Raw genomic sequence first — 288,358 nt, 5'->3', positions numbered from 1 at the left:
ATAACTGCGAATAAGGGCTCTAATAACATTCAATTGCAAATTGTTACAGATCAATGAAGAAATGAAGCTTTGGTTTCAATTGAAGTAGCATGGCTCCGCTTCAAAACAAGCTTCAATCTACGTCAGCGAAGCAGGTTTCACTGCATCGTGACGATAGCTTTTAGTGTTCATTGTACTTCTCTATCCAATATTCAGTAAAATGCTAGAAAATTTGATTGTAAAGGAACTGAAATTGATGTGTAAATTGATCCTTCAAAGTAACGCGTGGTCGATCTAGTTAACATTGACAAATTGTGCCTGACTTTCAAGCACCGTCAGCTGGAACAATAAGTTCGAAAATCGAAATAAATCAATGAGTGATGAATGACTGAGAAACATATTTTTGCTGCCTGCAAATGAAAATGCAATTTTTTTTGATGGAGGTCACATTTGCCTAGACCCCCTCCCCCTTTGTCACAACCTGTCACAAAATTGACACCCACTCCCCCCCATAAGCAATGGACGTCATTATTGAATGATCCCCTAGCCCTAGCCGTAGCCCTAGCCCTATACCCCATGAAATTGATACCAAATGAATATGATAACTACACAAACTGTATAGCTAAACTGGGAGGTGTTACCTTATGCGTCGGTTGCCGGAGTCCTTCATGTGCGAGTAGCAAACTGGTTTTTATGAGAGTCGCTTCACAACGGGTCAGATGTTTACCCTGCTTCTGTTCCTAGATAAGTTCTGGGTAAACAACTTGCAAACTCATCATCTGTTTGTGGACTTTAAGGCGGCGCACGTTTCAGTTAAACGAAATGAGCTGTGGTAGCTGATGCTAGAACATGGTTTTCCTAAGAAACTAATTACACTGATTCGGGCAATGGATCAAAATGGGATAGGAGCGGCGGAATTGGAAGGACTGAAGCAAGGGGATGCTCTCTCTAACCTGCTATTCAACATTATCTTGGAAGGTGCAATACGAAGAGCAAAAATGGATACGCTCGTGATATGTGAAACCAAGGCAAGGCTTTAATCGAAAACAAAAGTTTCACTACGAAATATTGAAAGCCTGACATAATTTCGTCAGTGATATTCAAAATTGTATTAGTTTGAAAACAGAATCTAAAAACACTTAAATATGTTAACAATGAATAATGAATATGTGAATGAATGAAAGGCATTAAATTCAAATCCAAGCTAAATTTTAAACTGTAGCAGTATTGTAAAAACATAGCACTTCCTTTACCAAGATGTGAGCAGGCTCGTGTCCAAGATGGATGGGCTGAATCGAAATAAACGTCATCATTGCTTTCTGCAATCTCCAGAATCATCTCCTAATGTATTGCTAAGCATACTATTAACTATAAAAATTTGTCAAACCTAGATCTAGATGAAATATTCATATATTGTCCTCCTAATGCAGCCGGCAGAAGCTCCACTATCCCACGCAGCGTTCTGCCGCCTGGATGATCCATCTCAAATAACTACTAGCTGGCACCGAATTGAAACGGCAAACAATGTCCTACATATATAAACCGTCTGCACCACACACTCCCCGACCCCGGCTAGTTCTATTCCGTAGTCGGCCAACCCGAGTACCCGCAGTAACACTGCTGCAGGAAGATGGAAGTCTAATGGAAAAGAAATTGAAAATCACCCCTTTTGTTCGCTGCCATTTGAGGACGGTAGACACAAGACACTCACTCACATTTTCGCTGCTCGCTCTCACCCTCACCGAAGAAGGACCCTGATACGAAGGATACCGCACCATACGGTATTCTTTTCTTCTCTGCATCAGAACATCCGTCTTTGGGGCGTCGCTCGATGACTTGGAGCTCTTCAAGCAAAACTACGACCGCTGCCATCCTCCTTTCCGGATAGACTTTGCCGAACAACGACGCGACGGAAGTGGGTGATAGCTTGCGCTCTGGTGAAAGTAGGTATCTATAGGTATGTACGGTACGGCAAATGTGGGCGCTATTAAAGGGAAAATGTTCATCTTGGGACGTCTAAAGTGGGAAATGATAATAAATCTTTTGTTTGTTCTCGAGGGTTTCAATTACAACACCACGATTCTTCGGCTCTACTCACGAAAGGCAGCGACGAGTGCATGTGCGATGTTTATTTGTCCCTGCATGTTGCTACCAAAGCGCCAGCAGCACAGTGGCTGGGGAAGGAATTAAACTTCCGTTCTGTGTCCCCCAGGCTCGTGGGAGATTATTTATGATTATGCCTTCGCCTAATGGAAAAACAAACTCGATTACAACTAGCCGCCATGACTGTGAGACAGTCGCGAAGGGACTTCGACACTCGACTAATTGATTGATGATTATTGCGGCTTTCGATTCAAAGGATGTACAATTACTTATTGTCTATAATGTTATTATGACAGTTATTGGACCCAATGAATTGGCTGTAAAATTTTATTGGCTAATTCATTATCCTACTTTACGATAATTGTCTCCTTTCGAGCCAGGATGACCTTAAAACTTTCTAACCCATCAGAGTGCAGGTGAAAAAGACAGCCATTTCTCTCGCTGAATTGCACTTCAAGCTTTCAACAAGATAGATTCAATCTTATCCGTGCGTTTTTTCCAGACTTTCCCGGGATGGCATCTAACAAATCACCTGTTAGTTTTCTCATTTCCCGTTCACTACTCCTAGCCCAGTTGCTACCGTGATTAATGAACGCGTAGAAAACATCTCAATAGCTTTCACAGATAAAATAATAAGCTTTGTTACGGCGAAACTGATCCTTGAAAAGCACAGACAAAAAATGGTTTAAGTAAGAAAAAATCAATTCTAGTTAGCTGCTCACCTGATCGACAGCAACCAACCAGCCAAAATCTGCCGAAACCAAATCAATTGGAAAATTCAACCGCATCCATCCCATGCGTGAAGATGATTGATTAGTGAAGGCAACCTGCTCTACCTTATACCGTTCCTCCGTAAGTCCAGAGGTATTTACCGACACAAAAAAGTTCCCATTTTCCCTTCCTGCACACGCACGCATGAAAAGCTAAAGCTAACAAATTTACCGACTTCCAAAACTGTGCCTCTATAGAGCCGGTAGTACACGTGCCCGGATAGAGCTTTCTCCATGCTCCAAGGGAACCCAGTCGTCGTCCTCGGCATTGCAAATTTCAGTCACGTAGAGCATTCCGTAACTTCACTAGAAATTCTCAGTGCAATTTTCCCCGGTACGTTCCAGTTCGTGGAGCCTCTTCTGGTTTTCTATCCAAGGGGTGTTTTATTTTCTACCGTTTACTTTTCGGCCTCCGTCCTCCGGCGTCTCAATGGCTATGCAGAGAGCGTCCGAGGCTGGCTCAGATGCTGGCATAGCTCGGACAGGTGCTTCCGCTTCGGCTGCTATACATACTAAGTGTATGGGTTCGTTCGTAACCTTCTGGCCATCGTGTCTGAAGTTAATAACAGAGGACAATCGACAAAGTTTGCCGCGGAAGATTCTCGGTTTTGTTTATCTTGGCCTAGGAAAGCGAAGAGAAAAATGGAAAACAATCTAACAAACTTGGATAGCTTTAAGCGAACGACAGATATTTTGGTATTGGTCAAGAGAAAAGAGAATTTTTCGCCATAATACAATAAATGCTATAAGATATAACGTCTTTCATTTCCTGAACAGTTTCACTGCAGTAAATAATTTATTCAATTTCGAAAAAAAAACAATTCAAAGTTTTCAAATAAACAATGAATAAAAATATGATTAAGGGAAAAAGCACAAATCTGAAAATTATTCTATCTTTAAAAACATTAGTGAGTATAAGGCTTTCAACAAAGCCGCCTATACTTATCGTTTTTATATCGAATATATTTCATTACTTGTTAACTTTTTTCCTCTCAACAATTAGTGAACCGCTTTTAAAGGCATTTGGAATGTAACATAAGTTAATTTTTGAGAGATCAACCAGGAAATGTATTTATAAGATCTGGTAGAAATTTAAAGCCTTTGGAAGACTTAATATTAGCTGGAAACCAAATAGTATGAACATCCATCCATTTATCCATCAAATCAATAGCAAAAAAGCATGGGGAGCATGATTCTCTCCAGCAACCCCTTTTTAGTTATTCATAGGGGCAGACGTCATTCATTGCAGATACCCAATAAGCGAAAAAAAATATTTGAAACACTACTTCAAATCTAAGTTTAAAACTTAATTAAAATATGAGATCAAATTTTACATCTAATCGAATCTGATTCAGACGCAAATACATGTTCAAATCCAAGCTGAAGTTTACATTGCCACTTTACTAAAAATCAGACTCGAATCCATCTTTAGAATCCTTGTTTACATTTGTTATTTATAATCAAATTGAAATTGAAACGCCAAGTAAGTTAAAATACAGGTTTAAACTAAATTCCTGCAAGCGGACGCAAGATGTAAAACTTTAGATAGCTTGCATATTGGACGGAATTAGCAATGGTCGTCAGGACGAATGGACACGAAGCCGGCAAAACGAAGTCGAAGTTGAATGTAAAATCATGTAAGAAATGTAAGTGGCATTTAACGACTTATTCTTACTTCTCACTAGTCACTTCAACCTTCTCGATCCTCGTTTCTATGTTCTGACTACTTAATTCTCACCTCTCACGTCACACTTTTCACTAACTTTTAACTTTTAACTTTTAACTTTTAACTTTTAACTTTTAACTTTTAACTTTTAACTTTTAACTTTTAACTTTTAACTTTTAACTTTTAACTTTTAACTTTTAACTTTTAACTTTTAACTTTTAACTTTTAACTTTTAACTTTTAACTTTTAACTTTTAACTTTTAACTTTTTAATTTTTACTTTTTACTTTTTACTTTTTACTTTTTACTTTTTACTTTTTACTTTTTACTTTTTACTTTTTACTTTTTACTTTTTACTTTTTACTTTTTACTTTTTACTTTTTACTTTTTACTTTTAACTTTTAACTTTTAACTTTTAACTTTTAACTTTTAACTTTTAACCTTTTACTTTTTACTTTTTACTTTTTACTTTTTACTTTTTACTTTTTACTTTTTACTTTTTACTTTTTACTTTTTACTTTTTACTTTTTACTTTTTACTTTTTACTTTTTACTTTTTACTTTTTACTTTTTACTTTTTACTTTTTACTTTTTACTTTTTACTTTTTACTTTTTACTTTTTACTTTTTACTTTTTACTTTTTACTTTTTACTTTTTACTTTTTACTTTTTACTTTTTACTTTTTACTTTTTACTTTTTACTTTTTACTTTTTACTTTTTACTTTTTACTTTTTACTTTTTACTTTTTACTTTTTACTTTTTACTTTTTACTTTTTACTTTTTACTTTTTACTTTTTACCTTTTACTTTTTACTTTTTACTTTTTACTTTTTACTTTTTACTTTTTACTTTTTACTTTTTACTTTTTACTTTTTACTTTTTACTTTTTACTTTTTACTTTTTACTTTTTACTTTTTACTTTTTACTTTTTACTTTTTACTTTTTACTTTTTACTTTTTACTTTTTACTTTTTACTTTTTACTTTTTACTTTTTACTTTTTACTTTTTACTTTTTACTTTTTACTTTTTACTTTTTACTTTTTACTTTTTACTTTTTACTTTTTACTTTTTACTTTTTACTTTTTACTTTTTACTTTTTACTTTTTACCTTTTACTTTTTACTTTTTACTTTTTACTTTTTACTTTTTACTTTTTACTTTTTACTTTTTACTTTTTACTTTTTACTTTTTACTTTTTACTTTTTACTTTTTACTTTTTACTTTTTACTTTTTACTTTTTACTTTTTACTTTTTACTTTTTACTTTTTACTTTTTACTTTTTACTTTTTACTTTTTACTTTTTATTTTTGACTTTTTACTTTTTATTTTTTACTTTTTACTTGCTACTTTTGACTTTTTTACTTCTTACTTTTCATTTTGCATTTCTCACTTTTACTTTTTACTTTCACTTTTCACTTTTTGCTCTTCATTTTTTATTTTTTACTTTTTACTTTTCACTTTTTACATTTCACTTCTCACTTTTCACTTTTCGTTTTTCACCCTTCACTTCTCAATTTTCAATTTTCAGTTTTCAGTTTTCAGTTTTCAGTTTTCAGTTTTCAGTTTTCAGTTTTCAGTTTTCAGTTTTCAGTTTTCAGTTTTCAGTTTTCAGTTTTCAGTTTTCAGTTTTCAGTTTTCAGTTTTCAGTTTTCAGTTTTCAGTTTTCAGTTTTCAGTTTTCAGTTTTCAGTTTTCAGTTTTTAGTTTTCAGTTTTCAGTTTTCAGTTTTCAGTTTTCAGTTTTCAGTTTTCAGTTTTCAGTTTTCAGTTTTCAGTTTTCAGTTTTCAATTTTCAATTTTCAATTTTCAATTTTCAATTTTTAATTTTCAATTTTCAATTTACGATTCTTAATTTTCAATTTTTACTTTTCACTTTTCACTATTCATTTTCTAATTTTCAATTTTCACTTTTCAATTTTCACTTGTCCCTTGTCCCTTGTCCCTTGTCCCTTGTCCCTTGTTGTTTAAAACACTGGTTACTAACTCAATACAGTGATAGTAAGGCTTATGCAATTTGGAAAAAAGTTTATGTCCGGGTCTCAAAATATTGTTGAAGGGGGGGGGGGGAGCAAGAAAAAAATAATAACTCAAACCTCCAATAACTAAACATAAGGGAAGAAACCAGTGATTATTTTTCCGTATTATTAAAAATCTAATACAAATCTATTGTACAGTACATAAATTTTAGTACAAACCGAACCAAACTTCAATATTTTTCGACCCAAGCACATAAAGTAAGCATCCTGTCTGAGATGAACCAGCTTGATAATAGTGGAGTGTTACAGATCACCTAAAAGAGCCACAAACGTGTAACTTGGCCTTCATTTAAATTTTGCTTAGAACATGCGTGTCACTCGGTTAGTTACCGTGTATTTCAAAATAAGCCAAATCCGTGTCACTTACTAGTAACTACGAACCACGAACTAATATGAATATCAAGGCATTCCACAGCTGATGTTGGTTCCTTTATATTAAGAATGCAAACCATTTCAATAACAACTCTTTGACAACCGAAAAAGCTCGCAGCTCTTTGACATCTCTAATTCCTTCTAAAAAAGCAACATAATTTAACATGACTTGATTTGATGTTATGGTCGGGGTGACTATTGTTCCCAATGATAATCATAACATGCCAACCAACAGTCAGAAAATTTCAAGCTTCGAACACTTCAATGACATCTTTCTGCATGTATCCAATGCATGGTAAAAATTGTATCTTTAAATTTTACGTCCCTAACATCCAAAATTAGGGTAGCCGAGTACCTACACTACGGTATAAAACGACCAATTTGAAGCTCCAAAAGCACCGATAGCTGATATTCCGGAGTACCGTGACCGCACATAATTGCGATCAGCTCCTAATTCCGATCACTCAGCCTAAAGAGTCATTTTTTAAAAAATTGAGCCAAAATCTGTAGTAAATGAGTATGCTCCGTTATTGTGCTATGTTTTTAGGTGTCAATTGTTGAAAAATTACTGTTTTTGGGGAACCGAGCACTTCAAAATAAATTAAATACGACAGGCAGTCGCAAAAAACGCCATCAAAATGTATTTTATTAGCCGAAGTGCTAAGCGCCCGACCAAATTTGCTAAGATCATAGCAGCGTGGAAACATATTACCTTCTTCGGTATTCTATCATAACAAATAGATACAAGCATATATAACCGTTTTATATCATATTTGGCTGAAAATATGCTGAATTTGTGGAATTTATTTCATTAAAGTGATTGATCGGAATTATGAACATAACTTTTTTGTCCTGCTTTTAATTCCGATCACTATATCAAAGTTATAAGCTCGCAAAATGCATGTTAACGAAGTTGCTATTTGGATTTTAGGATTATTCGCAACATGATAACATGGTGGAAATATTGAAATCTTTTGACGCAGAACTACGTCTTACGACAGGATGTCAATCCAAAATTTGGAGTCAAGCCAGCGTCACGAAAGAATGAAAAATTTTGAACGCTAATAGCACTTCCAATTTAAAACGGATTTTGATCATGAACGATGCAGCAATTGTACGGCTTTCTTAAAATGATTGTTTGCCAATCATTATGTAGTGAAAATTAACGAAAACTTTCATTTTTTTCATTTTCAATTTCATTTTTTAGCGTATAAGGGGGTCTAGGAGACCAGGTCGCAAGTAAGAAATATCTATACCTTCCATGCTATGCTAAGGTAGAGGGAGAGGTTTGGCATCTCAGAATAATAATCTTGCTGATCGAGTGAATCCTGGGGCCCGATGCCAGATAGGGAGATGATAGATCGGAAAGTAGTGGATAGCTGAGATAAAGCTGAGATAAAGCTGAGAATAGTGTTGAATATAAAAACAGAATGAGATTGCAGCGTATAGATGATGCAAATGCCGTGTAGTTCTTTAATCAAAATGCTGTTGGAGACACATACCCTACCTTATACCTACATACCTGCTGTAAAGGGTACCTGGAGTAATCTTCGTTACCAACCTCAGTTTACAGGTCCTATTTCGTATTTTGTATCTGTTCCGTTTAAACTTCCTTCCTTTCTGTCATTTACGTGTTAGTTCTAGTCCAAATGAGCTTGCCGCTTTGACGGTCTCGGTATCGGTTACGGGTTAAACAGATTTTGAAGTAAAATCCATGCCATTGTATTGCTTCTTCGAAACATGTTCGCGACTCGTGAAAATTAACGAAAACTTTCAAGCTAAAATTTTTCCACATATTTTCCGTATGATAGTCTTCCTTCCCAGGCTGCGGACAGACGGACGACCATTACACACGCCATTATTAATGCCTGTTCTCTTATTATAATATACTAGCTGACCCGACAAACTTCGTATTGCCACAAATTAACCTGTGTAGTACATAAATCATGAATCTCGGATGATCTTTGTCATAATCTCGAGTTTTGCAAGTTTCTGAGGAGTCCAACCTTAGATGATCCATTTTGGCAGTTATGTAACGATGAAAGCATCCCAGGTAACCAATAAGCATCACCAATGCTATTCAAATGCAAGCCAATAAGCATTTAAGTCGCCTTAAATGCTACTTAAATGCTATTTTGTCAAAATGTACAGCTACTTTACTGATAACCTTCTTATAGTGCTGACAATGCTAATTTACAGCTAATTACCGACACGAAGAATTTGAATACAATTTTGGATGCCAATTTACAACACCTATGCAGTCAAAAAGCTAATATACAATAACGTGCAGTATAAAATGTCAGATACGCTGATTTGCTGCTGCTGCTGCTTATGTTAATGCTTATTAGTTACCAGGAATGGGCAGTTTAATATACAAATTTGCAATTATATATATATATATATATATATATATATATATATATATATATATATACTAGCTGACCCGACAAACTTCGTATTGCCACAAATTAACCTGTGTTGTACATAAATCATGAATCTCGGATGATCTTTATCACTTCTCGAGTTTTGCAAGTCCCCCAGTGGGCGGCGCTTCCGACGGCGGGTCACCGGCAACACTCGCGACCGGCTCGTCCTGAATGATCTAGTGTTACTATAGATAGTTTTTGTGGTCTTGTTATTGATTAATGTTTTATGGAAGAGTCTCGAATTTCTCGAGTTGGATTAGTTTTTGAGTTTCGCCAAAATTTCTGTTTTATTTGTATGAGAGTCCATATCCCCCTACCACAGGGGTGAGAGGTCTCTAACTATCATAAAATAAATTCAAGACTCAAAAATCTCCTACATGCTAAATTTGGTTCCATTTGCTTGATTAGTACTCGAATTATAAGGAAATTTGTATTTCATTTGTATGGGAGCCCACCCTCTTAAAAGGGAAAGGGGTCGTAATACACCACAGAAAAAAAATTCTGCCATCTAAAACTCTCACATGCCAAATTTGGTTCCATTTACTTGATTAGTTCTAAAGTTATGAGCAAATTTGTATTTCGTTTGAATGGGAGCCCCCCCCCCTCCTAAAAAGGTAAGAAGTCCTAATTCATCATGGGAAAAATGGTTGCCTCCAAAAACACCCACATGCCAAATGTTGTTCTATTTGCTTGATTAGTTCTCGAGTTAGGAGGAAATTTGTATTTCATTTGTACAGGAGCCTCCCCTCTTAGAGTGGGGAGGGGTCCTAATTCACCGTAGAAAATTTTCTTGCCCTCGAAAACCTTCACATGCCAAAGTTGGTTCCATTTGCTTGATTAGTTCTCGAGTTATGGGGAAATTTGTATTTCATTTGTATTGGAGCCCCCCCTCCTAATGTGGGAAGAGGTCCTAATTCATCACAGAAAAAATTCTTGCCTCCAAAAACACCTACATGCCAAATTTGGTTCCATTTGCTGGATTAGTTCTCGAGTTATGAGGAAATTTGTATCTTGTTTGTACAGGACCCCCCCTCCTAAAGTGGGGAGGGGTCCCAATTCATCATAGAAAAAAAAATTGTCTCCAAAAACACACACATGCCAAATTTGGTTCAATTCGCTTGATTAGTTCTCGAGTTATGAGGAAATTTGTATTTCATTTGTACAGGAGCCCCTCCTCTTAAAGTGGGGAGGGGTCCTAATTCACCATAGAAAATTTTCTTGCTCTCGAAAACCTTCACATGCCAAATTTGGTTGCATTTGCTTGATTAGTTCTCGAGTTATGAGGAAATTTGTATGGAAGTCCCCCCTCTTAAAGGGGAGAGGAGTTATAATTCCTCTTATAAAGAGGGGAGGGGTCTCAATTCACCATAGAATAAATTCTTGTCACCAAAAAAAACACCCACATGCCAAATGTTGTTCTATTTGCTTGATTAGTTCTCGAGTTAGGAGGAAATTTGTATTTCATTTGTACAGGAGCCCCCCCTCTTAGAGTGGGGAGGGGTCCTAATTCACCGTAGAAAATTTTCTTGCCCTCGAAAACCTTCACATGCCAAAGTTGGTTCCATTTGCTTGATTAGTTCTCGAGTTATGAGGAAATTTGTATTTCATTTGTATAGGAGCCCCCCCCTCCTAAAGTGGGGAGAGGTTCTTATTCATCATAGAAAACATTCTTGCCTCCAAAAACACCTACATGCCAAATTTGGTTCCATTTGCTGGATTAGCTCTCGAGTTATAAGGAAATTTGTATTTCGTTTGTATAGGAGCCCCCCCCCCTCTTAAAGTGGGGAGGGGTCCCAATTCATCATAGAAAAAAATTTTGTCTTCAAAAACACACACATGCCAAATTTGGTTCCATTTGCTTGATTAGTTCTCGAGTTAGGAGGAAATTGGTATTTCATTTGTACAGGAGCCCCCCCTCTTAAAGTGAGGAGGGGTCCTAATTCAACATAGAAAATTTTCTTGCCCTCGAAAACCTTCACATGCCAAATTTGGTTCCATTTGCTTGATTAGTTCTCGAGTTATGAGGAAATTGGTATGGAAACCCCCCCTCTTAAAGGGGAGAGGAGTTATAATTCCCCTTATAAAGAGAGGAGGGGTCTCAAATTACCCTAGAATAAATTCTTGTCACCGAAAACACCCACATGCCAAATTTGGTTCTATTTGCTTAATTAGTTCTCGAATTATGCAGAAATTTGTGTTTCATTTGTATGGGAGCCCCCCCTCTTAGTGGGGGGAGGGGTCTCTAACCATCACTAAAACCTTTCCTGGCCCTAAAAACCTCTACATGCAAATTTTCACGCCGATTGGTTCAGTAGTTTTTGATTCTATAAGGAACACAAAACAGACAGACAGACAGACAGACAGACAGACAGACAGACAGACAGAAATCCTTCTTTATAGGTATAGATTACTTTGAGAACTTTGAGTTTTCTCCTAAAACTTTGTTGATAGCTGGATGCGTGTCGCAGATTTCTATACTGATATACTCCGATTTTGGCACTGTAAAAATCTTCTTTTTTGGTATCACAAAATACCTCTCCTACCAAAAATACGCTCCAATTTACTAAGCAAGATAATATTATTATGCTGTTTGTTTTTTCTCACTTTACGCTACACATATATCAATATGGTGTAAAATTCTTTAATATTCGAGGTTTCTTTGCGAAATACAGCCTAACGTAGTTCTACGCCAACTACGCGGTCATATCTGGAAAACAAATCGTCTGATTTGAAGGCTGGATGTAGCTCAGTTCTATTATAATTGTAACAATTGAACGAAGATAAAAGAAGGGGAAGGTTTCATAATCCGCTTGTCGTGCTCTAATGATAATAATGATCATTAACGCAAGCAGAAGATGACTGGTAGGGGAATTGTCGTTAGACTCTATAAACGCAAAACATTTCAGAGCCACTTTCACTTTCGTATCCATTTGGTACAAATTGACAATAGTTTTATACTTCGACAGTTAATCATGACGTGATCGGAATTAGATACACCTGTGATCGGAATTAGAATCACCCCTTAAAATTGATGATCGGAATTAGGTGCACTGATACAGCATACTTGGATGCATTTTTTGTAACTTTCGGTTAATAATTTAGGTATTTCAACATTTTTCCATGAAACATAATTGAAAATACTTGCTAAAGACACATACTATGTAAATAAATGTGTAACCTTTATTTTTCAGTAGGGACTCAAAGATGAATCATGCCTTAGGTGATCGGAATTAGGTGCTTTCACGGTATTTGTCGTATTTCTTCGGTTTAAATTCGGTTCTCTTAAAACAAGTTGAATTAAAATGAAACAAAATTTAAAGCAAATAGATCCAAAAGTCTGATTGCAAGCACCCCAATTTTCGTTATCCGGAACTTAAAGGTTAGGCAAAATAGTCGCCTGTGACCTGCAGCAGGAATCAGAAAGCTCAGTTAGTGAAAGAAAGTTGTTCGAGACTAACGGGATAATTACTTCAACTTTCACATATTAGGTATTTAGATATGTAAACTCGTTGAACTGTAAAAAATCTGCTTATCACTAAAGAATGCAATATAATAATATGACACTTTATTTATTTGCCCCTTCACATTTCGAAAATTTTTGAAGGGGGGGGGGGGGGTGACATAAACTTTTTTTCAAATTTGTATAAGCCTAATTGGAAAACCAAAATTAATAAATATTTGCTATTAACCAGGCTATGGCATGGAAGAAAATTTCTCGGTCACATTCAAGGGAAAATTTTTCAAACTAATGAAACGGGCCCCAATGGGGAACCCCCTCTCACCTTTTCTATGTGAGCTTTTCATGGCGAACATAGAGAATAAATTAAATGAAAGTAATCTCCTTCCAAACCGCTGCACACTGGGTAAACATGTCGTTTCTTATGTAAAAAATCACGAGAAATCGATTGATGATGGTCTCAACGCGCGAAAATGATGAGAAGTAGCCCATTTTGCCCCTTTCACCCCCATTTTCTAATAGTTTTGAAAGAATCATACCCAAACTTTCTCTAATTTGAGATTCTGTGGTTAGAAAAGAAGAAGAATGTTGTGAAAACGGTAAATGAACAATTTTGTTTCAATGCAATCTACAAGTGTGTTTTGCCCCATTTTACTCAAGGGGTCTGTACTACAAGTAAAACGACAATCCGATACTTTTACCAGAGATTTTCAAAAAGGCATGCCTGTTGGGCAGGTTGAAAAAGTCAGAAGATTGAGCAATGATTAAACTTTTCACAAAAATGCCATGTAAGGGAATGTTTTGCCTTGCTTTACCCTACAATTTTTACTGATAACTGAGAATGTATTGATAGGAAAAGGAGCAAATGTGAAAGTGCTCCGATTTCGTTCAAATTTGGTGTGTTTGTTCGCAGTTAAAAATTTTAGAACCATATTTTTTTATTGGACGCTTAGGGTGCCGTTTTCTGAGTTAAAGGGTGTCCCACATATAATAATTTTAGCAAATAAAACGGAAAACCTTCCGAACGAGATTCTGCTAAGACGCTCAACGTCATAACTTTTAATTAGTTTCAAAAAGTCGATTTAACTCTCGGCTTGCGTCCAAAATTTAAATTAACGTTCTATCATTTTACGTCTAAAATTTGAATTCCTCCGTTTTTCCGTTTAAAATTCGAATTAACGTCCTCATCAAATACTGCCGCTATATGCATAACATTCACATTTTCCATAGAGTTTCCTATAGCGGCAGAATAATATAGATGTACATAAAAGAAGATTTGAGTGTATTATCGGATACGGCCACGTGGAGGCGCTAGGCGCAAACTACAACAATCAAAGATTTTTACATATTCATTTTCGTCTTATTCTATTCGCGCACATTACCGAATGTAATTTTTCGATTTTTCTTATTTTACTTAATGAAAATTTAACAGTAAATATAAGAAAAATTTATCCAAAAAGTTTTCTCATACACAAATTCTCAATCCTCAACAAGTGTAACGTTTCTGAGTGATGCCCCTTAAAACTACCGAAACTAGGGTATGTTGCTGCTTCGTCGTAATTGCCTATTCACGTCTTATCCAACACAAATTATTAAAAATATCAGCGATTTTTATGACACACAATGCAAAATTAGTTATTTCCTAATATTTAAGTTTGTTGTCTATCATACGCGATCAATCAAAGTGAGCTGAAATTTATTTAAATGCCATTTTTCATTGAAGAATTCCTAGCAGCCAAATTTCCTACGTTTTTTCGTGCGACGAAGAAGAAAATATCGACTAATCGTTTCAATTTCCGTCATTCATAATATGAAAATAACTCACGCAACTCATTGTCGTTATTCTGCAGCCGGGAAAACTTGCATGACCTGCAGCAATTTTGCAGAATACATTTGTCATGCCGTCCTACACAAATACATGCGCGCTAGCTTCGTAAAAGTTATTGTGATTTTTAGTTCGGACGATGAAAAATTTTGATGGACGGATTTTAAAACGGTACGACGAATTTAAGATATAAAGTCAGTCGCGTAATTTGAATAAAATGCTTTAATAATCGTTTTTTAGTGAATTCAAAGGGCACTTATCGGAAGGTAAGTGTGTTTGAGTCAAATCAGCAGCAAAACTTTTAGAGTATTCATTAAATCCACCTAAGAAATAATGAAAATTAGAGTGGCTTTCCTTACTACGACGGGAATTGGAAATATACTCAACTTAAATTAAATGTGTTTTCAATCAATTACACCTCGTATAATAGCATATACAGTCAATCCACAATCATGGGTCACACACAATTGTGAGTCATTTTAGCTTTAGCTGCTAATTTCCGCTTAAATATTACCTAATGATTGATCAAATTATTAGTGCTACTAGTGAGTAACATTTTTATCAATCAATTAGTATAATATTCTCGCATTATCGGCAGAAAAAACTAAAATAACCCATAATTGTGTGTAACCCATGATTGTGGACTGACTGTACATGGATTAAAATAAACTGCTCGTGTATTTTTACTCAATTGAAAACAATAATTCGAAGTGATCTGGAAATAATTCATTTCTCTAACTATTTTATTGTTGTGTCAATTTATTTTCGCATGGAATGATTGCATGACACTGACATTAAAGTTTCTCCCTGTAATACTTTCAATTAAATATTCACGTCGCGTGTAGTAATTGAATCTTAACCTGTTTTAGTTTGCCGAGTACCTACCAGTAAATACCCATATAAGGAAGGCAGAACCCTGCAGAAAACATAACAGTCTAGAGTTTACATCACCCGTCATAAAGAAACAGGATATCATCATTTTACCGATATCTAGGCTAATCGATTCATCCCCGAAGTCGTTTTGCCACCAGTTTCTTGCTGCGACTCAGGTCCATTTACTCGGGGGGAGAAAAACTGGGTGTCGTATTGATATTCAATGCTGTCACGAGATCCCAGAATCTATTTTATTTGTTTTCCCTTCCTTTGGTTATTCAGTTTGAAAACGGGTCGGCAAAACGGGGCAAGATTGTATTTTGCTAGTGACATCACGTCAGCAGTCAGCCGAGTTTTTCACCCGAGACAAGTTTGTGTGTAGGGAAGCAGTTCATCATCACCGTTTCTCTTCTCGTTTGCCTTCCCGCACTTCTCCGGGAACACTTTCGTGTTCATTTTTTACCAATAAAAACTAACATTAGATTACAGCGATAAGCTGGAATTCTTTTTTCATCCCGAGAAACATCGTCACTTCCGAAGGGGATTGGCTTTATCGTTTTTCCAGAAGGGGATAAATGAGATGCGGTGCAAATTTCTTCGATGAAACTGACAAAGTAGTAGGTTGTCACAATATAGAATATTGCCACATCATTGGGTCCGAAATATGTTTCACTATAGTATATAAACAAATCGGGAGCAAAAAAGACTACAAACTAACTTGTAAAATAAAGGTTGCCATTTATTTTGTTACAAGTTAACGTAATGTCATACTTAATAAGAAAATAACGATTTTAACCCAAAGTATAGAGTAAAGAATGTGATTTTGACAAATCACAATCTGAAATCACCATCTGCAAATATGATTTTTGAGTCAATCCAAATCATACAAACATCCCCTTTTGTTAGAGCACAAAAAGTAGCCAGCCAAGCGTAGCCAGCTTGTATTAACAGCCTCAAACACAAGGGATATGCGTAAACGATTAACTGCCATAAGAATTCCGATAAGTACGTGTATGGTAGATTATGAAGATTGACTCCACAGCTGGATGAAGAAAATATCCGCCTAAAAGAGAAATCATCCACGAACATCAATCTTCGACCCGTGCGAATGCGAAATATCCTTACTGGCTGTTGTGGTGTAGCACCACCAGCTATCGAACAAAAAAGGAAAAGGATCGAACACCTCCCAGCCTGACGATGAGACTGCGTCTTGATACGGGTACAGTTATAGCTTATAGCATGTGTGCGGTGTAATATAGCGTGCTAAAGGCAGGAACAAATAGTATGTGATAGGAAAACAACCTTACCAGGATGCGAAACCCGGCACGATCTCACACCCCTCGAAAACGACTTATCTGGTCGCTAGGCGATTTATTGATTACAGCTTATAAATGACTGAACATCAATAACTTCATCAAGCTGGCTGGTTTGCAGTTTTGTTACTACTCTTATTAGTACGGGCGGTGGCGTGAATAAGGTAAAGAAGGTGTTTCTTGGATGCTTTATGTATAACACAATGATTGGAATGCAACGTTACACTATTCTAGCCACGCTCCTGTTCTCGCCAGTCCCGGACGCTTACTCGACGCTTTCCGCCTGACCGGGCTTCCTCGCCAATTTGGTCACTATTGGCAGAAATATATCACCGGCCCCCGTTGTTTTCGTTCCGAGCAAATGAGTCCGACGGGTCCAGCATCCTACAGCAGCGAGCGAACAGATGAGACACAAGTTTGCAGAACTGCCCAGTTCACTATCGGCTTTTGGGCCCGCCTCTCTACAGCACACGTTTGTCGACGAATGTTTGGCTCGTTTCTTGGCCGACCAGGACGATGACGACGACGGACGACCGGAAAAGAGCGCTCGACAATCTCTTCTTCACGCACGAAAGCACACGAAAGCAAGAAACGGAAGTGAAACAAAACATGACCGAACGTCCGATGGTATTCTGCGAATGATAAGTGCTCATCCGTTGGCGAGCTTTCTTCGTGTGTTATGTCACACCTTGATGGTCGCGTCTCTTTGTCAATTGAGCCCGAAATCGGTGACAATTGGCTCGTTATCTCTGATCGGCGAGAGCCGGTCAAGCCTTGAAAATTCCGATCAGGAATGTCAACATTTACGCATCCGATTTGGCACGTAGAGTCGTTTCATTTTTCCTAAATTAATGCTACTGGCTGCTTTCAAGTGAACGTGCTAATTCAGGTAATCACGTCTACAAACTTTAAAATCAATTTTATAAAACAGAGCAAAGCCTTGGAGCCACATTCCGCTTTCGGAGCTTGGCCTTCTATTTTTCTTCGACAGATTTTCCAGCCAACTATAAGAGTAGGTACAGGACAATTGCGGGGCTAGTGCTACGATCCTATTAACTGTTACAGCCTGTTCCACCAACGTCGTACCTCGTGCCCAACTGGGAAGATCAAAAATTTATTGTATGATGGCTTCAGATAATTGAAGTTGAAATTAATGTTTCTTTACTATTAAGTATAGTTCCCTGTGGCAATAAATGTGTGTAGGTGGTTCCACCTCTATGTAAGTTATTTGATAAGAATCAACCTACTGGTTAACGAAAAAAAGTTGAGCTACGATCAAAACATCACTGGCGTGTCTAGGACGGGGCACACTAAAGCACGTGCCTTTTTTAAGGTTTGATGTCGTGCAATAAAAATTGCGGATTAGGCTCTAGTATGGCTTATTAAATAATCTTTTTTACGTAGGACTACGTTCTTCAGGAAGGTAGCTGGTATCAAGCGGTAAAACCTAAAAATCAAAAAATGCGAGCGTAACGAAAAAATGAAAGATTTTGAGCTCTGATAGCTTGGCGGTTTTCTGATCGATTTTCAATATTTTGGCGCCAATCGATCGGAAAATCTTCTACGCATCTACACCAATAAAGTAAATTGTTGATTTTTAAGTGCACACCATTGAAAAATTAGAAATAATGGAGCATTGTCGACCTAGATATCCTCGGTTTGTGATTGGTTGTTAGGAATGACGTCATCGGTGTAATTGAAATATCGTCAAACTCGTTCGTACCGTCTACCGAGTTCTGTTATCACCAGAGGAAAATGACTGTCCAACGAAGTAACGGAATGACAAACGATGAAAACTGGGACGGACTAAAATTGTACCAGAAATGTGTTGGAATAAAACAAGGGGTAGCTCTCCGCAGCGCTATCAGTTGCTGCGGAGCAAGACACCACAAACCATCTGTGTGACACCGTGTGCTACAAAACAGAAAAAAACTACAAGGTATACAGCCCTAAGGCACAGAACGGAAGATCAACTTCAAGTAAATGCGAATTCAAAAACTGACCACAAAAGGAATGCAAAAATCAGCAACGATTTTTTCTTACTTCGAGTAAGTTTCACAGACCGTGCACATTTATGCCACTTTGACTGTGGTATAAAGTGGTATAATATTTTTCTATGTTTTGAATTGACCGTTAGCACTACAGTTCTACCTGGTTAATAGGGATTGTTGTTATTAATGACAACTTAAAGAAGATATTATTGAAAAATTATAATCGGAGCAGAAAAGTGATGCAGTATAATAAAGATTTTACTGTTTTGAAATCTAAAATAAAATGTCGGCTTGGCACATATCAGTAGTAATTGAAACTGAAATTAAGATGTCAGTTCTTTGGAACGGAGATGATTTGGAACTTGGAAGCCGTTAATAGATAAAATGATTTTAGTGGAAGGACTTTCGAATACAGGTTGTTCCTCTACCTGCTACCTGTCAAAATTGCACAACTTAGACGTTTAGCAAAATAGAACCTGCTTGTTTTTTCCCTAAGTTCAATAGATCAGTTCGTTTCATTTTTGGCACCGATCGTTTTTGGTTCATCACTTCATGTGTCTAGACCAATCAGCATCTATATTAACGCACACGTGTATGAAATTTGACACCAATAGAGCCTCTTTGTTCGAAGTACAATTCTCTGATAAGAACGCTAAGACGGACCGCTGTAACGGCTGGTAACGGCTGTAACGCTCTGCGGCTGGTTCGCCTTAGCCTATTAAATGGACATAATTCGACCCCCGGTACATGGCCATTTTTCTGTGGTTGAAATCTAGACATCAAAAGCACTGGGCGGGAAATCATTTCATAGAAATTCTATGGAGCGGGCATTGTTGTTTCGGGGCCAGCATCGACGGGCCCATCAGTATGGGGCTATTGTCAAATCATATGTGAGAGTGTATTGGTGATACCAGACTGGCTTAATTGGTTCCAACATGTAGAAGCATGTGTGTTTGAAAATATGTACATGCTTATGGTAACTTTGCTCACCACAATTTGACACTTTGACTCATTAACAAATCATTGCGTACTACTGTCACTTTAAATGTACATTTCTAGATAGAATTAACAAAAGGGCGAATGTCGCAAATGTAAACAAAACGAGTGAGAGTTACTTTTTGCTGGACCAGCATAGGAAAATCAACCCTCACTCGGTTTGTTTACGCTTGCGACATTCGCCCTTTTGTTAATTCTATCTTCATTAATGTACGTTATTTTCACAGTTTAAAATTATGCGAGGGACCGTTGCTCATAACGATTTGTATCGGATCGATTTTAAGTGCGAACATAAGGTATATTCATTATGCTTCTGGTAGAATTGAAGTAGTTGTGTGAAAAAAATTATAAACATCTTCAAAAAAAATTCACACAAAACACAAGCCGCTTTACAAGGGTGAACCTGTTATCTCGCACATCGTTAATTTATACCAGAATAATTGACAGGTCTATTGAAAGTGGTATAATTTTTTCCGTGTAAAAAGCGTTCCTGTTACCACTAGATGGCAGTCAAAAATGAACTGAGTTGTATCCAGTTTTCAAATCGAAGATGATATTCCTTTCTTTGCCTAAGGGTTGTACGAAAGGGTGACGTAGGACTATTTCAGATCATTAGATCAAAGACTAATGTAAACTGTATTTCTGGCATATGTAAGTATATAAGAATCTGTCAGTGCCATTGTTTAAGTGAATGTTTAAAAGAGAAGAGCGAAATATTCAGATTCAATTCTTCATTAAATGCAATGGTGGCTTTGAAAATACGTGGACGGGGGTTCATAAGCACAACGCCTGCAACTATTGAGATAGAGATTTCTTTTCAAATCACTTGTGTGCATCATAAAGGTTGAAATAGTAATGAATGACCAACCCACAGATTATTGTATTAAATATGATTATGCGTAGCTTGACATGTTTCAATAAACTTTAACTCGCTTGTGGCCCTTAAAAGAGCCATTGGTTACAAATAGCATTAAAGCCATAGCACGTTCATCGCAAATATGACGTGCCATTCGAATGTCCTTTTCTTTTGACATGAATGGCAATAGGCACGTAAGTTAGCGGTGTCGATTCACTTCTTTTGCTCCGAAAAAATTTTACTAGTTTACTTTCCCAGCTTACCGCTTGTTACATAGTAGCAAATATGGCACACGCACAAATTTCTGTTTCATTTGACGAGAGTCTTTATCTTCCTACCACAGGGCTGAGGGGGTTCAAACCATCATAAAATAAATTCATGCCTCCAAAAAAACCCCACATGCCAAATTGGGTTCCATTTGCTTGATTAGTTCTAGAGTTATGAAGAAATTTGTATTTCATTTGTATGGAAGACCCCCCCGCCCCCTCTTAGAAGAGGAAGGAATCTCAATTCACCATAGAAAAAATTCTTGCCTTCTGAAACTCCCACATGCTAAATTTGGTTCCATTTGCTTGATTAGTTCTCGAGTTTTGAGGATATTTGTGTTGCATTTGTATAGGAGCCCCCCCTCTTACGCGCTCCACAAAACTGCTCTCTTACCCCCTCTATAAAATTACTGATAATTTTATCTTTCCAACGACATATAAATTGTTCAGTTTCGTTCAGTAGTTTAGTAGTTATTAGCATTTGAAATCTTTCATTCAAACGTTACACTTCTATTTTCGTTTTCAGTTCCCAGACTTTTATTTCACCGTTACTCTTGAGTGTCAATAACAGCTTTGTCGGTAACAGAGCCGGCAAACCCGTGCGTTCGCACAGAGCCTCGTGCTTCGGGAAGGCCTCGGGCTTGGTGATGACTAGCAAAAAATTCTAGTTTAAAAAATTCTAGTGGACGCTCCCTGGCTTTAAATACTTTACAATACAATTGGCTGTTTAGAAATATTTATCAAAACCAAAGCAAGCAACAAATATACCAGCTCCAAGTAAATGTGTTCGGTCAGCCTTTCTATAACCATCCAGTAGCTAGTCATTTTCAAAACCAAATATGTAAGTGAAGATGTAATTGAATGTTTCCACCAACCCATTCGGTCCTAAATGATGAAAATGTGTAATTATTTAAAATAGCAGTACAATTTCCTTTACCAAATCATAGTAAATCAGTTGAATGTAAACAGCTATTTCTTATTTGAAAAATTCATTTCTCACATGTTTTTTAAAAAACTGGCAATTTAACTCTATTTTCATAAAAATTAGTGCCTACTAAAGCAAGTCGGAGCTGATGTTATAATATTGAGATTATGGCTTACTTTCCTTATAGCTTACTTGGATTCGCGGATCTCCCAGCTTGGGTAAAGAGGTCCAAGAGATCAAAGAGTTCGTGATACGAACTTAATAATGAACTTAATTCATGACTGGGTAGAATACTGAGAAAGATAAACACTGTCAGCAGTTCAGTTGTCATATCCATGGACTGACAGATAAAGGAATTCTACCAGGGCTAAAACTGTATTTTTTATTGTTTATTATATAAAAAATCATCCGACTACATGTGGTCTTAATGATCTAAGGTTACATTTATAAAATATCACAAGCTAGAAATACGTTACTAGAAATACGTTGCCGAAAGGTTTTTTTGGACACGTTGCAATCGAACAAGTTGAATATGTCTCTTGGAATCGTCCGCTCACAATAATCATAGGGTTATTGTTGCCGTAAACAGTGTTTCTGGGAGGTTGTCATAACCATCGTTTTGGTCTTAGGATGCGTTGTGGTGCGTAGATGTGTAGTTGACCAAGCAGTGCGGCACTGTCAATCTTGTACCGAAAAAATTTTACATCGAAAACAGCTTCGTTAGTGTTCCTTCGATCTTCTAGTGTTTCGATGACAATCAATGCACACCGGACTTCATAAGAAGGCAAGTCCTGCGGGTGCGTCCATGGAAGATTTCGTAGCGTGTATCGAACAAACTTATGCTGCACTGATTCGATTCAATCCATCGATTCTTCATAGGGTGATCATACAACTGAAGCAAATTCGAAAATGGATCTTACCAATGAGCAGTACAATGCGCGAAGACATAGTGAATCGGTGAAGTCAGCAGCAACTTTCGAAATGAAAACTGGTTAGCGGTTGGCCTACGCTATAATAGATGAGTAGTGCATTTTAAAAGTCAGTTGGTAATCTAACAGAACGCCTAGTTCCTTGATTTGGTCGACTCGATTCAAAACAGTCCCGTCGATGGAGTAGTTGAACAGAACAGGATTGCTCAGACGCCGATAAAAAATCACACGGCACTTCGCTATACTAACCACAAGACGATTTAGTCGGCACCATATATCCTGTCAGGTAAACCTCCTGTCCAGCATATCCTGTAGACAGAAACAATCATCTAACTTACAAATGGCAAGACAAATCTTCAAATCATTCGCGTAGATCAGCACACTTCCGTTTGGTAGGATCAGGAAGACATCATTGAAGAAGAGAGCGAATAGAAGGGGTCCTAAATCACTTCCTTGAGGAACGCCGCACTGCGGAGTGAATATTGTCGATTCTGCCGATCCTATCTTTACATATAGCTGTCGATTTGTCAAATAAGACTTCAGCCAGTCACACAGTCTATCCGAAAAGCCGAGACGACGAAATTTTGCGTACAGTATTTCATGGTCTACTGTGTCGAAAGCTGCTTTGATGTCTGTATATACCGCATCAATTTGCACACCACTGTCCATGGCGCTTATACAGAAGGAAGTGAACTCACAAAGGTTCAACTCTACAGAACGCTTGTGGTAGAGCCCATGTTGGGAAGGCGTAATATAGTGTTTGCACGCCTCCAAAACCACTTTATTCAATATGATCTCAAAGCACTTTGATCCAGCGGACAATATCCGTGTATACTGGTGTCATACACGAGCATTTCCAGACTGTGGGAAATGTTCTAGTTTGCAGTGAAAGATTGAAAATCGCTCGCAGAGGTTCTGCCAGAACACCGGAACATAACCATCTCAGCACTGATACCGAAAACATTCATGTCAACAACGTCGACAGGAGCATGGCGAATGGCGTTGCTAGTACCTGAGTCATGGAGGGTTGCGGTTGAGTTGGATATAGTCCCGAAATGTGATGCGAAAAGTTCACACTTTTCATCGACAGTAGAAGCGATTAGATCGCCCAACCTCATACAAGTAGGTAGACCGTGATCCTTTCGCTTAGAGTTCACAAACGACCAGAACCGTTTCGGATTCCTGCGTAAATTGCTTTCTGTCTGAATAGTGTGTCGTCTTTACAGCAATTGGTTGTAACAACGGTATACTCGACTCGCGTCCTCAAATAGGCGTTTGGAAAACTGATTTTTATGTTGACAGTATTTCTTGAGCATTTTCGAGCGTTGTCGTTTCAAATACCTCAACCGCGCATCATTGAAAGCAGTAACAGCATCATCAGCCTTCATACTGACGTATACACCTGACCAATCCATCTGAGGTAGCAATCCGTTGAGGGTATCAAAATTAGTTTCACGAAAGTCGAACTCAAAAATGTCAACGTCGTCATAATGAATAATATCAGGTTGGCCCTCGACGGTTAACAAAAGAGCGGGATGATCAGGATCCAGTCAGACTAGAGGTTCGAGAGCTGTGCTGATAGCAGTTACAGAATCGGAAGTGAAAATCAGATCAAGATCGCCTGGTGTTGCGAACTGCATTACGTTGTCTCAGACGGCAGAACGAGTAATATGCGACAAGCTAGTACAAAGTGCAATAAAAGTGGATCAGCAAATAGGTAGCCACCTGTAGTAGCACTCCATTCAACGCAAGGTTGGTTGAAGTCACCAAAAATAATATTAAAAGATGTGGCTTTTCGGTCTCGAATTTCTTACGAAAACTTTATTTTACGTTCAGCTGACGTTTCGAAGAACTATGCCTTCATCATCGGAGCAACTATTGTTATAAAACATTACGATTATTTAAACAATCTTCATCAATACACATATAATTACTTACAACGTTGACAAATGTTTTCTTAATCAAGTGTTTAAACATGAAAATGTTAATTTTGTTTAACCCTCTATACTGAAAGCATAACAAAATGAACGGAAACGGATTTTTTATAAACTAACTATCGTATTGGCTAACTTAAAATTATTTAATTTAAATTAATTTAATAATTACCCAGCTAGCATTTTCATATGTATAAAAAAGGTAAAAATCAGCATTACGTACAGATATACATGTTAAATAAATCGTATTTCATGCGCAAAATTGGTACATCCGTACTATTTTGGAGGCGATATACGTGATTACGAATAATTTTAAACGTTACGACTATATAAGTATTTATATACGATAATATCCGATTAAGCGCGAGTCGCTCCGTACTACTCTACGATTTTGCGCTGAAAATCGTATGTATGTCAGTCATTATCATTATATACGACAGAAAATCAACTTGATCCCACTTTATCCAGCTTTAGTAACGATTTCGAGTTTGTTAGGAGATATTTACGATAGTTTTCGTACATTGATATACGACTTGGTGCTAGCTGGGTATCTCGTCACGGTCAGAACGATTCGTGATTTCAACAACAGTGTCTAGATGCGATTGAATGTGCTTTCAATCCCTGCTTTTGTCCGGAGGGATATACCGTGACCGCTCTTAATTCTGCGCAGCTTCTAATTCTGCGCATTTTTCTTCATATACTTATTTTTTAACATTGTGCATAACTATGATCATTGCGTTATTTTTTTATAAATGTCTGTTGAATATTACGCCATTTTTCACAAACGGGCCATAATATTTGAGAGCGAAATAGCACCAACGCCAAGATTGTCCTTCTAGAAAATTAACAAATTTATGATCTAAATTCTTTGCAATAATCAAATTACCCAGCAAAATTAGAAAGATAATTAGTTTTAGTCATGTTTTAGACAAAAAGAGTGATTGCATGCATTGCTTTTCTTAGAAAAATGCGATGCAATAATGCGCAGATTTAGGCACAGATTGTTTATTCATGTTCCAAATTCTGCGCAGTAATGTATCCTACAAAGAAATCGCGAAAGAATACGCAACCTCACCCAAATGGCTGAGGTATACAGGCATGCAAATTCAAGTAGAATCTTTAACTTGCATTGATTAGCATCCTGTGCTGTGCGAGACACAGTCCGAACCTTCGAGCGTAAATTCATGAAACCATGTCTTCTATCTTTGGGGCTGTCAGAGAGTGGGGAAGTGGTTCCTACATGAAAATGGTTTCTACATTTTAGTATTAATTTACAGTGACAGTAATGTTGAGTATGCAGAATCACGAATGGCCGAAATCCAAATGGCCGAATTTCAATAACAGTCAGAGAAGACCGAATTTTCTCGGAATGACTTTTTAGTCTATTTAATTAAAAAACACGAATTGACAAGCAGTTAACAATTAACTTTACTCAAACAAAAATAAAATAAGTAGCACATCTTTTTGTTGTACTTTTAAGTAGGAGTTGTTTGGTCTGCCACCATTTGCCACCTTGGGAAATATTTAAGCTCAAAGTAGTACTATTTTTCATCAAAAATGCTCAAAATCTCCGAAACTGCAGTAAATCACTTATAATAATGTTCTACAAAAACGTCGATTTTAGCAAGATAAACAACTTTCTAGAACACTATGAAGACGTAAAAGTTGACCAGAATAACTCAGGGTTTAAAAACTGTTTTAAAGGGTTTGTCCACGAATAACGCTTCATAGATAATTTCCATGAAGAGATACAAGTATAGTTCCTTTGACAAAGTTGTTTACATTGATATTTACTACAACTAGTACCGAAAGTACCGAACCTGTATCTCGAATGTACGAGAAAATAAATTTCGTATCTCACTTTTAAGGGAATTAATCACCCAAAGATTTCTCTCACAAGAAGGGGCTTGTTATTCCAAGAAATGTTCCTAAAGATACTATATGCGAAAAACTTCACGTTTTAGCGCAATATCACACGATCACGTATTTCGCTGATTGGACCACTGTGCATGGATTTAATTATGGTAATGGCCAATGCCGGATTTTTTGGTGTGCTTTCAGCATATAAAGACATAAACAGCATGGCAGGAGTATTTATTTTCACTTTTTGGGTGCGCAGAATTAGGAGCAAACATGCGCAGAATTAGGAACATCCATTTGATCCATAAATTTTCGACAGTATGTCCGCTGGATAGATGAACTTTATGCGCTGAATGCATTTTATATTCGCTTTCATGTAGGGTTGTCAATTTTTTCGAGCACTGATTACAGGAATATACAAAAGTTACACAATAAAAAAACAAAAAAATAAGCACAAAACAAACAAAAATCTAGCCTAAAAATGACAACAAAATGCTACAGAAATGATACAAAGTCGCAAAAATTAAACCAAATACCTTTAGTCTATTGTTTAAAGTTAAATGACTCAATTTAATAACTGAACGCAAAAAAACGGATCTAGGTATCTCGAAATCACGTTAATAAAATAAAAACTTTGAGTACTTAAAATGTAGATTATTTATATGCAATAAATGATCTTCATTTTGAGTACTCAACATTAGAGGAAACATAGCGTTGAAAATATTCCAATAACATTTATCATGTTTTAGGCACTCTGTTGGCTATAACGAGAGAGACTATTTTGTTCTATCATCTCTTAATCTCGGTCGCATACTGAGTCACCTTTCCACTCTACTTCAACTGCTGTTTGACAAAGGCCCAATATTTCATAATTGTGCGGAATTAGTTGGGTGAATTGATGTCCTTATCCAAGAAATTCAACTCATTGTCTGAATATCACTCTAGTACTAGTACTTCTCCACTGTAGTGGCAGCTTGCCCAATCAGGCCAAAACTTTACAGGCCCATTTTTGGCTTTAATATGCGGAAGAAAATGTTTTTCCAGGCACTCGAGCTTGTATATTTTGGAATCCATAGCGAAGAGTCGCTACAGATGAAAACTATGGATTTATTTTTATTTATTTTAGGGCCAAACGTTTTTTGGTATGAAAATATTTTGTCTAACCTCTAAGGCATGATGGAGATATTCCAATTATCAAGGAGAATGTGCCGTTAGAGCCAAAGCGTAAATAATTTGCGGCAGCCAACAAGAAATCAAAGCTTTTTTGATGGTTGCCCAGTAGAAGTAGAATCAGACCCTTTATATTCGGCAATGCTGGACGCATTTAACTTTTATTCGCTTTGATTCAACCTGCTCAAGTTTTTGTGCTCTTATAAAGTTGCACTTTCATTTTCTCCCACTAGATTTATTTTCGTAAGAGTAAACTCGTTTTATTCGTATTGACTTTGCTGCTTCCTAACAAAATGTGCATCCAAACGTGTTACTACACAAGTGAGATTAAAACAATGTTAGTCAAATCTGTACGGTACGTACCTCCTAACTACGAGTAAGCGAGAACAATCGTAAAAATGGCGCCAGTTCCTGAGCTGAAATGCTTTTTCAAATGTTGCCAGCCACAATGGCCCTTAGGGTAGGTGGAACATGGAGTGTTTCCCGGTTTCGGCATCAACAAAACACTAGTTCAAGAGTACTCACTATAGGAAAGGTTCCGCTTGGCCCTGCTGCATCGAAACTGCAGAGCTGCAGACAGTTGCCACTGGGTGGCGTCGGGATGAAGCCGTTACTGAATTGCCCCGCCCAATCCTACCCATGGCTCCTCTCCTCTAACGACATAATAAGTACACTGTAATGTGCACGTTTTAAATTAAATGCCCTGAGAGTGCTGTTTCAGGCAAAATGGTGCCAGCGATCCGTAGCTTCAAGTGGATAATAATCAACGACGCTTTCGACACTTGCTCCGGAGTTTGGTAGAATCTTTAGTGCCTAATGGCATTTTTCTTTCGCCAAAGTTTGGCGAAAGCATTCGGAATAAGTGTTTTAATCTGAATGGAACAGGTTTGATGGTGGATTCGCTCTACTGAACCCCATTTTATTTTTCATCTCCACAATTTATACGACCATTCAAATTCAGAATTGGGAAGCACCCATTCAACCAACCGATTTTGATATCTTCGCAAGCGACTTTCACCACCGCAAAATGCCTTCCGGCCGGAATGAACCTTTCCCGCTGAAAAATGCCTTTTTCAGTGATCCGATCGTCGATAAAAATTGCGTTGCCCGCCGCACCCGTAAAAGGGGATGAAAAAAAACGGAAGCGAACCAAACAGAATCCGCTACGGCATCGCTGCTTTTCCTGTTATTTTTTGTCTCTCTCTCCGGACGCTTTTCGTCACACTTTCGTACCGCATTCGAGAGTGTGTATTTTCAATTTGCCTTTGCGGTACCGGCCATCGTTCCCGGCAGGCTCAGATAGGTATGCAATTCAAAAATCAGCGAACAAGTGGGTGATCGGATCCCTTTTTCGTCCGTGTGCTGCCCCTGAGGGTGTGTAGCATCGACGAATTGGGCCAGAGCGCGCTGCGCTGTGATGGGCAGTGAAATTGACCAAATCGGTACCATTCCAGCCGGCAGAGTGTCGGCAGCAACCGCAGCGTTCGGTTGAAAAGGATCGATCGCTCCGGGGCAACATTTCGCCTTCCGCTCGTTTCCATTTACTCTGTCATCAACGTCGTTAAACAACGCACCGACCGACCGACGGTTGGTTTTATGTGGACCAGGTCGCTAGGGCTCAATGCATCGGCCGTCGTTGCTCCCTAGCCGGGTCGGAGGCCGCCACACTTTAAGCCAAAATAAACTATTGCCAAATGAATGGTAAATATCCAGGAACATATAATCGATTCCGAGGGGAGCAATTTTGTTGGAACAAATGATTCGCCAGGGGATGACAATTTTTTTGTAATGTTTTCGAAAAAAAGGGTTCTATGGCATTGTTTGCAGAGGAAGTCGGTTTGTCGAAAAGTTATCGAGCTGGATGGCGGGGCGGTGGTCTGTTTTACTTTTGAATCACAAAAGTATGCTAGCAGGACCTTGGGCACGCTAAGAAAATGACACTCGCGAGCGATTTCCAAATCGGAGTGATTCCAAATTTAGTGATATACCTTTCACAGTTTTTAAATACATTTCAACAACAGATTGCATAGTAATTATTACCTTCAGACAATATAACCTAATTATTGAAATTCAAAATTCATATTCGTATAAAGCAGTGTTCCGACAAAATGTTACAATTTTGCTTGAAGGGACATATGGCAGCAAAAGCGTACCAGAAATGTTATCCATTCTTGAAAATTACCTTCAAATTATAATGTTGTATAAATTCAAATAGATAGGGTAGGAAAGGATCTCATCACTCATTCCTCGAACAGACTGCAGACCGCTAGCGCTGCTGCAGGAGATAAAAGGAAGGAAGGAACCCTCTTTTTACCCCTTACAACTCACGCGCTAATGCCGGTGATTTGCGATTCCTTTCGATTTTGGGCACTGAAAGACCCATCAGCGGTGAAAAAATCGCGTATGAATGACAAGTGGAAACTTCCTTACCCTTCGCACGCGGCGATGCAATGGTAAGGGTAGGTATTGGCAATTTTTCGATGCCTACAAATAAGCCATTTTTAATAGAACCATCAACGAAACGTAACTGTGCTAAGGAAATTCGATTGGACACGTGTGTAACATTGATTCGCATTTGATTCAAAATCAAATTTGAAAAAAAGGACTGTCTGCAAAAAAGTGAAAGGCGGAAATACATTTTTGCCTTTTCCCGATCGCTTGTCATCGTTTCCGTATGAAGGCGGTCCTGATAAGGCCGAAGGCCGTATGACGTATGACGTCTTCTCAGTAGAGCGAAGAGTGAAACAAATGAGGGGTGGCACAAATCAGTGCCACAATAAAATAACATTAGGGTTGATCGTTCTGTGGACGGCAGTGGCAGCCAGTGTGTTTCTATAGTTATAAAAATGTTATTCCGGAATATGACAGCTGTTGTTTTTCCACCTCCTCCTCCTGCTCCGGGCGTCGGCGTCGGTGATTGAGTTGCGGTGTTCAATGCCAAGGCTCGTCCTGGGCGTCCCCGGTGCAGGTCAGGATACGTCGGGATAAGTGTCGGTAACAGTCGTTGCATTGCGTCAGGTGGCGGTCGTATTGGTTTGGGCACGTGCCGGGACGGGTAAAACCTTTGAAAGGTTTTCTTCGAATTGAAACGTTTATGTCTTGGAAGGTTTTAGATTTGAGTTGAATTTTTGTGCCTTCAGCTCCAGGAATATGCTCTAATAGTGTTTTCGAGAAACTTAAAATTAATAATACATACGGATGATCTTTGCGTCAAAGATTCCAGAATGTTTCCAGGGTGGTATGGTGTTGTTTCTCCAAAAATTTGAAGGTTCATTGCTATTCATTAACCGTCTAGTTGGTTTCGTGGTACGATGCTGGTCTAACAAAAGCCAGTCGTCGTATGTTCGCATCTCGGCTAAACCTTTCGTTAAAATCAACACTAAAAATTACATGGATAATATTTTGCATTTACTTCCCATCGTCAAAAAACACTACAAGAATGCACCGTACTGCTACTAGCAAGGTTCTGCGCCGTCTCACCAGCAAAAGCAACGCAATCTTGATGTGAGAACAATTGATGATAAGCACTCGCGAGCTACTAAATTACTTTGGCCATTCTCTCATTTCAGTGTTCTCTAGAGAGAACAACTGTTGGTTTCTCTTGAGAGGCCACATGATCGTCTTCGAAGCGCAAGTTGAATGCAGAAAGCGTACGCATTCACGCAGTCACAGTCAACTTGCGAACCCCTTTCAAGCCCTGGGTAGGGTGTTAAAAAAAGCGGTGTAAGTTTAACAGTAAACCAAAGCAAATTCTGCACTCTTCTAAACCTACAAATTATAAAAGCTGTTCTTTAAAATTGTAGACATTGTTTTTCAGGCTAGATAATACGATACATATACGAACGTAATAAACTATCACAATCCCAACAGCACCATTTCGAAAGCACACTTTAATTGTTCAAGCCCTCCTTCTCAGGCACCTCAAACGAGACAGCCAACCGGGTCTCGGCACAGTACAGTTAAACTTCGAGTACCACCTAGGTACCTGCTGCTCCCGACTGAAGCACTAAAGGAACGTAAAGCGAAAACGAAACTACTATCAACTTGCATTAGTATCAAACCGCATTCAAAGTACCTACACCACCACGCTTTCCGCGCTTACCCGAGCACCACCCCCGACCCGGTCTGTGGCCGTTACTGGCGCTACTTTGCAAGCGCCGCACCTCCGACTGGCCCGGGCTATATGAAAAAGCTTTTGTTAGCAAGGTGGGTCTAATTTAAAAGCTTTTAATATCGTAACATTTTTGCCAGTCTTTTGCTTCGCAGAGGAGGCTGACTGGCAGTCATCATCATCATCCTCATCATCATGATCAGGCAAAAACAAATCAGCTATGTAGGTAGGGGTGTTTGTAAATGACTGAAGCCAACATGGAATTGATGTTGTATTCGGATTTCCAGGACATTTTATTTTGCGATCATCACTAGAAAACATAACATGACACCCAACTAGTTACGGCTGTAATAATATTACAGTTTTCATTCACATGCCGACCTTGCCGACGGTCTACACGGTGGGATTGCCGTCGACGAGATGGGGTGTGCTTCTTTGTTGAATCAAACTCGGAGGTAATTCCATCATCTCCTAGAAAAGGAGACAGCCAGGATGTAGCAGCAATATGCAAACACTTCCCAGACGGTTAAATGTACGACGATGATCACGGTGATGATGACGAGTACGATGATAACTAGTACAGAGCTGGTGTGAGGAAACATTTAATTAAATGTGAAAGCAAATTATTTTAAAGTTTTTTTTTTTGCTAAATGCATTTAAATATAATCAGTTTGACAGCGACTGTCAGGTTGAGTTTCGTTATAACAGCACTGCGGGAAGTGATATGATGAAGGTACTTCTGCCTGTTTGGGAATTCAATATACGTCTAGTCGTAATATTTATTATATTCTGGAACACAATACAGATTAGATTACATCCGTATCGGAATCATGGTATAACTTACCGCTACGTCAATGAGTTCCCGTCACATATTCATATTGCTTTCGTTCTCCTTGTTGTTCGTTCTTGTGGTTATTTCCAGCCTAAACAAACTGATAAATGTGCGGGGCAGAGGTGCAAAGAACGTGTCAAGCGTATTGAGTAAAAATCCATACTAAATTAATTATATTGCTGGTATGTTGGTAGCACTTGAAAACCACCAATACATAAACCATCTGACTCCTTTTTGGTCTGCTGTTGTAATACAGCAATCCACCAAATAGGCTCCTGGGTGGCGCAGTTTGCCCATCGCAATTTCTCAGATTTCTTCAAATATATAGCAGATTTTTGGTAGGCAATTAGCCTATCAACTCCAACAATATACCGAAAAATCAGCTTTATTGGTAATTGCGCAACTAAGAAACTACGATGGGTGCCCGCGCAGTACCACCCATTGAGTTATTCGGGGGATTGCTTTATAACTGTTGTGGTTTGTACCATATAACCGCGTTCGGCCTGCAGGAAACCACAGAGACACCACAATAGTGTCGCATGCCGAATCAAGCCGCAGCGACCAGAACTCAAACTTTAAAGCATCTAATTAAGACTAAAATGTACTTAGCTATTCAGTATGTGTTTTCCAACCAATTAGTATGAAAATCTTTCAACGTAATTCATATTGTTCAGGCTATCGCTTAATAGGCCGTAAATATCCACACGTACCCTATGAAAATTTTCTTACAAATCAACCGTCAAATCTCATTTGATTCACTAGAATACACACAGTTTTGGTCTTGGTCTTGGCCTTGGTCTTGGTCTTGGTCTTGGTCATGGTCTTGGTCTTGGTCTTGGTCTTGGTCTTGGTCTTGGTCATGGTCTTGGTCTTTGTTTTTCCCCGATTTTTTTTATTTTTCTTTTGCTTGTTTTAGTTTTGTCTAGAATTTCATCTATAGTTTTGATTAGATTTTTGTCCTAATTTTTGTATTGATTTGTGTGTTGATTCTTGTCTCAAATCTTATCTTGATTTTTGTCTTAATTATTGTCTTTTTGTGCTTTTGATGTTTGTTAAGAATTTTGTCGTTATTTTTGACCTGATTTCTATCCTAATACTTGTCTTAACTCTTGCATAAATTCTTTTCTTGATTTTTGTCTCAATTTTTATATTCGTTTGATTTATGTGATGATTCTAGTTTAAATTTTCACATTGCTTGCTGAATTGATTTTTATCTTGATTCTTGTCTTGTTTTTTTTCCGATTTTTATCTTAATTCTAGTTTACATTTTGGCTTGATTTTTCTACTAATTTTTATCTCAATGTTAGGCCTAATTTTGTCTTCATTCTTTTTGTGTCAATTTGTGTATTGATATTTTTTGGTATTTGCCTTGATTTTTGTCTAGATTTTTGCCTAGAATTCGTTTATTGATTTTTGTCTCTATTCGTGTCATGATTTTTGAATTGATTGTTGCCTTGGTTATTGTTTCGATTTTTGTCTTGATTCTTGTCTAGATTTTCGATTTGATTTATATTTAGATTTTTGTCAAAATGTTTGTATTGATCTTGTATTGATGTATTCATTCTTGTCTTGACATTTGCCAAGATTTTTGTCTCGGTTCATTCCTTATTGTTCTCATGATTTTTGACTCGATTTTGTTTAGATTTTGGTCTTACTTTTTGATTGTTGTCTTACTACATGTTTCGATTTATATATCTACATTTTTTTTAATTTTTGCTTTGATCCTAATTTACATTTCTGACTTGACTTTTGTATTGCTTTGTATCTTCATTCTTGGCTTGATTTTTATTCTAATTTTTTCCTCAATTTCACATTAATTTAGGTATTGATTTTTATCTTGATTCTTGTTCTGACGTTTGCTTTGATTATTATCTAAATTTTTGCCTTGTTTCTTGTCTTGCTTTTGTCTATAATTTTCTGTGGACTTTGTGTATTGACCCGATCAGGAGACCATAACAATATTACGTCTGTTTTATAACACCTTCTTATATTCATAACACATTATGTCACAAATCAGAAATAAAGGTATTTATAAAATAAAAAGAGAAAAATTCAAGTTTATAACAGATTCAGTTTATATCTGAATATAAACTGAATCTGTTATAAACTTGAATTTTTCTCTTTTTATTTTCTAATTAGTTTATTTTCGATCGAGGAACAATACATTGAGTTCTGAATGAACAATATAGATTCCGCCACTAAAAATATTAGATATCACTTTTATAACAAAATATGTTACTTGCAAAAAAATAGTTACCATCATCATTTCAAAAGTAAAGTACAAAATAAAAGTTCAAAGGAGGCAGGATTTTTTTTCTATAGTGAATTGAGACCCTTAACCTCTTCAGAAAGGTAATTAAGCCCTCTTAAATCTCCCTTTTAAGAGGCGTGCTTCCATACAAATGGAATACAAATTTCCTCATGTGTCGAGAACTAATCAAGCAAATGGAACCAAATTTGGCATGTGGGGGTTTGAAGGTATGAATTTATTTTATGATGATTTGAAACCCCTCACCCCTGTGGTAGGGAGATGAGGACTCTCATACAAATAAAACAGAAATGTTTGCGTATGTGCCATATTTTCTGCTATGTAACAAGCGGTAAGCTGTGAAAGTAAACTAGTAAAACCTTCTCGGAGCAAGAGACAGTGAATCGACTCCGCTAACTTACGTGCATGTTGCCATTCATGGCAATAGAGAAGGACATTCGAATGGCACGTCATATATGCAGGGTTGCCACATGCACAGATTATTCTGTGTTTAACAAATATTTGAAAGAAATCGCCTTTACAGAATCTGTGTACACAGAATACAGATGTTTGCCAATTACACAGGTTAAACAGATTTTTAAGATTTACAATGAGAGCGAAAGAGACGGAAAAAAGAGAAAGGCTATCGCCGTCTCTTTTACTCGCATTGTTTTGCATTAGACAGATTTTTGCACAGATGTTTTTCCTTGCTGTGCAGATGGCCAAATTTTTCTATCAAAAAACGCAGAATTATATGTGGCATCCTTGCATATATGCGATGAACGTGCTTTGGCTTTAATGTTATTTGTAACCAACGGCCCTTTTAAAGGCCACAAGCGAGTTAAAGTAAGATTATTGAGACATGTCAAGCTACGCATAATCCTATTTCATACAATAATCAGTGGGCTGATCATTCATTACTATTTCAACCTTTATGATGCACACAAGTGATAGTTTCTGAGATACACGTACCGCCAGCTAAAGAAACATAGTTTCGGAGAAAACGCGTTCAAAGTTTCGTACAGCAATGGACTTCCCTTGAGGTGACTCCATAATATTTGCCGTAAGTTTTCAACGAGATCGGATATCAAAAAATCCTTTTGGTATAACATTTCTCGAAAAGGCAAAAAAATAAAATTCGATTTTTCCGAATTTCTTGAGTAGGGTCCCCCCTTAAACAATGGCACTCACAGATTCTTATAAAAATACATATGCCAGAAATACAGTTTTCATTAGTCTTTGATGTAATGATCTGATATACACCTACGTCACTCTTTTGTACAACCCTCAGGGCTGAATACCTTGTAGTTTTTGTTTTGATTTGTGTATTGATTTTTATGTTGATTCTTCTCTTGATATTTGACTTCAATTTCTGTCTTGATTCTAGCTTGCAGTTTTTGACTTGTTTTTAGTCTCAATTTTCACCTTAATTTTTGTATTAAATATGTCTGGATTCTTGTTGTGAAATTTGCGATGATTTTGACTTGACATTGTCTTGGTTCATGTCTTGATAGTTATCGTGTTTTTCGACTTGATTTTGTTTTAATTTTGGTCTAAATTATTGTCTTAATACATATTTTGATATTTGTCATCACCTTTCTTTTGAATTTTTGCTTTGATTCTAGTTTACATTTAGACTTGATTTTTGTACTGATTTTTATCTTGGTTCTTGGCTTAATTTTTTCTAGATTTTTGTCTTGATTTTTGATTTTTATATTAACTCTAATGTTGATATTTTTTTCTGTTTTATTTGTCTTTGGCTCTGCCTCGGTCCAACGTAAACTTTTTTTACAAAGCGAAAGAGTTTCTGGTTCAAAGAATGATAAACTGGATGAAACTGGGAAATTTCGAAATGTAGACCAAAATATATTGGGTCGTTCAATGACAGGTGGGACTCCAACCCACATTTTCTCGGTTGGTACCCAAGTGTGTTTTGCAATTACTGCCACTACTGCCGTACCCTTATATTAAATAGTCTCGTATCTAGTTTTGTCCAATCGATGGTCGGCTGCTCGACTGCTCGCTTCTACCACACTCCAGTTGATAACCGTCTAACTTCTCGGTGGCAGAAGCAAAGGGCAATCATACAAAAACAATTACCGTCGGCAGGAGAGCGCAAACGTGCGTGTGTGAAAAAGTTAAAACTGGAGGGACAAAATAAAATATGAGACTATCCAATGAAAGGGTGCGGCGGTAGTTTAATTGCCAAAAACACTTGGGTAACAAACCGAGAGCAAGTTAGTTGATATTTGCCTTGATTTTTGTCGATTCATGCCTTGTCTAGATTTTTATCTTCATTTTGGAATAAATTTTTGTGTGGATTTTTGTCTTGATTCTTGTGTTGATATTTACCTACATTTTTGTTTTGATTTAATCTGATCTTAGTCTGAAATTTTTATCTTATTTTTGGTTTTGGTCTTGATCTTGATGTTGTGGTCGTTAATCGTTTTTTTTTTACTTTGTTGTAGGCTATAATCTCTTCAATATTTTGACAAATCGGGTTTCAGGCTTGTTGCTTAGATTACATGTTCTTACGAAATCATTTTTTAATTCACAAAATTCATATTTTTATTTTAACATAATAAAATTAAGGTTAGTCAGTTTGTCCTACCATTTCAAGCAAAAAAATTCTACAACGACTGCGTTCAGCTGATATCGCAAAAGTTTTCTCAAACTCTGCTCCGTCTTATCTTAACCTTCAACCAATCGTACGAAACCTATGTTTTGCCAACTATCAAGCATCAGCCGGTGACAGCAGGAAGTCGCCGAAAACGAGTTATCTCGCAGCAGGAAATCCTTTAAACTTCAAAGATCTGAGCAGAACTGACAAACACAAACGCCACTACACTGGAAGCTTGACTGCTAGAGAAAGAATTATTGTTTGTGTACTTCCTAGTCGGTAGAAGATATGTTTCTTTTGAATCTACACTTTTTGCAGATCAGGCATCCTGCCTTAGCCCAGTTAGAAAAGAGAGAGAGTCCCCATCCATTTCCGACGCTGGCTCCTACAATGACGTACTGCGAGGAAAACAAGATGTTCAACATCCTGCCGTGCAACAGCAGTAGCAGCCATAGGCAGGGAAGAGCTTATATTTCCACAAACTTCCTTGCCGTAGAGCTGCATACGTTCAGCTGGTCGACACTCGGTACCTCTTCCCAAGTGGATGTACTCCAACCCAGACGGCTAGTTGCGACCGACAACGACGACGACGACGACGACGACAGCGCCGGATGCAAGATTTTCACACTGGATTCCTCCAACTCAGCTGTTTTCTGTTCCTTTTGCGTCACCCGATTACGAGGAAGAAACTCGCTAACCCGGTGCCACACTACTGTGGGTTGCTGCTTTCTTAGCGGTGAAGCGTGTCAAAAGGATTTTGCTACTTTGCTTCACGACGGGAGAGTTCCCATGATAGCAGCCAGTGGGTGGCGATTGTAGAAAGCGAGATTAGCTTCGTTTGGTTTCTCTCACTACCCAACACTAAGGATTGATTAACTGGATGTGGGAATGTTGTTTGCGTCAACTATTTTTGATCTATCATTATCGTGCCGAAGCTGGAGAAAGTTTCATTCCATTGCATTATGGGAAACAATTTACTTTGAAATTTACAGTTTCGGAAGTGTTCCGAGCACGTGCGACATAGATTTACTTACAATAAATGCACAGTATGTATTGGCTGCAACTTTGTTTAGAATATTCACTGCACAGGTGCAGTCTTTTATGTTCCGCTGTCACTCTAGCGACTCTAGACGATGCAGCTATTCAGTGCAGAGCAGGAAAACTTTTCCCATTTTATGAAATCAATGGTAATGGAAAAGTTTTACTTCTTCCTGATTGCAGTAGGTACATGCCAGAGCTGATATGCGTGCACGTCCTGTATAAATCTATTTGCTTCGATACGAAGTGGGATGCAAAACTTTTTGAATTTGATCGCTTCCCACACGATAAATTTTAACTTTCCAACGGGTTGAATACAGATTGAAAATGACATTATCGTAATGTCCAGATCATATTGGATAGAGAAAAGTTAGTTCAAAATCGAAGCAGATCTTACTGAACCTACGGCATTCACGACAGCAGCAGCAGCAGCTGCTGCATCCGGAATAAAATTAGAGTTAAATTAATTATTAAAGTTCCCTTCCGAAAACAGTTTGTTTTGACCACAAACCGTTTTATTTTCATTCGGAGGAAAACTAGAATAGTTAGCAATCTTGTGAAGCAATGGACTATTCAATTTTCTAACGAAAACTAATATTCAGCCAGTTTTATTAATATTCTTCTGAAATATTAATATTGCAATCGAAACAAACATGCCAGATGCAATAAACTTCCAATCGACTTGTACCAGCTTACAACTTTCATGCCATGTTTGGATGCCTCCGGTGGGGATATCTAATCACTATTCTCTGCCTCAAATCAGAGCACGTGTCTTGAAATTTGAAATTCAGAACTCACTTCAATTAATTTCGAGCCCAAATGAACGAATCTAATTGCACACAGCAGCATATTGCTGCATGAAATTGTAATTTTAAACAGACACGGCCCTCTCGTGATTTACCCCGCCCCGCGCGCCAGATGCAGACCAACGCAACGGGTTGGTTTCGACTATTTGGGAAAGAATCCTGTGCCATCCAGTCAGTCAGCTAGGTAGTCAATGATGGACCACACTGCTCGGCTCTCGTTCTCGTTCTATACATGCCACCGTACATAAGCTTTACAAACGGTCAGACGTGACGCACGTCACGTCCATTGGGTTGGATTGCATACAGGTATTGCTGACAGCCCAGAGGGATATCGGTTACATACGGTTAAATACCTCAGTTGAATGCAGCAGCCCGAGCCCACAGAGCTCATAGACGGACCGGTGCGGTGTTTGGGGCCAGTCACAACCAACACATCTCGTCGGCAAAGTTACTTTACTGTTTGCATCTGCATCCCTGTTCGCTGGAGAAGACATGCCTTTCATTTGAATCGCCGTCCAAAGTTTCTGCCAGCGATTTCATTGTCTGGATCGGACTTCAATGCTCAATTTTCGATAATCAAATGGAAATGTTTTCAGGATGGTGAATCATAGGACATCACAAAATAAACTGTTGAAGGCTTGTACAGCTTATTTCAAAACAAACTTAGTTTGCTCAGATCTGCAGCATCCATTTTTGGTTGACATATGTTTGACATATTTTTGTCGTACTTACATTGAGTTTATTCTAATGAGCAATTCTGATTCTGTTTGTCTAAATATTAATTGTATTTGGTTTAACTTTTGCATTTATTATTGGGTAATTTAATTGTACTGTCTGAATCTTTTTTCAAAATTTTTTATCGACTTTTTTCTCCGTTTGGAAATTTACTCTTCTAATCGTCACAAGCGGTTTCCAGCAGTTTGGAGTTTGGTTTCTTTATACATTTTCTTTTTTAATTTTTTCTGACTGTTTCTGTAGTGATTCATATTTTGGCGATTTTATTTAAATTTTTTGATCTTCTTTGGTCTTTAGAAGTGATTTTCAGCCGTCTTAAGTTGAAATGAGGATCATTTTTGGTCTTTGATAATATTTTTCATCGATTTTTGCCGCAATTAATGATCATTGTTGGCCTCTACTGGCTTTCAAAAGCATTTCCGCGAAATAAAGCTCATTTGGGATCATAAATATTTTGGTCTTCAATGGCCTTTGGAAGCGTTTCTCACTATTTCAAACCTCATTTTGGGATTTTTTCTGGACGTTACTACAGTGGTTTAACAAGTCAGTCGTCGTAGGTCCTCGAACTTCAACTGGGACAAGCTGTTAGAGTCTATAGTATCGTAGCGTTAGCCCCGCAATTGTTCTGTACAAATAAAAACAGAAGTCCAAGTTCCGAAAGCCTAATATTGTACCAAGGCTTTGCTTGATTTAACGTTGTTTCTGGTCTTTAGAAGCTTTCTTGTGTGATTTTAACCTTATTTTCTCATCTTTTTTAGTCTTTAGAAGCATGTTTTCAGCAATTTGAGATTATATTGGGATTATTTTCTTCACTGGTAATAATGGAAATGGTCTATGATAATAGAAACTACGTTGAAGCCTTATATACCGACTTTAGTAAAGCCTTTGATCGCATTGATATACCAATGCTTCTCTTCAAATTGCAAAAAATAGGTATACATCAAAAACTTTTAATATGGATCGAATCATATCTCACATACCGCCAGCAAATTGTTAAATTTAAAGGAAAAACATCTAATCCCATTCAAGTCCCTCAAGGGTCTCACTTAGGACCGCTATTGTTGATTTTATTCGTTTCGTCGAAAAGCCCAATTTCGGAAGCAGTTTTTGGGCCCAAAAGTCGGGTCCTGTTTGTAAAAATGTGAATTCCGCATTCTTCTTGCCAATCTGAACACAGCGAATATATTTTCATGAACAGAATTTTTGTTTCAAACAAATAAACTGCTTTTGAAATTGGCAGAATCGATGACGACTAATTTCACCTTAAAAGCAAGAATAGATTTGGTTTTCACGTTTAAACTTTAAGTAAAAATGCCTAAAATTAATATTTTTTTTGCTCGATTAAAAAAATCTCTGTTTTTTTTCGACACCACCCCCCCCTTTAGTCGCCCAACACCGGAAGGACAAAAACTTTATAAAATATTTGTAATGGCCTTATTTGACAGCTTTTTCACTTTTTCTTGCCTACAGACACGTTTTCAACAATTTTACCCTCTTTATGGGTAACATTTTAACCTTATTCCGCACTTTTCTGACCCTTTTCTGTCTTTCAGAAGTGCTTTCTTGGCTAGTTTAGTCTCATTTTGGGAATATTTTTTCGTGTTTTCTATTCTTAGGAAGCATTTACAACCACATTTTCTTCACTTTTCTGTCCTTTAAATGCGCTTTTCGGCATTTTAAAAACTCATTTTGGGCTTTGCTTTGCCGTTTTCTGATCTTTAGGAGCATTTTTCTACAAGTTTGAAGGTTCATTCCGCTTGTTCACTGGTTCTGTCTTTCAGAAGCATTTTAACCTCACTTTTTTCGCCATTTTGGGTCGTTAGAAGCGTTTAAGGCGGCCTCATTCTGCGATTACTTTTATTACTGCCCTCTTATAGCGGTTAGAAGCATTTTTCGGCATGTTAATTGTATTTTGGTTCTTTAAAATAAGACATAAAAATTATTTTTTAACCTTTTCTGTTCTTCAGAAGTATTATTAGCTCCTTTTCTGTTTCGTTTTTTCTGGCTGTCAGAATCATTATACAGCATTTTGAAGCACACTTTCTTATCTTTCCTGAACTTCAGTACTTCAGTTTTCTGAATTTAAGCAGTTTTAACCTCGTATTGGACCTTGCTTTGCGCTTTACAGATCTTTAGTTTTTCTGCGAGTTAATAGTCCCATTCTAATTCGTTTCTCTTTTGTCCCTCAAAAGCCTCATAACCTCACTTACCATTTCACTTACTGGGCTCTTTTTAGGCTTTCCTGGTCTTTAAGGGTGTTTTTCGGCAAGTTTAACCGCAGTCTGGTTGCTTTTTTCGCTTTTCTGTCTTTCAGAAATGGTTTTAATCACATTTTTCGACCTTTCTGGGCTTCAGGATCGTTTACAGCGCTTTAAAACTCGATTTTTCGCATCGCTTCTACCTTAGAAGAGTTTCTTTGCCGTGTTAGACTTATTTTGGAATCCTTTTTCGTCTTTTCTGTCCTCCGGAAAAGTTTTGAGCGTCATTTATTTGCCTTTTCTAACCTTAGGAAGCGTTTTCAAGTCATATCAAACATAGTTTTCATGCTTCTTTGCTGGCCATAAGCGCTTTACGTCGATTTGTAGCAAAATAAGCTTATCTTCTTTTGAGGTCTTTTCTGATTTTGAGCGTTTTTAATCTCTTTTTAGTTTCTTTTGCGCCTTTTCTAGCTTTCAGAAGCGTTTTTCGTTGATTATAAATTTACTATCTGAGTGCCCGATCTCACTTGGAGCCCCTTAGTCTCGCAGCCATCTGTACATCTGTTACTGTTATTGTAATGGAAATTCTTATAATGCGAGAAATAAAACCCTTTTTCATCATTTGAACGTCTCTACTTCCCTTGTCAGCTCTCTTCCCCGCTTGATGTCCACCAACCACTTGTAAATCTGTCTTCTTTTCGGTAATCCGTATAGAGCGACAAAGCCTTATTTACTTATTTGAACCAGCCTCTTATCAATGGGCACCAATTGATCCCCTCTTGTCTTTCTGCAATTTTTAATACTGCCTATTGGCCTATTGCCGATTCCCTTATTTCAAGGAATATATATGCCAAGTTCGGTGGAGATCGGTCAAAACATTCTGGAGTTATGGCGCAACATACATACATACAAATATACTGGCGTTCACTTTAATGTATAATGTATATAGATTAATTCATTTTCATTTTCATCCTTTTCTATCCTTCAGAAGCGTCTTTTGGTGATTTATCATACTTTTGACATTCAGAAACATCAGCGATCTTTGCCTCAAATAAGAATAATTTTTTGGCTCTTACTGATCTTTGTTAGCAATTTAGGTCGTGAGACCAAAAGCGATCTATAATTGAGATTACTTCCATGGTTTATGATTTTAGTCAGAAATATATACCTGTAATTTTATTGCATATTTAGACCTTTTTCTCTTCGTTTTACGATGATTTAAAGTATAATTTTGGAAAAAAAAATTTGGAAAAATTTGGAAAAATTCTTCGGCCTTTTATGAGTTAACCCTCTAGTACCCTAGCCTCCGCTGGATATACAGCATCTTTTCACAACAATACCAGTTTTCCATTTTTCTTTTTCCTATGACTTGGCAACACTTTGACTTGTTCCAGTTTTTAATTTCATAAGCTTCCGGCACAGACAAACAGACATAACTCTTGGAAGAAAAATCAACAAATATTATCGTACCGCACATTTAGCCTAAACACTAGCACCATCTATGATCGACATTCCCAAATATCAAATAGCAACACGAGTATCCCTCGAACTAGCAAGTATTTTTTATGGGGCATTCCCCTTTCTTTCGTTAAAAAGCGCCACTTTGACCAAAACGGAGACGATCCCTACTAAGCGCAAGTTTGAAATGACGGTTTAATCGGTGCGAAGAATGAAAAACGAGTGTTATGTCTGTTTGTCTCTGCTTCCGGTATGCGCGTTATAAAGTTATAAAGTTTTAAACTTCTTTAAACGCTCCGTGTACTGTGTATCAATTTTTGTTCTGCAATATATGTTAACTATTTTTAGTTTTATTTTATTTTTTATTTTACAGAGCATAGGGTATACCAATAAAATAACATAAATTTATACAAAATGTGAGATTATCACATTAGAAGAAAACTAGAATAAAATTAAAAGGAAAACCCTAGAATCTCTGGTTACCTTATACTGTAACCCTATGTTTGACAGCAAGAAAAAGCAAATCAATTAATAAAGTAAACGAAATAAACCCCATTTAATTAGTGACGCTGATCAAATCTAAATATGAAAATAATCAAATTCGCTTCAGTTGAATTTAAAGATATATTGACCTTCAGAGGCGTTATTAGTGGTATATTATTTTACTGTCGTCTTAATTAATTACTGGATGTTATTGGGATATAAATTACGGTTCACCTAAAATGTTTCAAGTTTTGCGGAGACGCACGATAATTTATAATTTCCAGTATCGAAAATTCCGAAAACAATCTGAAAGAATTACACAAAACGACGGATTCACCAAAAGCATTAGGTATTAGGCTGCCAGCAATTTGCTGGGAAAATTCTATTTTAAGCTACCAATGGTCACTACCGACTAGTCATATTGAACAAATGTATTTTGTATCACAAAACCGCATTTAAACACTTCTAATTTCTACACCATTCGGTCATAAACACTCAGAAAAAGATGCTGTCCACGCTGTACCGTAAATGTATTTCAGGTCAGTAAACTAACCACTTAAAAGGAAAAAAAACGAAACGTTTTGCTGCACTTAAAATGTGGCAACAGTTTTCCATACCATCATAACTATGCGAAAGACAAAGAAATTGTTCTCTGTTTTCTCACTGGCCCTTTGCTTGCTTTTACTCGTAATTTAGTAGCTGCAAGAAACAACGAATGAACGAAACGAGTTTGGCTGGGAAGGGGTAAACTCTGACATGGAGCTTTTTATTTTGGGGCAAATTCTGTGGGTTATGCGTTTTTTATGATAATGCAGACTTACCCGGGGAGAATGATCCGAAATGAGTTACTCGCATAATACGTTGTTTTATGTGCAGAACCCTATTGAACGTTAATAAGTTGGTAGTTAAACCTGGTGCATTTCGAAACACCAAAATGATGAACAGATTTTACGACACTGCTCTCATTTGCGTTAACCCAATTAGGTCAGCTTATTGAAATCCTTTTTCTTTTGGTTCGATTTTGTTGCTGGCTTTGAGAACAAGAGAACGGTCCGTTTTCTTGTTAGGTTATCATAATCTGAACATTTAAAGATGAGATTGTTTCTAGCCATCTATTATAATTGGTGTGGACTGTGGTTTTCTCAAAGGATTGTTTTTCAAAAGAAAATATATTTTGTGCCAGATCAGTTATGTGTAGTGAAAATAAATTTTCCACCTAATTGCTCACCAACTTTTTTGCCTACCAAAATGGAGTCGCCAAATTTTGCAACATTCATACGCGCGCATCCATTAGGAAATGACGGAAAAAATGTGACTCATAGTTTGCCATCAACATTCGTTTTGATCAACTATCTGATGGCTTTTTCGCAGTGTGAATTGATTTATCGCTGAATGCTTTTACTCATTCTTTGCACATCAACGCGTTCGCTTAAGCAGCAGCAGCAGCAAATGGTGTGTAGCAGAAGATAATGATGACAGTTATTGAAGTAATAACATAAATGCCGACATACGTAGTTTGATGTAGTGACACACACGGAGCAAGCAATTCGGGCGGCAAATGATGGGCGGATCAAACATGCCCCACCCAATGGTCCGTGTGTAACGTTCATAGATAGAAGCTACTTTGTGGCAATCAAACATATAAGGTTTCATAGTAGGAAGAGTATAAAAAATAATTAGAGTGACAAATTTTTGCATTTTCGTTCGTTAGAAAGCAAAAATCAATTGAAAAATATCTTAGATTACTAAGAACCAGGTCTGTAATGGCACTGGCAACCTGGAGGAACCATTCTAGGAAAAATGACTGTTCTACTTCCTGTCAGTGAGCGAGAGAAAGGAGGGGATGTTTGGTAGGCCAGACTGTAACACACCCGGCCGAGTCGATTGTACAGGCAAAGAACAAGACGATTGTCCAATATCAATCACAGACGTAGGATTGGCAAACAACTGTGCTTCCGAGCACCAAACCGCCCGCCACATGCACATGGAGGGAGGCCATTCGGTATGATGGAAGGCTTTCGCTTACGTTTCTGCCATTTATGGTGAGACGCTGCCGGTCTCCCCCCCCCCTTCTCGCTTACCGGGTGTTCCTTCGCTGGAGAAAGAATGAAAGAAATGACATTCATTAGGCTGCAGGACTGATTTTATGATTATTGGTTCAATAGATTTACTGCTGTTTTTAGATTAGTTTGCTGTTGGATACGGATTGAATTTCGTTTAGAGAGCTGCTGCCTTTTGTGCGCTTGTTCTGATTTACGATCGGCATTGTTTGCAATGGAAATTTATCGCCCGGAGATGGTGAGAGGAAAATGACTTGGTTATCATCTTTCAATTAATGCTTTCAGTATGGCTCGGATAAAAGCTTATTCAAGCTGAAAAAAATATATGTGCCATCACATCTGAAACAACGACTATTATTTTATCGAAGTGATAAAATCGATTGTAAATCTTCCAAAATCAATTCAATTCGTTATTTTTTAACGTTCTACGTTTTCGAACAACTTTTTTTTGTAACATAGTTTATGAGTAGAATGAATAGAAAAAGTAAGTGAGTAGTTATAACATTCCAACGAGAAATGATTGATCCCAAATTAAGCTAAATTAAATAAAGTTGTCGAAAAACACTTCTGGGGCCAGCAAAAGCTGAGAAAGAAACAGACTCGATGCCAACGCATCTAAAGACCAGAGAAAGGCAATCTTTTCTGCGAAAGGAACGAAGAGCAGTCTCACAAAAACAATACAGTAGGATTTCAAATTTGGCAACAAATGCGTGTCGCCTATTTTGCCAAAATCAGTTTGCCGTGCCAAATTGAGACCCTTTTTCTATATGAAAACATTGATAAATACGTTAGAAATTGACAAAATATTATTAATCAACGATTTCAACCTTTTCATGTTTAAAAACTCCGCCAGGAGCTATTCGCCTGGTGCAAGTAAGTTTTTGGCAACCTGCGGTAAGACGATGTCTGGGTATGAAATGGGGAAGGCAAATGAGGAAGCGTCCAACATAGCTCCAGCCATCCTAAGCCAGTACCTAGCGCCTCCACGTGGCCTTACCCGGTAATGCTCTATTGAGTAGCCAAGCTACGAGGTACGATGATAGGTGGTTCCCGGCTGCCTGATATCAAAACTGCGGGTTTAGATGATGGCTGAGCCACGCGACCTTGTTAGTAGGTAAACTTAACATAAGTTATTTTAATTATTTGTTTCGTTTTAGCTCATGAAGCAAGCACCTCCTACTGTACAGTGAAAACTCTGGCCGAAGAAAGTTTAAATAATGCTCATGGATACCAGAAGAAAAAATTAAATTAATAATGGAAGCATGTAAACTCAAATGATGCAACTCTATTCCATTCGAAGGACTGCTGGTGAGATTGTTCTATTTTTGTCCATATATCTTCATATAATGTATATGGGTCATTCCACGGGAAATTTACAATCAAAATTTTTTTTCTCTTCAGAATATTTTTTTACGTTCTTTGTTCAAAAAAATCGACACGTATTTTTCTATTTCGATGTTACTGTTGAAATTCGCAAGATATAATTTTTTAAAGTATTGTAATCCGAAAAAATTATTATTTTTTAAATGCTGATTGTAAACATAGTTTATAATATCAAAAAATGACTTTCTACCAGATGTGTTCACTATTCCACAAGCTTTCAAAATTGGTATACCATACTTCCTCTCGATTGTTTTTCAATAGTTATATAGTGCATTTTTATAAACAATTGCAATTTTTTCAATGTTGGAACTTTTTTTTCTCGATTTTTTTTTATTTTAAAATATTTGTTGATCTTTCTCGAAGAAGCATGCAAAATTCGGAAATCCGCCCCTAACACCCACTGCTCTAGCATCCTCGTCAACAGCGCTCATCAGACGGTTACGGGGTCCGCCTCGAAGTCTTCGGCCTCTGTCGGGTTCTCTGCTAAATATTGATTTCGCTGGTCTCTCATCCGGCATCCTTACTACATGGCCAGCCCATTGTAGCCCGCCGTATTTTAGTCGCTTCACAATATCCGCATCTTTGTACACTTGGTATATTTCATGATCTATGCGCCTGCGCCACACTCCTTCGTCTAGGATGCCGCCAAGAATTGATCACAGGATCTTACGCTCGAAACCGCCAAGAGCTCGTCGGTCGCTCTCTTTCAACGTCCACGCTTCGTGGCCGTAGAGTACCACCGGGAGAATTCGCATCTTATAGAGCGCGAGTTTTGTACGGAGTTGTAGGCTACGGGACCTTAGCTGGATACGTAATCCGTAGAAGCAAGGCCCTGTTGGCAGCCGCTATCCGCCTTTTTACTTCACGGCTGACATCGTTGTCACATGTCACTAACGTACCAAGGTAAACAAACAAATTAGCGAACAAGAACACATTGTTTTAAGCGCTCAAAACATACGTTTTTCCAGAAGACCGTAAATCTGTGGGACTTTTACTTTCTAAGTTATCATATATTCAAGCTTCAAATTTCCATAGCTTTACGAGCCTATGGGGTAAAATAGGGCGAGTGGATTTATGAAATCAATACTTCATCTTGAAGCTTAAGTCGAGTACTATAAACTTGTATGGATTCCGCTTGTCCCCAACCACCCAAATTAGAGAAAGGCAAGAATACGTTTTATATGTTTTGCTTTCGCTATTGGCTCGATACACGTCCATTCTTTTGTGTTAGTAGATAGACACATGGTTTCTTCGGCAAAGTTATAGAAAATATAAAGGCAAACAACTTTGCTAAAGAAATGACATCTTTATCTCAATCGAGTGTAAAGCTATAGAGCATTTTCTTTGGAAATTCTTTAAAAATTAGTTTTTCATTCTTAACATATGTTGGTTGCATTTTGCAAGAATATATAGTTCTAGGCGATTACTGAAGGACTCGAAATAGACGTTTTCGCAGAAGATTGCAAATCTCTATGACCTTTTCTCACAAAGTTAACGCTTTTGGCTCGCGAAATTAAAGAAAAATAAAGCTTAAATAAGCGAAAACTTTGTAAGAAAAGGTTCTATAGACTTGCAATCTTCTTCAAAACATGTGTTTTGAGTCCTTCGAAAAACGCCTAGAACCATATACTCCTGTAAAATGCAATCAACGTATACTAAGTATGAAAAACTTGTTTTCAAAGAATTTCCAAAAAATATGCTCTATAGCTTTGCACTCGATAGAGATAGAAATGTCATTTCTTTAGCAAAGTTGTGTACTTTTGTATTATCAATAACTTTGCCGAAGAAACCATGTGTCTATCTACTAACACAATAAAATGGACGTGTATCGAGCTTTTAGCGAACGCGAAACACATAAAACGTATGCTTGCCGTACTCTCATTTGGGTGGTTGGGGACAAGTGGTACTCGTACTCGACTTATAGTACTCGACTTAAGCTTTAAGATGACGTGCTGATTTCATAAATTCGCTTGCCCCATTTTACCCCGTGGGCTCGTGAAGCTATGGAAATTTAAAGCTTGTATATGCGATAACTTAGCAAGTAAAGGTCCAAGATATTTTCGGTCTTCTGCAAAAACATGTATTTTGAGTGCATCAACAATTGCCTAGAACATTATATTCTTGTAAAACGCGACTAAGAAAAGCTAAGTAAGAAAAACCAATTTTTAAAAAAGTTTTAAAGAATATGCCCTAGAGTTCAGCACTCAGTAGAGATAGAAATTTTATTTCTTCAGCAAAGTTGCTTGTTTTTACATTATTTACAACTTTGTCAAAAAAATTATGTCTATATTTCCTAGCATAAAAAAGTTATATTTTTAATTTCATTATAGTAAGCAATAGGCCGTATGAATAAAAGAGTTAGAGCAAATGCTCCCATGCGATTTGAACGGGAAAAGCAAAGAAAACTGTTTTATTCATACGGCCTAATGACTGAATTTTGACAGTTTTAGATTAAGGGGGATATTCATACAAACATAAGTGATGAAGACCATGAATGATAAAATGAAAACATAAGAAACTGGGAAAAAAGTACCACTTTTCGCCCTTTTGGACTACTGTGAGATGGTCCCGTAACACCGGAATGCGTCAAAAATAAACACAAACATTATACAAATAATGATACAAAAATGATTCAGAAACAGTCAAAAATTGTACATAAATGATGCGAAAGGACACATAAATTATACCGAAATGGCACAAAAATAACACAAGTGAGATGTATAAATAATAAAAAATAACACAGAAATCACACGAAAGAGATACAAAATTAAAGCCAAATTAATAAGATAACAATAACAAGGACAAGTACAATGACAATGACAATACCATTCACAATATTAATACCAATACCAATAACAATAATTAGATTGCACCGAAGCCAAACTAAGACAAAATTTGTCTCAGCGACTGGTTTGGGGTTAGGACGCAATTAACAACATGAAAAGAGTGAGGTAACGTTTATTTCTAATTCCCGTCACAGTAAGAAAAGCCACTTCAATTTTCATCATTTCTTGGATGGATGTAATGAATAATCCAAAAGCTCTTATGCGATTGTACCCAAATACACTTACCATCCGATCCGTGCACTTTGCATTTTGAATATACTAAAAAGCGATTATTAAAGCATTTTATTGAAATTAAGCAACTGACTTTATTTCTTAAATTCGTCGTACCGTTTTGAAATTCGTCCAGCAAAATTTTTCATCGTCCGAACTAAAAATCACAACAATGTTTACAAAATTAGCGCGCATGTATTTTTGTAAGACGGCATGACAAATATTATTCTGCAAAAATTTCTGATGGTCGTGCAAATTTTCCCAGCTGCAGAATAACGACAATGCGTTGCGTGAGCTATCTTCATTTTATGAATAACGGAAATTGAAACGATTAGTTGACATTTTCTTCTTCGTCGCACGAAAAAACGTAGGAAATTTGGCTGGTATTCTTTAATGATAAAAAGCATTTAAAAAGATCTCAGCTCACTTTGATTCAACGCGTATGAGAGGCAACAAACTAAAATATTAGGGAATAACTAATTTTGCATTGTATGTCATAAAAATAGCTGATATTTTTAATAATTTGTGTAGGATAGGACGGGAATAGGCAATTACGACAAAGCAGCAACATACCCTATATCACTTTGAAAATGTGTACAGTACAATCGTAATTTAAATAAAAGTTTCAAAAATCGAGTGCTAGCCCTTTTAAAATGAGCCTCAACGTATTTGACTATTGGCAATGAGATTTGCCCAGTACTGCTTCGCCTTGTTTTAATTCTTTATTTAGGAAAAATATGACAGTTTAGCGAACAGCATTGAAAAACACTTGAGAATACGTTCAAGCGCATTAAATTTGCATCCAAATTAATGTTATATATAATTAGCAAAGCAGGTCTATACTGTCCATAGATGCATAGTTGACGTAACGACCAACACCATCATTGTTGAGAAAACGCATTTTTATTGGGAAAAATGTTTAAGGTCATATAATCTTAACTGTATAATTTTTCAATCAAATAATCTGTCAATTTAGTAGAGATTATTAGTCAAAAGTGGGCCGATGGAATTTCGTGTTTCATTTCTCGGTTATTGTATTCAAAAAATGCATACGCCAATTTAAACGAATAAACAGACTGTTTATTCTCTTAGCTTGGCGTAAATTCCGTAAAAACCAGGTTGCTATGCTAGATGATTTCATTTCATTTCATTTATTTTATATATTTTCGAACAAACAAATGTTGTTTGAGCATGTATATTACATAGTTAGGAATACGTAGGACCGAAAAAGTACATTTTGGTCATTTTGGCTTTTACGTCAACTATGAATCCATGGACAGTATAGTTTGGTGCTACACTTTCTACTAAGGTCTGAGTACGCTAGTAAGCAGTCAGTGGTACAACGACAATGGCGTCACTGTGGTTTCCCAGGCGTAGAATCCGGTTAATATCTCGGAGCTAAGGCCAACTAAGGAGTACTAGGCGATTGAAAAAGGCAAACTGAGGAAGAGCTCAAATAAAACTGAAATTTGACTGACAAACCATTGAAAAAACAGCTGACGTATAGAATGATGCCTTGTCGAGGATAAGTTCGAGTAATAGGCTATGGTGCTAAGTAAGTAAGTCTGAAGCAACGGGCTCACAATAAGTATAAAACCTGTTCCATAATTTTTAGACTCAAATGAAACATAATATTAATTATCATTTTCCTGACTATTATAGACAGAATTGAATTATTTTTTAAAAAATTGAAAATTGTGCCCAAATAGGAAACCTTCAACCAGAAAATTTCAAAAATCACAGAAAGAAACCAGCTTTTCTACCGCACTTAATGAAAACATGACCTTCCATAATGACACTCGTCTACTCATATCTAAATCAACCTTCAAGCTGACGAGGAACACCTTAGGCACGCAAACAAATGGATAAACAGTTTGTTTACCGTCGACATTCACCGTAAACAAGTAGGTACTACCGAAGTACGCCCAACATTTTAAAAAGCTAGACGACAGCCACTGTGAGACATTTCATCAAACTTCGATTACTAAAGCAGAGGGAAAAGCATGATGATGGCAAACAATATAGTCATTCCTCACTGTGCCACCAGACCTCCAACTCCGACCCGTGTCAAGCTCCTGCCATTTCCCACCGCGTGAAGCCTGCTCACTTGTACTTAAATAATTTTCTCCATTATCTTTTCAATTTTATCAGTAAAGTCCAATCTCTTTCAATTTGTCATCGTTTCACTTGTTCCTTTCAAAACTCACTTCTAGTTGAACTTTTTGGCCGTACATCGAGTTTCCTTCTGCGGCCACTCACTTCCATCCATCTGTCTGCTGCTCTAAAGCGTCCTGCTGGGAACTTCTGCGGTGATCTCGCGGCGGCATCGTGAAGAAGACCATCACAGACGGGCAGCGACAACGTTGCCCACTAGGTGAAACATTCACACCATCGCCACGGCATCCCCAGCTGGTACCCGTCCTAAAATCTTTGCCTTCTACGACAATCTTAACGATAAGTTATGCCTGGGAGCCGTTTTTTTTCTTGTACCATATCTAGGTGTTGGGTCCAGCAGGATGATTTTTTAACACTCATATAAATGCTGCCTGTTTGTGAAAAAAACTGATTCACATGTGAAAAGCACTTCGAAATCACATGCGGTGCAATGATTTTTATTATAAGCACCTTTTGTACTGAATTTCAGCAATAGATATTTTACCCCAGATGAACCTATATATCATCGCATCCGGGAAGGCGAAGGACGAACGAAAATCTTCTGCTTTCCAGAACCGCGTTTAATTTCCCATTACATACTTCTCCCCTTTTGCTGGGCTTCGCCACACTCTCGAGCATAGTTCAAGATCGTAGATTACAATTTTCTCCTGAAAGGAAGATCCTTTTCACACAGCATTCGGTCCGGACTCGGTCCAACGGCCAAGTTCTGCACAGCTCAGCACCTCCGCGATGAAGAAAGCCCGAAACTGTTAATAACCACCCACCGAGAGTACCGTCTTCGGAGACCACCCGGCACAAGTCAACCACTATGCAGCTCTGCCAGCTTGGGCTAGCATTGAACGTTCCACTTTTGGAGCTTTTCCGCCATCAAACCGAAGCATTGCCGTTGGCCGTTGGACTAACACGAAACACTGTACTGTTTGGGGGTGACAGAGAAATTTCTGCTCATCTTCCGCAAATTTCCGCCAGGCAGAGCTTTATCTTCGCCATTCGACTTGAATTATCACGTAATTGATTTTTAAATAGCGTTTCCTGTTTCAGACTTTGGGGCTGCCGTGCAGGTTATTACTTGTAACGGTGTACCGATGCTCTGCATCATTGCATAAGGTGGTTTCCAATAAAAGCGTCGCAATATTGTATGTAATTACTAATGTGAGGAGAAGACTAGAATATTAAAACATAAAATCAGAATTTTAAAATCCGTAGCGAGTACATGCTTGATTCATGATAAAATTTGTTTATCATATGCAGCCCTCGCCCTCGCCCCCTCAAAGCGTGTCCACACTGGGCGAAAATAGTAGTAATCCAAACAAACACGTCACCTGCTCTGACCGAAACAAGGAACCATAATTCACGCTTATCCCGTCACAGCAATCAGCGCAGGACGTGATCGCAAACAATAGGGAAAATCGCGAATTGCGCTAGTCGAAAATCTGTTCTAGGTCCAGCTGCTCCAGGACGGTAATAATGTAGGCAGTTTGTTATTACCTACGTGCGCCCACAGCAGCGTTTGTAATAGTGGCGGCTGAATTGACTGCTGGCCGATGTGCGGTGGTTATGCTCACCATAGCTGAAGTACACATCAAATAATGCTGATTAGCTCGGCCCGGAGATAAACCCCCAGGTCCGGGTACCTGACTGCTGTTGTCTGTTTGCTTCCCATTAAATGCGATAGCTATAACTCTGACCTGTGCTGTGTTGGTGGCAAATGTTCCTCCCCTCCTTTGCTGTTTTTTGATTCACAGCATCATAGCTGCTTTTTAATCGAGGGAAACCCCAAACGGTTGATAATTTTTGTGTTTCGGTTTTCAAACAATAGTAAGCAGATACATATAGGCATCGGTTTGTTTGTTCTACCGGTCTGCCGTAATTAAACAGATTGGGTGTATCAATATTTACACCCCATTTTATTATGCTTGCTGCCGTGTTAGTGCTCCTGGTTGGGAATGCTGACCTGGATCTAGGAACAATTGCGGTTTTTCTTTTCGGTGAATAAAATTGGGCGAAGCTTTATTTGTTCTAGAATATTGATTAAGATTTTTTTGTTTCGGCTATCCCTTCCAAAAAGCAAAATCTAACACAATCTCTTACCAGATGGATTTCGTATAGTCCATTAGGTATACTAATCGGCCTTTTTGCGTGATTAGTGATAACCATAGTTTTAATCCTGCATTGCTTAACAAACAATACGCGCAATCCAAATTGCTACTGGAATCCATAACAGACTTACTTACTTTAGTGGCAACGGTCCGTTACCGATTCTGCGCCGAACGAATTATGGTCCTCCAGTACCGTCAGTCCTGGGTTGCCGTTCTCCAATCCCCACGAACACCAGCTTAACGTGCATCGTCTTCGACAGCACACACCCACCGGGTGCGGGGTCTGCCTCGGAGTCTACGGCCTCTTCCTGGTTCTCTGCTGAAAATAGTTTTGGCTACTCTTTCGTCGGGTATTCTGACCAAGTGTCCAGCCCACCGCAGCCTGCCACATTGCACTAGCTTCACTATATCAGCATATTTGTATACTTGGTACGGCTCGTGATTCATGCGTCTGCGCCACACTCCATTTTCCATTTTGCCACCAAGTATAGATCGCAGAATTTTACGCTCAAAACCCCCAAGCACTCGCCGATCAGCTTCCTTTAGCGTCCATAATTCGTGTCCGTAAAGGGCAACCGGTAGGATTAGTATTCTGTAGAGCGCCAGTTTTGTGTGAATTTGTTAAATACGGGACTTCAGCTGGCTACGTAATCCGTAGAAAGCCCGATTCGTGGGTGCAACTCGTCGTTTCACTTTGCGGTTTACATCGTTGTCACATGTCACGAGTGTACCAAGGTATATAAATTCCTCTACTACTTCATATCGTTCCCCATCTAACTCCACCTCGGCACCAACACCACTTGGGCTCCCACGTTCCACACCAGCAACCATGTACTCCGTTTTGGCGGTGTTAATGGTAAGTGCCACTGCTCTACCGTTAATTCCGATGATATCGACGTCATCCGCAAAACCAAGAAGCATGTGAGATTTCGTGGTGATAGTTCCATTCCTTTCCACATTTGCCTTTCGTATTGCACCTTCCAAGGCAATGTTGAATAGCAGATTAGAGAGTGCATCCCCTTGCACTGAAGTCCACCCAACGTCACGAAAGCAGCTGAGGTCTCACCCGCTATTCTAACGCATGATTTGGATCCGTCCAGCGTCGCACGAATTAGCGTATCTAGTTTCGTCGGAAAACCATGTTCTAGCATTATCTGCCACAGCTCATTTCGTTTAACTGAATCGTACGCCGCTTTAAAGTCCATTAACAGATGGTGTGTCTGCAAGTTGTACTCCCGGAACTTGCCTAGCAACTGACGCAGGGTAAACATCTAATCCATCGTGGAGCGACCCTCACGAAAACCAGCTTGGTACTCACCGACTAAGGACTCCGCTACCGGTCTCAGTCTGCAGAACAGGATACGGGAAAGCACCTTGTAGGCAGAATTGTAATTCCCCGATAGTTTTTACACTCCAGTCGATGTCCCTTTTTAAAATTGGGCAAATGAGGTCCCGAAAAGACCGTACATCGATAACACCCGAAAAGTGTCGACCATCAATCAAGACATGATCGATCTAAGAGCTGTAGTCTGCATTTGGATGCCTCCAGGTGTTTTTCCAAATATTCAAACGTGGAAAGTAGGTGCTACAGATGGCCATTCCTCTGGTCGCGGCAAAATTTATGAGCCTCAGACCTCAGAGCCTCATTGGTCGACAGATGAAGGCTATGTCTTCCAATGACTGGACGGAAGAATTGCTCCCTCCCGATCTGCGCATTTGCATCTCCGATGATGATTTTCACGTCATGTTTTAGGCACTCTCCATAAATGCTCTCAACCCTGTCGTAAAACTCGTCCTTAGCATCATCGGATTTATCATTTGTCAGTGCGTATAAGTTGATTAAGCTGTAGTTGAAGAATTTGCCCTTAATCCTCAACACGCATATACGGTCATCTACGGGCCTCCACTCGTTGCTTTTGTTTTCCCAACACTACGAAACCGACTTTATATTCTGCTTTTTTGCCGCCACTGTAGTAGATGTGGTACTTGAAAGAAGTGCCTGCAATAGGGTCTGCTGCACGGAACTCCCTTTCTCCGGAATTTGGCCACCGAACTTCCTGAATAGCAGCGATCTCGACTCCGAAGTGATGCAACTCTCGAGAAAGCAAGCAAACCCGTGCCGGTTCATGGAGAGTTCGGACATTCCAGGTACCAAGTTTCCAATCATTATCCCTTGATCGTTTCCTTGTCCCTTGCCGTGTTCTATACCGATTGTTCCGCCCTGAATTTCTTTCTTCGTTATTCGTGGTAATTGAGTTTTCGGTATACTACCTCACCGGGGTCGCGATTCCTACATCCCGCTGATGGGTCTGCCATCTTAGGTATAACTTGCGGGATACAGCATTTCATATTCAGCCACCCGTTACGAGACAGACACTGTGAGATCCGCCCTTCATCTGAAGAACAGACGCTCTAGTTCGCACCTCCTAGCTTAGCTGCCCCAGTAAGTACATGAAGCATTTCCGGGTAAGGCCATCGACCGTCATCATTCGACTTAGATTTGCGTGGAGGCGCTAGGTGGGAGCTTGAGAGAGACAAAGCTATATTTGACGCTGCTTCCCGGTAACTCTCTCCATTTCATACCCATCTATAACAGAACAAAGATTAAAAATATAGGGACTATTTTGTGCTTCCGAGTGTCCGTCCTTCGTGTTAGGAGCGGCTCAAAACGGTGGATGTCTGATCTCCATATTGGAGACTTAGAGACAAGGGGTTGATGCCTCCATAAAGAATTGTAAAGAACGAAAGCCAAGAAAAATTCGCGCTGAAACAATCGGAATCGATCACCGCGGCGAAAACAGATTGGAGAATCGCAATGTACAACTGGCGATCTCTCAACTTTCAAAGGAGTGCTTCTTCAAGCGCTCTCCGACGTATTGTTGAGCCGCAAGTGTGAAATCGTGCTGCAGGAGATGTGTTGAAGTCGTACGTTCATGGTCATATCACCTACCAGAACTAGGGCAATACACACGTACTGGATACTATTTTCAAAGTGATTGGCGGCATGCAAAAACGGGTGATGACAAGAAGAATTTCTACGTGTTATTGGAGCGTGAATACGACCGTTACCCGAAATATGACACCAAGCCCGACGTTAAGCATTCACACCAAGCCCGACGTTCATCACTCGGCTCGGCTAGGAGGAGGAATATATACCGGAGATTGGAGGGTTCAGCACTCACCAGCTGACCAACGGAATAGGCCTAACACATATCGACTTTGTCACCTCAGAAACCATGTCCATACGTACTACCTTCTTCCAACATAAACTCAATCACAAGTATACCTGAAAGTCACCAAATCAAACTGGCTCTCTGAAACCCCTACCTAGTGCCTTCTCGAAGATCTAAGTCAAATGATGCTGATCAATGGCCATACCTAGAAATGCTCCTTGTACATGCTGGAGAAGCAAAACCAGGAGGGGCCAACTTGCACGCCTGTTCCCCAGGTGAGGGGCAGCTCAAGCAGCATCTGTCTCGGATTGAGCGGCTGAATATGAAATGCTGTATTCCGCAAACCATTCCGGCTTGATTTGCTCTTTTTACATTATTTATGCTCTTTTAACTACAGCGTTCCAGTCAAACAAAATTCGAAGCAGCGATGCATAGGCCAATTGTAGAGTTGATTATTATCTACAATATTGTTGAAGAAAGTATAGTTTTATCTTTTATATTTATGGCGCTATGGGGCTGATACCCCGCTGGTAGCCAAAAGAGCACTCTTTTTGCTACCAATGGCATTGCAGCTCTGTAACGCTATAAATACAAAAGATTGTAGATAATAAGTAACTCTACACTTGTCCTATAAATCACTTTTTCGAATTCTGTTTGGCTGAGGAGCTGTAGTCAAAAGAGCAAAAAAGAAGTAAAAAGAGCAAATCAACCCTGCTGCAAACTATTTCTAAAACGGCAGACGGTAGACGGCGTGCTGTAGGTATCGGTAGGGTAGTATACCGAAATCGAATTTACCACAAAAAATGAAAGTGGAAATACAAAACGAATCAATTGGTATAGGATATGGCAAAGAACAAGAAAACGGTAAATAGAACGGATTGGAAGCTTGCTGCTACCTATCCGAACTCTCCATGAATCGGCATGAGCTAGTTTGCTTGCACAACAGCAACATCAACTCGGAGTGGAGATCGCGGTAGCAGCCAAGTGGAAGGAGTACTTCCAGATGTTGTTGAATGGAGAGGTAAACACGGAGATAAGCAGCAACAGGATAAGAATTGTGAGCGATGGTCAAGCTGTGAAGCCACCAATACAGGAGGAGCTTATGAAAGCAATCAGTGAGCTGAAATACAGTGATGCTACTGGGAAGGACGGTACCTCGGTTGAACTTCTAAAAGCGGGGAGCGATTCCACCGGATCATTGTCAGGGTCTAGGAGAAAGTAAAAATGCCGGAAGAGTGATTGGATGGTCTCATGTCCCCTTTGGAAATAGGGTGAATGAGACTTGATCTAATCTAATCTAATCTAATCTCACACTAACGCAGCCAATTCTTGAATGCATCCTGAAAAATGACAATTACTTGAATCAATCATTCTTCTTGTCAACGGCCAGGCCAACTGCGCAGCATGTACCGCAGTGAGAATTCCATGGAATAAAGTGGAACCAGAAATAATACCTAATTCCATTAAACTCCTTGAAATCAAGGGGAAGGAAGAAAGCGTGGACCTCCCGTACTAACCGCTTCCCATATAGACAATGATTTATTTACAGTCGTTGGGAGTATCTTTGCTAATAAAGGCTAAGTGATACTCCGGACCCTCGGGGATGAATTAATGGCATTTAGACCAGAGGCCAGGCTGCAATTGGCCAAGGATATAGCGCCTTATTTCGCTCTCTGAAAGCAGATTAGTTAACTAAAAATACTAGTTTAAATAATATAACACTTGAAAATAAAGACGCGTGGTTCAATGGTTGCCTAAAACTACAGTTGTAACGTTAGGAACTGAAAACCACACGACCCCGCACCTCCTAGCTTGGCTACTCAATTACTCAAATTGAATTATTTTCAGGTATGACCACGTGGAGGCGCTAGGTAGGAGCTAGGGATGACTAAAGCTGCGTTGGGGGCTTTTTCCTAGTTGGCAGCCCCATTTCATACCCTCAAAAAAGGACAACGACTTGAGGGTAAAAATTGTCGAGGTATTATAATACTCAATTCTGTCTATAGGGTACTTTCCCGTATTCTGTTCTGTAACTAAGACCGTTAGCGGAGTCTTTCGTCGGGGAGTACCAAACTAGTTTTCGTGAGGGACGCTCCATGATGGATGTTTATCCTGCGCGCTGCGCCAGTTACTAAACAAGCTTCGGGAGTACAATTTGCAGACTAATCATCTGTTTGTAGACTTTAAGACGGCGTACGATTCAGTCAAATAAAATGAGCTGTGGCAGCTAAAGCTATAATATGGTCTTCTGACGAAACTAACTCCGCTGATTCGTGCGACGCTGGATGGGTCAAAATCATGCGTCAGAATAACGGGTGACACCTCAGCTGCTTCCTTGACTTTGGATGGACTGAAGCAAGAGGATGCACTCTCTAACCTGCTATTCCACATTGCCTTGGAAGGTGCAATACAAAGAGCAAACGAGGAAAGGAATGGGACTATCATCACGAAATCTCATATGCTTCTTGGTTTTGCGGATGATGTTGATATCATCGAAATCAGTGGAAGAGGCTTTTAGGCCTTTCAAACTGGAAGCAGCGAGATTGGGATTTACCAATAATACCGCCAATATGAAGCACACGGTTGCCGACTGGGAATATGGGAGTCCCATTGGTGTTGGTGCCAAGGTGGAGCAAGATGGGGAATGGGGTACTGCAGGAATTCATATATCTTGGCATGCTTGTGATAACGATGCAAACCATGAAGTAAAACGACAAATTGCAGACGCGAATCGGACTTCCTAACGATTACGTAGCTAACTGAAGTCTCGTAGTTTGCAAATTCGCACAAAACTGGTGCTTTGCAGAAAAACTAATCCTCCCGGTGGCCATGAATCATGAATCATGACACTAAAGGGAACTGATCGACGAGTACTTGGGATTTTTGAGCGTGACATTCCATAGGATTTTTGAGCGTGAACAGAATTCCATAGTGTTCCTTGATTTACATTGGGGTGTTTACTAAGCATGCATTCCAATACACTAACCGATGATAACGATCATCGGCTGATCCATCCCACACCGATACACACCCGATTATGGTGCACAGGCCAGGAGTATCTACAAGAAATATCTTGACTGCAGAAGTGCAGCATCCTGCCGGGCCTGGTGAGTGAGGAAGCGTCAAATCGCTGTTCCAATTTCATCGTCGGGTGGAAAAATGGGTCAGGACAGTTAATCCAAAACCCAAACCGTTAAATTTGCTTTTTTAGAACCATCCAGGAAAGAAGACGACCAGCAAGTAAGTCGGTAGAAACAGTTGCGCCAAAAACTACTGAGTCAGCAAAGGGAAGAAGCCCTACAACACAGCAATAAGAGCAACAATAGACGCAGGTCGAACCACTACGACAGCAGCAAGAGAAGTTGTTATATGCAGGAATATACCCAACAGCAGAAGCTTCTGCGAAAGCAAAAGGATGAGTTAGTGAAGAAGGCAGAAACCATCAACGTCTACACGAACAATAGCAACGCGCGACGAATCCTCCGATGAATCCCGGAAGCAGACCGTAGGGTCTTTTGCAAATTCATAAATGATGGAATAATCAGTTCCAGATCTTCATTTCAATTTAAGATTTGAATTTTGACTTAGCTTGGAAGTTGGGCATCGACCGTTTAGATTTAGGCTTGGGCTTGGGTTTGGGCTTGGACTTGGATTTTAACTTCTTTTATGCATCGAAATGAAATTGGTCTAGAAGAATTTTGCAATTATGATTTTGTTTAACCAAATACGTGCCAGAATAATGAAAATTATCCTGGAAGTATGGATATGTAAAAATATCCATGCGGGGCTTATTGTTTATGGAGGCAACCTCGGAATGTACGTGTATATCCAGGCATTCCAGAAATGGGTCGCTGGATGAACAATAGAGATATCACCGTCCATCTCCAGGACTAAAATTATTCGCATTTACAGAAACAAACTTTCTGGATGCAAGTATTTTTTTTACATAAAAGCGCTGCCGGTCAGTGGGCGATGGATTGTAGACACACACACACACACACACACACACACACACACACACACACACACACACACACACACACACACACACACACACACACACACACACACACACACACACACACACACACACACACACACACACACACACACACACACACACACACACACACACACACACACACACACACACACACACACACACACACACACACACACACACACACACACACACACACACGCACGCACACGCGCAACTTGATGGCTTAAATGTGGGCATGAACTTGGGTTTGGATTTGGAATTAAACTTGAGCTTTTATTGGGCTTGGATTTAGATTTAGATTTAGATTTAGACATAACCTTTGCTGTGCGATTCATGAACGATCTTCATCCTTCCCGTCAGGTGTATGATGTAACAGAGTCAAATGCGTAGCTTGTACGAATATCTTCCAAGCAATGATATCTAATACGGATTACCACTGGTAGGGTTTGACTTAAATCCAGAAGGAACAGTTAACGACGAGATGAGACGATATCGCACACCTTCTTCGCCGAATACCAAACCCAAAATGTTCCATTCTTGGCGAAATGGCATGTTTATATCATAAATTCACGTCAACGCTTCCTGCATTACCTAACACTAACATGTTATGAGATAGATTGGTAGTATTTGAGAAAGTCAATAGCAAAAAATTTAACTTTGACAGTGCCGATTATCAGTTTGCCATAGAGGGGATTAAGAGGTTCGCTAGACCCATGCCACCAAAAGAACAGAATAAGTTATAAACCTTAGTAAGCTTCACAGATTGATGAAAAATGTTGGTTCTATGATGCTTGGCATAAATTTTTGAAATAAGCTATCTCCAAGACTACCACTCCAAGACTGTGACAACACAGTCGCATATCAGAAATGACAAAATGATAGTCCAAACGATCTCAAATATACTTTCCCCCTATTCAGTAGCAATGACACCGCGAAAGCCTACTCATGTACGGCATCAGCTGCATCTGATATAGAACATATCAGACAAGTTTCATATAATAGTTGGAGTTAAACGGATTCCCGGTAAAAAGCTTGTCACTATTGCCAGGGTTGATTTATTTCACACCTAATTTGTTGCTCCCCCATCCATGCCCGTGTTCCCATGATCTCGCAGTGCAGCCTGCCAGCTTGCAGCCAACCGGCCGGCCGGCACTAGAATCGCGCTGCGCTCCCCTGCGCTGGCTGGGCTAGATCGAAAGCTCACGCAAGCTAACATGCGACACACATCCGTACGGGAGCTGAGCTGAGCGGGAAAACAGTAGTCCAGGGCAGGCGATCTGTACAACATGACAGCCTGCAAGAAGGTGCTCAACTTTGGATATGCACGTGTGCTCGCTACCAGCCCACCTTCCTGTAGCCTGCCTGCCTGCTTTCCGTTATCTTCACAGCAGAGCAGTGCGGTGTCGAGTTCATGTGAGGAAACTCAGTTACATCACCTATGTATAAGTATAGCACTCGATAGTGAGTATAATTTATGGTCTTAATCTGCTGCTGGTTTCCATTTCTTTTGTGCAGTGGAAAATGCCTTTCCAGCGCGAAATTGTACAATCTATGTAAGGTATGTCGCTCGCGAAGAAGGTTGATGATGTACGACGAGGAAGCCGGGAAAACCCAAGACGCTGGAAATTGATGTGAAATATGCCGACCGTTCTGTAGCGTTACTGACGGAGCGACGATGACAGGGTTTAAGTTACATATATTAAAATTTACGACGACGTGAAACCGAAATAACAGGAATGTAATATTTACTTGAGTAAAGGTAATATTATTTTATTTGATTTCGTTAAGAGATTTTAAGAACTTACGAACTAAAACCTGTGTGTAATTAGTTAGGACGAGAACTGCAGGTTCGTTGTTCAGCCGTTCGTTCTAGTAGGATCTGGTTCCAGGCAAATATTGACCGATAGCATCCGTCTACAACCCTTTCGATTCAAGGCAGCAAGAATAACGTATCGCTTCACAGTGCATATGTTGTTGCTAAGTTGTGGCAGAGTAATTTATCAATTTGTACAGCTAAATGTGACATTTGTATCCACTAAAGTCTGTTTGTAGCTGTTAGTGCAACCGCAGGAAAGGGGTCCTGTCAAGTGAAGCGTTGAAGTGCCGCAATCTTAGATATCAGTGATAGAATGTTATGTGCGGGCAAAGTATGCCAACCGACCGCAAAGTGTCCGTCGCATTCTCGCAGAGCAACTACCCCGAAGATTGAGCAGTTCCTGCTGACTACTGCTGATACTGATACTGTTGGCCGAGCGAAAACGAACGAGCGGCGTTTGCTCGTGTATATCTTTTTGTGTAATTAACTGTTAATGTTATGTTCTGGTGCTTGTAAACATCCCAATATTGTACACGATTTGTTCACACATATGTTCTGGAAGACAATGGCACTCGTTCGTGCAGCATCCGTTGACCATGTGTCCGTCCTTGCTGCAGCAACCCGTTTAGCACTCACCGGAGCGCCGGAGACACACGAATGCTGTAATAAAGGATTAAGAGACTAACCGTTGTGGAAGCCGATAGCAGATCCCCAAGGCGGAAGGATTTGCAGTAATAACTATTACAACTATAAATGGTCATTTAGATGCTAACATCTTTGGTTATCACACCTAGAGCTAGTTGTTCTACAATATATTATGTTCAATTTGTTTCGGTTTCTGTGCAGTAATCAAAATATTTACGATAATTTTCCAAGTCACCGTAAGCTCTAAACGGCTTGAAACTCAAACTGTGATATGGACTGTACCGAACGATCCTAGTGTTCCATACAGATTCCAACGGCACTGGCCGGGCAATCAAAAAAACCACAATTGCACAAACAGCTATCACGAAAACCAGACACTGAACGTCCAACGGTTTCACACAAACGTGACAATCTTCGTCATGACAACGACGTTGGTTAGCAGCATTTAATGTTAAATTGTTCCTCCATGGCATGCCATGGACCACCGCCGGTAAAACGTAATGGTCCAGGAAAACTGTACCCATCGATCTATGCAGTGTTTTGTGGGCGGGTGTGCGTAATAATACTTTAAATTCAACTCGACCCATTGCAGCTAACCAATAATTCATTCCTTTAAATTCCCTCCCGAACCGTTCTATACTCTCTGGCTGGGCGCGTTCAGTCAGTGTACAGTGTGAAAGCGAAAAGCTGCGAGATTTTCCACCTAATCGACTTTTGCGGCCACCCTTCGGCCATACGACTACTGACTGCTGCGCTGGTACGATCTGGCCTGGTGTAACTGAGTGTTTCAATTTTTATTCTCGCCCTTTCCGAGCTGAACGGTACCTAACCGGGCGTTCGGTTTTCAGCCTATTTTAGCGGAAGTTTCACAGCAATTGAACAAACGATTTCTTCAAGCTAAATGAAGTGTAACACCAGGTATCTAATAGGTGATGGGTAACAAAAGAAATCCTTTCAATGTAGGGTATGTTGATAACAAAAAAAGTCTACAAATGCTACACTCCGTCTCCGAGTGCCGAGTGGATTTTAGCCGGAAGAAAGGAAACCAACACTGTAACTGCTGATAATTGCCTGAAACTATTAAAATAAATTACGATCGTTAAATTTTGCCTGCGCTTGGCCAGATCGCACGACACGACGTCTTTTTCCGGCCACTTTACGATATAACACTATCTGCTGAATGCTGTGCGAACAGAAGCAAAGCACTTTTCCGAGCTGCATTAGGAAGCATATAACTCGTTTCGGCGAGCGAAGCGACGCGCAGTTTATTGTGAACTGGACAGGCGACCATCGCATCGGGGTAGTTTTTCACCAACGACCGAGCCGTAAAATGAAGTGCGATCTATCTCACACTGACACTATCCTATAGGATAGTTTGAATCGGCGCAGTAGAATTACGGCAATTCGGACAGTCCGTGAAAAATATCTTCGAATTTTCACTGAAATGATTATTAACAAATTAGTCCAATAACGGGCAACAAAAGATGCGATCAAGCTAATAACCGTTATTTCTCAAGTATAGGTACTAAATTAACTCAAGTTTTGATTTTCATGCAAAAATAACTATTGTCCAGAGTCTACAGGGTGTTCAATAAGTTCGAATACACTTTAAAACTGTGTTTAAAAAATGAAAATTTCAAGATATTCTTTTCTGTGTCAATTTTTATTGAAGCAGTGTTTATTGAAAACCTTTACGACATATTTGGTGGAAGCACTCCCCTCCACCTTTTATGATTTATGACAAGCTTAAAACGTTTCTCAAAAGAATCACACGCGGCACGCACCTGGTCCATGGCTCACTTATGCTCGCTCTGCTTGGCCAGTATGTACGAGCATACATAAAAGTTCAGGGGATTAAGATCCAGGAAGCCACAAAGTCTTATTGAGAAAATCAGTCAAATTCTCCCGACACCACGCTTGGACGATATTCCCGGTGTGGGCCAGTGCGCCGTCCTGTTGAAAGACGTAATGATCTTTCCCGTAGAGGTTACCAAGTGCCCGGGCCACAAGCTTCTCCAGAACCTCGGTCTTATAGTACGTGGCGTTGATTTTCACGTTTTGCCTTTCTACTATATAAATATATAGTATAAAGGTATAGAAATCACTTGGAAAACCGGAAATGGAAAGAAGGTCCTGCGGGCCGAATGTTATATACCATTCGACTCAGTTTCGAAAACTGAGCATTTTCTGTGTGTGTGTATGTATGTGTGTGTGTGTGTATGTGTGTGTGTGTGTGTGTGTATGTGACGCTTTTAATCTCACTCACTTTTCTAGGATATGGCTGGGCCGATTTTAATGTTCTCAGTGTCAAATGAAAGTTCTAGGTGTCCCATTGGTCGCTATTGAATTTCATACTGATCGGACTTTTAGTTCAAAAGTTATGTATAAAAATACGAAAAATATGGGACTTCATTATCTCATAGGTCTCTTAACCGATTTGAACAATATTGATTGCATATGAAAGAGGAGCCTTGCAAACCCTTAACTTCCAAATTTCATGACGATTGGACTTGTAGTTTGAAAGTTACATAAATAAATGTGAAAAAATAGTATTTAAAACATATTTATGTAACATATAAGCATTAATTTAATGAAAAACATCACACATTTCATGATTATTTGAAAATTACTGCTGAGATCTATCAAACGAAACCGAGTTATTTAAAATCGGACGCTTCATTCAAAAGTTATTCAAACTTTAACACTTAAGCACCGTATATTAAACCGTTAAAACGTGTGAAATCAAAACATATCAATTAAATGTTGATTGTATTCAATGTATAAGATGTGTGTGATGTATGTGTGTATGTATGTATGTATGTATGTATGTATGTATATATGTATGTATGTATGTATGTATGTGATGACAATTTGCAATTTTAAAATTTGCAACGAAATTCAAGAAAAGTGAGAAACATGTCAATTGTCTGAAGTTTTTGAAGCCTCTTAGTGGAATACGAACTCTGAAATTAAAGAAAAGAAAAAACTTTTACCGACTAAATTCCACTATTTAATATTTATTCGCGACAGATACGTATACGCTTTGAAATAAGACACTGATGAAGCCTGCACGTCGTAGGTGAACTACGTATCTGTTGCAAATAAATATTAAATAGTGGGATTCAATCGAAAAGTTTTTTCTTTTCTTTGATTTCAGATTTCAATTGTCATTTTCTTCACTTGCTGTTACTCACAATTGTACAAGAATAGCAAAAAGCAAAGAAAAGCAGTTTATTTAAGCATGTAGGTATAGTGGTGTATAGAATCAAAAATACTAGTGAGTTGATTTTCCAAATAAATTTGTACAAATTCCAAACAAATTCTGCGCATCAATAGATGCTCTTTTCAATCAATAGATACTAGAGAAATGTTATATGAAAAATAGGAAGTAAACGTTGCACGGTAGAAATTTTGTAAGATTTGTTTTCGTTAGTGATATTTTAAAGGACAGATGTTTTAATAAATAAATCAAAAAAGACAAGCACTGGGAATCATATCGATCGTATTTCCCATTCTCAAGCATGTTTATGGCGCAGCTTTGGCACTATTTTTCGACCTCATCTTGTTTTCCTAACCCTCTAACATTGTAAAAACGATGCGATCAAGCTAATGACTATCTTTTCATGAAAGTACATTCAAAAGAAGCTTAAGTTTTGATTTTCATGCAAAAATAATTATCTGAAGGAGTGCTAGCTAAGAAATAGTTCCATTTCTCGTTTTCATATCTAATGCTCTATTCAGTAATTTTTTTCTAATTCAGATATATTGCAAAATTGAAGCCAAGCAGACCAATAGTAAAATTTTGAGATCAATCATTTTGTTGTAGATATCCTTTTTCTTCAAAAGCGAAATATAATAATAATTTTTCTGAACTCTTGTTTTTCAAAGATGCTAACTTTTGAATGCATGGTATTAATATCAAAATATAAAAAAATCTGCTATGAACAAATACTTCATATTGTCAATTCAAAACAAGTTTCGTATGTGGCTCTGAAGCCCGAAAGTTAAGGCAGTCTGTAGACCCGTTAGAGGGTTAATTTCTAATTTTCTATACATATTCATTCAAGTCTGTAAAAATTATCTTTTGTGTTTACATTATTTTTCTATAAATATTATAAAACTAAATAAGGTGTTCATCAAGTAACATAAATGACGCTTACATGTATTTACGCACCCAAGGAAAGAAAATATAATTATGCTACACAATACGTTGTGAATTTTACTGGCAAATAAGGATTTTGAGGAATACGGAACGGATATTTAAAAATATAGTCTAAGATAACATCTATACATCTACAATTAAGTTCTTGAGAAATTAAATAATGATTATTGTGGCAGTAGAAAGGCTAGGTCACGCCGCTAGGTGGATTAATTCGGGTTTTTGACTTTAAAAATACGCGCGTTTTGGAAAAAATCGAAAACAAGGAAACCCGTCTCACAGCCGAAATGTTTCACATTAAAGTAAAAGGACAAGAGCGGACCGTAAACTTACAGCGAGAGTGCGGGAATTTTAATGACACATACAACGGTCTAATGACTAAACTGCGACAATTAGAAGACAAGAAAAAACGATAGCTTAGTTAGTAATAGTTATAGAGGACGACGCAGTGAGAATAGATGTTTAATGTAAGTTTGTGTTGACGATAGCAAACTGTTGGAAATTAATTTGTGTAAAATAGTTAAATAAATGTAATTATGTTTTAGGCGTAGTCAATGACTGCAGGATAGTAAGTCTAAACGTCCGCTGAAAGCATCATAGTTTTTATTTTCACCGAAAAAATCAACAAAATTGATATATAAAATTCACGGTGACGAACTCCAACAATAAAAATATAGTCTAGTTAATTATTGCCTCCCAGTTGGCATCGAGGTATGATGCTGGCCTAATAAGCCAGTCGTCGTATGTTCGTATCTCGGCTGGGAGAGGTTGTTGGAATCAATAGGATCGTAACAACTGGTCCTGCAATTGTCCTGTATTTTAACAGCTGGCTGCGAAGTCTGTCGTATAAAAACAGAAGGTCAAGTTTCGATAACGGAATGTAGCACCTAGGCTTTGCTTTGCTAGTTAATTATAGATGTTCCTGAGAAATTAAAAAAATAATTATTGTGGCAGTAGAAAGGCTAGGTCACGCCGCTAGGTGGATTAATTCGGGTTTTTCTCGATAAACACCAGTGGAAGCTTCCCACGCTTGGATACGTCCCCCCCAAACCACCACCGACGCGGCGCTCTGGAACTGTGGGATGTTTATGTGGGACGTGTGGATGCTGGCCAATGTCGGAGCCCATAGCCGATCATTTTGGACATTGTGCGGCTGTTGCAAGATGAAGAGTTCTCATCTGAAAACACGAACTCCCGACTAGCGTGCCGCGAAAGTAACAGTTTTGCTCTGTCCAGCCTCTTCTTCGTTGTAGCCTCCGTTACTCCGTGAACCTTGCGTTTCTTTTACGGCTTGCATCCCAGGTCCTTTGCAATGATGGTGTGGGCAGTCCCGATCGATACATCCAAGTCAACAGCGGTCTTCCGGATCGAGCGGTTCATTTTTCGACGAACCCGCTCCCTCAATACCTTGAAGGCTGCTGGCGTCCTCGCAAAATACGGCCGTCCGGATCTAGCACGGTCCTTGGCCGAGTCCGTCTCCCGGTACCGATGGATGTTGGTGTTTTTCGGTTTTATATCCAACGCTACGCAATGTTGCGTAGAGTCACCCGTCAGAATGTGGAGCGATACAAACAGAAGCGGAGAGAGCAAACCCGATTCTTCAAGGAGAAGAAGCGCCACCAAGAGGAGAAAGAGTGCGAAGAACTCGAGCAGCTGTACCGCTTTCACGGAAGTTCTATCAGAGACTCAACGAATCTCGCAAAGGCTTTGTGCCGCGGCCGAAATGTGCAGAGATAAAGATGGAGGTATCTTGACTGACGACCGTGCGGTGATCGAAAGGTGGAGCGGAACTGAATAAAATGGCCCCTGACAAGTTTGCCGGCTGCTTGCATCAACTGATTGTCAAGATTTGGGCTACTACAAGACTACCGGAGGAGTGGAAAGACGGGGTTATCTGCCCTATCTACAAAAAAGGCGATAAGCTGAATTGTGAGAACTACCGAGCCATCACTATCCTGAATGCCGTCTACAAAGTGCTGTCCCAAGTAATCTTCCATCGACTATCATCAATAGCCAATAGATTTGTGGGAAGTTATCAGGCCAGCTTCATGGAGGGTCGGTCTACAACGGACCAAATCTTTACCCTGCGGCAGATCCTCCAGAAGTGCCGCAAATTCCGAGTCCCCACGCATCACCTATTCATCGATTTCAAAGCGGCATTTGATAGCGTAAACCGACAAGAGCTATGGAAAATTTTGGACGAAAACGACATTCCAAGTAAGCTTACTAGACTTATCATGGCTACGATGGATGGGATCCAGTGCTGTGTGAGAACCTCGGGTGGATTATCGGACCCATTCGAATCTCAGGGGACTTCGACAAGGAGATGGTCTTTCCTGCCTGCTATTCAACATTGCGCTTGAAGGTATTACAAGACGAGCGGCAATCGAAATGCAGGGCACGATTTTCAATAAATCCAGTCAATTTATCTGCTTTGCTGACGACGTGGATGCTGTCGACAGAACATTTGAGGCGGTGGAAGATCAGTACACCAGACTAAAACGCGAAGCAGAGAAGATTGGATTGAAGGTAAATACGTCTAAAACGAAGTAAGACCGAGCGCGACAGGACCCGCTTGGGCAGTACCATGGTAATCGACGAGGATGAGTTCGAAGTAGTCGACGAGTTCGTAAACCTTGGCTCACTGGCAACAGAGGACAACAATACCAGCCATGAGATTAAAAGGCGTATTATCAGCGGAAGTCGGGCTTACTACGGACTCCACAAACACTTGCGGTCGAACAATCTGAGCCCTCGTACAAAGTGCAAGAGAACGGTGTATGTAGGCGAAGAATGAACCACGAGCTAGCACGTTTCTACGGCGAACCAAGTATTCAGAAAGTGGTTGAAACTGGACGGATACGTTGAGCAGGACATGTTGCTAGAACTAGAACTACGACAACTAGAAGAAAAGAGGAAACGATAGCTTAGTAATAGTTATAAAGGACGAGGCAGTGAGAATAGATGTTCAACGTAAGTTTGTCTTGACAATTGTAAATTGTGTAAATATTTAAATAAATGTGATCATATTTTAGGCGTAGTAAAAGACTGAAGCATAGTAAGTCGAAACGTCCACTGAAAACATTTTAGTTCTTATTTCTCACCGAAAAAGTCAACAAGAGTAACATATAGACGGATGGACGGATGGACGGATGGACGGATGGACGGATGTACGGATGTACGGATGGACGGATGGACGGATGGACGGATGGACGGATGGACGGATGGACGGGTGGACGGGTGGACGGATGGACGGATGGACGGATGGACAGATGGACGGATGGACGGATGGACGGATGGACGGATGGACGGATGGACGGATGGACGGATGGACGGATGGACGGATGGACGGATGGACGGATGGACGGATGGACGGATGGACGGATGGACGGATGGACGGATGGACGGATGGACGGATGGACGGATGGACGGATGGACTGATGGACGGATGGACGGATGGACGGATGGACGGATGAACGGATGGAAGGATGGACTGATGGAGGGATGGACAAATAAAGGAATAAACGGCTAGACAGACGGCCTAATATTTTCTGAAAAGGGACAAGTTCCCACTTAGAATTTTAACAACGTAGGAGCAGTTTTAAATCGCGCTAGTACTTTTTACCATGAAATTACTTATAGGGGAACTGCGATAAAGACTGACACATCGGGAAAGACGGACACTTGTCATAATTCGTAGTCAATAATTTTTTGAAATAAATTAATAATTGGAAATCTTTCTATAGGGTGAATGAACTTTTGAACCACACACCAACTGTCAAATCTATAAACAAAACAAAGAAAACTTTCATGAATCGCTGGCCAATATAATTTTGTCAAAGAGTAATCGATTAAGCGAATATTACTCACATTTGTAGTTGAGCGTGCCAGCGACTCTCTCATTCGCTTAGTCGGTATTTATGGTCAAACATCGAATTTTCAATTTCACCAATTTTCATTTGAAACATGAAGCATTTACTCTTCCCAAGAAACAAAAAGTAAAATGACTTATGTCAATAAAAAGAAAGACAGTTGTAATTTTAAGTATTAGAGGAAATAGCTGGTAAATCATTAAAAAAACAATACATCTGCGCTTCATTGACGACGCTGAGTTTGTTTAATCCTTCACTGAGTTTGTTTATCCATTGGAAATTCGGTGCACTTTTAAATGTTAAGGTAAAAATTATTGAAAATTGATAAACTAGTATTCATGTCGAGAAATACGGATGGACGGACATGCGTCCATCTTATGTGGACCCTTATATTCGAGCACATACTGAGTCTCAATTTTAAGATTTTTATCGCCTTTACCAGCCAGCATCTTTCCATTGAAAATGCTCTTAAATTAAATATCTGCATTAGAGATGGTCCAGTAGCGGAAAATTTATCGCGTAGTATGGTGTCGACTTGTATTTGTTTGTAGCTTTTTTTGGGAAATGGCGTATATAGTCAAACCAAAATCGTAACAAATTTTTAGTTACTCTCCGACGTTTCGCTTTTATTTTTAAAGCTTTTTCAAGGAATCGCTATAAACATTGGTATTTTAACTATATGACAATTTTTAGTATTTGTTTGTTACTCACTAACTAGTCTGTCCGTTGTCTGAATGATTTGGTCTGAAAATGTCTAAAATTGTCGCTGCTGTCTTATGTTTCCATCTTAGGTTCCTGTATATGATGAATTTGATTGTAGATTTTGTTGTTTTAGTCGTCTATTGCTAACCTGTAGTTTGTCATTTGTTGTGGATTTTTAGTATCTTTCGTCACTATTATTTTTGAGTTTTATTCTGTTTCTGCACTATCGGTCTAAGAGTCACCTGGATCTACAATTACTGTTTATGTGTGTGGAATGTGGATATGTTTGGTTAGGCACTAGGGTTGTGGGGGTGTTCTTGGTTTTATTTTGTACAGAAAATAGTATTCCGGCATATATACTATTTAATCCTTCTACATCTGTTCGTTTGTTGATTGCGTTTGGACTGTTGTATATGTGGCACATCTCTAGTATGGCTAGTGATGATCTTTTGTAGCTTTGGTCTAGTATTTTGGTGGTTGTGAGGTCAAATCTATGTTTATAGCGATTCCTTAAAAAAGCTTTAAAAATAAAAGCGAAACGTCGGAGAGTAACTAAAAATTTGTTACGATTTTGGTTTGACTATATACGCCATTTCCCAAAAAAAAGCTACAAGGAAAATTTATCCGAAACGCGCACCCGTACCCGTACCCACCGGGTTCGGGTCGGGTTCGGGTATTGAAAAAAAATAATTTGCGGGTTCGGGTCGGGTACGGGTTTTTAATTTTTTTTTGTTGAAATCGGGTACGGGTCGGGTCGAGTATCTCTGTTGATCACATTTAACACTAAAGATGGTCGGGTGCCCGGGCCCGTACCCGGGTTCCGATCGGGTTCGGGCAACCAAAAAAAATTAACATGCGGGTTCGTGTCGGGTACGGGTTTTTAATTTTTTCCTCAATCGGGTACGGGTCGGGTTCGGGTATTCAAATTTTCATACCCGACCATCTCTAGTCTGCATATTCAATGGTGAAAAGTTTCTCACGGGGAAAAGTGAGATAAAAGAAATATAATTAAGCTAAAAAAACTTGTAAAAGAAATGACAAGTAACTCATTTTCGGTTCGTCGAAGCCAAGTAGACATGAAAATCGATGTAAACTTTCGAATCTTCTGCTCGAAAAGTTGCGGAGTATCAGTCGATGGACGCGGGAGAAAACGAGCAAACGGCAACAAATCACAGGCAAAGCACCAAGCAAACAAGTTTACAAGCGTAGCGTACAGTTCATAAAATCGCATAAATGATGAACTCGAAAAAATATTGTTAGAACTTTTTCGAGCAACTTTGAACAGTGTCACGCACAACAGTCATCAATTAGGTTTAATGGTGACAGGTAGTGGGTGACTGAGTTCCAGTGCCATTTCTTTAGTCAGTTTCTTCAAATAAAATTGCTCAAAAGATTAGAAATATTTGCTTCGAGAAAACTACATTCCCTCGTTGCGTCAACCTCGCTTCGTAGCAGCCAGTGCTGTTAATATTCATCAGCATAACGTTCAAACTTCTGGATTATCAGTCTACCTTGCATTGAAAATCTGCTTGCTTTGATCAAACGTGCATAATAACTATATACAGCAAGCATGAACTTCATGCACGAGAACATAGAATATCAGCGCCCTGTGATATTGTAACAAACTGATATTCACGTTTGAGCAGTGAAAATCAATAAAAAAAATTTATGTTGTTATTTAGCATCTATTGTGCTCAGCTGTTGCACATAAGATTTTTCTTTTCATTTACTGCATTTAAAATTGTTTTTTTCCTGAAGTGAATATCACCTTCTGAATTTGAAAATCACTTTCTGCTGTTCTATTTTCACGATATATTGAACTTGTATACTATGATGAAAATCACTGTGCAGTTGTACATACGAAACTCAGAGGCATAAAAAACAATGTATGCTAAGAAAAAAGATTTTCTGTTTTGTTTGAAATTCGGTGATAATTAAAGGCCCTGGTAGCAGCACAATGTCGAATGCAGAGAATAAATTTCTGAGCTTTTATTTGCAGTTCGAAAGTACTAAACCTCGCTGTATTTAGTCCAGATAATGCAATACGCACAAATGATACGCTCACTATGCGAAGGTTATGTTTCGCAAATAATAAAATTGGCCATGTGGGTTTTTCACGTTCATCTGCCTACGATGGAAATAAATTATAAATTCAATTGTTATTACTCTGAAGAAAAATAACTATACACAATACGCATAGTATAATAACATCACACTTTGTTTACTTTGCATTATGAAACGCTTATTTTGGAATCGACACAAAGGCATGGAAAATAATTATTAAGAAAAAAAGAATTTTTGTGTTACAGATTTTGCTTTCCGGCGAATGAAGCTCATGCAGGTTTGTACTAAAGTGTGTAAATGTATGTGTGTGTGTGTATTTTCCGCATTGCACTATACCGTTTATCAATGGTGAACCTGATAATTTTCCGATAGGTGGGTGTAAAAACACAGTTATTATTGCGTAGCCCCAATCAGTGTTTACAAATTGTGGCGATCGGAGCTGGTTTTTCATCATTTTGCAAAAAAAAAAGATTAATTACCACTCCTGTGCTCGCTCAAAAGAACTTCCACTCGATGTGAACCGGCGGCTTACAGCGCAGAGTATGACTCGAGTGGTTCACCATTGATAGGTTTGCAACAGTGATTTATGGCGAAGGATTGTTGAATTTATGTGGATCATAAAAAAGTATATTTAAGCCAGTGCTGCTGTTGCTGTTGCAGAAGCTCACTGATCGCCGATTATTATTGAATGATGAAAAGATCTTTTTTCACACCACGCATTGTCCTGTTTGAAAGCTCTGATAAATCCATGCAAATATCCGAACTGCTTTATTTTATCAACAATCGATTGACCGAAATACACCACTAAAGGATTATCTTAAACCAATACCAAAGCGAAAGTTTTAATGAATGGATATCGATGTTTGTAGCTGCAAAATAATTTAATTTTTATTTTCAATCGCGACAGACTGCGTCTGTGATCCAACCGGCTAATAAAGTTATTTAATATATTACTTTTTACCATGTTTTCTTTTCATCAATATATCAAACTAATCACGCAGTTCAAAATTCAGAAACTCTGATCGATAAAATCCTAAAATTAAACATCACTTCAACACTAATAATCAGTCGTTTACAAACCTATCAATAAACCCCAACTATTACCGCAATATTACTTCGAGCAATTAACAGCACATTATCTTACCCGCGTGTGAACGAGCCATCAATGGGTACAATTCCTGCTTCCGACAAAGCCTTTATCGAACCCATTGAATCCGTTCATAACTTCTCAATCAGAACTGTTCAATGAATTTGAATGCCAATTCTCTAACTCGCGAGCCCAAAACTCGTTATCGGTTGACAATCGATAAACTTTGGCCGTAATTAAACCGAACTATAGCGTTCCAAAAGCGGTGGTAATAAATTGTTCCAGGGCAGCCGCCACAGAGTGTGACCCAGTTCGAAAATCAATTTGAATGCAGGCAATTACTCAAACCCTTTTTCGGCCGTTTGGCAGCAGGAAGTGAAGCAGTCAATCCGGCGTGTATAAATTTCATCCCTGCGGGATGAATAAAATGCAAATCAATGGTGCCCAAGTAAATTAAAACTGCACTATTTTGGGTGTCGGTTCGGAACTGGGCACTACAACAAAGGGGGCTGCTGGCTGCTGTGCTGGCTGCTCACGCATCGGACGTGTTAAACGCGCCCGGATTGGATAGTGCGGATGCGGAAAAACTGCCGGAGGATATTTTACGCTATTCAATTTTGCTCCAATTCCCTCCGCGCTGCAATTGAATCTAGCGATATAATTGAATCCAACTAACGGCGAATGCATTGTAACACATTCACGCTCAAGGCTCCGATAAAAGTGCACGTTTCCTCCCGTATATTGATGGCCCCTGGTCGATGCGGTTTGCGATAATCAGTTTGCTGTTTGCATGCTCGTGCATAATTAGAGGAATCAATTTCACTAAATTTCATTAGCGCTCTGCAAACTGGCGTGCTGGTGTATATTGGATTTACAATATTACAATAATGTGCCCGTCTAGTGCGACCGGAAAGTGTATGCACATTGTAAATTAGAGATAGTTTTCCGGTCTGTTCCGAATGAAAAACTTTACCTATAAGCGGCTCTATTTAGAATAAGAATAATGATTCTTGAATCAACATCAGCTCACATTAGTGAAAGGTTTTCGCAAATGGATTAATAAATTTCACCGTTAAATTCCCAATACGATTTCAAATGCAATTTAAATCCTTTTTATATCCAAAAAATCTCACATCTCATGAACTACAAACAACGTTGGAACGTAGACCGCGTACAGAGCCAGATACAAGCAAAAAATAAAAAACACACCCGGTGGTGGTAAAATCACTAAACTTGCCGTAGCGACATGCGGCAACAGACTGGTTGTGTCTATCGCACTGACCAAGTAGATAACAATCTATCTTCTCGGCGGCAGAAACAAAGAGCAATCATACAAAAATAATTATCGTCGCCGTGGCGAGTGTGTGGTGCGTGTGTGTAATGATAAAATTGAGATAATAGAGCTAGATATTACACTACCTAATATAAGAGTGCGACAGTAATTTAGCCAGTAAAACATTCGGCCGGCAACCGAAAGAGCGTGGGTGCGAGTCTCACCTGCCATTGCACAACTCAAAATATTTTTATCATTCTTCGCACCAGACCCTTCTTCACTTTCCGAAAAAACACACAACATAGAGTAAACAGTTTATTATGAAAATGTTAGTTAATTTTTTTTAGCATATTCACTTATGTATTACCGGAGGATTAAAGGGTAGTCCACCTTATGTTGCTCTCCAGAAAAAGAAGCAAACAAGGACTAATGACACAGAAGGTGAAAAAACGGAAAAGATAACAAAGGAAAACGTAACAAAAAAACGGACATAATTGGATAGGAAAAGAGGGAAATGTAACAGAGAAAAACAAAAAAATGGCTTAAAAAACGAATGAAAAAAACGTGACAGAATGGGAGGGAAAACGGGACAAAAAACCGAAAGAAAGCGGAAAAGAAGAAAGCGGAGAGTAAAAGAGGGAAAACGAGGAAACTGGACAGAATAAATGAGGAGAAAAGAAGATAACTGATAAAAAAGAAGGGAAAAGCGTAAAGAAACCGAAAAAACGGGAAAGAAGGTGAGGAAAAAAGAGACAAAAAAAGAGAAAAAACGGGACAAAACGAGACAAAAAAGCAGAAAAAGCCCGCATAGAAAAAATAGAAAAGATAAAAAGAAAATACGGGAGCAACGAAAAACGAGAGCAAAAAAGAGGAAAAACGAGGCAGCAAAATAAAACGAGTGGATAAAAAAAGAAAACGGAAGACAAAAGTGAAAAAATATAAAAGAAAAATAGAATGTGAGAGTAATGGCGGAAAAGCCGGCCAAGATAAAAGCAAGAACGGAACAGACGAAAACGAAAAACGGAATAGAAATATTTTAAATCCGAAGATAGATGAAACTCGGGACCGAAAAAAAAGAAAACGGAACAGAAAATAATAAAGAAACGAATCAAGTAAATAGGAAAATAGGCCCTGAAAATAAGAAATAATAAAAGAAAAAAGACGAAAAACATAATAGAGGAAAATCAGGACTTCAGAGGAGGGTGAAAAAGAGACAGGAAAATAAAAGAAATAAAGAAAAAAGAAACAGCGGGCAAAAAAATCAGAGAGGAAGAGGGGAAACGTGACAAGAATGCAAAGACAGAACTTAAAACAAGAGAAACCAAAAACAAAAACAAGAATAGTCGAAAAACACTCGCAAAAAATTGACAGCCCTGCATGAAGGTGAATCTAATACACAATCAGCGCATGCAGTTTTACCTCTAATAGTATTCTTTTATCGGTCAGTCAATGGATATGACTACTAAACTGCTGACAATGTTTGTCTTTCTCAGCTTCATTCATGAATTAAAGTGACATAGGGTTTAAATTCAATTGCATGTCCGATTTTAACCCAGATTTTGGTTGATTTTAAAAAGCAGGCAGTTTAAAAAACTAAACTTTGAGATCTAAAATATCAGCCAAGAATATGGGCCTTATTCTGTAAGTCACGTCGAGAAACTCGACTCGAAACAGTCACTATCGAGTGTCGAGTGCGGGGAAAACGGGCCACATAGCAAGTTCAGGTGTCACTTGCTGACAGTTGAGGCACTAGCTTGTAGGGGTCAACTCAGTCGAGTTACTCGATAAAATCGTGTCGCGTGTGACTTCATAATACCAAAAGTGTACTGTACAAGCAAAGTGATACTCGACGTGACTTACCGAATAAGACCCATATTCTTGTTCTTGGCTGATATTTTAGATCTCAAAGTTTAGTTTTTTAAACTGCCCAGTAAGAATTTGTCGTGCGACGTCGGACAGACGCAAGCAAGAGTTACGCTTGTGTCGGACGACGTCCGTCCGATAATTCTTACTGGGTGCCTGCTTTTTAAATCAACCAAAATCTGGCTGAAGGAAATTAAATAACACTTAGGAAGAATGTTAACGTTTATTGCAATTTCGTTTGCCGTTGTTGAGAATGAATGATGCATAAAAATGAATGAATGAATGAATGAAGAATGAATGCATAAAAAGAGAAGAAAAAAAATAACGGGAGATAAAAAAGGAATCCGAAGAATAAGGGGAAAAAGAGAGCTAAAGAAAAGACGAAAAACCGGGTTTCAAAAGAAGCAAAAACTTAACGGTAATGAAAAAAGAGAAGGAAAGGAGAAAAAAGTAGCTTAAAAACACGAAAACTGGAAACCAAAAGAAAGAAAAAATGAATGAATGAACAACTGAGTGAAAAACATGAGCAAAAATTGTACTGAAACAAGACTGAAATGAGGCCAGGAACGAAAAAAAACGGAACAAACCTGGCACAGAAAAAACGAAATTCGAGAATGAGAGCAAAAACGGGAAGAAAGTGAAAGCAAAACTCAATAAAATGGTACAAAGGGGATAAAATAGAACAAAAAGAGGAAAACCGGAAATTGAAATGAGAAAAAACGGAACAGAAAAGAGATATAACGTGTGAGAGAATAGGATGAAAATTGTCAATGTTAAGTTCAACCAAAACTTCGTGTCTAATGTTGTATCTATGTCCGGTTGGAAGTAAAAATTTAAGTTCAGATTAGTCTAAATCGAATTTAATTTCTAATGTCAAGATCAACTTTAAATTCAATTGCATGTCCGATTTTAAGCCTAATTTCAAGTCTATGTTAATTCCAATTTTAAGCCAAATTCAAACTTTGATTTCAAGTTCAATTACTATTTCAGTTCATGGGAGTCTAATTTCAAAACTAATCCAAAGTCTAATCAAAATTTGCAGTTTAAATCCCGTTTATGTCCAATTTAAAGTCCACAAAAATCAACTGATCACTTTACAGTATTAAATGGAAAATCCTTCCCTTAACCCATATTGGCCATTCTACTACGATGCTCAAAAATAATTATTTTTCAATCCTTTACGCTCGATATGGGCGACGTTACGGCTTACGGGTAGTTGAAACATTAAATCAGCTGATTTGGACATACTTTTCCACCATTCGTATCCCTGGCGGTCGCAGGACGAATTAATCGCTATTTAAAGCGTGAGTGAGCGACTTTTAAGCTCACTGTGGTGGGAAATAGTAACAGCAACGAGTTGAAGACGGTGCTGAAAATAGAAAAAGCAACAGCTTTTGCAATTTAAGAACTTTTATGAAAAAAGCTTTGAGCTTTTCCGCTGCAAGCTTCCATTCCGCGTTAGCTATCGCAGCATTCCTCTCCGTTGATAACCACAGTAACGGTCCGTTACGATTAAGTTTCGATTAAAGCTTCAAAATATTTCAAAGCTTCTGAAAAGAAGCTTATAGAAAAAGGAATCTCCTAAAGCTGTGCTTACAATAGAGGAGGATTCGTTTTATTCATACAATAAAAGCTATCATGTGTTATTCACGTTATTTCATATGAAAGTAAGAGGGGCTAGTGAATAATTATGTTTTTAAGAATTTTCCTGCAGGAAGCACTGGATAAAAAAGAATTTTTTAGTCAACCTGGAAATCGGGCTGTATCCGAGAAATCAGTGACAATCGGAAATCGAAACTCGGTGAAAAATCGATTCACCACTATAAAACTTTAGAAATCTTTCGGTAGACATTTTTGAAATAAAAATTTTTTTTTACAAAAGTTGTGGAATTTCCGAAAATAAGTAACTTTGTCGAATATACAGTCAGTTCACAATCATGGGTCACACACAATTGTGGGTTATTTTAGCTCTAGCTGCTGATTAGCGTTCAAATACCACCTAATTGTTGATCAAATTATTAGTGCTACTAATGAGTAACAATTTTAGCAATAACTTCGTATAATATTCACGCATTAATCAGCAGGAAAAGCTAAAATGGCCTATAATTGTGTGTGACCCATGATTGTGGACTGACTGTAGTATCTATCTATCTTTTATGGTTGTGGCACTGACGAACTGACATGACACATAGAAGAAAATCCTTTAAAAACCATCGTCCTACACGTTTTACTTTCACACTAGTAGCCCCTGTTATGCATGTTGCGGAGTAGCTTGCATTTGCAGGGTTTTATGCTGCAGGGTTTTTACATTTGAATGGTTTTATACTGAAAACTCGAAGCAACACTCGCGCACCGCGGTGTGGCCATGTTGCGAAACATGGCTTTTTTGAAAAAATGAGTGGTTTTTGATTGGACGATGGAATTAACGCGAGTGTCTCGTCTGTTTTTCTGCGGTTGTGGTTAAATATAATGATTTGTTTGTAAAAAGCACTTAAGAAGCACTTTTTTAAATAACTTTAACTTTTGAGGATACAATCAGATACAGACAACTGATACTAGCTTTTACAGGTTTTTTGTTGTACATTTATGTGTGAGCTACTGCCACTTTGAGAATTATTCCATTCTTCACCGAAAAAGCTCAATATCTCGGATAATTTAGAAAATAGCGTATAACAATCTTCTACTATAAGATGGATTTTAGTAAGATAAATAACTTTCTAGAACACTATGAACACGTAAAAATTGATCAGAATAAATTAGGGACAAAGGATTGTTTTTAAATGTTCGACCACAAATAACGCTTCATAGCTAATTTCTATGAAGAGATACAGCTATGATGTCCTTGACAAAGTTGTTTGTATTAATATTTATTACATCTTTGCCAAACACGTAAAACCTGTATCTCAAATATGTGAGAAAATAAATTAAAATAAGTTTCTATCAAACGAAGCAGTTTTTTATACCAAGAAATATTGTCAGACACTATATGCGAAAAATCTCGCGTTTTGGCGTTATGTCACGCGATCACGTATTTCGCTGTTTGGACCACTGTGCAGCCTGGTCCATAAAGGGTTAAAACGCTTGAAACATTCATTTGGTTGTTCACATGACCTCAAAGAAATCATTAAATAACTTGAAAAGAGTAAACAAAAAATTTACTTTTGAAATAAGCTGATATAATCGAAAATAGATATAATCGGGGGCTGACATATTTGGCACCATACTGTACCCGCATTATCTCCTCTACTCTCCGCTCCCCTCAATAGATGGAAGGGGCGGTAGAAGAAAGTAATGAAACAAACGTGTTTATAATGTCTCCAGAGCGATAAAAAACTGGTAAGGGATGGCCTCTTAAGCAACGCTTACGAATCCATGGAACAAAACAAGCTATAATGGAAGCCAATTATAACGGAATTCGAACCCAACTTTTCGCCAGACCCTGCGGATCGTAGATATTGGTGAACCTTTGGACTACAGTGGAAAAAGACTCACTTTTCAAATGCGTTTTTCTACAGAACAGGAGAAGTGTGGAAAAGTTTCGTCACATGAATTTTGTAGATCCAGGTACGTACTTTTAGACCATTCATTCCGTTTTCAAAAATATGTGCCAACGGAAGTGTGTGACGCCGTGAAAAACTAAAATATTTTGAATCGAAAACCTCTATATCTTCCTTCAGACAATAGATAGCAACTATCTAGAAGTTTAAAAAAATGCATCGTTTTATACTCTAAAAGTCATCAAAGTTTCCAAACTGGGTTTCAAATGAAAAAGTTAGAGCAAAAAAGCTGCTTTTTCAAGATTTACCCTGACTTAATCTGGAAGATTCGTTGTATAGCGATACACAGATGAGATACAATTTTGGTTTCTTGAGAAAACTTTCTGCAAAATAAATTATTTACAACTTCGTAGCAGAAAGTATTGCTCTATATCGCAAGACTAAAAAGTTAAAAAATTTATAAGGAGTAAAAGTGGACCACCCTAATGACTAATTATACCAAAAGATAGGTCTTTCTTTAAAGAAAATCTTCTGAATACATGAAATTGGCTCTACATCCAATGGTTTTCGACATATTGATTTTTGTCTGGTATTTTTGCTTGGACCATAGTACGGGGGTAGATTTAATCGGGGGCTGATATATTTGGAACCATACTATACCCGCATTATCTCCTCTACTCTCCGCTCCCCTCTCCACCGCTTCATCAGCTCTGGTCTTAACAGTCAGTTTGGTTGCTGACGTCATCGTGAATTCAAAAGTGGCCAGTTTTCATTATTGGTAACGTTTTTTAAATACTGAAGCCTAGCTCGTAATAAGACGGACCTTAAAAATTGAGTATTTATATTCGAGATCGCTTGCTATCGTGCCTCGTTCATTGCAAAAGCTTTGAGACCGACTTATTCCGAAGAAGAGCCATCCACGCAGTTGCATTAGCAGTTTCGAATAATGGATTATTGAGCTTTTAAACCAACAACATGCGACAAAACAGTGTATATCTGGTGATCAACAATTGAGGGCGTGGGGCCTGGACTAAGGACTGTGAGAAACGTGCTTCTCGAGCCACAGATGCTGATACTTGGAGGCTTCGTGCGCTTAGTTTGCTGGTTAGATCTTTAATTTTATTTTGAAGAATTTAAAATCATGGAAAATTTTGATGGAATTTTTTTCTCATAAAATGAATAAATAGCAAAGTTTTCGTGTGTCCGATTTTTTATGTTTTCAACCTATAATCAATTGGAAAGTTTGCTTTTCTTCAACGAATTCGATGGAAAACACATGCGCAATATAACGCATTTTACCGCCCCGCGACCATTCGAAATGTAACGCGTGAAAGTCCAATTTGTCGGCTGCAGCAACTCGAAGCAACACAAGCAAACAGCTGTCACTAGCATTGAGCCTTGATTTTCCATCTATGTATCTAGCATAAAGTTTTGCTCTCTGTTTTGAATCGATTGCCAAGGCAAACGCTAAAGCGATTCGGAGTCCCGTCCGCCGTGTGGATGGAACACACATCAAGCCTAGAGAGAGCGCGAGGGTGAGATGATTCACGCAGCAAAAAGGCCATGGCACAGCGACACCGAAACACACTGCGGGATTGTTTGCATAGATAGAGCTGTCAGAACGGCATGGGAAAGCAAAAATATCAAAAACATTGGCTCGCTGTTGCTTGGGTTCGTTTCGGTCGCTGAAACAGCGGAGAGCTCAACGAGAGTTGGGTATGGAGAGTCCGGAGTCCGCTCGCAGTTTTCCAGCTGCTAGCAAAGCTCAAGCTATACGTACGGTATGCTGCAGCCAGCCGAGCCGTACACCGCACAGGGGCCTCGACAAAGGCTGTGTACGCCGTCGAAGTTGATATGCGCTGCGGCTCGTGCTGACTGCACGTTGCTCTCTCTGCTCATTGGGTTTGCGTGCGTTTCACTGAACGGTCACTGGAACGTTGTGGCACGTCGGGCGCTCTATAGCTCTTCCCAGCATTATATACAGTTTTCCCATATAGTGCAGTGTAATTCCTTAGAACCATTGTTCATAATTAAAAACGTAGAAGTAGATTATCTACCCTTTACGGGATCGTGGTAGGATTTTTAACCCAAACGGTGAATAATTTGCGCGGTGCGTGTGATAGGAATCCGGGTTTTCCCACTGAGCAACGATAAGCAGGCCAACGTGGGCAGCATCATAAAGTGGTTTACTGAGAAAAATCGATTTGCTGTTTATTCTGGCAATTTTCAGCTGGCAAAAGTGAGTGTGGGACGTGAATTTCGGGGGAACAAGCGACATTGCGTTCCGTTTTCGTGTTACTTTGAGGAACATATAAGCTAGAATATTGCCACCTCCGTGGGCAATAATCCGATAGGGCTAATTGTAGCTCGCAAGTAGGTGGTCAGTGTGGAGAAAAACTAGCAAGTATGAGGAAAAACGCCTTGCTGGGTGCGGTGTGTATGTTATAATCTCGAAGAGAAACGACCCGACCCCCTCCGAACCGTGAACAAGTGCTTGTGGAAGCGGCTCTAGGAGAATCCAACAAAGGAAGAAGAGGTGTTGCAATTGGTCAGCGGTTGCGTTCGATAATAAATAGTATATTTTTGCGTGGAGCAATCAAAGAAGCTTACCTTGAAAGTCCACCGCTGAAGCCCAATTACCGGACGACAGGCAAGGCTAGGCTAGGCTAGGCGCGGGGTGATGCTGTGCAAAATTGTATGCTGATAGTTTCGGTCGAAGTCTTATACAGCCAGCCGGGCAGTTTAATTTAGCTGGAGCGGCAAAAAACAGACCTCAGACAGAGTGGAGTGGATTCGCACATTCGTAGCGGTGGAAGGTTGACTTGCATTCGGCCCATCTGCGGAGGCACCGATCTGAAAGAGAGCTGCCTGCCAGCGGCCACAGTAAGGCGCACTTCTAGCAACCGTGCACATTCAAGGTAAACCTCATTTATTCCCTGGCCGGTTCTGTTTTTAGTTCTGAAGCGGACGGCACACATGTGGTAGCCCGCGGTAGCTGGACATGTGTCATAGCATACCGAAGCTGGTTTTGATTTTTGATTTTATCAAATGTTTATCACAATGAGGTAGCGGAAATTTTGCTTTACGCCACTTTGCTTAAGCAAAGGTGTAAGAGCAGATTGAAATATGAATTTAAATAGTGGACACATAGCTTTCGATTTTGTTAAAGTGTTTATAGCTTTTATTGTGATGCTACTAAACATTTCCACATTAGACTTTAAAGAACTCACTGCAAGTCATCAAGAGGGTTGTAAAAAGTTATTTAAATATCATTTCTGGCGACCGTCGTTAATAAAAGTAAAATAATAAAGAAATTTTTTATAACAAAATTGAACTCTCGACCATTTGCTGGATATAAATGATTTCAGAGAAAACAGTGATATATGGAATCACTCGTTGAGAGATGGATAAAATCGATATTTTTATATTTTTATATTTTTCTTTACGAAATGAAATTCAAGTTTCAACAAAAAAATTTATTGTAAAGGGAGCACTTAAAGATTCATAACTGTGATAAAACAACCATAAAACCTTTATTAGACTAAGTAATATAGGCTATTTCCTAAAATTCGCCTAAAAATTTTAAATTTATCGTTATATTCTTGTAATATTTTAGAATCTGAGAAACTTTAATCAGACCATTCCGATGTCAAGTGACTTTAACATGGGTCAATTTTCAGGCCTCTCCACACTTCCTTACCGTATACTGAATTAATCATTTTTGTCAAGCCTCTTGCCGGGACAAGGGAGTGGTACCGGCTGTAGGTGCGCAATGACGCCTCTTGCCTAAGGGCAAATTATAACTGGTCTCGCCTCCTGGTTCTTGAAACGAGATTGATGATAAAAATTAGTGAGTCTCATGCAATAAAAAAAAAGACATTCTCATGCTTCTCCACACCCGTTTTTTGCGCTTAACTCTACTTTACCGACGATGAAACATCCAGGGACTAATAAGAATGGTACTGACTCGAGGAATGTATAATGAAACTTAGCTGTAGAAAGCGAAATTAGTAAAAAAGAATTAAAAACAGAAGGGTAAAAAACTTTGACACTTAAGCAGTGCGTTCATTCAATATCGATTCTTTAAAAAAAGAACGAAGTGCGGAATACAGAAAAACACTTGGACGCCTCATACCCACTGTCTAAAATCTTTCTGTGGATGTCTATCTTTTTTAAGATCTACAAAGAGGTAGAAATCAAAACTTTCTGCTTGATTAGTTGATTTACATCATCTAGTTGAGTCAATAATGACTATTACAGTGCCCTTTGAACTTAATACACTGCTGGCACGCAAAAAGATCGGCGTCGAGCGTCGATTGCCCGAACGAACGAAAAGAATCGCACAAGGGTCCCTCACATAGGAATCGTGTAGAGGAAGAAGATTCAGACATGGCTGCCCTGCTTATAGAACCAGCATTCTTGTATGAGAATTGGAAATTGGAATCCCCAGGATACCTATTAATCAGTAAAGGAATCGCCTTGACAATGAAATAGGAATCCTCGGGATTCTGGAAGCGTTGCCTCACAACGTTATTAAAAGTTGATAAATAAGCAGAAAATTTTTAATCAAGGCAATTTCAAATTTGACTAAAGCATCATAGTTCATTACTTTTACATGATTTTCTGATCATAGCTCTGAAAACATATGTTTGCCGAAAAAATCGGATTAGACTTCACACGGACTTGACGCGACACGACGATATTTAAAAAAAAACGAAGCGAAATGAGTGAAACGCAAATTACCCGTCGTTCTTGGCAACACAGCTGGGTGCTTATTTATTGATCCTTTGTTATGTACTACTAGCTGATTGTCCGATCTTACTCGGAGCCCTTGTAACGAAAATTCTCAGAATGCAAGCAACAAAACTCTTGTTCTTCATTTGAATTTGTCTACGCCCTTTGTCAGCCCTCTCGCTGTCCACCAGCCACTTGTAAATCTGTCTTCTTTTCGGTAATTCCTATAAAACGATACAAAACCTTTGTTACGTTTTTAAACCAGCCTCTTGTCAATGGTCATCCTATCCCGCCCCTTCAGAAACCTTTTCTTGTCATCCAACCACTTGCACAACTGCTTCTGATTTTGCAAGAGAAACGCAAACCCTTTTACTTATTTGAACCCCCCCCCCCTCTTGTGAGGGAAGCCCCCTCCCCCTTTTGTTAACTCTCCCACACTGATTCTCTTATGTCAATGTTTGGAAAACGTTCAAGCGTTCTGGAGTTGTGGCAGGACATGCAAACATACAAACGTAAACAAACAAAAGCGTAATCGGTTTTATTGCTGCCTTTTGCAGAGCGTGATAAGTCTACTTATCGCAATTTTATAGCGGTCATCACAATGTTCTAGTGGACCTCATAGTTTTGACGTAGGACTACGTCTTACGGCAAGTTTTGAGATAGGGTGTCATTCCAAAAAATCGAAAAATGCGAGCGTCACGAAAAATGCGAGCGTCACGAAAAATGAAAGGTTTTGAGCGCTAATAGCTCAGCGGTTTTCCGATCGATATTCAATATTCTTACACCAGTCGATCGGAAAATCTTCTAAGAATTGATCCACATGAAGAAAAGTATGGATTCTTGATGTTGAACTATTGAAAAATTGAAAATAATGAACCTATGTTTTACCAGAATTCTCGCTTCGTGATTGGTTGGAAGATTCTTTACGATGGTCTAAACCTATACCAATTTGATATCTGTGCAGTGCTTGACAAGTAAGCCAAAACAAGTGGCAGAGTTCCCTCATTTCAACAAGATTTCTTAACACCACTGTTCAACCTAGACCATTTTGATGTCCTTGCTTGGGAAGTACGCCAGAGAGAGTAACAAAGCCCCCTCGTGCCAACAGATTTCTTACGAACGCTTTTAAACCTAGTCCAATTTGATGTCTGTGTTAGGGAAGTGTGCCAGAAAAAATGACACAAGTTTGTTGTCCCAACAGATCGCAAATTCCTTACTGCGAGACGATTAAACCTCGACGAACTTGATATCTGTGTTGGAAAAATGTGCTACAGCTGTACTGTTCGGTTATAATATGACTCTGTATGAATACGCATGCTTGCCGTTTCATTAGAAGTGTAGTGAAAAGATGTGCTGTTGATAAAATAGGATTGAATTGGCAAAATCCCTTCAACGTGGGAAATAAAAACAATCTTTAATTTCAGTAAGGTAGGATAATAAAAACAATCTTTAATTTCAGTAAGGTAGCAGTAAAGCAATAGTTTGTGTTCTTGATTTTGTTAAATTGTTTTCAAATGCACAATCTTTTGAGAATTGAACGTATGCAATGTTACTACTTTGATAAATGTTACATACAACGCATGTAGCATGTATATATGTTGCATATAGCATGTATACATGATGAATCGAATGATTACAAGCATGAATACATGCCACTATCACTACAAAGAGACTTACGTAGTCCTGCGTCACCTATATATGCGGTCGTGTCTTGTACACAACCCCTCTGATTTTTTAGCGGTTTTTATGAAATTGGGCTTGATAACCACTAGAAGAACGTAATAAAACTTAAATTGCCGCTTGGGAGATCCAACCCAAGTAGTACACTTTAGGTTCATTTTGTTGAAGCAACCGGATTACGACTGAAATTTGTCTTAATTCGGTTACCACAACCAGGGAAGGTTCGATCACTATGACTCAATTTGGATTCATTTGACAATACGTCTCAGCCGAGCGAAATTTGACGAAATGCTGTACGGAACATTTGTAGAACTAGTTATTATCAACAATTTTGTTGAAAAAGGTTTTCCTGTATCTTTTGTTGTTATGCTGCTACAACGCTAGTACCTCATTAGTAACTAAGCAAACGCCCAGTAAACCATTTGGCTTGTATATCTCGATTGCTACTGAAAAATACGACATCATATCTGAACGAAAAAGTTACATTTCACGTCAGATAAGAGCATATATGTACCAAAGTGGAGGCAATATACGTGCGAAAATTTTGACGATTATTTTTAATTCTATCTTGCATTTTATACAGCGGTTTTTATAACACGCAACTTAATACTCCTGAATATATGATTGAGATATAACTAAATATTGCAATCATCTATACTGCTTTATAATTCACAGTCATGAGTTGTATATGAGGACACTTACGATTGCAAAACAACTTATTGTTCACTTTGTTTTGACATACGCTAATCATTATACAATTCCAATGTAAAATTGACATGAAAACGATTTAATGTGAACTTTCTATTACGATCTTGTGTTATCTGGGCGTTCATTTAGTTACTAATGAGATACTAGCATTGCAGCTTTGTAACTACAAAAGAGGGGTTGTGCACAAGACACAACCGCATAGCTGACGTAGGACTACGCAAGTCTCTTTGTAGCGATAGTAGGATGTATCCATGTATGCAATAATACAATTCTTCATCTATACATGCTACATGCGTTGTACGTAGCGTTTATCAAACTATACATTGTATACGTTCAATGTTCAACAAATTTAGGAGTTATTTCTATGAATTGATTGAATCTATTTTATTAAAACGAATCAGTCAAACTAAACCAAATAGTAAATCCATTTTCATTATCTATTTCTACGTTGAATAGTGCTTTTTCTCTGGTAATCGGTACACGGTATGCGCTAGCTTTCAAAAAGCTGAAAATTTTACGCAAAACTTTTCTGCGGCTTACAAAAGAAGAACACTAATTTACAAGCTGCAGAGTGATGGGAACTATCATTAAAAATCGTTACCAATAACTATCAGTAGTTTTAGCACAGACTAACAGACGTAACACTGAAGCTCCATTCCATCGCCAAAAAAACGACCATTTCAAATTTTCACTTAAGCCAAGACTCAAACAACAGTCGCTGCGCGAGAACACCGCTCCTCTGCGCTGGCGCTGCTGTTAGATAATATACAAGTAAATTTATAGCATTGCTAAATTTACAGCGACCTGCTCTGCGTAGCGCGAAGACTACGCCAGGTGATGCTAGTGTTTTTTCCAAGTTTTAGGGATGTCAATGAAACGATGTTTTATTAGAAAATTTGTTCGAAGTGTTACGTCTGTTAGTCTGTGGTTTTAGTATTTTACTGATAACTATCAGTAAATATCAGTAATTTTACCCATCGCGACATTGCAGCAACAAATAGGACAGGGTGGCAACTGGACACGAAAAACCAAATTCCCTGATTTTTCCAGGTTTTCCCGCTGTTTAATAAAATTCTAGGTTTCATATTGCGACATAATTTTAACTGAAAATGTGTATCGATCATTGATATTTGAATTGTTATCAATCTACGAGGTATTGAGGAAAATTTCCCCACCTACTCCACTTCCTTAGGCGAATTCTTCAATCACTTTCTCTTATTCTGCCGACCAGCAAATTACACTCCTCCCGTGAGTTCCTCATCCGTTCTTTTTCCCGCGCAAGTTGATTCGCAAACTCAGGCGCAAGCGGAGTTTTAGTGCCCATTGCGGCTAGTTCTCGAGCCCGCCGTGGTGCTTTTCCCGCCAGCCACGCGGAAATGTTCGTATGTTTATTTTCGTTCTTCGATCCGTAAGCCATGCAAAAAAGCAGTTTAATTGAGCTAATTTTGTAATTTCGCTTTACCACTGGTGGTTGTTCTACTTTCTGACCAACGCGGCTTATTTCACTTTGCATGGATTGATCGTGATTTACTCTTCCGGGTCCAAGATAAAGCCAAAAATTCGTAACGTGGAAGGAGGGTCGCAACACCCGCATTTCGGTTACAATTTGTTACAACAGTATGGCAAGTTTATGTACTGCCGTGAGTTCAGTGAAATTTCTCCAACGTTTTTCTCGAAAACCGAATTTCGCTGCGGTGCCACTGGCATTTACTTCGATGTTCTGCGAATTGTGTCACATGCCGCAGCATGTCCATCCTGAAACTTCAATGTCATTCGATTCGACTTGACTAACGTCAAACGAAACGCGCAAAGTGAATGCAAACTAAATTTGTTATATCACTTCACTTGCCTCGCAGAATAAGGCCCTTTGCAAAACACTGAGCTAATTATCGATAACCCAATCTATCGCTTGTGTGCCATACTTCTTTATCTATTTCTAAGTGTTCTTGACTACTTAATGAATCGATCATTGGGGTTGTTTGAAAAATTTCCTGATTTTGTTAAAAATTCCCTGATTATTCCAGGTTTTTCCAGGTAATTTCAAATTCGCTGACAATTCCAGGTTTTTCCAGGTGGTTGCCACCCTGTAGGAAATTGTAATATTAAAACTGCGTTAGTCATTGTAAATTTACATTGTAGTTTACCAGGCTGGCTTCATGGGAGCTCGCGCAACTGTGAATCAAATTTTTACCATCCGATAAATCTTGCAAAAATGTTGAGAGTACATCGTGCTTACGCATGACATCTTTATTGATATCAAAGCAGCATATGATACAGTTGATCGAGACCAGTTATGACACATAATGCACGAAACCGGTTTTCTGGATAAACTGACAATGAAGACCAAATTCACGAAAGGAAGAAGCTGAAAGCAAACAAACGTGTGCCTCGGAGGGCTCCGTAGCCGCAAGGTTACCGAGTCTGCTTTGACAAGCGAGTGGTCGTGGGTTCGAATCTTAGTAGAATCAATCCATTCGATGTCAAGTGGCTTCAGCATGAGTTTATTCTCAGGCCCCTCATTTACCCTGAATTCTATATATTTACCTACTGAAGCCTCTTGACAGTGCAAAAGTCCCTCCTATAGTTAAGTGTACTGGCCAGAGGAACGAAGGAGTCCTCGCCAGGGATGGCTATAATATGGGATAGTGCTGGCAGCAAGGAATAAGTGGGGAAAGTAGATCAAGCTTTGAAGGAAGGGTAAACCCCAATATACACAAGCACGCATAAAATTTAATAAGCATATCGCTCACTCAATAGCGATTATAGCAAAAAGAAATGCAGTGCAGGTCATACAGCAAACGCCCGGGCGATATCACAATAGATCAACTATACTGGTCGCAGTGATGAGTCCACACATGAAAAAAACGTGTGCCTCACACAGACGGTAACCGTTGACGGCGACAAACTAGAAGTGTTAGATGAGTTTGTGTATTTGGGATTGCTGGTGAGCGCGGATCACAACCCTAGTAAGGAGAGCCAGCGGCGAATTCAAGCGAGAAATCGGGCCTACTTTGTCCTTGGAAATACGATCGTAGGATCAAGAAGCACACGCTGCTGTATGAAGCGGGCAATGCACAAAACCCTTATTAAACCTGTAATTCTTTATGAACTTGAAGCCGTGTTGGAGCGGAAGGTATTGTGTCGATATTTGGCGGGGTACAAACTGAATGCGGAGTTACGGAGGTGTGTGAATCAAGAGCTGATGCACTGCTTATAGAGATTTCCATCATATATCCGGCGAAAGTCGGTAGGCTATGGTGGATCGGACGCGTCGTAAGGATGTCAGACGACAGTGTGACGAAAACAGTTCTCTTCAACAACCCCGCCGGATCTCGGAGCAGGAAGCTCAACGTACAAGATGGGTCGATCGGGATGGACCCAGTCCAAGTGATTTGCGACTTCTGAGAGGTCTGGGAAATTGGCGACGAGCAGCCCAAGATCGAGTTGAATGGAGACGACTGCTTGAAGCTCCCAACACCAACGACGAAAGATTGTGTCATCCTCGTTTTTCGTACGTAGCAACCCACATACCAGTGTAATCTAATTAATTTCTCACGCGGGATGACGTAACTGTATCAGTAAATATCAATTACAGCGAAACCTTTCTGATGCTTAGTGATATTATTGCTTACTGATAACTATCATGATAGTTAATGATAGTTTTCCCATCCCTCAGACCCTTGGAAGTGGTAGAAAATGTCGTCCGTGACTAGAAAACTGATTCCCGTCACTTGATGGTCGTCCGCAACGGCGATAAATTTAATTTGTCCCTCGTTGCCTGTGTTATTATCGTATCAACTGAACAATAAAATATAATAAACTCTTCAATTGTTGTGTGGTCCTTAAAAGAACCGATGTATAGTATAGTGTATAGTCATGAGTTACGATGAAATGCCAATCCAGGTGGTCAGCTGCTAGCGACGTGTGATAATTCTGGTTTTTTTGTTGTCGTGAGCAGCACTTCCGCAGTAAATTATTCCATCACGGCAACCAGCTCCAGCTTCAATAGTTTCTTTTCCTCAGCAGCCAATGAATACGACCGACCGGGAACTGCAGACGTGCACAACTCGAGCGTGACTTTCGTTTGCTCTTGGTGCTTTCTCCTGTGTCGCGTCCAGACATGCCAGGAAGATGTAAGGCAGTAGCTCAGCTAGCGTTTGAATAATGCTGATCGCCGGCTTACCTCGTGTTATGCACCAGAACAAGCGACAAGAACCGGTCCCGCCTATTTTTCGTAGTTCTTCATTCTGTCATCTACATTGAATAAAATGGAGCATTTCAATTTCAGTCTGAACAAAAGAGCAAAGTTACCAGTGAGCCGTTCGTCTTTTGCTGCCAAAGAAAAATTACGTGCGCCCATAAACCAGCAGTAGTAATTTCGTAGGTGGAATTTTGGATTTACCCGTACGCAGGCGCAGGAGAAGACCAATCTGCAACTGGCTGTCCGTATCGACGGAGAAATGAACAAACTTTTCTTCGGAGTTACTAGAGGTGTTTTGCTAAACATTTAAGCTGTTGTATTGCCCAAGAAAAGTGAGAAGAATGCCGATATTTCTAACAGTTGTATCAATTAAGGCTTGTTCGCGACAAAATTTGGGCACCCTTAAACACACACAGCTTCGGAAATACATTAACAATGAGTGAAATATTTTGCAGAGTGGTAGACGTATGTCTGTTCTTTCTGAAAATATAACACTTGTTTATATTACAAGCGCTCAGCGTAAAATGGGTTCGAAAGAAGAGCAGGCTTTCGCACCTGCTCCACAATTGCATGTTACGCCGTCTTGTTGAAACTAAAACTACTCCACAGTAATGGCGCTCAATTGTAGTACAAAAAAGTTGAGGATCTTGGCACTACTGCAGCGACCATCTATCTAACTATTACGTTACGACCAGCAAGAACAATTTGGTTGTGTGGCAGCCTATCATGCTCATGTTCCACCAGCTCATAAAATTCACCAAGCCGTGACGTTATCAGAATGGAACTGTGTTTCGACAATGGCATGGGTATTATTTTCATAACCTTTGTTTTACTACATAATACTCCATATGTCAAACCAACTCCGAGATAGAGCTAATTCTGTGCATCCAGATATTATTAACTAAATCGAGCTTTAGTGTGCTGGAAACAACGCAAGTTAGGGAACGTCATCAAACTTCAAATTTGAACGTTAAGTACTCTTTGCAAACTGAGAAACAACGACGAGAAAAGAACTGTAGGTTGGAAATAGGGTCAATGGAAAACTTCTTTTGCTAGAAAATTCGTCCTTTGCAATTCTGCGAGATACGCAAATTACGAGTCCGGTTACTCTAAATCTGAAACCATTTTTGCCAGTCGTGCACTATCTTAAGACACACAATGCACTAAAGTGGGACAGGAGTACGACAGTAGTACGCTTCAGCATGCTCTTCTCCGGTTTTCCCACCAGCCCCCCCATACGTGAGACACGAACCCCATTTTCCATTCATGCAGTAGACAGGCGCACTGTTTTAACATCTAAGCTCTTCTCGTAGCCTACAACTGAAACTTTGCACAAACAATTTCAATCTAGAAGCAACTTCACCAGAGTGTGTACCGCCGGACGAACGGACGAACTGTGTGGCCTTGTGGCAGGTAACAGCTCAGTGGATTTTTTCGCTTTCAGCACCTCTACCTAATTGCGGTGCACGTGCCCACCCGAGTTGGTGGCCCGGTCACCGCCGCCGCCCTGCTCAAAACGTAGACTAGCTGGGTATCATTCAATTTATCGTCCGGTCTGCCGTCAGATTGAGAAGAAGCGAGAAGCTGATGAAGCTAAGAGTGAAATCCGGCGGACGAGGTTTGCGGCATGTGTCAGGCGTGTCAGGTGTGTGGTGCAGCAGCCTTCGTTGTTGATTGAAAAATCTGATAGTGGCTACGTGTTTACATAGCTAGCTGTAGATTCTCTCATATGCTCGATGACGTCTCAACATCAGTGCGGCCCATTGTGTGTTCTTAGCTAAGCAAATTCTACACTCTCGATCTTCTATTCGGCTTTCCGATACTGACATTGTTCGAGTTTCATTGTGACGCAAAACCAATTTTAGTTTAAATTTCGATATTACCGAGGACAATTTTTTTTATTATATTATTCCTCTAATGCTGAGAAATTAGTTTGCATTTTCATTAACAAATGTTTGTTCTGCGATGGTTTGTTCAAGAGTAATGATTTTTTATGACAAAGTCTAGAAAACCAGTCGTTGTATTTTCACATCTCAACTGGAAGAGACTGTTGGAGTCAATAGGATCATTTCACTAGCCTCGTAATTCTAATCACATTCTTCATATTGATAATTCTAAATCACATAATAGATTAAACACAATAATGCCAAGAGTAATTTTGTTTATCAGCAAGGATCTATCGCAGCAAATAGAGTAATTACCTACCTTTTAAAATACAAAAGCATGAACGAAAAATACGAACACAGCGGAGGAAGTTTAACGGAAGAAAAAAGCCATTATTTAAACCTTTCGTATTGTCTCGACTCTCGACTTTTCTGGTTTACTGCCCGTAAGCAGACCTTTCCCAGTTTAGGCTTTTGTACGAGCGCACAGGAATTGCGAGTGATTACCGACTAAAAGCCCCGGAGATAATTAGCTCCGGTTGGAAAACCCTTTATTTTGGGAAAACGAAAGTTAACCGTTAGGATTACATAACATAATTCGTTGCATACTTTTCCTGCCGGATTTAGAGTGTGCCGCCTTGTACCATGCAGGCAATGAATTGCTCCCCAAAGGGGATCTAAGCATTGTTTGATTGAAATTTAAAACCGCAAAAAATGATAGCGAAGTTGTCCCTTAATCTGGGGTACGTTTTTAATTTTTATTTTCCCAACAAAAACACATAGTTTCTGCTTCATTCGTCTATCAAAAGTTTTGCAATTATTCACATCCAATTCTCATTTCACCAACTATATCGATAAAGTGAAGGACCAAGTGAGCAAATTTCACAACGTTTAGCATAAAGCCAACAATATGATCAGTACAGCTTATTTCACTGCATGACTCCACAGACTTCCAACCTTACGTAAACCCGCAATCATTATATTTCAACTGAAAACCGACACCTAACGATTCCGATCGTTGCAAATGGCTAATTATACCATTGAATGCAACCCGCGCTGGATTACTGTGAACAGCAGCACCCCCGACGAAGACCGCCTCGAATATCAAAGCATTTGTTTATTCTCGTCTGAAACATTACACCCTCTCGAAAGAACGGGCTGACCCACATTCATTGAAAGACGATGTAGGTTTTTCTTTCGTTCTTCGCCCATCTTAATCATGTGCCATTCAAGTGCCTCAAAGAGCAGGTAAAACAGCTGGAAACGTTGTCATCATTTTTCATAAAGTTCCCCGTATTTAAACCTAATTAATTGTTCCGAGATGAAAAATTGTTACGCTTGAGCGTATCAGAGGGAGGGTCTTCTTCTCGTTGGCCCAGAACCGGCACAGTGAGTGGAGCGTCGTCCTAAGCTTGATTTACCACAGTTCGTATCTCTATAACCCTCCGACGGCCGGTTTGAATCGATCTTTAAACTTTCATTCTTCCCCCCATTTCTGAACGGGTCAATTACTTCCCGGTGCGGTGCGGCCCTTGAAGACAAACGCTTTTCATTCATGCATAAACGCTGACGAGGCACGTATGAAATGAAAAAATGACTTACAGCATCCTCAATGCAGGATGCGATGTAACAAAACTATTCGAGTACGGAAGAAGGAAGCTGGTAGTCAGTAAAGTTGGTAAACGGTAACTTTCAACTTTTTAAATAACAACAAAATAATTTTAAGCAAATTAAATAAATGATGAGATTCCCTTTTATCGTTTTTCGTCTTACGTTTTCCAACTATCCAAATTAAGTCGGGGCATTTTTCATGGATGACATCCCGCATTTTTCAGCCACCACAATCCATTTCAGTTGAATATCTTTTTGAGTGATCTTGTCTCATTTTTCATCTTTCGTTTTGAAAAGGGTTTCTAATACTCACTGGCCGTTTGAAGATTGTGACAGGACAGCGCAGGGAAACGCGATAACAGAAGATGATTGAAATCTGAGCAATGAAAGGAACAACCGATATGCTGAGCCTTCCATAATTAAGTCTTTACTTGTTCCAGGACAGGATACTGTTTCATCTGTCCTTCCTTTTTGGTGCTGATTTTCTTCAAGGCGCCACCAGACAATTCGCTCCGGTGTACGATCGACACTGTTCCACTCAGGCACTATATGCAGTGTAAACCCGTGACGAAAAAAGGTAACCGCGCGCTGTGCTAGGGACAAGATTGAACGATAATAATCGTTCCAGCCGTGTTCTTTCCGTATCCCCGAAGGGACACCATCAATCACAATCTGTAGGACGAGAACGAATCGATGGTGACGATTGAGGTTTGCGGAACAGTTGTTTACTTTGTTTAATGTGGGAGTACGAGGTGCGGTTTATAGATGGTAAAAACAAACATCGCTCATTGAGCGATAGACACGATTGCTCATATGATTTTGTTGAGTCACACCGTTTATAGTGATTGAATTAATCTTTAGGATGAAGTAAGTAGATTGGAATTCATATTATTGACATTGCAACATCAGATACGAAAATATTGATTATACGTTGCTTCGTAAAATTGATATTTATGCCAATTAAAGTTCATAAAGGGTGTCACGAACGAAATTTGGTCAAATAATGCTGGTAAATTGATTAAATTTTATATTAAAATCAAATTATTTCCCTTTTCAATGCTGAATTATTGTAAAATACAGAATAGTACAGTAGGATTTCGAATTTGGCAACAAATGCGTGTCGCCTATGTTGCCAATATCGAAATCGTGCCAAAATCGAGACCCTTTCTCGATATGTACAAATTTAATGTAAATGCTTTAGAAGTTGACTAAATATCATTAATCAACGATTGCAACCATTTTATGTTTAAAAAGTCCGACAAGAGCTATCCATTTGGTGCAAATAAGTTATTGACACCCTGCGATAAGACGTAGTCCTACGGCAATAAAGATATTATTATCCGAAACCATATAACTTTTTTTCATGAACATACTCAGGGCATTATTTTTTCGTCATTTAAAGCATGTATGCGGAAACTGGTTGATATTTAATCATATTTTTGGAAGTGAAACATCTTGTGTTGCCAAAAACGAATACTTTTGTTGCCAAAATCGAACCATGTCAAATTCGAAATCCAACTGTATTCAATTAAACTTCCGGAGATCGACCAATGCCGAATTGGCGGACCTTCCGTTTAACTCCTGCCATCAGATTCTGTACAGTCACCAATTTGTTCGCCACAATACAGCAATTTACCCTAAGATGCTTTTCGCTTCAAATACTTGCCTTAGCCTTTGTTTTGTAATGGCAGCATGCCCAATCCAGTCAGAACAGCACGGAACAATCGTATTATTTCCGGAAAAGCATCGGACTTTCATCCAGGTACTCGTGCACGTAAATTTTCTCGTTGAAGGTCCCGGCTGCAATGAAAATACAGTAATGACCCGATTTTGTCACCCCCATGATGAATTTAGGGGTGACAAAAACGGGGCAGTGACTAAATCGGTTTTTTTTTCAATTTTTTATTTTTTTGCAGATAACTTAGAACGAACTACATATACTTCATTCTGATCACTTTTAGGACATGTCACACTTCCTTCTACCTCTCTGTGGACATTTGTCACCTTTTCACAGCACTCCCAAAGGTATGAAAACACGCGTTTTTTAATTGCGCCGAAATGGTTGATTATACTGGTTAACTATGTTCAGAGAAATTTCACAGCGTAAGAAGCTCTTTCTTATGGTATGAACGATTCTTTGATTAACCCTCCTAAAAGTAAGATAGAAAATTTATTTTTCAAGCAGTAAGAGATAGAGCAAAACAATGTTCTACAAAACTTTTGAGAAGATTATTATAAAGAACTTTGCCAAAGAAAGTAACCTTCTAGCTATTATAGTTGTGGAGATAAGAAACAACTTTTGTGGAAACTCCACGATAATCAACTTGTTGAACACAATTCTTTTCACAGTGTTTTAACACATTTGACATACTAAGCTTTTGATAAATCAAAAGCGTGACAAAATCGGGTAAAAAACGTGACAAAATCGGGGGTGACAAAATCGGGTCAAAAACGTGACAAAATCGGGGGTGACAAAATCGGGGAGTGACAAAATCGGGGAGTGACAAAATCGGGTTACCACTGTATAACATTTTAGACATTTTGAACATTTTGGACATTTTTGACATCTTTGACATTTTTGACATTTTGGACATTTTTGACATTTTTGACATTTTTGACATTTTTGACATTTTAGACATTTTGGACATTTTGGACATTTTTGACATCCTGGGCATTTTTGACATTTTTGATATTTTGGACATTTTGGACATTTTGGACATTTTGGACATTTTGGACATTTTTGACATTTTTGACATTTTTGACATTTTTGACATTTTTGACATTTTTGACATTTTTGACATTTTTGACATTTTTGACATTTTTGACATTTTTGACATTTATATTATAATTTTTGACATTTTAGACATTTTGGACATTTTGGACATTTTTGACATCCTGGGCATTTTTGACATTTTTGATATTTTGGACATTTTGGACATTTTGGACATTTTGGACATTTTGGACATTTTTGACATTTTTGACATTTTTGACATTTTTGACATTTTTGACATTTTTGACATTTTTGACATTTTTGACATTTTTGACATTTATATTATAATTTTTGACATTTTAGACATTTTGGACATTTTGGACATTTTTGACATCCTGGGCATTTTTGACATTTTTGACATTTTTGATATTTTGGACATTTTGGACATTTTGGACATTTTGGACATTTTGGACATTTTGGACATTTTTGACATTTTTGACATTTTTGACATTTTTGACATTTTTGACATCTTTGACATTTTTGACATTTTTGACATTTTTGACATTTTTGACATTTTTGACATTTTTGACATTTTTGACACTTTTGACATTTTTGACATTTTTGACATTTTTGACATTGACATTTTTGACATTTTTGACAGTTTTGACATTTTTGACATTTTTGACATTTATGACATTTTTGACATTTTTGACATTTTTGACATTTTTGACATTTTTGACATTTTTGACATTTTTGACATTTTTGACATTTTTGACATTTTTGACATTTTTGACATACAGTGGTAACCCGATTTTGTCACTCCCCGATTTTGTCACTCCCCGATTTTGTCACGTTTTTGACCCGATTTTGTCACCCCCGATTTTGTCACGTTTTTTACCCGATTTTGTCACGCTTTTGATTTATCAAAAGCTTAGTTTGAAAATCATTTTCAAACATGTCAAATGTGTTAAAACACTGTGAAAAGAACTGTGTTGATTTTCGTGGAGTTTCCACAAAAGTTGTTTCTTATCTCCACAACTATAATAGCTAGAAGGTCACTTTCTTTGGCAAAGTTCTTTATAATAATCTTCTCAAAAATTTTGTAGAACATTGTTTTGCTCTACCTCTTACTGCTTGAAAAATAAATTTTCTATCTTACTTTTAGGGGGGTTAATCAAAGAATCGTTCATACCATAAGAAAGAGCTTTTTACGCTGTGACATTTCTCTGAACATAGTCAACCAGTATAATCAACCATTTCGGCGCAATTAATAAACGCGTGTTTTCATACCTGTGGGACCTCACAGCACAGGTGACAAATGTCCACAGAGAGGTAGAAGGAAGTGCGTTAGGTCCTAAAAGTGATCAGAATGAAATATATGTAGTTCGTTCTAAGTTATCTGCAAAAAAATATAAAATTGAAAAAATACCCGATTTTGTCACTGTCCCGTTTTTGTCACCCCTAAATTCATCATGGGGGTGACAAAATCGGGTCATTACTGTATTTGACATTTTTGACATTTTTGACATATTGGACATTTTTGACATTTTTGACATTTTTGACAATTTTCACATTTTTGACATTTTTAACATTTTTGACATTTTTGACATTTTTGACATTTTTGACATTTGACATTTTTGACATTTTTGACATTTTTGACATTTTTGACATTTTTGACATTTTTGACATTTTTGACATTTTTGACATTTTTGACATTTTTGACATTTTGGACATTTTTGACATTTTGGACATTTTGGACATTTTGGACATATTTGACATTTTTGACATTTTTGACATTTTTGACATGTTTGACATTTTGGACATTTTTGACTTTTTGAACATTTTTGACATTTTGGACATTTTGGACATTTTGGACATTTTGGACATTTTTGACATTTTTGACATTTTTGACATTTTGGACATTTTTGACATTTTGGACATTTTGGACATATTTGACATTTTTGACATTTTTGACATGTTTGACATTTTGGACATTTTTGACTATTTGAACATTTTTGACATTTTGGACATTTTGGACATTTTGGACATTTTGACATCTTTGGCATTTTTGATATTTTGGACATTTTGGACATTTTGGACATTTTGGACATTTTGGACATATTTGACATTTTTGACATTTTTGACATGTTTGACATTTTGGACATTTTTGACTTTTTGGACATTTTTGACATTTTGGACATTTTGGACATTTTGGACATTTTGGACATTTTGGACATTTTGAACATTTTGGACATTTTGGACATTTTGGACATTTTGGACATTTTGACATCTTTGACATTTTGGACATTTTTGACATTTTGGACAAAAATTGGGCATTTTGGACATTTCTGACATTTTTGAAGAAACCTCGAGTGCGCGAAATGACTGATTTAACGGGGAATGCCAAAAAGCGAAGTACCTCGGAAAAATGAGGGACAATTTGGTCAGGGATCAACAAGCGCGGAATGAATTGTCCACGATCCTGAGTAGGACGAAGATCGTGAAGAACTAAAGGCGTGAAAATTTGCATGTAGGGATTTTTGGGGCCAGGCAAGGTTCTTATGATTGGGTCCGAACGAACGACAGCGAGTAAGGAAAGGATCACCCCTACGAAATGGTAATTTCCACGAAAAGATTTGCCGTGAAATGGTACATCTCGCGTAAGGTTTTTCGCGAAATGGTATTCCGCGAAATTCTACATTCCGCGTTATGGCCAACCGAGAAGTGGCCGCAAAATGGTATTCGGCGAAATGTTATATAATCATGGCGAATATTTTAATACTATCCGCTTTATTTTATCAAGCTAAGCAATGGGGGGAGTTGTTTTCTACTTAACTGTGAGAAAAATTTGTATATTAAATCACCCATGAACTCCAAAAACTCGAACTGCAAGAAACTTTTTGCTTTTGCAAGAAACTTGCAAAACTTGAGATTGTGACAAAGGTCATCCTAGATTCACGATTTATGTACAACACAGTTTAATTTGTGGAAATACGAAGTTTGTCGGGTCAGCTAGTTTCAAGTTCAATTTCAAGTGAATTTAAAGTTCCTTTGAGGTCCAATTTTATCGTCAATTGCAGACCTAATCTCAAATCAAATAGTTCAATTTCGAAGTGCACTTTAAGTACGATTACATGTCCAATAGTCCATTTTAAGTCCAATTCTGAGCTCAATTTAATTCCAATTTCACCTCCGATTTCAAGTTCAAGTCCAGTGGTCCGATTTTAAGTCGAGTTTCATGTTTAATTTAATTCCAATTTCAACTTCGATTTCAAGTCTAATACCAAGACTTATTTGGGGTGCAATTTTAAGCCTAATTTTAAGTGCAATTTTAAGTTCAATTGTGATCCACTTTCAAGTCCAATTTAATGTCCCATTTTAAAGTCAAACCTAAGTCGAATTTAATTCCAATTACAACTCCGATTTAAAGTATAAATTCAAGTCAAATTTTATATCCGATGTCCAGTCCAATTTCAAGTAAAATTGAATTCTGATTTCGAGTGTGCTTTCAAGTCCAATTTCAAGCTCAATTTGAGTTCAACATCTAGTCTAATTTAATTCCAATTCATGTCCGTTTGAAAGTCCAATTGCAACTTGCAATGGAGGGACTTCCAAAGGACTAGTGAATGAAAGGTATAGTTTGTCCCATCTACGAAAAAGGCGATCGGCTCTATTGCTGTAATTACCGCGGCATTATGGTGGTCAACGCCGACTACGAGCTGCTCTCCCAGTTTTTGTTATGTCGTTTACTCCCAATAATAAGAGAATTCATAGGATAATATCAAGCGAGTTTGATAGGGACCCGTGCTAGTGCGGATCAAATTTTTACTCTCAGCCCTATCCCTCAGCAATATCGGGAGCACAACGTACCCACGCACCATATTTTCGTGGATTTCAGGGCAGCATATGATACAGCTAAATGCGAATAGCTCTCGAGTCTTTTCGAATCTCGCAAAAGGTTGCGGCAAGTAGGTGGATTGTCTTAACACCCCCATTGAAGGTGCGATACGACGAGCGGGCATCGAAATAAGAGGATCGATCTTCGACAAAAGTAACCAACTCCTAGCCTTCGCAGATGACCTTAATATCATTCCTAAAAATTTTGGAACGGCGGAGGCAATCTACGCCAGACTAAAAACTAAAACTAGGAGGATTGATTGGGTTACAAATCAATACGTCAAAAATCAAATATATGGTGAGATAAAGTTCCAGAAAAACAATGTTCATTTCTCACGGACAGTGACTATTGACGGTGATACTGAAATTGATCGATTAGTATATTAGATCATATATTTGGGATCTGTGGCCGCCGCCGACAACAAGACGAATAAAAAGAATGAATTACGCATTCAAGCTGGAAGATGCTTCGTACAAGGAGCATAAGCAGCCGCACAAAGCATATAATGTACAAAACGCTAATCAGACCGGTAGTACTGTACGGACTTGAGACTTTAACTTTCTTTACGGAAGACACTTGCCTTATTTGTACGAAAAGTGTTTGGTGGAGCGCAAACAGTAAACAGAGAGTGGCTGAGGTGCATGAACCACGAGTTATAGGCAATACTTGGCGAAAGGCTGGCGAAAAGGAGGCTGTGGTGGATCAGCCACGTCGTAAGGATGCCGGACGTTTGTACAGTGAAATCTGTTCTCTTCAAAAACCCCACCAGCACCAGGAATAAACGGACCCAACGTACTAGTTGGCTCGACCAGGTTGAAGCCGACTTGCGTGTGTCGAGACGCTTAACGAATTGGAGACGAGTAGCCATGGACCAAAAAATATTATTGCTTCCATTGTATTTTTATGCTTTGATAGTGTAATGAAAGTCATTCAAGGAAAACTGGTAAACCAAAGGTCATACCATGCGTATAACATATTGCTTAGAAGAAATTTTGAACAAAAACTTTCTCTCAATGTTGAAAAAACTATGTTTATTGATGAAAAAATTACTTTAATTCCTTGTAAGTACCACAGATCGAATCGTGTGCTTGTCTCCTTTAATAACATGTTTGAATATCAAAACAAGGAACATAATTTTGTTTATGTAACTGTTTTTTCCGCTTAATCTGTAAAAATCCACATTCATAAGAATTATGTAATAGGTTCTGATCACTTCAATAGTTGACGAATTTGGATTCAACGATGTTTCGTATTCTCATTTGAATTTCAAATACACCATTTATCTATTTAATATAAGTTTATGAAAATTACCAAATTCCTGCGTTCTTTTCGAATCGTCAGCTTTTGCAACATACTACAAGCAATAGTTAACTGTTGACTTATAAACAATTACTGTTTATAGGTCCGAGGGAAAGTCATGACTCTGAATCTCGGTCAACTAAAAGTCAACTTTTAGAGCCATTTTACTACTAACATACCGCCCAACGTGTATGTGAACTTCAGCATTGTGTGCAGCAATAAAATAATGGTGACACTACTCTGGACCCGCATTATTTTGCTTTCTAAAAAACGAATAATTCCAGCAGCTGCCATGCTAAAACAATTCCACTACAAAACACTTTCAAAGCCAGCAACGCTCGACGCTCGCTCATCAGCCATGTCATGTTGTTTCTCGCCTCTATTTTTTTTTAAGTTTCTACGACCGACGAGGACTGTGAAAGCGCGGCTTCTTGCTGGTTCTCAAATCGGTTTCGTAGGGAGTTTCAGTTGCTCCCGGGCGATAGCATATCTGTTCCATCTTTATTGCTGTTTTATTTTTTATTTTTTCTTTCTAGCGTAATACCTATGTCGACATGTCGGTATGCATGTGCCGTCGTAACTCGTTCGGTAGCGGGGAGTAGCATAGTAATATTGCTGCTATCTAGCCGGGAGCGAGGCGGACAGAAACAGAACTACTACACGATTGATATCACATCACGAATCGTGTAACCGAACGCCATCGTACACGTAGGAATGGTTACTTTCAATACGAAACGTGACTACGCTGTAAGCGTAGTCGATATTTCTTGGTTTTTCATTGAATTTTTATTTCGAGACCGCAGTTTAGGGTCGAAATTTGTATTTAAATAGTGGGAAACTCGCGTTTGCCAGTGATACCAATTTTGGCTTCAACCAGTTATGCCGTCTAACCAATTCTTTGTACATAGTTTAATTTGTTTTTGAGTTGATTTATAAAACAATATAAATTACGCAGTTGAACCAGATCTTCACAATTAAATAACAATATACAATGTTTTCATATCTTGTTCCATTTTTTTTTTTGAGATCAATATTCTTGTATCCAAATCGACAAAGAACCCAACAGACACAAAGTGTAATTCTAGTACTAGATTAAATCACGCTCTAATCAGACTGTTATTCCGTCGTGCAAGGAATATACGAATGCTTTATCGGTTGTACTGGACATGGTTGGGGTGTATATATGTGACAAAGGGCTAAACAAAGATACCACTTTGTTCACTCTTCTCAGCTATCATAAGCTGTCGCAGTAACCAACTGGGAGCTACCGCCCTGCGAACGGTGATCCTAACCTTACAGATTTGTTTGGAGTTTGCTGATTTTTGAATGTATACCCGGGAACCAAACCATGAGCTATTCTTCTCAGATCCCAAAATATTTTTTTAGTGAGACTTTCCATGCATGATTGAATAAATTGCCAGATTTTATTCAAAATATTTTGGAATAATGCAGATTTTGTGATTGTTCGGTGAATAAATTTTGAGTTCCACTATTTTTAACCTGATGATATGTAACTTTTTCTGGACATTTAAGACTTGAAGAAAAAAAATTCTATTGCATCGGCACTACCCAACCAGAGTGAACCGGTCATTGGCACCTCCGTCACTGGCTGTTTTGCCATTAAACCGTTGGGCGTGAAATGTTTGTGTAGTAAGTAAGCAGTAGGTATGCATCCTGAGCCGAGTGCAACAACCGCGCGTCGCGTCGGCCAATTGACGGCTTGTTTTCGCCCACCGGATCGGCGCGGCGCGCCGTATCGCGCTTCCAGTCGGGTGAGGTGGATTTGTTTTTATATTTCGACCAACTGCGAAGCCTTCGGCTTACGATGGATGATTTATTCCATGCGTCGCGCTGATTTGCATATCGTGTCGTGCATGGGAAGCAAATCGTGCGCGGCTCCTCCGTCCGAGGGAAGCACCTTTCGATTGCGAACGTTCCCGAACGATGGATGATGTGTCTATCTTCTATCGACAACAACTTGTGGTACCGTTTCGAACAAAAGGAAAACAAAATTACAAGCATTTAAGTTAGTCATTATGAACGGTGAACAATGAAGTTTTGACTAGCCAACACTTCACTCCCTTCAGCTACAAAAGAAACAGTTATTACAATCATTACTTCCCACGTCCGTTCATTGTTGGGTGCTATTATTTGCATATTTTTCGTGGCACCGGAGGAAACAACGAACGGCGGGCTTCCATAGAATAACTCATTTCCGCTGCTCGGTTGATACGAACTAGCAAGCAACGGTTCGTTTATTAGTTCTTCCAGAGAGCTCGAAACAATGATCAACGTGTTGCAGTTCGTTTTGGAATTGTTGTATGATTGGGCTCAGCAGTGTCAAATTGTTGCCACTTTCGAATGAAATGTTTGGTTTCATCAATTATTTTAATGTCGAGTTATTTAGTCACCACCAATTGTGAATTGTGATGCAAAATAACCGTTGTTGGTTTGATACTCGTTTTCGGGAAAAAGAAATCGAGCAATTGGAAAGTGTTGCTCAGTTTGAAAAGTGAAATTTTGTTTAGTTTTCGATTTTTTGGAGTCAGTTAAGCGGGGGTTTAACATCGTCGTCGTCAGCAGCCTAGAGCCGGATTGGTTCGGACTGTTTCAAACAGTCGTCTCCATTCAACGCGGTCTTGGACCATTCGTCGCCAATTTCCCAGTTATTTCGACCAATCAGAAGTCGTAAATCGCTTCCGTCCGACCTAGTCGAACCATCTCGCACGTAGAGACCCCCTGTTCCTGATGCCGATGAAGCCATTGAAAAGAACTGTTTTCGTTACACTGTCATCCTGCATCTTTACGACGTGTCCGGCCCACCACAGCCTACTGAGACTGACTTTCGCCAGATGTACGACATGAATCTCTTCAAGTAGTGCTCATAGCTTGTGATTCATACGTCTCCGCTACTCTCTGTTTTCAGTTTGTACTCCACCAAATATCGTCCGCAGTACCTTCCGTTCGAAAACGGCAAGGGTGCGTATGTCCTCCTTGAGCAGCGTCACGGCTTCAAGTCCATAAAGAACTGCCGGTCTAACAAGTGTAATGACTTTATGTCAAATGGGAAGAACCCACATGCTTGCTTGCCATTTTTGTGTAACTCCAAAATTAGATTAGTCTCGATAAACCCTCCCGTGTGAGAAGTGGTGGTTATCCGAAAGCCTGTGAGTCCACCCGGAGATATCTATTCCTTACACAAGGGTTTTGTACATCGTCAGCTTCGTACGACGGCGTATGCTCTTGATCTTTTTTTAGCATTTAGCGAAAAGTAGGCCCGATATCCCGCTTGAACGCGCCGCTCAACAGTTACTACCCATGAGAGGAACGCGTTTGTTTCCTCTGAACCTCTTCCTTTCATGTATTTGTTCTTTGACGCATTTATTTTTTGTCCAATTCCCCTAGAGTCCACTTTCAGTCTGGCGTAAATTACCTCCGTAGCCGTAGCGAAATTCCTGGCTAAGATGTTAAAGTCATCTGTAAAACCTACAAGTTAGCTACCCTTGGTTACCGCTCGCCGCGTCTCGAAGAGACTCGAGAGTTTCCCCTAAATACGCATGAAACGTATCGCTCGATCCAATGTAGCTCTAATCAGTCGCGTTAGTTTATCCGGGAGACCGTGTTCGTGCATTATCTGCCATAGCCGGTCTCGATCAACTGTATCGTGTGCTGCTTTGAAATCAATAAAGATGTGATGCGTGGGCACGTTTCACCCCCGACATTTCTACAAGATCGGTCGGATGGTAAAAGTCTGGCCCGTAGTGGCGAGTGTCTCCATAACCCTTTAAGCCCGAGCCCTCACAATTGTGTAGGTGAGACATGACTACTTTTAAAAAATTTTCCTTTCTTTTCTAAACGTCGTACTTTTACATATATGGCGCCAATCTCTTGTGTAAACATCGTACCTCGTAAAAAAAATAGAAAGTAGCTGAAAAAAAGTTTTCTTTTGTGTTTGGATTAATTATTCACCCATATTCTCTATTTCGAACGAGTTGAAATATTTCGATCGACTTGGCAAATATTTCGTTCGAGTTGTTTTTTCATATGAAGATCTTTCGTTCGAACCGCTGTTTTTTCGAACGAAATGTCAGTTTCGAACGAAACATAAACCCGTTCGAAATACAGAATATGGGTGATTGTCTAGTCTTCAAAATCTTGTGAAAACAGCAAAAAGTTTTATCTGTCGTATTTTCTTATTGGACCCGTATTTCGAAATTGCTTAGATAAAAAATTATTGGTAATAAGTATTTCTAATTGATGTAATTAAAAATTTACGCGAAATAACTTTTACAACTTACTTATGCACATCGTTTTTCATACCTACACAATTGTGTAGGTTCGGCCTTATTGCATACCTACTTTAACCTTTACGTTCCCGCCGGGACTTCAAAAATTAGTGTACTTGCCGTTACACTTTTGGCTCTATCTTTACTATTTTTTGATCGATTTTTATACAAGTTGTCTTCATAGAACCACCTTAGATTGACCTTCAATGAAAAAATATATTAGCAAATTTTGGATCCATTTCCCAGAGATATTCCAGATCGCAGTGGGATTATTTTTTCACGTCATAAGTAATAGATGAAATAAAACGAAATTTGCTGCTGCCATCTCATTTTGAGTCAGTAAGAATGAATACATTATACTGTAGAGCATTCGTTCATGCTCCACACTACGGAACCTCCGTTTAGAGTACTACCAGAACCTAAAACTGGTCATTTATAAATTGTAAAATAATAAAGAAGTATGGCAAATGATGTATTCAACTACGGTATTTTCTAAGACAAATTCTTGGATCAACATTTGAATGTTTTAAGCCAATCTGGACGTTCCGGTATACGGTTGTATTAAGATTAGTAAAAACTTAACTTGCAAAAAGTTAAGCGTATTCCCATAGCTACGTAGCGACCGTTCCGCTGCTTCAGAAGCTGAAGTTTATGGCCTCGAAGCGATGATTTCGCTCTAAAATAAACGGGGTCAACCCTATTCGATTCTGTGGACTTCTTTACACAAAATAATTAGGTTTTTCATGTTTTGTTTTTTCAAAACCTGGCTTGGTATAGTCCAAAAAGGGTAAAAAATGTTAAAAATAGGGGAAAATGAGCAAAATGGGGCACTTCCCGATGACAAACAGGAAAGCGGTGGGCACCATGCGATTCTCCGGAAAATTTTACATAAGATGACCTACATTTTATCAGCCTGCAGGCCATATCTTAATTGCATCCGTTTTTTCGGCACGTTTTTGGCCATAGTGCAATGGTATAAGATAAGGCCGAACCCACACAATTGTGTGGGTTGCTAAATTTAGCAAACATTTATTGCAATGTGTAGAATACACGGGTTTTGGTATCTCGAGCGATAAAAAAAATTTATATTGATCCAAAAACGAAAAATATCATAACCAAAACCCTCCGTGCTTAAAGTGATAAGGCACGCCTAGTAAAAGTAAGAAACCTGGTGCTATCGGTGTAGGTGGCGTTTATTCGTTCATTATATAAAAAGTCATCTCGTTGACGGAACTCGTTGCTCGTCTCGTTGACGGAAAGTCTTCGTGGACACGTTAAAATCGAATAAATGATACACCTCTTCCCAAGCAGCACATATTTGGCACTTTTAGTTGCAGCAACTTATTTATGACTAAAATCAGTCACAAATCGGTTGCCACAACCAGTTTGTAACAACTGTACTACTAGGGTTGAAACCGTCCGCTCACACTCATCATAAGGTCATTGTTGCCATATACAGTGTTTCTAGGAGGTTGTCGCAGCCATTGTCTGGACCTTAGAATGCCTTGTGGTGCGTAGATATGAAGTTGACCAAGCAGTGCGGGACTGTCAATCTCAACTTGTAGAATTTTTGCACCGAATACAGCTTGGTTTGCATTCCGTCGATCTTCCAATGTTTCGATGCCAATCAATGCACACCGGTCTTTACAAGGAGGCAGGTCATGCGGATGCGTCCATGGAAGGTTACGTAGCGCGTATCGAACAAACTTATGTTGCACTGATTCGATTCGGGAAATCCATCCATATCTCTTCATAGGGTGACCATACAATTGACCCGAATTCGAGTATAGATCTTACTAAAGAACAGTACAATGCGCGAAGACACAGTGGGTCAGTGAAGTCAGCAGCAACTTTCGAAGCAAAACCAAGTTTGTGATTAGCCTTGTCCACAAAAGATGAGTAGTGCGTTTCAAAGGACAGTTGGTAATCTAACAGAACGCCTAGATCCTTGATTTGATCGGCACGATTCAAAACAGTTCCGTCGATAAAGTAGTTGAACAGAATAGGATTCTTCAGACGCCGATACGAAGCACTTTGCTACAGTAATCATAAGATAATTCAGTCGACACCGTGTTGGTCTAGATGAGGGATCATGCGGAACTCTAGTAACGACATTATTTGCTTAGCGGCTTCGCCAACAATGCTTATAAAGATCTACCGGTGGGCGGCCCTATCCATCGGTTTTGTTGGTCTTCAACAACCCAATGTCTCGTTTGACTTGTTGGAGGTTAGGTGCTGAGATATTACTGACTTTAACTAGTCTTTTTACGCAAAGCGCTTCTGACACACAAAAAAAAAATGTCCGCTCTTTGGTTGACATCCATTTCGCTTTCTTCTGCAACTTTGTCGCTGAGGTGTTCGACGAAAAACGAACTCGTGATCAGACTTGTGAAAGCACGCACCGCTCCGGTAACCGTGCTAAACCACTCCCCTCCGTTCACAGGTCACACGCTCCCGGTTTCAGTGTATTTCGCCTGCTCTCGTTCGAACTAATGTGATACCGCGCCTCGGTGCCGATTTTTTCTGTTCGGTACAGTATTTTGCGTGTTCGATGCGCTCCGGGTTGCTCCGTGAAAAAAATTCGATAATTTTTACTGACCAGCAGCAACTGATATGGCTCAAACAGGGCATTGTGGAAGGCACCCGCTACCGTTCATAAGTTTTTACCGTATCGCACCAAGCAGTTATGTAAGTTCTTTTACTTTGCGAGCGAAACCGTGCCAGTTTACACTAGCCGGCACCTGCTAGAGCACGGCTAGAGAACGGAGCCCGAACGTCCTGAAAACTCAGTCACGTACAACGAATATCAACGAAGAAGAAAGAAAGCAAAGAACGAAAACATGCAAGCCGTCATTGGTACGGTGCTCACCGGTACCTAGCCGAAGACAAAGCACTTCGATCGGGTTTTTACGTTTTCCGGGAGCGAGCCAATATGTAGCAACGCCAGTGCGTTCTATTATCAAAAGTACCCGTTGCGGTGCCTATCTGGACGGGTAGCAGCCGTGTCGCACCGGACGGTGTTTATAACAAGTCTGCAAGAGGCTCTGTAGCCGCAAAGTTACCGAGTCTGCTTTGACAAGCGAATGGTCATGGGTTCGAATCTTAGTAGAATCAGTCCATTCGACGTCGAAGTAACTTTAGCATGGGTTTATTCTCAGGCCCCTCACCACCCTTCCTTCATGCTGAATCCTATGTTATCCCGACATGGCCTATTGACAGTGCAAAAATGAGACCCTTATAGTTAAATGCACAGGTTATTTGCGCCAGGGATGACTATAATTGGGGACAGCGCTGTCATGTGGAACGAGGTGGGTAAAGTAGTGAGAAGCATTAAAGCAAGGGTACCCAATTACACACAAGCGCGCATAATATTCAATAAGCATATCGCTCACTAAATAGCGAAAATAGCCAAAATAAATGTAGTGCGGGTTATACCTCAAACATCCGGGCGATATCACAATAGATCAAACGATACTTGTCGCAGTGATGAGTCCATACAGGAAAAAAAAGGAAAAAAATAACAAGTCTGCTCGTGACCTTGGCAATCAGCTGCTTCACCGTTTTGGTTACGAAATTTTTGGAATAGATCCTCCATTTGAGGTTCGCTCAAAAAATATCTATTCAAATGGTCTCTTAGCATAATGGTGATACTTCTTGATGAAGGCGACAACTTCAAGCAGGCAAAGCAAAGCCAAGCCTTGGTTATAAACGTATTTTAGACTTGACCGTTTTTTATTCGAATTTGGGACGTTAGAAGAGAGGACGTCAATTCAAAACTAGAACGTAAAAAGAGAGGACGTCAATTCCTATTTCAAGCGTAAAAAGAGAGGTCGCTAAATTAAAATTTTGGACGTTAATCCAAATTTCGGACATAAAAAAGGGCGTTGCTTCAATTTTCAGACGCAAAAACTGATGACGTTAATTTAAAATTTGGACGTTAAAAGAGAAGACGTTAATTCAAATTTTGGACGTTTATTCTAATTTCGGACGTAAAAAGAGAAAACGTTGAAGAGAGGAAGAAAAGAGAGGACGTTAATTCTGATTTCAGACATAAAAAGAGAGAACGTTAATTCAAACTTCGGACGTAAAAAGAGAGGACGGTAATTTAAATTTCGGACGTAAAAAGCGAGGGCGGTAATTCAAATTTCAGAGAGGACATATTTCTAATTTTGGACGTTAAAAAAAGAAATTAATTCTAATTTTGGACGTAAGATAAGAGGACAGAAATTCAAAATTCACATGTTAAAATAGAAGACGTTAACTCAAATTTTAGACGTTAAAATATAGAACGTAAATTCATAATGGACGTTAATCCAAATTTCGGAATAAAAAAGGGAGGGCGTTGATTTAAATTTTAGACGGAAAAAGAGAGGACATTAATTCAAAAGCCGCACATCAAAAGAGCGGACGCCAATTCAAATTCCAGACGTAAAAAGACACGACGTTAATTCAAATTTCGGACGTAAAAAAAGATAACGTTAAATCAAATTTTGTACGTTAAAAGACAGGACGTTAAATCAAATATTGGCCCTTAAGGAGAAGACGTTGATTCAGATTTCCGACATAAAAAGAAAGAAAGTTAATTCAAACTTCGGGCGTAAAAAGAGAGGACGTTAATCCAAATTTCAAACTTAAACTTAAAAGGAGAGGACGTCGAATCAAATTTTAGACGCAGGCAGTGTTGGAAAGTTCATAGCAGCAGAAAACTCAATGAGATTTCAAACACCTGAAATTTCAACCTTTATCACAAGCGAGAAACTCACATATGAATTTCTCTCGCTATTATACGCGATGTTTCTGTTGCTATGCGACACGCGGGAAACGACATTTTCTTAATTAGAAAGTAACAAGCCTAATAAGAATTAGATAAACATGTAATTTAAATGTGCATTTTAGTTTAGGTTTGCGATTTATTTAGAGATTCATTCCCTCATGCTCACTCACAGCTACGTATCGCACGAGAGAATGCTGTTCAACAAGGAAGTTGTATGTATATGTGCATAGCTCCAGGTAGCAGTTGAAGCAAAGCAGAATTTGATCAAGCGGGAAGAAATACGTTTGAGTTTTGTGCTTCTTGCTATGAAAACAGAAAAACTCACGCGTGATATTTTTATGCATAGGATTAAGCTGACATGATTCATAGGGTTTTGAAATTTTGAGTTTTTAACATCACTGGACACAGGTCGGGTCATCTATTATGGCACCGGCCGACGTCGCACTACGTCAAAAAAATGTTTCACCGGCACATTCAACTGCTCCTTTTGGGTGATTACCTGCTGCTCAAACACGGCCGACCGACGCGCACAAAATTGTCCAATTGTCGCTCCGAGGTGTAGCCAGCAGTTATAAACAAAACATTGAGCGTAGTTGCTTGACTGTTTTCGTCATGGCTGCTGCAAATCAATTGATAACGATGTTGTTGTTGTTGTTGTTGTTGTTGTTGTTGTTGTTGTTGTTGTTGTTGTTGTTGTTGTTGTTGTTATTGTTGTTGTTGTTGTTGTTGCTGTTGTTGTTATTGTTGTTGTTGTTATTGTTGTTGAACATCTTCAGGATTTTTCATGTAAGCATCCCAGATGTACCACGCTGTTGTCTTATTTTTTTCTCAATTTTGTCTCAATTTCTTATTGAACAATATTCAAATTCTCTTTGCCTCAATATAAGCACTGTCATGTTTTTAATCATATAGGGTATGTTGCGGCTTCGTCGTAATTGCCTATTCCCGTCCTAATCAACACAAATTATTTTAAAAAATCAGCGATTTCTACGACAAAATGCAAAATTAGTTATTCCCTAATATTCTAGTTTGTTGACTATCATACGCGGTCAATCAAAGTGAGCTGAGATCTATTTAAATGCTATTTTTCATTAAAGGATTCCTAGCAGCCAAATTTCTTACTTTTTTTCGTGCGACGAAGAAAAAAAAGTCGACTAATCGTTTCAATTTCCGTCATTTATAAAATGAAAACGTATTGTCGTTAATTTGCCTGACCAGCAGAAATGTTGCAGAATAACATCTGTCATGCCGTCCTACACAAATACATGCGCGCTAGCTTCGTAAACATTATTGTGAACATTAGTTCGGACGATAAAGAATTTTGATGGACGGATTTTAAAACGGTACGACGAATTTAAGAAATAAAGTCAGTTGCGTAATTTCAATAAAATGCTTTACCAATAGCTTTTTAGTGAATTCAAAGTGCACGGATCGGAAGGTAAATGTGTTTGAGTCATATTTGATATCTGCATAAATTTTTTTTGTAGTGAAACTACACTTTATCTTTAATTTTTCACGATCTTTCCTATCGAACAAAAACGGATATTTCAATTCAGTTTTTACAGCTCCGATTTACTGACCATTCTAGTTTCGTCTTTTATGTTCGTATAAAATTTCAAATGCTTCGGATTTATTCTTGCCAATCATTGTATGATTGGCTTCAGCCAGTAAATGCACAGTGCCCAGAATAAGTCACTGCGTATTAACATGCCACTTGAGTTTCAAATTCAAGCCAATTCAAGTCGTATTTTTTCGATACCGCCACTTGAGTTTATTTCAGGGCCATTCATGGTTTCTCATGGTGCCAGTAAGCCAATTTCGACTACAAATGAATCGGTATTGTACGTAAACAACCCAAAGCGGAGACCCAGTTCGATTCAGCGTCTTGACTTGCGGATAGAAATGGCAAATAAATAATTCGTTATGGTGAATGGTTGATCAAGATAGGTTCCAACGTTACTGTTCATTTACTTTCTCATTAATAATACATAACTTTCAGATGGCTACAATAAGTGCGGGCGGTAAGCATAAAGAAAATCAAAATCCACGTTAATCCACGTAACAATGAACATGTGGCTATGTTTATCAGAATAAATTATTTGCTGGGTTAAAACTAAGTTATAGGAATTTTTACACCGAATTCAACTAGCATGAAAGCATATTATTCTACATGACTTTTGAATTGAAAGTCAAAGAGTTATTCAATTGTGGCCAGCTGCCCTGGGATAGGATTATTGCATGCAGGCAGTATTTTTTTTACAATTGTTCGTTACACCGTTTTTAGCAACCTCAATTGGCTAAGCTAAGGATAAGTTGTCAGTAGAATCCCATACGCGTCTAGTTTGTGTGCCTACAAGTGGTAAATTATAACTGCTTCGTCTATAAATCATCCGCGCTCCCGTACAAGTGTGGGCTGCTCAGCAGAATAATGCATGCTATTGCGCTAAATTACTCTTTCATAATTCTGCCGAAGTGCACTGTCAGCTACTTGGTGGATATGACTACATATTTGCTCTGCTGACTGGTAGAATGGCAGCTCCCAGCGCAACTCGTTGGCTCGTTCGAAACTCTGCCATAATTTTAGATGTTGTCGGGAAAGTCTTGCATTTCGGACCGGGCGAACTGAGCTTGGCTGCATGCTGCCGGAATTCGGAACAGCAAATTCATGTAAAATTTAAGGCTTTGCCACGCCATAATTCTATGTGTTTTCCTTCTTCACATGTTGGCGTTTGCCATGCTAAAAGATACTTTATTAGGTTGTTAGTTTTTTTTTTTTTTTTGGTTTTCGGTTGCTTTCAGTTTATGAGCTGAATCACTCATATCAACACCGCAGTTTCTAGCTTGTTTCCTTGCACTCTCGTTTATAGCGGCACAGCTGCAGCAGAGAGTTTGATTTTCCCAAATTTCAACTTTTGAGTAGAGCGGTTAAATTACTGTAATTGCTTCCTAGTCGAAACACTAAACTACCTTCCGGAGCAGTTTTCGAACAACAAAAATTGAAATTGCGTCCTGATTCTAGCTTGTTTAGCAATTGAGTCAATTAGGAAGCCTTTTTTCCGTTGAGACACATTAAAGTTAGAGTTGAATTTTTCCATTAAATTAGAACGCCCAATTGTTTATGTTTATGTTTCAAGTAATTTGCGTTGGACAATCATTCCCCAATTCGGATACGGCAAATGAGCAGTTTACAAATAACCCTAACGTCCTTCAAGGCAGTAATATGAAGCTTTTGCTGTTTACATTGTTTTTATGGACATGTCTAATTCTCATAATAACAATTCTCCGACAGTTGTGAGTTCATCCATCGCAGCCCTTTACCAGTGATCATATTTTTCTGCAATCGATAAATCATCGACGGCTTTGACCATGGTAGACCCGAGCAATTTTCCGGATCACGATGCAAGAGTCAAAGCTTTGAGATTGTGTTCAACAAAAGCAAAATAAACAAGTTGTTTTGTCGCGCTTTAAAACCGCACCTACAGGAGAGAAGTTTCCCATAAGTCTGTTGAACTGTTCAATAAGATATCCTCACCACCGGTTCGCCGGTCGCTAAAATCTCGAACGCGTGTAGGCGGTGGCACGAACGAACGTCTGGCTCCACCATCGTACCGAGCCAAAGTATACAACCAGTTTAGTCGATTTGCAATTCATCACGAAACGGGGCCAGGGTATGAGGAGATGGGGGGAGGGTGTAGCCTATAGACTGCTGGAGGTGACATTTTGGTGCTTTGAAACCAAAACTGTGTGCTCCTCGCGCATACAGTGATGGTAATTTTTCGAAACGGTTCACAATTTGACATCAACCGTGAGTGCCTTAGCGGTTCTTTAACCAACAGACCATGCAAGAGAAGGCGTTTCATTATGGGGAGGTCCCGTCTCGATGTTGCGGGGACTAAAGCCGGCTGAATTGTCTCCAATGCATGATGTTTGTGTCCGCGTGTCTCCGGTTGGCTGTTGTCAATAATAACCAAACGCTAGTTGGTATGCAGATTGGAACGTGTTTTGTTTCCACGTCAATTCGCTTGGGTTTATGCATGGTGCAAGGAGTGCTAGTTCAATACGTTGAGGGTATTACAAGCACCAAGGCGGGCCCATGACTTTTCTAATGATGATAACAAGCGCATACAGTGCAGTGTCTCCATTTAAAAACTTGAAGTCATTCTGGTTGTCCTTGAAACGCCAACTGCTTTGATATTGAAAATGATTTATCGATATTTCAAAGTGAAACCTTGACGGTGAAATAACTCAAAATGTTTTGATTCATACCGTTGGTCGGAGATTTGCGCTCAAATTTGTCTCATGTCTAATTAATTGGCTTTATAAAATTAATGTCAGCTTAGAAAACCAGGCAATGTAACAGCAACGTTAATTAGCTCATGCTACTATGAGGCCCATTCCCGTTGCCGGCTTAGCTCTGACGATGCAATTCTAGCCATCCATTGAATGTTGCAAAGTACCTGCCCCTTAAATGGATCAGCAATGAGTGAAAGCCAGCCACTGCTGGAATTAACTCATCTAGCATTTTCCGCTACCGTCATCATTTGAACTCAAAGCTTCGCAAAGTTACCATCTCTTCTAGAGTAGATACAGTCAGCACAATTTCCGCATGGCTCGTTTTGTAATGATGGCACTTATTCGCCGCAAACCGTCGTAAGCCGCCGCACTCTTTCGAGCACCATCGACCAAGCCGACGACGACAGCGGCGACTGCGACGACGACGACGACGGTGACGACCACAGTGACGACAATGACGACATTCGCTGCAGTATTAGACACGCCGGTAGCATAGCTGAGGAGTTCTGCCAGACAGCATGTCGCTGGCCGCGCCCTTTGCGTACTCCCTTAACCAACCACCATACATACCCACTATGAAGCAGTTAAAGTTAATAACACTAGCAAGCGTGCTTTCGAAATATGCAAACTCGATTGGTTATAAACTCGTTGTGACTTGCTGTGGGGCGGCTCGGGCGGGGTGTGTTCCTTTGCGCAAATAACTGACGAGGTATGCAACACCGACCGACCGCTTAGACAGAAGAGCAGCCTCGCTTAGGTGAGCTGAAATCTATAACATGCTCATATTGCATGCCACTTCCACACTTAGCATAATAACTGGATAAGGTTTCCCGCCCCGCACGGACGACGCGACGTGGTGTCCCAACGGGACTGCTGAACCTGCTTGCTGTTGCTGCTGCTGCTGGGCTGCTGGGTTGCCGGTGGCGGTTAGTCGAATATTACGGTGCATTGCTGGGTGCTTTTAATAGAGATTGTTACCGGCGCGAAAGTCATTTTCCAGCCAACCAACCAACCAACCGACATCCTTTTATTAGTGTAATTTAATGTTCGCTGTGAGTTAGCAAATATGTAACTGATAAATTGATGGACACTGAACTGGAAAGGGCCGGTCGTGATATTAAAAACTCGTAAGCGAAACGGTTATTGATGTTCGTATGAAGTCTTCGTGTAAACGATCTTGGTCAATAGAAATATCACTTTCAATTTTACCTTCTTTCGCTGGATATAAGACAAATATTTCATAGGAAATGTTTTAATTTCTAATTTTTGCATTTAGTTTACCAAGGTTATCCCATGAATTCCCACATTTTTTAAACACAATATTACTGAGAACTTAATTAATTTAATTACCTTTTACCTCTACCGATTCCTGAAAGTTTACAGAATCAGCTTATATCTTTTACTCCTCCAACAGTGGCTTTATCATGATTAATCGTCTCAGCTTCGGTATTTCGGTCCAGTGGCATTGGTATGCAACAGCGTTTGAAAAAAGTCCTGCCTATTCCAATTCACAGGTAAGATAGATCTATGGGTTGAGCATTAACAAATTGTAATGAAAGCTCTCTGCAAATTTCGCTCAGCCTTCTGCATTTTGTAAATCTATGTAATGCATTTGGGAGCTTCCAAAATGAACTGTGCGGGGGCTCTGTAGCCGCAAGGTTCCCGAGTCTGCTTTGAAAAGCGAATGGTCATTGGTTCGAATCATAGTAGAATCAGGTCATTCGAAATCAAAGTGACTTTAGCATGGGTTTATTCTGAGGCCCCTCATCACCCTTCCTTCATGCTGAATTCTATATTATCCCGATATGGCCTATTGACAGTGCAAAAATGACTCTTCTAGTAAAATGCACTGATTCAGCCACGCCAGGGATGGCTATAATTGGGGTCTGCGCGCTGTCATGTGGAACGAGGTGGGTAAAGTAGAGAAAAGCATTGAAGGAAGGATACCCAATTACACACAAGCACGCATAAAATTCAATAAGCATTTCACTCAATCAAAATAGCATTATAGCAGATAGATTATAGCAAAAATAAATGCAGTGCGGGTTATAAAGGAAACACCCGGGCGATATCCCAATAGATTAACGATACTGGTCGCAGTGATGAGTCCACACAGGAAAAAAAAGAACTGTGCACTCAGTCCCGTACTTCCACAGTGTGCAGAAATAGGCGCGGTTTGCTCCCACGAGTGTTGCACTCCTACACGATCCGCAGATGACAGAACGTAGAACTGTTTAATTTGACAAGAACATATTGTATTCATTTATTTTATGGGATGAAACAGAAGCAATAAGGCTTTGGTTGAAGCACCAATTATTCCTCGTGGAAGAAACTCGAAACAAATATACGTTTGAGTATTGAAATTTAATGCACTCAAATAATTACATTGTGGCACAATATGACGATTATTTTGTAATAAATGTTATTTCTGTTTAGATCTAATCTTGTAGGTACAAATTTGCATCAATGCCCTTGCCGATTTTTTCTTCCTTGACTTGCTTGAAGTTTCCCTGATTATTTTCGATTTAGTTTCAGAATTTTTGGCATAGGACTACGTTTCATGAAAAACCAAGGGTGTAAAACCAAAATCTAAGCAGTGCAGTGAGAAGATAGTTAGGTTTTAAACGCTTATAACTCGTTTATTCTTCGAAGGGCTAACAAGATTTTTGCATCAATCGATCAAAAATTCTTCTACAAGCTGGTTAGCATATAAAAAGGCCTTACATTAAAAACAATAATAAATAAGTAAGGTATAAATTCTCATATCCAAAGTAACAATTCTAAAGCCACTTGGTTTTACTTGAGTTTTATATGGGTTTTATTACGGTATTAATCATTACCTCTGGTTTTATTATGTAATTACGCAATACCAACAGGCTACAAATCAAAATACACTTGTAGCTAACTATTAAACCATAATAAAACTGTTAAAAAAGCACATTTATTGTGGTTGCTTATATTACCACGATAAAACTAATTGGCTGCTCCACGTCCCTTATAAATTTACCATACGTGTGGCGTAGCAATACAATATGGCGCACCAACTGAAATTGATCTTATTACGGTTGCTTGTCAAACCGTAATAAATCTGTTAGCTATATAGAGCTGTAACAACCTATATTAGAATATTAGAGTTTAGCACTAAAATCATTTTTTATGCGAGACCATATTGCCATTCTCTAGTATTCTGTTTTAGATCGAAAAAAAATTTATCAAAGCAAAATGTTTTGCAGAAAGAAAGTTACTATCAATCTGTTTTTCTGTCACAGGAAGTAAATAAATTGATTTTGCTTGAAAATGAGATTGACTAACTAAATATATTTATTTTGCTAAAACGACCTGTTTTCAAAAATTGCATAATTTCGATTGCGCGTTGATTTTATCCACCTATCATATCAATATACACGATAAAATTTAATGCGCACGTGCTACAAACCAATGATTAATTATTCTGTGGGATATTTTATTATGATCGCTGCAAACCAAATTAATCAGCATGATCTGACAGTAAAACATTAACTTTTCTGCTCACGGATGTATTTTCAAGTCATCAAAGTTGACGGACGGATTTAGATTTTCACCAGAGCAAGCTGTATGCTTTATAGCTTTGTGTAGCGAAAAGCTTTATTTAATTATGGCGTCAAGCAGCGAAAAACACAATCGGTTTTATTGCAGCTTTCAGCAGAGCGAGATAAGATTACTTCAGCTTATGGCCTGATAGTTTTATTGACGGTTTTATAGAATTGGTCATGAAAACCACTATACGAACGTAATAAAACTTAAAATTGTTACTTGTCATATCCTCTAACCAGCATCGCTCAGCCTATGATCTGAACATCATCATGGTGGAGCGCTAAATGTTGCTAAACGTGTTCGTCAATTGGTGTTAACTGAGCAAACTCGTTATCAGTATCTCTAAATCAACGTGCAATGGCCCTTCATCGCCCTACAGATCTGATTATCTTTTATTACCTTATCAACGGTACTATTCTCAATCGAGTGGACCATGAAACAGATCTTAGTATTCTACTGAATCCTGAATTCCGGGCGCACTACATTTTGATAGTTTTCGAAGCAAACCGACTACTTGGCTTCATCTTTAAAATTACCAGGGACTTTCAAAACTAAATCCTAGATCTAGGTCTAAATCCATTTAAGTTCAAGTCTAAGCGTTCAAGTGCCCAAGTACAAGTCCAAGAGCCCAACAGTCCAACAATCTAAGAGTCTAAAAGTCCAACAGTCCAAGAGTTCAACAGTCAAAGAGTCCAACAGTTCTAGAGTCCAATAGTCGAACAGTCCAACAACCTGAAAGTCCAACAGTTCAAGAACCCAAGAATCCAACAGTCCAAGGGAATAAGAGTTCAAGAGTCTAAGAGTCCAACAGTCAAAGAGTTCAATAGTTCTAGAGTCCAATAGTCCAAGAGTCGAACAGTCCAACAACCTAGGAGTCCAACAGTGAGTAATTCTCGCTGAAACGGAGCCACTACTGACACGAGGTTCTCAAATATTGGAACTTTTGCGCTTAATTGGTTGAAAATGGTAGAAAAAAAAGAATTACACTTTTGATACCACGAAATAATGGACCGCTTGTTCCCCAAGGGGCCTAACAGTTTCAAAAAAATTAAATGAATCGTTTGTTTGAGAAACCCCACAAGTCCACTCGACACTATTGTTGGAAAACAACAAAAAACTGATTTTCTCAAAATTTTGAACCAATCCTCATATTTTTTGGTATGAGGTTCTATGATAGTATCTAAAATAGATAATGTAGACTTATCTTTTGATCAAAATAATGATTCTAGCTAAAATTACAAGGCTTTAAAGTTGATGGATATTTGGGGTTTCTCAAACAAACGAGAAATTGACAGTGCAGTTGAGTAGTTTTAGGCCGTTTTTATTCAAACTTGTGATCTTTCCATGTTCGTAGTGTGTAATTTGGTACCAAATATCACTGGGGATGTTAATTTACTACGTACCGCTAAAAAGAAGAAGAAGGGAGGGGCACTAAATATTATTTATTAAAAATTTTGAAGTAGAATATTACAAGTGTTAGAAAAAGTTGTGTACTTTTTTAATCGAAATTTTTATCATGGTTTGCATTTCCCTATTAAAAAATAAAAGGTAAATGGAATAACGGCGGGTTTTGAATTGCATAAATGGACCAGAGTAAAACGAATTCACATCGCAAAGAATAACTTGATACTTTGCTAGTAGTAATTAAAGATATTATAACCAGAAAATAAGTATTTTAAATCTTGTATAACAACTGTACTATGATTATGGAGCAGAATCTGAGGAGCAGGGTCTGTTCTCAAATTACGTTATACCAAAAGGAAATGGAGATACGTGAACAGCACCTTAAATACTTCGAGCAGCCGCCCAGTTGGCTTCGAGGTACGAAGCTGGTCTAACAAACCAGTCATCGTATGTTCGAATCTCGGCTAGGCGGTGCTGCTAGGTAGAGTCAGTAGGATTGTTGCACTAGCCCCGTAACTGTCCTGTACTCTAACAGCCGGCTGCGAAGTCTGTCGATAAAGAAGGGTAATGTCTAAAGACGGTTTATGCCTAAGGCTTTGCTAAATACTTCGAACGGATAAACTATTGATTTTACAATGACTCGGAAGTGCTCGACGGATCACTCACATTAGATAAATAGAAGATTAAACCTTTTATTTATATATTGTGCTATTATTTACATTGTATAGTAATTAGTGGGTTACTGCTTTTGTGAGAAACGCATGGATAGTTTAGTCTGTCGATTTCCGGAACGAGATTGCTACAGTTTGTACTGTATCTTGATTACAAGAATGGTTTATTTACGTTTATCTTGTCGACAAACTAATCCAAACCTATCTGCTTTTGCAATCAGCTCTCACTTTTCCAGCTAAAGCTTTCTTTTCTTTTTGATTTCATAGGCCGTTCTTTTACTTTTAATAACTTTCGCCTTGTATTCTGTAGTCCGCCGAACACTATGTTTCTTCTTTTTGACTGTGTCCAACTCGTAATTTTTCGATTCCGAAGACATTTTTATACGATTGAATTGTGTTCCTAAAACTGCTTACATCATTGCACGTAAACATTGAATGATAATTTTGTACCTATCGCAGCGCCGCTCTAGGTGATTATCGGAAACATGGATATTTGGGGTTTCTCAAACAAACGGATATTTGCAACCCCAATTAAAAGGGGTTCGTGGAACTAACTTTGTCTGGAATTTTGAGGGAAGGTGTAGATATCCTCAAGGATTCGAAAACTGTTAAAAAGTCAATTTTCATAAAAATGGCGTTTGTGGGGTTTCTCAAACAAACGATTCAAATTTTGAGCAAACCTTGGGATCTGTGTCATGTAATATTTCATAAATTTGCCATGAATCAACTAACAAATGGCCCGGTTCTGTAAAGAAGAAGAACAGGGTTGTCAAATGGAATAAAAAAATGTTTGGCGGCCATCTTGGATTTGGTCGCCATATTGGCTTTTATCAAAAAATCGCCATTTTCACCATGAGCCCCCAACCGATTTCCATTTTAAGACCACCATTGGAAAACTGATAAAAAATGCTATAAGAAACATTCATAACATTGAGTGTTCAACGGTATTAACTGAATAAAACAACCAGTTATTTGAAGCAAGGTTCACAATTTTCATATGATTATTGTGATATTTCCAAAATTTGCTTTGAAACAAATTACAAACGACACGGTTTTGTAAAGAAGAGAGACAGGGTTTATAAACGAAGTGAAAAAAAAATTGGCGGCCACCTTGGATTTGGTCGCCATGTTAGATTTTATCAAAAAATCACCGTTTTCGCCATGATCCCCCAACCGATTTTAATTTTAAGACCACCATCGAAAAGCTGAGAAAAAATGCTATAAGGAACATTCATTAAATTACATGTGTAGGTACATTAAATAAACGAAGCAATTAATTATGTGTATCAAGGTTTACAACTCTCATATAATGGAATATCTTGCTACAGAAAATTAATTGTTCTATTTAGTTAATGCCATTGAGCACCTAACTTGATGAATTTTTCTATTCCATTTAACAGCCCCGTTTTTCTTCTTTACAGAACCGGGCCATTTTTTAGTTGTTTCATGGCAAATTTAAGAAATATCACATGATATAGATCCCAAGGTTTGCTCAAAATTCAACTTTTTTTGAAACGAAGAGTCCAGAAATCCAAGCGTTCCAAAATTCCAAGAGTCCAAAAGCCTAAGAGTCCAAGAGTCCATGAATTGAAGAGATCAAGTGTTCAAGAGACCAAGTGTCCAAGAGTCCAAGAGCCCAAAAGTCCAGAGTCCAAAAATCCTAGAGTCCGAGAGTCCATGAGCCCAAGTTTAAGAGTCCAAGTCCAAATCCAAGTCAAAGTTCAAATGTCGATTCCAAGTCAGCAATAGGGCCGTGTTAAGACAATCTCAAGACAGTCTTCACTTTCAGAGCCTTAGTAGCTCTATTAGATATTAAAATTTAGGCATTATGACAAGTCTGTTCAAATCAGATTGATTGACATTTTTCCAAGAACTGATGAGTAGCACTGATAAAAGTTTAGACTGAAAGTAGTTGAAAGTGTATTTTTTACATCGGCAGAATTACATCAAAATCAACCATGACTGTATGATTTCGAAACAAAACAAAGTGCACAATAATTATAACTATAATTCGTTGCGAAAATTAAAATGCTTCTCATTAATGGATCATTGAACAGCTCTGCAACGAATATAACAAGTGACCAAAACGTTCAGGAAGCATCAAACTGCCAAGCGGAGGGATGGTAGGAGTAGGAAATCTTCTAGTTATTTTGTGTAAAAGAAAATGACACATTCTAGACTATAGGGTAACGTATATGTTTTGGCCAGAGCGTTAGGCGTATATGTTACTGGTCACTTCCATTTGATTTTGCTGTAAGTGCCTAATAACATATATCGATAACGCTCCAAATACGATACCCTACTTGTATCGGCATTTGTAGGTCGAGCGGCACGTTCTTCGTTACTGGAAGTGGCAGTACTGGAAGTGGCTCATAAAATTGTAATTGATGGTAAAACCAAGGGTAAAACCTACGTTAGGGCCGACACCAGACAAATACCGGGACAGGAATGCTTTATAGCCATCTCTAAGTTTGTAGTTCCTAGGAATATACGAAAAAAAGAAGCTGTCGATATTCTGCAAAAAATTCTTTACCTGTCAATCCAGACGAGCTAAAAAGATTCGCACAGAATTTCTTGCATTCCACGCATTGCAATCATGTTGAGAAATTCTGCACAAGATACGCAGAGAACGCTTTGCTTATAGAACCAGGATTCTTGTATGAGAGTCCAAAAGGCAAATCCCCAGGATACCTATAACCTATAACATCACGGACAAATCTATCAAGGCCAACATGACTTATGGCCATCTTGGCCATCATGGCCATATTACAAAGGCCTGATAGTGATTATTTTGACTGGAGTTAGCTTCCTGTCGCTATGTTTGGCCGGTCTTAGGCTGGTACAAAAACAATACTGTTATTTTCGTACCAAAAGACTTCAGAGGCTCTCTGGAACATCGTACTATCGAGGATTTATGGGCCATCATGTAGGGAAACCTTCGCGAAGGCCAAAAAGTGATATTAAATGAGATTAAATTAATTTTATGGTTAAAAGTGTCTAGACAAATCGTGCCTATCACTACCCAAAATTTAAAAAAAGCTGCGAATGTTTGCGTTGGGACAAAATAAGGTGCAATAAATGTAGTCATTATCTCGAAAACTACTAGTTTCTCTACTTTCTCTTCATACTCAACTTTTACCATGTCTTGTTACACCATCATTAACGTAAAAAAATCATATTTAGTTTTGACAATCGGGGCGAAACGTCAGCATAAAAAAGCAACTACTTAAAACATAAGCTGATGTCGCTCAGGGTTTTAAGTTTATTTCAGAATTTACAAAGTTTTCATATTATTGTGCAGTGCAGTTCTGTTCGGTTGTAGCAGAGAAGCTATTTAACTAAAAAAAATCTCGAAGTTTAACAAAAATTCAAATGAGTCAAACTGGTACTTTTGTATGCTGTTTGGGGTGAAAAGGTTAATTTCTTATGGAAAACTGGTCAGGCTGATTTTAAACCATTTCGCGAGAATGGGCAAAACTAGTTCCCGGGAGTTCTAAACCCGAATCATCATACGATGATGGTACTAGGTGACGAAATCGATGTTTATTTTTACTCTAAGGCAATATTATGAAGCTGTAAAATAAATTTACGTAAAGAATGTGTACATTAAACTATTTTATAGCTGTTTATCGCCGTTCAAGATGTGAAATCAGCCATTTGTCAAACTCCTTTTCGCCATTTGTTGCCTATAAGCAAGCTTCACGAAATATTCCGAATTCTGAAATCCAGATATTAAATTGTTTTGCAAAGCACTTGCATTCACTTAATTATTATTTTATCGTCATTTGAATAACCTTAATGTCTTTCTCCTGTTGGTGCTTTAGTCAATCCGTTGCGTGTGAAGTGACGGCACTTACTACATAATTGTGTTTAATGCACATCAATAAACATCATATAAGCACGATTGCATGCGTTATGTGCGCTGAAATATCCGCTACCTTTTCCGGTAATAAATAAACTTTTACCTTTATGATTCGCTGGGTTAAATTTGCACCCAGAAAGAGCCTCTCTTTTGACGACGATTTATGCATATCCACGGTTTATATATAAACAGCTCGGCTCATGAGTTTATCGAATTCCTCTGTTAAATACATTTCACCGAGTATCGAGAAAAATATCATCGATGCGTAACTGTCTACACAGAGAAACATCAAAGTACATCAGCAATGTGAGATGGATGCTGGAGCTGAAAAGTGGATGGCAAGCTTTTGTCATGATGCGTACAAAACCGCTCCATCACCATTATGTCGATAAACTAAGGTTTAGCTAAGAATCTTCTAGCATTATTTTCCATTAACGGAGGCGCAGTTCTATTTATTTTTGGAACACGCTAGATTAGGACTTCAATTCTTGGGTTTCAATGACTTTTCTTTTATGTGACAGCTTTGTCAAGCATTAGAGATTTTTTATATTGAACCGTATATTTTTAATATGCTGAACTAAAATTCTTCGAAATTTTGTTTGAAACTTACAAATGTGATAAAGTCTAATAAGCCCTTAAGGACTAACGATCATTTCAGCGTTACAGGACACCATAAGCAACCATTTTTACTATGCGTATCAGCTCCTAGCACGGTTTTGGCAACAACACACATATATTCTCCTGCGTATTGACATAAAATTGACAGTAAGTAGACTGTCGTTTTTGAACGTTACTTTTCGTAGAATTTGGTATTTTTGTTCAACCTGTAAAAGATAGGTCTCCTCTAGGCTAGACTAGGCAAAATGACAATTCAGTCTGCTGCTGTCTATGTCAGAGTAACTTTCAATTCGATCTCCTCTGTTCTCTGTAGCATTCTGTTATTTTGCGAACTGCAAAAATGTGCGTAGGATGCCCATTGCTTAAGCTCCCCAATTTAATCAATATTATGCTGTCAGCAGGATCGCAGGCTTAGCTTGCAGATACCTGTCCATCTAAAATTGGCTGCAAAATCTGCCTGAAATACAAAACTACAGCGAAAATGCTTTTTTCTGAGAAAAATTTAACATTTTTAATCAATTCAACGTCAGCGCCCTTCCTTTTCTAATTGACAGTGAACATCAGAAATCACTTTTCTGAACTTTGTTGTTCATATCTATCTCGGCTCGACCTATCCAAACACTCTAAGCAAAGGACGATTCATGGTACGAGACACGAACGATGCCGGGATATACTGACATATCCTGTTTATATTACCTTTTGCCAGCCGCCGGAACGCCTTCGGAAACATGCTGGAAAAGATTTCCTGCCAGCAGCGAGCCGACTGGCATCCGCCCGGTGAGAAGAGAGGCTACATGCAAAAAAGAAACAAACAACAATTCAATCCGAGATACGTTCCATTAGTGTGTGCGCATGTAGGGTAAACTTCCTTACTATCACACTACAGTTTTTACTATCATATGATTCTATAAGCATAGGGGTTTCAGATCTAGTTTTCTCCCTTTTTTCTATACTGCATACCAACATATAAAGTCATTCCACAATTATGGGTCACACCCAATTATTAGTCACTTTTGACTTAAACTGCCTATTTCCGTTTTAATACTCCTCATTGATCAAAAAAATGATTTTTCAATAGCAGATAAATTCATCTTGTACTACTAACCATGTGAATAGTACACCTGAGCGCCGAATAAAATATATTTTGAATTTTTGCATTTTGCTACATAATCCAGCTGACAACCTATCGCTCGAATTGTAAACTTAAATCTTGAAGTACGGCTAGTGAATAGTAAATGAAAATTAAAAAGAATCACATCTGAAAAGTGATGTTCGTATCAAAACAAAGGTAGAATTTGTATGCTCCAAGAGAAAAATCCATGTTTTTTATAAGTTTTATGGAATTTGGAAGGAAAATAAAAGTTTAAATACGCAGACGTAATTAAACGTGTGCTATGAAAACGCTACACGAATACTATGACAGATTAGTAAACCCTCTTGCCGTCAGGAGCCCCTTCACTGACGATTGAAGCTACGAAGAGTGGCGTTTCGATATCCTTTAATAATCTAAGCTAGAACCAAACAACCAAATTGGAACCTTAGATTATAATAATTATTAAAGAACATATATACGCCACTATTCGCAGATTCAATCGTCAGTTAGGTGGATCCTGATGGCACGAGGGTTTACTAATCTGTCATAGTGTTCGTGAAGCGTTTTCATAGGCACACGTTTGACTATATCATCTCCCCAATTCCAAGTTTTATTACGGTCGTATAGTGGTTTTCACAAATTTCATAAAATCGCTAATAAAACTGTGAGCTCCACTAGAACTTTCTGAAGACCGCTATAAAACTGCCTTCTGACTAAGCGGCTCACTCTTCAGAAGGTTTGCGTAACCGCTATAAGAATCCGATCATAGGCTCAAGTAGTCGTATCACGCTCTGCTGAAAGCAGCAATAAAACCGGTTAAGCTTTCACTGCTTGATAGCCATCGCCATAATTTAATAAAGCTTTTTGCTTTTTACCTCTGGTAAAAGCTAAATAAATTCTCCAGCATTATCAACTTGAAAATATGTACATGGGTGAGCAGCAAAGTTATAATTTTGCTGTCAGATTATTCTTATCGATTTGGTTTAGGTATAGCGACCATAATAAAATATACCATAGAATATTTCATAAATTTTAAGCAATTTCGTTGATTTGTAGCATGTGCGCATTTAATTTCATCGTTCATATTGATATGATAGGTGGATAAAATCAACGCGCCACTGAAATTTTGCAATTTTCGAAAACTGGTTGTTTATTCAGTTTGTCAATCTCAATTTCTAGCTAAACCATTTTAGTTGCTTCCTGTGGCTCGAAAACCGATTGATAATAACTTTCTTTCTGCAAAACACTTTACTTTGATGAATTTTTGTTTGCGAGCTAAAACAAAATACTAGAATATGCCATTTTGTATTGCTACGCCACACTTATGGTAAGTTTATAAGAGACGTGGTGCAGCCAACAAGTTTTGAAGTGGTAATATAAGCAACCACAATAAATCTGCTTTATTAACAGTTTTATTATGGTTTTCTAGCTAGCTATAAGTGTGTTTGGACTCGTATCCTTTCGGTATTGCGCAATACCACAATAAAACCAAAAGTAATGATTAATACCGCAATAAAACCTTTATAAAACTCAAGTAAAACCAAGTGGCTTTAGAATTGTTACTTGGGCTGTCACTAACACTTATGTCCAGGGATACCAGACTTGCAGATTTGTCTGCAAATTCCAGATTTTTGGAATCGTCTTGCAGATCATTATAAATTTGCAGATATTTGCAGTTTTTATGACTTTTATTGCTTTGGTGCAGTTTTTTGTTCGGAGCTCATTAAACTTTCACAGACTTCTTAAAAAAGTGAAAAAAAGAAAATTCGAGTAGCCGGAAAACAGCTCGATTTTTCGGCTTTCGAGCAGTGGCAAACATTTTTTTAGAAAATATGGCATCTCTGTCAAACGAGTCATTATGTCAAACGAGAAAGCGATACAAAGACTATGGTAGTCTAGTAACCCGCCAGTAGATAGTGCTGATAGCATACTTTCTGCTCATGTATGAGGAAATCAAAGACTGGCGTATCTAGTACCTTTAATAATCTAAGCTAGAACATAGCTTAAGACTGACGTGTAATAGAATGTCATGTACTAAATAACAACGCCGATTTTTTATACTTGTAGTAATCTTAATGACCAAAATTAGTAATAAAAACTTTAATAAGAGTAATGTGAAACGTCATTTCATATAGAGTAGGGCGGGGCATAAGTGCGATGTTTGAAGTTGTCATCAATTTTCGTGAGATTTGAAGAAGGTCAACAACACAATATATTTTAAAGTGATGCAGTAACTCAATGTCTTCACATTCAACTAAAAATCATCCGGAATAATAGTATTATGCAAAATAAATTCTCCATTCTTCTGATCAAGGGCCGATTCGCCCTTTTATCCCACTAGAATCCATGAAATTAGCACAACAGTAGCTAACAAAACCATATTATCTTCAATCTGCAGTATATTTCGGTAAGGAATGTTCTCAATTTGCACCTTTCCTGTTTTCCCCTGTGTATTGCAGCTTCCGTCAGATCGAAACCTTTCCAAACGTTTGTTTTTTGTTTCATCAGCGGAAAAACATTGTTTTCCTTCGGTTAACATCTGTAGAGTACACAGTTTTCTGCAGATCTTCCATTTCTAGTATCTGTAATATAGTGCCTTAAGCGGTATACCGTGAACGTACCATATTCTGCGCAGTTAAGACATTTTTATGATTCTTCCGCTATTCTAAGTATTCTAGATTTAAATTAACAACGTGGATAGCAACAACGTGTAGTGCTACGGTCTATAATATCTGGTAAAAAAATTGGGAATTATAAGTCAACCAACAAATGAGTATATTTTTCGTTTTGTAAACTTATCCACGGTGCCTAATTCTGCGCACTTTCTTGCCCAAGTTCCTAATTCTGCGCATGTTTGCTCCTAATTCTGCGCACCCAAAAAGTGAATATAAATACTCCTGCCTTGCTGTTTATGTCTTTATACGCTGGAAGTACACCAAAAAATCTGGCATTAGCCATTACCATAATTAAATCCATGATTCGGCCTTCTTGTGCTGTCCGGGTGGCAAAGGAATATTGCTATCATTTTGATTGCCTCATTTTAAATATTTTATTCTCGATAACGTGAAGGACGAATTGATTTGGGTTTTCTGCATACTGAACATTACACTTTAGACTAATACTAATAATTGTGTTTTCATATAGAAACCACTTCCCCTCTTTCTGACAGCCCCATGAGGATAGACATTAAAAAAATAGAAGACATGGTTTCATGAATTAGCGCTCGTAGGTTCAAACCCCGAGTACAGCACAGGATTCCAATCAATGCAAGTTAAAGATTTTCTATGAATTTTCATGCCTCTATACCTTAGTCATTATGGTGAGGTTGCGTATTCTTTCGCGATTTCTTCGTAGGATACATTACTGCGCAGAATTTGGAACACGAATAAAAAATCTGTGCCTAAATCTGCGCATTATTGCATCGCATTTTTCTAAGGAAAGCAATACATGCAATCACTATTTTTGTCTAAAACATGACTAAAACTAATTATTCTTTCAAACTATGCTGGGTAATTTGATCATTGCAAAAAATTTCGATCATAAATTTGTTAATTTTCTAAAAGAACAATCTTAGCGTTGGTGCTAACGACGATGTTTTCTGCCATATAATATAGTTTCAGTTTCACGTTAAATTATTTCGCTCTCAAATATTATGGCCCGTTTGTGAATAATGACGTAATATTCAACAGACATTTATAAAAAAATAACGCAATGATCATAGTTATGCATAATGTTAAAAAATACTTATATAAAGAAAAATGCGCAGAATTAGGAGCGGTCACGGTATAATTAGCTTTACATTTTTGCCTCGTCCATGAATCGCAGTTTTGCCCCGTCCGTGAATCGCACTTTTACCCCGCTAGGCGCTTGACGGGGTTTGATTAAATTATGGAAAAGCGAAATATATTTTGTAACTTCTTTTCACCGTTTTTTCGAAACAGATATGTAAGTGATGTAAAACGCTGCTACAAATTTTCAACAAGTAATATCCTCCTGTTGATATCGTCTTTGCGGTATAACGAAAAATTACATCAAAACCGCCCTAAAATAAAATTTGCACATAGCTCAACAGCTATACTTTATAAGAAACCAAAGTTTACGTTACGTTCAGGCTGTCAAAGTAGTCACCCATCCATGCCAATGTAGTCAATTTACTGGGAATCTGCACCGATAAATCATTGAATCGCACTTTTACCCCCATCACACTTTTACCTCTCCTTACTCTATAAAGAGAGATTTATCTCGAATCTTTTAGCTGTAAAACAAATTGCTAAAGAAAATCAGCGAAAATTTATGGCATATAGAAGTGTTTTCGAAGAAGAAAACCGTTAACTTTTCAAAACTTTCAAGATTTGAAGTTTCGAAGTAGCTCTTTGATGCCACTTTCAATATCGTCGAGAACAACAAGCTCCAAGTAAAAAAAATTGCCATAAATCTCATTTCAAGCATAGCCTTTCTTTGCTTTATCCATAAGTTTACCCGATTAACTACTATTTTGTCGTAGTTCTAAATAACGCCTGGTTTTTAAGAAGAGGTTCTGGAAAACTTCTTAAAATTATGACTGGTTATCTACCATGATTTGTGTTTCCAAAACGCTATGAGAAACGCCGATGAAAAATGCACTGAAGAACGCCGACCACATTGACAATTCAAATCTTTGAACTCAAATCAAAATCCCATCCAAATCCAAGCCAAAACCAATCCAAATCCGATTCAAATCTAATCCAAATCCAATCTGAATCCAATACAAGTCCAATCCAAATGCAATTCAAATCCAATCCAAATTCAATCCACATCCAATCCAAATCCAATCCAAATCCAATCCAAATCCAATCCAAATCCAAATCCAATCCAAATCCAATCCAAATCCAATCCAAATCCAATCCAAATCCAATCCAAATCCAATCCAAATCCAATCCAAATCCAATCCAAATCCAATCCAAATCCAATCCAAATCCAATCCAAATCCAATCCAAATCCAATCCAATCCAATCCAAATCCAATCCAAGTCCAATCCAAATCCAATCCAAATCCAATCCAAATCCAATTCAAATTTATTCCAAATTCAGCATGAAACTTACCCAAACCAATCCAAATATGATTCTAATTTAATCCAAATCCAATCCAAATCCAATCCATATCTAATCCAAATCCAATTCAAATTTAATCCAAATTCAGCATGAATCCTACCCAAACCAATCCAAATATGATTCTAATTTAATCCAAACCCAATCAGAATCCAATCTAAATCCAAACTGATTCCAACCCTAATCGGATCCAAATCCAATGCAAATACAATCATAATTCAATCCAAAACAGCATGCAAATCCAATCATAAGCAAATCCGAATCCAAACATATTCAAATTCAAATCAAAACCAATCCTAATCCAATCCAATCCTAATCAAATTCAAATGCAATTCACATCCAGCCCAAATATAATCCAAATCCAATCTCTATTCTGTCCAAATCAAATCGAAATTTGATCCAAAACCAACAAAAATCCTTGAAATCAAATCTGAACCGCATGCAAATCCAACCTGAAACCAATCCGAAACGAATCCAAATCAAATCCATATCCAATCCAAATTCAATCCAAATCGAAGTAAAATTTGATTGAAAACAAATCCCAATTCGAACGCAATTCAAATCCTTGAAATCAAATTTAAATTTCATTGAAATTCAATACGAAACCAATCCAAATCCAATCTGAATTCTAACTGAAACCAATCCAAATGCAATTCATATCCAATCTAAATCAAACTCAAATTCAATCCAAATCGTCGAAATCCAACACGCATCAAAATCGAGTTTAAATTCTATTAAAATTCGATTCGAAACCAATCCGAACCAATTCAAAAACCTAAATCTCTGAACCTTGAAATTAAACCTAAATCTCATCGAAACCAAATCCAAATTCAAATCTAATCTAAATCCAATCTGAATCCTAATCAAAACTAATCCAAATGCAATCTAAATCAAAATCCATCCAAATCCGATCCAAATCCAATCAAATTCTAACCAAAACCAAGCCAAACAGTGCAATGTGCAACGACAATCGAATCCTTTTAGGTAAGGAACACGGAAAAATCCGGACACGTGAAAAATGCTACCATTTATTTATTTTATGACTATAAATTTTCAACATTTTCCCCCAATTACCGTAAAACTCTGCGCATGGTGCTTAATTCTGTGTACTCCACATTACAGTCAAAACTTCCAAATTCCTGCAAATTTTTATCTTAATTAACACATGTGTTTGTAATTAACATACATTTGATAATACCATGATTTTCTATGAAAATAGGTAGTGCACAGAATTAGGAACCGTGCGCAGAATTAGGTGCGCTTAAGGTACATTTTTTTTCGAGAAACATGATGAAAATGGCTCGATTTTCGCAATTCTATAACCAGTAGCAAATCAAAGAAGAAGCTGGTTTGAGAAGTTTTAAAGCATAGGTTGTATCAGACCGTAACGCAATACAAAATTTGGAGGTAAAAATGCTCAAAAAAGCTCTAAGAGAATTGCCTAACAAAATACGATTGCGTGGCAATGCACGATGAAACGTACTGCAATTTTGAGCAAATTCCTGGGGAAAAATTTTATACCTCGTTCGGTTGGTAGAGTGTTCCCAAAACAAGTTTTACGTTTAAAACGCAATATGGACTGTTGCGAACTCAAAAGTGATGCTTCCGCAAGTTCTAGTACCATGAATCATACTATATATTGGAAGGAGGAGTGCCTTCAGAAGATGTTCCTGCTTTTTTGGTAGCAGCATGGTGTTAATTACCTTTTTTGACCCGACTTAGGAAGCTGTCACTATTCAAATTCAGTCGGGCAAGGGTCGAAGCGTCTCTGTGATGGCGTCTTATAGAGCTCAATTTCCGGCCCATTGAGGAGTGCTGGTCGATTGTTAATGGCAAACTGGACCAAATTCGATAAAAAGTTGGAGCAATGGGCTAAGAACTAAAGCTGAAACAGTGGTGTAACAATCAATATTTACGAATGTTGTCGATACACTGAAACATTGAAAAATAAAAAATAAAACACAAAGCTATACTCTACAAGGTTAAAATGATCGAAATTTTATCATGCTCAACCTTTAACCACGTTCCATGGGAGATGTTAAAGGGAAATAATCTACAAAAATTGTATATTTATGGACGAAAAATACGAAATCATTACAAATATGAAAGAACGTTGTGCACAAAGTTGCATTTCAATCACGACACGATTGTCCGATATGACGCTAACAGACACTTTACCCTTACCCTTTTCCTAATCCATGCGATTTACCATACCTGTATCGTGCCAAACTGTCACCTCAATGATGGAGAAGGGTTAAGCGAACTCGTTGAAAAGACAGCAGACACTATGTTGGACGATTGTTGTTTGCAGCCTGCAGGTTATACCTACATATTAAATTAGTTGTAAATGGAATAAATTGAAAAGGATCACAACGAACGATTTGATTTTGTCTGTTTTTTACTGAATTTTACTGAAATATTATTCTCTGTAGACTATTACAAATAGTCAATCAATCAGTGCTAGGACGTTAGTTATAATCAATTCAATATTTTCGAATTCAGAATATTGTTAAAGAGGACTTCTAAGGTGTTTTAGTAGAAACGTAGATCACTTATTCACACTTGAAACACGTTTTGAAGCATTTGCTTGAAACCATTGCATCGATGATCAATAAATATCACACCTCGCTGAATTAAAAGCTTGCTTATAATGTAAATATATTATACTAGCTGACCCGACAAACTTCGTATTGCCACAAATTAACCTGTGTTGTACCTAAATCATGAATCTCGGATGATCTTTGTCACTATCTCGAGTTTTGCAAGCCCCCCAGTGGGCGGCGCTTCCGACGGCGGGTCACCGGCAACACTCGCGACCGGCTCGTCCTGGATGATCTAGTGTTACTATAGATAGTTTTTGTGGTCTTGTTATTGATTAATGTTTTATGGAAGAGTCTCGAATTTCTCGAGTTGGATTAGTTTTTGAGTTTCGCAAAAATTTCTGTTTTATTTGTATGAGAGTCCATATCCCCCTACCACAGGGGCGAGAGGTCTCTAACTATCATAAAATAAATTCAAGACTCAAAAATCTCCTACATGCTAAATTTGGTTCCATTTGCTTGATTAGTACTCAAATTATAAGGAAATTTGTATTTCATTTGTATGGGAGCCCACCCTCTTAAAAGGGAAAGGGGTCGTAATACACCACAGAAAAAAAATTCTGCCATCTAAAACTCTCGCATGCCAAATTTGGTTCCATTTGCTTGATTAGTTCTAAAGTTATGAGCAAATTTGTATTTCGTTTGAATGGGAGCCCCCCCCCCCCCTCCTAAAAAGGTAAGAAGTCCTAATTCATAATGGGAAAAATGGTTGCCTCCAAAAACACCCACATGCCAAATATGGTTCCATTTGCTGGATTAGTTCTCGAGTTATGAGGAAATTTGTATTTCGTTTGTATAGGACCCCCCTCCTAAAGTGGGGAGGGGTCCCAATTCATCATTGAAAAAAAAATTGTCTCCAAAAACACACATATGCCAAATTTGGTTCAATTCGCTTGATTAGTTCTCGAGTTATGAGGAAATTTGTATTTCATTTGTACAGGAGCCCCTCCTCTTAAAGTGGGGAGGGGTCCTAATTCACCATAGAAAATTTTCTTGCTCTCGAAAACCTTCACATGCCAAATTTGGTTCCATTTGCTTGATTAGTTCTCGAGTTATGAGGAAATTTGTATGGAAGCCCCCCCTCTTACAGGGGAGAGGAGTTATAATTCCTCTTATAAAGAGGGGATGGGTCTCAATTCACCATAGAATAAATTCTTGTCACCAAAAAAAAACACCCACATGCCAAATGTTGTTCTATTTGCTTGATTAGTTCTCGAGTTAGGAGGAAATTTGTATTTCATTTGTACAGGAGCCCCCCCTCTTAGAGTGGGGAGGGGTCCTAATTCACCGTAGAAAATTTTCCTGCCCTCGAAAACCTTCACATGCCAAATTTGGTTCCATTTGCTTGATTAGTTCTCGAGTTATGAGGAAATTTGTATGGAAGCCCCGCCTCTTAAAAGGGAGAGGAGTTACAATTCCCCTTATAATGAGGGAGGGGTCTCAATTTACCATATAATAAATTCTTGTCACCGAAAACACCCACATGGCAAATTTAGTTCTATTTGCTTGATTAGTTCTCGAGTTATGAGGAAATTTGTATTTCATTTGTATAGGAGCCCCCCCTCCTAAAGTGGGGAGAGGTTCTTATTCATCATAGAAAAAATTCTTGCCTCCAAAAACACCTACATGCCAAATTTGGTTCCATATGCTTGATTAGTTCTCGAGTTATGATGAAATTTGTTTGGAAACCCCCCCTCTTAAAGGGGAGAGGAGTTATAATTCCCCTTATAAAGAGGGGAGGGGTCTCAAATTACCCTAGAATAAATTCTTGTCACCGAAAACACCCACATGCCAAATTTTGTTCTATTTGCTTGATTAGTTCTCGAGTTATGCAGAAATTTGTGTTTCATTTGTATGGGAGCCCCCCCTCTTAGTGAGGGGAGGGGTCTCTAACCATCACTAAAACCTTTCCTGGCCCCAAAAACCTCTACATGCAAATTTTCACGCCGATTGGTTCAGTAGTTTTTGATTCTATAAGGAACACAGGACAGACAGACAGACAGACAGACAGACAGACAGACAGACAGACAGACAGAAATCCTTCTTTATAGGTATAGATTTTTCTAACAAATCACCTACAATGTTGCACTCTCTAACAATGTTTCCTTTTTGCCTCTCGTTCTCTTTACAGGTAAACACTCCTCACCAATAAATCCTATCGTGGTAATGGAAAACTTGTCCGATAATGCCACTTGATATATCACATTACATCACGAGAATAGTGTTTTGAAATGAAACTGACGTTCTACTATCCCACTTGAAGTTATGTGTTGTTCGGTTATGTGTACCCGCGATTAAAGTTACCTATCAGTCGCTTGTCAGTTACTTTACGGATCATTAATGATTCAGACTCAAGGGCGCACACTTGAGCGCGATTTATCAATTGAATTAGGAAAACCCAATCAACCAGCAGCAGCCCCCACGCATTCCCAGTGAATGCCCGTACCGCCAAACGGCTGGCTGGTTGATTGAAAAAGCATGCTGCCTGTCTCGGCTTGATTGTCACGTATCACTAATGGCCCCTTTATATTGTTATAACCGGTATAACGCTGCTGTGGATTATGTGAGTTTGAAAATTAAAAGAAAATCCTATTAACTCTAGATGAAGCGTAATGCTTTAATTTGCAATTATTGTTTTTACTATAATTCCATAATCAATTTTTCTTTCGTGACTGTTGAGTAGTCAGAAACCAGATGGTAAAACTTTCTTCTATACTGCTGCATCAGATAGCACTGATTCAAAGCTTTCACCTTTGATACCACAACGTCCAATAATAGGCCAGCTTTAATCTTATCCGTTGAACATTCGATTGGCTTGACAGGTTACAACACAACGGGCCGCTTGATTGAACAACGTGGTAATTAAAGCGAAGCTAATAGCCATTTTACCGGTGCCGGTGCGGTGTGGTGCCCTTCAACTCATCACTCGGACGGACGCAATATCATTGATTAGGGTAAAAAATTACCGAGCGGCAAATTTTACAGCTTCCGATCGAAAGGAGCCTCAGAATCGACACGCTGTTTAGTGTCGAGAGACACATAAAACCGAGGGAACTGCAGGGTTAGATGTTATAACCGGCATCCTTGCGTCATGTGGAATTAAATTCAAAATTTCTATCCATTTGATTCTGGTTATAAAAAAACGACCAGAATTATATGTGCAATTTTATTTGACATTAAATGTTAAACAGGGACAGAGTCATGTCAACCGGTGACCGCTTAACCCCTAATTGGTTACGATGTCGTGTGCGGCGGCCTTGGCAGCGACAGTTCCAGCAATGATGGCCACCACCACCGCCACCGCCATAGAGCGACAATCAATGGTGTGAACTGTCGGGCGTAAATAATTGGATGCTGTTGGATGGTTTATCTGATGCTTTCATCTACATAGGAAGGTACATATAGCAGGAGAACCGCGTTTGATGATTATCGTACCGATCCTACTATAACACCTTTGCATGCGGTGTGCTTTCATCATCATCGCGTGTCTGCTCTGTAGGTACGATGATGCCAGCAGTAATAATTCGGAGGAAAGCTATCGTTGCATTATTGGATAGATAAATCTTGACAAGCGGCTATTTGAAATACATATTCAACCGTACAGTGTAAATGAAAGGCGCAAATTACTTGCAAGTGTTTGGCAATATTTGCAATGATTTGAGCACTAACGTGCCCACCAGATCCGGGCATCAAACTATTGCACCACATACCTAGGAGACCTGTGTTTTCAATTGTTTTGATACAATGTAGCTTTAATTTAAATTTGATTTTATTGCACTTAAACTCAATAAAATGAAATGACAAAATATATGTGGCGATAATGACAACTCTGGTTTCGCTTTGTTTCCAAGTAACAATTTAAGTTTAATTACACTCTTATGATGACTATTATTACCAATATTGGTAATTAAAACTGAAATAACAGCGCAGTAAAACTCACTTTGTTACTTGGTTTACGTTTCAAGTGTAATAAAGATGTATATTTGTTTTGAAACAGTAGGGGAAAGTAGTGAATACTATGACTTTCGGGTGCAATTGAATTGCAAATCAAAGTTGAACTAGAAATTAGAGTTGGAATTGGGCTTGAAATCGTACTTTACATATGACATTAAATTAGACTTGAATTAGGACTAATTTTGGCTTGAAACTTTACTTCATATTGATCTGGAAATTGGACCTAAAACTAGATATGAAATTAGATTTAAATTTCAAGCCATTTGGACTGAAAGTAGACAGAATTTCTAGCAATCGTTGTTGAAAAGTTATACAACTGGCTCACAGCCAATCCTTTGGTGCATATGCATATAAAAAAATGCAAAAGGCAGACCAATGTTTTGAACAAATAAAGTTCAGAAAATTGTCCTCATGCAAAACCTGTGTGGCTTTCGCATGGTGAGACGGTGCAGAATCTTGCTAGAAGCAGTATGGTGCATTACTGTAGTGTTTTTTGATGATGGGATGGTAAGCAAATGGTTCTTCAAAACACTATCGATGTAATACTTAGCGGTGATTTCAAGACCAGGTTCAATGAATAGAACCTTCAAATTGTTGGAGAAATATCCCCATACCATTACTCTGGAAACATTTTGTAACCTTTGAGCAGCCAGTTTGTCCCGAGGAATATCAGAAAGATGTGCTGCATTTATCGGCGCATTTCGTTGGTTGTAGTGATCCTGTAGCAAGAACAAGTTTTCGTCCGAAAAAAGAACTGCCAATTATCGTGCCGCTTGAGCAGCTGCCAACATTTTTCGACTCTTGCAATCTTCTGCTTTACAGTCAAACCGAGCACCCGTTGTTTTTTTTAATGGAATCAATCGAAGATCTTCTTTCAAAATATTCTTCGCTGTTGACTGCGAAATTCCCAGTTCTTTGGCCATCTTACGACCAGACTGATCTAGTTTCCGTTAAATTTCCTCTCTTACTCGTCTGATAGTTGCCGGTGTGATCAGAGTGTGGTTTCGGCCAGGTTTGAGGAGTATTTTCCCAGATTCCCAGAACCGGTTTCCTTGTGATGCTAGATGGTACGAAAGATGAATTTTTCGTTTATTTCGAGTGTCGAGTGACTCGTAAACGAATGAAAATTCAAAACAAGCTTGCAAGTTGTGCTTTCATTTGAATACACTATAAACGAAAAATGTGCAGACACATGTATGATTAACCCATGTTCAATTAAACACGTCCAAAAAACACTGACAGTTATTACTACTCACCCTGTAAATCAGACTTGGGGTTAGAATTGAAATTACATTTCAAATTAGGTTTGAGATTAGAATTCGAATTGCACTTTTATCAGAAATCAAAATTATTAAATTACTTGTAAGAGCTAAAATTAGGAATTAAATTTAAGCTGAACCTGACATCAGATGCATCAGACAATACATCAGCTTTGCCGGAGTCACTAGTTTGCTAAATGTTTCGAAAATTTTCTTTTCTATGCATTTATGTAGCCGTGAAAAGCGGAAGAGAGGAGACGCGAAGAGAATCTCTCATTGTCACCACACCAGTGTTGCGAAGCCCACATTCGTGTGGTCTAATTTTCTCACACACGCATGCTCATCCTAACGAACGCGCCGGCGTAAGCGTCCCTTTCGGACTTTCGCTCGTACATATTCATGCATTGCGCCGAATTTCTGCGAGGGTGTGTGTTTAGCTAACAGCTATGTTCGTCGCTCTCGTTCTTCGTTGCTGCCCGAACTGCTGACGCCGATTACTCGTGAGCGCTCCCGCCCGTAAGTAAAATCGGGCGCGAAGATTAAGAAGAAAAGAAAAAATAATGCAATACCTGTATCACAGTGCGCCTCTATGCCTCACGGGCAGCTGATTGCTCAGGAGTTATTTGACTCGTGAATAAGCTATGCAGGATCACGATGTGAGGATGTGCGTGCGCGAGTGTGTAGGTAGCAGAATGTATGCACACAGCAACGGTGACTGTTTGTTTTACGCTTGTGTGTGCAGCGTAGAGCGTTGAAAGCAATGCTTCTCATTCTCACTCGCGTGAGAGTATACAACGTTAGCTTCTCGCTCGATTGGCAACATTGATTGCCACATAGGTCTATTTGAAAAATTACCCGAGAATTGAATTTGACATTTGACATTAAATTAAACTTCAATTAGGCTAATTTGAACTTGAAGCTTTACTTCAAACTGGACATGGACACGAAATTAGACACTTTTTTAACCCATTATAACCCGGGTATACCTAAATTTGGATCAAATGAAGTGAAACTGTGTAATCCATTATATTATGGCTCGAATGTGTCGGGAAACTCAAAATCGTCATTTGGAATGGTTTCAAGGCCAAAATACCACAGGTTTTATATTTCATACGCTCAGTTTCAAACAAACAAATTACTAAGTTGTTTACATATTTCTTATTGAATTTTGTGATAGACTTTACATATAAATACCATTTTACATTTCAGGTGCAATGCTTCGTCACAAAATGTAGACCTTTTCATGCACTTTGAAGACAAAGTATTTTTCGCCATTTTTTCAACTTTTTTCCGCCATTTATCACAACTTTGCACTGTTGAAAATACAGATTAAATGACAAAAACTGACAGATTATCTCACACACTCATCAGATTGATGTCTTATTTCTCTTGTAGTGATATATTAACAATGCTACCTATTGAAATTCAGCAGTAAACAGGTTTTGAAGACGGGGTATGATATATCATACGCTAGGACATTTTCTCTCTAAAACGTTGTAACTTTTTACTGCTCCGTTATTTCTCTTGCCCAGTCCCGTTTTTCGATTATTTGTTCCGTCTTTTCTCCTGCGCTGTACCGTTTTCCTAGTTTTTGCTTTTTTCCATTTTTATTCAATTCCAGTTTTCGTTTTTTTCTAGTTTTTTTTTTCGATCTAAATTGTCGTCTTCATCTGTTTCGTTTTTTCGCTTTTTGGTACCCTGTTTATTCAGCTTTAGAGTCACGTTTTTTCTGGTTTTTGCTCCCTTTTTTTCCTTTCAACTCCGGGTGTCCTTTTGCAGCTTCCATTTTTCGTCTATTCTCTTCCGTTTTACTCTCTTGTTTAGTTCATTTTATCTTTCGTCTTTTTCTGTCCCAGTTTACCATTTTTTATCCCATCTTCTTTTACTTCGTTTGACCCCTTTTTCTCGTTTCTCTCGATTTACTCTATCAATTTTCTTTTTTCTCCCTTTTCGCATGTTTTCTGTCCCATTTTCCATTTCTTGTCTCATTTTTCCTATTTTGCTTACTAGTTTTGCCTCTGTTTCTTTTCCCTTCTATTCCTGTTGCGTTTTTCGCACTCTGCCTGAGTTACGTTTTTCATCTGTTGTTGTCATATTCCATTCCTTTTATTTTCCATTTTCAATGTCTTTCCTGCCTCCTTTTCCCTTTCTGCTCCCGTTTTTTTTTTTTCTTTTTTTTTCCTCCTTTTCTTCAGTTTATTCTCATTTTCTTTATGGTTTTTCTATCTTTTCTCTTCCGTTTTTCTTTTTTTAAAGTCTCCTTGCATTTTGTCCCGTTTTCCCTGATTTCTTCACCGTTTTCTTCTTTCCCAGTGTTTTTCTCTTGGTATGTTATGTTTGCCCTCCCATGTTACATTTTTTCTTTCATTTTTCTTACCAATTTCTATTCTTCATCATTTTTACGTTTTTCCTCTATTCTTATTCCGCTTTTTTCACATTTTCCTTCGTGCTATTTTTAATTTTTTTCTCTTTCTGTCGCATTTTTCTATTTTGCTTCTCTTTTTGAAGAGCAGCAGGAAACGGACTACCTCGAGATCCGTCAACAATCCATCCGTTATTATGCTAAGATGATTTAGCTACATTTTCCTAAGAAACTATTTGCTCTACGTTGTTTAGTTCGAAAGAAATGAATTTTTGAATTAAGTAAATATTCTGGAAAACCGAGTATTTCACTAAAAACTCTGCAACAACAAAAAATATTTTTATGAAAATTTTATTTTCAATGATATTGACAAACAATAAAAAAAATTCAACCATCTAAGCGATGGACTTAGATTTAAAATTGAAATGGTAAGGAAACCAGACGTGAAATAGTTGAAGTTGGCCTTAAATCAAGGCTAAAATTAGACCTTAACATTAAAATCGCTTTGTCTCTCAGTTACTTGTAGATCTGTTATTATGAAGAATTCTCATTGCATTATGAATAAAATAAATAAAACCCTTTTTCTTCATTTGCAAGTGTCTACCCTTTGTCAGTTCGGTCCTTTTGTTATCCCCCAGCTATTTGTAAAACTGTTTTCTATAAAACGAGTAATGCTTTTTTACGTTCTTGAAATTTTCCATTGTCAATGACCACCCTATTCCCGCCTTTCAGAAATCCCCTCTTGTCATTCAGCCACTAGCACAGCTGCTACAACTTGTTCCAAATGCAAGAGAAACGCACTTGTTTACCCCTTTGAACCTTCCCCTTTTGTAAGATACCGCCTCCCGCTTTTACCGGTCTCCCTATGCTGATTCTTTTATGTCATAAAACACGTGTACCAAGTTTGATGAAGAACCGTACAGACGTTGCTGAGTTATAACGCAACATTCATATCCACATCACCCTGTCGGTTCTTTCCCAGTCAGCTCCCCCTTCTATCACGTAGCTAATTATGCATCGGTTTGCTCTCCGAAAATCACTTGATTGGACCTGAAAATGGAACTATTTTTACGCAACCAATTTACTTATTACAAAAATAGTGGCAGATTTAATTGAAAACTGAGTCTTCTGGGTTATAGAAGTTATTTTGTTTAACATTGAATTCCACAGAGGTGGAACGCGTGCCCCAGCCTGGGTTCGCCGGTAACAGTGAGACAGCAGGAACAGTTAATCAACGGGAATAGCTTCGCCATAAAGCATTCAAAATCCATCAATCCATCACATATTCCTGGAAAGTGAATTTTTAGAAATCTACATCACGGAATATAGTTTGAGAAAAAAATTAATATTTAAATATAGTTTTCAATTCCCAATACTGCTGTTTTCAATAAGAATCATCAAGGAGGGTCAAAGTAAATTTTATTGCAATCATTTACAACTGTTTTTCAACAAACAGATATTGTCAAAAAACTGTTAAAAAATTTGAAAACAAAATGTTTCACTGAAGACGTCTTTCCGCTATATTTCATTGGATCATTTCTACCATTTCCTCATGGCGAATCCCAGATGGAAGAGTGCAACTCATCAACGACGAATCGAATCGAAGTGTATTCGAAAGTTATTGCCAAGTTGATTTCCACTGACGCACGTTGGTATACGTCTCTGCCAGAAAGGAAATTGTCGATTCGGCCTCAATGGGTTTTTCCCGTCTGTTCTCTATCGCATGTACACTCTTCGCAGTCGTCCCCGTTGAAATTGATCGGAAATTAGAATTGAATTTCATACAGCATCGTGAACAGCAATTCTAGCCAATTCAATTCCATGGGATGAACGTATCTCATATGGCATTTTGACACTCCCCTCCGTTTTCGCCCGGTCGAAGACAATCGAAGTCTATCTTTATCCTGTACCTACCTAGAGAGAAAAGAAAACTTCCCACGCCTTCATTTACACCTCACCTTTTCCGACATTTCGCTCGCGAAATTACCTTTGAAACATGGGGAAATAATTCACTGTGATGATATTTATCTCAACACACGTAGCGTAGGTACCATTCCTTCGGGCATTTTCTGCTTAGCACGGCTGTAGAGATCTTTTGCTTCTACTTTTTTTCCCGCGGAGAAAGACCAAATGCAGCCAGAATGCAACATTCGTTGCCCTAGGAGTGAAGTGTTTTTGTGTTCAAATTTAAATTTCCACCATTGAAAAAACATATCCGCTCTAGCACACAATGCTGCTGCTGCTGGGAGGTTGGCTTGCATATGAGACTGTAGATAGTCTGCATAGCAATCAACCGTTGCAGGGTTTGAAGATCGGTACCGGTCCCAGTCTCCCAGTGCGCCGCTCGGCTCGTTGACTAGCACTCCGCAGTGAGGCCGGTCAGCATCACACTGTGTATCATATGTTTACCATCAGATGGAAGAAAAACAAAAAAAAATATATACGATATGTGTATTTATTTACCACCAAACGAACCATCGCGAAAGAAATGGAGAGTGTGTCGGATCGGTAAAAAAGGCAGAACGGCACACAGTAACGGATGGCAGGCTGAGGCAGGCTGGCCCGGTTCGGTTTGAATTGCTGTGGGTCGTGTATTTCGCCGTTACAGTTACAGGGGGAGTACGGGAAGGCGCGGTCGAAATTGTAATTGAACTATATGCCCTTCTGTGACTGTGCCTAATGCCGAGAAATGTCCATCCCAGCCAGCCCTAGAAATGTGGCGCACGGCACCCATATGTGGTTATGTTACATTGAGACACATATTTCACCGCTCTTGGACAAACACACAACTCATTGATGTTGATGTGAAGATAAATGTAACTGCTGTACTGTCTGTAATGCTCGTTAGCGTTTGTGCCCTTGCTCTTGTTTGTTCAGTTTTGAAATTCTACTGCGGTGGTACTTTCGAGCTGCTAGCTGATGGAATTTGAATGAATAGGTTGTTTTGCTTTTCTCACTTACAAATAAAATTAAAATAAACAGTATTTTGAAATAGTTTGCCAATAAAATATAAAAATTTGAAACTATTCATATGTTGGCCATTTAATAAACTATGGAATGAGTCAACGAAAATCTGGGATGGTGAAATGATCCAGTAGAAACGAGTAGATCAGTTAGTAACAAAATTATCTAGTAACAATGTTACTCAAGAAAGGGGTACACTGAGGTGCATGTTCCACACCTTCTAGTAAAGGTTTAATGTAGGACAATTGAAATTTTCCTTCGTTTTGGTCTTTTTACCTTTGTTATACTATAACAAAGGTTTAAAAATTGGTCGAAAAATACGAAATTGATCCAAGGCCCGGAGGGCCAAGTCACATATATCAATCGATAGGGTTCGACGATTTGAGCAATGTCTGTGTGTGTGTGTGTATGTATGTAATGATTTTTTCTATCGCCTGTTTATCAGAGATGGCTGAACCGAATGGTTCGCTATTACTTTTGTTTGAAAGGTGTTATTGTCTAGTAGATCACTATTGAGTTGTTTCGTGATACGACGTTTCGTTTAAAAGTTATAAGCAAAAATGTGAAAAATACGTGACACGGGTTTCTTCGGAACTACATGACCGATTTCAACGATCTTAGTATCAAATGAAAGCCCTTATTAAAACTAAATTGTTCAGGAATTTTTAATTGAAAACAAACAAGTAGTTTAAAAGTTATGCTTAAGAAACCTGTTTTGACAAGGTAATAATTATCGCCTGTTTCTTAGTGATGGCCAAACCGATTTATGCGCTATTAATCTCATTTGAAAGATAATATATCCTAATAGATCACCATTGAATGGTTTTTTGATTGGACGTTTAATTTGAAAGTTATGAGCAACCGTATACACCACACCAAAATTAAGAATAATTTATAATGATTTTAACCAAGATAATTTACCTAATTTCAATTATTTTAATATCAAACGAGAGGTTTTGACACTACGAATATATATGCAAATTTTCATAAGAATTGGTTTTACCGGTCAAAAGATATTAACCCTCGAACACTCGCGCTAACTTTTGTAACGCAGTTACTCACGCGCACAATAGCCCCAAACCAAAGAAAATGTGTGCACTAGAGTTTTGACTGGGAAAACTTGGTTTTAGGTTTATCGAACCTTTGGAAGAGTTTCTTGAAATTGAAATCTCTATCGTTTGGTTGTATTCAAATTTTGATTAATCCCCCTAAAAGTGAAATAAATAAAATATTTTTCTTCAGTGTTAATATAACACATTGATGTGTTCTGCACAGTTGTAGAACATATTATTACAAGATATTTTGCTAAAGATAGTAACCTTCTATCTCTGCAGCGAAGATAGAAAAATCTTATTTATTGTATATGAATTTGTAAAATCAGTTTTTCTATTTTTGCTCTTTTTGTAATTGTTGTATGACTTTTTCGAGTACTACAAAATTATACAAATAGTAAAAATACACAACTTTGCTGAAAATAGTATACCTGTATATTTGCTTGCTTAGGAACTGTAGAACTTTGATTATAAAGAATACCCTAATTTTGACTCCGAATTACTCGACTACCAGCAGACGGATACATTTTAAACATTTTACATTTGCTGATTGTTTTGCTGCATACATTTTCCCAACAATTTAAATTATTAATGCATTGAATAATTATGACATTTTGCGCACAATAAATTTGTTGAAGAATATACGTTAGTTAAACAACGTTTTGTAACTTTATAACAATATGACGTTGAAAAACCTACACGTGTTGTACAAAATACAACAGCGTGAGTAACCTAAGGTGATTCTTTATTGATGTGATTCAAATAGAATGGCATTACAGGAAACTATGCATAGCTCAAAAACCTATAAACTAGACCTTTACCAGACAATGTATATGTTAAAGAAAAAGATTTCCTCTTACAACTTACTTTTATTTGCACTTACTCAGGTTAATAACAACTTACTTATCCTTACTCAGCAATTTCATGAAAAAAGGATCTATCAAAATTTAAAAGTGTTCCTATTTTGTTCAAATTTTGTAAACTTATTCAATTTTCAAAAATTTTATGTAAACGATAACCAATAGATGAATTATGTTCCGAAGACGATTTCGATTTCTATCTCAAATAGCGAGTAAGACCGTATAACAAGGGTTCCTTTCACCACTAGGTGGATTAAATCGGGTTTTTCGTATATTTTTGCATAGAAAATAATAACGTATATATCATAAGCAAGAATAGATTCGGTTTTCACGTTTAAACCTTACATAAAAATTCTTGAAATCCATGTTTTTTTTTGCTCGATTAAAAAATTCACTTTGTTTTTTTTCGCCCCCCCCCCCTCTTTCAGTGGCCGAAAACCGGAAGGACAAAAACATTATAAAATATTTGTAATGGCCTTATTTGTCTTAAATTTATCTTAAATCTTAAAATTTGTCTTTTGTAATAAAACATAGGCCATTATAAATATTTTATAAAGTTGTTATCCTTCCGGTGTTGGGCACCTGAAGTAGGGGTGGCAAAAAAACAAAAAGATTTTTTTAATCGAGCAAAAAATATACATTTTATGCATTTTTACGTAAAGTTTAAACGTGAAAATTGAATCTATTCTTGCTTTTCATGTACAGTTGGATTTCGATTTTGGTATGCCTCGATTTTGGCAACGAAAGTATTCGTTTTTGGCAACACAAGATAGTTCATGTCGATTTTGGCGACATAGGCGACACGCATTTGTTGCCAAATTCGAAATCCTACTGTATACGTTATTATTTTCCATGCAAACACCTACGAAAATAAGACAAAATCAAGAGAAAATTTTTTTGCCGGTTACAAAAACTTTAAAAATAATTTGCAATGGCCTTAGGTGAAAAAAAAATTCATAAAGAGCATTGCAAAAGAAAAATAAATATCCATTTTTAGATTATTTCTCACCTGGCACTCATCCAGATGTTCATAACCTACTCCTATTTCTATTACTATTCCTATTTATATTCCTATTCCTATTCCTATTCCTATTCCTATTTATATTCCTATTCCTATTCCTATTCCTATTCCTATTCCTATTCCTATTCCTATTCCTATTCCTATTCCTATTCCTATTCCTATTCCTATTCCTATTCCTATTCCTATTCCTATTCCTATTCCTATTCCTATTCCTATTCCTATTCCTATTCCTATTCCTATTCCTATTCCTATTCCTATTCCTATTCCTATTCCTATTCCTATTCCTATTCCTATTCCTATTCCGGATTACCTACGAATGGCCGAAACACAAATGGCCGAATCACGAATGGCCGAAACACAAATGGCCGAAACAACGAATGGCATAATATACCAAATGGCCGAATCACAAAAGGCCGAATCACGAATGGCCGAATCGCAAATTACCGAAACACGAATGGCCGAATGTCATATTCGACCGAAAATATTCAGCCTTCAACCCGTGCAAACGTTGGATACATGCTGTCCTTACTCGCTGCCGCTCGTTCGTACTCAACTAAGGGATAATCCCTAATAGACAGTAAACCTAGGAAAATGCATGCACCTAAATAGTAGTGGTTTCTGCGGGGGGGCTGCCCCCCCGCAGTGGCCGGCGCTTCCGACGGCGAGTCACCGGCGCACACTCGCGGCCTACGGCCGTCTCGCCCTGAATCATCTAAGAAACATTTGCTACTAACACAGTAAATACGTCTCGCATCTTATAATGACGATGTATTTATAATCAAAAAATATTTTCGGAATACTTACATAAGTGGAAGGAACCGGAACAACAGGCCATTGTTTAACCCACTCTGTCAAATTTTAAGCCAGTTGACAAGCTACCGCGGACCACAAACAACTTGAAAGCATGGCACCAACGATGGACAACCATTGTTGGTTCCCATCACCTGTCAATGACCAGGATCATCACAGAACTGCGGGTGGAGCAAAGGGCGATAAAGGGGAACATCCTTAGAATTCTTCAGGGGGATGTTCCGAATTCGCGCCGAGAAATAGACGAAAAAATCTACTCGAAATGTGTTAATGCTCACAAAATGAGCAGCAAAAATTTTGTTGACGCAGTTGCGCTTTTATTAAGCGCTAAACAAAGGCGTTCGTAAAGCATGTTTCATTTGTTTAATAGTAGTAGTTTGTTTTTTGTTTGATTAAAGTTATTTGTTAACTACTTGCCAATTCATGGTTTTTTATTGAGTAGTTATTTAGGCTTTCCAAAAAATTTCGGCCTTTCGTGATTCGGCCATTCGTGATTCGGCCTTTCGTGATTCGGCCTTCTGTGACTGTTATTGAAATTCGGCCATTTGGATTTCGGCCATTCGTGATTCGGCCATTTGTGTTTCGGCCATTCGGTACCAGCCCTCCTATTCCTATTCCTATTCCTATTCCTATTCCTATTCCTTTTCCTTTTCCTATTCCTATTCCTATTCCTATTCCTATTCCTATTCCTATTCCTATTCCTATTCCTATTCCTATTCCTATTCCTATTCCTATTCCTATTCCTATTCCTATTCCTATTCCTATTCCTATTCCTATTCCTATTCCTATTCCTATTCCTATTCCTATTCCTATTCCTATTCCTATTCCTATTCCTATTCCTATTCCTATTCCTATTCCTATTCCTATTCCTATTCCTATTCCTATTCCTATTCCTATTCCTATTCCTATTCCTATTCCTATTCCTATTCCTATTCCTATTCCTATTCCTATTCCTATTCCTATTCCTATTCCTATTCCTATTCCTATTCCTATTCCTATTCCTATTCCTATTCCTATTCCTATTCCTATTCCTATTCCTATTCCTATTCCTATTCCTATTCCTATTCCTATTCCTATTCCTATTCCTATTCCTATTCCTATTCCTATTCCTATTCCTATTCCTATTCCTATTCCTATTCCTATTCCTATTCCTATTCCTATCCCTATTGTTATTCCTCACTTTTCCCAATTTATTGGCATATCTATTTCCATTTTCGTTTCTCTTACCTTTTCCCAATTATACGTTCACATTTCCTACATCCCACTTTCATGTTTTCTTTGACATTGCGCTCTGTATTTCCATTTGCCATTCTTGTTTCTCACTTCTTTTGACGTAGGACCATGTCTTACAACAACAGGGTGCCATTCCGTAATTTAGATTCCAGTTACGAAACGTTACGAAAATATGGAAGATTTTGAACGCTAATAGCTCTGCAAACTATCAATAGAGTTTCATGATATAGACACCGATCAACTCATAATAGATGTAGCAATTATCTGGTTTCTGACTTTCTTTTTCAAACTAATTAGTGAAATTGACCAAACCCGTGTCTTTGACCTTGAAATGCGGTTAGGCATTAATATTATTTTTTTTTTTGAAACGATGGTTCTACAATTGATGAATGGACTACATAGGATTAGTAAAAATTAACGAAAAGTTTCAAGGTCAAATATCCCCATACATTGTGATCGCCTTGACTCGCAGCCAGAGACGACAGTTAAATACACTCTCTGTTTATTGTGATGTCGATAACTTTCCTTTAAAAAAAAATAGTGAAAGAGTCACCTCGTCCCAACAGGTCGAATATTCTTTACGACGATTAAGCCTAGACCATTTTGAAGTCTCTGCTTGCGAAATACGCCATAAAAAGTGACAAAGCCTCCGACTTCCAACAAGATTTCTTTCGACCGCCAATAAACATAGACCAATTTGATGTCTCTGCTAGGGAATGCGCCAGAAAAATTGACAAAACCCCCTCTTCCCAACAAGGTTACATACGACTGCCATTAAAACTAGACCAATTTGATGTCTGTGTTAGGGAAGAGTTGTCGTATGTTCGAATCTCGACTGGGACGGTTGTTAGTCAATGGAACAGCTGGCTGCGAAGTCTGTCGTATAAAAACAGAAGGTCAAGTTTCGATAACGGAATGTAGCACCTAGGCTTTGCTTTGCTTTGCTTTGTTAGGGAAGAGTACCAAAAACTACAAGGTATACAGCCCTAAGGATTGTACGAAAGGGTAACGTAGGACTATATCAGTTCATTAGGGGCCATCCATATACCACGTGGACAGCTTAGAGGGAGGTGGGGGGTATTACAATGTCCACGCTTGTCCACTTGGACAAGTTTTTTTTATACAAAAAATAGAAATGAGAAACAGCAATATTGAATTAATTATACATTAACCATTAATTAATTAGCATTAACCATTGATCAGTGATAGTTTTTGAGCTCAAATAAAGTCTTAGCTTCTGAGGCATATGTTGACCTAAATATGTACATGAACCGAGCATTACGAGAGCACATATATGGCACAAATCTTCTTGCAAAGATTAAGCCTGCGTTAGTACACATAGATGTTGATTGCCTAGCCAAAAACAAAGAAATTATTATTTTTTGCAACCCTTGCGTACTTTTGGAAATGATAAAGGTAACGAAAGAATCCACGAATATTCACCAGTCACGTGACTCATTTATCATTTAGGTCGCGCCGAGGAACGTGCTGCTCGAGCCAAAGATGCTGATAGGTCGCGCTTGCACCAAATATGGATTGGATTTTGCTTCAAAAGTAAATGCAGCTCGCCGCAAAAAGGGCATCCATGGGCAACGTATTTCCAAAAGGACTCGCCTTCAGAAAATTTTTTAGAACGAATCACATCGCGTCGTAAAGGTCTTATGTTGTGTTGAAGTAGTCGGCCAAGCTGAGGTGCTCTGATTAGACAAAGATACTCTGGACAGAGAATAACCGCCAAGCGAAAGTCAGGCTGAAACGGACTTTCTTGCTGTCGATAATAATTTGAAGTAGACAAGATAATAAGAATCAGGGTCCTAACACCTTGCATACGAATTTTAATACGTTGCGGAAAATTGACGGAAAATCCACGCAAAAATTCAAATTTCCGCAACGACTGAAAATCCGTATGCAATGTGTTGGGGCGCTGATTCTTATGATCTTGACTGGAGCTTCGTTTCACGTAAGCTTTTTCAATAAATACTGCATAAATCAAGTTGAAAACAAAATTTAGCACAATGGCCAGGGATGGTTCGATCACTTTGACTCAATTTTGATTCATTTGACAGTACCGTCTTAACGGGGCCAAATATGACAAAGTTATGTATGGAACATTTGTAGAACAGGTTATTATCTATAACTTTGTTGAATAAAGTTTTGCTGTATCTTTTGTAGTTACGGCGCTACAATGCTAGTATCTTATTAGTGACTAAATGAACGTTCATTTAGTCACTGATGAGTTACTAGCGTTGTAGCACCGTAACTACAAACGATACAGCAAAACTTTGTTCAGAAAAATTGTAGATTAGAACCAGTGTCCACAAATGTCCAACAAATGTCCACGAAAAAAAATGTCCACGTGGACAAACAGGGGAGGGGGGTGGGGGTTGAGTCAATGGCCACGCTTGTCCACGAAGGGGGACGGGGAGGGGGGGGGGGGTTAAAAATTGGTATTTTCTGTCCACGTGGTATGTGGACGGCCCCTTAGATCAAAGACTAATGTAAACTGCATTTCTGGTATGAAAGAATCTGTGCGTGTCATTGTTTAAGTGAATATTTAAAAGAGAAGAGCTAAATATTCAGATTCATTTCTTCATTGAATGCAATGGTGGCTTTGAAAATACGTGGACAAGGGTTCATAAGTACACACTTAATCGGTTCGGTAAAATTTTACCGTAATCTAAACAGCAGAACGTTCGTATGGGAGCCCCCCCCCCCCCCCCTCTTACGCATTCCTTAAAATTGCTCTCTTATCACCCCATAAAATTGCTGGTCATTTTATCTATCCAACGACATATAAATTGTTTAGTTTCGTTCAGTAGTTTAGTAGTTATTAGCATTTGAAATCTTTCATCCCAGTATAGATGAAATCCTTTCATCATTTCATCTTTCAGTCCCAGTATAGTAAACAAAGACGTAGTCCTACGTCAAAAAAGTGACAAAATTTCTTTATCCCAACAGATCGGAGATTCGTTACAACGAATAAACCTAGCCCAATTTGATATATGTGTAGAGAAAGTGTTCTATAGCTGTAGTGTTCGGTTGTAATATGATTCTATATGTATGCGCACGTTTGACATTTCATTAGAAGAGTAGGAAAAAGAAAATGTATTGCGTTGTGGCAAGGATGTGCTACCGTACCGATAGTAAGGGATCGAACGATCGTTGGTAATAAGAACAATCTTTGATTTCTGTAAGGTAACAGGACTACAGTTGTTCTCTTTTTGAACAATGATTCGAAAATCTCAACTTAAAGCTGCTGTTCTGTTACTTACTGGGCTATAAAAAACGAGTTGAGAAGAAGTAAATAGAGCAATTCCACGCCAAATCGTCCAAAAAAAGCTGAAATCTGAAATGAACCTCTTTGATTTGGATGAAGCTTTACATACGTGTTTAATAGGAGGAAATATGCACCTTCCACTGGTTTTGGCACCATTTTGATTCATGACTCATTTTTAAAAAGGGCGTATTTATTTTATTTTCATGTGTATTATGTTTGAAAGATTGTATCTCGAAAACTATCGATTTTACAAAAATTATGTCTAAACAAAAATTGTAGAAAATTGATTTCTGAACATGAAAAATATATGCACTGAAAAAAATATTCTACCAATTTTTCAAAAATTTGAAAATAAAACTTAAAATCAAGATATCAAAAATATACCATTTTTGAAAATTTTTAAAAAATAGAAGTAATTTGCAAGCTTTTAAAAGTTATCCTGAGATGAAGCAACTTTCATGGACAGACTTCGTAGAACAACGACTTTCATGATTTTCTTTCAACTTGGGATTTTTCAAGTAATATATGAATTTGTAATACAAATAACAATTCTTTATGTCATTTACAACAAAATTGGTCATAATAATTATTTTTCTAAATGCAGCTGTTTTCGAGATATTCAGAGAAAAAGTTAGATTTATTTTAACCTTTTATCTTGAACACGTCTTTTTTATATGTTACTCCAGTTGCTCCACTGTTTCTATCAAATTTCTAACTACATTTAATTTCCTATAACTTTTCCGAATTCACCTTATTGATTCAACCTTTCGCTTTTGAGTTGTGCGTATTTTGAAAACTGTATTCGAAAAAGCTGGACACGCTGAATAGTTAGTAACTTTTTACCGCGTGAGTAAGCATAACAGAAATTTTGACTAAAAATAGTTGACAGTATGTTGTTTATATAGGTAGAGTTTTACCAAAATAGATTAAGAGTTGATTACAGTTGATTTCTTTGGAACAAGAGAAAGCGCACAAAAAATTGGGCACGATTATAGTGTTCTTCTTGACACGAGCATTAAAACCTACCAGTTTCAAATGCTTTGCCACTAGGTATTCGCGTTCAACGGTTTAAACGGGTTTAAATGTTAAAGTATAAAAAAGCAAAGGCTAGGTGTTACATTCGTTATCGAAACTTGACCTATTTTATACGACAGGCTTCACAGCCAGCAGCTAAGTATAGGACAATTACGGGGATAGTACTACAATCCTATTGACTCTAACAGCCTCTCTCAGCCAAGATTTTAACATACGACGACTGGTTTGTTAGACCAGCATCGTACCTCGAGGCCAATCGGGAATCAAATGTTAAATGATACGAAGATCAAAATGGCGTGAGTTAACGACAAATTCAACATTCTTTATATAAAAGTCGATCTCTAGAGTGGATTTTGTGCCTTTCTCTATAGAAATAAATCTAAACCCCATTAATGCACACTGTCATTAATTTATCCTATTGCCTTCCCCAAATCTGCGGTTAAATTTTAATCCATTTGCTCTTGTTTAAAAAAATACAGACTACGTCGCTCCCGTACGTACGTACTACATCGCTCTAACAGAAATAACTTTTTCACAAAATACATATCATGTAAAAAAAATGTAAACATCGAATGCAATCTTGAGCTTTCCATCATGTCATTCCGTCGTTCGCCGTTCACCGTGCTAACGACGCCAAATTGAGCGCAAATTACGGCTCGCTCGAAAGCTTTTCACGGCACGAAATAGACGACGGACGGTTCGTTATAATGTTTTCTGATAACGCGAACGCCAACTACCTGTTCCTATTCACGTGCTGCCCTGCCGATGCCAATGGCAATGCCAACACAGCGCTGCACAGCGTGTCCAAAACTCTTGGATTCATGAATTTGCTTCGAAAACCTTTTCCCCTGCACGACATCATAGTGCGACTGTAAAACCGATTCAATATGCGCGTACTCATTTGATATCAAACGGAATCGTAATAAATCACGCTAATGAAAACACAATCACGCAACCGTAATCATGGTTGACTGGTTGATATCAGGGTCTGAATGAGAGGCTCCTACCTCCCCGTGAAGCGTTCCCTGTTGAATGTAGATCCGACACATAAAGTTTATCAGTCCTTCAACAGCGCAGCACAGCAGCGGCGTGGAAGCGAATCCGATAGCGTTGTGTTCACAGTTCGAAATTCCACGAGCACCGTATCATAATTTGATGGATGCGCCCAGCCCGTGAAAGAGTATTCTCAAACAACAATGACAACACCACAAGCCGGTTTTTCCCTGATACCGACGGATACGGATTAAAGTGCAAATTATGATTGTATGTTGATTCAACGCAAAAGTTACGACCGGAAATCTCGTTGCCGGAATGAATTTAATGATGAGCCTGGGGCACTCAATTCAATTGCGGATCGGATGTGGATTTTGGTTGGTTTCGAATCGAAGTGAAGTGAATTATTGTAGTTCATAAAATTTCTGTTTATTGATGTATGTTCTTTATTGTTGAAAAAATGGGACACCAGACCCGAAGTCTTTGGTTCTGTTATTTAAACAGAATATAGAGTAAAAAGCACGCCAATAAAATGGTTTAGCGACACAACCTATATTTTTGTGTATGAATTTAAAATTAAGCCATAGATATTACCGATGACCAGACATTGGGAGTAGCACTATTCTCTTACTGTGTAGCACAAAATCTACCGGGACTGCACAATATATTTTAAAGTGACTAGTAGGCGCCTATTTCTATAAGCAAGAGACTATCGCGTGCTGTGCTTTTCGAGCCAAGGGATAACTGAAAATAGCGTAGGCACATCCAAGTATATAGCACATGCTCTCACACAGAAATGTCTCTGAGTAGCTCAGCCTTGAAGCACAGTGCTTGGATCTACCACAATAACTGTTATTTCCTTGGATACCACATATGTTGTGGACTTGTACCAGAAAAGAAATAAACACATATATTGTGACACGTTTTTAAATAATTGGACAAATCACATTTTTACTAACGAAGTTGTTAGTGTCCATGCTTAGAACATAGGCCTAGTTCCAAAATTAATCAACACTCACCTTTTATAAGGTTTACAATCTATCGACCAAGCTATTGATGGCTGTCATCGGCTGCTTGAAATGCATATTAACAATATAGGAATGTAAGAAACAGGTGCCGGAAGGAAGCATGCCTTAAAGGAGGCGGATCTACCAGCCCTGCTGCTCGTCTGGTAATGGATTTTCGCCAATAGCTTGATTAGATATACCATACAATATGTGAGTGTTTACTAGTCTTGGATCAGGTTATGAATAAACCTGCCCAAGATTTAGTAATATAATCCCCAGGAGACGTAACCTTCGCAACAATAGAAAGATTTGAAAGATTTTAAAAGGGTTAATGATATCTTCAATCATTAATTGAAGGTTACTTTAACAAGTTCAATCTTAGCTGAAAACGGAATAATATTTTTATTCTACAAGTTCATCGACAATCGTTGGTAGCTCAGGATGACGTGTAAGGCATGAACACCGACGACCTAAACCCTAATAAAAACCTTAACTTTTAATATTCTTCGAAGTTTTCCAGTAAAGAAAATATGGTTTTAGATTTTGAATAACTTTTATAAATAGTAGAACTAGAGATTCTTAATTTCCAGTTGAAGTTTGCAAAACAAAAAGCTATAAGAAGCACAGTGCATTGCACAGTGCTTGCTATGAGCTTTCCGAACACAGTGCTCACTATGTGCGGGCGCTATTCAAAAGCATGTCTCTCAGTTGTATTCACCATCTCACAATATACACTTGCTCAGACATAAGCAAAGGAGACATAGACAAACTGCTTAGATACACGTTTGTTTTTTACACGTCTCTGTGCTATATGACGATGTCTGCCGATGACATCCTTTTTTCCAACAATAAACAGTGTACGATGTTCAAAATTACATATTCAACGGTTCTGCATTCAGTCAGCGTACCATTATCAACGCCAAAGGAACCGAACTAGCACTACACTTCTCGGAATAGCTTTTTTCTCAACTTCTTTAACATAACCGCAAGCTACACTAATGCACAATCCGTGCCGTTCCACAGATCTTTATGCAGCATCCATATCCTTCGTTTTGTTATTCCATTTTCCAAGTCTCTCTATCCAGTCAAACTTGCGCTGCCACTGTTTATGTATCTATGTGTTTGTGCCAGTTTACGACAAAATGAATGGATTCAACTTCCTCGTTCGTTCTAGTTGTGTATCCATCTTCGCTCCACACAGCAACAACACTCTAATTGTGCCATTTGTATCGAAATCACGTCGCAATGAATGTACCTAGCATATAGTTTGCTGTCCCGGTTACCTCCCGGCTGAGAAGGAGGCGCAGGAGGTCGAACGAGGAGTGAATCGGAAAAGCTTTTACAACCCCTCAACTATATGGTGGCAATTAAATTATCCGCCTTGAGTGCGATCCGGGGGAGACTTTTACCCTAACCTTTTGCACCGCCGCGCCGACCGGTTAAACCACACCCGAAGCTGTCAAGCGAAATGGGACATAGTATAGTAGGCCAATGCAAATTTGTTTTTATTTGACGGACGACGACGGTGCTTATTCATAAAACGAGAAGAAAAAACATTGCAAGGCATTGGTGCAAGGATGCAGCCAAACATGACTCAACAATCGGGACAGTTAGTTTGCTTTTGTCTTTTCGGTCTACCAGAGAGTGTGGTTGAATGTTAATTCAGGTCGCATCCCCGGGGAAATTGTGAACAGATTTTGCTGACTGTGTCAGCAGAGGCTAACCGTTTGGCTTCCAGGATTAAATTAACTTTAAGAGCTGTCAACCTAATCAAATGTGAAACTATCGGTCGTAAATAATACGAAAGGTATTCACGTTTGAAATCGGTAGGACAGTTTCGATCTAAAGTGTTCTTCGTCACCAAAGAAGCCATATTTGAAAATAGCTCAAATACGTAAAATCTGAAGACACTGAATTGAAAAGCAGAAGAAGCAAAATTCCACCACGATTTTAAATCAACTTGATTTATTTTCAAATTTTGTGTTGATGTGAATTTAGCTCCGGCGTTTTGTCATTTTACTTTTAAACACATTTTGCATACTTTGACAGTTTTATCTCCGTTTTCACTAGGTATTTTTTGTTTCTTATTTAGCTACTTACTTATTTACTTTTTTCCTTACTTATTTACTTACTTACTTACTTGCTTATTTACTTACTTACTTTCTTACTTACTTATTTACTTCCGTCATCCATCCGGTGTCCATCCGTTATCCATTTGTTGTCCATCTGTTGTCCATCAGTTACTCATCCGTTGTTCATCCGTTCTCCATTCGTTATTTTTCCGTTGTCGATTTGTCGTCCATCCGTTGTCCATCTGTTGTCAATTTGTTGTACATCCGTTGTCAATCCGTTGTCCATCTGATGTCCACCCGTTACTTATCCGTCGTCCATCTGTTTTCCTCTGTTGTCCATCTGTTGTTCATTCGTTATCCATTCGTTTCCATTCGTTGCCCATTCATTGTCCATCCGTTGTCCATCCTTTGTCCACCTGTTTTCCATTCGTTGTCAATCCGTTTTCCATCTGACTTCCATCCGTTATTCATCCGTTGTCCATCTGTTGTCCATCCGCTGTCCATCTGTTGTCCATCTATTGTACATCAGTTGTCCATTCGTTATCCATTCGTTGTCCATTTGTTGTTCGTCCATTGTTCATCCATTTGTTGTTACGACGAGTTCGGTGGGTTGACGTCTGTACCAGTCTAACACCGGCCGCGCATGTTGGCAAGATGCCATGGCAAGTCTGATTAAAACAGGGTGTCGCCTTCATGAGACCGCAGAAAGAGTATCAGGCGCTTCTAATGGCACTCGTCCAGGCATATTTGATACTCTTCGTGATGAAGCGCTGGCTCATTATGCCATATCCATAGTTGGCCTGCCAGAACCAAGGCCACTTTGTTCACCATTTTGTTCTTTACCTCCTCAGGAACGGCTAACGGTGATGTGACAACGTGAGACTATTACCCCAGCAACTTCTTTGCGTTTGCATTGATGTAAGAAGGCCGGTGAAGGCTGATATGTTTCATCCTTTTTGAACAAATCAGATGGAAACACGAGACTTTTTTTTGCAGCATCGCAATTCGGACTTCGGCCAATGCTTAAAAAATTCAACACCCTATCGGCCTTCACCAGGCCAGCTGTCATTGGTTTCTTACCACTGCCTGACTGCCATTAAGTCGATAGATGGATTTCCAGTTGTCTCCCGATACATCTGTGGGACATAGACGAATTTTCCGTAATAGCGTTCACAATTTTTTAGCTAATCTGCTCTTGCGCTGATACCATTTCGATAACCACTTCACAAATTTTAATGACATTCTGTCAATGCAAACATTTCACTGTTCGCAAGTTTCAGTCAAAATTTCATAAATTTTTGGCCACACGCTAAAAGTTTATGAATTAATCAATTTGTTTCAAGTTTTTCGAGTACAGTCTTTAAGCACCTAGCACGAAATCGGGGCGAACACTATTTTTGCAGGATTGCTATCCGGCATTCTCACAACATGTTCATCCCATTGTATTCTTTCAGTGGTCCAGTGGAATGACCAGCACTTGCAACTCTTCGTTGGGCACTGTTCAAGTAAGTCTTGTGCCCTTAGAGAACAACCAGTCTTATAAGCGTATGGTTTAAGTAATGTTATTATTATAACATATTATTAAGTAATGTATTTAGTACAGGAATGAAGCTAACCAAACCTTAAAGTCTTATGGAGTCCGTAGTAAACATGACCTCCGGCAAGAACAATCCACTGAATTTTTCCGCCGCAGTTGTTATCCGACGTCAGCAACAATCCGGGGTGACTATACAACTTCATGTAACAACTCTCTCCATCGTTTACAACTATATAGAACTCGGTTCCTCTTACTATCGGGACGCACCTGTCTGGAACGTCTTTTCGGCAATATCCACATCGTTAGTAGAGAAAATAAATCGACTGGATGTATTGCAGATCATGCGCCGCGTTTTATAGCTTGCACGTTTCTTAACATCTCCTAGCAAGATGTTGTCGAAGTGCCATGCGCGTTTCAAAGGAGCTTGATAAGGCGCCCGAAATCCAGTCACAGCACTGTACACAATCCATCGTGGCCGAGTTCGTAGTCTTAAGCAGTTTTGCCAGTAAAGCTGTCGGTCGATAGTATCGTACGCAGCTTTAAAATCGATGAATAAGTGGGGTTTACCGACTCCACTTTTGAAGGAATTGTCGCAACACAGTGGCCAATGTTAATGGCTGCTTTACTACTATTTCTGCTGTCCGCAAAGGGGGCTTCGATCAACTCGAAGCCGGCACTGCTTCAAAACTTGATCCGTGCTCAGTAGCGACTTAGCGTAACTTTAAGCGCTTTCTAGATTTCAACTTGTTGGGCGTCCGTACCGAATGTACCTTGGTGCGCTTTACCCAGTTAGCACCAAATCGTACATAAATGTATAAAAATTATCGTAAATATCTCCTAACAAATTCGGAATCGTGACTAATGCTTAATAAAGTGTGCTTCAGTTGATTTTCAGTCGTATATAACTGACACACATACGATTTTCATCACAGAATTGTATAGCACTATGGAGTGATTCGCGCTTAATCGGATTTTATTGTATATACATACTTATATGGATGAAATGCGTATATTCCTATGCGTATCCTATCCTATTCCGTATGCGTATATTCCTCATCACATTTACCGTCTCCAAAATAGTACGGATATGCCAATTCTGTACTCCAAATACAACTTCTTAGCATGCATATCTGTACGTAATGCTGATTTTTACTTTTATATTCATACAAAAATGCTAGCTGGGTTACCGTTAAAAAATAATAAACAGAATCAACGTTTGCGCCAGGACAAAATCTAACATCAATGATGTTCGAGAGCTGGTTTCCTTCAACTAAAACGTGGTCATTCTACGATTCAGTCTATTATGGTGATCTCTTGATATACCGATAAAGGAGACTATGCTGGAAGTATAGCGTCCTTCATACGACCATATTTCTGGAGGCAGCGAAGCACTTACTAATACCCCCCCCCCCACCTCCGCCCCCACAAGTATTCTGTATTGGCACTTTCGACGACTGGTCACCGGCAACGTTTCATCTCGCCCTAATTGATCAAAGAATCCTGATCGTCATTGGAATGTCATAAAATGATTTTGACGGGAAATTAGCAGTCATTAACTTTTCGTCGGAGAGCCCAATTTCGGAAGCAGTGTTTGGGCCCAAAAGCGGGGTTCTGTTTGTAAAAATGTTCAAAATGACGACTAATTTCACCTTAAATGAATTATGTCAAATGATCTTTTATAATTATGCCAATGTATTTACGCCAAATGATTTTATAGACCAAACCTCGCGTTTTTAGTCTTGACTTTGAAATGCGGTTAAGTATATAGGGATACAATATTTTTTTTGAAACGTTGGTTCTACAATTGATGAAGGGACGATAGGGGAAAGCAATGAAAAATTTTTGAATTGAGGGGAAAGAGAGGAAAGGTGAGGGGGGGTTATTGCTGTGCAAATTATGCCTATCGAACATTACGCCTATCATCGAATCGAAAACATGCATTATGCTTATCATTCTATGCCTAGAAACGAAGTGCGGAATACAGAAAAAACACTTGAACGATATCTCACAATAGATCAAAATACTGGTAGCAATGATAATTTTAATGTGGAGATTTTTTAAGGATGTCAATCATAGATGGTGCTAGTATACATAAAAAATATTTTGGATGATATTTTTAGCATCGAATTATGCCTGTTCTCTGTGGCGTAACTTATTTATTTATTTAACCTCAACTCAATAAATATGCTTTCTAATCATTTGACATTTGCTCACACAGAAACAGAAGCATTCAACTCGGTACCTAATCGATTTAACTGATAAATTCAATCCCATGGGATTTACATTACACAGCTGAGTTGTCACTCAGGTATTTTCCCACACGATTTTATGATGGTGTGAGAAATGAATAAATAAATAAGTGAAAAAGTGCCATGATTCATTTGCTTTCAATTTGTTCCTAGCCCAGAGCGATGGAAAAATTATCCGCGTACCCAACAAACTACAAGAACAATATCAACAAGCAGCGTATTGACATAGAACGTATAAACAATTATGCGAAATGATGCTCTATTCAGCTGACCTTTGTTTTTTGTTGAATGACTATCAAGCCTGAACCGTGCAAAAACCTTGTCCGCAGTTGAATGTGAAAGGTTCGACGCATATCTTGAACAGCAGCATATAGCTAGGTCTTCCTTCTGCCTCACAGCTTTTGCGTAGACTATAAATTTATCATTCATAGCACAGCCACATTGCAAATTCAGCGTATTTCAATTTCTATGGAGAATAAAAAATCCTCTTCATACGCTCGAGCTATATTTATATTCCGATGCATAAAATAAATATGAAAATGTTGCGCCTCTGTAGCCGGCAGGCTAGCTGACATCACAAATAGGGGTTTTACAAAGTCATGGATTAGGTTTAGCAATGAAGTGTTGAATATTCTATAATTGAATTTGATTTAGTTTGTTGAAAGCAAACTTTTGACGCTTTGAACATAAATTGTCACGGTCAAATACTGATAGGAGAATAAAATGAACGCACCAAATCATTCAAGAATCCTAATTACTATTTAACTGAAAACTCGCCAAGGCAAGTTTCCTCTGTCAAAAATATAAAAATTGGCTATTTTAAAATGAATTCAATTAAAGTAACGATACTCAAATCCTATTCATTAGATACCTCAAAGCTTCAAAACCATATTATAACCAGCACCCCGTCTGGAGAAAAATACCGAACCTCAAGTAGTCACGCAATGCAAATTGGTCTAAAATAACATAATCCTTTTGCCCAGGAATCCTGCAGTCTATTTTATTCAGGTCTAATCCCATGAACAACAAATTATAAACGAACAAAGCCATGCTCATTCGAAGCTCCGAATAAAACGTTTTTAGTCCCGTAAAAAAGTGCTTCCACAAAAGGCCCCCACGCCACAATTCCGAAACAATTTATTCTCTAACTTTAATTAGTTTCTCATCTTCCGCCTTCGAGACTTGTATCCAAAATGTTTTATCCTCTCGAATGTTTCCCTCGAACGGCCAGCACTTCATTCACCGATATATACCTATTCCTAGTAGAATATATTCGTGTGAAAAAGCAATACCAAGCAGAAACCTTCCGACACCGTCTTGAACACCAGTTCACCAAAGAGTTCAGCTCGTTAAAATTTAATTGTTTACCGTAAGATGCTCATTGCTTGCTGCACGCTTCAGGCTTTCAACTTCCGGTATGAGGCATAGTGTGAGCCGACAAGCAACAGAGCGCTATAGCAGATCCTAGGGGGAAAGTGTGAAAATTCGATTTATTACCGTGATTGAACTTTACTCATAATGATTTTCCTCTTTTCTGTTTTTTCCCATTTCCGGTTGCCGGGATGCAGAAAATATGAAGATTAACGCAAGCTCCAAGATGGCTACCCCGATAGAAGAGAAAGTCGATCAGAATTTAAAGGTGAGTGTTTATAGGGAAAAAAAATCCCGGTACATCAGTGCCAGTTTCACTATGATTTACGTATCTCTATTATGCAGACCCGAACTGGTATGGTATTGATAAGCGATGGCAAAAGTAAGCCGGAACTGGTCCGAATACATCTCTCCATGGAAATGATGACCATTCAGAAGCAGGACACGTCGACACCGGCACCCACACCGACCAGTATTAGTCATCCTCCAATAGAGTCTAAGGTAAGTGATCACCTGACTATATTCTAATAACATTTAGTATGCTATATTTTCATATGGTATATTTTAAAAATTCCGTAATAAAAAATGGCAATGGGCAAGGTTTCGGTTTCGACAAGAAGACAACTATAGCTTTGACTTGTATACTTGTATTGAGAATCGCGTATAACAACACACTACCAATAGTCTGTACCTGTTATATTTCTCAATTGATCCTGAACACGCAAGTAGGCTTCAACCTGGTCAAGCCATCTAGCACATTGGACCCCTCTATCTCTGATACCGGTGGAGTTCTTGACCGGCAGATTTGCGACGTGGCCGGCCCACCGTAGTCTACCAACGTTCGTCAGGTGTACGATGGGAATCTCACCAAGTAGTGCAAATCGTGATTCGTATGCCTTCGCCATTCTCCGCTTTCCGTTTGTATTCCACCTAAAGATAGTACGCAACACCTTAAAATACGACAAGTGCGCGTGTGTCTTTCGTAAGCACAGTTACAGTCTCAAATCCATAGAGGACTACCCCCGATCTGATTGGCGTTTTGTACATCATCAGCTTTGTGCGGCGGCGTATTCCGCTTGATCGAGGTGTCTGCGGAGAGAAAAATAGACTCGACTTCCGGATACAGTGCGTCGTTGAATGCTGTTCGTGCTCGACTAAATCGTTTGCTGCACTGAAATTGACTAAAATATGATTTGTGGGCACGTTATACTCCCGACATATCTGGAGAATTTGTCGGAGACTCTAAATTTGATTCGTAGTGGCACAGGTCCCCATAAAACTCGCCTGATAGTGTCCTACGAATTATCTTGCTATTGGAGATAGAAGACATAGCAAATTCTGTCACAGCACATTATTAGCGGCATTGACCAGCGCAATGCCGCGTAATGAGACACCTTCCATCCACTTCTCTGGTAGTTTCTCCTCAAAACAAATCCTAAAAATTACTCAGTGAGTGCCGTCGCCAGCGGTTCTGGGACATTTATGTAGAGTTTTTCCGGAAGTCCGTCCTTTCCGGAGGCTCTGTTGTTCTTCAGCTAACCGATTTCTTGCCGGGTCTCTTCGCGATCGGGTGCCGGGACGCTTCTATCATTTGTAAGCACTCCTAGATGCTCATCGAAGAACTGCTTCCATCTGTCGACCACCTCGTGCTCTTTTGTAACCAAGTTTCTCTCATCGTCCCTACGCGTATCAGGATCAGGTGTGTATCCTTTACCAGATTGGTTCAACTTCTCAAAGAACTTGTGAGTTGTTTTGGCTTTTTCACGATCTCTCTCATCCTTCTGGCGCTTTTTTCTCTTCAAGATCGCACACTTTATTGAAGAATTTTCAAGCAATCAAGAGCCGACCCTGACAAGCGAACATTCACTCAAGGCTGACAAGGTTATTCCTTGTTACTACACTCAGCATTCGCATGAGTGCCTTCTTCGCTATCGTATAAGATTGCTCATATTTCGGCAGGAGCGACGAAGAAGTATGGATAGGAGTGGCCGGATGTGAAGCTAAGGACCGCTGTGAGGTCTATTTTATACCTGCAGGTTCGCGTGGCACCAATGTTACGCATTATCCAATCGTTCACCAACCAGAGTTAGCCATTCGCAACGAGGAAGAATTCAACAAACTTTTGTCTGGTATTACCACTGCTCAAGGTGGTCTACTGTGGAGCATTCTGTTGGCGGAAGAAACCGAGAAGTAAGCCTAAATTCGAAACAGTTTCACCTATTATCAAATTCGTATAGGCATAAGAGATTTTCTTTGCCCAATTTACCGCAATTAAACTATCACAGTTTTTGTTGAAACATAAAACATTCGGTGTCACGAAAACGATGTCATCCTGTATGGTTTTTAATGTATTTGTTGCGATGAATTAGTGTCCAATTATAGTTGTTGGTTCCAATAATTATAATGGTTCATTATTTTCATTTTTCAATAGCGTGCATTTAGATGTCAATAGATATGATATCACTGTATTATGACATGGGGACTTCTTAAAATTTGATTAGCGGAAGTACCAAAAAAATATTTTTTTTGTATTTAAAAAAGATGTTACCGTAAGACGATAGCTCATAAACAAACTGAGCTCGCCTTGTACAACACAGTTGAACAGATACATCATGGTCATCGTCAGCGCCGTAGCGTGAATGGACCAGATTGGCCGCCACCAAGAGCACTAACTCTAGGAGGCACCAAAGCACCCGAAACACCGTAAACCTCAGTAAAGCACTCTCGAGTGTAGCGAAGTACTGGATAGACGGAATTAATCGAATCATGTATGACAGTCTAATCCAAAAAATAATAAACTTCGAAGGAACACTGATTTAAGAAACGTGGGGCGCCAAGTCGGGCCTTTGCCAGAGCCGTCACAATGTCACGCTATGCTCTGGAACCAAGTCTAGAATCTGGGTCCAAAATCTGATAAAATGGTCCACAATCTAGTCAAAATCTGAAACAAAATTTGGTAAAAGAATGTGGTCCACGATATAGTCCAAGTCCAAAATATGGTCCAAAATCTGCTGGCTGGCTAAAAATCTGATTAAAAATTTGGCCCAAAATCTGCTTCAGGTCCAAAATCTGATCAATTTTTTTTCCAAAATCAGGTTTATAATCTGACCCAGTTTGACAATCTGGTAAAAAATATTATACAAAATCTGATAAGTGTTATAGACTGAAATTTGTGCAATTCTAATTACACGTTCAAAGCTACTTTGTACTAAAAATAAGTACTCTCTGAGTAATGATCAATACCGAATTATAGATCGATTCATTCGTATTTGAGCCGTGCTGACGTACGGAGTCGCTAAGTGATTTTATGAGTTTTAATCTTTAATTTAAAAAAAGTTTCCTTGCATGATACATACTAGGTGAATAACTTAATATCTGTTTCTGGTTGTGATTCGTGGAGTAAGTTCATAAAGGTCAATACATTTTAATAAGAAGTCCCAAAATCTGGTCTTGGTCCAGAATGTGATTCAAAACTGATCCCACATCTGACCCAAAATCTGAAAAAATACGGTCTAAAATATTATCCAACACCTGGTCCAAATTCTATGAAAATGTGGTCCAAAATTTAGTCCAGGATGGGGACCCAGATATCCAACAGTCAAACATCGGGTTAAGGTGCAGAATCCGGTCCAAAATATGGTTAAAATCTAATTGAACACTCTTGGAGAAAAATTAATGTTTAATACGAAAAATGTACATTTAGGCGAACTGAAAAATTCTTGATATTAAGCCAAAAATATAGACTTAGCAAAGGAGAGAGTTGAACTCACAGCTTTCAATCTCTAGTTGAGTGTGCTGTTTATCCAATTTCACCACTAGGCCGTCTTATACTTTGTAGTCTAATATTAAAATTTTGTTACGTTTGCCGAATTCTGTCATTCTTTTGCACATTTAATCGAAAATGTATTACAAAATCTGGTCCAGAGTCGAATCTAATCGAAAATGTATTACAAAATCTGGTCCAGAGTCTAGTTCAAAAATTCCTTACAAAATGTGGTGAAAAATGTGGTCCGAAATCTAGTGCAGGTCTAATATATGGTCCAGGTCAGGAATCGGACTCAAAATCTAATGAAAAATATGGTACAAAGTCGGGGCAAGGTCCACAATCTGATACGAGTTCAGAATGTGGTCCAACATTTGATCAAAAATGTGGTCCAAATTATTAGCCAAAATCTGGTCCATATCTGATAAAAATGTAATCCAAAAACTGGTCTAGGATCTGAGGCAGCTCCAGGTCTAGAATCTGATCAAAATTGAGGTCCAAAATGTGATCATAAATGTGCTACAAGTTCTTGTTCAAAATCTGCTCTAAATCTGATTAAAATCCGGTCCAGAATCTGGTTCAGATCAGGTCTAAAATCTGAGTCTAAAATCTAATCCAAATCTGTTCCAAAATCCACGATGTTGTATAGGTCCAAAATATAATCCAGAACCGGAATCTGGTTCAAAACCTGATCCAAACTGATTTAAAAAACTAATCAAAAAATCATCAAAAATGTAGTGCAAAATCTAATTTATAACCAGGTCCAGATTTAAAATCTGATCCAAAATTTGATCTAAAGTCTGATCCGAAATCTGATAAAAAAGTGGATCAAAATGTGGTCCAGGTCCAGAATTTGGTCCAGGTCCAGCATCTGGTTTTGGTCTAGAATGTGGTCCAATATCTAGTCCATAATCGGATCCAAAATGTGGCCCAAATTTTGATCAAAAATGTTCAGAATTTAGTCCACGCTCAGAATCTTGTTGGTGGTTTAAAATCTTATCAAAAATAAACAAGTTTTTGAATAACTTAAGAAACGAGGAAGTGTCAAATCGGGTCTTCGCCAAGGTCTACGGCTCTGGTCATCGAACGACACATGTTTCATATGAGAGCTGTCAAAAGCTCGGTCAAAATGAAGATCGTTATCATTATCAGAAAGGCTGCCATCGTGGCAATCTGTCAAACTGTCTATGTACGCGCTTAAAACTGAGTCAGACTTCGGTTTTCATTCTAAATAAATTGACAAAGAACAGTTGTATACTAAAAAATTCAACTTATTACAGTAGGGTATTGTCGTTGTCGTCGGGCCACTGTTATGGTCGGGCCATCACGATTTTACAGTTTTAGTAACTCATGATATCTATGATACAACCATTGTAAAACTTCTTACTGTGATAGCTAACTTTTCACAATATTGTGAGTTTCAATCGTGTATTCAAAACACTCGTACTGAATTCAGTGACTAAATCTTACAAAAAAAGTTTTCCAGATGCAAAGAACTTTTCTTCAAGAAGTAATTCATGAAATGCAATTATCGAGATAAATTTTGAAAATGTATGAAGTGTGTTGTGCTCCACACGAAGACTATAGAAAAATCCCCTCCAGTAAGGTGTTTGGGAAGGCTAAGGTGAAATACTAGAAAAGCGCTATTTGTAAAGGTCGGGCTACTTGATTAGTTATGGTTGGGCCACCATAATTTTAGGCGTAGAAGCGCAATAATCGCTTGAGAATGTCAGTCACGTAACATGTGATGAAACAAAGCAAAATTAATACGATAAAAACCTAGATTTTTGTTGTTTTTTTCATTGTAGTTGTACACTTCGGAAAAGGCGATTGTAGTAATATTGATTTTACAAGATCGCCAAAATTTCGCAAAAATGCAATTAAAAATAGGGTATTTGTACCTATATGAGCCGTTGTTCACGGAATTTATTCTTTTCATGTCTCTATATAGAATTTCAATACGTATGTCTTAGATTTTCTGCGGTAGCCCAACCTGTACAACATGGCCCAACTATGACAACATATTTTGTCTTCACGCAAATACCTATAACTTTTTTATTTTTCAAGCAATCAGCTCAAAACATTCCAGAAATATACTTCATTTTTAGACCTTTGCAACGATGTATTTAGGTTTTTAAAATTCCTTTTGAAACGAAAGTTATGGCCGAATTCCAAAACGTGGCCCAACCACGACGACACTCCCCTACTAGCTTTTATTGGAGTTTCGACCAATTTATAAAATTAAACACATTTTTTTTTCTTTTTCTAACGCCGTATAGCAATCGGTTAGTGGTGTAAATGGTTAAACAACACACTCGACTAGAGATTGCGAGCTGTTAGTTTGACTTTCACCTTCCTTTAGTCTATATTTTTGGCTTATTATCAGGAATTTTTCAGTTTGCCTGAATTTACATTTTTCGCATTAAGCATTTATTATGGAAGCCCAACAAAAATTTATTTTAAAAAATGTTTTGGTTATTTTTACATTAGAATATAGAATATACGGTACTACCACTTGGTTTAGCAGATCGTCCGTTCATAGCAATGGGCCTATCATGACAGAACAATATGTACAGTTCGTACATATTGAACGATCGGTCATATTCACTAGATCCTGTATGAAGGGCCAAAAGAGAATTTGCTGGTAAGCAACATCACTTACACGTACCAGTTGAGAATCGCCTTCCAGGGACTAGATCCTTGCCAATCGCCAGTGATTGTGGGTTCAAATCCGGTTATAATCTTAGATTATAGCTTGATTCGGCCCATGCTCCTTCCAGCATTCGACAAAAGGTAGGAGTCACAAGGACAACTTGTTAAGCGTAGCTACTTATTACCCCCCCCCCCCCCCCTTTCCTTTCCACTATTTCCCCTCCATTTCCAAAAAAATTCTTCTTCGTTACTTGTCCTTACCGTCCCTTCATCAATTGTAGAACCATCGCTTCAAAAGATATTAATATATGCCTGACCGCATTTCAAGGTCATGACCAAAATCACGAGGTTTGGTCAACTTAGACAGTTGGCTACTCCACTCTCCCTAAGCACACCATTTCAAACGAGTGCCCTGATGGTTATTATATATGTACACATATACAATACAATATAGAGTATAGTATAATAATAGTTTAATTTTCCTCTCTGGTAATAATACGCAACTGAAAGCAGACTACTTATCTTGAGTTTTCCATAGTTCTTATGGTTCCTTGTTATGGTTAAAGGATGGTTCCAAAGCACCATCAAACACCAAAACGCCTTAACTGTACCTCATAAAAAAGAAAGAAAAATTATTAGTATACTATTTAATACAATAATGGATCGTGTGATTTCGCTTGCCTAAACTACATTTGTAAGATTAGGCAGCCGGTGCTACACGACAGCGCACCTCCAAGCTCGGTTACTCCATTTCAAAGATGGAGCATTAACGGGTATGGCCGCGTGGAGGTGCTAGGTAGGAACTTGGAACGGCCAAAGCTATGTTGAATGCTTTGTTATGTTGCCTTCCCCATTTCATACCCCGTTTTTGTTATTTTAACATTCAGCATTAAATATTAAAAGATACTGATTCAAATGTAATACAAGCAGTAAATTTTCTTACAAGTTATTGATGATACTCCAGTCGTGTCAATGTTTTCTACATTTCTACTTTTCGATGCATTCCGCAGGAACGTATGGTACAAATCACCCGGCAAAAAGTCGGCGGTCTAGGCTTAAGCATAAAAGGTGGAGCCGAGCACAAACTACCAATACTGATATCCAGGATTTACAAGGACCAAGCAGCGGATGCAACCGGGCAGCTGTTCGTAGGTGATGCTATTATCAAGGTAAGAACTCAAGTGTGCACACTAGCAAGCGATGTTTAGGGTAAGCATATGTTCCGATGGGAATACTTATCGTGCGGTATTTAATACCTATTAACAATACCGTAATCGTCCACTTGCATAAGGAGCTTGCGGCGGTTTGAATAAATACATAAGCTATTAGTTGAGAGAATTCTATATTATCTCTCGAAAAACATCGTCGACATGGGTGGGAAGCAAGCCTAATGTCAGTACGTCCGGGTGAAGGCTAACCAAACGACATGGTTCATAGGGACCACTATTAACAATAATTAGCATAAATTGCGACTGCAAGCAATATCCGGTTGGCCTAGATTCTGATGGGGAGCAGCCGTCCTAGAAATTATGCGCTGCAAGTGAAACTGACATGCTCACTATAAGATTCTCGTATTGTTTGTCTCAAACAGCTACGCTTCTGCACTGAACCGTTGACTTCCGTTGCTTCCGTGCTTTCTATAAAAAAAAAAAAACAAAGTTTCCAAATGAGAGATTGGCATGGATTTTCAATTTACACGCACATTGGTCATGACCACATGACAGTGATACAGAAACAGAAATACCGTCCCTGATGAATTATTTCCGGTTTTTTTAATTATGTGACATACTGAAGCCAACATGTAGATATATGAATAATAAACAACCTTGAGCATCATGGGGATGCATTCTGAATGACACTGCTACAGTCACCAACGCCTATTTATGGATACTAACTCTCAACCGCAGACATTGGCATCAAAAAGCATAAAAGACACATAGTACACTCAAATAATGAGGATCTTTATAATGTAGTCAAGCACACCGTTACTCCACGAGTCTGGTTTGTCAGAACGTTAATTGTTTGTTCCCCAAGTTCACTCAGTCTCCAGTAATTAAGTTTCCTTGCTCAAAGCATAAAAAACTTCACATACACCGGCAGGTCATATATCAGCAGAACGACGGCAGTGCACTTGCGCTTTTTCCTCTTACAACTTTGCCAAGCTTTTTCCCTTTGCGTTCCGAAATCAGATTGGCAATGGCTGACTGAATGAGTCAGTTGGGAAAACATGTCACCTGAAATGAGAAACGAAATGGCATGCATTGCACAATTCCAGCGCGGGTCTGCTGCACAAGACGTGAACGAGTGTAACCTCCCGGTCTCGACTCGAGGGAACAGTACGAGAGATTTACTCGTTGGCTAGATTGCTAGGAAGGAATTCTGGTGTGCAGTATTCTCCAGATATTAGTCAGCATACATTTGCAGGTGTTCGTGCTTGCATAGTGCATAGTTTTGAAATTTGCAGAAGGTAGTGAATTTGAGGTTGAAATTTGAGGTAAATTTATAAATTGATCAAAAAATTGTAGAAAATCTTCCTTTGTTCATCCTTTGAAAAACATTTTTCAACCTACTTTAGTCACTACTTTGCAGACCAGCCTAATTTCGAAGAAACGTTCAACAAGATGAGTGGAAAAATGATATCTAAATCAATCTCAAACTCAAGAATGTATGTATTCCACTTCCTTCCAGCACTCAACAGATTGAAATCCACCTGTGCTTGCTTATCCGCAGTCACTCGTCCTCGCTAGCTGATGACCATCATGCTGCAGCCACTATGCTGCCCGTTGTAATCCATTCCGGAGCCGGGTGGGGAAAATATAAGCCCAACAAGCGGAATGAATGAAAACCGCTTTTGATATATAGCGCCACCAGTGAGAAGCGCACTCTCGCTAGGGGCAACCCGGAAAAAGGCGACCGGATGAAATTTATTAAATTCCGGAAACGAATCCTGTTCGAGCATTCATTATTAACTCGTGCAACACGGTCGGTCAGTGGGCCGGGCGGGGCGGCATCGAAACCGGAACAGCTTTATCAGTCAGTCGCATGAAGCTTTAAGCTTTAGTAAATCCTTTCCGCTTTTTTGTGTGGAAATATTCGTTATCAACTTGGAATGTTCTCTGCAGGACAGGAAAACCATATCAATTAAAAATAAATTACGCAGCGACGGAATATGCACGGATAATAGTGTGTTATTTGAAAAGCAATATAAACTGATTAAATTTTTTTAACTTTTATATAATTTGTTAAATCGTACCACATCGGTTGATACAAGCGTCACAGAAACACTGAAATTCGGAATGACAATACCAAGAAGCAGTGGTATTTTTCATTTCTATCCGTTTCTGGATAAACATGGAGTACTTTGCATACGTGGTAGAGCAAGCGACGAGCATTACTGCGAGTGACTTGTCTCTGTCCTGTTCTGGAATGCTCACGCACGTCCGTTTAGTTATATGCCATCTGTATCGTTCACACCGATGATGCCCAGAAGAACCTCAATTTGTGTATCCGCCCGATCTAAACAATTCCAATGATGGTACTGGCAAGCAATGTTGCAAATCGAGCGAGAAGCCAACGATGTCTACACTCACGCGAGTGAATATGAGAGGCATAGCATTCAACGCTTACGCCGCTCGCGCAGGCGTAAGACAAACAGCCGCTGTTGCTGTGCGTATGTGCAGACATTCTGCCACCTACACTCTCGCGAACGCACAACCTCGTAGTGTCTTTCTGGATAGCCCACTCGCGAGGCAAACAACTCGTGAGCAACCAGCTACCCGTCAGGGGTTGCGACGCACTGGGATACGTATTTTGCAATACTTTTTCTTTTCTTTTTCATCTTCGCCTTTGATTCTACTCAGAGGCAAGAGTGCGAGCGCTAGCGAGTAATCGGTATCATCTTAGCCTCCTCCGCATCTGTCACAACATGTCACAACTATTGAACTATTTGAAATAAACGAAATAAACAGTGCAATTCAACTTATATATTGCAGGTCAATGGCGAGTACATCACCGCTTGCCCGCACGATGATGCCGTCAATATCCTCCGAAACGCAGGTGACATCGTAGTCCTTACAGTGAAGCACTATCGAGCGGCAACACCTTTCCTACAAAAGCAATGTAAGTAACTGAGAATCGAATCAGAGCTAGATCGAGAAAAAAAACTGACTTTTTGCCTAGCCATAATCCGTCAACTCCGTTGACCCAATACCGTTTCGCATACGTTCTGATCACTATTTTCCATTCGCTAACTTTTTTCTCTCTCTCTCACGTCTCTCCTCGAACAATCCAATGCCATCTTAACACCGCCATCCGGTGCGGTTAATCCTATCGTCGACGGTTGAATAATTCCACCATCAACCATTGCCAGTGAGTCGAGAAACACCGGAATCCGATAACGACGCAACCTGTGCCGAACTGAAGGCGGACGAAGTCTGGAAATCGGCAAACAATAGCAGACCGGTTTCCATCAGCTCAGAGCCGGAAAATCGATGGACTGATTTAGTGTCGGGTGAGTGGAGCAAAGTTTCATCTCGAAATCCTTCTCGGTTTTATGTTGCATCTAGTGTTTCTTCAAAGCGAACAGATACAATCTGTTCTAAATTCAATGGTGGTAGAACTCAGTTGAAAAACTCCTTTTTCAACTTTAGAATTCGTTACTGATTACAAACTATAGATTGCAGTTTCCAATTAGAAAGCCAGTGAAACAAACCATCGATAAACTCAAACTACCGTGCGCTTCCATTAGGTCGCATTATGTGCTGGAAACTCTAATACAGCTGATATTTCGACAGCTCACACGAGCATCGCGTATAAGCGGAAACGATGAAACTAATCCATTTCCAATAAATTTTTCATCACACAAACAAAGTCCCCCTCATGATGGCCTACGTGACTCGCTACATCTACGGCACGGACAAGCTGCGACCGAACGCATTCGAGGTGCGAGGCTTGAATGGAACAACGACCGGAATCATCCATTGTGACGAGCTGGCCATCCTGAGTCAGTGGCTTAAATACATCACCGACAACATTGTCGGGCTGACCAGCCTGCAGGTAAGCTTGGCTAAATCCAGCCAACCGTGAGGGGACAGAATCGCGAACCTATCACTGAATGATATTTTTTTATTTGTTTTATTTATCTTTATGCCCTTTGTTTGCCGTGGGCAGATGAAACTGTACAACCGCAACTTTCCGGTCGGCGAACGAATCGAGTACATGGGCTGGATCAACGAGGGGGTCATCAGCAATCACATTTCGTGGCAAAGCTACAAACCTCGCTTTCTGGTGCTAAAGGGCACCGAGGTGATGCTGTTCGATGCTCCCCCGCTGAATGTGGCCGGTCTGCAGAAGGCAACCGTGGCGTACAAAGTGTACCAGACCATGTTCCGAGTGGTGAAAGAGTCCGAAACGGTGGACTCGCGGCAGCACTGCTTCCTGCTGCAGAGCTCGGGTCACGAACCGCGCTATCTAAGCGTGGAAACGCGCCAGGAGCTGCTGCGGATCGAAAACAGCTGGAATGCCGCCATTGTCACCAGTGTAATCAAGCTAGGGGTGAGTACCGGGGGAGAGATGAACATGTCAATTGCGGGAAAGGTTGGTCAATCGCCAAGGTTTATCGGCATGTTTTGAACATTTACCATATACCTAATTCATTTTTCATATGGAAAATGAAAAGGTCATTTTTTAGAAACGCATTTCATTGATTTTGTAAACCTTACGCGTCCCAGCCTGATATTCAAAAATAATTTGAAGTCTTGCTATTTCGATTAACAACTCATAAAATATAGTGTGACATAACTATTTGTTAATTTTCATTAAACACATAATGCTGTATTTGACAAGCTTGCGATCCAGAGCACTTGGGACAATTATCAAAAGGATTTGAGTCCGATGAGCAATCCGATCAGTCCGTCCAGCCAAGTCCAATATCTGTTCTTTGACCAATTGTTAGGTTTTTGTACCCGACGAAGAGCTATTATATTTTCCGATAATTTTTACCTAGCTAAGCGAAATAGCGAAATTTGTACAGACGAACGACCAATAATTCCAACCTGCCATTCGTTTATAGGTACATTACCTACTGTCTGACAATGGCGTCTGATGCATTTTTCTTAACTTTTCACTTTTTGCTCAATATTTTAAATGAATTTTATCGTGTTCTCATCTAAATTATGTCTGTTCCGTTCATTACTTCAATTTGGCTTAATTGAACTTGAGGAGTATCATTCAAACTCGCTCAAATACTGCCCAGTAAGGCATTTGTATCTCATTTTAGTGATACTCATTTTGTCATTTTTGTATTATTGTTGTGTTCTTTTGGGATTATTTTGGAATCTTGACTTGGGCCTTGTTTTGTATTTTTGTTTCTTTTATGCAATTTTTGAGCAATTATATGATCTGTTAATTGTTTTGTATACCTTCCATATCTGTTTGTCTTAATTCTTAATTCTTAGTTAATGTGATTTTGTTAGTTAATGTGTGCTGATTTTTGTAAAGTTTATGTATTCTGTTGTGTAAATTTGGGGCTGATTCCGAATGGCCGAAACACAAATGGCCGAATCACGAATGGCCGAAATCCAAATAGCCGAATTCTAACAACAGTCACAGAAGGCCGAATCAAGAAAGGCCGAATCACAAATGGCCGAATCACGAAAGACCGAATCACAAATGGCCGAATCACGAAAGGCCGAATTTTCCCGGAATGCCCAAATCAATAACATTTTTATTGCTCATGCTGTGAGACCTGACACATTTCGAATAAATTTTTTCATCTATTTCTCTTCGCAAATTTGAAACATCCCCCTGAAAAACCTTCAAAATGTTCTCCTCTATTGCCTTTTGTTCCACTCGCAGCTCTGTGATGATCCGCGTCCTTGATAGGTGAAGGAGAAAAGTTTTTCATAGAATTTTGTACCTTAGTTTCAGATAAACAAGACATACTCTGCGTCTTATTTTTTATTTTAGTAACCCCCCCCCCCCCCGTAGAAACCACTGCTATTTAGGTGCATTCATTTTTCTAGGTTTACTGACTAGTAGGGATTATCCCTTAGTTAAGTCCGAACGGGCGGCAGCGAGTAAGGACAGCATATACCCAACATTTGTGTAGGCTAAAGGCCGTGATTATTTTCGGTCCAATATGACGTTCGGCCATTCGTGTTTCAGCCTTTTGTGATTCGGCCATTCGTGATTCGGCCATTAGATAGATTATGCCATTTGTTATTTCGGCTATTTGTGTTTCGACCATTCGTAGGTAATCCCAATAGTGTCAAAATTTTAATTTTCCTATCATTTTTGTATCAAATTCGTATATTTTTGTATCTTTTCTATATATTTTTGTATAATTTTGACATTATTTACACTATGAAGGATGTCCACGGTAAAATTGCAATACGCAAAATTAATTCGCAAAATTCGAGTTTTTATCCGATTGGCATCAAACTTTTTGGGCATCAAATGAAACAATTAAACTTAGTTTCAGCGTTTTTATTTTATTAAATTTCGCCTCCGTGTCCGAATGCCGGTACTTTAGCCTTAACCCCATCCATGACATCTTGCACAACCTCAAAATTGACCTCATTTGCAGATTTACCCATACTTTCTTCATTTCTTCAACTGCTGTGATTCTAGGATGTTTCAGAATTCTGGTTTAAAATAACCTAGTATTTCTCGATTTGCCGCAGCACCGGTGTATTTGAGGGGTTATGATCTTTCAGCGCGAAGCCACATTATTTGTCTTATGCCACTCCAGCATGACCTTTGCACAATGGCATGAAGTCAAATCTTACCAGAAGACTTCAAAAGAGGAAGAAATCGCTTTTGGAGACACTCTTTCAAACACACCTGTCTATGTTTATGGTACCTGGGGTCGCGAATGGTGTACTCCGCTTTCCACATGAACAAATTGCTTGCCAAATCAAGAATTTCTTGGCGAAGTTCGACATTCACTGTTTTCGGATGTTCTCTGGAACATCAAACTTATCCTTTGCAGTAGGTAGAATTTGGGATTCCCAACTTTTCACCGATGGCACGATATGACAGATTCTGATTTTCGATGTACATGTGCAGAACTTTTTCGCAAACGAGCTGTTCTTTCGACGGCATTTTTCATATTTTTTCCGCACCTGATAAAAAGACTCACATCGAATAAACAATGCACTTTGAGCTTTCTCCACGCAAATTTTCAGTTGATTTTACCCAACGTTTCAAAAGTTAGAGCAATTTGAGTGTGTTGCAATTTTACCGTGGACACCCTTTATTATCATTTGGTGTCATTGTTATGCACTTTTATTGCCATTGATTCAATTATTTCTATCTTTATTTGTATCGCTTCTGTGTAATTTTATGTCATTGTGTTATATTACCACTCTTATACTGATTTTTGTGTTTTTTTCTATTTCTCAGGTGACACGAAGTGCTTTTTGTGCCATTTTGGTACCATTTTTAATCATATTTGTATTATTTTGTATCGTTTTTGAGCTATTTTTGTATCGTTTTCGTGTCATTTCTTATTTCTTTTTTTTTACATTTTTCTATCATTTTTATTAATTTAGCGACAATATTGTCCTCATTGTTTCATTTTTCTATTCTTTTTGTGATTGGTTCTATGTCATTTCTGTATATTTTTGTATCATTTTTGTATCACTATTTGCATCATTTTGGTACTATTTTTATGCAATTTTGGAGAAACTTTTAAGTCATCTGTGAGTCATCTTTGTATCCATTTTGTACCTGTTTATGTATTATTATTGCTCCATTTTGTGTCATTTTTGTGTCCCTTCAATGTCATTTTTAATTATTTCTGTAATTTGCGTCATTTTTATGAGTTTTTTTGCCATTTTTGGGTTATGTTAAGTCACTTTTATATTGATTCTTGTATCATTTTAGTCTTATTTTAGCGCTTTTTGCACTTTTGGTACACTAGAATCTCTTTTTAAGTCCGTTTATTTTACGTCCTCCTATTGCGTCCGTCTGAATTAACGACCTCTCTTTTAACGTCCAAAATTTGAATCAAAGTCCTCTTTTTTACGTCGGCAATTAAAACTAACATCCTTTCTGTTTACGTTCAAAATTTGAATTAACGTCCTTTCGTTTTACATCCGTAAAAATAGAGTACGTAAATTAACGTCGTTACTTACGTCCGTATTTGAATTAACGTCCACGTCAAATACCACGAAATAATTACAATAAATTCGAAATAACGTCTTTTCTTTTAGCCTCCAATATATGAATTAATCTCCTCTTTTCTTGCGTCCAAAATTTGAACTACCGTCCTCTTTCTTACGACCGATTTTCGTTACGCCCTCCCAATAGTGTACTACCTTTTAATGATTTTAGTATTTTTTTAATCATTTTGTGTATCGTTATGGTGTCATTTCGATATCATTTTTGCGGCATTTTAATTTATTTCCACCATTTTTGTGTCAACTGTATCTTTTTGTATTATTTTAGTGTGACGTTTTTTAGATTGTTTTGTGATTTTTGTTTCATTTTTCTTTCACTATCGATCATTGATACAATTGTATGTATAATTTTGTGCCATTTTTGTATATTTCGGTGTCATTTTTGTAACGTTATTTGCAACATGTTGCAACTATATTGTGCAATTTTAAATCAACTGTATCTTTTGTATCCTTTTTATATTTGCTTATCATCTGTGATATTTTTATGTCGTTATTGTTTAATTTTTGCCTTCTATTATGTTAATTTTCTGCCGTTTTATTTTCATTTTTGTGTTTTTTACCATATCCTTTTCTTGATTTGCATCCTTTTTGTGTAGATTTTTACCAGTATTGTGCTATATTTGTGCAATTTTATAGTAACTGTTGTATTATTAATGAATCATTTGGGTATACTTTTATATAACTTTTCGTCATCTGTATTATTTTTGTGTTTATTGTGTCATTTTTGCGTCGTTTCTCTCACTTCTGTATCTGTTGGTCATTTTATATAACTTTTTGCCCTCAAAATGTTTCTTTCTACCCATGTTTGTTTATGTTCTACCCATGTTTATGATATCACATGCCATTTGGCGTTAAATTTGCTGTCAATTTTATACAGGTATACCTCGATAATACGTACCCTCCATAATACGTACATTTTGCCTCGATAGTACGAACATTTTCCAGCACCACTTTATTTGTTTCATTCCAAGCTTCTCAAGGGGCAAAATCATTGAATAAAAAAATTAAAAATTAACTGCTATATTAAATCAATACCACTAAAATATATATTTATTCAATAGTGTAAGCAAATTTGTCAATTTCTTGCAATATTAAGCATAATATAACAATGCTTCAAAGCCTAAAATTGTGATTCGATAGTACGTACATTTCGGTAATACGTACGCTAAACGATGCAAAGGTGTACGTACTATCGAGGTATACTTGCAATGATTTTTCAATCTTTTCAATTTCTTTTTTGTGATTTGCTACTCTTGTACTACTATTGTGCCATTTTAGTATTTTTGTGCCAATTTGGTATTGTGTTTTAATCATATTTTTATTTCATTGTACTACTTTGTGATACTTTTTGTAACACCTTTTTTGTGTCTCTTTTTTTCATTTTGTATCATATTTGTATCATTTATATCTTCTACTAGTATTTTAGTGTCATTTTTGTACCTTTTTTGCTTTATTATTCTAGTAGCTGGTTGCCCGATATTGCTCGGGGCTGCTTTGTCACTCCACTACTTGTACAACTGTTATTGTAACGAAAATTCTTATAAAGCACGAGACAAACCCCTTTTTTTCATCGGAATGCGACCCTTTGTCAGCTCCCCTCCTATTGTCCCCCAACCACTTATGAATCTGTATTCTTTTAGATAATCTCTATAAAGCGAAACAAAGTCATTTTTTTTAGTTTTTGAACCTGCACCTTGTCAATGGTCACCCTATTCCGCCTATCAGAAATTCCCTCTTGTCGTGCAGCGACTTGAACAAGTGCTGTTGTTCCAAATGCAAGAGAAACGCATCCCTTTATCCATCCAATTAAACCTTTCTCCCCCTTGATACGAGGTCGTCTCCCCCTTTTTAAAAACCCCTCAGCACTGATTATTTTATTTTAAAAAAGTGTGTGCAAAGTTCGGTGACGAACCGTCCAGACGTTCCGGAGTTATGACGGATCATTCATTCACTCACGTTCCTCGTCCTTACCAGTCAGCACCCCCTTCTGTCACGAAACCGGCCATGCGTTTGTTTGCGCTCTGAAAATCCCTATAACGGAAGAGAAATAAAACCTTTTTGTTTCATATATCCCTCCTCGGGCGCCCCACTCCCTAACCCATCCGCCTTCTTGTCTCCCAGCCGCTTGCGCAACTGCAACCGGTCTAAATGCAAGAGAAATGTCTCACATTTATGTTACTTTTGCGGCATTTTAGAGTAAGATTTGTATTATTTCCGCATCATTGCAGTGATTACGTCATTTTTATTCATTTTGGTGCAATAGTTCAGTTTAATCCCTATTCTGTGTCCTTTTGATTATAAAATCGCAACTTTTTAAGCAATTTTATATTAAGGCGGAACCGAAAGTGGCTAACGTTATTGTGTTAGTGCGACAAACACTGTACTGTACGTCTTATGTGTTCGTTAAAAACCTAAACGTTTATTTGAATATTGCATTAGTATTGGTAATATATGTCAAATAGCGGAGCTTGCAAACATAAACAGCTGATCCGCAGCCAACCGCACTGACTACAAACATCCCGAAAAGGGGTTTGTTTTCTTTATCAAGGCATTCCGATTCAATCAAAATTAACAGCAGCAACTGAATAATGCGTAGGATCACTAGGATGTTTAATTAATCCGCTTGCATCGGATTGCGTTTTTGATTCCTGCGTTTGCGTTTTGTTTGTTTATTTCACTCTAAGCTCATCGATGCGGCGAAAGTTGAAAGCTCTTTAAAAGCTCATTGATGTGACGAAAGTTTGATACTGTGTTGCTGCTGTTTCCGAAATCGCTAGTTCAACGAAATATGTGCGTAACCAAATATCTATTAACTAATTCCAAATTATACATTGGTCGCTTTTATGAACACGTAATGATCGATATGTTCAATTAAATTTATTTTCCATTAGCAATTATGTTTTGCTGAGCGTTTATTGATACACAGCAGATCGATAAATTGAATTACAAGTTTTAGGACATTATATCAGCGCTGGAAGCACTGATTACGTGGTGAAAGCGTGCTCTGCCAATACAGATGCATTTTTAAGGCGCAAAACAATACATGCTTCGAATGGTAGCCATTTATCCAGCCATCTTTGAGCTACTTTCGATTTCCCCTTAAGGAGTTATTCAAAATGGTATACTTATAGTATTTTGGGTTTTAAAAATAAGTAAGCTTATTTTCACACTAATTTTGTGTCATTTGCGTATCGTTTCTGTATACCTTTTTACATTTCTGTATCAGTTTCAGAAGTGTGTAACTCTGATATGCAAAGAAGTTATCTCAGAAATTCCGAGAGAAATTCATTCAGAGAGAAAAGGATATAATGATGGATTTAGAAATATTGCCCCTTTTATGACTATTTAGACTACTGTGATAATTATTTAATGAAACATACCGCATTTTGCACTGTTAATCTGACACTACAGTGGCTTTTAATTTAATGAACTTATGAGTCTGACTTCTTTCTCTTTGTTCTTTGCCCTTCTTTTTCACTTCATTTTCCTTTAGCGAAATCGTGTGCGAGATTCGACTGTGATAATCGTGTAAATCAGGGTAGTCTAAATAGGGGCAATTGTCGCAATAATTATCTTTAATTTTACCGAACAAATATTTTGCTATATTCATTTTCGCCGGTTGTCACACTATTAAAAACCAAAGTGGATGTTCTACCCTCTCTGATATCTCGTCTTTAAATTTGACAAAGAGCCAACAGTATTCCATACCTGAAATAGACAAAAGAAATAGCCGAAACTTCAGAGAAGGCATGAAATCCGTTCTGATTTTACATATAGACTAACAGCTGATAAAACAGAAATATCAAACTCCGCTACCGGGGTTATTTTCAACGTTGAGCTTAGCAAAAGTCTAAAATTGTTACGGTCGATTGAGAAACTTGATCCAACCTTATCATTGTTTGCAGGTACTGACTGTGCTAAAGTTCCATTTATATTCCTGCTCTGCTCTGTTTACGATCCATCCTCTCAGTTATCTACTGTTTCATTATAGCAAAACATTATCCTTTCTATTCGACAGCGCAAAACCTTCGCCGTATCGCACCACGGTAAGACCGGCGGCCTAACGCTCGATTGGCAGGTCGGTTTCTCGCTAACGGAAGGTGCCGACGCCAGCGTGATTTGGCAGTACAAGTTCTCCCAGCTGCGGGGATCCAGTGATGATGGAAAATCCAAGCTTAAACTACACTTCCAGGATCACGAAACGCGCTCCATCGAAACGAAGGTACGTGTCAGCACGGCAGGAATCCGAAATTCTCACTATCCATATTTCTACTTTCTTTCAAAATTCTACTATCAATCAAACAAACAGCCATTCGAAAGTTTTTCCGCTACTCATTCGCTGCTTATCTTTAGAACCACACTATTTTTCCTTTGCAATCGCTTCCTCTCTCGCTAATGATTATTTCCGTTTTCATTCGTATAAAGTAAAAACTTTTCCAATCTTTTTTCTTTTTTTTCTTCTTTTTCTTCCCGTCTCGTTTTCCAGGAGCTCGAATGTCAAGTTCTACAAAGTTTGCTATTTTGCATGCATGCGTTTTTAACGGCTAAAGTTGCTTCGGTAGATCCGGCCTTTTTGAGTTCGATACAGCAGGCATGAATTTGCGCTGAGGCTGCCGCCGCCGTTGGCCGCCAGTGCGATGACGCCGACGGTGACGACACGGGAAGCATACTGCAAGTGACTATTGTAGAATTGTAAAATGGGCACTCACTGTCAATCCGTCAGTCAGTCATTCAGTCAGTCAGTCAGTCGGTCGGTCGGTCGGCAGTCGGTCTAGCCGGTTTGCGTGTCAGACTGATGATTGTTGGTCGCTACGCGTTCGTGATGGTGATGGAAACAATCAAAAAAATTGTGGCAGCAAACAGATTAGTGCTGATGTCTATAATAGGTTCGACGTTCATTAGAGTAGCCTAATTCCGCGAAGCATACAACACAAACGAATGATATTAGTCAGGAGCCAGTTTTCCAGAATTGATACATTTAAGTAACCGAAGTTGACTGATTTTCGCAAGTATATATGCTTTAGTCTTTAACAAACAAACAAAAAGGAAAGTTTTATTGTTTGAACCAGTCTGAATGAATTGAACGAATCGAAATTACTAAAGAATATAAAAAGAATTTCTATATTTCTTATTTAATTATAGTAAAGGTGCTAACAAAATTCGCATTAAAGAAAACTACTTCCTCGTCAGCAAACCATTCATTTGGGAGCGGACGGGAATCCTAATGTACTAGCTATTTAGTCAAGAATCGAATCAAAGCCGAAAATCGAAAGCAAATTGTGACGGAACAGAAATTGTAAACCAAATAGTTTGGAATAAATTACACGGTACCTACCACTCACGCGACGACTAGGGTGGGATGAAGAAAACCGCGTCTAGCAGTAAATAATTACACTTATACATAATTAATTAATTAGACGTAGAACTGTGCTGACCAAAGCATTTACAATTATAAGCAGCGCAATGAGCCTGACATATAAGAGGTGAACTGTTGTATCAAGGAAAAATAAAACCAATGCTTTTTAATGAGTTACTGCGAGAGAGAAAAAAAAACACACACAGTGAGTTGCCCCTTGCATGCGATACACATACCGAAATCGATAAGCCGGGAGCGATGTCGAAATTATTAATTGGTTCTAGATCAGAAACTTACGTATTTGCTATCAACTATTCTGCTCTTTCTAAAGTTGGTTTTTTTCTAGCGTATAAAAACTGATACTATTTTTTGGTAAACAATTGATCCCCATCCCTTAGTAGCAGTTAAAAAGCAGCTTCATTTCCTGTTTTCTCACTTTTGTTTCACAGATTTTGGCAACCAACTACTCTTAATTGGATGCAAACAATTTTCAGCACCAGTGCTATAGTCCTACTCATTCTAAAAACTACACGACATAATTGACATAATTGAAATAAAACCTTGACTCCTACCGCCATCGGAATGAAGCCAGCAAAATTGAGCAAATAAAATCGCAAATTATTACGTAGTCGTGATTGAAGCGATAAACCTAATTTGGTGTTTTATATTCATGAAACAGGATGTTTTGGCATGGTAGCGTGATACTGAATTACTCCGGAAAAATGTGAGGTTTTAGTGAGACTTCAAGAGAAGAAAGCCAAATATTGGAAGGGCTTTTTCAATCTGGTCATTGAACTAGAGTTCAGAAAACGATCACCCTGTTACAATTTATCTCAACTATTTCCCAAAAAACATCTATGTTTTTAATAAAACATAAATGAGCTCCCATGGTTAAGGACTAAATATAGAAAGTATACATGATTTTGGTTCGTTTATCTGACTAATTTATTTCAAAATAAATCATTTTTTAAGTACATCGCTTGCACCTGCTTTTTGCCATCTCTCAGGCAATTTTCAAATCCCGCCTAGAAAAAAGGTTCGATTTTGAGGTGATATTCGATCTTTTCGAAATAAGTGAACCGCTGCAGTCAACAAAACATCCAGTATCCAGTAATTAAAAGAATCAATATCCGAAGATTATGGTAAGATATTCCATTTGTGTATTTCCAAATAAATTTCTCACAACTTTTGCGACATGAGGCCGAGCATTGTCACATAGGAGAATAATATTAACATGTCTTTTCGCGTATTCTGGCCGGTTTTCTCGTAATTCTCGTAGGCGGGCAAACCACAGCAATTATATAGCAATTCTTTCTTCTTGGGGTTGACGCAGAGTATTTATTTCTCATCCCCAGTCGAAATCCTTTTCTTTGATATCTTTGTACAAGGTCCTCGCCAGTGCCAAATCTTCTTTCATCGTCCCTCGCTCCCAATTGCCTTGCTTTTGAACCATTCCCAAGAATATCAATCATGCAGAAACTGCTGGAAGTGTAGCTCCCAATGATTCAGTGCGCTCCTTTTGCGTTAGATTTAGATCTTCAATTCCACTTCTTCATCTTAGGGGAAGACTGTCCAGAACGCACCGGGGGGTAGAATGGCCCATGCTATTAATTGTTTAAAAACGCGGAAACTATTTGATAAAATTATAAATGCGCATTTTATTTTGGTGTAAAACAAGCTAATTCATAATTGCGTAGAATGTAAAAGCATCAAACATAGCCACATCCAATAAAATTAAGCGATTATTCACGATCTCATTCCACATGTAAGAAATCACGGTTTTCTCTTAAGCTTTTGCCACTAGTCGGTATGAAAATTTCATAATAAATACAGTCTATCTAATTGATATACTGTCACACTCGATGATTCATCACAAAAACGGCATTAATTAGGCATGTTTTTCACATATATTGAAAAAAAACTTCAAAATACAAAACAGGGATAGAATGCATCACAGCGGGATCGAACAGTTATAAAATATTTTTAATTTGTAGTACAGCATTTGTTTCGGATTATTTATTAAAAATGTACCAATATTATGTATTGTATAGGACTTTGCCTTAAACCTAATTGTACATTGTTTAACTTACAATATTTCATCACACATCAGTTGGAAAAAAGTAGATGATTAAATTTTATTGCCAATTATGTTGAGATATGCACCTTTATTCTTGTTAACGGCCGTATCCTGCATTCGTACTAATAGTTTGTTTCGAACGAATCGGAAAGCACTATTCCCATATTCAAATGAACAAAAGGAAGGGGTGTTCGAACGTTCGAATTGATTCGTACGAAAACAAGTATACGAATCGGCTTAACTTTCGAACGAATATCGTTCGAACGTAAACAAGAGTAAGGTTGAGTATATTTAGCTCTTAAAATTTTTTTATTGCACCAGCAATGTAGCATGTCGAGCCGTCTGGTTGAAACTATAAATTTTCCAGACCGTTTCACTGCGTTTGTGCTAGTCACAACGTTCCAACATTTACTGATATCGATTATCACTGTCTCTCTAATTGACTGGAAATTGTCGGCCTAATGATAACAATTTCTGAATAAATACCGGCCTAAACAGCTTTGAAAGCTTAACTAAAGCAACTTTACCCTGGTCTAATCATAGAGAAACATGTAACACAAGTCTATAATTTCGCTCTTAAGTCTCCATAAAGTAGATTCTTTGGACAGAACACATTCTGATGACGGTTGAGCAGGGTTATAGTAAGAAACCCTTCGCACAGCGAAAATTTCTTTAAAAAATGACTTTTAGCTCCATATCACCAAATGCCGCTGGGCTATAGTCAATCTTTTAATGTCAAACGAAAGATTTATATTATAAGAATTCGAATGACGAAATGGCTGCTCATCGGCACGCGTCTTTATTCAGCAGTATTGGCCAAATGAAGGACATTTTACCTGGGTTTTCTCAATCTGGGTTTTACATTTGTTCATATAAAAATCAATATCTTTGGGTTTCGCTAGGATAAACTGATCTTTTATTACTACAAGAAAGCATTCGTATCGAATCCGACGACAGGGCGTACCGTCAGAAAAATCATATCACTGGAATCTTTATAAAAATACATGTCTTTCCACATCAAACGATTGAATGTTGCCCAGTAGCAATTGTGCATTGCTTGAACTATGCCCTGAACACAGCACAACATTCTTTGCGACGGTTGTTTATTCCTTTCGTTTGGCACTCAAACTGCAAATTTGGTTGAACTCTTTCTGTTCCCTAACAGTTCCATGTTTCTTCTTAAATTTTCACATCACAGTGGACCAAGATTCTAAAGCGCTCTGAGCTCCGAAGAATCAGTCGCATGTCTCTCTTTCGGAATCCCAGTAATGCCATTGTCGTTGTACCACTGTTTGGTTATAAAAGGGGAATTTTTCAGTCCGCAGCTACAGATTTGCGTACCAAACGAGGAACTTTTTCCAAAACATTCTCTTAGTTTGCAGTCCCCCGAGGCACTCTGCAGCTCGAACGCAGTATTAAATACTTGTCCAGAAATTTGTCCAAAATGGTTTACTTAATTTAACAAATGTATTTGGAAGCTGTTTATGTTTATTTTTATGAAGTTAATGAAATGCTTTGCATGTTTGCAGTTGCAAAAAAACATATATTTACTTATCGCCTTACTTATTTACATTGTTTGCCACAGCTGGTCTCGATCGACTGTCTTATGCTGCTTTGAAGTCATGAAGAGGTGATGCGAGGGTACCTTATACTCCCGTTGTACATTTCTACAAGATCTATCGAATGGTAAAATTTAGTCCGTAGTGGCGCGGGCTCCAATGAAGCTCGCCTGATAATTCCTTATGAAACCTTGGGCTATCAGTGATAGCCGGTGTAACAGAATTGGGAGAGTGCCTTGTATGCTGCGTTTTCCAGCATTATGCCGTTAAAATTGCTACAATCGAGCCGAACATCCTTTCTATAGATGGGACAAACAACTTCTTTTATCCATTTCATTGCCAGCATTTCTCGGTCATGTTTATAAAGCTCTGCTGGTAGGCGATCCTTGCCCGCGGTTTTGTTGATCTTCAGCAACCCGATTTCTCGGATCGGGTCTTAATCTTCTGGAAATCAGGTGGTGGAACATTACTATCTGCCATAGGCATTCCTAGGTTAACTTCCGTTTCGGCTCCGTCGAAGAATTGCTTTCACCTGTCAACCACCTCGCGGTCGTTTATGATCAAATTCCCTCCCTCGTCACTACACATGTCAAGCTTCGATGTGTAGCCCTTACGAAATTGGTTCCCCTTCTCGTAAAACTTGCTCGTGTCCTTAACTCGGACTAGCTGTTCCAATTCTTCACGATCTCTGTCCTCCTTGGTGCTTTTTACTCTTCAGTATCGTGGTCGACTAGTCCCTTGCTCATCGGTATTTGGCCAAGTTTTCCCTCAGATAATTTTGCCAAGTTCTTTTTTCTCTCCACCGCTTGTTCCCATTTCCCATCATAGCGGCCTCTCCGATAGCCGTGCGTATCGTGGCCCAAACGTCTTCGAGGGTTGAAGCACCAAACTCCTCGGAAAAAGGTTGTCCGCGCAAACTTTGCGGACTGCGAGACGATGTTCTCTTCAAATGACGGATGGGATTTCCTCCCGGGTTTCAGCACCAATGACTGTCTGCGCAAACCTCGCGGACTTCGACACGACAATTATCCGCTAACGGACTTCGAGAACTTAATTGCTTTGCTTCGAGACAACGACAATGTGGATTAACTTTCCACACCTTCGGAGAAACGACCGCAGCGAACTAGAGATAACCAAAGTAGGATTCGGTTCGAGAAAAAAACACATGCATCATTTGTTATAACTAACTACACTGTTCTCAATTCGCTGAGTGAAATATTTAATCAGGTTCAGGGCTGAATTCCACCTCCGAACAAAGGAAATGCCAGTATTCGCACATAGTCCTCGGTAGATTGCGGGTTATCTGGTTGCCTACTGTTTAGCCGAGGAGGACGGCCTTCACATCTGTCTACGGTTGACAGTTCTGAGCGCTCGATCGCTGACTGGCATTTCTCTTCAGACGCTCACTAGGAAAAAGGCATGATGTTTTATCTTACAGTGGAATCATCGTTAAAAGCCGCATCCCTGACATGGAATCAGACAGTCTAGACTTCTAGAGTAACTAGACTGTTCCTCGAGCCAACATTCATTATTCGCAGGTCCCTTATATGTTCGCATATGACCTTTCAGAATTCTTCTATTAGTGCATGTATGTAGAATGTATGTCTGTTGAAGAGTTGGATTTACTGTGTAATATCCAATGTCTAATGACACTTTTCGTTTAATTTGTACTTCTTGTGTAAGTGTTTGTGAGCTGTAAAAAGCTGTGGCGATCTTTAATTATAACCCGTTTTAGAAATCCTACAGATGATCCTACAGATCTAGACCGAAATATTGGTCTAAAAAGTGAACTATGTTTCTACAAAGTTTTCCATCAAAAATATTTATAGTATTCATTTGGTCACCGCCAGCATCAATTGGGGCTATATGGGATTTATAGTATCGCAAGTCGTGAATCACTTGGACTGCAATGGGATACAAGGGGCTTATGTAGATTGTAAAAAGTATTCATTCTCGCTAACGCTATCAGAATCTAATTTTCATTGATATCATAAATTTTCACTCAGTTGGACCGAATATTCTTGTCTTTTTTATGACAGAAGTTTTTGGATAAAAAGGCCACTCCGACAGTCCAATGATGGTCTTTCGTGGCAACCTCTTTGTCTTAAATATCAGAATCAATATCTTCAGACACGCGAAAAGTCGAAAACCAAAACCATAGTCGTTGGTTCGAAAGCAGAATCTCACTCGTGAAAGCGAAGTTCAGTCCAGAGCAATTAAACCAACACGAAGATCTAGTTCCAGTTAATTTTTTCGACACAGTCGCCAGACCAAGATACCTTAAACTATAGAGTGTCATATAATAGAGCTGCGGATTCATCAAAGACGCATCCGCAGGACTATCACATGACACACTATACCCCAAAACTCCCAGCTCTAACATTTTATTTATGTCTCAAATAAAAAAAAATATCAAAGCTTACCATCTGGCAGCATGCCAATTAGTCCCACCAGAAAATACCTAGGTACGTTTTTAAAAAGCAAATCAAATTAGCTAGAGTATAACTAGAAACGAAAGAAAAAAATACAAAATAAACAAATTGAATTTTGAACTTTAATATGACGGTTTAGACTATATATAGATCCTTGGAGCGACAACTGAATGGGCACAATTACACGATAGAGCGGAGGAAGTTGATAGCATTTTCGAGCAACTGCGATCATCGATCATCGCTACACAATTGTAGGATCAGGACCCCACACATATAGTGCAATGTAACGAAAAACAAAGGTAATGGTTTTAATTCTAAAGCTAGTGAATTGCTTTCGCAATACTTTGAATTGGAATTGCGTTCGAGTATGATTGGATTAGCATTCGAATGGTTCAGTAGTAGAAAGAAATAGTAGGCAACCAAACACTAACCATTTTGTCGGTTTCTTTTCTAGATTTAATACAGCACCACGTCACAACACACCTTCACGCACACTCATTTTTCGCTAGATTTTTTAGAAGCAAACGTCAGCAAACTTCCGGAAAACGACAGTCTTCAAACGAATTGTTACTAACTAGTAGAATTAATGTACTCGTATTAAAATCAAGCATTTCAAAAAACACATTTTAGAACAAAATTCGATGATTAAAGCTATTCTACTGTTGAAGTTTGACCTTAGTAAACGATTTTATTCGCGCATTAGATTAAGTCAAGCTAGCGTTGCTGCATTATTACGCTTCCAACTGTTTTAAATTGAATTGATCTAAAATCCTAAATTCTAAACTAGATGCCTCGTTTCAGCTGGAAATTCTTCAAGAAGTATGTTCAATTCGACTTGTTCAAAGAGATAGAGTATTTATATTTATTGCTAGAATAAGGGCCATATATTTACACTCAAAACACTGATAAGCACCGCAGCAACATACCTACTATGTGTCGAAATGGGTAAAAGTTATATTTCTGTATTGCACCAAAAGAAAAACCGCCGGGAAGCCACAATCACAAAACCTCCAGCTACTTTGTAGAAATATCTCATTTTATTGTAAGTTCAAATTGTCAATCAATTACCAGCAGTAGTATGATAATAAAACAAATTACCGGCGTTCAGAACGCGTTTAAATCGATTCAATACGATAAACCGAAGAAATCAAATCAAAAGCTGAAATAATAAAAATGATTAAAAACTGCTTGCCAATTAATATCGCAACTTGTTAAGCGTCAAATTTACACATATCTAATTCAATTAGGATTTTTTGGTTAAATCATCCGTATCACAAACCGTGCGAGACCGAGATCCGTGCAATTTCCGTGGTCCTAAATGACCTTTCAAAAATTTAACGATTCGCGTTGCTTTAATGCTCAACAGCTAAAACTAAGCAAACTCCGATAAAGGTACAAATTGTTGTACGAATTTCTGTCCCGCACGGTGTACTCCAGCTCCGACTTCAATCGTTTCTTCAATTTCCTGTATACCGATCGATACCGGCAAGGAATTCTTTACCGACAAAACACTACTCTCGCAACAATTAAAACCAGAATTTTCTCTTCTGCAAAATATAATTAGAACGATTTCTCCATTGCCGTGGTACAAATCCAAACTAAGGAATTCATCTAAAGGTACTTTAGGACGACGAAAAACAGAAGGCAGAAGGCAGTTTAAATAACAGATTAATGTGGTTCGACATAGAGCGGACCGAGCATGTTTCGTATGTATTTCACTTCACTGAAAATCCGCTCACATAAACTTGCGAACCAATATAAAACCCTAATGATGTGTTTCTTTTTTTCTCATCTATGCCGAAACAATCCTTATGTCAACCTTAAAATACAATCAAAGAACTATATTAGGTATAAACATATGAACCTAAAATCCGCTACTAGGAAATCCGCATGCTAGGTAGCCGTGCGGAAAAATGCTACATTATGTATTTCTCCGAAACTATTTAAATAAATGAGTTTATTTTTTATAACATAATTATAAAATATATTTCATTAAAAATGTAAAATTTAAATCATTCTGAATTGAAGCTATATCAACAACAAACTGATTTTTTTATGCCGATAGTCTTTCCAATAGACGAAAGAAAAGGCAGTAATTTTTGGCGGCGTACACACAGAAAGCGGAGAGTGGCGTAGGCGTATGAACAACGAGCTGCAGATAGATGCTACTTGGATAGATTTCCATTCCGAACGACTGCGTAGTGAAATTCGCCCACCGCAATTCAAGAAGCCCACCGCACACCCAATTTATGGCAACACTGGGAAACACAGTAGTAGCACTTCGTTATCGCCCGCTACTAATTCGTGGATTATTCATACTAAAATCGTTTAAACTACACAAATTTTGAGTGCAACGTTAACTTTAATGGTTCCTGTTGTAGCCCGTCGTGAAGTGTCGTTTAAATGATCATACAGATCCGCATCCCGCGAACTTTTAGATGAACACCTCCAAGCCATACAGTGACGCCGCATCGGTTGCTATTGTTTTTCGGTTTCTTTGAGTGTAACTGATTGTCCGTCATCAGTTCGTTTCGGACAAAAGAAAAAAGACTCGAAGGCAGTTTAGCTTTTACAGCACTTAAACTGAAAAGGAAGCAGAACCGACTTTCTCAAACACATCAAGTGTCAAAAAGTTCCATACTACTGTTCAGTGTGAACTTCCGTATGTCTCTATAGACTAAAAATAAAAAATCATCAGTATTAAGTACGTATCGCATCCATAATCATGGAAGAAGAAAAATGCGGTCTGTGTGGTCTTCCTAATCCTCCGTCCAAGCAAAGGGGGAGGAAAGCGAAACAAATTAACTGGATTTGCTGTGATAAGTGCTCTGTGTGGTGCCACACCGTTTGTGTTCGAATCAGTGACACGGAAATGAGTGACTTGCAGAGCTACAAGTACTTCTGTGAGAAATGTACTATCCGAGGTAGTCTAGTTAAAACAGTAATGAGCTCCGATCTTCACCTGGAGGAAGAAGTCACACAGCTCAATCAAACCATTCACGATCTGACAGCGCAACTAGCAAAGCTTCAACAAGAGATCGATAGTGTCCGCTTAATAGGTAAAAAGCAGCACGACCGTTTGCAGAGTAAGTTGAACAATGCCAAGCAGCGTGATGGTCAATGCACTGCCCATAGTGAACTAATCACCAGCATCGAAAAAAAACTCGAGATTATCGAAACGGGCGCAAAGCTCGCTAGCACCTGCTCACAATCAGTGAACTGCTGTCGTCTAGCTATCAACAAGATTCCATGCCGTGAAGGAGAGAATGTCCGCGGCATCGTTGAAAGTGTGCTTAATTTCCTTGGCACACATGAAGAGCTGTCTCACGTCATCAGCTGCTTTCGAATCGAAGTTAAACCATCAAAATGGTCCAATCGCAACATATCTCCAGCAATAGTTGCAATCTTTGACAGTAGGGAAGTGCGGGATCGTGTACTCAGGAAATATTTCGACAGACACAAAGACGCCAAACTGTGTCATCTGAATCTTGCTCTTGACCTCAACTACCGATTCACACTAAACGAAATGCTGTCGGTAAAACCCTTTCGGATTCGAAATCTCGCTCTTCGTCTCAAGCAAAAAAAGCTCATTCAATCCGTCTTCGTACGTAATGACATCTCCGTTTTGATCCCAGGACATAAGCGGTATACACTAGTTGACAGCACCGAACATCTGTTAGAGCTTACTGGTCAAGACCAAGGCATAAACGAATCATCTGTATTCTTAGATGCTCTTTCGTCCGACATGTCTTCTTCACGTTGCTAACCCTCCAAACTACAATACTGACGATTTCCAACCGTTCGTTAACTGACATGTCCAATAATAATATTTCAAACCTGCGTATCGGGCATCTCAATGTCCGAGGCCTTGAACACCATATTGATGGTGTGAAGCTACTCCTCGATAAAAACCAGTACCATTTCTTTGCTACGACCGAAACCAAGCTCAAAGCATCATCTCCTGTGGGACCCATCCGTATCCCGGCATACAATTTCATCAGACACTCGCTGCCCACCGGTAGAGGACGTGGTGCAAAAACATGTGGCGGAATCGGACTATATGTGCGTAAGGGAATCAAAGCGACACCGATACTCAAATCAACATTCGACCCGACAATCCCCGTCGGTCAAAGGTTTGAATTCCTTGCCGTAAGAGTGAAAATCAATCAGCTAAATATCTGTGTGGTAGCCGTCTACAATCCCGTCTGTTCTAACCCTCATTTTTCGCTGTGTTACGAAAAACTACTTCTCGATCTGCTCGACAATGGGTACGACAGACTATTTGTAACAGGTGATTTCAACATTAATGTTGCTTCGACTCAACCAACAACAAACCATACAGCGCTGAATCGTATCAACAATACTTTCAACTTAACTATCCTTCCAACGGGCCCTACACGCATCACCGATCACACCTCAACAACTATTGATCTGCTGATCACGGACTGTCCTAGTTCAGTGATTAAATCAAAAACTTTTACCGGTAGTACCATCTCGGATCACGAAGTAGTGTACTTGCTAGCGAACATCAAGTTGCAGAGAACCGCGCCCCACACAATGCGCGTCCGAAACATCCGAGCCATTAATCAACTGCAACTGCAAGCCGATTTTCTAGCAAGAGACCTTCAATACATCTACGCTGCTGAGGATTCTTCGGTTGAGGCAGATCTACTTACTGCCGAACTAAAGGATCTACTCCAGCACCACGCCCCCGAGCGCACAATCGTCGTGCGTGACAAACGTACACCCTGGATCACGGAAAGTATCAAGCATGCTGTGGAGCTGAAATCATTAGCATACACTCTGTATTCACGTAACCCTAACAGAACCAGAGGAGATAACCAGTGGCAGGACTATGTCCGAAAACGTGACAGGGTCAACTGCCTCATTTTTGAAGCCAAAAAACGCTATGCCGAACAACATTTCGATCATACTCTGCCAGCGAAACAACTGTGGTGTAACCTCAGAAGAGAAGGCATACACAACAATGCAAAAAAGGACTCACCTACCGAAGAAAGTAATGCGGATGACCTAAACCGTTTTTTCAGTGATGACCATCGCCAAGTGCAGAGCGCAAGCCAAGCCAGAACATCGTTCGCACCCCTCCACCGTTCGATTGATCGAGGTGCAGCCGAGTTCAACTTTCGTCGTACGAACACCGATGAAATAAATCGAAAAATTTTCGAAATCCATTCGAATGCAACGGGCTCGGATGAAATTCCTATCTCCTTCATTAAGTTACTATGTCCATTTATCCTCCCACACCTGTCCCATCTGTTCAATTCAATAATCGAGTCGAAATCTTTTCCTACCAACTGGAAAAAAGCCATAATTACTCCCATCCCAAAACAATCCAACCCTACCCAGCCCAAGGACTTCCGACCAATTAGTGTTTTACCTGCCATATCAAAAGTGTTTGAAAAAATACTCCTCACGCAAATCACGGAGCACCTGGACAATTCGCAAGCGCCTCTACCTTTGTTGGCAAAATTTCAATCTGGCTACCGAAAAGCTTACAGTACTACCACCGCTCTGGCTAAGGTAGTACACGATTTGTATTCCAACCTGGATAACAACACGTGCACGGTAATGGTCCTTGTTGATTTTTCCCTCGCTTTTAACTGCGTAAATCACGAAATTCTCAAGACTAAACTTCGGAATGAGTTCTTCTTTTCGGATGCAGCATGTGGCCTGGTGGCTTCATTCTTGCAACGCAGAAAGCAATCGGTCCGTCTAGGCGGAATCATATCAGATGAGCGAGATGTCCCCGACGGGACGCCACAAGGGTCTTGTCTGAGCGCGATTCTATTTAGCTTGTACATAAACAGCTTACCAGCGACATTAAAATGCAACTACCATCTTTATGCTGATGATCTGCAGGTCTACTTTTCTGGTCCAGCCTCTGATGTCGACAGACTTGTACAAGCCATCAACAGAGACCTCGAAGCCATCGTGCACTGGGCCGATGCAAACTGGCTGGCGCCTAACCCAAAGAAAACTCAAGCCATCATCTTCAGTAAGACTGGGCTAATTTTACCACAAACCAGCATTACTTTTTGTGGCGAAACAGTGCCGCTATCTAACGAAGTAACGAATCTTGGACTGAAGCTAGATCACAATTTGACTTGGACTCATCAAGTGAACGACGTCGTTATGAAAGCCTATAACGTCCTGCGCACGTTTCGCCGATTTTCCTCGGTGCTTTCTTTGCAAACACGACGCAAGCTGGTGAAAGCGGTGGTAATGCCCATCTTCATGTACGGCGACATCGTATACTATCCTGGACTATCGGCATCCCTAAAAGACCAACTACAACGCTGTTTCAAATCTGCTGTACGGTTTGTATACAAGCTACAGCGACGAGACACAACTGCCGCCGTTCGAAATACTATCCTCGGAGTCGATCTACCAGCTAACTACCGGCTTAGAATATGTTGCTTCATACGACAAGCTTACTTCGGCAACCAGCCCGATTATATTCAACAGCTCCTGCAACCTGGACAGCAGCAACGTACGCGATGTCTCATCATTCCTAGGCATACAACTAGTAGTGGAAAAAGCGTGCTCATATACGGAGCCACATGCTGGAACGGTCTCCCAATAGACGCCAAACTAAAGCCAACTATATCGACCTTTAAAAATTTTACAAAGAGATTAGTGTAATTGTTTAATGTTTTTTGATTAGTATTAATTATTAATTTGTGTGTTCGATTTAGTCGTCAAGTACCGTCGATTCGGGCGAAATTGATCAGTCGGGTGAAATTGATCACCTTGGACCAACGAGTAAAAAACTCTTTATTCTACGTTTATACTGATTCATAAAGCTGAATATGCACCCATCCATATAAAGATTGAGTTACAGGTCAAAGTCACTTGGCTTTCAGCAAGATTGATCTTGTAAATGGCTTGATTTTTTAAAATTTACTATTTTGATCGAATTGCAATTTTCAACATGCCCGATAAAACTCCTTGCCGTTAACACAAATTTCGTTGCAGAAGGAAATTTTGATAGAACTAATTCGATTCTCTAATTATCTGGCTGTGCTTTGATAATTTCCATGAATAAAATTATGCGACAGAAATTGTTTGATTTGACCTATTACGAAATAAAACGATTGATAACATCATGAACTGAGGCAACATAGATTTCTAGATCGCTATGGGTGCGAAATGGAGCTGCCACCTGCGAAAGTTTATTCTTTCTGTGAAGCAGAATGGAGATTTATAAAAGGGTGCAAAAGACAGACAATACTTCGCACAAATTTTACAAACGCTCCATATGGCAGTTGCATGAGAGTGCAAGAGATCGGTTTGTGCTTACATAGCGAAATACAACTACACATTCAAAGAGACAGTCAAGCTCCCGTATATGAGGAGAATTAAATTATTTGTTTCACTAGATTGGTAAAGATTGTATACGAAAATCGTACATTTACACATATATACAGCAATGTTTAAACAAAAACAAACGATTACGATGCTAAAATTGGCTTAATATCTTTTCTATCGTTCATATTTATTTAGCAGATGCATCCACCATGCTAATGTAGAGCTGACTGTTTGATTTTTGTGCTAGTTGCTGTACGCGACATTGTTGCCTACATACAGGCAATATCTCGATTACGCCAGATTTTATACTGCACGTTAGGTTATTGCTGTCAGAGCGTATGGTTTAATAGCAATATCGTCTTGATTTCTACGTGATCAATTTCACCCGTTATTTGTAAATTTTCAATTTCACGATTACATTAAGTTTTATCTAAAATAAAACTATTTATATAAGATATAGATGATACTGTCGTGTAGCCAGCACTACAGTACTTATTTTAAAATTGAATCATCTTCCTAAATATGTTTCTATTCAAAGATATTTAAAAAATACTCGAAAAAGTGATCAATTTCACCCGAATTCACGGTATCTATTTTCGTTTTTGTGTTTTCCTTGACCTGATATAAAGTTGTAAACTAAAGGTTACCGTAACAAATAAACAAACAAATTACAAAATTACAAATTACAGTTGCGGAATTTGCCTTGAAGTCGTTAACCTAATCCCATTCTTTGCTGAAAGTTGCATTCGCTGGTTGCTACCTGAACGACATCCTTGCTGCGTGGACAAATCAGTGGCAAAAATGAGCTCTAATCCCAATAACTAGAAGCCGCTGGTTTGGAATCTTACAAGATGTCTATTCCTATGTTAAAAAAAATACAATGAATCGATTAGTGATAGTTCCATCTTATGCAGAACTTGGGAAGATGTCCATTTTGCCTTATTATCCCCTAAAATCATGGCAAAAGCTAATTGAACAGTATAAAAACTTATTTGTTGCCCGTGAAATAAACTCAACTAACTTCCAATTCCAAATGTGGTCAAAACATCAGAAGACTCAGAATCCATCCAATCCATACTGTGCGAAATGCAAGAGCAGTCCATTTTACACAATTCACCAACCCAATTCAAAAATGGACAGCGCTTTCGGGTCCCCATCGAGTATTGTCCACGATTCGTGCCCGTACAGGACTACCGGTCTTATTAGCCTTTTGTATCTGGTATATTTTGTAAGGGGGTGAAGCTTACCAGACCTTAGCGCCTTGTGGAGTCCGTAGTAAGCACGACTTCCGCTAAGAATACGTCTACGTATTTCTCTGCTGCAGTTGCTATCCGACGTCATCAACGATCCGAGGCAAATTCGTCCACCACCTTGAACCCGTCCCCGTCGACTACCACACTATTGCCTATGCGAGCTCGATCGCGTTCAGTTCTTGCAGCTAACAGATACTTGGTTTTGAACGTATTCACCACTAATCTAACCTTTACTGCTTCACGTTTCAATTTGGTATGCTTCTCAGTAACCGACTGGAGCGTCCTTCCGACAGCGTCAATGTCTTCAACGCAACAGATAAATTGCTCCGCACGTTTCATAACACCTTCGAGCGCGATGTTGAACAGGAGAAAGCAAATACCATCACTTTATCGAAGTCCTCTGCCTGTTTCGAACGGGCTGGATAACGCGTCCAAAATCCTCACACAGCACCGAATACCATCCATCGTGCCTGAATCAGTCTTGTCCCGGGAAAGCCGTTTTCGTCCCTGATTTTCCGTAACTCTTCACGGTCGATAGTATCGTAGCCGACCTTGAAATCTATGATAGGGACTTGGTATTTGCGATGCTTTTGGAAGATCTGTTGCAGCACAAAGATTTCGTCCGTTGTCGATCGCCCATCCACAAAACCGGTTTGATAACTTCTCACGAATCTACTCGCTACCGGCAATAGACGACTGAAGATGATCTGAGAAAGAACTTTATAGGCTAGGCGGCATTGAGACTGGGATCGCTCGATTGCTCTCACATTCCAACTTGTCCTTCTTGAATATTAAGTATATTACTCCCTCCTTCCACTCCTCCGGTAGTTGTTCTGTTTCCCAGATCGTATCAGCCGGTGCAAACAGGTAGCCAACCTACCCGGACCTTGCATCTTGATATTCTCCGCTGCCATGCCATCTTTGCCCGCTGCCTTGTTGTTCTTCAGCTGCTTGATGGCTTCGATCACTTGACCTATTGTGGGAGTCGGCACATAACCATCACCCGTACTGATGTCATTCTCCCTACCGTCTCGATATTTCGTCTTCGCGCCATTCAGGTGCTCATTGCAGTGCTGCTTCCACCTTTCGATCACCTCACGTTCATCCGACAAGATTCCTCCGTCGGAGTTTTTTGTTGAATCTACGCGTTTCCTGAAAACAATACAGCTGTTCCATGTCCTCGCACTCCATTTATTCCTTTTTATCCCGGAAAAAGTGAGTTTGCTGTCTTCGTTTCTGTCTATATCGTCCACCGTTTTGACGGGTCCCCTGCCGCAGTAACGGCGCCCGCGCTTCCTCGTCGAACCAGCCGTTACGTCGACTCCTCTCAGCGAACCCAATGACACCTTCCGCTGCATCGTTGCTGCATCTCCCTCACCCGACAGCGCAGCCTCAAAACCGTTGTGCGTACTACACAGTAGCGACCTCAGCTAACTTGAGCCGTGGCAGAATGTACCGTAGCGAGCTACGGTACCGAATGTTGGTAACAACGCAGTCTCTGACGCATTTTAATCGTCAAAAGGTAGTGGTCAGAAACGATGTTTGCGCCACGCTTAACGTCGAAGATATCCAAGAAGTGCCTTTCATCAATCCAAGCGTGGTCGATTTGCGAGTCCGCCTGTTGTGGTGATCTCCAGGTGTAGTCAATAGGTCGATGATTTTCATCCGTGAGCGGGTGTGCGCTGAACTTTCCAATTACCGGTCTGAATTCCTCCTCCTGGTCAACCTGAACTTCGAGGCCTCCGATGACGAATTTGGCGTCATGCCTTGGGCAGTTGTCGTATTCAATCACGCGCCTTTGTATGTCGCCCATCACAATAAAAGCTATACCCAGCTCTTGGGTATTGCCACAGCTCTGGTAGATGATGTATCCATCTCTATACGAATGTACCGTAGACCCCTTCCAGCATACCTCCTGCAGCGCTGCAAAGTCGAACTTGCGGGCCCTCAATAAGTCGGAAACGATACGGGCACTTCCCAGAAAATTGAGCGACTTGTAGTTCCATGTTCCAAGCCTTGATCTATGCCGATTGTTCCGGTCCCAATTTACGTTAATTGCTTACTGTACTAGTTAGTATGTTTCACGGATGACTTGTAGGGCCTGCAGCAACCCCCTGTGTCGACGGAGGACCATCATGACAGAACTGTTTAGAGTCCCACACTGACACGAGGACGATGATTCCTCTTTCCCTATCAGCATTAGTTTCCACCGGAGTTGATTACCCTATTCCCGCTTAAGTTGCTCGCATCCCGTCTGTGACACACACTGTGACGACTTGACGTTTCCTCATCCTAGTGAGCGCCTGCACTCCAGGTTGAAAGCGGCTCACGACAGCGTCTGATCCAGAATGGGCGCTTAAATTAGGAAACGTGTTGTCTTGTCACTAAAGCTAAAATGGCTGATCCATCATGAGACTCGGTAGTGCGGGAAATCTATTTAAACAATGTTACTACGAAAGATCAAGAAAATTAAGAAATAAGGACATGGAATGGATTCTTAGCACCTGGAACTGCAGATTGCTGACTTTCGTGGATGGCGACAGGGTGTTGGTCGATCAGTTAGAACCCCAAAAGTTCGGCATCGCCGCTCTGCAGGATATCTGTCAGAAAGGCGAGCACCCAACGAGCTGCGGAGAGGGTTTGTAGTCATCTGCAGAACGCAGGACCGCGTGATGGATTGGAAGACGATCAACAAGAGAATGTGTATGTTGAAAATAAAACACGGCTTCAACCATCAACCGTTATGAACGTGCACTGTTCATACGATGGCAGTCCAGACGATAAGTAGGAAGCGCCTTATGTGCAGCCGGAGGCAACATACGACAGCTATTTGCTAAGTGTATCAATAGATCTTCATCGGAAATATGAATGCTCAGGTCGGTGGGAAGGCAATGCATAGACCGGGGATCGGGCCTTATATCCTGCACACCGACACGAATGATAACGGCCAGCGCTGCATCGTTGCATCTTTGCAATTGCCCAAGGCCTGATGATCAGAGACATTTTCTTTCACCGCAAAGATATCCACAAAGAAACTGAATATCATCAACATACGCTTCCTACGGGATGCGAATGTACATTACATAGTAGCTGCCATGTGCGCTCAAAACTATCGACGGTATATACTTCGCGATAAAGCCGTTCTCGGCGGCTAAACGAACGATAATTAGACGACCCGCAAGTTGCCTATTGGAGGCTGTACCTTCCTTTCTGGATCTACGTGCCTTGACCCTCGAATCGACCAGGTTGCAACCGCGGTTTAAAGTGAAAGGAGGTCTGACGAGAATTGGTATGGGCGAAACACGTCGTAAGGATGTCGGACGAAAGAGTCGACCAGGTCGAAAGCGACTTGCGACTTCTGAGAAATTGGCGACGGCTGGGTCAAAATCGAATTGAATGGAGATAACCGCGCAAAACAGAGCTAGCCCGGTTCTATGCTGAGGACATCTGGCACATTCATCTGGCACGATAAAGAAATTAGGCAATGCGGGACAGTCCCACAAAATCCGGGACGTCTGGTCAGCCTGTTTAAAGGTTGAAGTCGACTTGCGAGTGTCGAGACGCTCAACGAATTGGCGATGAGGAGACATAGAGATGAAGTTCTTGATACAGGTGCAGGTGGAGGAGGAACCCTTTTCGACAATAACCGACGGATGTTCAGCTGTATCTTCCTGTTGACGTTTGGTCTCCGGAAGAAACGTACGTCGGCAATATCCGAAAAGTGCCGACCTTCAACTAGAACGTGCTATGTCTGAGAGCAGGTCTCTTGATTAGGGTGTTTTCTGGTATGTTTCTCTGAATGTTCCGCTTCGCGGCTATGACCGTTATCATTGGTGCTTTCTGTCAGCAAGAATAGAAAAAAATTTCACGTTATCAGGTTTATCGTTCGTCTCTACGTACTTGTACGTATTTTGCCTAATCCTATCCACGCGTAGACGGTTTATTGGTATAGATATTGGACTATCGATAAATTACAGAACCGCATGACATAACCGAAAAACGAACAAAGGGAATACGGGCAAGGTAAACTTTAATGCATTCAATAGAAAAAAGAACATTTATTTTATACACGACAATGCACTCTTTAGTAAAGGTGACTGCACCAAGATACTGTAAGCAACGTGCTCATCCGCTTCCAATACTCATCCCAAATAAATACTGTCTCTTCATCACTTTTTCACTCCTTCGCTCTTTTCTCGAGAAGGATCTAATTTTTGCCCGGGAGGCTTCAGCTCCCTTCTAGTTCCACCCATAATTCGAATGTTTCTGCATCATCTTCCTCCATATGCTTCTTAACAGGTGGTGATGTTGTACTCAAATCATGGTCCATCCCGTCAACAAAACGTTCGGGCAACGTACCTTCATCAGGTGTCATGTAGAAAAACTTTTCCGTCCTCGGTTGGCGTGGAATACTCTTGTGCGGTAAAACGTCCTTATTCAATAGGTGCCTTTGGAAGTATCTTTTGGCGTTGACCTTCACACTGCGGTAATCCGAAGGCTGAAATTGCGAACATCTTGTATCGATTTTACATTATTTAACTGGACAGTAATACTCACATCAAAGTGTTTCTGGCAAACATACAACATTTTGTTGGCTAGTACCGCCGGTAATGGGTCTACATAGAGTCCGCATCGCTGCAGCCATACATTTCGCAGTTCATACTCCTTGGGCATCACAAATAGTATGAGATCCGGACAGTCTGTTTTATTTGCTCCGCATGAGATTACGCAACACTCCCATTTCATGGGCTTAGCAATGTATGTTGATGGTAGGCGCTTTCTTTTTCTTGCTTTGCCACGCGGACGGACACTTCTTGCTATCTTGCGCTTCTTTTCGGGTACAGGTGTTGTGCTTAAATCATGATCGATATCGATATCGTCGACAGAACGATCCGGTAACGTCAGTGGATCTTCTTCAGGCATCATGTAGACAAATTTTTCAGTCACCGATTGGCGTGGAATACTCTTGTGCGGCACCACGTCCTTATTCAATATGTTCCTTTGAGAGCAACTTTTGGAGTTTACCTTTACAATTCGGTAATCCGATGGCTGAAATTGCGAGCATGTTGCATCGATTTACATTATTTATCGGAAAGTAAATACATAGCAATACTCACATCAAAGTGTTGCTGACAAACATAGAACTGTTTGTTCGCTAGTATCGCCGGCATTGGGTTTGTATAAATTCCACAGCGTTGCAACCACACTTTTCGTAGCTCGTATTGTCTGGGCATCGAAAAAAATAACAGTTCCGGACGGTCTTCTTTATTTGCTTGGCACGAGGTTACTGAACATTCCATTTTTACGAAATCACCAATGGCAAAATGATGGAATAGTTTGTTGCTTGCGGTTTATTTAAATCTCAGATTTAAATGACTGAACGATCAACGACGGAAATTTCAGGTATCAAATCAAAACAAAAAAGCTGTCAGGAAGAGCATGGTTTATCTGCTAAGCTGTGTCGTCTAAAGCCAACGTATATTGACAGTTACTTCGGGTATATGTTAAGGTAATTAAGCGATTTTTGACCAATTATTTTTATCTTTTCACCGTAAAGGAGTTGACCGATGTTTTGACGTAGGACTACGTCTTTGTTTACTATACTGGGATTGGGTAGCACTTTGTGAAAACGAAAATAGAAAGGTAACGTTTGAATGAAAGATTTCAAATGGCAATAACTATTAAACTACTGAACGAAACTGAACAATTTATTTGTCAGCCATTTTATGAAGGGGGTAAGCGAGCAATTTTATGGAGGGCCTGTAAGAGGGGTGGGGTGCTCCGATACAAATGAAACACAAATTTCCTCATAACTCTAAAACTAATCAAGCAAAGGGAACCAAATTATTGGCATGTGGGGTTTTTTGCAGGCATGAATTTATTTTATGATGATTTGAGACCCATCCCCCTAGTTGTAGGAGGATAAAACAGAAATTTTGCATTTGTACTATATTTTCTGCTATGTAATGCTTTGCTATGCTATGTAACAAAGTGTGAAGTAACAAGCTATGTAACAAGCTGTGAAAGTAGACTAGTAAAACCTTCTTGGAGCAAGAGACAGTGAATCGATACCTCTAACTTATGTGCCGGTTGCCATTCATGTCAAAAGACAGGACATTCGAATGGCACATCATATTTGCGATGAACGTGCTTTGGTTTTAATGTTATTTGTAACCAATGGCCCTTTTAAAGGTCACAAGCGTCTCTATGTCTCTACATAGAAATCTCTATGTCTCAATGGTTGCAGGCGTTGTACCCAAGTAGCACACGTTGTCACAATTGAGTCGCAGCGGCTGATATGCGACCAATTTAAATGTAAAACTTCGGTTACAGTAACCTAAAATATAACAGTTGTGCAACCGAAATAGCGCAACTTATGTAACTAAATATGGTTACATTAACAGTTACTCAATAACCAATATGTAACATGTGTAGTTACAAAATGGTTACTATTGAAATTATACATAAAATGTAAATTGACTTTCAATTGGTGGCAAATTAGTTATCTTGAAACTTTTATTGCATAGCGAAAACAAAGCAGCAGGTTTATTATTTCAATCCATTGCTGTCAACGTCAAGTAGTAAATTTAACTATTGAATATAGAAGAGTGTATAAATTTCGCTTGTTATTTCAACACAAAATTTAATGCAGTTTCAAATTTATGGTGAAATGCATGATTCTAGCTTTGAAAAATTCACGCGCTCTGATTTAATCTAGCTTTTCGTTACTTACTTCTTTGAAAAATTGATTTTTTGTAAAACAAATGATTGTATGACATTTGCCCGAAAACCACTTGCCAGAAAATTATTTGCCAGAAATTTTTTGCCAGAATGAACCAGTTCCCAGAAAACCATTCCCCAGAATGAACCATTTCCCAGAAAACCATTCCCCAGAATAAACCATTTCCCAGAAAACCATTCCCCAGAATGGACCATTTCCCAGAAAATTATACTTTGTCTCCCAGGAAACTTCACCAGAATGGACCATACCCCAAAATACATGTATTTGCATGAGCTTACCAGAAATTTGAAACAATGAAGCGTTTTATTGGTTCTTGACTCTTTTTTTTGCATGTCAGAAGGGCATTGGGTTAAAAGGCCACTGCGACAGTCTTAATGATCGTCTTTTATGGCAGGCCCCGACTGCTGTACACAGTTTACGTACCGCTCATACCCATTGATGGAGTTGAGCGGGATAGTTGTAATCCTGTGCCCCAATTTGGTACTACATGGTTTATAAAGCCAATGACCGTTTTGTGATTTAGGTTCCATACGTGATTTGGAGTTAGAAGGAAACTTCCGAAGAAGAGAACATTGTTTTCGCAACTTCCTTTAGTTTTACCGTGAACATGCGGAAACAAGACGTGTGATGTGTGTCATGGATCAAGTGTATGATAAATACTTGAAACAAAAATGTTTCTTGCTGTCTAGTTTTCGAATAATTTCCTATTAACAGTTTCCCTAAAATCAGCTTGTAGTAATTTGGGTTTAACTATTACTGTTCGGAAACTGCGACAGCATGTTCGGCCTACTTATTGAGTATATGCTGTCCTTACTCGCTATCGCTCGTTCGGACTCAACTAAGGGATAGCCCCTACTAGTCAGTAAACCTAGGAAAATGCTTGCACCTAAATTGAGGTGATCTCTGCGGGGGGGCTGCCCCCCCGCAGTGGCCGGCGCTTCCGACGGCGGGTCGCCGGCGAACACTCGCGGCCTACGGCCGTCTCGCCCTGAATCATCTAGGAAACACTTGCTACTAAGACGGTAAATAAGTCACACCTTGTAATCAGGATAACTTATTTGCATTAAAGGGAAAGAAAAAAGGATTTGTAGTGCAAGTAATATATTTTCTTTTGTGTATGGCCACGTAAAATCCAATGTCCCGCTAACCAATGCAAATAAATACCATAATAAACCATATACCAAAAGCAGCAGATCTTGAGAAATGCTTTTTTGTTTCCTTCGTTATCCCATATTCTCCTTAAACGCAAAAGATTAACTGTTAATTGTTTTTATGACGGTCAATGTTAACCTTGAAAATATATTCTTATTAATGTATGATATTATTCGAGAAAAGTTTATAGGAAAAATATAATTTCGGGAAAGAAAATATTTGGAAAGCGTGGCAAAGAGATGAAAGAGTCTATTCGGGAGAGTTGTACTACGCGTAACGCTGCTATATAGACAGTAGGATCTTTACACTGACTTCGTAATTATCCTGTACCCCAATTACCGATTGCGGAATCTGTCGATAAAGAACGGTCAAGTCTTATGAAGTTTATCCAAGGCTTTGCTTTGTACTACGCGTAAAGGTTTTTTAGGAAAATAGTGTATTCTGGAAAATGGAAAATCGTTTTCGGGGAAAAATCTCTTCTGCAGATTGATATATTCCGCAAGATGGTTTTCACCAAAATGCGAAAAATGGTTCCATTTATTAAATTTTTTGGAGAATAATCTATTCTGGGGAATGGTTTTCTGGCGAATGGTACATTCTGGGAAAAATATTTCTGGGGAATGGTACATTCAGGGAAATTTTTTTCTGGGAAATGGTACTTTCTGGGGAATGGTTTTCGGGCAAATTGCATTCTGGCAAAAAAATTCTGGGGGATGGGTTTCGGGCAAATGTCATACAACCAAACAAATATGTACAAATATAAAAATATTAATTTTAATTTTCTGATTTTTTGAATTTATTCTTAGCAATAATGAATTAGTGAAGCATTCACCTAGAAATCATTAAAAAACAAATTGTTTTCGCTATCACTTAGTAAAATTCATAGCCATTTTGCCTTTGGTTTTCTAGTACACCATCGTCCTTGAAGTTTTGCATCGTTTTCGGCATATTGCATGAATTGATATGAAGCAGACATTGTTCATAGATATTGGGAAAAGGTGTTTTTAGTGATTGTTGTGAAAAGAAAGTGTTAAGTTATTATCAAAGAATAGTTTCAGTTTGAATAATACAGTTTACCAGCAGTTTTAATCATAGAAGGTTACATTTCAGTTACATTCTAGTTGCACGTAACCTTAGCATTCGACCTGGTTACGCTATCAGTTACGGTAACCAATATTAAATCTGTTGTGATCACTTATTTCTTATGTCGTCATTTCTAAGTTACACTGTAACCTATTTTCATTGCCGGTTTCGTTTCGATGTAACTTGATCGTTTTGACGTTTGAGAATAATCAAAATTTGTTTACTTAATACCAATGTCTGTGCGGAGAGGATTCCAAGTATCATCAATTAAGTAAATAAACGCATTTACAAGAGCATTTTGCAACCCGTGTACTAATTGTTTATCTTTACCATTAGTAAAATTCTTGAGATCTAGTTTTTGCTTAATCCGTTGTGTTTACAAGGAACAGTGAACAAGTTGTTGCGAAAATGTTACTAGGTGACTTTTTTTGACTTCGTAACTGCTCGTAACGGAAAATTAACTGTTTTGCGACCAGCAAGTTGATGACAGTTTGGAAAAAGGTTTTATTTGTGTTACTTGATAACTATTTGGTAACTCGTAACTGAAAGGTGACTGTTTTGCGACGACCAAGTTGTTGACAGCTCGAAAAAATGGTTTCAATTTGGTCATTTGGTAACCAGCTGGTAACTTTTTGAGATTTTTGTCACTAGAAAACTAAAAAGTAACTATTTTTAATTTTATGTAACCTAACTCGTTACAAGTATCCTAAATGTAACTGTTGTGCAACCTTTTTTTATTTTTTTATTTTTATGATTAGTTACAAGTGCTACTTGGGTACTTATGAACCCCCGTCCACGTATTTTCAAAGTCACCATTGAATTCAATGAAGAATTGAAACTGAATACTTCGCTCTTTTCTTTTAAACATTCACTTAAGCAATGACACTCACAGATTCTAATGCCAGATACAAATGCCAGAAATGCAGTTTACATTAATCTTTAATCTAATGATCTGATATAGTCCTACGTCACCCTTTCGTACAACCCTTAGGGCTGTATACCAAGTAATTTTGTACACTCATGACCTTCCCATATGGTGTATGAGGGCAAATCTGTATTTTTTTATTTCAGACTTTTGCACTCTTTAAAAAATTCCTATCCTCGCTTTACCTCAAATTGTAAACTTTATGGTAAAGGACACTTTAGCAATACAAACTACCCAAACAATGTACTAACTATATCAATACCATTCGATTAAGCCTTATAAACATTACAACTTAACTTATGTTGCAAATTTCTATATTTTGTATATTTTCCTAAAACAATAAGGAATGCCAATTAGCCTATAGTGAACCCCACAATAAGATAACGAGGAGGATAGGAAATTCGGCTCATTTTGCTAAATTGTAGTGTTTTTTTTAAAACGGTAGTTTTTTACCGCAAACATATAGGACACCGCCTGTAGTTTCTGAGAAGTTGGCGCTAGTGTTTCATTATGCGCCATGCGTGAGCAGAGTTGCTACAAACACAGATATTTGTGCATGCATAAACTTGGGACCCATAAATTATTTTAGTTACTGTGATTTCTCGCTCTACTAATGTTCCTGAATTTTAAAGTACTCCATAAACTATTTATGTTATTTAAAAGATTATACCGAGAAAATAAGACTCCGGAGAAAACGGTAGGGTCCCAAATTTATGCATGCGCAAATATCTGTATTTATGGCAGCTCTGTGCGTAAGAGTATGCTTGAAACTATCAATGTTTCCCTGTTGAATACAACAGATGTCGTTACTTTGTAACGCATATTGTACGTTTCGGAAACAGCTCAATTTTACGCGACAATAAATTTACTCTAAGCCACAGCATTACTCTCTCATGCAACTCAGTTTCTTTTGTGTTTATCGCTAATCGCAATATAACATTGGACACCTGAACCAATAAATAGTTGGTAAACATTGTTGTTATTTTATTTATTACGTTCATGTTACAAAATTTAATTTGTTCGAATTGAAATGTCGCAAACATATTCAGCTCCTGGCTCTCGCACGATATCAAATCACTTTTCCGGGCTCTCGGATGAATAGTAGTAAGATGCGAATGGAGAGGTATAGAAAAAGATTGTTTTTTATCAGAATTAATCAAAATCAATCAAAATAAAATAGGTATTGCCCGTTTCTTTGGTAGCAAAACGCGCTGCTCACTTTTTTGACGGCTTGAAATCGTCGCAGAAAGAATCTGCTTGACTGTATGTAAGTTATAAGTATATATTATGCTTGTCTAGCACGTAAGCTTTTGATTTACTTGGCAAAATAAACGATATTTGCCCCCGCGACGACTCTGGCGACGGTTTCGCCCGCGACGGTATAATTCATCGCGTACGAAAGGGTGGGAAATTGATAATATGATCAGTGATCGTTTTTCAGGTAGGTAAACATAGATAAGTGAGAAATTTTGATTTTCCTACCACTAGAAAAGCGCCATCTCTTGAAAAGCAACGGTTCGTATGGTGTCATATTAACGTGAGCGACAGAAGAAAGTAATGAAACAAAGATGTTGATAGGATCCAACAGAACAGTACCAGCGGTACAGTTCAACGGTTAATAACTACCGGCGATCCACAGAGCCTGGGAGACAGAACTGTGCGTCAATTGTGTACTTTAGTGTTATTTTGCCAGTTTTCCCAGCAGTTACCAGTCAAATTGACGCTGAACACAAAACACTATTTGGCCCCTTGAAAACATTGAGACATTAATAAAACTCCGCCCGCATAAAAATTTTCTCTATCAATAAAATCCAAAAGCTTCGTGCTTGAGACAACGCTCGAGTGCAATCTGGTGTATATTAACGTTTAGACGCAAATGCCTATTTCAAGTTGCCCACTAAATTCGCGATACGCGATCAAGTAATATCTATATCGAAGAGCAATATGTTTCATCAATAATCTTACTTACTAAGCATGGGATCCGTTGCGGTGTCCTAACCCTGCACCATGACCGTAGTTCGATTAAATAAATCCAGCGTGAGGTTGCTCAAGAAGGCCGGCAGCGAACCGTGCGTTCCCAAGTGCGTGGAAACCATTTCGGAAATGGATTCGCTGTATGCCGTCTCTAGCATATTCAGAACCGTACCCGACTCGTTCAGCCGGAAGTTGAGATACTCTTCCTCGCTCTCGGCATACATACTTGAGATGCGATAGTTCGTATTCCCAACGCGGTCCACTCTGTAGCCGAACAGCATGTAGCACACCTCGCGGAATTCATTACTCGCCGCTTTATAGATCTCCTTGATGTGCTGGTTCTTTGCCTCCAGTGATTGCACCTGGGCTTTAAGACTGTTCATTTCCTTAACATTCATCGTCATATTGGAATCATTCAGTCTCATTGTCAACTCGTCGTTGCCCTCTTCCAGCTTACGATTGCGAATCTTCAATCGTTCAATTTCCGCTTGAAGTTTCTCGATTTCATTTTTGTGTGCTTCATACGCTTCGTTGGCTGGGCTATCAGCAAAGCGGACAACCTTGTACCGGTCTCGGTTGATTTCGGCACGCAGGGTAGAATTCTCCAATTCAAGCTCCAGCTCTTCCTTCCGCCTTTTCAAGCGTTCATTTTCCACACGAAGCGCATCAATTTCACGACGCAATTTCTCGTACTGCTCGCTAGTGAGTGCTGAGTCCATTCCTGATGAAAATCGCAAGTGTTATTCTAAAACAAATAAACAAATCAATAGGTTTACTCACCAATTTCAGGCATAGATTTCGCTGTCTGTAATTCGCTCTCCAGCTTAGTATTCAATTCTCTATAACCAGACAACTGCTTCTCGAGCATCTCTATTCTGGTACGCATCTGAGCTTCCTGGCTATTCAGGGTGGTTGGATTAACTGTAACAATAAAGTAAAAATAAAAAATTTGCCTTCGAAAAGAAACCCAATACTCACTCGTCAAATCCTTCTCATAGCTGTCAAGCAACTGCTTCCAACAATCCCGCTCACCAGCCACCAAATTCAGCTTCTTCTGCACCCGATGCAGCATCATCTGATGATTCTTCAAAGCCCGCTTGTGGTCGTCCAGCTGCTTCTGCAATTGTTCGTTCTCCGCGCGAGTCTCGTCAATAACAGTTTGAATTTGACTCTTCTCATTTTTAACCGAACTTTTTTCGCTCGTTAGAATTAAATCGTTCTGCAGTATTCGTTCAATCTGTGAACGCATAACCACCGGACTGCAAGCGGAATTTTTCGGGCAAAAATCAACGGCCAGCTTTCGCCAATCCGACAGCTCCTTCTCGATGTCCTTAACCTTAACGCTCAGTGCTACCGCATCGATCTCATTTTTCTCAAAGTTCTCCAACCGCGTCTTCAAGCTAGCCACCTGTTCTTCTAGCAACATTTTATTTCCAATCACATCGTGTAAATTCTTGGATTCCTCTTTAAGGCGAGCAACCTCTTTTTCCATCTCCGCATAATTTGCCAGCCGCGAAGTGGACAGTTTCGACAGATTCTTCCAATCCTCATGACTGCCAATTTCATATTCCAACGACTTAATTTTGGACTCTGCCTCCGAAAGGTTATCCTTCACCTCCTCCAGTTCTTTTTTAGTTGAATCATACGAATCGGCCTTATTTTGCAGCGTTTCGTTTATGTCTTTATACGTGTCCAACTCCTCTTGAGTAATGGAAAGTTGATCTTCGATCTCTAGCAATTGGTTATTCAAATCACGCACTTCTGAATGTAACTCATTTTTCTCTATAGTATACTGCTGTTCCATATCTTTTAGAGCACATCGCAGCTCGTACAATTGGTCTCCGGACGATTGTTTCAAAATATTATACTGATTTTTATATTTCACCAGTTCCTCTTGTGCTGTTTTCTCCCGTTTACGTAAAGCCGATAGATGCTTCTCCAAATCAGACACCTTTTTGACATTGAATTTCAGCTCCTTATCCAAGGAAGAGATTTTATGTTGACTTTTAAGTTGAGTTGTTGCAATTTGTGTATTCTGATGTTCAATCTCCTTCTTCAACATGGTAATCTAGAAAACAAAACGAATATGATTTTAAACGGCACAAGCAGAAAAACATAAAAACTCACTCTTGACTTCGCCTCGATAAGATCCGCCTTCATCCGGCGGGTCTCCCACGGACTCTGTACGGCATTCGAGCAATTGACTACTCCGGTTGATTCCTGGGACACGTTACGTTCGTCCAAAGTAGTATTGTTCCCGTCGCTGGAGATGTCGTTCATATCGTAGAGCTTACGCTTTTTACGATCTGAAATCAACGGAATAGTATAGGTAAACAATAAAAACATAACCTCTATCCTCAGAAGCGAACCAGACATAATCAATACTTACTTAATTCAAAGGAAGCATTTAGATAGTCGAAACTAAGACGCTTGGATAGACTAGCCGTAGATAAGCTATCATTCATGGCATCATTTTGGCCAGTATTATCCATTAGATTGTTTTCCATTGTTTCCGTTAACTTCTTTGCCGCTGCCCTGTACAACGATGTTCCAGACCGTCGATCGGAACGCTTGCACTTAAACGCTGTTTGCACCTTTATCCACGCGGTCTTTTAATAAAACTTGATCTGATGCAGGCAGGCAATAAATTATACTTTCCAATTACAATTACTTTTCTGAACAATTCGATATTTTTAAGAACTTTCCATTCACTACAATATTCTCAAGGTACGCTACTCTTCCGAAATAAAAAGCGATAAGAAAATTTTGACGTTTTCATCACAAGGGTTGCCAGATTTTTCATAAAACCCTGAATAAGCCACACAAAATGTCGGAGAATATTCCAAAAACACGTACACTGAAAAAAATGTTACAGTTGCAACAAAGGAGCCGTCAAATATTACAAAACACAACAGGGGGTGAGGGTATGTTGAGTTTCTGTTACAAGTTGTTACAAAATTTTTTAGTGGAGAGGGCTTTGAGTAATAATGTTATGCGTAACGTCATAAATAAAAAAAACTATTTCGATAATATGTATCCAGCTTTTTACGAGCCATAATGGCGGATGCGTTCGTAATATTTGAACAGCATTTTTGACATTTCCCTAATACATCGCACGTTTTCTTTCCGCGCGTTCACGGTAAAACTAAAGGAATGTACGGAAAGAAAACGTGCGATGTCTTTGAGAAATGTCAAAAATACTGTTCAAATATTACAAAAAATATTGACTGACAGACGAACAACGTCATGTGCAGTACCTTGCAAGTCGTAAGGGCCGGCATAGTGTCGTCGTCCTGAAAGTAAATAGTAGTTAGATTAAAACTTCTCGCTCGATGGTAATCTGCAATTGATGCAGGAAGCGGCACAATATGTGTCGATAATCCAACCAAACGCGTCGCTATTCTTGAGAAGTGGATTTTGCGGTCTCCTTTTGTCCAGCGCCTCTATGGTTCAAAGGTAAAGTACCAGCGAACCACATGCCCTGGCGGGTGTTGTGGGTTCGAATCCGGTTATAATCTCAGATTACAGCTTGGTTCGACTCATGCACCTTCCAGCATTGGACAAAAGGTAGGAGTCAAAACGACTACTTGTCAAGCATAGCTACCAATACCCCCTCCCCTTCCTTTCCGCTCTTCCCCACCTTCGCCAAAAAATTTTCATTTCTTTCCCCTACCGTCCCTTCATCAATTGTAGAACCATCGTTTCGGAAAAACACTTGTTAAGCAGTTATATCGCCTCTGTGCGCCTTGTTTCCAGCTATGCGCAAATTGATTACAGCCTGAATTCGTTAATTGGGCCACGATTGCACTCCAGCTGATTCGCTAATTGGGCCGACTGACAGTTGTTAGAAATTTCTAAACTCGAAAATTCCATACAATTTTGACGTTCAAGTTGTCATATAGCCCAATTAGCGAACACCCAATTAACGAACCGCCCAATTAACGAACCACCAATTAACGAAACTTTGCTGTATTTAAAAAATTGATTATTTAAAAACGCGCAAAAGCCTCTATTAAGCTACATTACAGCTTCGAAGCAGCTATTAGAAAGCCCGAAGCTTGACTTCGAAGCTGCAATGGAGCTTAATAGAGGCGTTTGCGCGTTTCTAAAGCTGGAAACAAGGCGCACAAAGCTTACATAAAGGGCGATATAATTGCTTAACAAGTGTTTTTTCTGCCTCAAACGAAATAGGTAGTATAGGTTCTCCAATTTCGGCTGAATAAGTATTGTAGAATTGTTTATATAAATTTTATTCGATGCACATTCAGCTATGGCTGAATAATAATGGCTGCTAAAATATTTAATCAGCGCATAAATGTTTCGTGGGAGGGCTGTTTATTAAGATGACAAATTGTTTATTCAGCTAGTATAGCACAATTATTGAGAATATTGACGGGTTGTAGAGAGGTTGAAGATGCGCCTAATCTGCTTGTGACACTATTATGTGAAGCAGCCAGAGGTGGGCACAATTCCGCTAATCCGCTAACAGCTAATTAGCTCAGCTAACATTTTGGTAAGCGGTTATCGTTTTCGCTAATTTTTAAAACCGTTAGCGTTTTTGTTAGCTTCCGCTAAATTTATGTGTCGCTAAAAAAACCGCTAACTTTTTTAGCAAGAGGAAAATTGTTATGAAATATGAAATTTTTCTTTTAATTTAACTGTTTAGCTATTAGGGGCATTAGGGGCATAATGAGCACCCTAACTTGTTGGCTGATTTAAGCACCCAAAATGACAGAATTTTTAAAGTGTCGTCATTGCAAAACATACATTCACTATCGATAATTAAAGGCATACTGTTAACAAATTGAAAAATAATTGATATGATGACGAAAATCGAAAGATCCCAAAACATAATAAACTTTTGTATGCGAGCACGGTTGATGGACTCATGAAATAAATTAATAATTAAAAAAGATATATTCTTAGAAAACCTCAAGAGAAACTTTCCGATTTATTTACTTCATCTACATCGCATACATTATTTTAAAAATTCATAAGTATTGAAGCATCATTTCAAAAATATTATGAAAATGAAATCATTTGATTTTTTTTAAGTGGTTTTAACCAGTGTGTCATTCACCACGCAAGAAAATGTAACCAAGTATACACAACAATCCAGCAAAATTATTATCTGGAAAACAGTTTTTCACAATATTTTCCGTGGAAGCGAAAAACTCCATAGCAAACTTAAATTTCCAAAATATTTTTTTTTGTTTCTTATTCTTGTTTTACAAACTGACCTATATGTGCTTGTAAGGGATTAAAATTTCACAATAGTGTTATTTTTTATTTCTGAGTGATGACCAAAAAGGTTGAATTCCTAAGATATTCATAGACAGCAGTCCCCTAAATTAGGCGGTGAGTGGTGCTACATGCCCATTGCATTTTCTTAGTTTCCTGTTAGTCAATTTATTTGGTTTTTGGTAGTTAACAAGCTCATAACGGGCTCTAATAATATACCCAGAATCGGTTTTGTTGATCGATAGATAGCTGATGGGCGAACAGCATCACGCATCGCCTTATTCGGAGAATTTCTGTACCACTGACAATTCATATCTCAGGAACTAAATGTGTGGTAGAGCAAACATTTTTAAATAAAAATGTAAGTAAATTTTTTGGCAATCCAAAAAAAATATTGTTTGGAAAAATCTTTTAAAAAAATTTCCACAGAAAAAAACTATGTCCTATCTCATGGAAATCCCTCGTAATTTCATTTCATCCATTTTAAATGTGGTAATGTTCTTCAAAACATTTTTTTGTGAATGCCTGCAATTTTTTCACGAAATTATTTCATGTTTTTCCAGTATATATTTTTTCTTATACCTTTGCAACGAAGATTTTCTTTTTTTCAAAATTGGTTTTTTAAAAAGTATTGCTACATTTTGCTGCTAACTAATTTAGCGGTTAGCGGTTAGCGTTAGCTTCCGCTATTTTTTTGGTTCATTTAGCGGTTAGCGGTTATCGAAGCTAACGTTTTGAATTAGCGGTTTAGCTGTTAGCGAAGCTAAAATTTCGGTTAGCGGTGCCCACCTCTGGAAGCAGCTGATTTACAGCGCATTCGTTGGCTGCTTAATCACTTATAGAATACAGAGGCCTTTACTTCAATTTATTCAGCGTCTACCACCTGTATTCAGAGTTAAATCAGCTGTCACCAAATCAGTAGCATTTTAATTCAGCTTCGGTGTTTGTTAGGACTAGCCCCCTAATTTTCCTGTATTCTAAACAGCCGGCTGCGAAGTCTGTCCACAAAAGGGTAATGTCTAATGACGGTTTAAGCCCACGTCTTTGCTTTTTTAGTCATATAACAAACAGTTCAACTGTTTTATAACAAGTGTGTTGCTAGGGATGTAAGCAACTTGAAACTAAGTTTAAAATATATTTTATCACAGTACCCCTTGAAAGATTCGCCAACCAGGTGTCGAAACGTCGGGAAAACATCAATTTGTTGTCTTGATAACTTTCTCTGAAGGATGGCTTGCCGAATACCTATCAAAAATTATAAAACCTTTTCGTTTGAAATAAATAGGCAAATACGACCCAAGTTTCTTCCGTTTCAACTAGGCGTCCAACTTCAACGAATCAAACCACGGATGCACAACTTTCAGTTATCGCCAAGGAATACCATAAAAGCTCAGCAAATATAATTTATTGTTTTTATTTATTTACTACGTCTTCAGTAAAATAATGTACAGACTGATCTATGCTAAATATCTTATGCTAGTTTTAAAATGATGTCTGCTTACGTGAAAATCGGAGTTCACCTCTCTCCCGCTACCAAATTCGACTGTCTTTTTCGAATTTAAAATTTTGTAAATCGTTTTTTTTTTTTATTAAAATAAAAATTATGCTCTAGACATGCGTCTACAACTCTCGAATTATTTCCATGTTGTGAGAGAAACATGTTCATCGCTTTATCTCTACTATTTTACAGCTTCAAAAAAGGCTTGCCGATGAACATGAAATGTTTATATGCTCTAAGCATTTGAATTGATTTAATCTTTTACGAAATTCTCCGGTGTTGTCTACATTCCGAAGTTTATCTTAGTAGTATCGCTACGCTATTGATGGAACGATGTGTTCATATATTTGTAACCAAAGGATTAACTCTTTCGCTAGCTATCAGTACAGGCTAGCCTGATCCAAAGGGAAAAATCGGTTGATTTGGGTGGGAAATCATTGCAAAACTATATATTAATGAGAGTTTTTTATGCAAAGGCAATATCATAAACATTCAATGCACGTCCAGTGCAGATCAATAATTGCATATCAAAATAATCAACCCTGTAGAATTGGAAAATTGTAAAATTTACAGTTACAAGCATCGTAAGCTTAGCTGGCATGTAGATGCTGCACACGGCTCGGTAGAATTTCCGGGACTTGATTTAATTTTCGGATTCGAAGTGAGCTGCAAACCACGGTTGTACTACTACCAGCGTCTTTTTACTAGGTACGGTTGGTTACTACAAATACGATGCAGCATCTGTTTGAGCAGCTGAGCGTAGTGAAAATTATGGGGATCTTCTAGCGAGAGAGCAATTTTCCGAGGCAACCAGCAGCAGGTATTGTGTAAGGACAAGCATCTGGCAGGGGTTTTCTCCCGAAACACATGTGCAAAAACTCTGACAACTTGGCGTAACGTAGGTCTGGGTGGATGTATTGGAGTGTGTCCTGCCTCTTGCGCGTGGATGGTGGGTGGTAAACAAGACCTCTGCTTTTCGGGTTGGAAAAACACTCTCGCTCTTGTTTGTGCCACAACCACAACAAGCTGGCCGAGGCATCCCAAGCCGGTTGGTCCCGCAGCTAGCGAAAATGCGCGAGAGCTAGAGCAACAGAGAGGCTTGTCGGACCCGGCTGCACACGAACTCCACGGGTACGACCAACGAACACGACCGAAAGTGAAAACTGCGAGACACACGAGAGCACATTAGTCGGGACGACCATTTTCGCCAACGCCAGGGCTACTTTCGAGTGAGTAACATTGTCGCCGTTGCAGTGCGTAGGCGGTTGTCGTAGACGTAGCCACCACGTGCTACGCTGTTTGCACCCCGTTCAGCAGAAGTTAGAACATAAAGTTTGTATCCACCTGCAGCATCCCCCGCTCACCCCCACTGTGCCATCATATCCATTGCTGATGTTCTGTTTGTGCTCGCACAATTTGGTCCAGAATCAAGGCTCTACTAGAGTCAGATGCTTGTGGTTTCCAGATAACTGCTAGTGTTGTGTTTTGTGATTTTTGTTGGAAGTTTGAAAATCCTGGTGATGTGGTGAAAAGTAATGTTCAGCTATAACTGTTTGATGTTAAAGGTTTGAACGGAAACCTCCCTTAACATCATTGCTGGACAATCCCTCTAGGTAGCTAAAGAATTGGTGCAAACCGTGTTTCAGTGACTTAAAAATAAGCAGAATTCTATTTGTTAGGTCCCTTTATTTGTTTTATCATTTTCTCGTTCAACATTTTACTTTGCCTTTTAATTGGTGCCAGCAAACCCATGCTCAAATTGAATATAAAACCGGACAGGATCACAGTTTAATCGTTGGCTTAGCACGAAAGCAGTGACGCGAAAGTAATACTTTATGTCCTGTTTGTCCTACGTCGCCCATAAAAATTAAATTTCCTGAATTGTTTAGCGTTGGCTTTTCCTAGTTTATACTTCAGTGTTTGTAATCTACAGCACAGTGAGTTGTAAAACCGATAGAATATTTGCAGCAAAACTTGTTTATCAAATCGAAAAAAATTCTCAGTAATCGAAGCCATTAAAAATCCTACAGTTTGTGTGGTGCACGCTGTAAGTAACGATAGCGTTGCCGGGTGAGAAAATTCTTCAAGTTTAATGAATCGGGACAGAGTGCGCGGTTTCCAAAGCAGCCATCAAACCGCAGAATTCGACCATAGAAACCTGATTCTTCCGCTTCGGATACGGCGAAGCGGACGCTGAAAATACTCCAACGTACAGCTAAACAAAGCTTGCACTGAGTGCTTGCTGACGAACGAAACCAGGAAAGGATAGTACCACAGGTAAGTAAAGTCGATTCTTCAGGACCTGTTATTATCGCAGTCATACCTTTCTGACCTTTCGGACCGATGCTGCTTCGGCAGCGATGAGAAAGCGAAAAATGGTTATATAATTTAATTCGAAAGCAAAGCATTCCACTTCAGCGAGCATCAAGGCGTCCCCATATAAATCGCCATCTGCCAGTGAAAATCGTCTATGTACCCCCTGCAGAACCCAAATAGTCCGTTCGTGTGCTTTCGATACTTAAATTTAACATCTGAAGCTCAAAGGTATTACGAAACATGCTACGACCAGCCGTTCTTTCACTGCTCTATAAACTTATCAAACCATCACATCAACCTCCAGCTATACAGTACCATTGCGGGCGACCCAGGAGAAACAGATCCGAAAACACCACCACCCTCGGCTCGACTCGACACGACACCCCAAAGGCTTCATCGTGTGTGGCTGCATACTGTATGCCAGCAGCATTATCTCGTATATTCATATTTGGCAGAAAATAACAGTCGACCAGACCAGCGATGCCAGCTGCGGCGGTTTGTGCTCTGGAAAATTGCATTCCCCATTTAGATTGTAAATTGCAGGAATTTGTTTTCTACAAACTATGTATTTAACCTACTCAGTATTTGCATTACGCAAAAAAAACAAATACTTGAACCTCGAACTGAGCACACAATATGAAGAAAGTGAGTGACTATTTTCTATAGCAAAAAGCCCCTCAAAGTTTCGAATACTGATCAATACTGTTAAATTATTTTTTTGGAGCGTTTGGTGAGGAATAATGGTAAACTGGATGATATTGCGGAACTTCGATGTGAGACCAAAAATACACTGCGTAGTTCAATTACTGAGTGGTACTCTAACCCACACTCTTTCGGTTAAATTATATGTACTTATTTCCTGTTGAAATAGATTCGTCACGCAATTATTCCACTGACATTGTTCAACTGCGTGGCTTCAAATGTGGCTGGTCACCAATTTTCCGGGAGTCGATCTAAGATTTTGTAGCCAAACTGATACGAATATCTGTGTAGTGTTGCTTAAAAATCGGTATTGAATGGAACCAACCAGCTGTTCAGAACTTCATCATAATCTGACGAGTTTATTTTGCAAGATGTGAATTACTTACAATGAATGATTAAGCATCCCAGACGCCTAAAGTGCAATCCAAATCATCAACTATTAGATCTTCATTCGAAATTGCGAGTAGAGAAGAGCCCCTAGATCCTTTCGTAGATATCACTAATGGTCCACGAATGTAACATACATATTAAACCCATACAAATTAAACTTTTCTTCATCAGAATGAACGATGGAAAAACAAACATCAAAATCATAAAAAAAGCGAACAAAATGTAATTGCGATTGCTGAAAAATGCGAAATTTTGGAGAAATATCCTAATCTAAAACAAAACAACTAGTGGTTGAGAACTGCGAGTTCGACTCTGACACCTTCGCTTCCCAAGTAGCACACGTTGTCACAATTGAGTCGCAGCGGCTGATATGCGACAAATTTAAATGTAAAACTTCGGTTACAGTAACCTAAAATATAACAGTTGTGTAACCGAAATAGCGCAACTTATGTAACTAAATATGGTTACATTAACAGTTACTCAATAACCAATATGTAACATGTATAGTTACAAAATGGTTACTATTGAAGTTACACATAAACTGTAAATTGACTTTCAATTGATGGCAAATTAGTTATCTTGAAACTTTTATTGCATAGCGAAAACAATGCAGCAGGTTTACTATTTCAATCTATGGCTGTCAACGTCAAGCAGTAAATTTAACTGTTGAATATAGAAGAGTGTATAAATTTCGCTTGTTATTTCAACACAAATTTTAATGCAGTTTCAAATTTATGGTGAAATGCATGATTCTAGCTTTGAAAAAATCACGCGCTCTTATTTAATCTAGCTTTTCGTTACTTACTTCTTTGAAAAATTGATTTTTTGTAAAACAAATATGTACAAATATAAAAATTTTAATTTTAATTTTCTGATTTTTAAATTTATTCTTAGCAATAATGAATTAGTGGAAGATTCACCTAGAAATCATTAAAAACAAATTGTTTTCGCTATCACTTAGTAAAATTCACAGCCATTTTGCCTTTGGTTTTAACTACTACACCATCGTCGTTGAAGTTTTTTATCATTTTCGGCATATTACACATGAAATGATTTTAGGCAAACATTATTCATGGATATCGGGAAAAGGTATTTTTTAATGATTGTTGTGAAAAGAAAGAGTCAATTTAATATCAAAGAATAGTTTCAGTTTGAATAAAACAGTTTATCAGCAGTGTTAATCATAGAAGGGTACATTTCAGTTACACTCTAGTTGCCCGTAACCTTAGCCTTCGACCTGGTTACGGTAACCAATATTAAATCTGTTGTGGTCACCTAGTAACTAAAATATTTCTTATGATGTCATTTCTAAGTTACACTGTAACCTATTTTCATTGCCGGTTTCGTTTCGATGTAACTTGATCGTTTTGACGTTTGAGAATAATCAAAATTTGTTTACCTAATACCAATGTCTGTGCGGAGAAGATTCCAAGTACCAACAATTTAGTAAGTAAACGCATTTACAAGAGCATTTTACAACCCGTGTACCAATTGTTTATCTTTACCATCAGTAATATTCTCGAGATCTAGTTTTTGCTTAATCCGTTGTGTTTGCAAGGAACAGTGAACAAGTTGTTGCGAAAATGTTACAAGCCGACTTTTTGACTTCGTAACTGCTCGAAACGGAAAATTAACTGTTTTGCGACCAGCAAGTTGATGACAGTTTGGAAAAAGGTTTCATTTGTGTCACTTGATAACTATTTGGTAACTCGTAATTGAAAGGTGACTGTTTTGCGACGACCATGTTGTTGACAGTTCGAAAAAAAGGTTTCAATTTGGTCATTTGATAACTATCTCGTAACTTTTTGGAATTTTTGTCACTAGAAAACTAAAAAGTAACCATTTTTAATTTTATGTAACCTAACTTGTTACAAGTATCCTAATTTTGTTTGTTCGATTTAATCGACGTTTTTCGGCGAAATAAGTAGAAGATTTTAATTACCAGTTAGTCCGGACGTTTCGAGCTACTACTGGTCTTGGCTCATCATCTGCGGACAACTTTTTCGTCCATTAGGTTCTACTTCGTTTATCTTTCTCTTTGCTATGTCTTACTTTCTACATAAGCATAGTAAGACATAACAAAGAGAAAGATAAACGAAGTAGAACCTAATGGACGAAAAAGTTGTCCGCAGATGATGAGCGAAGACCAGTAGTAGCTCGAAACGTCCGGACTAACTGGTAATTAAAATCTTCTACTTATTTCGCCGAAAAACGTCGATTAAATCGAACAAACATTGTGTTGGCGGCGATTATCTGAAATCAACAAGTATCCTAATTGAAACTGCTGTGTAACCTTTTTTTATTTTTTTATTTTTATAATTTGTTACAAGCAGTGGTTGGAGAATTCGCGAAAAAGTGATCATTTGAATCGATGAACATCCCTCATGAACATACACTATTCGCCTGCCTCGCCGATAATGCACGCATCAGCTTTGAATTTTATCACGAACAGAACCTCAATGTGAACATCAGAATTCTTTCAAAAATTGAATATTGAACATTGAATGTGTTCGATTTTTCGGCTATAGAATGCCCGGGGACGTCGGAAAGTATTCAAAATAATATTACCACGAAAAGGGAATAGTTTAAAGTAGTGTTAGTGGCTTTACAAGCAGCAGAAAGCGTCGATTCGCACTTTTGCGTTGCTCACGATATTCGTATATTCAGCGATGCTACGAAGCGTGAGTGTTATAGTTACTATATATATAGTTCGGCGGATAGAAAACCAGGCGAGTTGGCATCCCTGATTTATGAAATTAAATTTGAAATTATGGTGAAATGTGCAGGTTTTTACGAAAAATAATCACTGGCGGGTGTTGAAAATGACTAGTTCTATAAAAATAAAGTGTATTTTTTTAACATTACTCCTGCATTTTGGATTTTGAAAAGCTTTTGGCTCCGCTTTTGACGTTTATTTGGCTCCCGATTTTCTATCCGCCGAACTATATATATAGTAACTATAGTGAGTGTATGTTGCTCATTGTTATAGGCGAATTGAACCACTCGCGTAGCTGTTTTATCATGATAAAAACCGTTTGCCGATGCTCGGCGTATCTATTCATTTTGCGAGTTTTCCAACCTCTGGTTACAAGTGCTACTTGGGCCTCCCGCACTAAGAAGAGGGGGCTGCCATACAAATGAAACGCAAATTTCTGCATAACTCAAGAACTAATCAATCAAATGGAACCAAATTTGGCATATGGGGGTTTTTGGAAGCAAGCATTTTTTCTATGATGAATTAGGACCCCTCCTTTTTTGGGAGGGGGCGCTCCAATACAAATAAAGTAAAAATTTCCTCATAACTCAAGAACAAATCAATCAAATAGAACCAAATTTGGCATGTGGCATGACCACCAGAATCTACTTATAGTATCACTAGATGGTTCAGAGCGAGACGGCCGCAGGCCACGAGTGTTGTTAGCGACCTGCCGTCGAAAGCGCCACTGCGGGGGGTAGCACCCAGGATTTATGTACAGCACAGTTTGATTTTTGGAAATAGTAGGACAGCATGACAAATGTTATTCCGCAAAATTTCTGTATGTTATGCAAGTTTTCCCGGCTGCATAATAACAACAATGCGTTGCGTGAGTTATTTTCGTTTTATGAATGACGGAAATTGATCAATCGACAATTTCTTCTTCGTCGCACGAAAAAACGCAGGAAATTTGGCTGCTAGAAATTCTTTAATGAAAAAAAAGCATTTAAATAGATCTCAGCTCACTTTGATTGATCGCGTATGAGAGGCAACAAACTAAAATGTTAGGGAATAACTAATTTTGCAAATTTTGCATTGTGTATCATAAAAATCGCTGATATTTTTAATAATTTGTTTCGGATAGGACGGGAATAGGCAATTACGACGAAGCAGCAACATACCCTAACTAACTAGTGTTTGAAAACCTTTAAACCACCATTTGATGATCTCAAATATTTGATCATGTCTTTATATCGCACTCAGAAAGACAAAAAAACATTGTTTGGACGTGAGATAGTGACTGTTGTTGATTCTTTCCCATGTAACACACAAAACAAGGTAGAAAATAATATTCGTGGGAAGTAGTCTTTTAGGAGTACTATAAACGTACTTTGAAAACATATGTCGTTATTATTAAGGTTTTGAGATGTTTTGGGATAATATGAATTTATTTGACAGCTCATATCAAATGAATAGTGTTTGTTTTGTCAACATGTCAACACGAAGTTTTTATTACGTCTCTATTACTAAATTTAAACTACTGGAAGAACAAGTTGTAGCCTATGCTATAATTACGGTATGGTATGGTATTGGTATGAAATAACCTAATACATACTTCTTTCAATTCTTGTTTCATTAGACTTAATTTTTTTCCGCTTTTGAGGTAATATAGCTCAGTTCAATGCTTAGTTCCAAAGCTATGACTTTTTTAAGTAAGCGATGTCCTAGAAAATCGTAAATTTTCGTCAAAGTCAAAGGAAAAGAATTAGACGTCGAATATTTTAAATACAATCTTCATTCATAAGTATCATTTATTGAAATTCAGTGACACTTCCAGCCAAACTTGTAACATCATTTTGAAAAATGCCCATTTAGGCTCTATCGATATCAAAATTCGAAGTTCATGTTCGCATTATATTTCACATTGGGAGTTTAGATCTCTATTATTGTCAGATATCGCAGGTAATTTTAATCGACGCTACAGATGTTTTGAAACTTTTTATCGATTCCATTCAAATTAGCAGCAGAATTAATCGGATCAGGCTTTCTGATCTGGCAAATTACCAAGTAACTATTTATTGAGACTATGATAGGTAGGTATAAGCTAGAAATTTGGAAAATTTTGCCGCTAAAAATACCTACAACTATCTACAATAACCCTCAACACCTGGCAAACAAAACATCAGGTGTGCTTTTCAATTAGTGCAGCTTCCATCGATTGCCATGACGGGGCCGACCGTTATAAGTTACCATTTTTGGCAACCATCCCAAATCAAGTGGCAACCGAGTCGTCATTTTTGCTGTGGAAAATCGTGTCTATACGGTGGAAACGGTGCAGCCGCCACAGGACAACGAACGGAAGGGTAGCACCAAGTAAAGAGAGCAATCCTGCCACAGCTAGGAGAGCTTTAGCTGACGGCCAATTGGTGGTGGCCTGTGAAAGCTCGAGAGCGTGAGCGATATAAATGTGTTCTAAAAATAGCTTCCACAGGTTTCGATTTACTTTTTGGCAACTCCAGCATTACGATGCTGGATGGCCAACACACAAAAATCGATCCACGGCCACGGCGCGGCTAGTATAGTACGCGCGAGAAGCAAAGTTCTTTTTTTTCGCTGTTTGCTTCCTAGATGGGAATTCATATTAAATTTGGTCATGGCAGACGACTCTTGAGAGCACGGCAAGAGAAGAAAATCGACCCTCGGGGTTACGTTGCCCCTTGTTTTGATAATAACAACAATAATGTGTATACGGTGTAGATTCTCTTCTGTTTTTGCGGCCCGACCAGAACAACCGGTGAGGGCAAGGACAAGGACATCGGGCACGTATATACCACTAGGCGAGCCTGGAAGCGCTCGACAAGTGCAAATTGGCACCGATGAAGTATTACGAAATGCGAGAAGAGCTATTCGCAGTGATGAAAAATAAAGAAAAACTGGAAACGATTCCGGTCCAATACAGGTTAAAGGGAAGACAATTGTAGAGAATAATCACGCAGAAAATGAACTGCGTCACGGCGTTCAGAAGAGGTGTTCAAGCGAAAAGTTATCAGTTGGTATCTGATTCTGGATTTCTATAGGAAATTTAAAGAAAGGTTTAGCGCAAAGGGTTAATTTTTTGCCAAATGTCAGAAAGCTTAATTGGATTAAACGATTCCAAAAGCAAATGACTAATAGCAAAAAATCGTAGGATTGAACTATACCATACTGTTTGCCGGAATAATAAGCTGTAGGACACGAACCAAAAATCCAAACAAAAATAGCTAAGTTACCTATTTAGTGATACACTAAGTGAACCAAAAAAGACGGATTTCGCACCAATTCGTTTATGAGATCGATAACACCGATACGTTGTGAGTAACTTGCTTCTCGTCCTGAAAGCCAGCCATTGCTTTTCGTTTATTGAAAAAATAAAATAATTTCTTTTTACATCATAACTGAAATTAGCTTGTAATTTTCACGATATAAAATGGAATAATGAAATATCGCATCAGAAGATTTTTTTCAATTATTGCTAAGTAAAACACTATATCATTAAAAGTTCGTCCCAGCCAGCACCATCTTCCGGGGCAAGTTTCGTTTTTATACCTTCTGAACCAATAAAAATGCTATACGCTAGCTACTTGTCAAAGTTTCTATTGGTGTTATAAAGCGATTTATTTGCTTCCTTGGAACCATCGTCGTCGTCGTCGTCGCCGTCATCGCGTTCCTTGATTTCCCTAGGTCCCGCTCATAAGAAAACTGATAAATAGAACCCGGTATCTTCGTACTCACCCACGCACATGACCGCCGCCGCCGCCGTACCACATCGCTCACACCGGGAATGTTTTCACCAAAAGAGGATTACAAAGTTTACAGTGCAGTGCAGTAAAGCTATTAATTACGAAAGTTGTCCCGTATCGGAATTTCCATTCGTTACCTTCCACGGTACACACACATAGCCAGACCGTCAGAGAAAATTTAACTTTTTGCCAGCATATGCAGCTATACGAAACATATTGATGCGCTGGAAAGCAGTTGGTTCCGAAGAAATGAGATAGACCAAAAATCATTGGAATCATTTTTACGGAAACCCATAACAAGTCTTCTAAAGCGATTTTCCAATACAATTTAAGATTAGCTTTGCAATTTTCCAGAATCTAGCAGCATACCATTTCCCGGAACATAAGTCAAAGACACTTAGCTGTTTGTATAAGTTTCATGTTTTCCCGCCTGTCAAAGTACATAATAAAATGGAAGAAGGCGATTCCTCAATACATATTCCGATATTGAACGACAAATCAATTGAAACCTTTTTGTGTAATGTTTACGGAACATGATTAAATTTTCCTTTTTCTCCTAAAAACTCATTCAGTTAATGCTTCCCGGGTCGAATTCCGTTCGGGACGACTGTTGCTATGCGCTTTAGTCTCAGTGTTTTATTTTTTTTTTTGTATTCTTCTTCAAGCCAATCATCGAACCATAACAAGAAAACTGTGGAGTGGATCGTGACTGCTGGCTGGAACTTGGCTTGACGGAAACAATGTGTTTTTCTTCCCGGGGGCAGTGGAGCATGCTTTCGGTATGCCACAGTCGTCGGTGTGCCAACTCCGCAACCAACCACGAACGAGTTCAAAGACATGTTCAAGGCCAAGGGTAGCGCCGCACCAAGGCCAAAATGGAGCATACTTTTCAAATACTTTCTGATTATTGTGGGTTTTCTATTATCTCGCTTGCTGTTAAAATTGCTTATGATCTAAAAGGATGATTCATGCTTTATATTGTTAAAAAGGATGACACACAATCGCACATACCTACCACGTTTATTATATCCTTACGCTATGGGTAACTTTTGACGGTAACTTGTGACGGTTGATGTGAAAGCAAGCAAGAAAATTGGTTTTTGTTAGGTGGATGAAAAATAATTCCCGAATCCATCAAGGAAGTGAACCTGCATAGCATTTGGAACAGGTAGGCTGCTTAACGCTTTCGTATATTCTATAGAAAAGGAAACCTCTTTCCGAAATGGAACTTTGGCAGACAAGACTTGTCTATGCTTATAGGTAGTACGTATTCAGGTTATTGCTTAAGTTCGAGAGAACGTCGTGATTTGTGTTTTGCAAAATATATTCGAAATAGAATGAACTAAAATGAAGAACACGCGAAATTATTTGTTTATAAATGGGGAGAACACGGTTTTCCGAACAAACTGACGCGACTGATCAGAACTACATTGGATCGAGTGATGTGTTTCGTACGCATCTCTGGGACACTCTTGGGTCCCTTCGAGACGTGGCGAGGGTTGAGACAAGGTGACGGTCTATCCTGCATGCTGTTCAACATCGCTCTTGAGGGGGTGATCCGACGAGCGGGCATCGAAACGAGAGGCACGATTTTTACCAAGAGTAGCCAACTTCTAGGCTTTGCAGATGACTTCGATATCATAGCCAGGAACTTTGCGACGGCGGAGGCAATCTACGCCAGACTGAAAACGTAGTCTCGGAGAATTGGGCTAAAAATTAATGCGTCGAAAACCAAATACATGAAAGGAAGAGACTCAAACGAAACAAACGCGCGTCTCCCAAGGACTCGTCTCCATTCAACTGGGTCTTGGGCCACTCGTCGTCAATTTCCTAGTCGTCTCAGAAGTCGCAAATCAATTTCGCCCTGGTCGAGCCATCGTGCTGCATGTTGGGCCCCCTGTTCCTCGTGCCGGTGGACTTGTTGAAAGGGACTATTTTCGTCGCACTGTCGTCCGGGATCCTTACGACGTGTCTGGCTCACCGTAGCCTGCTAACTTTCGTTAGATGTACGATGGGAGTCTCCCCAAGCAGTGCCTGTAGCTCGTGATTCATACGCCTCCACCACTCTCCGCTTTCAGTTTGTACTCTGCCAAATATCGTCCGCAGCATTTTCCGCACAAACACAGCAAGGGCGTGTATTTCCTCCGTGAGCAGCGTCACGGTTTCAAGTTCATAAAGAACTACCGATCTAATAAGGGTTTTGTACATTGTTAGCTTCGTGCGGCGGCGTATGCTTCCTGATCGTGACGTTTTACGAAAGGCAAAGTAGGCCCGATTTCCTGCGTGGTAGCGCCGCTGGATCTCCTTACTAGTATTGTTGTCCACTTGTCTCGATCGACTGTGTCGTATGCTGCTTAGAAATCAGTAAAGATGTGATGCGTAGGCACGTTGTACTCCCGACGTTTCTGCAAGATCTGTCGGATAGTTAAAATTTGGTCCGTAGTTGCGCGAGCCCTCATGCAACCCACCTGATAATTCCCTACGAAACCGTGTGCTACCGGCGACAACCGGCGTAATAGGATCTGGGAGAGTACTTTATAGGCGTCATGTACCAGCGTAATACCGCGATAGTTGCAGCAGTCTAGCCAATCACCTTTTTTGTAGATGGAACAAACCACTCCTTCCGTCCATTCCTCCGGTAGCTTTTCCTTGTAGAGCCTTTGCTAGCGTTTCTCCGCCATGTTCATAAAGCTCTGCCGGTAGGCGGTCCTTCCCAGCGGCTTTATTGGTCTTCAGCAGCCCGATTTCTCGTTTGACTTCTTGGAGATCAGGTGCTAGAATCTTTACTATCTTCCATGGGCGCTCCTAGGTTAATTTCCCTTCCGCCTCCTTCTCGACTTCGCCATTGAGGTGTTCATTGAAGAACTGCTTCCATCTGTCGACCACCTCGCGCTCGCTTGTGATTAGATTCCCTCCGTCGTCCCTACACATGTCAGGTTTCGGTGTGTAGCCCTTCCGAGTTTGGTTCACCTTCTCATAAAACTTGCGCGTGTCATTAGCTCGGAATAGTTGTACTAATATTTTTTTGAAACGATGGTTCTACAATTGATGAAGGGACGGTAGGGGAAAGAAATGAAAATTTTTGATGAAGGAGGGGGAAGAGCGGAAAGGAAGGGGGGGGGGTATTGGTAGCTATGCTTGACAAGTAGTCATTTTGACTCCTACCTTTTGTCCAATGCTGGAAGGTGCATGAGTCGAACCAAGCTGTAATCTGAGATTATAACCGGATTCGAACCCACAACACCCTCCAGGGCATGTGGTTCGCTGGTACTTGTACCTTTGAACCATAGAGGCGCTGGACCATAGAGGTACAAGTACCAGCGAACCACATGCCCTGGAGGGTGTTGTGGGTTCGAATCCGGTTATAATCTCAGATTACAGCTTGGTTCGACTCATGCACCTTCCAGCATTGGACAAAAGGTAGGAGTCAAAATGACTACTTGTCAAGCATAGCTACCAATACCCCCCCCCCCCTCCTTTCCGCTCTTCCCCCTCCTTCATCAAAAATTTTCATTTCTTTCCCCTACCGTCCCTTCATCAATTGTAGAACCATCGTTTCAAAAAAATATTAATATATGTATGACCTCATTCCAAGGTCAAGACTAAAATCTTGAGATTAGTCTATAGTTGTTCTAATTCTTCGTGATTTCTGTCCTCCTTTTGGCGCTTTTTCCTCCTCAGGATCGTGGTCAACTGGTTCCTAGCTCGTCGGTATTTGGCCAGGTTCTCTCTAGTGGCAATACTTAGTTAATTTTTCCAAGCAGTTTTTTCCCCTCCACCGCTTGTTGGCATTCCCCATCAAACCAACCATTTTGTGTACATCGAGGCTTAATACCTAGTGCCGCGGTAGCGGCCTCTCCGATGGCCGTATTCTGCCCCAACCGTCTTCGGGGTTTGAGGCACCTAATTTCTCGGAAGAAACCAGTGCCTCCTTCAGTATTCGCGCGTAGTTCTCGGCAGCTTGCGGGTTATCTAGCTGCCTGGTGTTCGGAGGGCGGCTTTGACGTGTCCGTTATACGGTGGACAGCTTTGAGCTCACATGTACTGCTACTAGGTAATGGTCGGAATCAATATCCGCACCCCGTCGGGAGCTTACGTTCGTGATGTTAGAGAAAAACCGGCCCTCTATGAGAACGTGGTCAATTTGGTTCATTGTACGTTGGCCAGGTGATCTCCAGGTGGCTTTGTGGATATCCTTGCGCGGGGAAAAGGTGCTTCTGATCACCAGGCCTCGGGAAGCTGCTTTATACATCGTTGGCCGTTATTCGTGTCGGTGTGCAGGCTATGGGGTCCTATCACCACCGGTCTATACATTTCTTCTCTATCGACCTGGGCGTTCATATCCCCGATGACGATCTTGATGTCCCGTGAAGAGCAGCTGTCGTAAGTTGCCTCCAGCCTCGCGTAGAATGCTTCTTTCTCATCGTCGGGTCTAAATTCGTGCAGTCAGTGCACGTTAATGATGCTATAATTGAAGAAACGGCCCTTTATCCTCAATACACACATTCTCTCGTTGATCGCCTTCCAATCTATCACGCGATCCTGCATTCCGCCCAGCACTACAAAGCCCGTTCCCCGTTCGTTGGTAGCGCCACCGCTCTGGTAAAACCGGGCCTTTCCGCCACGGATCTTCCATGCCTTCTCTCCTTTGCGACAGATTTCCTGCAGAGCTACGATGCCGAGTTTGCGGGGTTCAAGCTGTTCAACCCTCCGAATTTGCTTGAATTTTGTAAGTGTGATTTAGTTTCGGTGTGTAGCCGTACTGGGGCAACACTACCAAGTCTCGCGATGAGGCTGCCATCTTATAGTGCCGAGACTCACTATAGGGTAGAGGATCCATATTTCGCCAGGAGCCCTATTTCGCCAGATTGATAAATCCAAAACTTTTTTGTATATTTTTGGTCGACTTAAAAGAAATTATTTGACATGTACTACCAAAAATAATTGATACCTGTGGCTTGTTATTAATTTGTCATTACTTACAATTTGAAAATACTAACTCTTACTAAGTGTGTATTTTTTTACAAAATCAAAACGGGAGGCGAAAATACTATTAGGGAAAAATTTACTCAAACTGTTTCATTATTCAATTATTCTTGACTAATATGATTCTATGTACAATATTTCAACTAATTTTATACCGATTTCACTTTAAACTTTGGATAATTTTGAAAAATTCATCAAAATTAAAGTGGCGAAATATGGTATCCATTTTTAGTCATGGATCCAAATTTCGCCACTTGATTTTTTTTAAACCCGGTTTCGTTGTATGGTCTCTAGTTATGTCATTTCTTTTATAAAATTGCAGAAATTAGAACAAAATCAATAAAAAAAGTTAGTTAACTTAATATCGATCATTTATCTTGAATATTACAGTTTCTCTAACGGTACAAAGTGTTAAAAGTGGATTAAGAGTTTTATTACCTCATCAGTTGGATTTCAGTGCCATTGACTTCACGAAATTCCTTGCTATTCAATGCTAAAGGGATGACAAGTGAATTATTGTTGTGGGATCTTCGGGAATACAAAACACGTTTTTAAAATTAAACGAAGTGTTTCACAGGGAAAAGCGTGTTTGAATAAAGTGTAATTAAAGTCGGCGAAGTTTGTAACAGAAAATTTAATGGCGATTGTGTGTGATTGATGGGAAGTGTGATTAGGGGGAAGTCCTGTATGGCCGGACACTGGCAATTTCTCAAAAAAAAAAAAATGATAAAAATATTTGAAAGGAATGGAACAATAATATTTAAACGGTACTATTGTCCTATTCTTTCCAAAAAATTTTATCATTCTTTATTTTTGAGTGTCCGGGTATAGAGGCCTGTCCGGCCATACAGGACTTCCCCCTAATACAATATGACAATTTGACAGAACTGTACTGTACTGTAACTGTACATCATTTTTAGCATCGCAAAATTCACTAAAATGGTATTTTTAAAAACTTTTATATCTTTCAATATTTTTTCACCAAATTTGGGGGATGTCCCGAAAATCTTATAATCTTGAGATATATGGTCATTATCTATAGATATTATGAAAACAGAACAGATATTCGGGAAATCCCCCAAAATTTGGTGAAAAAATATTGAAAGATAAAATAGTTACGATCTTTTTAGTGGATTTTGCGATGCTGTAAATGATGTAGACCTTAGAGGGGTTAATACAAAAATATTTTGAATTGTTTTTAATTGCTTGAATAAAATGCCGTCGCTTTACTTAGAGTTTCCTAAGGCCTATATGATACAATTGCTATTTGACCAGAATTTTGATTCGCATATATTTACCGGAGACAGAGAAAATTAAGTTACTTTATGAGTGAATTTTATGCAATATGTAAACATATTTCTCCTATTTTGGTGCTTTTCATTGGTTTATTTGAGGTTTTATTGGTATTTGATTGGTTTTCAAAAACGTTTCATAAACAATCACTTGAAAACGAAGCAAAATCTATTGGACAACTGGATTTTGTTAAGAATATAGAGAATTCATTTATAAATTTAACATTAAAATCTACTTGATTCGGGTTTTTCTAAAGTGGCGAAATTTGGGTCCAAAGGCTGGCGAAATTTGGCAACTGGGTGGCGAAATTTGGGCTCAGAATACACATTTAAATAATCAATATAACGAGAAAAATACACAATTTAGTATGAATATAACGATTGAATCAGTAAAAGAAATGTCCGAAGTATAATATTTTCATGTTATCAAATATCTGAACTTATAGAACCTTGTTCGGTTTCGTTCCATGTAAATTTCTTGGATAAAGGTGGCGAAATATGGATCCGTTATCCTACCTCCTTCCCGGTTAGTATACGACCTTAGTTTCCGCCGGGGTTGGATACCCGTTCTCCGCTAAGGTTGCTCGTATTCCGCCTGGTACCACAAGGAGGTCGGGATCGGAGTTGCTGGATAAGAGGCTAACCACCACTATGAGGTCTATATTCCGCATTATCCAGCCATTTACCAGGCCTGATCTGATCACCAGTTTGTATTCCTCCTCCTAGCTGACCTGAGCATTGAAATCTCTGTTAACGATCTTGATGACATGTCTTGTTTGTGCAGCGGTCATATTCACGTGCCAACTGCGCGCAGGATTCTTCTTTGTCATCTCCGGTACTTCCGAGGTGCGGGCTCTCGCCCTTTACGCATCTCGCCTATCGCCTACAGATAGTACGGCCATCCCTGAACGTTCAGCTCTTCCAACACACAGCCAGCTACGCTACGACGGTTCTTCAATACGTCGGCGAACAGACGAGTACTGCCTTGAAAGTTGAGAGTACGGTTGCCATTATGCCAGATAAATCTAAATTTTGCCAGATTTTTATTGCGCACCAGATAAACAGACAAAGCTAAAAATTTCCAGATATTTCACGAGCAACATGTGAAAAGGGTTTATGTGTAAATGAGAGATCCATTTCGTGTCTCCTCTCTTCCGGTTATCACAGCGATGCAAATGCACTTGCAAGGATGATTGCTCTTCAGACGAAAAAAAGAGAAGAGAAATATTTGCCCATTGCTCAGTTTTCAGTTCAATCTGCTGATTGAGGAGCAACAAAGAGTAAACACTTTGAATACATTGATGCATTTTTCACTAGCGATTGGTCGATATGGCAACATACTACTGCCGTGCCACTATTTCTTGGCACGGCTCTTTTGACGTAGGACTACGTTTTTCAGGAAGGTAGCTGGTATGGCATTCCAAAAAGCTTTCTCGAAAAGTGGTCAGGTTTTGAACGTTATTAGCTTAGAGGTTTCCCGATCGATTTTCAATATTCTTACACCAATCGATTGGAAAACCTTCTAAGAATTGGCCCAAATGAAGAAAAGTATGGATTCTTGATGTTGAATTATTGAAAAATTGAAAATAATGAACCTGTGTTTTACCAGAATTCACGCTTCGTGATTGGTTGTTGGAAATGACATCATCAAAGTGGAAATGCGTTTATACGCATCGGCTTATAATTCAGTCAATTTTCAATAGATCTCCAAGATATTTACACCAATTCATCGGAAAATCGATTTGGAAAATACTGAAAATACAGAAAACTATTGATTTTCAATGCGCATCATTGAAAAATTGAATTATTTTCATATTTTTGCCTTCCCACATCAGTGCTTTCCTAGCACGAATGACAGAAATATATACGATATGAGCTATGGGTCAAGCTTCTCTATGATTGAAATTAAATTAACGCCCTATACAATTCGATCGAAAATTGTTTAGCTTCAGCTTTTGTTGCTTTCCCGGATAAGGCAACGAAGACATCCACATTCACCAAGCGAGACGCCAACAAACCGAAGAATCTATCGACTCATCCGCCAGTGAACGATATGGTTTTGGCTGCTATGCCTTTTACTGCGCATCGTCAGTCGGTCAGCGGCTTTCGTTGGCGACACATCGGCAAGCAGCTAGCTTGCGACCAGGGTTGATTTGCTAATTTTACTTCGTTTTTGCTTATTTGACTACAGCGTCTCAGCCAAACAGAATTCGAAAAAGTGATTTATAGGACAAGTGTAGAGTTACTTATTATCTACAATATTATTAAAGAAAGTATAGTTTAATCTTTTGTATTTATAGCGTTACAGAGCTGCAATGCCATTGGTAGCAAAAAGAGTGCTCTTTTGGCTACCAGCGGGGTAACAGCCCCATAGGGCCATAAATATAAAAGATAAAACTATACTTTTTTCAACAATATTGTAGATAATAATCAACTCTACAAATGGTGTATGCATCACTGTTTCGAATTTTGTTTGACTGGGATGCTGTAGTGAAAAGAGCAAAATCAAAGTAAAAATAGCAAATCAAGCCTGCTTGCGACACATCGGACAGGCTGCTTTCGAGTCATATTCGTGGCATAATTTTAAAGGTTGTATTTGAAACATTGTTTGCCTTACGATGCACATCGTCGTCAGTTGGTCGCGTTCATCGGCTGTTAAGGAAAGGAAAGTATGCTGAGCGTATTGGAGCTGGAGCACTCGTCTCGCTGCCGTGCTGGAATATCTGGCTGCTGAAGTTCTGGAATTGGCAGGAAATATGCTGCTCGCGACACCAAAACGACCAGAATAATGCCATGTCACTTGCAGTTGGCCACCTGACCTGAACTGGTATTTCATCGTGACTCATGACCATACACGAACGGCTTCGTCGGTCGCAAAGCTGCTGAGGCTTTCCGGCTGGTCCGTTGCAACAAGCAGTGCCTGGTTAGCGGTTATCGGTACCCCGATTAACCGAAAATAAAATTACGTAACGTGCGTTAGTGCAAGTTTATTGCAAGCTAGAGTTATGATAATGAAACAATCGGTCCTTTTAAGGGTCACACAACGATTGAAGAGTTGATTATATTTTCTTGCCCAGTTAATACCATAACAACACAGGCAACGAGGGAAAAGTTGAACTTTTCGCCGTTGCGGACGACCAACAAATGGCGGGAATAAGTTTTCTGGTCACTGGCGAAATTTTCTGCCACTTCCAAAACGTCTGCAGCTTGTAAATGCTTTATTATCAGTGTTCTTCTTTTGTAAACTGCAGAAAAGTTTTGCGCAAATTTTTCAGTTTTTTGAAAACTCGCGCGTACCGGCTACCGATTACCAGAGGAAAAGCACTATTCAACGTAGAAACAAATCATAAAAATTTATTTACTGTTTGGTTTAGTGTGACTTCGACTCGTTTTAATAAAATAGATTCAATTAATTCATGGATATAACTCCAAAATCGGATGAGCAAAGTTCGAGTATGTGAAAAGTACTTCTTTTTGAATTTCGATAATTTTCTCTTTGTGTGGATGAGTTTCACAACTATTTCAGCACTTCTGCTCATTGTGATGAAGGTAAAAGTTACACGTTGTGCATAATGAGTGAGAAAATTACAAGCCTGTACACTTGAATGGATTAATTTCGCATGAAACGGTAGCTGGCGTTATTTGCTAGCTATTGATTAAAAAATTTGCATTGGAATGCGTTTATGTCCCCGTGATAAGCGTAAGAGAGGAACCACGAAGAGAATTTCCCATTTGCTCATAAGCACCACGTGAAGGTAGAGATAGAAATTGCTGGATAAAAGGCTGTGAATCACTGTAGGGTATATTTTATGGCTTCAGATGTGCAATGCAACGACAGTACGCATTTAATCTCTAAATAATATCTAAGAACAGGTTTTATGAGAGACTAACAGTGAAAATGTTGTATTCAAAAAGATACACCATAAGGGAATTTCAGATACACCCTAAGTTAACTTTGTATTCTTGGTTACTAGAAGTACCAATAAAAGATACATAACTGTTGTTTTCAGTAAAATTTTTTTGGTAAAATGATCTATAATTGGAAAATAAAGCTGTAGCTCTTGAACCAAAAGTTAGTTTTACAATGACGGAATTGCTGGAAAATTAGCACTGCCCCAATTTCCATGCTGGACCATTGTGCAGTGTTGGTGGAGGCGGTTGGTTATCAGAAAAGATTGCAAAGGCAATCGTTTGCTTTCTAGCCCATGCGCAAACTATTACCGTAGTCTTTTTCTATTATGCAGAAGGATTCTTACAATTTTACTTGCCAAACATATGACTTGTTCACCATTAACTTTAAATAGCAGCTTATTATCTTCTAAACGGTTTCAATTCTCCAATAATATGATATCACCCAAGAGAATATCATCTCTGATCAGTACTTATTTTTCCTTCTTCTATAGCGTATTATGCCAATTTGGCGCGAGTGCAACTTCCAACACAAAAGCATTTAATTTCGAAAAAGAAAAATAATTACCCGTCATATTTCAACATTCGGTCAAGTGAGGAAGCGAAATGTATTAGCTTCCCCGTTGCGTTGCCACCGTTGCCTGACACGCCGAACGCCATTATCCGCCCGTTTCTACGAATTAGGGCTCCGAAGCAACCGTTCGGAGAAAGCTGGCCTGCAAAATTTGAGGCTAATGCGGCTATCATCCGCTTTCAATTCGCTTCGCCATTTGCTCTGTCTACACTCACTTGACTCTTTGCGCGCGTACAATTCCGCCAGGGTTAAGCAGCGTTGGCCATCGCTGCGCTGCTGCTAGTCTGCCGGAGCCTGCCTGCCTGCCTGTCTGCCAGCCAGGAAAAGGAGCAACCCCAAAGGAACCGACATGCGCCCGACCACGTCTTATTAAATAAAAGCGTCTTATGCTTCGCATATTGAATTTCGAAACGTGCTGGATTACATTTTTTTGACATCATTAGCATACAAGCACTAGAAGCGAAGAAAACGGCATAGTCAAGAGCTGGCCTGGTATCCTTTTGCTGTTCGCAGCTGAACGCTTACCTTAGTGTGGTTCAAGCTATTCAAGGGCAAATCGATTCGAAAGGTATTTCTTTCTAAACACCCTTACAAAAGAAGTTAAGTTCTGAAAACGTAATGGTGTTTCCTGATTATAACAAAACTATAGTACATGTGATACATGCCGGTGATCAGCCTATACGCCACACTCTCATATGCATTACGACGGGAAACAACTTTGTCCACCCGGTTCATTGCGGTGAAGGATGCTGAGGAAGCTGTGCGGTCTCGAACTGGTTACAACAGCTTCAGCGTTCCTTGCGGTCGGATGGTCTATTGAATGTAAAGTACACGGATTGTTACCAATGCAAGTTCATACAGCTGAAGGGAAGAAAGCCTTGCAGCGAATCCTTCAGTTTTACCCCACCCCCACACCGTTCCGTTAGTGTCCCCGGTGCATGCGAGTAGCAGTAGCAGAAGTGCAAAACCAGAGCCATATATCGATGCAATATGAGATGCACGTATGAACGTTCATATGAAAGCAATCGTGTAGTTTACTAACCAACAACGGATTGCTGTACTAACCAGCTGCAGCGCTAGTATTTTCAGCTCAGCACGAAAGGGACAAAGCTAAGCAGCTCCTGTGTATCAATCCACAATCAATCAATTTTCCTCATTTCCATGATCGGTCAGGTTCAGTCCGGCAGGCAAACGATTGTTGGGCTGTATATGCATCGATTACAGAGCGGAAAGTTGAACAATGGTTATTTCAAACAGTATATAGGCATAATGGTGATTATCATTGCTTAACGGTCTTTTATTTTCTGCCATTTCGGAATTATGTGATTCATCGGAAAAGAAAACATTGCTGTGATTTTGTTGTTAGCTTTAAGTTTTGAAGTAAAACTGAACTTCTAAATTGCAACGAGATTGAAACTAAGCTGAAAAATTCCTCAGGAACAATGACGTGCTCAGGTAGGGATACGCGTCCCATTTTTCTATAAGATTTATTTCAAAATAATAGAAAAACTTCAGTGGATATCCGGGGAATGTAACTGTTATGAAAAGTAAATTAGTTGCGTAAAAATAGGTCCACATTCAAGTCCAATTTCAGGTCCTAATTCAAGTCATATTTCATGTCTGATTTTAAGTTAAGCTGAACCTCCAATTGAAAAAAAATTCAGAGCGAAATCCATTTTCAAGTTCAGTTGTAAGCCACGTGCCCTATATTCTGTATAATATTTCGTAAAAAAAAACTCGCAACCAGTTTTCGAAAATTGCAAACTTTTTATGGCACGTTAATTTTAACCACCTATTATATCAATATACACGATAAAATTTGATGCGCATATGCTGCAAACTGCTGAAATTTTGTTAATTATTCTATGGGATATAAACCAAAACGATCAGGATGATCTGACTTTAGCTTTTCTGTTTACGGATGTATTTTCAAGTTAACAAAGCTGCCGGACTGATTTAGCCTTATAGCTTTGTAGTGAAAAACTTCATTGAAATATGGTGATAGCTGCCAGGTAGTGAAAATCGGTCATAATCAGGTTTATTGCTGCTTTCTGCAAAGTGTGATAAGAATACTTAAGCTTATAACCTGATTCGTAAACAGTTTATAAAAACCTTCTAAAAAGCGGGTCATGAAAACTACAACAGGAATGTAATAAAGCTCAGAATTGTTACTTGGGCGCTTCTTTACTGTCTTGAAATCATTCCCATGGATGCTAATCCAATGATCCAGCAAGTTACTTTTGCGTTTGACTTGAATTTTCATCGAATAATGCCTCCAACTTTTCAAAGAAAAAGAGAATAAATTGGACAGAAATGGAGAAAAAACGGGACTAAAAGGAAAAAATAATAATATAGTAATGGAGTAAAAACAAGGAAATACGGTAGCAGGAAAATAGAAGTCTGAGAACAGTAAATAAGGAAAAATGGGACAGAAAAAGATAAATGAAAATCAAAGAAAAAGAGATAAAATGGGAAGGAAAAACAGAACGTGCAGAAAGGGTGGAAAAATAACACATATTCTATTCCTCTTATTAGATGAAGAAGGCACGTGACAGAAAGGGTGGAAAATAGCACATAATCTCTTCCTCTTATTAGAGGAAGCACGCGAAAAAACGAAAACGAAAAACGTGGAGAGAAAAACGAATAAGATGAAAACTGTGACCAAAAAGTCGAAACAGGATAGAAAATGATAAAAAACGGAAGAGAGATTTTAGGACTCAGGATAAGGATGAACAACGGGACAGGAAAGAAAAAAGGACAAAGAAAAAACAGCGGACTGAAAAAAGGAGAGCGGACTGAAAAATAACGAGAGAGGAAAACATGAGAACCAGACAAAAAAGGATATACGGAACAGAAAACAAGAGAAAAGAAAATTAGCGAGCGAGAAAAACATGAAAACAAATAAAGGAAACAAGAAAAAAGGGAAAAGGGGTTGGAGGGTATATGAAAGGAGAAAGACGAGACAAAAAAACGGAAAAATATGATAAAAAACACTCATAGGCTTTAAGTGTAATCAGGGCTGTCATTCGCTCACACTATGCGCCCAATGTTCCAATATTATGCCTTGTCACACAGAGCGATTCGGCAACACAACTCTACAGCTAATATGCACACAGCGTACGAGCGAAAGCGGAGTGGGAGCGAACAACAGCACTCGGTGAAAATCGCCCAGTGAGTGACAAACAGCACTTGGTGCTGCCCTTTGCCACACTCCGTGCGGAATTGGCAAAAAAATTGTTTTGTATTTACAAATTTTCTGCCCTTTTAAAAGTGAAAATACACGCTGCACTGAACAACTAATATGGTCTATGTTAAGTTAGTACGGATCAGGCACCGCAACAGTAAAAATGCTTTTTTTTAATCACACCACTTCAACTGACCCAGCGCAGGGTGTACAATCCAGCCGCGCAGAGTGCGGCTCTTGGTGTGGTAAAGCACGCAGCAAATTTATCACTCTGCGTTTGCGACTGCCTTTTGTTGGTGCGCGTAAAACACGAAAGAGCGTGTTTAGCAAAAGAGACACTGAAGGGAATTTGTGGGCGAACACACACCGCATGGCGAGTGTTGTGTTGTTTAAGAATGTGTGTCTTTTGGTCTGCGCTGCGGTTTATGCCACCTCTGAGTGTAATAACTATTTTCTGTTTGTTCCATTTAATCGACGTTTTTCGGCGAAATAAGTATGAAGATTTTTAAATACCAGTCAGTCCGGACGCTTCGAGCTACTACTGGTCTTCGCTCATCATCTGCGGACAACTTTTTCGTCCATTAGATTCTACTTAGGAAAGATAAACTAAGTAGAACTTAATGGACGAAAAAGTTGTCCGCAGATGATGAGCGAAGACCAGCAGTAGCTCGAAACGTCCGGACTGACTGCTATTTAAAAATCTTCATACTTATTTCGCCGAAAAACGTCGATTAAATCGAACAAACATTGCGGTGGCGGCGACTATCTGAAATCAATATAACTATTTTCATAAAAATGTAAGTAATTTGCTAAATTTTAGGCGTAGTTGGGCTGGAAAAACCAGAAGCAATCGCTTACGCGTATCCGCTCTTGATGATGGTTTGGAAAACACACAATTATGATCACGTTTACTGATTCTAGAAGCAAAACAACTGTGAATATGGTATCACAGAACAATTCTTTCGATAACACCACTTTGAAGGCAAATAGATATAGTTCGACAAAAAATATCCCTTTAAGTATTTAAGCTCTGCACCTTGATGCAATAGCATTTCAAAGTTGAAAATTTGCCTGATTTTGTGGGGTGATTCTGGGCTGATTCGGGTTAAGACCAAAATACTCGCCGATATTCAGTAATTATTATTCCATCAACAGGTATAAAAATCTTGTCTCGAATGAATATAGTTTCAACGTAATTCCTGAATATTGTTTAGGCTACCGCTTAATGGGCTGAAAATACCCTCCCGTACCCTATATTGTCAAGCTAACAAAGCTGGCTAACTGATTTAGCTTTTCACAAGAACAAACTGTAAAACAAAATGACAAACTTGAAATTGTGGCGGTGGCTGTCAAGCAGCGAAAAGCATAATAGCTTTTATTGCTACTTCCCGCAGCGCGTGATAAGACTACTTGAGCTTATAATCTAGCTCTTAAAGAAAGAGGTTATAAAAATCTTCTGACGAGTGGGTCACCTGAGCAGAAGACAGTTTTATAACGGTAATCAGAAGGTTCTAGTGGACCCAAAGCCGCAGCGTGACATTGTGGCGCCCTTGGCGAAGACCCGGTTTAGAACTCCCTGGTTTGTTCCTTCAAAATTTATCATAGTCGCTTAGATTTTAAGCCATCAACCAGATTCTGAACCAGCACTAAATTCTGAACCACAGTTCCAAATTTTGAAACAAATTGAACAGATATATATATTTTGGACTACATCTTTTTGGCCAGATGTTGGAACTGGAGCAGATTTCGAGCCATAGTTTTTTGATCAGCTTTTAAACCAACCAGATTTTAGATCAGGTTTTGAGCCAGATTCCAGACCTAGACCATGGACTAGTTTGCGAACCGCATTTTTTTTATCAAGTTTTGTTTTAGATTTTGAAACAGATTTGGAGATTCTGTACCGCATTTTGTACCACATTTTGACCAGGTTTTGAATCAGACTTTGGATAAGATTTTAGACCCAGACTCAAGACCGGGTCTGGGCCACTTTCTGAATCTGCATCAGATTCGGACCAGATCTAAAATAAGATTTTAAACCACATTTTTGATCACATTTTGGACCTCATTTTTGAACAGATTGTATACCTTAACAAGATCTGGGAGCTGCTTCTGGGATTCTAGAAAAAAAAATTTCACCACATTTTTATCAAATTCTGGACCAATTTTTAGACTTGTACCAGATTGTGGACCTCACCTCGATTCTGGACCACATTTTTATTAGATTGTGTACCAGATTTTGCATCAAATTTGGGTCCAAATTCTGGAATTGGACCGGAATATAATCCAAATTTTGGGTCACATAAGATCAGATTTTAAACCACCAACCAGCTTTTGGATCAACTTTTAAACCAGATTCTAGACCTGGACTAGATTGTGGATCACATTTTTTTATCAATTTTTATTCAGATTTTGTAACACAAATTTTGGAACAGATTTGAACTAGATTTTGGACTATATTTTTAATTAGATTTTGGTCATATTTTGTACCAGATTCTGGACCTGAACCAGATATTGGACCGCCATCAAATTTTGTTCCAGATTTTAGAATACATTTTTATTACATTTAGACCAGGTTTTGGATAATATTTTGGACCACATTTTCGATCAGATTTTGGATCAGATATAGGACCTAAAATCTAAACCACATCTGGACCAAGGCCAGACTTAAATCTGGACCAGATTCTGAAGCACACTTTTTTATTAGATATTGGATCAAATTGTGCACCAGATTCTCAAACTGGGTCAGATTATAAACCAATAATTTTTTTTCAAATTTTGGAACAAATTTGGACCAAAGTATGAACCACATTTTTTATCAGGTTTTGGATCAGATTCTAGACCTGATTGCAGAGGACCATAGTGTGACGTTGTGGCGGCCTTGAAAAAGACCTGACTCGCGCCCCCCTCCTCGTTTCTTAAATCAATGTTCCCTCAATTTTTTTTTTGATCAGACTGTAATACAGCGGTTCCCAAATGGGGGTTCGCCAAAACTTTAGTTCGCTGCAGAATAGTATAGGGAAATCCGTAAGGGGGTACGCGAACCGAAAAAAGGTTGAGAACCGCTGCTGTAATACATGGTTTGTACAACTCCCTATGTCCGGTACTTCGCTACATTCGAGAGTGGCGTCACTTAGAGCTAGCGCCCTTGGCAGGGGCCAGTCTGGCCAACAGCACGCTATGGTGCTGAGTAGAGCTAGTAGGTTTATTAGCGGTTTTATGAAATTGGTCATGAAAACCACTAGAGAACGTCATAAAACTTAAATTGCTGCTTGGGTAGGCACCAAACAAACTACGTAGTTACATGTGTGCTAAGATCGCTTGTTCGGTCTGATAGTCTAGCACTTGTAACTGGAGATCACAAAACTGGGTCTCCAGAAATGGGGTAAATTTGGACGATACCACTGGACTCTTGTAGTGCTCTTGACTGGTGAGATGGGACAAAATCCTGTGGAAAGCAATAATTTTCATAGACTAATCTCACAAGTTCTTAGTCTTGACCTTGGAATGAGGTCATACATATATTAATATTTTTTTGAAACGATGGTTCTACAATTGATGAAGGGACGGTAGGGGAAAGAAATGGAAATTTTTTTTTTTTTTTTTGGTGAAAGAGGAGGGGGAAGAGCGGAAAGGAAAGGGGGGGGAGGGGTATTGGTAGCTATGCTTGACAAGTAGTCATTTTGACTCCTACCTTTTGTCCAATGCTGGAAGGTGCATGAGTCGAATCAAGCTGTAATCTGAGATTACAACCGGATTCGAACTCACAACACCCTCCAGGGCATGTGGTTCGCTGGTACTTGTACCTTTGAACCATAGAGGCGCTGGACAAAAGGAGACCGCAAAATCCACTTCTCAAGGATAGCGACGCGTTTGGTTGTGTTGTCGACACATATTGTGCCGCTTCCTGCATCAATTGCAGATTACCACCGAGCGAGAAGTTTTTAATCTAACTACTATTTACTTTCAGGACGACGACACTATGCAGGCCCTTACGACTTGCAAGGTACTGCACGTGACGCTGTTCGTCTGTCAGCGTATGTTAGCCGCGTTTCTCGGCGCGGTTTTTCGAGGGAAGGCCCCGTTCTTCCCCCTCCTCTTTCACCAAAAAAAAAAAAAAAATTTCCATTTCTTTCCCCTACCGTCCCTTCATCAATTGTAGAACCATCGTTTCAAAAAAATATTAATATATGTATGACCTCATTCCAAGGTCAAGACTAAAAACTTGAGATTAGTCTATTACATAGGAACGGGGCCTTCCCTCGAAAAACCGCGCCGAGAAACGCGGCTAACATACGCTGACAGACGAACAGCGTCACGTGCAGTACCTTGCAAGTCGTAAGGGCCGGCATAGTGTCGTCGTCCTGAAAGTAAATAGTAGTTAGATTAAAAACTTCTCGCTCGGTGGTAATCTGCAATTGATGCAGGAAGCGGCACAATATGTGTCGATAACCCAACCAAACGCGTCGCTATCCTTGAGAAGTGGATTTTGCGGTCTCCTTTTGTCCAGCGCCTCTATGGTTCAAAGGTACAAGTACCAGCGAACCACATGCCCTGGAGGGTGTTGTGAGTTCGAATCCGGTTGTAATCTCAGATTACAGCTTGATTCGACTCATGCACCTTCCAGCATTGGACAAAAGGTAGGAGTCAAAATGACTACTTGTCAAGCATAGCTACCAATACCTCCCCCCCCCCTTTCCTTTCCGCTCTTCCCCCTCCTCTTTCACCAAAAAAAAAAAAAAAAATTTTCCATTTCTTTCCCCTACCGTCCCTTCATCAATTGTAGAACCATCGTCTCAAAAAAATATTAATAATTTTCATTTGGGATTAATTTCGTAGCATGAATTAGTACTTCATTCTTAATAAATATTCTATACAAATTAAGCGAAAATTTGACATTTCGCATGATTCCATCCCAAAGTCTCACTTTTAACATATTTTGAAACCACTGGACAGTCAGCCACGTCGGACGCCAAGATGCCGAATGACTGTGCTGTGAAATTTGTTCTCTTGAAGGAACTTACCGATTCTAGGAACAGAAGGACCAACGTGCAAGATGGTCGAGACGCGCACCGAATTGACAACGAGCAACCCAGGACCGAGTACAATAGAGATACGTTCTCGTTGGAGGGCGAACCACTCCGGCTCTAAGCTGCTAGAGGAGAAGGAGGAAGGGGAATACATTGTTTTAAATGTGAATTTGATTTAATTGCAAACGATGCAATAAAATTTCGTGTTCTATCAAGACTTCAATACAAAAATATTTTCGTTCAAGACTTCAGTTTTGAGTTTGTTAACAAACCGTTTTCGATTTTCACTAAAATAGTAAAATAGTAATCGTATTCTGACAATAGCAATCGCATCGTTGAAACAGGAAAATCTGCGGTTTTATTATTATAATCTAAATAACTACATATAGCATAAGCTTACACAAAGCTTTGGTTCTAGCTGCTTAAAAACTATGTAATGCCTCACATCGTAATAAACCCTTGTTCAATTCACCAAGTGCTGAAGATGTTTGCTGAGCTCGCAAACCCGCTCGAACGCCTTTAGTTGCATCAATCACAGCGGAAATTCTAGCTGCTGTCATCGTATCGGATAGCAATTATGAAGCCCACTGTTACTGAAGTGTGTGTATAAGTTTCATCCATCCTCCTCCCGATGCAACCAAGGACCAGCTGTGAGTGCTTATCGAGCACGAGTGCGATTTGTGGGTGTCAGTTACAAATGGCGGTCAATAAATGTTGCCTTGAAAGCAGCAGCATACTAGAAGAGCAGATTACAGTCGGATAGTTGCATCTCCGGGAAACCGATTGCTGCCAGTGCATTCGTAATAAACCTCTTACGGGCTTGGAAGCTCCAATCTGCAGCAGGGTTAGCATCATTTTCCATATCAAATAGGATACAGAGCCCGATGCCCTACGACACTACCGGGAACTCATCAGTTGCTGTTTTAAGAGCCAATAAGCGCATGAAATACACTTCAATAGAGGCAGAAAAAAATTCACCTTATTTTATGAATGTTCCAGAAATGAACTTTTCAGTGCAATATTCTGTGAAAGGATTTCCCATTCATTATAATTGCGGTGTGAGTGTGTACATCTGGAGGCTGGAGTCGGTCGAGCAATGATTTGTATACAGCAATAATAATGCACTCTCACTTGCAGTGTCCACAACTTTGCCGTACGCTTCAACATTGCGCTGCTTGGTTAAGGTTAAGGCAGCTCTTTACTTTGTTTTGAGGTCCTGCTAGCTTTGGAACCGAGTAAGCGCAGTTGATGGAACATTATATATTCTAGATCACTGGGAAATTTTACAAACCATAAGCCGTTTTTCCGTATAATGTTCTAATACGGTAATTGCAGTGTGAAAATAATAATTATTAATTATAATCTGAGCTTCTAAGTTTCGTCTCATTTCTGTGTAACACATGTATGTCATTCCTGTAATTTCCCAGTTCAACAGCATCCATGGCAGCATCATTAAATACAGATATTAAGCTGTTATTCTTCGTAAAACAGACTGTTTACATACAGCCATCAGAGCCATTGGAGGCATTTAGTTTGATTTCCAATCAGGTTGAGAATCTGTTTAGACCTACAAATTTTATATCGACACTGAGGACGTCCAGTATCCTAGGACGAAAAATTTTTGGTACGATGAAAAGCAAATATTTCCTTCCATCTCATTGTGACGTGCTGCTCCCCGGCGCTTTTATTTACACCATCAACAGTTCCTGCCAAGAGCTTGCTGGCTGCCCATCTTCCGCCTGCTCGGCGACAAAATAAGCTTGCCTATTCACTCACTAACGTAACCTTCCTTTTTTGAAGTTCGCGCGTTCTGGGAAATTCGCTGGGAGGAGAATATCGTCTCCTCTTCGCTCATATTTGTTCGTCCCTCCCTCCCGGGGGTGCCCGCTAATGGTGCTTCATCTTTCTAAGCTCTAATTTTGAATTCAGATCTCGTTTTATTCTAGTAGTTAGAGACGTCCGGTTCGACAAGGTCCCCTTCTCGGTCGTGAAATTGTGATGGATGGAGAGCGAAAGAAAATAATTGCTGTTATCGCGTATTCATAGGGATAGGGAAAGTGTGTGAGGGAAAAATGTTGAAGGTCTTTTTGCTTGCGCTTTCAGATACAAAGACAATGCGATAATATTAGCGTGCGTTTTAAAATGGTAACTATTTAAACCACTTAACTACACAGTTTTGTTAATTGTATTATTAACAAACCTAAAAATTGTTTAAAAAATACTATAAAACATTTTTTTACATTTCAAAAAGTTTGAAATAATTGTTGCTTAAAGTTTATATTTGACTTAAGTTCCAGGCAACAGGCAATTCGGAACCAGGAACCTGGAAGGCTGCAACTTTGGCAAAGGTTGTAAATCATGAAGACTCTGATCGTTTCAAATTGCTTTTTTTTTTAATTTCTCTACTATCATATTATCGCACATATCCTCTTTTGTTTCAGTAGAATCGAGGAAGCAGAGCATCGTTCTTCGTTCTGTTATAATGGAACCATTGCCTAATGTTGAAGTCCTAAAGTCGAGCTGGCGGTGCTATAGTTTTCGAACTATTTGTTTTCCACTCGTTGATTTATCGTATTCCGCCGAATGCATCGAACAATACGCTGAACACAGCGTTTAAATGCACCCATCATCGTGCGTTTGGCTTTCCATGAGGATTTTGTTCTCCTGCCACGACAGGCCCTCTTACCACACATCGTCATCGTTCCCGATGAACGAAAACGAGATAATGCCGCACTTATAATCTTCCAACTATCTCGAACTGCCACATGATAGATGGATGGCGGGTTCTGCCAGCACCCAACATTGCGATGATATACGTTACAGGAAACTTTCCGGGCCCGGCCGGCGAAAATTCGGTCGATCGAACGTGACGGCGCATAGAGGCGAAAATTCAATTCGCACTTCATCCACCGAATGCCCATTGTCAGAGCATCAGCTCTGCATTGGCCTACAGTTTTTAGCAATTACACTTTTTTTTCTTCAAAATGCTATTTGCTTTGTGATTCAATTTCGATGACATTCGACATTAAGAGTAGAGGGCTTTTGCATTTGAAAAGGAGCCAGTTAAAGGCGACATTATTCGTGAATGCAAATTCAATTAATTACAGATGAAAAGTTTCTGCAATGAGCAGCGAAATGCGTATTCAACTCATCAAAAATGGTCGGTCAAAAAAACAGGTTTTCAATTTTTATGGCAATTTCCATATAATAATGCAACATTCGACGTTTGTTTCGACGGTGTACAATATAACCCGCAACAAAATCATTTAAAACAAAAAAATATATCAAAGGCGATGACTTCAAGAATTTTTTTCCGAGATTTTGTGATTCGTGGAGTGAATGAGAAAGGTAAAAAATGCCATTTCATACCGGTAAGGACTCCCAACTTCGGCGGTCTGTGGAGGCCACCGTCAAATTTTTCAAGAGCCATTTCAACGTACCGTCGGCAAACGAGTGCTTATGTCAAGATGGTACTTATTGAAGCAATTCTTAATTTCTGGTCACTTACATCAGTTAGAATTGATACGTCGGATTTTGAAGCATTGACAGCAGAACGATCGTTGACGGCGATTCCCTAGCGGTCTTTAGAAGCCCTCCAGAAAAACCATCTGTTAGTTTGACAACCAATATAAGATTACGTTCAGCAAATCTGGAACAAGCGACAGCGGACAGTATTAGAGGGCAATCTCAAAGTCTGTGTCTTTCTGATTCGCAACAACGTAAACCGAGTCTGTCTTGACAAGCGAATGGCCGTGGGTACGAATCTTAGTAAAATCAGGCCATTTGATGTTAAGTGATTTAATCCTGAGCTAAAGGGAAGCTTCTTGCCAGGGTGAGTCATAAGAGCCCATATAGCATAATTTTAGTTGCAGTTTTAGTTGCATAAACTTATTTATATATTTAGAGCTAGTCATATATCGGTTGCCACAACTACTTTCCTAAGTAGCACATTTTAAATCCATTTAGTTGAATCAACCGGGTTACGACTGAAATAAGTCATAATTCGATTACCACAACTGCTTTATAACAACCGTGCTTGTAGGGTTGTAACCTCTGTGTTAGTAGAGATCGGTATCGGCTCGTGGTGAGGAGGTCAGAATTCCGACTTTCCAGAATAGAAATGATGGTCTGATGATTAACGACTTACAAATATATACAGGTTTACATTTATATTATGACTTTCATATCAAGCAAAGCGACAAAACTTATTTATAAATTCTACATATGAAGCCTAAAATTTTGGATTAGACTTAATCAGGTGATCAGGTCGTTTCATCACTATGAGTATGAGTGGTGGCCGCGCTATGATTTTGCATTTCGTCCCAAGAAGGTAATAAAAAATCATGAAATTTTGATTTCTGGTCCAGTAACTTCTGCAGATTTACCATTTCGGTGCCTATCGGTGTAAAACAAAAATAATCCCTGGCGAGCTTTAAAATCGCCTTCTTCCCGTATTCTGCTATATCGGGTTCGACTATATTGAAGGATACATCGAAGTTTTTCCTAGTCTTCATTCATGCTTAACAGATTGATCAGTTGAAAATCTCTGAGGATTCGTAGATATCCATTGATAATTTTTTACCCCTAACGAAGATTCGTAATTCGTAGGAATTGACGCATGGAGTTTCTGCAAAATGGAAAGAAGCAAGATCTTTGCCATGCCTGTGATATGCAATGCTATTGATAACCTGCTTACTGTCATACCGGCAATGGCGACCAGATGGAAGGAGCACCTCCAGACGCAGGTGTTCGTTGATCAGTACCAAAAGCTTTTCGTGAGGATCGCTTCACAGCGGATGTGATATTTATCCTGTGTTAGCTACTAGACAAATTTCGGGAGTACAGTTTGTAGAGTCATCATCTGTTTATTGACTTTAAAGCGGTGTACGAATCAGCCAAACGAATCGAGCTCTGACAGATACTGCTAGAGCATGGCACGACAGTGGATGAGTAAAAATCACGGACCAAAATAGCGGATGACACTTCAGCCTCTTTTGTGGCATTCTTCTTCTTTTCTTACCACAAAATCACCGAGAGAGAGAGAGAGTTTGTAAATGATTCTTTCAAAAAAAAATCAAAGAATTTCCGCGGAATAAGACTATCACTAATCGATTTCTCATGATTTTTTACCTAAGAAAAGTCACTTTTAACCCCTTAAAAACAGCGGCAGTAAAAGTTCCAGTATTTTCAGCCGATTTTCCCCACTGTGCGTAGGATGAACCGAAATATCTTCTATATCCTACTATTCAACGTAGCTTTGAAAGGTGCAATACGAAGAGCAAACGTGGAACAGAACGGGGCACGCAAGTCGGCTTCAACCTGGTCGAGCCATCTGACACGTTGGGCCCCTCTATTCCTGGTGCCGGTGGGGTTCTTGAAGAGAACGGATTTCACTGCACAGCCGTCAGGCATCTTTGCGACGTGGCCGGCCCACCATAGTCTCCCAAATTGTGCCTGCAACTCGTGATTCATATGCCTACGCCACTCTCCGCTTTCCGTTTGTACTCCGCCAAAAATAGTCCGCAACCCCTTTCGTTCAAATAGGGGAAGGGCAGTAAAGACGGACACTGCGGGAAAGACGGACACTTATCATATTTCATAAACAATAATTTTTTGAAGCAAACCAATGATGGGAAATGTTTCTATAGACTGAATAAACACTTTTGAATTAAACTGCCGATTTCTAGCAGCGCAGCTGTCAAATTTATAAGCAAAACAAAGAAAAAATGGCTACATACGCTAACCGATGTAATTTTGTGTGTGAAGAAAATAGCTGGTAAATCGTTAAAAAGCAATACTTTCGTGCTATATCGACGACATTACGTTAGTTTGACCCTTCACTGAATGTCCATTGGAAATCTAGTAAATTTTTGAATATTCAGTAAAAAGTTATTAAAGTTTGAAAAAATGGTATCCAAGTCGGGAAAGACGGACACCCGAAGGTAGAGAAAGACGGACACAAAGATTCCGTATTCATTTTGCCTAACAACGATTTAAATTGCAAATACTTGCATATTATACATGTAAAAGTATCCAGAAGTCATTTAACAGTTGGAATAGGCCAACTTTTAGAAACGATTAATTCATCACCAATTAAAATATTGAAGATTATAAAAGGGAACCATTTTATTTCCTCGCTCAAAGGGGGAATTGGGTAGGGGGTTTTCCCGAGCCAATTCTTTCCTAAATACATGATAAAATATGTTAATCATTCTTAATACTGATAATTCGTCGGCGCGTGACACCTTTTCGCGAGTGTCCGTCTTTCCCATATCAAGTGTCCGTCTTTCCCGCCCATGCGCAGAAACTCTGATTTATACATAATGTTTATAATATTAAAAAAAGTATAAATTTTGGAAGAAATTTTCTAGTACACGCTGTAACTTTATTAGACAGAGACTTAAAGTTTCAGTTTGTATGAAAATTGCAATCAATACAGTTATATTTGAGTAGATATTGACTCTTGACCTTAAGGTGTCCGTCTTTACCGCCCTTCCCCTACGGCAAGTGCACGCATATCTTCCGTAAGCAAAGTTACTGTCTCAAGTCAGTAGAGGACTACCCGTCTGATTAGCAGTTTGTACATCATCAAGCGTCTTGCGAACAGAAAAGTAGGCTCGACTTCCATGCGTCATTGAATCTGCTTACTCGTATTATTGTCGGTGGTGACCAGAGATCCCAAATATACGAACTCATCAACCACTTCCAGTTCATGGCCGTCAATTTCTACAAAATATTTGGTTTTCGACGCAGTGATTCGTATCCCAATCTTCCTAGCCTCCGTTTTTATTCTGGCGTAGATAGCCCTGTCGTCCCAAGGTTTCTATTAATGATGTCGAAGTCGTCTGTAAAGGCTAGGAGTTGGTTCTCTTGCTGAAGATCGTACCTCTCGTTTCGATGCCCGCTCAATAGCGATATTCAAAAGCTATATTGAATAACATATAGGACAGTCCATCCCCTTGCCGCAACCCTCTGCATAATTCGAAAGGACTCGAGCGTGTCCCCGAAACGCGCACGCAGCGCAGCACTCGCTCCAGGTAGTGATGTCCATTAATCGTTCGATTAATTCAACTAGTCGAATAACACATGGAATATTCGAATAATTTTTAATCGTATACTGTCAGCACGAATAGTTGAATTAATCGAATAGTTCAATGAGTACGAATAATGCCCGAATAATGCTCGTTAATCGTTCATAATCGTTCGATTAATCGAATTAATCCAAGAAATATTCGAATATTTTTAGTCGAATACCACTGACACGAATAATTGAATTAATCGATTAGTGTAGACAACGCTCACTGATTAATCGGTGATCAAACAATTGAAAATTTCGGACATCACTAGCTCCAGGGTAGCTTTGATCAGTCGTGTCAGTTTGTCCAGAAAATCGTTCTCGTGCATTATCTGCCTTAGCTGTTCGCGTTCAACAGTATCGTATACTGCCTTGAAATCCACGAAAATATGATGCGTGGGAACGTTGTACTCTCGACATTTCTGGAGGAGGTAAAAATTTGATCCGGGTACGGGTCCCGTTGAAGCCCGTCTGATACTGTCCTACGAATTCTCTTGCTATTGGGAATAAACGACGCAACAAAATCTGGGAGAGCACCTTGTATGCGGCGTTGACTAACGTGATGCCGCGGTAATTACAGCAATCTAGTCGCCCTTTTTGTAGATGGGACAAACCATACCTTCCATTCACTCCTCCGGTAGTGTCTCCTCCAACCAAATCCTTGCAATTATCCAATGAAGTGCCGTTGCTAGCGGTTCTTTGCCATTTTTGGCTTTGTGGATATCTTTGTGGGGAAAGAAAGTGCTTCTGATCACCAAGCCTCGGGAAGCTGCAAAGTTGATGCATCACTAGCCGTTATCGTTCGTGTCGGTGTGCAGGATATGGAGCCCGATCACCGGTCTATACACTGTTCCTCTGCCGATCTGGGCGTTCATATCCCTGATGACGATCTTAATGTTCCGTGATGAGCAGCTGTCGTAAGTTGCGTCCAGCTGCGCATAGAACGCTTCCTTCTCGTCGTCGGGTCTACGTCCGTGTAGAAAATGGATGTACATCGAGCCTTTAGCGAACGGAAAACACATAAAACGTATGCTTGCCGTACTCCCATTTGGGTGGTTGGGGACAAGCGGAACCTATACAAGTTTATAGTACTCGCCTAAAGCTTTAAGATGAAGCGCTGATTTCATAAATCCGCTTGCCCCATTTTACCCCATGGGCTCGTGAAGCTATGGAAGTTTAAAGCTTGAATATGCAATAACCCAGCAAGTAAAGGTACAAGAGATTGCGGTCTTCTGCAAAAACGTGTATTTTAAGAGCTTCGGCAAATTGCCTAGAACATTGTATACTTGTAAAATGCAACTAACCAAAGCTAAGTATGAAAAACCAATTTTTAAAGAAGTTTTAAAGAATATGCGCTATCGATCACTCGATAAAGATAGAAATTTTAACTCTTCAGCAAAGTTGCTTGTTTTTACAATATTTACAACTTTTCCGAAGAAACTATGTCTATATTTCCTTACACAAAAAAGTTATTTTTTTATTTTTATTATAGTACGCGATGACGAGCTTTCGACAGTTTTAGATTAAGGGGGATATTCATACGAACGAAAGTGCTGAAGACCAAGAATGATAAAATGAAAGCAAAAGACACTCGGAAAAAAGTTCCGCTTTTCGCCCTTTTGGACCACTGTGCAGTGAACAACGGCTCAAACGGTACAAATACACTATTTTTAATTGCATTTTTGCGAAATTTTGGCGATCTTGTAAAATCTATATTGCTACAATCGCTTTTTCCGAAGTGTACTACTACAATGAAAAAAAAAAACAACAGAAATCTAGGTTTTTATCTGATTAATTTTGCTTTTTTTCATCACATTTTACGTGACTGACATTCTGTAGCGATTATTGCGCTTCTGCGCTTAAAATTATGGTGGGCCAACCATGACTACTCAAGTGGCCCGCCCTTTACAAATAGCACTTTTCTAGTATTTCATCTTAGCCTTCCCAAACACCTTACTGGAGGGGATTTTTCTATAGTTTTCGTGTGCAGCACAACACACTTCATACATTTTCAAAATTTATCTCGATAATTGCATTTCATGAATCATTTCTTGAAGAAAAGTTCATTGCGCCTGGAAAACTTTTTTTGTAAGATTTAGTCACTGAATTCAGTACGGGTGAATACACGATTGAAACTCACAATATTATGAAAAGTTAGCTATCACAGTAAGAAGTTTTACAATGGTTGTATCATAGATATCATGAGTTACTAAAACTGTAAAATCGTGATGGCCCGACCATAACAATGGCCCGACGATAACGACAATACCCTACCTTGTTTTTCGTTGAATCTCCCAGTACCTAACAGTCTCCAAACGATCGGTTAACATTATTTAATTGTTGTTACGCTTTGACGTTCAATATTAGAATATTTAATGATGAATTCCTTATCTGGACAGAACAAGTTACTTATCGTCATATTTCACTGAAGTGGAAGAAAGCTGTTTGTTACGTCAATTTTTTTACTTTCCAAAGCTTTACAAACGCATAATTATGAAAAGTGAGCTTATTTAGCAGCTGTAAGTGATTTTTTATATAAATTTATCCAGGCAAGAAGCTCTAACAAAAATGGTCATCACAGCAATTCAAGAATACTAACCGAACATTTTGAAGGCCTTGAATTCCGGAAGATTCCACGAAAAATAAGATATTGTTCCAAAAAACACACCGGAAATTAAGATTGCGTCCAAAAAATTACGTTTATGTTTAAAACTAGCTATAGCTAGAAATACGAGGTCAAGTACGTAATCGGCAAGAGTTTTCGGTAACTGTTTGCTTGGCACGATATCGATCGGTAAATAGTCTTGCAAAGCGCACCAAAATGGTTTCCGCGTTCGTGTAAACAATCGGAGCAAATTACATATGCTTATGACTCAGTATCTCAGCGTTTGCTAAAATTAAATTAAAATTGTTTTATCAGGCCGCAGTCAAATAACGTTTTTTCGAACTACCTAAAGCTTATTATCATTAAACCAATAAAGGGAATAATTCCCGAAAAGTCTTTTAGAAGTGGGTATGTGGCGCACATTTCCGTTTCAGCGTCAACCGTCATGCTAGTCATTAACATTATGAAAACATTGAATGAGTCTTCTGAGAAATTTTTCAAAAGATGTTCATGTTCGCCATCAATTAGTTGCTCCACAAATTCGAATGTAAAAATAAAACTCGCCTTTTTTTCACGCACGAACCAGTTTCAATTTCAACCATGTTCGCAGCACTGCTGCTGAACGAAATGGGCAAGCTTCCATTGAATTTCAATTTACGTGGAAAACCAGACCACATGAAAAATTGACTGAAATAGCTTTTCCATGCATTCGAGAAGATTGACAGAGCCTGTCTATTTACGTTATCAACACTTCAAGATAAGCACACTCCCCATTGTTACGACCTCTGGCACATAGCGCACTACCAGCAACTGTCCGGATAGCCGACAATCTGATCAGATAATCGAAGTGATTAATGACTGTGGTAAAATTTTCGAATATGGTTCGCATAACGCATAGATGATACGACACGACGCCATCCTCTGCCTGCGACGTAAATTGTTGAACGTTGTTAGATTATAGTAGTATAAGGACACATGATAAAATACATCTTTTGTTATACACGACGGGGAAAATAATTTGAAATATTCGACATAACAAAGTTCACGTTCTGAGAAACTTGAACGCATTTCCGATGCCAGAAATACCGGTCATTCTTATGCGTTGTATTTACGCTACATTTATTGTCAGCGACACTCCAAGTTAAAAGGCTTTTCAAGAGATAGCTTCTACATTGGTTCACTGTGACATGTAGGATGTGAGGACATTGAGAAGCAGTTATCGGATCCGACGGGTGAGTTTCAGTAAACTTACAAGGGGCAGAACGGAAAGTTTGGTATTTTGATTTAAATTTTTGTGTTAAATTTGAGTAATGTTTTCCACATTATTGAAGAGTAAGCAAAACTGAGGGAACTTTTACCCTAACGGAGCGCTTTTCCGTTGACACGATGATGATAATGCTATATTCTAGAAGTTATGAGTATAGTGCGCCAATAGGCCGGGCATATCATATCAGATGAGATAGAAATCGGATCAACAAAAAAAAGGAACACGTCAAACCGGAGGCCACCATGTTTATCGTTTGCCGAATAATACACGGTATGTGAAACGTGAAGAATTGAATCCTCCACCATAGAAAACTTTCACTATGTAGGTACATACACACGTTTACAGTATCATGCCGCTTCTGGTGTATTATGTTGTGGTTATTGTTCGTATCGGATACAAAGAACGTTCAGTTTTGACGGAAAATAATTGTTATTAGCGCATGGCTGTTATCCAGTAGGCTATCCGAGCCCAATTGTGTTCGATTCACGGAAATAAATATATGAAATGAACAGGAAAGATCTCTTTACACTATGACAGGTATCAACTATCAAAATACTAAACAATGTAGGCAGGGAGTTTAAATTTTCCCCTTATTAATGATGAATTTACTCTGCTAGCGGGAAGCTCATGCGGACACGAAGAACCTGTTAAAGCGTTTTTACCTTATTTACTCAAAAATTTCCCCGGTTACACTCGATTATTTTTTACACCAGCTGTTTTTTTTTACTTATTTGGCAGCAGCCAAAATCTGTTACCACTTCAAACTCCTTTTCGTCACCTGCAATTTTAACTTTTTTCTTCAGTTTGTACTTTACAATCATCCAGCAGTCCTCTGTCGGTCTTGACTCTACTGGTAGCCGGACTGTACTCCTTGGGAACCATGGTGACGCCATTGTCTTTGTACCACAATGTGATGTCCGATTTTAAGTCAAACTTCATGTCTAATTTAAATCCAATTTCAATTCTGATTTGAAGTGCAATTTCAAACCCAATCGCAGGTACAATTTTAAGTTCAATTGTGGTGCAATTTCAAGCCCAATTTAATGTCCCATTATAAACCCAATCCCAAACCGAATCGGGCACTCAGCTAGATTGCTATAAAACACTTTGAGGCACAATGTCATGTTCTGTTAAGACACAATCTGACACACGATCTGTTTTTCCATGCGAAATGAAACTTGAAACGTTCTTTAGGTAATCAGAATTAGGCGCGGTCACGGTATTTGTTTATGGTAATTTTGTATGTAAATTTCATCTGGAATCAGTCTGTTTTGTCTGGCCGCTCCTGCTCTCGGTCAAGTCGGCAGAAGGTTAACACCAACTTGAAAATTCCGAACGATTTTCAACCACGAATCATCTGTATCAAATTACTTTCGAATTTATTTTTAATGGCTGCGCACTACATCTAAATAGTAGAAAACAATTTTTAACTCTTTCTAAGATTTTCTTAAAAGTGTTACCTTCACCAAAAATTAAAGAAGGAAAAGAAAAATGACTCGAATTCATATCCTTTATTCTTTCGCTCGGTGTCTCCGGAGCAAAACTTCCTTCCCACACTCATCCAACATACTTCGAGGTTCCAACATGTGGCCTAGTGTGGTGTGGTGTGGCTGGTTCCTGTGGCTACAAGTGGCTCCAGTTTGCGTACGCTTCTAAACTACCATCTGTGGAATGTCGAAAGCATACTGGGTGGGAAAACAATGTAGAAAATCTTTCATCGGATTGCACCCCCGTGATCTCTCTCTCTCTTTTCTCGCTCGTTCAGTCCCAAACTGCTTACTGCTTAACGTGTTTGGATGCCAACTGCATGGCACAAATACATGCTTCCTACGTCGCAGTGTCGCTGTTCTGTTCGTGTGAACTGAAAACGGCTAGGGCAAGAAAGTCGACGATATTGTTTGCATATATTTATGGAAATGAGACTAGGACATGTTTACTAACTTTCTTGCCCTGTACTTGGGCAGAATAAAAGGAAAAAAGCTTTTTCCCTAAAAACAAAATCTCTGTCACTTGCCTGTAGATTATATGTTGTATTTCGAAACATTGTTATCCGGATGGACGGAGTAACCACCGTCAGCAGCGCATGCAACAATACATTCTACATACAAGGATATTCAATTACGTCCAATTTCTGCAGCGCCACTGACAGCAATTGGAAATCTCTCGAGGAAAATTCTGCTACCCAGGCAGAAACGATGGCAAAATATATGGCTGGAGTTTGCACTGCCAGGAACTGTGTTACGTAACAGCACCCGGAGGGCCTTGCATAAGTTTAGATGTTGCGGTTACTATCAATGTGAAGTTACAACCTTCTAGTGTATACATAAAACGGTTACAGAAAAAAGGTTTGCCGCTGGATGTCGAATTTACGATAGAAAAGTTGTTTCTAAAACATGATCCACATCTGCAGGATACAATCTACCGGATGGTCGGTTTCACGATAACCGTGCGACTCCATTGCTGGGTAGTTTAAACGATTGCAATATAAGGCGCCTCCACTAAAATTAACCTTTGCTGAAAGATTCGGTTAACAATTACCTATGCAACAGTTACAGATCCTTAGCAAAAACGCCTTTAACCATTCGCGTTTCGTTACGCATTATGCATCCACTTTGGCATTTACAATAAAGTAAACTTTACCCAGGAAGAATTGTTTTTGTTCACTCAACTCCAATAATTGCTTTAATGCGAAACCAATGTGGCGAGGCTGTCCGCAAACAATGAGATCCAGGACGCGATACCCTATCAGAGCATGGTAATACAAGGGATGCGAAAAAGTCTCGCTGATCAAAATGGAAATGAGGGAAAACTTTCAAGTTTAACACTGCAATTACGAAAGATTTGCGTGGATTTAAACTGATACGATCTCTTTGAGAAGGCAGACAGTAGAAAAAAACCGCAATAAATATTTTTGCCGGGTGGCATAACGCAGCAGGCGGTTTGGTTTGCTAATGCTTTCTGGGCAATTGTTATTATTTTCCTACAGAAAAACGCGCCAATTTCACATAAGAATCATGATACAAATAATTTTTTTCGTCTGATGTTTAGACAAAACTTGACAGTGCAAAATATTGATTTCATATAGATCGATCGAACGGCATTGGATAGTGGAAACAGTATATCGCTCTGGTCGAAAACCCACTGTGAAAATGATTATCCATTTACCAAATCAAATAAACTTAAAAATGCTCACTGATAGTCGAAGGTACCCTAAGTTGAATTGATGAATCCCCGGAACAAGATTTTTCTTACCACTTACTACTCTCATTGCAAACAAATGTCTTTTTCGCAAAAAGTTATGCAAAAGAAAAAGAACTCATCTCCAGCAGACAGTTTTGAGCGTATTCACGATACGCACAAAGAACGAAAGAAAGAAGAAAAAATGTCATCCCAACAACCCGTCCCCATCATCATCGCTATCCCGATGCGACACGGGAACCGGGCGGGCGGGAACCCGATACCTATTATGTGCCCCTTTTCCGGATTTGCTCTCTCTTTTCTTTTGGTCCGAAAATAAATCGCCAGTCAACCGAAGAAAATAATCCTATCATCCGCAAAAGGTGGGCAACAATAACGCGCTGATATCTCACTTTTTGGGCATTATCCGGGCAGAGCCTTCGACCGTCTGTCGGCGTCACCTTGCTGTGCGTGCGGGTTTTTTTGCCCTTTCCCACGGGTCCCAGATACCGACGATACGATGCGAAGCTCTCAATACGGCTGTTCTCCAAGCAGCAGCAGCAGCAGCCAGGGTGAGAAATTTTCCAGAACAGCGCGGCTGGGTTTTGCAGAACAGAATGATAAGCGAGAAAAAAGTGAGCCGACAATGTCGCGGGAAATATCAACTGTGCTTTTGCTACTGTTTCTAGTACGTTTACTGTTTACTTGAATGTAATCATGCTGAAGCCACAAGTAGCTCAGATATCTAAATTTAAAGAACTGTGGGTGTGACAGTTTAATAGATCATTAGCAATTTGGAAACTCTGCTGTTTTCCTCGCAAAAATTTTCAAAAAAAAGCTAAATATAACAGACGAGATAACACTATGTGTACGTTTCGCTATGTAACTTTATTTTTAACTAGCTTAGCAGATTATCTACCACAAATTTACTTAATTAATAATTATTGTTCTATTATGGCACATATATTTCCGTTAGTCGAATCGATTGCAAAAATGCTTAATATATTCTCCTCTTAAGCCAAATAATAATTATGTTTTTGATGATATGTTTAAAACAAATGGAATATTATTTCGATGGAGCTGAGATGGGTAATTCAACTAACCCAATCTGTCGTTTAAAAACTAACTTTTTTCCAAACGATTGGCATCCTACCTAACAACAACGATAAAAAGTGAAAGGTTGTTTTCAAGACTCAACTGCCTGTTTAACGTAAGACTGCGTAAAGTTGATGCAATAAAATGTTGGTGCAGATCACAAAAAGCCTGCGGCATTGTTCACCCGTTTTGATTCCTCAATGATCTTCAGTCCAATTAGCAGATTTTTAATAATTGCCTAGCTTATAATAAATACTAGCGCCCTACAAGAAATTAATCTAATTTGGTTTAGGACTCCTAAGAAACTGCAGCCGGTAGATAGCATCACCCTTTGCTTTATTTGCGGGAAAGGGTTTCTGGTTGATTTAATAAGGAAAGATCTTGGTTAAAAAACTATTTTGCTAAGCGAAGAAATGAAACAATTTGAAGTCCCGTATTGCCCTTGAAAAGACTGACTGATGATTCATAGAGATTATTCTAAAACCCTAATTTAGAGTAAGTGTACTTGGTAACAACCTTGGTAGCCTTGGTCAAAGACAACCAGTTTACCCAATTCTTTAGATGACAGCAAACTAATAGAGATCTAAAGCCCGCGAGAGGTAATTGTGAAGCTCTTCTGGTAGTGAGCCATACTGCCATACCGGAAAACTTAGCGGCAGTACATTTGAAGATATCATTGATTAAACAGTTCATGCTATTGATTGTCTATTGAAAAACACTACTCTAGCTCTCCTTATGACGTGACTTAAGGCTCAAACAGAATGCTGCGTCAACGCATCCGTCAGCGTTAGTTTGACAGTAAACCTATGGGAAAACTGTCGAAATTTGTATTTCATTTGTATAGGAGCCCCCCCCCACTATTGAAGGGGGGAGGAGTCATAATTCCCCTCCTAAAAAGGGGAGGGGTAGTAATTCATCACAGAAAAAATTCTTGCCTCCAAAACCCTTCACATGCCAAATTTGGTTCCATTTGCTTGATTAGTTCTCGGGTTATGCAGAAATTTGTGTTTCATTTGTATGGGAGCCCCCTCTCTTAGTAGGGGGAGGTGTTTCTAACCTTCATTAGAACCTTCCCTGGCCACAAAAACCTCTACATGCAATTTTCACGCCGACTAGTTCAGTAGTTTTCGATTCTATAAGGAACATCCCGACAGACAGACAAACAGAAATCCATTTTTATAGGTAGAGTAAGGAGGGGTAAAAGTGCGATGGGGGAAAAGTGCGTTTCAACGATTTATCGGTGCAGATTCCGAGTAAATTTTCTACATTGGCATGGATGGGTGACTACTTTGACAGCTTGAATCTAACGTAAACTTTGGTTGCTTACGAAGTATAGTTGCTCAGTTATGAGCAAATGTTATTTTAGGGCGGTTTTGATGTAATTTTTCGTTATAAGGCAAATGCGATATCAACAGGAGGATATTATTTGTTGAAAATTTGTAGTGCGTTTTACATCACTCACATATCTGGTTTGAAATTACGGTGAAAAGAATGTACAAAATATATTTCGCTTTTCCATAATTTAATCAAACTCCGTCAAGCGCCTAGCGGGGTAAAAGTTCGATTCACGGACGGAGCAAGTGCAATTCATAAACGAGGCAAAAATGTATAGCATATTATATACAGCTTTAGGCACTATATTACATATACTAGAAATGGAAGATCTGCAGAAAAATGTGTGCTCTACAGATGTTGGCCGAAGGAAAACAATGTTTTTCCGCTGATGAAACAAAAACCAAACGTTAGGAAAAGTTTCGTTCTGACGGAGGCTGCAATATACCAGTGCAAAATAGGAAAGGTGCAATTTGAGAATATTCCTTACCGAAACATACCACAGATTGATGATAATATGGTTTTGTTAGCTACTGCTGTGCTAATTTCAAGGATTCGAGCTTCGCACTTTTGCCCCGCGGGATTCGTACTTTTGCCCCGCTAGTAGGGTAAAAGTGCGAATCGGCACTTGATCAGGAGAATGAAGAATTTATTTTGCATAACACTATTATGCCAGATGATTTATAGTTGAACGTGAAGATATTGAGTTACTGCATCACTATAAAATATATTTTGTTGTTGTCCTTCTTTATATCTCACAAAAATTGATGACAACTTCAAACATCGCACTTATGCCCCGCCCTACTCTATAGATTCAATCATCTTCCGTCCCTCTAATACGATTGTTAATGGAAAAACTGAAAAAATGCCGAATTTCCTTTGAACTTAACGTTTCTTTTCCAAGGAAATAGAACAACATACACTGAATTGTAGAATTCCACGATTCTTACGTTGACAAACTGACCTGACACAATCGTTTCTTTCTGGACTGTACAAGTACTCGCAAGCAAGCGATCGCTTGCTTACAAGCGAGCGACCGCTCAATGTCTCTTAAGATGTGTCTCTTAACCCTAGAGCGGTCGCGTTAAAAAAAGTTACGTAAGCGGTCGCGTCGTGTACTGAGTACACGCGAATAATACTGCCTATATCTCAAGACTGGCATGAGATAGAAGGTTGCGGTTTTCGACAAAGTTGTTTATCTATTTAAGACACATCTGGATACGAACAATAAAGTTTGAGAACTGATTCGCTAGATGACGCAAATGGCGACCAAAATAAATGATTCTAGAATATCGATACTAGAATCTCTAATATCTCGGGACTGAGAAGAGATAGAAGGTTGCTGTCTCTGGAAAAGTTGTTTATCTGGACGAGATCAATCTGACTGCGGACAACAAAATTCGGAACTGATACGATAGATGGCGCTCATAACGAGCATATTGATTTTTTTTTGAATATCTAAGAGTCGTGACAAGATAGAATGTTACTGTGTTCTATAAAGTTATTTGTTCGAACAAGACACATTTGGTAATGCATAACAAAGTTTGAAACTGTCTCACTAGGTGGCGCACGTGGTCAAATTATAATCCTATGATGATGTCTCAGGACATGATACGATAGAAGGTGGCGGTTTTTGACAAAGTTATGTGTCTAGACAAGACGAATTTGAAAATGATCGGGTAAATTCGGAACTGTCCTGTTAGATGTCGCAGTTGGTAAAATCATATTTCTTTTTGAGATATCTCAGCTTAGGTCGAATAAACGGTAAAATGGCTTATCTGGTCTGGAAAAGAACACCAAAATGTTTGCAAATAGCATTCTGTTGTCGCGTTAGCAAAACAAATAGCTTTGGTTATATCATCACGTACACGTTAATAATTGCAAGCATCAACGTTGCCATTAAACCTGCCCGCCAAGTTAGCTCCGGGGTACGATGCTGGCCCAACAAGTCAGTTGTCATATGTTTGAGTCTCGACTGGGTGGTGCCGCTACAGAGTTAATAGGATCTTTGCACTAGCCGCATGATTTTCCTGTACCCTAATAACCGGCAGCGAAGTCTATCGATAAAGAAGGGTCAAGTTTTGAAGTACGTTTATACCCATGGTTTTGCTTTGCTGATAAATCTATATTTTACCAGTTTTTTATTGCGTGCCAAACAATGTTCAAAATTCAAAATGTTCCAGATATCTGGTAATGTCGCAGATTTTTGACAGATTTCTGTTCTGCAAAGGAGTCATCACTCCTAATTTCAGACAACATTCTGTATCTGCGTTGAACAAAACTGGCAAGACGTTTCCCGAAAAAGTCCTCCCCATCGGTCAAATTGATCACCAGATTTTGGCCAGACATTTATTCGTGTTTGCCAGATTTTCGAATAAACCTATTAGCGACCCTGGGAAGAATAGGGACTCAAACACTTTTTAAAATATTATTGAACAATGTGATGGGAACGCAGCATGGGTTTCCAGGAATCCTTTCCTGGTGATCTTTCTGGCTAGACGATGTAGACGACGAAATTGCTTCGTCAAAAACATTTTGATCAGTCTGTGCTCTTCATCTTGTCTTTTGATGAAAGTTGAAGCAATACGTATCAATTGCTTCTGTCAGGAAACCATAAAAATAGCTGTTGATTGGCTGGAATTGACAACGCAATCAATTATGAAAAGGACAACGATGCGTTATCTAACGTGTTTTGACTACAGAAACCACTTTGTAGCAAACAGCAGCAGTGTATGTCATCATGGTTTCGCAATATTCCGAAAATAATTTGATTTTCTCATCATCTCCACCTATTACTGACTTAATTCCGAATTTTATTCACCATCATCGGAAGTATCTTGGCCTGATAAACAACTTTGTCGAAAACATGAACCTTCTATCTCGTCATAATTCGGAAATATTGCCAAATGAATTGAATTTCACCGTATACTCCATCCAGCGGACTAGTTCCAAACTTCAGCGTTCGTTACCAAATGCGTCTTGGCTTTACAAACGACTTTGTAGTAAATTGCAACCTTCTAGCTCATTACGGTTATAAAATATTCCTAAATGAATTTAATTTTTTCATTATTAGCGCCATCTAGCGAATCAGTTCCGAACTTTGTTGTATGTCACCAGATGTGTCTTAACTGAATAAGCAACTTTGGCGAAAGTCGCAACTATCTATCTCTTCACAAACTTGAACTATTGCCCGCCGTGTACTCAGTACACGACGCAACCGCTTGTGTAACTTTTTTCATTTCAAAAAAGTTACGTTAGTGGTCGCGCTGGTGTACTGAGTACACGCGCGCAGACACACTATTTTTACAAACAATTTTCGACCACTATTTTTATTTCTTTTTGCTATATTTTGGCATCATTAGAAAGAGGAAGAGTAGATCTTCGAATACAACCAAAACCTGGTGTGATTTGATTAAAATTTCGATGATTTTTTCGCGTTTTTTGAAAACCCGTGTACTCAGTACACTAGCGCGACCGCTCTAGGGTTAAGTGTTGATTGCACCATTCAGTTACTTGCGCTTACTTTTTACTTCTAACAGCATAGAGCCAGGGATGGCTCATGCCGTATCAAGAGTTCCTTTCCACTATACTCGATCCTGGGTTAGTCAAAGCAAATTCGCTGAGCATCTCGATACATGCAACTCGACTTCAACCTGATCGAGCCATCTAGTACGTTGGGCCCTCTATTCCTGGTGCCGGTTGGGTTCTTGAAGACAACGGATTTCACTGCATAATCGTCGGGCATCTTTGCGACGTAGTTCCGACGGCTTACGGTAGTCTCTCAACTTTCATCAGATGCACGACGGGAAACCCTCCAAGTAGTACCAGGAGCTCGTGATTCATACGCCTACGCCACTCTCTGCTTTCCGTTTGTACTCCGCCAAAAATAGTCCGCAACACCTTTCGTTCAAATACAACAAGTGTACGTATGTCTTCCGTAAGCAAAGTTACTATCTCAAATCCGTTGAGGGCTACCGGTTTGATTAGGCTTTTGTACATCGGCAAATTTATGCGGCAGCGCTCCTTGGTGATCCTTGATCGAAGCGTTTTGCGGAGGAAATGTAGGCTCGATCTCCAGCTTTAATGCGTTGTTGAATTTCCTTACTAGTATTATTGTCGGCGGTGACCTTAGAATATATGGAATATATGCGCTTATCAACCACTTCCTCGCCTCGATGGACTCGCCGTCTATAGTCCATGGGATGCGAACGTTGCTTTTTCCGGAGCCTTTTCCTACCATATATTTTGTTTTAGACGCATTGATTTGTAACCCAATCCTTCTAGCTTTCGTTTTTAGTCTGGTCTAGATTTCCTCCGTCGCACAGTGGGGCAGATTGACCCCGAGCTCGGACAAAACCTCATAACTTCTTTCATATGCTTTGTAGAGCTTTATTGTCTTCAGCACCATTGTTTGTTATAAAATTTCGCACCTTTCTGTAAATTTTAAGTAGTTGTATTTTTATTCCTATAGATGGCGTTGAGATCTAACTTTTTAAATAATGACTTTAGAAATATTGTGTCTTCAGAAAAGTTGTTTGTCCTGGAAAGTTACGTAAAGTTACTGAACATACCAAAATTGTAGGACTTACGGGAATCAAGTTATAAATATTTTAAATACTCAAACACATTTTTTTAAGTATGTAGTCGAAATTGGTAATCTGACGACCGCCCATACAAATTATCACAATCTGTATATCAAGAGTAATTTAGTATTATTATTCTGGTATAGGGTAAATCAACCATTTGTGGACCTTTCTATACATTATTTTGAACTCGTTACGCTAAACACCCAACCAATGGCACTTACAATATTAGTAACTTTCGATTAAGCCTAAATATATCAATTTCTGCTGCAAATCTCTATATTTTACAGATTTTTTAAAACAGATTGGAATGTCAATTTTCCTTTTATGGACCCTTGTGGTTTACAATAGAATAACGACCGAGTCCATTAAAGGGATTCTAGTGTATTTTGCATGGAGAGGGTCCGCTAATGGCATTATTAACCATATAATGGACCTTCACTTGATGAAAATGTCGATTTTAAAGCATTAATAATGAAATGCAGCTACAATTTTAAAAACTCTCATGTGTGTTATGTTTAGTACGTTCTGTTTCATGTCATATATCCCCAGAAATAAGAAGTATAAGCTCATAAATACCGAAATTTTATCCGAGGGTCCATTACAGGTAGAGGGTTTACTATATAGGTTAACTTACCCTACTATCTGCTTTAGTGCTTTCATGCAAATTTTTTAATTCATTAGTTTGGCCATACGCAGCAAAAGGATACGAGTGGCGAGATAGGCTATCATCGGCCTCAGCCAAATCCTGGCAGAAGGCATAAAAATAACGAGTAACTGACAGAGTATAGCAATCTGTTTATCCTGCAAACACGTATCAACATGTTCAACTCTAAATAAACAAAATGGAGGCTAGTTCAATCGAGCTGGAAGTCCAACCGAACATATTCTACTGCCAATTTGACTTGAAACAGAGCTAATTGGGAAAAAGTTGTTAGGTCGCCTTTATAATGTCCTGAATTCCCCTTATCGATTCCGATGTATCTCATAACGATAATAATGCTATGTCTTACATACACAAGCATGACTGTTTAACGTACAGCAGGAATGAACTTCGCACTGGCGCGCGTTTGCTAATTTGTAACCTAAAATGCCGGAAAACATGTATTCGGAAAACTTGAATATCTCCGAACATCGCAACTAGTAGCAGCTAATTTTTTGCTTATTACTAGTTAACACCCTGAATGTTGATTTTATGGTAGTGTCGGAGCGGAAATCTGTGGAAATCTTTTTCTACACACTATTGAAAATTGACAAAAATAACAAATATTTTGTTCTAAAACACTTCGTCAGAACAAAGCCTACTAGGAAAAAATCTGTCTTAATATCACCTAAACTATTAGTTTATAATCCCTTTAATGTGAATTTTCCTTTAAAAGTATAGAATTTTACGCAGCATGGTAGCCAGATACTAAAAGATTAAATGATATTTATTTTTTCATTTTCCAAAAAATTTTTACACTGTGTTCCACCTTCTTTAATGCCTATTGAAAAACTACTTATTAACACAATTTATGTATATTTCTTATAGATTATGTGTCTACTATACGTAGAATATTAAGTTTGATAAAATATCTCAAATAAAAATTTTGAGAATTTTGTTTTGTCCAAGCTTTTTCGGGTTCTGCACCATAGTGCGTCGTCCAAAATGTCTAGTAATGATGTTGAGAGATCTTCTGCGAAGACTACTTTTGCGACTTTTAATAACATACAGGAAAATCCGTCCCCATGACACAAGCCTTCGAAAGACGCACGTAACACAACACTCGCTCCAGCTTTGATCAGCAGGATCAGTTTGTTCGGAAAACCATTCTCATGCATTATCTGCCATAGCTGTTTGCGCTCGACTGTATCGTATGCAGCTCTGAAATGCACGAAAATATGATTCGTAGACACCTTGTTCTCCAAATATTTCTGGAGGATTTGCCGGAGAGTGAAAATTTGATCCGTAGTAGCACGAGCCCGCATGAAGCCCTCCTGATACTGCCCTACAAAATCTGGACAAAATACCATATATTCCGAAATCCGTCAAGTTTTCGCTGAGATATAGTAGTTTGAATTTTGGGGTCAAGTAGACCCCAATGTACAGTTTTTCAATAAAATTGTTGCAATTTTTTTCGAAATTTTTTGATCAAATAACTTCTATAAGAAAAGATCTTCTGTAGACACTCCCTAGTCACGAAAGAAATAGATTAATTAATTGAAAAATAAAAAAGTTCTGACTTCTCAACGTGGCTTGCGGCCAAGTTGATCCCAAGGTACTGACGAAGGGTTAATGAATATTTTGCTTCTTTACGTCAAAGAACACTAATTACTGGCAAAACTCTTGGAAACATGGGGAACTAGGAAGGTAGCTATATATTCAATTATTCGCAAAGCGTCAACTAAACCATGCACTCCTAAATGAGTTTACCCGTATATTGGTTGAATTTAGCAAAAACTTGGTTAAAACTACTTAAAATGCCCTTAAAGTGTACAAATTCAGATTTTGAGAAGAAGATATTCTTATAAGGATTCCAATGGTGTGATGCTTGTTTACGACACGCATCTGTTTCCAGCAGTTTTTGCCAAAAGAATAGCATTTACCCTACTCTTCTCGACATGAAGAGATGTAAAAATCCATATTTCCGGATTCCGCTGAGATACTTGTTTGCATTTTGTAGTGTTGGTCAAATAAAGATCATGCTATATTAATTTGGTAACGTTAATTGAGAAAATTAGGGGTAAAATGACTAATTTTGCCGCGATCAAATACCCTGCCATTGGAAAGTACAAAAAGTTAGCTCTCTTGTGGCAAAAAGAGATCGGTTTTATCCCAGCGGATTCCTTTCTTTTGATATCAAAATATTGATCCTAGCCCAGCGGCATTTGGAGATATTGAAATAAAGGACTTTTTTGCAAAAAAATCACTGTACGCTGGTTATCTTATAAGATACCTATTTCTATGTAAAAAATGTAAGGAATCGATTGGTGATAGTTCCATCTTGTGCAGACCTTGGGAAGATGTCCATTTTGCCCTACTATCCCCAAAAATCATGACAAAAGCAGTGTAAAAACTTATTTGTCGCCCGTGAAACGAACACAATTAATAAATGTTGTCTAAACATCAGAAGAATCAAATCCCATCCATTCCATATTGTGTGAAATACAAGAATAGTCCCTTCCAGGGGCAAACTCTTCCATTCACCCCTTAATACATATTAAAACCTAATTAAAGCGATTAAAATTTACTCAAAGGCCGGGGAATATACTTTGAATAGCACCAGGCCATTTCGAAAACATCAGCAGCGTTGAATGTCATCGATTTCGTACTGTGAAGAATTCACAAACGGTCAATTTTGCCTGATCCTTTCCTAGATCCGTACAAATAGGTTTATTTGCTATGCATAAAAAACGCGTAATTTTTCAACCATGGTGTCTTTGGAGAAGTTCATCAATAAAATTGAGTGCATCTTTTTACGCTATTAGGGAGACTATAAATTCACCTATTAGGATGATACAAACTTTTGGTTTTTATATGCCCAAAAAATTTTTTGTCTTCAGAAAAATTATAGAACACATTAAAATGGGTAATTTTGTTGAATATAGTAACTATATATCGTGATATAATATTTTTTTTAAAAATGACACTTAAAACCAATTCTGCACAATAACTGCGTTCAAATTTTTTATTGCTTTCAACTGTTCTCCAAAGTTATTCAGTATGTTGAAATGGACATTCTTTTAAGACTGTTTTTTAATAAAAAAAATTGGATCGAGCTTAAGGTGAAAGTCGTCAGAGTCCAGTTGCTTTCTTACTGATTTCAGTACTTGTTGTCACTATCGTTTTGCTGAGAATAGATTTGCTAGTAGTAGGTAATAATCTGTTATGAACAATTTTGAAACGTAGAATCGCGTATCTATAATTTGCTGTTGAACTAGATCCGACAGTAATTCTATTATATAAAATGTTGTTTACGGTGAATTTTATTATCAGTGAATTTTATAAGTATATTATCGACACTCTACGATCTTTAATTTAATAGCGAAAATAATTAGTCAATTTTCATGCTCAAATGTATACGTTGGCATCACTCCATATAAACGTCCGTTCCCTTGGCAACGTACAACACCGACGGTCGCGGATTCGGAATTGCAATCGAAACGAAGTGAAGTTTTTCCTATCAATTCAAGTGAAAAGTTTGAGCAAAATCATTATAATATCTAACTAAATAACTGTTCGAGTGGTAAATGAAAGTTTTCTGTGCCTCAAGTTAAGCTTCGGGAGTGATGTGACGAATGGAACGACCGAAAAAAAATTAATGAAAAATCGACGGCGAAAAAGTGAAAATATGGTGATGAATTTTAATTGGGCAGAAATTTAGTGTAATTAATGCCCCAAAAAGGAATAGAACCTATAGAATGCAATGTTTAGTGCTTTGAGTTGCAAGATCCTATTACGACTAGCAAGTTAGTTGAACTGATTTTATTTTTTTGTGATAGTTTCCCGAGTCTATGGGAGCATGTTGGTACACTGAAGAAGGTTTTACTATATGTTTATTTATTTATTTAAAAATTATATTTAAATATATTAAGGGATGAATTAAGCAAATTGGACTATTGTTGCATTTCGCGCAGTAAGGAATGGACGTTATTTCTGTTTAATTAGCTTTTGCCATGATTTGTGTGGATAATAGGGCAACATGGACATCTTTCCAAGGTCTGCGCAAGATGGGGCTATCACCAATCGATTCCTTGCATTTTTTTTATAGAAATAGGTATCTTGTAAGATTCCAAACAAGCGGCTTCTAATTATTGGGATTACGAGCTCAATTTTGCCCATTGTGCACTGCTGGTGCGAGACACATCTACATCTTATTGGATTTTCCTAGTGGGATTCTTCTGCACCGAAGTTCTTTTCGCAGACCGAAATCCTTCCGACGGTGCTTTGGCTGGAATTGAATTTTTTGGCGTTATCATACTCCGATAACCCTGGGCTTGGCCTAACCGTTCTCGACGCCTTCAAATGCAGCTTCGGATCGTTCCACTATGACGCTTGCTATGGTCCTGCCGATAGTATGCCGCTCACGAAAATGTTTGAAAACGCTGCACACGACCGCTTTAGCTAACGAGTTCGCAATTTTTAAAGGTCGGATTTTCAAAGCAAAAAAATAATTTTCGGTTCGCGGCTTCCATCAAATATAGTTTCTTGTTTCTTTAAAATAAAATTAATAGTGACAAACTGTTCAGTACTGCAACAGAAAACAATTCAAAATTGCAGTCAAAAATGTCCAGTCCAGAAAGAGGAAATAATAACACTATAATTTTTGTTACAACAGGGAACCACATAACCAGCATTTCCTTTTTGGATCAATTTTAAATTTCATGTCCTGATGATTCTGCGAATTAAAAATCAAGCGGAAATTACGTTACATTGATTATAACACCTTCCATCGGTTGGTTTCGGGCTGCAGCTGCCACCGGAGGAAATTGAATTAAGGCAAGCGTACCGCAACAAGTTCAATGATTTTTTCATCGATATTTTCCGCCGATAACGAGCAAATTGACAGTTGCTGCACTGTTCTCTTTATTTATGATTATTCATTTTCCCGGAGCGAGCGCAAATACCCCACCCAGCCGGGCCGGGCGGGTGGCCAGACGCGGTCCAACGCGGGCACCATCACTCGAAGTGTCACGGCGCAATTGAATTTCACAGCCATCTTACGGCTCCCGTTGTTGTCACTAACTTCTCCACCATCGATTTCGCTCTGTCTGTGCATTTCAGAGTACTCTTTATTGAAACCACAAAATAGACTCGGCAGGACGGGAGTCAATTTCCAACCCCAGTGCACAGTGTGTGGAGTGCTGATACTTTAATCCTAATCTACAAAGACTGCACGGTGGCAGATGCGGACGACACTGACAACAACAACAACAGGAGGCACCCTTTGTCGTACGCGAAAGCGAATACTTTCAGAATCGATACGTGAGGTTGCAATAATTATACTAAAATTGCGTCCAGCAGAGCGGCGTTGCATAGTGGGGTAGAAAAAGCTGCTCTTATCGCAGTGGAAAGAACAGCAAATAAATCCGAACACTGGCTGTGAAAAAGCGCACTTAAGTTGCAATTACCGAGAGAAGTAGTCGAAAGCAATTGCTTCCTGCAATCAACCCATCCCGATGGGATGCGGTCCGGTTGGCGGGCGGTTACGCGTCGCTCCTGTGGGGAAGTAGCTGAACCAATTGTTATTTCTCCAGGCGGGCCCGCAGAGAAACCTGTTTACTGTTTTCCCGAGCTAACGAGAAGATATGGAAATCCAGCTGAGGATATGAATGTATAAAATGTCGAGAAAGCAATTTGTTTTAATCCATCTAATGGTGCCGTAGTCTAGGGAAAGATTTTTTAATAAATTCTATGTTGTGTACAGATAGACTTGCAGTAGTAGTTTTTCAGTAATTTTACACCTATAATGCATCATTGTTTGGTGTGTGGTTGGTACAAAAGCTCTTTTATGAGGAAATTTTTTGTGGAAAACTTTTTTTTGCGTATAAAAGTGCGGGAAATGCCTTGCAAAAGACGCCATTCTGGCATAAAATTTTGGAGAATGAAGTCGAGTTTTGTTTGACTTCATGGAAGGAAATAATACTTGTGGTCACAACACAGCAGCTAGCGAATTTTCGCTGTGTTACATTGAACCCACAGGACTAGTTGCAAACCAAAATATTCAGAATTAATTGATATTGAATTCTCCAGCCGGTTGATTGATATTATTTTAACATTATTGAACCACGCGCGTGACATTTGGAACCACCTATCACTGGTATCATGAGAGCAATATAATTGGGGATTGTTATTCGAATGTTACATTGGAATTCCAGGCTTTTAATTCAAACAAACCACAACATAAATGTATATTTATTCCGATTCGTTACAGAAACGTATCTTATTAGTGACCGACCAGTGGATTGTATTCATTATATTCATCCATTTTTCAACGCACAATTGATTTTAGATACATTAAATCAAATCACATTCACAAACCTTTTCAAAAACTGCGCACTTTTTATTTCAGTATCTGCCAACTTTCAATTGGTAAAAGTCAATTTATATTTGTATGCACCGCCATATCTCAGAAATGTATGGACAGTTCTTCATCAAACTTAAGGGGTTCACAAAAGGGTGAGGGGGTACTGTCTGGCAACGAGGGGAAGGGGCGAAGCTCCACCAAGAAAGTAAGGCGCTTTGTTTGGCTTGCTGCATTATGCATTATGAAGTGCTTGGGAAACAAGAAAAGCGAACGAGCGGAGTGAAACAGTGGCTTGGAGACAAAAAGAAGAGGGATCCCAAGCAAGATCGGGCACTCAGCTAGTGTAATATATAAATTTTATATTCGTTAGCATATAGAAAAGCTTCTTCGACTGTGATATTGAAGCAACGTAATATGCAGCCGGAAACGCATTTCATAATGAAAAGATGACATCAGCAAAGCGGATTCCTACTCAGCGTAATCGATTGTAATGATGCTGAATAGGCAAACATGTACGCACATAAACGGCATTGTTGTTGCACCTAATTCAGGAATCAAGTAATCAATAGAAACAACAAACAAATAAGTTAGTAGAGCTCTTTTCGGGAACACCGAAACCCAATTTAAGCTTGAGTTCCTTGAGTTCCCTTCAGGAAAACCCAATGAATGAAAGCAAATTGAAACCTAAGCGATACAAATATAATCATGTAACCAAGACAGCAAAATTACAGTACAACAAATTCAATCAGATTGTTTGCTGGTTAGCTCCAACCATTTTCAATAGGTACAATGATTGAAAATGCTGCTACAACAACCGATCGGGGTTTTTTTTCGTCTTTTTCCCCTTATTTCCGTGGAGTGCTGCTCCGCTAGGATTCGCCTGCAGTCGAATCCTCCTAATCGGTATTAAATTACGAGCAGAGATTAAATATTTATCCAATCAATCGAGTTAAATGATTCGAGGAAAGGAGCAAAATGTCTGAAATTACTTCGAGCGTTACGCAAATATGCAATTTATTATGCGGTGTCGTTTTTCCTTTCGTCGCCACCTGCAAAAGTGGGCAAGTAACTACGCCGGTGCGGTGGTCGGTGAGCAACGCTTTACAATAATGGATTCCGGTGGGGATCGTATTGTTGTGAGGATGTATACCGTTGCCGTTTTAGTTACGAAAATAATTACTACCGTGGTGAGGCGGGTGGTGGGTTTAATTAAACCGAAGCATCACTCAATTAGTGATGATGAAGTAATTTTAGCAACTATGATTGATTTCCTTGATCGTAGGAGTGAAGCGTTGCGTGTGCTTAGGAAAAGTTTGGTCTAGCATATTCATATTTTTGACCAAACACGTGATAAAATTAAAAACTTCCTCTAAAATAGTCCAACACCTGAAACGATAGCTTTCACCAGCTTTGCCCGAAATCATTCAAAAGTAAATTGAAATTTTTCAAAAGTAATTTTTTAAAGTTGTCGCTATCACTAAGAAAAATTCCTAGCCATTTTGCCTTTAGTTGATCATACAAAGTCACATACTGGTTACGGTAACCAATATCAAATCTGTTGTGGTCACCTGGTAACTAAAATATTTCTTATATCGCCATTTTTAAGTTGCGCTATAACCAATTTTCATTGCCCATTTCGTTTCGATGTGGCTTGATCGCTTTGACGTTTGAGGGTAAACAAAATTGCTAACTTAATAACCAAGGTTAGTCAAGATAGGTTTTCTGATGTTCAAATTTGTTTTTCACCCCCGCTGGGTTACCCTTGACGATCACCGAAATTTTCAAAGCGGAAACTGTTGAATGTATAAATAACGTCGATGGTTGCTAACCAATCGTTCCGCGCGCTTCTGTTCTACAAACTGTGAAAACTAGATCACCTATTTTAACTCACCTTGTTAATAACATTTAACTTAAAATTAGGCTTGAGTTGAACTTGAAAACGAAGGTGAAATTGAAACTAAATTAGACTCCGAATTGGACTTAAAATGGATTATTGGGCATGATATCGTATTTAAATTGGACTTTGAACTTGCAATTTGGTATGAAATTAGGCTTGCAATTGGGCATGACATTGAACGTCAATGGGATATGAAAATACACTTGAAATTGGTGGTGAAATGGAGATTAAAAGAGACTATCAATTGGCTTTGAAATTGGACCTGAAATCGGAGATCAAATTGAAACCAAATTTAACTCGGAATTGAACTTAAAATGGTACATTAAAAGAGACAGACCGAATTATGCTTAAGCTCTTAGGAGAAAATCGAATTAAATTAGACTGGGAATTGGACTTAGAATGAAACATTAAATTGGACATGAATTCAGACCTAAGTTTAGAGATGATCGGGTTTCATATTTTCCAAACCCGAACCCGATCCGAACCCGAATTTTTATTTTCTGTCAAACCAGAACCCGATCCGAATCCGAATTTTTATTTTACGTCATATTAGATCCCGCCCTGAACTTGAATTTTATGTTAATTTTCTTTAAACTCACACCTCGACTTCAATCTTGCCAGTTGAATCTGCATAGGTGTTGTAAATTGGCATCCAAAATTGTATTCAAATTCTTCGTGTCGGTAATTAGCTGTAAATTAGCATTGTCAGCACTATAAGAAGGCTATCAGTAAAGTAGCTGTATATTTTTCCAAAATAGCATTTAAGTAGCATTTAAGGCGACTTAAATGCTTATTGGTCTGCATTTGAATAGCATTGGTGATGCTTATTATTTACCTGGGATGCTTCCATAGTTACGTAACTGCCAAAATGAATCATCTAAGGTTGAACTCCTCAGAAACTTGCAAAACTAGAGATTGTGACAAAAATCATCCGAGATTCATGATTTATGTACAACACAGGTTAATTTGTGGCAATACGAAGTTTGTCGGGTCAGCTAGTAATACATAAATACAAAAATAAAGCCATTGCAAATTATTCCTTCAAAATTGACTTTAAAAGTAGGGGGTAGAAAATATTGTTGAACTTAAGTAAATTTTTTTATTTAAAAATCAATTGTCTGTGGGCCTTATAGCGCCTAAGGAACTCGAAAAATGAGTGTACGGAGTGTTAACGCTTCTAGCACGAAACGGAAGTGGAAATTCAAAACAAAACCTAAGACTTAAAACCCTTCTTCATCGACAGACTTCGCAGCCGGTTATTAGAGCACAGGACAATTATGGGGCTGGTCAACACTAAGCCATTAGTAGGATTGCTCCGTTAAATAAAAACACAAAATCAATGTAAAATCTTCTATTGGATGATAAAACTAAACAGATAAAAACGTTCCTACTAAATTGCTACGGAACGCTTAGGTGGTGAAACATTCGCCTTCTCTTCTCAACAGAGACGACCTGCCTATTTATAACTTGCGCTTTTATTTGTTCAAAAATCAACCAGTAACATCTAGCGGAAGCGGACAGCTAACCAAGCCTTCGTTTCTGTTAGATCCGTCTAGTACAGCTGGACGATTTCTCATTGGTTTTATCATTTCAATAAGGTACAAGTGATACAATCAGACTGAAATTTAAAATCCCCACAGATGACTGACACTAGCTAATGTTTAAATGTTGTATTAGTACGATTGTTTATCCCACAAGTATTGTAAACAGGAGGAACTTCAAGCAATCCATTTCAAACCAACCTTGATAAAAGGGGAACGGGGCCAATTTTCAACACTGCTAGGTAGTCCAGAGCTCAATTGCTTGTTTTCTCAGAAGGCCCTTAGTTTTCCATTTCAATTCCATTTATTGCCAGTAAAAATAGGCGCAATCAAGGAACAAAGCCAGAGCGACAAAACTGTTGGTGGTGATAAGATTTTTATTTTTTCTTCTTGGTTGATCGATGTGGATAATTTTCAATTGATTCCGATCAAAGTTTGGCTAGATTCAATCTGTTTATTTTTCTTTGACGTTCAGTAGAGTTTAAAATTTAAAATTTGTACTTCCTATTGTTATATTGCTAATTCGTAACTATGTGACTTTCTTGATTTCGGCCTATAGCCCCTCGTCTTATCACCATCATTACAGGACACAGAATTCACCAAGACGGAACTGCCAAGAACAGAAAGTGCTAAAATCGTTGCTCTCCATGCAGATAGAAATGTTTGTCCGAATGTTTGTTTTTCAACTGTCCACCACGTTTATCCCATCATCATCCAGTCCAGAACCGAAACGATGCCGTTTTCTCTCGACTTTCTTTGACTTCCTTTGAGTTGTCTATCTGTTTGTCGTTTACCCTTTTTTCACTCGCTCTCGCGAAAGTTGGACATTTGCCGGCAGATAATGAGCGATATTTTAATACTTCTTTTATACTTTATCATACAGGCGAAAGGCGAAGCACATGGTCGAATGGAAATTGTTGTGAAGAAATTTTCCCGAAAGCTGCTGACCCAGGCTGCCCTATTTCAGTCGACGCCGAGAGTATAAGCCTGGTGCAGCTGCAGTTTGTTTTTCCTTTTGAGGTGGAGATCGGTGTCATTAGTTTTTGATATTTGTTTTCATATAATATACAATTTCATTTATGTAATCAAGAAGAACTGACTTTTGAGCGTGCTGGGTAGACATGTATAGGTAGTGCTATGATGATGAAAGTCCTAGAAATTTGTTGGAATCAGAGTTAATTTGTGATGAAAGTTTCCCCGGAACTCAAATGGAATGATTATTGCAATTAGGCAAGTTGTCGCCGTCGTTTCGAGAAGCACAAACAACAATTTTTATTTTGACATCGGAATCAATGTATAATTTTCTGCATTCCGGTATCATGCTGTTTATGCTGAATGTTGGCACCACGACTTAAATATACATTTTAGTCGTAATTGGCACTAGCGTTTAGTGTCTGTTCCCATGTCAGAGGCGTCTCTTGACTTTAATTCTACTGAAAGGAGGAACATTGTTCCCTTAAGCTACTGAGCGTCTGTACCTGGGGCATTTACCGTCAATTTCGGACTTAAAATTGGAAGGTTTTTTGTGATATTGGATTTTAAATTGGATAATGACGATGGAACTAAATTTTAAACTAGAAATTATACTTCATACCCAGCTTGATATAAGACATGAAGTCGGACTTAAAATTAAACTTGAAACTGAACTTTGAAATTGGACTTGGACAGGGCTTTAACCGATCCTTTTTTCTACCGCAGCCACAGCACCGCGCATTTAAAGTCACACCAGCCGTTTAGTGGTGTAATACAACTCACTCACTCTTCAATATGATTTACACACTTCAATATGATTGCAAAGCGGGAGAACGACATGGATTGTAGACTGCCATCTTCGCAAGCGGCAGATTGACTGGCCGGGTTTCAAAAAAACAGTTAAATGATCGTGTTTGAAGCGCAAGTTAAATGCAGAAAGCGTACGCAATCACGCGGTCACAGTTAACTTGCGATCCCTTTTCAAGCCTTGGACTTGGATTTAGACTTGAAACTGGACTTATAATGGGGCTTCAACTAGAGTTAAAATTTGAATTGGACTTTACATTGGAATTAAATTAGAGTTAAAACAACTTTGAAATCGGACTTGGAATTAGACTTAAAAGTGAACATGAAAGCGGATCTGAATTTGAACTTATTTGGACTCATTTTATTTCAATGAAATTGTTCTAGAAATTTGACTCAAAATTGAACTTAAATTAGAACTTCAAATTGGACTTAGAATTGGAGTCGAAATTGGTTTTGAATGTATGAATTTGTGGTTGAAATCAGACTTAAAAGAAGACATGAAATAGAACCTGAAATTTAAGTGGAAATAGAACTTCAAATTAAAGTCGAAACAGAACTTTAAATGGAATCTGGAAAAGGGACCCAAACGGGACAAGAAATTTGACTTGAAATAAAATTTAAAACTTCACTTGCAATTTAACTTGAAATGGGACTCAAATTAGATTTTAAATTGAGCATGAAAATGCACCATAACTCGCTTTCTAAATATGAGAGGGGTCTCAATTCACCATAGAAAAAAATCTTGCCTCCAAAACCACTTACGTGTCAAATTTGATTTCATTCGGATTGATTAATTCTCGAGTTATGAGGAAATTTGTATTATCATTTGTATAGGAGTTCCCCCTCCTAAAGTGGATAGGGGTCCTAATTCACCATAGGAAATATTCTTGCCTACAAAAACCCCCACATGCTAAATTTGGTTCCATTTGCTTGATTAGTTCTCGAGTTATGAGGCAATTTGTATTTCATTTGTATGAAAGACCCCCCCCCCCCCCCCCTGTCTTAAAGGGAAGACAAGTCATAATTCCCCTTCTAAAGAGGGGAGTGGTCTCAATTCACCATAGAAAAAATTGTTGTCTTCAAAAACACACACATGCCAAATTTTATTCCATTTGCTTGATTAGTTCTCGAGTTATGCAAAAATTTGTGTTACACTTGTATGGGAGCCCCCGCTCTTAGTGGGGAGAGGGGTCTCTAAATATCATAAGAACCTTTCCTGGCTCTAAAAAACCCTACATGCAAATTTTCACGCCGATTGGTTCAGTAGTTTTCGATTCTATAAGGAACATCCCGACAGACAGACAGACAGAAATCCATTTTTATAGGTATAGACTAGCTGACCCGACAAACTTCGTATTGCCACAAATTAACCTGTGTTGTACATAAATCATGAATCTCGGATGATCTTTGTCACTTCTCGAGTTTTGCAAGCCCCCCAGTGGGCGGCGCTTCCGACGGCGGGTCACCGGCAACACTCGCGACCGGCTCGTCCTGAATGATCTAGTGTTACTATAGATAGTTTTTGTGGTCTTGTTATTGATTAATGTTTTATGGAAGAGTCTCGAATTTCTCGAGTTGGATTAGTTTTTGAGTTTCGCAAAAATTTCTGTTTTATTTGTATGAGAGTCCATATCCCCCTACCACAGGGGTGAGAGGTCTCTAACTATCATAAAATAAATTCAAGACTCAAAAATCTCCTACATGCTAAATTTGGTTCCATTTGCTTGATTAGTTCTCGAGTTATGAGGAAATTTGTATTTCGTTTGTATAGAACCCCCCCTCCTAAAGTGGGGAGGGGTCCCAATTCATCATTGAAAAAATAATTGTCTCCAAAAACACACACATGCCAAATTTGGTTCAATTCGCATGATTAGTTCTCGAGTTATGAGGAAATTTGTATTTCATTTGTACAGGAGCCCCTCCTCTTAAAGTGGGGAGGGGTCCTAATTCACCATAGAAAATTTTCTTGCTCTCGAAAACCTTCACATGCCAAATTTGGTTGCATTTGCTTGATTAGTTCTCGAGTTATGAGGAAATTTGTATGGAAGTCCCCCCTCTTAAAGGGGAGAGGAGTTATAATTCCTCTTATAAAGAGGGGAGGGGTCACAATTCACCATAGAATAAATTCTTGTCACCAAAAAAAACACCCACATGCCAAATGTTGTTCTATTTGCTTGATTAGTTCTCGAGTTAGGAGGAAATTTGTATTTCATTTGTACAGGAGCCCCCCTCTTAGAGTGGGGAGGGGTCCTAATTCACCGTAGAAAATTTTCTTGCCCTCGAAAACCTTCACATGCCAAAGTTGGTTCCATTTGCTTGATTAGTTCTCGAGTTATGAGGAAATTTGTATGGAAGCCCCCCCCCTCTTAAAGGGGAGAGGAGTTACAATTCCCCTTATAAAGATGGAGGGGTCTCAATTTACCATAGAATAAATTCTTGTCACCGAAAACACCCACATGCCAAATTTAGTTCCATTTGCTGGATTAGCTCTCGAGTTATAAGGAAATTTGTATTTCGGGGGAGACTCTTAAAGTGGGGAGGAGTCCCAATTCATCATAGAAAAAAATTTTGTCTTCAAAAACACACACATGCCAAATTTGGTTCCATTTGCTTGATTAGTTTTCGAGTTATGAGGAAATTGGTATTTCATTTGTACAGGAGCCCCCCCTCTTAAAGTGAGGAGGGATCCTAATTCAACATAGAAAATTTTCGTGCCCTCGAAAACCTTCACATGCCAAATTTGGTTCCATTTGCTTGATTAGTTCTCGAGTTATGAGGAAATTTGTATGGAAACCCCCCCTCTTAAAGGGGAGAGGAGTTATAATTCCCCTTATAATGAGGGGAGGGGTCTCAAATTACCCTAGAATAAATTCTTGTCACCGAAAACACCCACATGCCAAATTTGGTTCTATTTGCTTGATTAGTTCTCGAGTTATGCAGAAATTTGTGTTTCATTTGTATGGGAGCCCCCCCTCTTAGTGGGGGGAGGGGTCTCTAACCATCACTAAAACCTTTCCTGGCCCCAAAAACTTCTACATGCAAATTTTCACGCCGATTGGTTCAGTAGTTTTTGATTCTATAAGGAACACAGGACAGACAGACAGACAGACAGACAGACAGACAGACAGACAGAAATCCTTCTTTATAGGTATAGATTTGTATCAGTTTTATGTCATTTATGAGTCTACATAACATCATGTACCATTTTTGTATCATTTTAGTAGTTTCTACTAAAAGGGGATGCGTTTCTCTAGCATTTAAACTATTGACAAAGGGAGGTTCCAAAACGACTTTTCGTCGATTTATAGGGATTACCGGGAAGAAGTCAAATTTACAAGTGGCTGGGGGACAACATGAGGAGAACTGGCAAAGAGAGTAGACTCATCAAAATGGAAAAAGGGGGTTGTTTCTTGCATTAACGGGTGGCAACTAAAATTTTGGAGTTTTTGCAAGGCCTCTACGCACAATGACAAACGAGCGCAGAGAGAAATCTAAGTGTGTATGTGTTAGCTCTCTCTCTCCTCGTTCTTCCAGTATTTTTTGTATTGTTTATATTTACAAAGTTTTGCTCAAAATGGCGTCAAAATAAAAAGCATTCACGAGTGCGTTGTACACTTCTACGAACTGCCACAGAAATCTCGGCAAGAAGTATACGGTACAACATTTAAAAAGCGAATATGTTGCGGCTTCGACTGTTTACCATATCCTAAGACTCTTCGGAAGCAAATTAGTGGAAGACCAGTCAAAATTATGGACGCAGAAGGACATCGTTCTCTTTCTCGCGCCTACAACAACAAGCCAACAATGTTTGAAGAAAATTTTTATCCCGTTTCTACGAAAACATCATGCAGATGGACAATACATGTTTTGGCCGGATAGAGCATCATCGCATTACGTCAAAAAAAAACACAATCGTTCCCGAATACCATTCGATCCCATTTGCATCCAAAAGCCACGACCCGAAAAATCTAGAATCAAGAGATGCATTCGCAAAGATGACATGACGGCCATACAACGCTCCTGTTCCGACATCAAATGGAAGCTTGGCCGAACAGCCGATTGCATACCGTTTCCAAATGTTCCCTAATTTTTTTTTTCAGCGATGGAGAATGTATCTTTAATTTCAGTAAATCAGATCTTCTTCAAATATCTTTGTCTTTTTTTGACAGCTTGAGAAATAAATTCCAAAATTTTAGTTGCCACCCGTTATGAGAATTTTCGTTACAATAACAGATGTACAAGTGACTGAGAAACAAAGGGGCCCGGGTAAGATCGGGTAATCAGCTGGTATTTTATATTATTTGTAAGATATTCAAGTAGGGGAATTGTGTATAACGTGCCCCTCCCCCCTTCGTTTTTCTCTAAACAAACGTAATTAAAATGCAAAACCACCCAGAAGCCATAGTATTTGATGGAACTAGCCTACTATGCAAGTATGACAGTTATCACATACTGTACATGCTGTAAAAACAAAACAAAAATAAATTTGTTTTTGAGCAGCTTCCGATGTAACTTTTGGCGTCGTTTCCATAAGCTATTTTCTTGTCAAAATCTGTAAATAACCGGTTGTTGCGAATCGATTGCGTGAAGTGAACTTCAAACAGACATCCCTGCCAAAAATTACGGTATGAAACGCTTGATTTGCTTTAGCATTTATTATTTTTTCAAATAAGTAAAAGCAGGCCAATAT

At 38.8% G+C, this 288,358-nt stretch overlaps 3 protein-coding genes across 4 annotated transcripts; 1 reads left to right on the top strand and 2 right to left on the bottom strand.

Moving 5' to 3' along the window:
- The first annotated feature begins 86,097 nt into the window (after nt 1-86,097).
- On the top strand, nt 86,098-187,432 carry LOC128734561 (gamma-1-syntrophin). The gene is made up of 10 exons (XM_053828824.1): nt 86,098-86,115; nt 167,436-167,506; nt 167,584-167,739; nt 174,664-174,822; nt 177,646-177,772; nt 178,023-178,163; nt 178,524-178,708; nt 178,823-179,206; nt 186,854-187,057; nt 187,322-187,432. The coding sequence occupies exons 2-10, from the start codon at nt 167,441-167,443 to the stop codon at nt 187,430-187,432; spliced, it is 1,533 nt and encodes a 510-aa protein (XP_053684799.1). The 5' UTR covers nt 86,098-86,115; nt 167,436-167,440.
- Nucleotides 175,271-217,426, bottom strand: LOC128734560 (mitotic spindle assembly checkpoint protein MAD1). Of its 2 annotated transcripts, XM_053828823.1 has the most exons (6): nt 217,107-217,426; nt 216,845-217,023; nt 215,696-216,785; nt 215,498-215,638; nt 214,713-215,438; nt 175,271-175,290 (listed from the first exon to the last, which is right to left on the bottom strand). In XM_053828823.1, the coding sequence occupies exons 1-5, from the start codon at nt 217,222-217,224 to the stop codon at nt 214,738-214,740; spliced, it is 2,229 nt and encodes a 742-aa protein (XP_053684798.1). In that variant the 5' UTR covers nt 217,225-217,426; the 3' UTR covers nt 175,271-175,290; nt 214,713-214,737. The 2 variants fall into 2 exon arrangements, with proteins under 2 accessions (XP_053684798.1, XP_053684796.1); XM_053828821.1 differs by lacking the exon at nt 175,271-175,290 and having other exon boundaries at nt 214,585-215,438.
- Nucleotides 206,960-208,187, bottom strand: LOC128734562 (uncharacterized). Its single transcript, XM_053828825.1, has 3 exons — nt 207,959-208,187; nt 207,399-207,890; nt 206,960-207,339 (listed from the first exon to the last, which is right to left on the bottom strand). Exons 1-3 carry the CDS (start codon nt 208,139-208,141, stop codon nt 207,070-207,072), a joined length of 945 nt encoding a protein of 314 aa, XP_053684800.1. The 5' UTR covers nt 208,142-208,187; the 3' UTR covers nt 206,960-207,069.
- Nucleotides 217,427-288,358: the final 70,932 nt, after the last annotated feature.

This window comes from Sabethes cyaneus, chromosome 2 (genome assembly GCF_943734655.1).
Source record: "Sabethes cyaneus chromosome 2, idSabCyanKW18_F2, whole genome shotgun sequence".
NCBI lineage: Eukaryota > Metazoa > Arthropoda > Insecta > Diptera > Culicidae > Sabethes > Sabethes cyaneus.
The sequence above is the reverse complement of the archived record's forward strand: the minus strand, read 5'-3'. Positions and strand labels throughout refer to the sequence as shown.

Coding starts and splice junctions, on each gene's coding strand:
- LOC128734561 (XM_053828824.1), top strand. CDS start 167,441: ATGAAGATTAACGCAAGCTCCAAGATGGCTACCCCGATAGAAGAGAAA. Junction 167,740..174,663: donor ATCCTCCAATAGAGTCTAAG/GTAAGTGATCAC, acceptor TGCATTCCGCAG/GAACGTATGGTACAAATCAC. Junction 178,164..178,523: donor ATGGACTGATTTAGTGTCGG/GTGAGTGGAGCA, acceptor ACACAAACAAAG/TCCCCCTCATGATGGCCTAC.
- LOC128734562 (XM_053828825.1), bottom strand. CDS start 208,141: ATGGAATGTTCAGTAACCTCGTGCCAAGCAAATAAAGAAGACCGTCCG. Junction 207,891..207,958: donor TTTGTCAGCAACACTTTGAT/GTGAGTATTGCT, acceptor TCGCAATTTCAG/CCATCGGATTACCGAATTGT. Junction 207,340..207,398: donor TTTGCCAGAAACACTTTGAT/GTGAGTATTACT, acceptor TCGCAATTTCAG/CCTTCGGATTACCGCAGTGT.
- LOC128734560 (XM_053828823.1), bottom strand. CDS start 217,224: ATGGAAAACAATCTAATGGATAATACTGGCCAAAATGATGCCATGAAT. Junction 216,786..216,844: donor TTATCGAGGCGAAGTCAAGA/GTGAGTTTTTAT, acceptor TTTGTTTTCTAG/ATTACCATGTTGAAGAAGGA. Junction 215,439..215,497: donor GAAATCTATGCCTGAAATTG/GTGAGTAAACCT, acceptor GATTTTCATCAG/GAATGGACTCAGCACTCACT.